General features: G+C 39.8%; 7 protein-coding genes, 1 long non-coding RNA gene and 1 pseudogene across 11 annotated transcripts; 5 read left to right on the top strand and 4 right to left on the bottom strand.

Moving 5' to 3' along the window:
• The first annotated feature begins 35,064 nt into the window (after positions 1-35,064).
• On the top strand, positions 35,065-36,242 carry LOC139478479 (uncharacterized; annotated as a pseudogene).
• A 4,791-nt stretch (positions 36,243-41,033) lies between these two features.
• Positions 41,034-57,645, top strand: LOC139480334 (cystine/glutamate transporter-like). Its single transcript, XM_071263395.1, has 11 exons — positions 41,034-41,232; positions 44,535-44,759; positions 45,535-45,660; positions 46,771-46,870; positions 48,467-48,511; positions 49,027-49,150; positions 50,525-50,628; positions 51,111-51,207; positions 52,133-52,282; positions 54,185-54,362; positions 57,413-57,645. Exons 1-11 carry the CDS (start codon positions 41,034-41,036, stop codon positions 57,481-57,483), a joined length of 1,419 nt encoding a protein of 472 aa, XP_071119496.1. The 3' UTR covers positions 57,484-57,645.
• A 46,322-nt stretch (positions 57,646-103,967) lies between these two features.
• On the bottom strand, positions 103,968-127,686 carry LOC139480140 (transmembrane protein 65-like). Of its 2 annotated transcripts, XM_071263171.1 has the most exons (8): positions 127,409-127,686; positions 119,651-119,668; positions 116,578-116,622; positions 111,976-112,043; positions 107,890-107,944; positions 106,403-106,445; positions 105,086-105,191; positions 103,968-104,630 (listed from the first exon to the last, which is right to left on the bottom strand). In XM_071263171.1, the coding sequence occupies exons 1-8, from the start codon at positions 127,671-127,673 to the stop codon at positions 104,499-104,501; spliced, it is 732 nt and encodes a 243-aa protein (XP_071119272.1). In that variant the 5' UTR covers positions 127,674-127,686; the 3' UTR covers positions 103,968-104,498. The 2 variants fall into 2 exon arrangements, with proteins under 2 accessions (XP_071119272.1, XP_071119273.1); XM_071263172.1 differs by lacking the exon at positions 119,651-119,668.
• Positions 127,687-127,992: 306 nt separating this feature from the next.
• LOC139478495 (palmitoyl-protein thioesterase 1-like) lies at positions 127,993-137,285 on the top strand. Its single transcript, XM_071260986.1, has 10 exons — positions 127,993-128,096; positions 128,917-129,026; positions 130,138-130,265; positions 131,318-131,388; positions 131,561-131,648; positions 132,469-132,483; positions 132,948-133,041; positions 133,301-133,399; positions 134,273-134,344; positions 135,684-137,285. The coding sequence occupies exons 1-10, from the start codon at positions 128,000-128,002 to the stop codon at positions 135,807-135,809; spliced, it is 900 nt and encodes a 299-aa protein (XP_071117087.1). The 5' UTR covers positions 127,993-127,999; the 3' UTR covers positions 135,810-137,285.
• A 790-nt stretch (positions 137,286-138,075) lies between these two features.
• Positions 138,076-174,617, bottom strand: LOC139478751 (voltage-dependent calcium channel subunit alpha-2/delta-3-like). The gene is made up of 22 exons (XM_071261364.1): positions 174,582-174,617; positions 172,986-173,221; positions 171,152-171,301; positions 170,217-170,365; positions 169,239-169,391; positions 167,469-167,633; positions 166,444-166,572; positions 165,939-166,067; positions 165,514-165,635; positions 163,835-163,938; positions 161,894-162,147; positions 159,861-160,005; positions 158,980-159,126; positions 157,745-157,813; positions 156,961-157,298; positions 155,928-156,083; positions 154,255-154,466; positions 152,319-152,523; positions 150,220-150,430; positions 147,687-147,825; positions 146,257-146,419; positions 138,076-145,142 (listed from the first exon to the last, which is right to left on the bottom strand). Exons 2-22 carry the CDS (start codon positions 173,127-173,129, stop codon positions 144,935-144,937), a joined length of 3,492 nt encoding a protein of 1,163 aa, XP_071117465.1. The 5' UTR covers positions 173,130-173,221; positions 174,582-174,617; the 3' UTR covers positions 138,076-144,934.
• Positions 174,618-174,763: 146 nt separating this feature from the next.
• LOC139479712 (serine/threonine-protein kinase RIO1-like) lies at positions 174,764-189,775 on the top strand. The gene is made up of 16 exons (XM_071262563.1): positions 174,764-174,925; positions 175,894-175,940; positions 176,432-176,553; positions 177,132-177,234; positions 177,593-177,671; positions 178,591-178,777; positions 179,108-179,169; positions 179,748-179,828; positions 180,454-180,540; positions 181,921-182,058; positions 182,633-182,736; positions 184,303-184,475; positions 184,651-184,743; positions 185,354-185,407; positions 187,551-187,691; positions 188,465-189,775. Exons 1-16 carry the CDS (start codon positions 174,876-174,878, stop codon positions 188,576-188,578), a joined length of 1,635 nt encoding a protein of 544 aa, XP_071118664.1. The 5' UTR covers positions 174,764-174,875; the 3' UTR covers positions 188,579-189,775.
• Positions 189,776-197,355: 7,580 nt separating this feature from the next.
• On the top strand, positions 197,356-221,326 carry LOC139479151 (peroxisomal biogenesis factor 3-like). Of its 3 annotated transcripts, XR_011654346.1 has the most exons (14): positions 197,356-197,491; positions 200,737-200,821; positions 203,070-203,116; positions 204,683-204,764; positions 204,960-205,003; positions 205,561-205,682; positions 206,734-206,815; positions 208,034-208,088; positions 209,045-209,201; positions 210,070-210,137; positions 212,130-212,231; positions 213,520-213,619; positions 214,425-214,602; positions 221,285-221,326. XR_011654346.1 is itself a non-coding variant. In XM_071261933.1 (13 exons), exons 1-13 carry the CDS (start codon positions 197,419-197,421, stop codon positions 214,506-214,508), a joined length of 1,098 nt encoding a protein of 365 aa, XP_071118034.1. In that variant the 5' UTR covers positions 197,356-197,418; the 3' UTR covers positions 214,509-215,294. The 3 variants fall into 3 exon arrangements, 2 of the variants coding, with proteins under 2 accessions (XP_071118034.1, XP_071118033.1); XM_071261933.1 differs by lacking the exon at positions 221,285-221,326 and having other exon boundaries at positions 213,523-213,619; positions 214,425-215,294; XM_071261932.1 differs by lacking the exon at positions 221,285-221,326 and having other exon boundaries at positions 214,425-215,294.
• On the bottom strand, positions 219,447-244,724 carry LOC139479152 (CD151 antigen-like). The gene is made up of 9 exons (XM_071261934.1): positions 244,678-244,724; positions 243,970-244,114; positions 232,839-233,039; positions 231,970-232,044; positions 230,454-230,573; positions 227,848-227,941; positions 227,273-227,427; positions 225,332-225,415; positions 219,447-224,334 (listed from the first exon to the last, which is right to left on the bottom strand). Exons 2-9 carry the CDS (start codon positions 244,099-244,101, stop codon positions 224,287-224,289), a joined length of 909 nt encoding a protein of 302 aa, XP_071118035.1. The 5' UTR covers positions 244,102-244,114; positions 244,678-244,724; the 3' UTR covers positions 219,447-224,286.
• A 6,677-nt stretch (positions 244,725-251,401) lies between these two features.
• Positions 251,402-254,978, bottom strand: LOC139478330 (uncharacterized). Its single transcript, XR_011654303.1, has 3 exons — positions 254,893-254,978; positions 254,003-254,147; positions 251,402-251,418 (listed from the first exon to the last, which is right to left on the bottom strand). It is a non-coding gene; the product is annotated as an uncharacterized lncRNA (long non-coding RNA).
• Between the last annotated feature and the right edge of the window lie 25,791 nt (positions 254,979-280,769).

The following is a 280,769-nucleotide window of genomic DNA, read 5'->3' as shown; positions in this document are numbered from 1 at the left end:
TTTTGGGTGTTCATACAGTATTTTTCTTGTCAGTGTAGCTCTCACTGTTACTACTTAATTTTTTTTCAATTGTTAAATAATCATATTTGTTTTTATTGATTTATGTATTTTTATTTTTTTATTTTTACCATAAAAATAAAAAAATTGTTTTCATTGATCTCAGTTGTCTGTTGTTATTAACCCACAACGACGTATACCGTGTCTGCAGTGTAAGATAGTAACAAAACGTTTAGACATTAGTATGGAAGTTCTGTGGTTATATATTTGCGAAGTGCTTTCTCAACACTTTCAACAGAAACAAGTAGGGGATTAGCTCAAATATGTCAAAACCACAGGTTAAAAATAATTTCTAACATTCGTATGTATCCATAATAGATTTATATTTTTGTAACGATGTTACAGATTTGTTTAGGGAAACATTAAACATGTATACATGTTTTAGTAAAAACGAGAGTTTGTTGGACTTTTCAATTACAAGTTTGATGGTGCATACATTTCCAGTAGTACTGACAAATTTGAATTATTTTTCAGAAAATACATTCTTTTTGGCTATTGCTAAAACCATCTCTGATTTCGTAGAAAATAATAGCAAGTGAGTCCGTGGCATTTCGCGAGTAATATAGGCAATGCCTACTAACAAAGAATACTTTCCTGATTGGCTGACCATAGATGGGGTCGAGATGTGTGCACACTTTGCATAAATCCGCTATGTTTCAATAAACTCAAAAAATGTTGAAGTCAAGTCTAAAATAATCAAGTCATTAAAAAATGTTTAGTTGTCTTCTACATGCACGTGAAGGTAAAATCACTTCCTTGTTTATACTTTGCCAATTGTTCATGAAAACCCATCACTGTCTGTCATCACTGATACACATCTATGTGGTGTGAAAAATCCAGCTAGACAAGAACTACGTGCCATAGTGACTTATTTGTTCCCACTGTCATCGTGAAATGATATTACTCCGGACGAGGACTGTAAACGGATATGTCGGTTGGGATAAAATAGAAACTTCTGAGCGCACCCGAGCACCCTGTGAACTAACCCATTGTTTCAAACCCCCGTGGCAATCATATTCCAACGGTCGATCATTGTATTTATGGAATATCTGTTAAAAGCAGTGTATAAAATTTCCAAAACTTTAGTCAGACAATCGGACTGATAACATTGCAACGTCAAGATAATATATTGCCAGTCCAGACTTTTTAGGCTAACGAACAAAAGTAACAAAAAGTGAAAAGGTTCATGTACTAAGAAATAGAACAGTTTAATGTTGGTTCTCAGTTCTTTGTCAACTTAGTAACTTTAACCTCCGGCCACCGGGCGTGCAACTTTTCAAAACGACCCGTGAAGATTCCGGGGTAGAATAGGTCTTCAGCAACCCCTGCTTGCCGTAAAAGGCGACTATGCGTGTCGTAAAAGACGACTGACCGGATCGGGTGGTCAGGCTCGTTGACTTGGTTGGTGCATGTCATCGATCCCAATTGCGTGGATCGATGCTCATGATATCAATCACAGGATTGTCTGGTCCAGACTCGATTATTTACACACCGCTGCATATAGCTGGAATATTGCTGAGTGCGGCGTTAAACAACAAACGAACCAACTTTTCAAAACTGACGGTCAGCAAAATAGACCGTCTCGGACAGTCGGGTATTTTAAACCTGTTTATGCCTGATTTATCGTTGGATTGGGTTCACATCTTCCATCAATCCTGTGATTGTGGCACCTATCCTCAGGATAAAACACAGGTATAACCATCGCGTTTCGTCAATATAGGCATTAGAAAATGGACCTCTTTAAGTTGACTTAATTAAACAAGAAGGGTTTTTTTAATTCTATCAAACTGGCATTAGAGGTGCAGGGTGATATTCATTCAATGAAAAGTTAAACAAGTGTGTGTCAATTTCAGCGGTATCTACCATTGACTCAAAACCTAAAAGGTCCATTTCATTTGAATGGCAGATTTCAGTTATAAGTGTACAGCGGGAGTTGTGCAACGAGAACTACCCTCAAAACTTATTTTCCGCTAAAGGTTGAGATATATACTTGCTTTATGAAAGGTGACAGTCACTTCTTTGTTATTGTATCGTCACTTAGTCATCCCATTGTGGCTCTCTAAGGCACCAGTGTGGTATCCTGCCGTTGACTGTAGGGGTACATAGTTGTCATTAAAATTGTTGATGCTGTTCACATCTCACTTAAAAACCTGGGATCGTTCTTTGTCGCATATACCTACCTAATCAACACTTATTTCCGTTATCTTAGAAGTGGAGTCAGCTCTCAAGTGATTAATGTATTGAAGAAAAACATTACGAAACTCATCGCAAACATTCTTGGCGCAAACCTGATTTATTCAAATTAAGAAATGCTAAATTAAAATTGAATTTATTATTTATCTACAATTATTTTCATTAGATTGAGTTGCTTTTTGCTACGATGTAGTTTCGGCGTATGCAGAGCTCCAATGCCTTATCTTCCAAACACCCCAAGCCTTCTCGTTGCAGTCTGTCCTGATACAACCAATAACTGCATTGTCTAATAACTATATTTGTTATCTGCAAGTACTCAATGATCAATAATGTTTCTTGTTTGTAATTGTAAACTATTTTGTATCGTAAAATACAGTCATTTGTTTCATGAAATCCTTAATCAGTTTTTGATATGGGGTGAAATTGGAAGACAGTCTTAATCACATCTGTGTAACTTCAGTGGATTCTATACACCTAGAGCTACAATGTATATTGTAACGTGATCGTGACATCCAGGAGAACGGTATGGTTGTGACAATAATAATATTGTAATAACAGACTTCCAACAAACACTTAGTTCATATATCAAAACATCCATAGGAGAGGCACCCCAAAAATATCTGAAAAATGTCATGCTGCTAATGAGAATTTTGATTACAATGGGCCTAATGCCATGTCACCAATGTCTTTTCATTGCAACCAAGCATCTGTTGGTCAATACTGAACAACAAAAGTTCCTGTGACATTGAATAAGATTTAATGCAAAGTTATGCTTTTTACCAAATCTGAAACAATTTTAGTTTCCAACAGATAACAGACTCATGTAAGTGTTCAAATGGTTTAATTTGCCATACTGACTTCAGAAAATGCGTGATTTCATAAAATAGCATGATTATGCCAAAATGTCAATTTACAAATCAATAGCGTGTGTGTCCACCTCTGGTTGCGATGCAAGCTACACATCTTCGTCACATGGAATGGACCAGGCGTCGCCAAAAGTCCTGAGGGATATCTGTCCATATCTGCTGGAGCATGTTTCGAAGTTCCTGGAGTATCTGTGGAACACGTGGTTGACGTCGAAGGCGCCGATCCATCTCATCCCACATGTGCTCGATTGGTGAGAGATCAGGGGAGCGAGCCGGCCAGGGGATGACATTCACGTTGTTTTGTTGAAGAGAATACTGAACAAGTCGGGCAATATGAGGCCGGGCGCTGTCATGTTGAAAGGTAATGCCTGGGCCATGACGACGAAAAAACGGTAGAACAACAGGGTCGATGATTCCATCGCGGTAGCGCTGTCCATTGAGATTTCCCTCTACCACTATCAAACGGGTCCTCTGTCTTGCTGCAATCCCACCCCAAACCATAACGCTGCCGCCCCTGAACCGATCTTCTTCCGTGACACAATGATTGACGTAACGTTCACCTCGACGTCGGTACACTCGAATCCGTCCATCGCTGTGGCTGAGGTGAAAACGAGACTGGTCAGTGAATAGAACTTGTCCCCACTGCATGGCCGTCCAGCGTAAAGGCTGTCTGCGCCACTGTAGACGTGCTTGACGGTGGTTTCCTGTCGAAATGGGACGTCTGGAGGGTTTTCTGGCGACAATCACTGCACATCTGAGGCGACGACCTACGGTTTGTGAAGATATTCGTCGAAGGCCAGGGATGTTTCTTGCACTATTCTATTCTTCACTATTGCTGGCTGGAATCGATTTCGTCGGTGTGTTGTTCGAATCCAGTTGTTTTGTCGATTATTGGTTGCGCGTGACCTGCCACTCCGAGGATGGTCTCTGACTGCATTCGCCTGTTGCCAACGTTGCCATAAACACCAAATGGTGATTCTGTGAACGTTAAATTGTCTTACAACATCACGTTGACTCGATCCTGCTTCAAGTATACCAATGGCTAATGGTTGTTGTCAGCACGATGCTAAACAATGCATATGGAATCCTGTTAACGCACAGTGAAATGCATAGGGCTTGCATAAAAGTCAACTTTTGCATGGAATGCATGCTTTTCTGTAGCAGTTGCGTTTTTGTGACTTGATTCCATACATGTACTAAAATATTGAAAACCAAACTTTACTTGTTTGAAAATAAACTAAAATATTGGTGTCACAGGAACATTTGTTGTTGAGTATATTTACATCTCTGACCCATGAAGATTCGGGTTAAAAAATGTCTCCAGCAACCCATTCTTGTCGTAAGAGGCGACGAACAGGATCGGATGGTCAGGCTTGCTGACAAAATTTTGCATTGTACAAAATACTGATATAAGCATTGGTAAAATACATTAGCCAGCAACGCTATTTATTTGATGACCAATATATGCGAATTCGTCTTCAGTTAATACAACTTAAAATTAGAGCATTAATCTGGTAATTTGTCCCTTTACGCAGAAACTGTTTTTGCTTTCGACCTTCTGGGAATATAAAATTATCAGTTATAATAATATCTTAATAAATATCATCCTTCAGCAAATGATCTGTTAAGTAATAGTCTATATAACATTGCTGTGCACCAACTCGACCATTGAAATAATTCAAATGTACAACAGTTGCGACAGGATGGACACACCCGTGAAGATTCCGGGGTAGAATAGGTCTTCAGCAACCCATGCTTGCCGTAAAAGGTGACTAAGCTTGTCGTAAAAGGCGACTAACGGGATCGGGTGGTCAGGCTCGCTGACTTGGTCGATGCGTGTCATCGATTCCCAATAGCGTGGATCGATGCTCACGAAATTAATCACTGGATTGTCTGGTCAGATTCGATTATTTACAGACCGCCGTCATATAGCTCGAATATTGCTGAGTGCGGCGTTAAACAACAAACCAACCAAATCCAGTAGTAGGTCCTAGATTTGCGGATGTGTGTCAGACACATAAACAAACCCGAATGTCGTGTTCCTTTGTTGCTTAACGCCGCACTCAGCAATAGTCGCACTCAGCTGTTGACGGTGGTTTGTGATAAATCGAAACGAGACCAGAAAATCCAGGGATTGATATGAGCATCGAGCCAAGCAATTGAGATTCATGACATGCATCAACCAAGTCAGCGAGCCTTACCACCCAATCCCGTAAGCCGCCATGTTCGACAGGCAAGGGTTGCTGAAGACCTATTCTTACCCGGATCTTCACGGGTCCAATTGTCGTGGGTTTCTGGCCATGGATATGGTGCAAGGTAATATTCCTGATGAACATGATACAACCCGACGATTCCTTGTGGATACGGTTGAAACCTGCAGATGTATATGCTTACATAATGTGTACGCTTTCTTACACATTGAAAGCAGCCACAGACTGAGAACAGTGTAATGAAGGCAGGTGTATTTCTTGCCCATGTGTCTATGAAAGCAATAACATTAAATGAATTGCACAGCTCTGTACTATTATGACTTTGACCTATCTTAGGATAAATACCATGTACATTCCGTGGTAAGAATGAAGATGTATTATTACCATCAAATCACGTTGTTGCTTTTTCGCTATTAACACGGTTATTCGTCTGGCTTTCATTTAAACTGAAACTGCTTTGACAACATAGTTTGGTTTCTTTTTCCTGCATCCCTTAGCATCGTCTCTGGATTCCCCTCGATTGATATTTTCAAAGTCACGTGACTTCTGCAAATATGTAAATGAATTGTGCCCTTGATGATGCAAGCACGAGCTATTGCAGATGGTCAGAACATGCTGTAAAGAATTTAGGGTTATCGCTGATGTTTCCAACACGTATGGCAACAATACCGGCCTCTTTCCAATATAGCCGCCAGCGGTTGTGATTGCATCTCAAGTCCTCGACGACTTAGAATATTGACTCATGTGGTTGTTCATACATTTACAATGATGAGAAATGCGGTGGTACTATTCCCAACAGGCTAGTAACCACATAAATCATATATCTAGTATTCAAGTAAATAAACTGTAGTAAAACCATTCGGGAAACGATGGCAACCAGCCAGTCCGTCAGATTTATCCTATGGCAACAGTTTTCCAAAATGCCCGCCAGCGGTTCTTATTATACCAGTAGCTCAGGTTCTAGACAACTTAGGATATTGATTCCGGGGCCTAATCCTACATTTGCAAGGAATCGAAACGCCTTCAACTACATAACAACACATATCTAGCATTTTAGTAACTAAATATTGGTAAAACCATCAATTATGAGTTTAATTGTACACATCTCCCTGAATTACGGCCTATGAATGGTGTGCAGACCTCCAATATTTATCTGTGTGCACATATTCAGTTGAACATACACCAGAATGATATCAAAATGATAATCTATGTTATTAGTACAGCTTATATGACAAAAACAACAATACATGATCTGCATGTTAATGTGAAGCTAACCTGTACTGGCCTGATGCAGTTAGCTGTGCTCTCCCATAACACCGCACTAGGGTCAGATAAAACAGGGCATCACTTGGACACAATGATACAATGCTTTTGAAACATTGTCAACTTCCACAGGTTTATCTGGTAAATACGTAGACAGGTTTGAGTTACATAGTTTGAGGTACAATCCGCATGTTTCAGTCAGATAACGGCCTACATTGTTTGTATACTCAATACAGCAAACATACTTAAATTCACTTGTTCATTTTGGAATGCATTTTTAAGCAATCTTCCGAGCGATGACTTGGTAAATTTTAGTATTTGTCATTGCCAACTGGTTTTAAGACGGTAACTTATTTATAAACAGTATGTTATGAAATTAACATATTGTTGTTGACATTATGAAGTATTTATAGTTAACTTGTTCTTCAAAGTAATAATTTTGTCTCTGCACACTCGATTACTACCTGTTTAAAGTCTGTGTCATGACGTTGAAACAAACTAAACGGTGATGTAGAAAATTATTTGATATTCTCACAAATAATGAAATACACTTTATTCTTATGACTCTTTCTCAGAAGTTGTTTGATCAAGGTACAACATTGAAGGCCTCAGTAAAGCTTTCAAACAGTTTTATTGTAGACATGTGGAGGACATTTCCAAATTTGATGCATCAGTGACAAACATGATGTCCGATGCAATTTCCCATTTTAGCTTGTTACATATGCTTCCATGTTTTTCGTGTGAACAATTGACTTGACTTCGGATGTGTTTGTGATCGGTGCCAGAAGAGGGCAGGATCGATCACGATCACGAGCAACTGATATCATTACTATTTGCTAGTGATTCATAAATACATACTCGTGAAAAAGTCGGAATCGTATATCGATTCAGATTTATGCAGAGATTTCCATTGGATATGGAACGGGTTTTGTCGCTTTATATCCAGGTAGTATCGTAGGCTTTCTCTTTAATTCAAAGAATATTGATACTACGTGTTGTTTAATTACTATAGTATTTGTGACAAAGGATTCTAATCGTACTAATTAATAGTACTTCTATTTTTGCGGAAACCACATTGAATATTTGAGAAAAGATTGATTGTTTTCAAATACCAAATGAGACTAATCTATTATTTACCATTCGTTCCATGGTTTTACCGACACATCTAGTTAAAGATAAAGGACGGTAGTTAGAGGGATCTGTATGATTCCAATCAGGCCTTGGTATAGGGACTACAATGGCATGATCCCACGAAGAAGGGAAATTGCCTGAAGTCTATATTTGGTCAAAAATGTCTAAAAGGCTTTCGAGACATGATTCAGGCAAATGTTTCAAGAGCTGATGGTAGATATTATGAGCTTGAGCTTGTCCAAAGGCAGTTTGTAGCTCACGTAATGACAAGTTTTCCTTATAGTCTTCACCATTTTCAGACATTCGGACTTTTCAGAAATTTCCTTTTTGTCTTCTCCTGTTGTTTCTGTCTGTTTTATCAGGAATAACTGATCACCGTCCTTAGGATGGTGAACAGAATATTTTGAACCTACGCCTTTTTTTCGAATAATGTTCCACCCCTTGGACGTAGGTGACGGAAATATATTTTGGAGACAAAGTTCTTCCAGGATTTATGCTAATTCTGATTAAAGGCACGTCTTGCCTTAGCATGTGTAATTTTATCTTTATCTAAAATATACACTGTAGGATGTCTGCGAAACTATTTTTCTGCTTTTTCCTACACTTTCTGGCCTGTTTGCATTCCTTGTTAAACCATGGTTTACGAATATGAGGAATATGAGGACTTAGAAATTGAATGGTTAGCAATACCATTCGCTAAGTCCTAAAATAACTGTATCAGATCAGGAATATTCTTGAAAAGGTAATCTTTTAAGTATTCAACATTTAGCCTTGATAAACTTCCACCTTGATGAAGGTGGATCATCAGTAGGGGTAGTAGTTTAAGCATAGTAGGAAAGTGATCACTCCCACAGATGTCATCATGGACCAACCATTCAAGTTCATTATACAAGTTTGAATCTGTGACAGAGCGAGGGCTCTGTTCAGTGGTTCAGTGGCTGGATGTAAGTAAGTGGTGGCATAATCATTAGATATACATTATCTAATATTATTATTAAATTATTGTCAGAAATAAATTCCTCAAAGATTTCCCTTTATTATTAGTATCTGCACTTCTTCATAGCGGGTTATGTCCGTTCAGATCACCCATGATGATGAAGGGTTTTGGAAGCAGAACATACAGATGTTGAAGGTCAGACTGTCGAAGATCATGGGAAGGAGGGATATAAGAATGGCATAGCGTAGACATGTAGAGTCAGACGAACAGCAACAGTTAAAGATGTGTATTAAGAGGGACAGGACTAAGCATGATGGCCTGCCGTACCAATATAGTAGAGCCCTCTGTTGCCTTACCTCTTAGAGGAGAAAAAGAATGATAATCATTGTACTGTCTTAAATTAAATTTATCTGTACTTTTGAGGTAGGTTTCTTGAAAAGATAATGCTGACGGTTAAAAATCCTGAATCAATAACTGTATCTCATTAAAATTATGCCTAATTCCATTGCATTTGACAAATGAGTCATGGGGGCTGAATAGGAAATATTTCGCGTGAATGTAAGGAGGAAGTACTCATCCGCCTGTTCTGCAAAGACAACCTCAAGGTCCAGATGTCCAAAAGAGGTCTGTAGAGGGATCTCTGGAGGTGAAGGGACGGCACGTGTTTGTTTCCTATTCAAATTTTCTTCTTTCTTCTTTCGTTTATTGAACTGGTTGTTTCACAGACATTCCGGATTGACTCTCAGACTTAAGCTCAAACTGAATCTCAATCTGAGATCTGATTGGCTGATTGAGGTAATAGGCTGGCTGATAGAATCAGTAGCCACAGGTTGTTCGGACTTGTCCCATGTCAGATTAGTCTGACACATAATAGAGGGCGTGGGAAAAGAACGAGAAACTACAGCGGAGCAGGTGATAGTTGATGGAGTGAGAGTCTGACTTGATAACATTTTTTTGGCATCAAAGTATGATATGATTTTTTTTCAAATTTTTATTTCATTATCTGGATTCTCTTTGCCACACAGGCCTCGACATAGATGAAGCAGCACCCCCACCCCCACACCCCACCACACCCCACCACCACCCCAACGATGCCAAACTGCAGAGTTATGACAACATTCGGAGCCATGATCGAATTGCCGACATTAATAACATCGGAGAGGATTCAGGACATACACCTCCTCTCCGATATTGAAATAGACTGCTACAATGGACTGTGGAAGGGATGCACTCCTTCACTCCTGGTCCCCACCCACACCGAGTGTCAACAAGGACAGTGTGATACAGGAATGGTATACTCCAGCTATATTTGTTTACCACATTTAATACCAGACTGGTTCGGCCTAAGGCTATAGACAATATAGTACATAAGTAAATGGTGACTGAGAACAAGTTATTCATGCTCAAGTGGCTATTGATTTGTATAAATGCATTATTTCATCACAGTGGAAAAGAAAAGGGACACAGCGTAATATGAACATATGCATATGAACATAAACATGATTTTTTTAATCATCATCAGAATATTTATGTAGACATGTAGTGATTACTGTTTTAAACAAATGGGAGAAGCAATTTTTCTCACAAAACATCTTGATACGACAGCTGCCTTGAAGTTTACTTGGTTGTGAGGGGAACTACATCATACACATCACCAACACAGGTCGGTAGGATTTCTCAATTTATTTCTGCATGTTGATAAAATTGAATGTTGTAACACCTGTGATGACTGATAACCTAACCTAAAAGACAAATCATCAGTCACTCTCCTTTGTCCACTGTGACATCTTTGCTTATGTACCTCATCGTCCGATTTCAACGGCTATGACGAGTGAGACATGCTCAGACACATTAGTTTAATGGTAAGACGAGATAACTATTGACACGTGTTTCTATGACATAACACGACTGATGGTGTCGAGGAAATCTGAAATTTGCTTTCCCGTATATGTTCAATGTCAAATGAAACAATATGAAACCTAAATGTTTACATTTCATATGACAAGATCAAAGTCCAAATCGAATGAGGTATTATGAATGTTCTTGGTGTACTTCTACAGTAAAAGTGAAATGACTTTCTTGACAAACAAATGTAGGTTGACATTATACTCAACAACAAAAGTTCACACCAATATTTTAGTGTATTTTTCAAACAAGGAAAGTTTGGTTTTCAATATTGTAGTACATGTATGGAATCAAGTCACAAAAACGCAACTGCTACAGAAAAGCATGTATTCCATGCAAAAGTTGACTTTTATGCCAGCCCTATGCATTTCACTACCCAAGAGTGGGTATAAAAACATGTGCGTTAACGGGATTCCATATGCATTGTTTAGCATCGTGCTGACAACAACCACTCAGAAAAAAACAACAGAATTACGCAATTATTCAACATTACGAAATGTCATGCCTGTCCGAAAATGAGCGCCTGCGAGCCATTGGTATACTTGAAGCAGGATCGAGTCAACGTGATGGTGTAAGACAATTTAACGTTCACAGAAACACCATTTGGTGTTTATGACAACGTTGGCAACAGGCGAATGCAGTCAGAGACCATCTTCGGAGTGGCAGGCCACGCGCAACCAATAATCGACAAGACATCTGGATTCGAACAACACACCGACGAAATCGATTCCAGCCAGCAACAGTGACTACAAGAAACTTCCCTGGCCTTCGACGAATATCTTCACAAACCTAAGATGTGCAGGGATTGTCGCCAGAAAACCCTCCACACGTCCGATTTCGACAGGAAACCACCGTTAAGCACGTCTACAGTGAGTGAGTGAGTGAGTGAGTTTGGTTTTACGCCGCTTTTAGCAATATTCCATTAATATCACGGCAGGGGACACCAGAAATGGGCTTCACACATAGTACCCATGTCGGGAATCGAATCCGGGTCGTCGGCGTGACGAGCTAACGCTTTAACCACTAGGCTACCCGACCGTCCCTCCATTCCAAGATGTGTAGCTTGCATCGCAACCAGAGGTGGACACACACGCTATTGATTTGTAAATTGACATTTTGGCATGTTCATGCTTTTTTATGAAATAACGCATTTTCTTAAGTCAGTATGGCAAATTAAACCATTTGAATTAAACACTTACAGGAGTCTTTTATCTGTTGCAAACCGAAATTGTTTATTAAACCTGAGACACAATTTACGTCAACAAAGTTAGTACAGCTACGCCATAAACATTCGAGTAGCAAGATTTTCTAGCTCTCCTGATATTGAATATGCAGCCTGTCTATTTTGTAAAGACCCTAAAGAAGATGAATATATGTTATTATTGATATACATGTACTAGTCTAAGAATATATTGCCCAATTCATTGTCAATGGACCTTCTCGTGAAACGTTTAATGTTCTTCTCCAAACATGTTGTGGATATGCTCTCCAAGCTCTTTGTGGTGTTAGTAGATATGAAACTGTGATGGAACACTTTAATGTAAACTTGTTCTCAAATTGTAAATGTTCAATGTTAAGATGCACTACCATTGTTTACATGATGTAATATTGGTCTTTTGGCCACATATACCAATACACTGTTCGTCTGTTTGTTTGTTATTCACCTATTAAGAGAACTTTGTTTGATAGGCATTACTTAGAAGTTGACGGATGACAAGATAGACACAATTTTTTATGGATAACAACTTCTTTAATACTGTAAAAGGCGACGTTTCGGTATAGATCCTAAATCCGACAGCAAATCAGCCATCTCGGACCATATCATCAACTGTCCCAATCACATCATCAACTGGGACAACGTCCAAATCCTCGCCAACAACCTCCATGACTTCACCAAAAGAAAACTAACAGAAGCAGTCCATATTCGCCGCCACAAGCCATCAATCAACAGAGATCTAGGCTATTTCATCCCATCCGCCTACTATGAACTCATCAACCAATAATCACCTGTTTATTGGCTTCATGCCCCTATTGGCTTCTAGCTATGTGTTTTCTGTCCATCGTGTTGTGATAGCATAATCCCTTTGTTGTCACACCTACCTATGTTATCCCACTCATGTATGCCCTTGTTGTTACTGTTAATCCTCTATTGTTATCATCCACTTGCTATATATATTCTGCACTATGTCCCTCATTCAGTCTTGCTTGACAACGGTATAAGGATCTATACCGAAACGTCGCCTTTTACGGTATTAAAGAAGTTGTTATCCATAAAAAATTGTGTCTATCTTATTAAGAGAACAACTTGCAAGATAAAGAGACGCCCATCTACATTGAAAGAACACAGATTTTCCTCGGTTACGTGTTATGGTTTGCACAGACTGGTATGTTTGGCTGGATGTGTTTGTAGCTCTGCCATGCGTTATACAATATCTTGCCTCACTTAACGTGAATTTGTCACGCATTTAAAATTAAAATTAAATGTACATATATAAATACACTCTCTTATATGTTTGTTATTCACCTATTAAGAGAACAACTTGCAAGAAAAAGAGACGTCCATCTACATTGAAACATCCTCGGGTACATGTGAGCCATACTTAACCACATTTACACTTCAAACATATGCATAAACATGTTTAGTGTTATGGTTTGCGCAGACTGGTATGGTTGGCTGGATGTGTTTGTAGCTCTGCCATGCGTTATACGTTATCTTGCCTCAATTAACGTGCCTTTGTGATATATTTTTTTAATTCAAATATGATCCGCTATTGACTTCAGCTGTCACAGACACACGCATGAGCACACGGTCACACGCATGAGCAGTTACAACGGGGAGGCATTAGCAAACGCTTCTTGTTAATGTATCTGTATCAGTCCTCCATACTATATACTTACTAAAGGTGAACGATCTGATGTGAATACTAGTACTATAAATCGACAAAATTTAAACCCTGTCCATAATGATAAATAAAATCTCTGCTAAGAAGCAAAGCCTATTTACGATTTTTACTACATGTTTATCATGAGCATGATTTATGAATGACTATGAGAAAGTGATGATACCAGGTGTTCGCGTAAAGGTGAGCGTATCCTGTCCCACCGACAGGAACCGTCACAAACACAGGCAGAAGCAAGTCAATTGTTGACCCGGAACATATGATACAAGTAAAAATAGTAAATTGCATCGGACATCATTTTTGTCATTTTGGGGTCAAATTTAGAAATGCCCACCATATGACTATTTGAAAGCTTTACAGTGGTATTGTATATTGTAAACCTGATCAGACAAGTTATGAGCAGTATAAGTATGCCGCTCTTTGAAATCGTAGAAAGAGCATGTGCCAAACACAACTGTTGAAAGCGAAGCTGTACACTCTAATAACAGATTTGATATTGTTGAACTGACAGGAGAGAAATTTGGTTCCGAGACATCCTGAACTATCCGTTCAAAGTGACGGTAAGTCAGTAATATTAACATGAGGGTGAAGCCAGTGATATAAACAAACGGATTATGACTGATTGGGGCCTTTGATGAGTTGATGGTGCGGCGGAGGTATGAAATAGCCTTGGTCACAGTTGATTGACGGTTGGAGTATTTTGATGTTGATGGCTTCTTGTAGTTTTCGGAATTTGAAGTCTTTGAGGTTGGTGGTCAGGGCTTTGACTTTGTCCCACTGGATGCTGTGGCTTTGGTTGTCACGGATATGGTCTGATAGAGCTGATTTAGAGTCATCTTTGGGGGCTGAGCTTTGATGTTCTTTAATTCGGATTTTGAGGGGTCTGGATGTTTCGCCAATATAAGCTTGTCTGCAATTGCACGGAATGTGGTACACTGCTCCTGGTGGTTCTAGCTTGTGGCTGGATGGTGGTTTCACTGTGGCTTTTATTGTGTTCTGAATGGTATGACTTCTCTTGAAAACTACATCAGTGTTGGCCTGTGAGTCTCTGGATTTTGTGGCTCACTGTTCCAAAGTAAGGGAGGCTGATCACAAAGGGTGCAGATTGTTGACGGGGAGATTTCTGAGATTTCTTAGTGATGTTCTGTATTGTCCGTTGTACTAGCTGCTCAGGGTAGTAGTTCTATTGTGTAAAAACTCGTTTGAGGTGGCTTAGTTCAGTGGTAAGATGTTGCTTCGTAGAACAGATGTTGTGAGCTCGTATCTCTAGGTTTGAGATACTTAAATCACTTGGAGCCAATATTGAAAACTATATACAATTAACTCACCATTACTCGTGCAATGTATTGACTGCATGTTGAGCATTTTGTAAAAAGACATTAATTAGTTTCAGAAACATTGGAAAAGTATTAACAGAACCTCTTTGGTGACTTTAAAGCAAATAGATACAATTAAAGATATCTGTTATGAAAATGGAATGAATTATAATTCTGGATGACGCTCTATGCTCATTCCGTGAAACTAATTCTGAATCCTTACGTCAGAAGTATAGTCTAAGTGAGCAGAAGGTAGTTTTGGTTAAGGGAGGTTGAGGGAAAATAGGGAAGGTGATTGGCTGATCCAAGTCACGTGATCGGATAGGATGACACATGCATCAACAGCGCGTCACAGGTGAGGGGGAATGAAAGGTGTGTGTTTATAAGGCAGAAAAGAATTCATAAGAAAACAAAAGTAAAGGGTTATGAATAGAGCTATGTGTATAGCGTGCTGCCCTAAATAGACAGACCGTACCCGTCAGCCCAGTTTGAATTGAGCGCGCTTGACAACTCACGTGGCCTCGTCGATTCAAATAACCCGCGCTCGCTAGAGCGTGAGACCTGATTTGATGAATACCGGGTATATGTTGAAAGTACATCATACCACAATAGAGACGGGTTGTGTCAACTTTACATACGCCGGATAATGAAAAAAAAATGTACGTCTAGCTGGATCAAATTCATCCTGTGCGGTCTACACGTTGTACACCATGAACGTTAGACAACCTGTATGGAAAAAAAAAACATAGAAGAAATAGATAAGACTATACAAACAGTAAGCTAGCAGTGTCGTTTAATTACATTTAGTGCGCAACAAAGAGGTAGTCACGTCACCCTGCATTGACTATAACGCTGAAGGCAGCCGGATTTCGAATCACCCGCGCTGCGTACTATTGTGAACCATTTGTATAGATGGCGTTCACTTATTCAGCCCTCTCCCGACTTGCATAGTTGATATTTCAATGCTAGAGTTTCCTTTTAACGCGATGACAAATAAACCGTACGGTTTGAGTTTTAACCGTGTAACATGATGTGCACAGTTTTACTTCAGAACGTGCTATTTTGAAAATAGATAGAAAACTAATAAGTACATGTACCAGTGTGACGGCACGAAGCTAGGTTGTTGGGAAAGTGATGGAAGCAATCTATAGGACATTTTCATGTTTACAATACTCACCCTTAATTCAAAGAGAGAACAGAGTTTATCATGGAGAATTGTTTGACGAGGAAAATGTTTTATTGGAAATATATGTCGAAGCAGGTTTATTCATAGCTAATGTATAGCAGAGAGACTAAGCGACAGACCGCCCATAACAATGTCAACATACCCCGGCCTTACAATTAATGTCAACATACCAGCCTCGCCTGAAGCTTCCCATTCATAAATTGTGTGACCACTGTCCCGTATTTATGATATGTTAGGGAAGATGTGTTGTACATTTGTTATTTTAAAAGGGAGTTATTTCAGAGAGGATATATATGGGTATTCCCCTCATTAAACCTTTCTTTCGTTGGTGTCTATTAAACGTATCCGGTATTTAATACATTTGAATGATGTAGGAAAGTATGTGCGTGTAGATATTGTACCTATATCCGAACACGAATGTATGACACCTTTCAATAGATCAATTACGGTTCTAACCACGACACGCAACATGACTTATGAGCGTGGTTAGCAGTTCATATTTATAAACACATCGTAAATGACATATTTCTGATGAATGAACTCGCCCGCACACATGTCTATAGGGTTATGTTCGCCCGAACTGTAAACAGTGACACATTTCATAACAGGGAGGGTGTGTGGAATGCACTCGTCCTTGTAAGGGTAAAATACGCGTTTAAACTCACCATTTAAATGATGACACTACTTTTTAGATGTATTGGTATCAGTGAGTGAGTGAATTTAGTTTTACGCCACACTCGGCATTATTCCAGCTCTAGGACGGTGGTCTGTCAATAAACGAGCTTGGTTCAGACAATCCAGTGATCAACAGCATGAGCAGCGATCTGTGCAACTAGGAACCGATGGCACGTGTCATCCGAGTCGGCGAGACTGACCAACCGATCCCCGTCAGTCGCCGATAAGCATGGATAACTGAAGGTCGATTCTATAACCCGGACCTTCACGGGTGTAGTATGACGAAGACTATATACTAATATGATCGCTTTTTTAACATACTCACAAGTGTGCTGTGAAGAAAAGAGTGCCTTCCAAGATTCCCTGCACGTGTAAGACAGTATACACTCTACAGTAGTGTAGCCCGACAAACAATTTTACTCTCGCCAGCAAACGGATTGGACGTGAACAACTTGAAGAAAGCATCAGAGATTAGACTTGACCCTAGAGATATATTTAGGAATTTGATCCAGCTAGACGTACATGTTTTATTCCTACATTACCCGGCGTATATCATATTGACACAGCCCGTCTCTATTGTGGTATGATGTACTTTCAACACACACCCGGTATTCATCAAACCAGGTCGCACGCTCTAGCGAGCGCGGGTTATTTGAAACGACGAGGCCACGTGAGTTGTCAAGCGCGCTCAGTTCAAACTGGGCTGACGGGTACGGTCTGTCTATTTAGGGCAGCACGCAATACACATAACTCTATACATAACCCTTTACTTTTGTTTTCTTATGAATTCTTTTCTGCCTTATAAACACACACCTTTCATTCCCCACCCTTTCCCAACGCGCTGCTGATGCATGAGTCATCCTATCCGATTACGTGACTTGGATCAGCCAATCACCTTCCCTATTTTCCCTCAACCTCCCTCAACCAAAACTACCTTCTGCTCACTTAGACTATACTACTTACGTCGTGTGTAGTCGGTGAGTGAGTTGGGTTTAGCGCCGCTTAGAACAGTATGCCAGTTGTATCATGGCGTGTCGGCTTGATGTGTGAGGCAAGCTTGAAGTGATGCCGGTCTCAGACCTTTACCACTTAAGTGAAACCAACGCACACGGGTATGGTGCTGATAAAACCTAGAAACATAATCGGGGCTAACCGAGGTTCGAACCCAAGGCCACACTCGCCCCCGACGTATACATTGGGACAAGCATGATAAAGGGTTTGGGGCGAAAGTAGAATCTTTTCTGAATGCAAAAATTACAAACCTTTCGATTCTACTTGAGTTCAACTCTAACGGCCTTTTAAATCACATTATATCGGTATGCAAAAATTATATACAATTTTGAAAACTTCGGATAGAGCAATCAGAACTTGGAAGAGTGTGGTTGGGGATGGTAAATATCCTGTTTTGGTAATACCATTGTACTTAGCGAGCCTTGTCGACAATCTCTTTATCATAGAATGTCATTCTTAATGTCCATCGTCGAAATAGGTATTCTCATCTAAAAAACAATACCTAAACATTGCAAGTTTTACTAGAATGTGCGCATTGACATATTACGTCCCAATGTCACTGATTAGTCAGTCATACAACAGTCAATATATACTGAACCAAATTAAAAACTTCACAATCCTAAAATTTTAACATTTTGACCAGTTATCATTGTGGGCCCTAATTGTGTATTTAAACAGTAATGGCCACGTATTGTCTTCAGATAACACCCGTTTTTGTGCAGGTTAATCGATCAAAATCATGTGCACAGCACTATAGTGGCAAAAGTGGTTTTTCACGTGCAACTGGTCACGTGACCATAATACCGCACGTGTTTCCAGCCATACTTGTTAGCAGTCATTAACAAAATAAGAAAAAACACAAGAAAACAAAAGTCTTTACGGCCATTTGTCATGCCACGCCTTTCAAGACCGAGAGCGATCAGGTCGACCACGTGTGACGTCACATGCAGAGGATCATCAGATTATCTTACGTCACCTCCGTAACCGATTTTTGACGGCTACATCAACCAGAAATGAACTGTTTAGGGGTAGACTGAGTGCGCAAACTGTTCGAAACCGTTTTAGAACTGCTCACCTTCAAGCACGACGGCCATACTGCAGGCCGATTCTGACTCAATTACACAGACGTAAACGTCAATTGTGGGCACAGCGACACTTACGATGGACTCAGAGGAATAGGAATCGAGTCGTCTTCAGTGATGAATCCCGATTTAATCTTCGATTTGCTGATGGTAGGGCGAGGGTGTGGAGGCGCCGTCATGAACGTTTCGCCCAGTGTTGTGTACAGGAAGTTGACAGATTTCGAGGCAGAAGTGTCATGGTGTGGGGTGCTTTCTGTGGCTTCTTGTCATCCGTGGCAACCTCAACGCTGCTGCTTACCGCGACCAGGTACTGGCACCAGAACTTCTGCCTTTTATGGTAGTACATGGACACGGTTTGATCTTCCAACACGACAATGCCATACCCCACATAGCAATTTTGACAAGGAATCTCCATCAGAATGCGGGAGTCAACGTCATGGACTGGCCGTCAAGGTCTCCCGACCTCAATCCCATCGAACACGTCTGGGATGCTCTTGGCAGAAGTCTGCGCACTCTCCAGAACCAACCACAGAATTTGCAAGATGGCACCATTTTGCAGCAACAATGGCGTCGTCTTCCCAAGCATGTGTTCACAAGCATCACAAGGTCCACGCGGAGGCGTTGTGTGGCAGTTGTCAACGCACTTGGTGGTTATACACGCTACCGAACTTGTGTGCCATCAGATTCACGTGCTTGGGACTTATGATTTAAACTGTTGATGTTATTACCGAATACCGTAGGTGCTTGGAACAAATTATGGTTATCACCGTTAATTAAAATCCTTCTTTGGACATTAATGATAAAAAATTACCTTCTTTGATACATTTGTCCGTTGTATATCAAATATGGGATAACTTTTAAAATGTGATGTCTTTAATTTGACTCAGTATAGTTCACACTGAAACTTCCCGCAGGCATCCACCCTAACCTCGCTAAAATGGCTTCCCGTTGGCATCTTCACTAACATTGCTTGATGATGGCATCTTCACTAACATTGCTTCTCCCTGGCATCTTCACTAACATTGCTTCCCGCTGGCATCTTCACTAACATTGCTTCCCGCTGGCATCTTCACTAACATTGCTTCGCGCTGGCATCCTTACTAACATTGCTTGCTGATGGCATCTTCACAAACATTGCTTCTCGATGGTATCCTCGCTAACATTGCTTGCTGCTGGCATCTTCACTAACATTGCTTCCCGCTGGCATCCTCGCTAACATTGCTTGCTGATGGCATCTTCACTAACATTACTTCTCCCTGGCATCTTCACTAACATTGCTTCCTGCTGGCATCCTCGCAAACATTGTTTCCTGCTGGCATCCTTGCTAACATTACTTCCCGCTGGCATCCTCCCTAATATTGCTTCCCGTTGGCATCTTCACTAGCATTGCTTCCCGTTGGCATCCTCGCTAATATTGCCTCCCGCTGGCATCTTCGCTAATATTGCTTCTCGATGGCATCCTCCCTAACATTGCTTCCCGTTGGCATCTTCACTAGCATTGCTTCCCGTTGGCATCTTCACTAACATTGCTTCCCGCTGGCTTCTTAACATTGCTTCCTGATGGCATCCCCCCTAACATTGCTTGCTGATGGCATTCCCCCTAACATTGCTTGCTGATGGCATCCCCCCTAACATTGCTTGCTGATTATTTTTCTTACTCATCCCATGGTACATATTTGTTACAACCACGCAGGTACATGTAGAAGTCCTAGTGTGTTTATTAAATATGTTATCATCAAATCAACTCAAGTGTTTTTACATTTTGGTGCCAAGATATGCCTGACTATAAATCTTAATTTGGTGTGTTTGTGTCTGTGTCTGTGTGTCTGTGTGTCTGTGTTAACGCTGTTTCAGGTCTTATTTTCTAAAGACCTAGCTTACACATCTTACGAGTGGCATCGTATCCCAATCACGAGTCTGGTCCAGCTTCTTGACAGACCGCCGTCACACAGCTGGAATATTGCTGAGTGCGGCGTTAAACAACAAACAAACAAACATGCTGCTGTTAACCATTAAGAGCTGGTTTCCTAGATGAACATTTGACTCTGCCACACATGGGCAATTACGTTTAGGCTGTCATATGCTTCAATGTTCCGGTTGCGGCTGTTCACGCTTGGTCAGCACTCGTGATGGCTCCAGGCATCATTGGGAGGCAGAGGCTGCAGTTTCAAGCAACAGCTTGCATGCTTAAGTCATCGCCCCCTTGAGCGTAGTTACAGATCATAAAAAAAACCATTCCATCCATACTTTCTGCAGCAAGAAATATTAACTTGCCTTTAGACTGTCGTTTAAAAACCTTTGATGTCATGTCATTATATCTGATGTCATAGTAAACAGTTTGAAAGCTTAGAACAAAATCTTTAAAAAATTATTTAACTCTCAGCTGGATTTAAGAAAGCAACGGCTATCTTTACAGTTTAAGGTGAGTTTACTTCGAAGTCACCTTTATGTACACAGATCTGAACAAAAGTATGGTTAAGGGAGAAAAAAAATTCAATTGATTATTGATACACTTAGTTCAAAGACCTCAAGCTCAAACTTAGTGGTCGTTAGTCCTACGCCATGACTGTGGAATACGGACTGTGTAACATAAACCTAGATCAAGCTACTCCAATTCTACTTTCCTTGATATGAAAACAGCAGAAGAGGAAATGTTCTTTTGAATGATAAGAATTACAATTACTTTAAAGAAATGTTTTCATAGTCTAGGTAGTGGTAATCACAACCCTAAATGTTGTTCTCTTTTCCTCTGCCAATTTGTTTGCCCGGCAGGAACTGAAGAAATATTGCATTTCCTGTTCTCATTGGGCTGCTACTTCTACGTCAATCCGCGCTCTTGACAAGTAGCTTCATTATGAAGAATGTGTTTATCACTGACATACAATATCTACATTTGACCTAATCAACTCGTCGAAGTGTGACGTGATTTCCTTGAGGAAGCGGACTCGCCAAGACTACCATCGGGCTACAGAGTGTTTATTTTCACTGCACCTCTCCCTCTGGCTATGAATAGTCGCCGACACATCGCATCAGTAACTCAACCTCATCACTCTCTGCGAGCCCCAGACCCCAGGGTCTCCATCATCGTGGTGCAACTTTATCTTCACGGTCATGATCCGTGGGTGATGCGCTTCAGCTAACTCGAAACATATGTACGGGTTCAAAGCGTTTTCAGTTAGTGTCGTGAACGCTTTTTGTCTTGCTCAAGCACATGAACAGTGTAAGCGATCGGAATAACTGGATTGACGCATGATTGTTCCGATATTCCTGTACCAGGTAAGCATAGCATAGAGCAATTGCTAGTGCCTTTACCAAGCAAGTGATCAAAAACTGGGTAGAACTTGATCAAACAGTGCCATCCCGTGTCATCAATTATTACACTTTTTGTTGTTTTGTGTATATCTTATTATATAAGTCATCAAACCATGTCCACCCAGTCGTTGATCGCTTGCGTCATTACGGCACCAGCACCTGCATCGGAAAACACGTTTACTTAAGCTCATTATCATCCGGATGGAAACATTTCAACTTTGATACTCTATTCGTATATACGCACTCTTTTATACGTTAATCCTGTCTTGAAGTTTACTGAATATGGAATATAGGCTTTGAAAATAACTAATTTACAACGTAGTAAATACTATTATAGCAGTCCTTAGATGATATCACTTTACATACCAACATGGTTAAACTTGTCTTCACAATGCCGTTATGATTAAGCTTGCATACACCCTGCGTGACATGACAACACCGTTATAGTAAAACTCGCATACACCCTGTGTGACATGACAACACCGTTATGATTTAACTCGCATACACCCTGCATACTATGACAACACCGTTATGATTAAACTCGCATACACCCTGCGTGACATGACAACACCGTTATGATTAAACTCGCATACACCCTGCGTGACATGACAACACCGTTATGATTAAACTCGCATACACCCTGCGTGACATGACAACACTGTTATAGTAAAACTCGCATACACCCTGTGTGACATGACAACACCGTTATGATTAAACTTGCAAACACCCTGCGTGACATGACAACACCGTTATAGTAAAACTCGCATACACCCTGTGTGACATGACAATACCGTTATGATTTAACTCGCATACACCCTGTGTGAAATGACAATACCGTTATTGTCGGTTTCAAAGTCAATAAACATCAGATTCTGCATGTTCTCACACTGCTTCATTCTGTGATGTATCCAAACACTCAATGTTCAACGCATACCATACGAAGCAGGTTCAAGCTGAAACCATACAAAACAACAAACTTACTTGCATGTCCTCATGTCCGAAACACAGCCAGCTTGTTACAATACAAACACACTCCGTAATCATCCAGAAATACGGTAAATACGGCAATAACATGCTCATATCACAACACGGTGGTAACTCTCAAATAATTCTGGCTTTAAACGAACAATATATCATATTACAGCCCTTTCATAAATAAATATATCATGCATGCATATGCAATGTATTACTTACAAATTTCGTGGCAGAATCATAGCGTTGACAACAGCCAGGTTATCACTCACTGCGATGCACACTTTCAAATTTCACGCCACCCCGCATGCTTTTTCTCACATACCATCCACCCGCAGTTACCACCCCTGTCAAGGCCAAACCATTCAACCGCATACCGCTAAATAAAGAAAAGTGTCTTTTTCTCATTTACATTTATGATTAAACTTGCAAACACCCTGTATGACATGCCAATACCGTTATAATTAAACTTGCACACACCCTGTATGACATGACAATACCGTTATGATTAAACTTGCAAACACCCTATATGACATGCCAATATCGTTATAATTAAACTTGCACACACCCTGTATGACATGACAATACCGTTATGATTAAACTCGCATACACCCTGCGTGACAGGAGAATACAGTTATGATTAAACTCGCATACATCCTGTATGACATGACAATACTGTTATGATTAAACTCGCACACACCCTGTATGACATGACAATATCGTTATGATTAAACTTGCATACATGCTGCATGACATGACAATACTGTTATGATTAAACTCGCACACACCCTGTATGACATGACAATACCGTTATGATTAAACTCTCATACATGTACATATTGCATGGCATGACAATACCGTTATGATTAAAATTGCATACATGCTGCATGACATGACAATACGGTTATGATTAAAATTGCATACACCCTGTATGACATGACAATGCCGTTATGATTAAAATTGCATACACCCTGTATGACATGACAATACCGTTATTATTAAATTCGCATACATGCTGCATGGCATGACAATACGGTTATGATTAAACTCGCATACACCCTGTATGACATGACAATACCATTATGATTAAACTCGCATACATGCTGCATGACATGACAATACCGTTATTATTAAATTCGCATACATGCGGCATGATATGACAATGCCGTTATGATTAAACTCGCAAACACCCTGTATGACATAACAATACCGTTATGATTAAACTCGCATACATGCTGCATGACATGACAATACCGTTATGATTAAACTCGCATACACCCTGTATGACATGACAATACCATTATGATTAAACTCGCATACATGCTGCATGACATGACAATACCGTTATGATTAAACTCGAATACACCCTGTGTGACATGACAATACCGTTATGATAAAACTCGCATACATGCTGCATGACATGACAATTCTGTTATGATTAAACTCCCATACACGCTGCATGACATGACAATACCGTTATGATTAAACTCTCATACACCCTGTATGACATGACATTACCGCTATGATTTAACTTGCAAACACCCTGTATGACATGACAATACCGTTATGATTAAAATTGCATACACCCTGTATGACATGACAATACCGTTATGATTTAACTCGCATACACCCTGCGTGACATGACAATATCGTTATGATTAAACTCACATACATGTACATGCTGCATGACATGACAATATCGTTATGATTAAACTCGCATACACCCTGTATGACATGACAATATCGTTATGATTAAACTCGCATACACCCTGCATGGCATGACAATACCGTTGTGATAAAACTTGCATACATGCTGCATGACATGATAATACCGTTATGATTAAACTTGCATACACCCTGCATGACATGACAATACCGTTATGATTAAACTCGCATACACCCTGTGTGTCATGACAATACCCTTATGATTAAAATCGCATGCATGTGCATCCTGCATGACATGAAAATACAGTTCTGGTTAAACTTGCATACACGTGATATCGATATATAACAATACATAAATGGTTAAACTATTCTTAACGCTGCACGTTTAATAACAATACCTATGACACTATTTTGTGGTCAAACCTGTTACTAAACAACAGATATCCCTGACAGAGCCTCACTTGGGAACACCTGCTGTCATCACTGTTTTCAGCAATATCATTTTCGCAGCTGTTTTGTCTTTTACGACCAATGGAATCTGTTTCGGCGGATAATTGAGATAATTGGTTATTCACTGGTGTTTATCTTCTATGTTTAAACATGAAACAACATGACTATTAAATCCGCACTGAGTGCCGCCAATATTTTCTCACGCCAGACGTATGTAACAACAAATACATGGTATGGTATGCAATTCCACACGAGACATTATACGTTTGTGTCAAAATAGTGAAATGAAAATCGCAGAATGTTTAGCAAATGGCTTTTTAAATAACCGCTAACATTACCGAGGCCTGCCGTCAGGATGCTTACATTTTGTAAATAATTCCCTGACAATGTTTATTTCATTTTTGTTTACCAAGTTGCACAATTCTTTCTTCATGCCTGCTGCAGCATGAAGAGAAAATATCATGTAACAAATGTTATATTTGGGATAACACTTTCTTAGTGCCAAATTTCACTTGTCAGAGGGTACGTACACAAGGTACGTGATCTAGACTACCAGTTGCCGGACTTTGACTTTTGAGAAAGCCCCGGTGGATGAGTGGGTTAGATCGCTGACTTTGATTGCTGGCGATTAGGTGCCTCACTCTGGCAGTGTGGGTTCGAAAACCGAATGGGACTCAGCCCCCCCAAAAGTAAGAGAATCTGTACTTTACTAAGAAAGTGTTATCCCAAATATAACATTTGTTTTTTTACCACTTTCAAAATGGCATTGTGAATGAAAATGCCATGTTTTATATCATTGAGTGCGCACCTTAAACGCGACAAAAGTCGGTAAAATTAAACCGAATTGAGGTCATCACCTTTCAAGCAAACAAACAAACATGGCGTCTTTAAAAACTTCATACAACTGGATTTCAGGGAGATTATGGGGATTAGGGGTGGGGAAGTGTAGTCTGTTCTATAAGGGTTTCATCTTGAGCTTCTGTTCAATTTGGAGTATATTCTGTTAGCAGTGTGACGAGGGGTACACGAGCCGGAGGCGAGGGATTTATGAGGAATTTATTCCCCGGCTGAGAAATATATTTCCTGCCACGGCGGGATACATAGTATTTTATCAAGATCACGTGAACCAAACAGATCTCATCGTTCTGACATGTAGTTGTGGTAAAATGATTTAATGACTGCTGTGTTCACTTTCATCTAACTATACACAGGTATGGACACAAACTTGACCATGAACTCGAGACATACCAGGCAGGAGTGTTTGTAGGGGATAGAGGGCTCATATCTTGTCTTGTGTAGACACAGAATGGAAAGGCAGCATCTCATGTGGAGTAATTTATGTGATACAATATGCGAGAGATATGTGATAAGTAATGTAATATGTTTCAGTTTCTGCGATTATGGAAATATATTTCATATATATGAAGTGCCGATCGTTTTGTTTTTAAAAATATAAATAAGTGAATAGTAGACCGGTTTTGTTGTTATGTTTCTAAAAGATATAGTTATACTTGGCTATATGTTAGCAGCCACAATCTATTGTCTGACCGTCTGGTATGGGCTACAGATTAATAGGCGTTGGGCATGCTAATTAACATCGTTGTTACACACGACGACGTTGCGGCTCAGTGCAACAATTTTGAGACTGGATGAGAATGTACCCAAACATGCAAACCAAAAAGCAAGTTAATCGAGTATTCGGGAGTTTAGTAATCCTTTAAGATAATTATACTTTACTACTGTGACGGTCTACTGGTCGAGCGTCTTCACAGGTGATTATTCACATTGAAATAAACAGGCCTCTACCCGAGTTTTTATTCTTTGTGCAAAGGCGTATAACATACACCAAACTGGAGTTATATCCCTTCCCCAACAAACATTATGTAGCAGGGTACCTTTATCATATACTTCCTAGTTATATCATTATTCATACATCATCATCATAATCATATGTTCAATGTTTGTCTTGTCTACAGTTGAATATCAGTATATAACTCTTTAAACAACTCAACACCCTTATTTTTCAGTCTCTGGGAATCTCTCACCAGATCTTCCCCTTCAACCTTCGGTCTATCTTTAGACATTTTTCACACCTGTAGGGTTTCCCTCAGTCTACATATATCTTGCATTAAGCACTTCCTTTGATGCTTAATGCAATCTGTCTTCTAATTGGCCACCCGGGTCCTCTACAGGTAGCTTCCTTCCATACCTGACTTCCTCCTCACTTCATGTGCTGCTGTTGAGGAGGAAGGACATTTTCTTTTCTTCAGGTATGGAATGGCCACATTTCAATCTGTTTTCATCTGCTTCTGTCAGAAATTAATATCTATATTAGGGTGCTGAATTAAATTGAATAATATATATAATAGCATTTAAAGTAATATCAAATTAATAAATGGAATATTGATATTATAAATCTTGCTTGTAAAATAATTAACCGCATGGTCCAATTTGGCCCATGTGCTTTTCAAGTGTCCTATAGTGAACTTATAACAGTAATTTAGCATTAAAGTTAGTTTTATCATAGTTATAAAATTGCTTTTGTACTTATATATTTAAGATAAATAATACCAGTAAACTTGCAAATATATGACTTCATGTGCTGCTGTTGAGGAGGAAGGACATTTTCTTTTCTTCAGATAGTTCTTCAACAGCAGCCACCCCCTTGTAATAAATCCATTATCATCATCTGCCTGTGTCTGTGTTTCCCAACGGCCCGAGCCGGATCATTACCACTACCCCGGCTACAAATTTGGCGCCCAACGAAAGGGCCGTTGGCTGTCACTCTAGACACAGGCTTCATCAGCTTCATCGTGTTCTGGGAGTAATCCTTCATCATTGTTGAAGGATTCATCGTTGAATGATTCAGGATGTTTCTTCCATGCAACTTGTGGAAGCTGCGTGTGTAGCGTTGAGCTATAACTCTGACTATAATTAAATCTTGATCAGCAATCGTCAGTGACGCACACTTTGTTACGACGTTGAACTTTTCGTCTGCATCAATGTTTATATTGAGGTGCTTCCTCCAATTCCTGGAAGTGTGACTTTTATTTTAATTGATATACATGTATTTGTCGTTTTGTTCACAAATGAACTTTTGATCAGTGAAGCATGACCATGAACTTTCTGAACCGTCTACATTCTGAACCAAATTTTATCAGAATGTTATTAGTTGACTGATGTTTCATTGTATATACATGTATGCTGGATATATTCATCACCATTACCATTACACCATCATCTTGTCACACTTGTGATCATCATATTTTCCACTTAAGAAGCATTTTTGACAACTGTAAAGTTGTACAGCTGTGTGACCCACTTGTTGCCATTCTGAGTTACGATTGCGGAATTCTCATTTAATGAAATTCTTATTTAAAATCAACCTATATCTCTACAGAATTTTGATTAATTCTATTTATACTCAGCTTTAACTGTAATCAGCTAATTGTGATATATTATAATTTTCATCCTCAATTAATGAATTTTATTAAATAAATTTGCAGTTTACTGGTATAAGCTAAGCCATTTAATTTGTAAAGTCACTTGGATACCTTTTGGCAAAGTAAGTACCCTAAAATAGTTATTTCCTATTTCTTACTTTAAATTTCTCACTCTTCTTTCCTGTCCGAAATATTTTTCACTGTTGGGAAATTCCTTATCTGCTCCACTAACATTTGCCATATCATGTCTTGTCCTTGTGCCGTCCTATTCATTCATACCTTTTCATCATCTTAGTTCATCATTCAATCAAAACAAATTCATTACACCTGTGTTGTTGATTACTTTTAGTTGGCAGCTTAGTATATTGCTTCATACTTAGTTCTTCCTATATATATTCCTCTTCGCAACATTTTGGTAAGATTGTTGTGATCGTTGCTGTAATTGACTTAGTTTATCCTACACATCTGCTTGGTAACCAGATTGTGGTAGCTTAGTCACGTAATATTTCTTATTACAACAAGTGGTCAGTTGTGCTTACACCTATAATGCCACTTACCTTTTTCGTATTACTTACCTTAGCAAACTAGAGTTGTATTTTTCCCTTTTTGTTGTTGAAACTTTGTCAGATACTTAGTATTTTGGTATTCGGTTTCTGCTTTTCCAGTTTAGCTTAGTGAGGACTTTTGGTTCCCTTACTTCTATTTTGGCTAGCTGCAGTTCATTGTTCTTGTACCTTGTGGTGCACTAGAGGGTGAACATCAGATGCATCCATTTTGTATCCTTTGGTGAGGAGTAGTTTGTTGATGTTCAGATGTTGGATCTTAACTTGTGAGATTCGTGTCGCCTTTTAGGAGGTACTTCGGTTTTGATAGTTGTCATATAGTTCATATTCCTCTCATTTCAAACATACTTGCACTTTAGTTTGTATTACCATGGCTGAATCTAATGTAAGTGGGGACCCAGAGGTAGATGTAGTACTTAGCTGCCTTCAGCATCTGCATCCTTTGGTCCCACTTGTGTGCTAAATAGACTAGCAGATGATATTGAGGGAAGATAGGGGTTAGGCGGCGTCACCCACAGTGCCCCGCTTTAAACTCCTAGGAGTCAATGTTATGGGGCACAATCATGCCAACTGAGATACACTGTTTTGAGGGAAGATAGGGGTTAGGCGGCGTCACCCACAGTGCCCCGCTTTAAACTCCTAGGAGTCAATGTTATGGGGCGAACATTGGACTCCGACATTAGCTCCAATTCTGGGTTGCCATCAAATTTGATTGGTCCCGCAAATGTCACATCTGTTAAGGTAGAAGGCCACTTGTATAATGTTCTTGTAGACACAGGTGCCCAGGTTACCACTATGTCGGAGAAGTCTTCCACAAATAACCTCCCTCAACATACACTCCATAACATAGGTTCAATCTTGAAGTTAAAAGCGGGGTAAGCTAAGCTACCCTACTTAGGGGTATGTTGAACCTGTAATCCTTATCCCTAGTGACTTCTTAGGTCAGGAAGTTGAGGTAACTATACCGATACTTGTAGTGCCCAATACTGACTACCACTTCAAGGTGCCTTTACTATTGGGGACAAATGTCATGACTGCTGCTGAAAGCCTGCATGGTGCACCAATAACTGCCACCGCATCTCCTTTGAGTCAGGCTCAGCAATGGCTCTTTAGGTGTCGGGAAGACCTTAACCGGACTGAGTGTGTGCGGACAACCAAGCCAGTTGTTATCCCTGCTTCATGTAATCAGATAGTTACAGGTATAAGCAGGGGTAAACCACCTCAGATTGGCATGCAGTTTTGTGCTACAGCTGCCCCAACACTACCTGGTTCACTTCACCTTGCTAATGGGGTTGTGAATTTTATACCAGGACAGTCTACAAATAGGATTAAGGTTGAGGTTGCCAATCCATCTACCAAGGCTGTCATTATTCCAGCCAAGACAGTACTTTGTTGTTTAGAGCAAGTAGATGTCTTAGATGGTCTCTCCTCTACGGATGAGCCGGCTTTCACTTTGACACCCGGCCTGAAGACATTTTCAATTTAGAAAACCTGGGTCAGACACATACTCCAGAGGAAATAGCCAAGCTTCGCGCTCTTCTTAGTGAGTTTGATGACATCTTCAGCAAGTCTGATATGGATATGGGCCACACAGACTTAGTCACTCACAGGATTGAGCTAACTGATGAACGTCCTTTTAGGGAAAGACATAGGCACATTCCACCTTCATTGTATCAAGAGGTAAAGGACCATCTGAAGAACATGTTGGATGCTAAGGTTATCCGTCCTTCTTCTTGTCCTTATGCCTCTCCCGTGGTTCTTGTTCGCAAAAGGGACTCGTCTTTACGTTTCTGTATAAATTATCGGCAACTTAATAGTCGTACAGTGAGAGACTCTTATGCTTTACCTCGGATTGAGGAGACCCTTGATGCACTTCATGGCGCCAAATACTTTACTTGTCTTGACCTGAAGTCCGGCTATTGGCAGGTCGAAGTTGCTGAGGAACATAAAGCCTGTACTGCTTTTACGGTTGGTCCATTAGGATTTTACGAGTGTAACTCGATTCCTTTGGGTCTCACAAATGCTCCCGCAACTTTTCAACGTCTTATGGAGAGATGTATGGGCGACATCCATCTCATACAGTGTCTCATTTACCTCGATGACATCATTGTGTTTTCAAAGACCTTTGATGAGCATCTGGAGAGATTACATGCAATCCTTCTTCGATTGTGCAAGAATGGCCTCAAACTTAAGCCCTCTAAGTGCCTGTTCTTGCAGACCTCTGTGAAATATCTGGGTCACGTGATCTCTGAGGAAGGTATCACGACAGACCCTGAGAAGATTGAGGCACTGGAGACCTGGCCAGTTCCACAGAATGTGGATGACATTCGTTGTTTCCTTGGCTTCTCTGGATATTATCGTCGCTTTGTGCCAAAGCCCTTGACAAATTTACTTGTTGGTCATTCCGGCAAGAAAGGGAAGAACAGCTAACCCGACTCAAACTGGATATGGGGGGAGGAGCAGCAGTCGGCTTTCAGTGAGCTTGTTGGTAAACTTATCAGTGTTCCCGTTTTGGCTTTCGTAGACTTCACTCAACCATTCGAACTGCAAAGGCTGGAACCTTCATCTGGTGGTTACGAAAATGTTCAGGCCATAACTGACCATCACCAAGTATGCTGTTGCGATTCCAACTCGTAACCAAACAGCACGAACAACAGCTAAGGCCTTGTTTGAGCACTTTATCGTACACTATGGTCTCTCTGAAAGGTTACATTCAGATCAGGGACGGAATTTCGAAAGTGACGTTATGAAACAAATGTGCAGCATACTTGGGATACAGAAAACAAGGACAACTCCCTATCACCCCATGGGTAACGAGTTATGTGAACGGTTTAAACGGACACTTCTTGAGATGCTGGGGACCCTGCAGGATCAGGAAAAGGCACATGGGAAGGACCATATTGCTCATGTGGTCCATGCCTATAAGTGTACCTTGCACGAGTCTTCTGGGTTCACGCCCTATTTTCTCATGTTCGACAGACATCCTAGACTGCCTGATGATGTTGCCTTTGCCACGTCTCTCGCCAACACTTCATCGGCATCTACGCAGTTTGCTGCTGATTTGAAGCGCAAGTTGACAACTGCGTATGAGCTCACTTCTCAAAACATGGACAAGGCCCGGGCCAAACAGAGGAAGACTTATAATCTGAAGGCCTGTGGTGCTACTGTTAAGGTAGGTGACGTCGTGTTGGTCCGCAATGTCAACATCCGTGGGAAACAGAAGCTTGCCGACCGATGGGAGGAAAATTTCTATGCGGTGGAATCACAGCCGAATTCTAATGTTCCCGTGTTTAAAGTCTGTAAGGAAGGCAACAGGAGCATCATTTACTTCACCACAATTTACTGCTTCCCATTGGTTCAGATGGCCGTCCCATTCCTAAACCTCGGAACCCTCCGCCTTCTCTACGAGAATCCGCTGTACCTGGTGATACCTCTAACACCACTTTGGAGATTTCTACAACCGACCTTGATTCCTTTATCTCCAGTGCCTGGGGTTCTCCATTGGGGCAGCCAGTTGAAACTCCTTTGTTTCCAAGGTCACCACCAGCTCAATTACCTGGTGTTCCCTCTTCGACAACGCCATCTCTGATGTTGCCGTCACTTGAGTTGCCTGGAGGAATTTCGACTTCCTCAGTGCCTTCCAGCCCTTCCACTTCTGTTGGTCCAGATTTATTTTTGGTCACCCCACCAGTGGTTACAAGTCCTGGCAGGTCACGCCAGAAACCAAAGTGGATGACTGACGGTCAATGGGTGGTGAAACAGAACATGGTTTGGGTATAGTTCTCTATTTAGTCCATTGTATATATGTTTGAGCACATTTTATTGCTTCTCAGGTTCAATTTTCTGCAAGCTTTCATTATCCTTCTCCTTTCCTTGGCTGGTCGTCTGTTTTCAGCTGTGTATGGTTAGGGCACCATTTCCCAAAAGGGGGGTGCATGTAGCAGGGTACCTTTATCATATTCTTCCTAGTTATATCATTATTCATACATCATCATCATAATCATCTATATGTTCAATGTTTGTCTTGTCTACAGTTGAATATCAGTATATAACTCTTTAAACAACTCAACACCCTTATTTTTCAGTCTCTGTGTATCTCTCACCAGATCTTCCCCTTCAACCTTCTGTCTATCTTTAGACATTTTTCACACCTGTAGGGTTTCCCTCAGTCTATTTATATCTTGCATTAAGCATCATAGGAAGTGCGTCGGGTCAGTCGTATATATTGTGTTAAAATGATCATGCCGCAAATCGGAGTGGAAGGGGCAATCTACGAGAAAATTAACCTCATCCTCGACTGCGCGATTGTTACATAATTTGCAAATACGGTTCGCAAGGGGAGTAACAGGACACGAGTACCGTCCGGTCTCTACTTCTAAAGGTAAGGTTCCACATCGTAATTTACTTCACACAGAATGTTGTGATCTATTCAAAATTTTAGTAACGTATGTTTCTGTGCTGAGTACGTGTTTGAATAGGCAGTATGTCCTCAGTTTGTTGCCGTTTATGTTATTTCTATCGTCCCACAATCCAGCTAACCAATCACGATGATCTAAGGCAATGAGCCAATCTTTTACGCACAAAAATTCAAAATCACTAATATTACTTACATCGGTAAAAAGAAAATGAAATCCTGTGAGCATACAGAGAATTCTGTTACTTAAAGATTTGCAGAAGTTACGTGACCATCTGCGAATGGCAGAAACTAATCTGTTGTCACCTATCGATTGCCAAAACCTTATAGTTTCAATTTTATTTTTGGTGGATGGTGAAGTCCAACCCATTTCACCCCAGACGGCTGGATTTGGTGTTTTCCAGCCAACGGCGAGAAAGAAACGACAAGCTGTATTTTGCACTGCGTTAACACAAGAAAACTCCCTACTTCCCCATATTGCTGCACCGTAAGTGAGGATTGGTTGAACTAAGTTGTTGTAAAGGGTGTTAAAAACGTCATATGCCATTCCACCGGCGGCCTTAAATTTGCAGATTAAAATACTGAGCGCTCTATTAGCGTAATTGGCTATTTCTCTTGCTGTAAAGTTAAGATCGAGATTTTCATGCAGCCATATCCCAAGATACTTCTAAGCATGACAATAGTCGATAACGTCACCATTAATGGAGAAGGCGAAATATGATCTAATGGCTGATACTGGACGGTTATGGACAATTTTAGTTTTTTTCGTATTCACGAGGAGTCGCCACCTTAATAACCAGTTTGTCTCACAGTCTAACATTCGTTGTAGGGCTTTAGTATCAGAGGCAATACGTGCAATGTCGTCCGCGTAGAGGAGCATACTCAACATCTGCCCATAATATGAATACCTGCGTTTAGACTATTCATTTCGCTCGCAAAGCCATTGATATAAACGGAAAAAAGTGTAGGCGATAAACCACAGCCCTGCCTGCCCAGCCGAAACAGGAAATGTGTCCGTTATGTAGCCATTGATATGAACACGTGACCAAGTCCTACCGTACATTGCCTGGACTACCTCAAGGAACTTTCCCTGGATTCCCAATTGTATAAGTTTATACCAGAGACAGTCCCGATTGACTTTGTCAAATGCCTTTTTCATGTCAATGAAACACACATATGTCGATTGTTTGGTAAGCTTCCTGTTATTGATAATCGAGTAAAGACTATATATGTGCTCTTGAGTTCCGCGTTTTGTACGAAAACCGTTTTGCTCATCAGCTAATACATCATTCTATCAGCTAATCACGTAATGTTCGAGATTCCATGAGATTGCAATTTGCAGTGCAGACGCTTTTTAGAGTTCTGACAATTTTCAACTCATTTGCTATCAAACAGTGTATAATTACACTGTGTGGTCATAGTATCTGACAGAGTAAATTATTATTAACTTGCTACTAGATCTAAGTAGATCTAAGCGTAAAATTACGCTCAAAACTTTCCACAAGTCAAAACAATGGCTGAGGACGTGTTGAAAAGTCCCCGTCCCGTCGACGCGGGTGTGTCTAAATCCTCTAAAGGGAAACAAAAAGCCACTAAATCCCCTAAACCGTCAAGATCGACGGCTTCTGCCACTTCTCAAGCAGATCATACTTCCTCTCATCCTCATGCGCCCGATGTTTCTGGGACTTTGCTTGACGAATTTCGCAAGATGAACGAACACATGGAAAAGAGAATGTCTGATTTTGAAGGCAGAATTGACACCCTTACACAAGATTACACTTACGATGATGAGCAGAATGTTATTTATGAGTATGATGATGATGATTATATTCCGCCAAGTAAGGCACATACTGCAAAAATCTACGAAACGGGGACTGTTGACATAGCAACAGAACTACTAAGTGGTGAAGAAGTCATGCACGCGCATAACGAAATCAGTGCCGATCCTTCCGGTTTAGAAGTTGTAAACCTCATCAGAGAAACTCTGCCAATAACGACTGATGGGGACCCAATTGACACCAAACTGGCTGAATTGGTTCATCAGGTATTAACTACCAAGTGTGATGATGCGGTCATCGCACAGAAACTAAAAGATCTGAAAAAGCCAGCTAACTGTTCGGATTTGAACACGCCGGAAATTAACAAGCTAACATGGGATTCCCTGCAATCTGACACACTTTCAATGGACGTAAAAATGCATCGTGTCCAGTGGAATTATAAAGTCGACCATAGTGTTTAATTGCTCACAAGCAAGAGGTGCCAGCCACTTTGTTAAGAGATATTGTTTCCAAGTTGAGTGACTCACTTACATGTACGATGTCGACGTATGTCCATAGAGAATTAAACCTCAGAAGGAAGGAACTGATAGAACCACAGTTGAATGATCATTATCGTGCACTGTGTACCCCAAGTGCTCCGACAAGTTCAGATTACCTATTCGGGGAGGATGTGGCCAAACACTTGAAAGACATTGTTATGTCAACTCGACTTGGTCACAGGGCTACTAGCTATGGACATGGAAGAGGCCGTGGTTGGCATGGTTATCAACCCTATCCATATGGTGGTAACAGATGGGCCAGAGTCCGTGGCAGAGGCAGATATTTCCATGGTACGCCTTTTTAAGGGAACGGCAGAGGCCGCTGGAACAAGTTCTCCGAAAAAAGAGCAGGGAGGAAGTTGGCCAAGCAATAGATGGCTGTACACAAACAACAAATGATAGGCAGGTAGGTGAGTACCTTGCTATGTCTGACTGCTCAAATGTTGATTTTATGGCTGGTCGATTATCTTCATGTTTACATGAGTGGGAGAAACTAACAAAGGATCCTTTTATATTGAATGTCATAGAGGGTCTCAGAATTGACTTTATTGAAAATCCAAAGCAATTGTTAGAACCTCATCAAATTAGATTTAATCTACAGGAAAGTGCTATCATTAGTGAAGAAATTCAAATCTTACTCAAACAAAATGTTATTGAACCAGCAGAGGAGACTGCTGATCGGTTTGTTTCAAATATTTTTATTAGAAAGAAGAGTAGTGGAAAATACAGAATATTAAATTTGAAACAGCTCAATGAATATGTTCAATATCGCCACTTTAAAATGGAAAGCTTGCAGAATGTGTTGGACATGATCACTCCAAATGTCTACATGGCATCCATAGATTTGACAAATGCTACTATTCAGTAATAAAGACTTCTTCTCAGTAAATGTCCCTGTTGCACACAGAAAGTATCTCAGATTTAGATGGGGAAACGGTCTCCACCAATTTACATGTATGCCGAAAGGCTTAGCTGGTGACCCTCGTGTATTCACTAAGATACTGAAACCAGTCTATTCCTATTTCAGGTGTCAAGGTTATCAGTGCCTCGGATATATTGACGATTCTTTCACTCAAGCAACAGAAAAAGAAAACTGTTCAGTTTCAGTATGTGAAATGTCAAGAGCCTTCAGTTCACTTGGCTTTACAGTTAATTTTGGGAAATCTGTTTTAGAACCATCTACTAGAATAATATTTCTTGGTTTCCACATTGACTCAGAGAAAATGACACTGGCTTTACCAGATGACAAAGCTCAGGCTATCCAAACTAAATGTAATTTAGTTTTGACTCAGCGACAATGTTCTGTAAGGACAGTGGCTCAGTTGCTAGGTCTAATTGTAAGCACATTCCACGCTGTCATTTTCGGACCACTGCACTACAGACAACTAGATAGGGAAAAAACAGAGGCACTTCAAGATAATTATGGTGACTTTGATGCAATGATGGTATTATCAGAGGATGCTAAGCAGGAAATAAAATGGTGGAAGGACAGTGCCACGGGTGCTGAGAAACACATTACAACTTCCTCCGAGCCAGATATAAAAATTAGTACTGATACTAGTCTATTAGGATGGGGGGCTTGTAATAACAAGAAGTCTATAGGAGGGCGTTGGTCACTCCAGGAGAAGCAGCTCCATATCAATGCCTTAGAAATGAAAGTTGTCTATCTAGCCCTTCAAGCTTTCTCCCTGACTGAGTCATTTCAAGGAAAACATGTCCACATTTTATGTGATAATACTACAGCAGTGGCTTACTTAAAAGCTATGGGAGGTTCAAAATCTAAAGTTTGTAATGATCTTGCAAGGGAAATTTGGTTCTGGTGTATAGAACATAGTGTGTGGTTGACAGTGGCTCATGTGGCCGGGACTGACAAATGTTGAAGCTGACAGAGCATCAAGAAATTTTTCTGAGCGAACTGAGTGGTCTTTGGACATAACTGTGTTTCAGAAAATCCTTGAACACTTTGATCTGAATCCAGCCATAGATATGTTTGCTTCACGTTGAAACACGAAGCTTCCACGTTTTGTCAGTTGGCGGCCAGAGCCTATGGCCGAAGATGTAGATGCTTTCAGTTTGTCATGGTCAAAAGAGCTAACTTATTGCTTCCCACCTTTTTGTTTATTGTCTAAGTGCTTGCAGAAAATACAGTCAGATAAAGCAGATGCTCTTGTTATTGCTCTACTTTGGTCAAGCCAGTCATGGTCAACCCACTATGGTCAACCCAGTTGTCCAAAGGGAAGACTGTGGTTACGTCACTGGACGGGAAGGTTCACCCGCTAGGAAAGAGACTGAATCTGGAAGCTTTCCTACTCTCCGGCAAATATGCGCAGACAGAGGCATTTCTTCAGATGCAACCAGTGTCATCATCAGTTCGTGGCGTTCCGGCACCAGGAAGCAGTACGCTACATATATCCGGAAATGGAGACTCTTTTGTTGTGAAAGGGAGATTGATTTTACTAGACCACATCTAGGACAGGTGTCGGACTTTTTTATGTGTTTATTGGTTACAGTTCTATACACACAGCACGATGTGCATTATCAACATTTATTGATTTGGACAATAGACCTAGTGGATCACACCCTGTAGTGTGTCGGTTTCTGAAGGGTGCCACCAAAACCACGTTATACAGAGATGTGGAGTATGACAGATGTTTTGCGTTTTGTTCAGAAGCTTACACCTTATGACAAGGAGTCAGGATGATATTTTGTTTACATTTCATGTGACAAATTAGTCAAGCAGTCTAGACCAGGTAGATTACCTAAACCAGTTGAAGTCAGGGCCTATTCTCATGACGAGTCACTTTGTCCACTGAACACTTTGAAGTGTTACCTCAGCAGAACTGAGAGCATCAGAGGATCGGTTACACAACTATTTATAACTTACATTAGGCCTCACAATGCAGTGTCAAGAGACACACTGGCAAGATGGACAAAACTCGGACTCTATAAGTCTGGTGTGGACATTCAGGTATTTAAAGCCCATAGTATTCGTGCTGCCTCTGCAGCGAGGTGTGCATCTGTACCCATTTCAAACATTTTGGAAAAGGCTGATTGGTCGCCAGAGAGAACATTTGACACATTCTTTCACAAGCCTATTGTAGGGGACAGAGGTCTGTTTGAATCAGCAGTTTTGGGCAGTGTGATTAAGTAAATATTGCTGGGTTGGAAAAGCTGTCAGGACTTGTCAGTCAATTCATTGTACTTTTAAGTCAGTGTACATAACGCTTATGTGCGACTTATAATGGTAATATTGTCAAGGGTAGCTACCTTCACTACCATTGTATTTGAGAACAATACATTTAACAATTAAACTCTTTTGAACATTGCCATTCTTATTTCATATTTGGAATAAAGGTTTCCACTTATGGTGTATTCCCAGCTCACAAGAGTCGAGTGTAAATCGGTCTTTAAAATATCATGGAATCTCGAACATTACGTGATTAGCTGATAGAATCTAAAAGTTAAACGAGACTTACCTGTAAGTTGAAGGTTGACTGTGGTTCTATCAGCTAATCTTAAGTAATGGAGGGATTACATGCCCTCCCATGGATTCCCACCCTTTTTTCTGGGTATAAGTAATATTTCTGATACACACTCGTACTTTAAAGTCTGACTCGCGCATGCGCATTGCAATTTCATGTAATCCCTCCATTACTTAAGATTAGCTGATAGAACCACAGTCAACCTTCAAATTACAGGTAAGTCTCGTTTAACTTTTAGATTTTCTTCTAACCAGTGACTAAGTCGACAGTTCAGAATATCGGCGTATATCGTACACGGTACTGATAGCAATGAGATTCCCCTATATCGAAGTGGGTCACGGTGATCCATATTTGGTTTCTTAATCGGATTTATAACGCTTGATCGCCAAATAGTTGGACAGACATTGTTATTAAAACAATAAGAAATCAATTTAAAAAGAATGTAAATACTGTGTTTTTTCTTAAGAGATTCAGCGGGTATCGAGTCGGGACCGACCGACTTGCCACGTTTAGCACGTGTGACTGCGGCTTCAATCTCTTGACACGTTATCGGTGAATCTAGGTCAGTAGTGTCATACAAGGGATTGTGTCTCGCGTAACCGTTGTTTACATCGTCGATGACATTTTCAAAGTGGTGCTGGTCAAATTGTGACAAGCCCTCCTCTACAAAAAGAGAACTGTAATCGGATTGCCATTTGTCAAGAACAACACTTGTGTCAGTACACAACTTGCCGTCTTTTAACAACTCCCAGGGAACGCTGGAATGCCTATCGTTATTCATGCCTATCTTACCTATAGCCTTACAAAAGGATCGGGAATCCTCTCCTTTAAATCTATCGAGCAGCCGCTGCTGTTCACGAAGTTGGTAGATGCGTTTATGTTTTCTCAAAAGTCTATCAAAGAATTTCCGTTTCGTCACGCAAATCTCTTTTAGCTTCCTACCGTTAACCATGGACTTATCCCGCAGCCAAGTACGCTCTGCCGTGCGCAGATCGTCCCATTTCTCCTGAAGCTCATCACACCAGTAAGGTTTGTATTTAGATTTAGCATTCGGGTTTCTCCTTACTGACTCATGATGCATAAAACTAACAAACTCGTCATACGCAGCGTCAACGTTATTTGAAACAGTCAATTCGCTCTCAATTTTAAGAATGACAGCTGTTACTTTACCAATTAGGAAAAGCAACGAAGCATTTGATCTCATCCATGCCGATATAGCAGGTGAGTAAACTGTCAGGATATCAACCAGAGAAACCAGCATGCTGCCCGTAAACGGCATCTTCAAGTTATATGTCCAACGCATCGGGTTGGAATCAAGTATTACGGGGGGCAAAAATGTGTAAATGAAAGCGACATAACCCTTTCCATATTCCTAAATAAAAGCAGAGTAGATTGTACGATTCCGACAATATCAGGAGCATGTGTTTATGAATCACTATCAAATAGTGATGACACCAGTTGAAAGGAGAGCGTATACTATACCACGGGTGGACTCCGTCAAAAACACACGCAAAGGCAATGCTACTATTCACCTGAATTAAAACCCGAATATATGGTGCAAGTCAAGTATTACTGGAAACCTTTGTCCCAGTAGGCCTTTGTTCGCCCCGACTTAAGTACTAATACAAATCACGTCAAACTCACCCACTCTCACTGATCATTTACTTTTGCAGCATCAGCAACATGACAGTAGGACTCAAGCGGCAGCTCGGCATCATCAGCGCCATTAGCTACGTCACCGGCGGCATCATTGGAGGCGGCATCTTCGTCAGCCCAAGTTCGGTGCTGTCTGGTGCTGGGGCGTCTGTTGGGCTCTCCCTCTGTGTGTGGGTGTTCTGTGGCTTCATCAGCTACTGTGGAGCTTTGTCCTACGCCGAATTAGGTAGGTGGTAGTCTAGTGCCGAATTTGGTAAGTGGTAGTCTAGTGCCACATTAGGTAGGTGGTAGTTTTGTGCCGAATTAGGTAGATGGTAGTCTAGTGCCGAATAAGGTAGGTGGGAGTTTAGTGCCGAATTAGGTAGGTGGTAGTCTAGTGCCGAATTAGGTAGGTGGTAGTCTAGTGCCGAATTAGGTAGGTGGGAGTTTAGTGCCGAATAGGGTAGGTGGTAGTTTAGTGCCGAATTAGGTAGGTGGGAGTTTAGTGCCGAATAGGGTAGGTGGGAGTTTAGTGCCGAATTAGGTAGGTGGTATTCTAGTGCTGAATTAGGTAGATGGTAGTTTAGTGCCGAATCAGGTAGGTGGTAGTTTAGTGCCGAATTAAGTAGGTGGTAGTTTAGTGCCGCATTGGGTAGGTGGTAGTTAAGTGCCGAATTAGGTAAGTGGTAGTCTAGTGCCGAATTAGGTAGATGGTAGTTTAGTGCCGAATTAGGTAGGTGGGAGTTTATTGCCGAATTAGGTAGGTGGTAGTCTAGTGCCGAATTAGGTAGATGGTAGTTTAGTGCCGAACTAGGTAGGTGGGAGTTTTGTGCCGAATTAGGTAGGTGGTAGTTTAGAGCCGAATTAGGTAGGTGGGAGTTTAGTCCCGAATGAGGTAGATGGTAGTTTAGTGCCGAATTAGGTAGGTGGGAGTTTAGTGCCGAATTGGGTAGGTGGTAGTTCAGTGCCAAATTAGGTAGGTGGTAGTTTAGTGCCGCATTGGGTAGGTGGTAGTTTAGTGCCGAATCAGGTAGATGGTAGTTCAGTGCCGAATTAGGTAGGTTGTAGTTTAGTGCCGAACTAGGTAGGTGGTAGTCTAGTGCAGAATTAGGTAGGTGGGAGTTTAGTGCCGCATTAGGTTGGTGGTAGTTTAGTGCCGAATTAGGTAGGTGGTAGTTTAGTGTCGCATTAGGTAGGTGGTAGTTTAGTGCCGCATTAGGTAGATGGTAGTTTAGTGCCGCATTAGGTAGGTGGTAGTTTAGTGCCGAATTAGGTAGGTGGTAGTTTAGTGCCGAATTAGGTAGGTGGTAGTTTAGTGCCGCATTAGGTAGGTGGGAGTTTAGTGCCGAATTAGGTAGGTGGTAGTTTAGTGCCGAATTAGGTAGGTGGTAGTTAAGTGCCGCATTAGGTAGGTGGTAGTTTAGTGCCGAACTAGGTAGGTGGTAGTTTAGTGCCGAATTAGGTAGGTGGTAGTTTAGTGCCGAATTAAGTAGGTGGTAGTTTAGTGCCGAATTAGGTAGGTGGTAGTTTAGTGCCGAACTAGGTAGATGGTAGTTTAGTGCCGAACTAGGTAGGTGGGAGTTTTGTGCCGAATTAGGTAGGTGGTAGTTTAGTGCCGAATTAGGTAGGTGGGAGTTTAGTCTCGAATGAGGTAGATGGTAGTTTAGTGCCGAATTAGGTAGGTGGGAGTTTAGTGCCGAATTGGGTAGGTGGTAGTTCAGTGCCAAATTAGGTAGGTGGTAGTTTAGTGCCGAATTAGGTAGGTGGTAGTTTAGTGCCGAATCAGGTAGATGGTAGTTCAGTGCCGAATTAGGTAGGTTGTAGTTTAGTGCCGAACTAGGTAGGTGGTAGTCTAGTGCAGAATTAGGTAGGTGGGAGTTTAGTGCCGCATTAGGTTGGTGGTAGTTTAGTGCCGATTTAGGTAGGTGGTAGTTTAGTGTCGCATTAGGTAGGTGGTAGTTTAGTGCCGCATTAGGTAGATGGTAGTTTAGTGCCGCATTAGGTAGGTGGTAGTTTAGTGCCGAATTAGGTAGGTGGTAGTTTAGTGCCGAATTAGGTAGGTGGTAGTTTAGTGCCGCATTAGGTAGGTGGGAGTTTAGTGCCGAATTAGGTAGATGGTAGTTTAGTGCCGAACTAGGTAGGTGGTAGTTAAGTGCCGCATTAGGTAGGTGGTAGTTTAGTGCCGAACTAGGTAGGTGGTAGTTTAGTGCCGAATTAGGTAGGTGGTAGTTTAGTGCCGAACTAGGTAGATGGTAGTTTAGTGCCGAATTAGGTAGGTGGGAGTTTAGTGCCTAGCGAGGTAAGGAAAATAGTTTGGTGACGAACTGTGATAGTTAAGTGACGAAATAGATAGGCGATAGTTAACGAAAGAGCTGGATAGGCGGTAGTTCAATGCCGAACTCTTGATGAGATAGGTAAGTGCCCTAAAAAACACATCCCACGACATCGTGATTATGGCGTCCAATCTGTAGAACATAGTGAGTGAGTGAGTATGGTTTTAAGCAATATTCCAGCAATATCACAGAAATGGGCTTCACATATTGTACCCATGTGGGGAATCGAACCCGGGTCTTCGACGTGACGAGCAAACACTTGAACCACTAAGCTACTCCACCGCCCCTATAGAACATATCTGCCTACATGAATTTTTGTTGTCTCATTGAAGTGGTTCAATTATCATGGTGAAAATTAGCATTTGGGTACATAAAGGGAACATAAATGCAGATTAAAACGGATCTTCACTGATTCCTGCATTCAAGCTTTCATCCTACAAAAAATATTAGGATCAACCAATGCCACATCACTAATCACGTTAACTATAACAACAGAGTTTGTTTTGCCATTGTTTACTGGCTGAATGGAATAACCTAGTATGCTTTCAGTATAGAAATTTCGAACTTCGATTCAATACCTAAACATTTTACAAATTCAAAACCTTAGATTACGAAATTTACAAGTGTCGAATCTAAGTTTGAAACCTCTTTATTGAAAACTGACTTGATCTATCTCCAGAGTGAGTTGGGTTTAACGCTGCTTTCAACAGTATTCTAGTAATATCACGTCGTGTCAGTTTGATTTTGGAGGAATGCTCGAAGAGCTCGGGTATGGTGCTGAAGGTCCTAGAAACATAATCGGGGCGTATCAGGATTCGAACCCATAATCAGATAGGCTTCTGGCTTGTCAAATGGACGCAACTCTGCACAGCAAATTGCAACGCCTCACACGACTGGGCCACCCGTGCCCCCACCTCGAAGTACTGAACACGGCAGGTGGTGGGGGATAGGGGATTTGTCGCTGAATCCAGGACATGTCGTCCATGGACGTCTTTTGTTATATGGAACACAACATTGACTTATTGTAATTTGATGCTCTCCAGTTTGGAAAGGTAGTTATTGTGGGGATTTGTTTAGTGGCTCTAGTAATGTATATTACTCAAAAGAAGTTAAAGAACACCCGACTGTTTCGTATGACTAGAGTTAGTCTGTCAGGGGTGGTGGATATGGCAACACACATCCTTCCAATTGTGTGTTTTTGTGTCTGCTGTTTCAGGTACCCGTATTAAGAAATCTGGCGGAAGTTACACTTACGTAAGAGCAGCTTTTGGAGATATGGCCGGATTTACTGTATTGTGGGCTCAGCTGTTTGTCGTGCGCCCCCTAGCGGCCGTATTGGGAAGCCTGGTCACTGCCGAATACATCATGAGGCCTTTCTACCTGGAGTGTCCCGACTTGGCTCCAAAATCAGCCAAAGTTCTGCTGGCCACGGCTATACTAGGTCTGTGTTACATGTCAGACTAACATGCAACTTTAAAGACTAAGAGTGCTTAATTTGTTTCCCTAAATTTGACCACCGCCACCAATTTTCGTTATAAATTTTGATAACACCCGTACGCCATAACAGTTCAGAAAATGAGGTATGGAATGTAGAAGGCTGTTGAAATAAAATTGTATGTCTTCTTAAAACTTTAAATGTTTTTTTAAAAAAAATGTTCAATGAAATCTAGACCATTTCGTCAAAGACGTCATGTTACATCACTCTATTTCACCCACAAATAAGCACGAACTACCCATTTCATAAATATGTATTAAACGTCATATGAATCGTTTCAACTATAATTGATAGCTGTAAAATTCTTGATGATGCAATCTCAGAGGGTGAATCATCACAAACAATAAATCAAGAGAGTTGTATCCCTTTGTTGTGCCAGAATCTGATGACCGAAGATTGGAATCCGAGATCGAAGCAACGGTATAACATGTTCTTGGTATAAGATGGCTGACGTTACGTCAGGCAACTCGAGTATTATGTAAATATGTCCGCGGTATATTGTCGAGAATTACATGGGGCTGCTCGAGGAATAAGGTAAAATATTTCCTTGGTATTGTCTGGCGAGAAATACATCGGACAGCTCGAGAAGTAGGTAAATTTAAAAAAAACATATCGGGCATTACATCGGGCAGATCGCGGCATACGTAAAGTATAATGTTAAATAAGATGTCTGTTGAGTTATACCTATGTCATAAACGTTCTACTCCATTTGGTTTCACAGCGTTCATCGTTGCCTGTAACTGTTATAGCGTCCGCGTTGGTGCCGGAATACAGACAGTGTCTGCTGTCTGTAAGGTCAGCGCCCTCATCGTCATTATTGCAGCTGGTGTTTATCACCTGATACAAGGTAGGTCCACTGTCTGCAAGGTCACCTCCCTCATCGTTATTATAGCAGCTGGTGTGTATCACCTGATACAAGGTAGGTCCACTGTCTGCAAGGTCACCTCCCTCATCGTTATTATTGCAGCTGGTGTGTATCACCTGATACAAGGTAGGTCCACTGTCTGCAAGATCACCTCCCTTATCGTCATTATAGCAGGTGGTGTGTATCACCTAATACAAGGTAGGTCCACTGACTGCAAGGTCACCTCCCTCATCGTTATTATAGCAGCTGGTGTGTGTCACCTGATACAAGGTAGGTCCACTGTCTGCAAGGTCACCTCCCTCATCGTTATTATAGCAGCTGGTGTGTATCACCTAATACAAGGTAGGTCCACTGTCTGCAAGATAACCTCCCTCATCGTTATTATAGCAGCTGGTGTGTGTCACCTGATACAAGGTAGGTCCACTGTCTGCAAGGTCACCTCCCTCATCGTTATTATAGCAGCTGGTGTGTATCACCTGATACAAGGTAGGTCCACTGTCTGCAAGGTCATCTCCCTCATCGTTATTATAGCAGGTGGTGTGTATCACCTGATACAAGGTAGGTCCACTGTCTGCAAGATCACCTCCCTCATCGTTATTATAGCAGGTGGTGTGTATCACCTAATACAAGGTAGGTCCACTGTCTGTAAGGTCACTTCCCTCATCGTTATTATAGCAGCTGGTGTGTATCACCTGATACAAGGTAGGTCCACTGTCTGCAAGATCACCTCCGTCATCGTCATTATAGCAGGTGGTGTGTGTCACCTAATACAAGGTAGGTCCACTGTCTTCAAGATCACCTCCCTCATCGTTATTATAGCAGCTGGTGTGTATCACCTAATACAAGGTAGGTCTACTGTCTGCAAGGTCACCTCCCTTATCGCCATCATAGCAGGTGGCGTAGCATCCTCAAATCTGACAATGATAAGTGGGCGGTGCAACTTAATAATTTGAGGGGGAAATATGAAAGAGCAACATTATAAATCTCCTTAACATTTCAATGGCTGTAAAATTTTCATTAAGTGATATCAAATTCTTTGTACTTCTCTTATTTCATATTTTTGAAAACTTACATTTAAAATCAATTTTATAGGTCACAATGAAAACTTTAGAGACCCGTTCGTGATCAGCAACCTCAACCCTGGTGACTTTACCATGGCCTTGTATGCAGGGTTGTATGCCTATGTAGGATGGTAAGTTTGATTCCGCCTTGTATGCTGATATGTCTGTCATCATGCAGGGATCACATTGTGTGGTCTCACTGTTTGTGTGTCATTCTGCAGGAGTATTGTATATGCCAACTGTGTGTCATTATGCAGGTGTGATGTATGTTCTAACTGTGTGTTATTCTGCAGGTGTAATGTATATGCTGACTGTGTGTAATTCTGCAGGTGTAATGTATGTGTTAACTGTCTGTGTCATCCTGCAGGTGTAATGTATGTGCTAACTGTCTGTGTCATCCTGCAGGTGTAATGTATATGCTAACTGTCTGTGTCATCCTGCAGGGGTAATGTATATGCTAACTGTCTGTGTCATCCTGCAGGGGTAATGTATATGCTAACTGTCTGTGTCATCCTGCAGGGATCACATTGAATGTTCTCACTGTCTGTGTGCCATCCCGCAGTGATCACATTGTATAGTCCCACTGTCTGTGCGTCATCCAGCAATGGTTACATTGTATCGGCTAACTGTCTGTTTTTCTCGTTATGCATAGGTTATGTATGTGCTAACTTTGTGTATGGCACCCTGCATGGGTCATGCATGCGCTACCTGTCTGTGTGTCGCCGTGCAGGCGTCATGTATGTGCTTCATGTGTGTTTGTCATCCTGCAAGGGCCATTTATGTGCCAACTGTCTGTGTGCCATCATGCAGGAGTTATGTATGCGCTGTGTTATTCTGCAGGGGTCATGTTTGTGCGAACTGTGTCATCCTGTCAGGGCCATTTATGTGCTAACTGTCTGTGTGTCATCATGCAGGAGTTAAGTATGCGCTGTGTCATTCTGCAGGGGTCAAGTTTGTGCTAACTGTGACATCCTGCATTGGTCATAGCAATTGGTCATCGGACACTTTGTATGTTCTCATTATATGTGTGTCAGTCTGCAGGGCTCACTTTGTATGTTTTCATTATATGTGTGGTAGTCCGCAGGTCTCACCATGTATGTTCTCATTATATGTGTGTCAGTCTGCAGGGCTCACTTTGTATGTTCTCATTATATGTGTGTCAGTCTGCAGGGCTCACTTTGTATGTTCTCATTATATGTGTATCAGTCTGCAGGGCTCACTTTGTATGTTCTCATTATATGTGTGTCAGTCTGCAGGGCTCACTTTGTATGTTCTCATTATATGTGTGTCAGTCTGCAGGGCTCACTTTGTATGTTCTCATTATATGTGTGTCAGTCTGCAGGGCTCACTTTGTATGTTCTCATTATATGTGTGTCAGTCTGCAGGGCTCACTTTGTATGTTTTCATTATATGTGTGGTAGTCCGCAGGTCTCACTTTGTATGTTCTCATTATATGTGTGTCAGTCTGCAGGGCTCACTTTGTATGTTCTCATTATATGCGTGTCAGTCTGCAGGGCTCACTTTGTATGTTCTCATTATATGCGTGTTAGTCTGCAGGGCTCACTTTGTATGTTCTCATTATATGTGTGTCAGTCTGCAGGGCTCACTTTGTATGTTCTCATTATATGCGTGTCAGTCTGCAGGGCTCACTTTGTATGTTCTCATTATATGTGTGTCAGTCTGCAGGGCTCACTTTGTATGCTCCAACTGTCTGTTTCATGCTGCAGGGATCACATCAACAACGCAGTGGAGGAAATCATCCAACCACAAAGGTACGTACAGAGACTTCAACTGATCTCAAACATTATCTGAGGTCCCATCACTTCAATGGTCGCGGGGACAAGATTGGTCAAGGGATCTGGAAAGCCCTCTAGTCATGTCCGGATCCGTTGGTCGTGGGTTTGAAACCGAAAGTTCCCATGATTTTGATCCATAATAATGTTTATGGGATTCTCCAAAATGTATTAAACGTCTATGTGCTGTGTCACTAAAGGCTTTACTTCTACACAAAGGAAGCCTGCAATTATATACTGAACTATATAAAATGAATGAATTACTACTGACAGCTGCTTCGACCGCCTTATGTTGCCTTAACGTTCATGTAGGTTTTATTCCTTTTGATGAAACAAGCAGTATGGAGTTCTTCACCTCATGAAGTCAATGTGCGGGGAAATAATTGAAAAACTTATCTTGAAAGTTTCAAGTATTTTGAAAACAAAAATAGAACAAATTCTAACAAAAATGTTTAAATTTACCCTCAAACAGGATTGACTTTTGTGTGTTTAAGGACGATGCCAATAGCTATTCTTGGAGGCCTCGCCATCCCCACCGTCTGCTACATCACGGCCAACATCGCCTACCACGCAGTCATGACTAATCAGGAGATTCTCTCAGGAGTTGCAGTTGCAGTTGTAAAATGTCTTTCTTCATGTTGTTTACTTGCAAAGTGGATATGGAAACGCATTTATATCAGTCACATTGCTAGAGATTGTCATAGGAGATAAACCTCATGTAAAGTGGACTTCTTTATGTTTTAAAGATGAACAGATTCAAAATATGTTTTTAATCTAAAATAGTGATTTATTACTGGGCGGGGTAAAATGGGGTTTGACGTTGCGTACAAGATAACTGCACGTATGAAGCGACGTGCATGCACGTGTGAGTGTGTGTAGCTGTTTTCACTAGTCCGGACTTACGCCGGTGTTTTAATGCTAGTCTTCTGGGATACCATGCCGCTATTGGATACCCCATTCAGACGCATTAAATTGACTCTGGGTCGATCAGTAGCACTTTGTTTGAACAACGTTTGGTATGACACGGCCAAGGGATCGAACCATCGACGGTCCGCTCTCCGGGCAGACGTTCTGTCCACTAGATGGGGTCTGATATACAAAAGTATTGTCGATCGGGTGTGGAAAAGAATAAATTAATGGAAAGGAAATGTGATGAACGGGCTGCCTGCATTTCTCTTTTAACAACTAATCATAAATTGAGGAAATAGACTTGGGGGCAAAAAGAAAAGAATGTTCAAAATTTTAATTGTAATCCACACTTGTAAAGTTTCGGATAGTCGGATCTGTCAACACAATCATCAAAAACGCGTTTGATGTTGCATACCAATATTCTTCAGAATTTACGTTGATGAGAGATTTTACGTCGGAAGAAATTACAATTTTACATTTTGTAAAATGTTCTTCAACTTTTGTGAAATAGGTTACCTAACTATCAGGTCTTGGCATTTTGAAATCATACACATAATGAAGAGAATTTATGGATGTCAACTTCTTTATTATGAGGAACACAATGTTTTGGTGTATATAACTACTCCGTCATCAGGTGAATAAATGCTACGAAGCACAGACCATATACATGTACCTGTAAGAACAACAAAAGTAATAAGATAACAAAGGTAACATCTGAACAAGGGAAGCCAACAGTTAACTGGAGCTGATGGGTGATTAGAAATGGACAACAACGTTTCGGTGAATATACTTCATAGCTAATCGCCTATAAGCGCCAATTAACTGTTGACATCCTTTGTTATCATATTACTCTAAATAATAATTCCTGACGACTGCTTACATTAAATGATTTTTTCTTATGAGACGATAAAACAATAAACACCGACCGCTGCAATTCTTAAAGATTCATCATTGAGATTGATAATGCTTCCTTAACCAAACTCGCGTCGTCAGACGTCTTATATAACTTCTAGAAACAGCAATTGCATCATTGTGAGGACCTTTTACAATCGTAACCAACGTCATATATATAAATGCAATTAGGTGTTTGGTGAGCGAATGCTGGGCCCTCTCAAGTGGGCGATGGTGCCCTGCATCGGGATGTCTGCTGCTGGCATCGCCAACGTCATCATTTTCACCTCCAGCAGGTGCGTGATCGACCACAGCAGCAATGCCTCTTATGCATATGTTTACATATTCATTACCAGCTATAGTTGACAATATCCATTGCATTACACATTCGTCTGGCTACTCCGGTAATATCAATGAATATACCTTCAGGAATGTTTCTTTAAATCAACACTCTTCTTTCATCATATGACTATTAACGCTGGCTTGTTAACAGGTTTACAAAGGTATCATACAATGATGATATTGTCATTCAAGATAGTATATCAACGTTTGCACTTCATCTTACTCCATGGGTAAACATTATTACTAAAACGACCGTGTTAGTGGTTTCCTGCACCAAATACATAGTTGCCTTAAGTTGGCACAGTGGAAGGTAATGTGGTGATATGTTTAGCAGAAAGTGTCGAACCAGGTGATAGATAGCAGAACAATACTGTTTACACTTTTGGGTGCGGCTGCATTTGCGCGTTTGAAAAGATTTAACGTTCTTTGTTATAAGGTTAAACTTCGTTGGCGGCAGAGACAATGTCTTCCCTCGATTTCTGGGAATGGTGAATGCTGAAAGCAGGACGCCGATGCCGACAGTGCTACTGGTGGTAAGAAAGCAACTCACCCCAACTCACCTCAATTCACCCAACGCCACCCCAACTCAACTCACCTCAACCCACCTCACCCAACCAAACCCCAACTCACCTCACCCAAACCCAACCCAACCCACCTCACCCCAACCCCAACCCAACTCACCTCACCCCAAAACCAAATAAATTTCTAAATATGTGTCAAGCCCCTGAGTCTAGTTCTTGGTTCTTTCCATTGTAAGACCAAACATACTCTTACACTAACTGTTGCATGATGGGTTCATCGTGTTACAGGCGGTGATTTCAGAGTTTCTGTTACAGGCAATGGTGTCATCGTTGTTGTTACAGGCGATGTTGTCAAAGTTGCTGTTATAGGCGATGATGTCACAGTTTCTGTTACAGGCGATGATGTCACAGTTTCTGTTGCAGGCGATGATGTCACAGTTTCTGTTACAGGCGATGATGTCACAGTTTCTGTTACAGGCGATGATGTCACAGTTTCTGTTGCAGGCGATGATGTCACAGTTTCTGTTACAGGCGATGATGTCACAGTTTCTGTTGCAGGCGATGTTGTCACAGTTTCTGTTACAGGCGATGATGTCACAGTTTCTGTTACAGGCGATGATGTCACAGTTTCTGTTACAGGCGATGATGTCACAGTTTCTGTTGCAGGCGATGATGTCACAGTTTCTGTTACAGGCGATGATGTCACAGTTTCTGTTGCAGGCGATGATGTCACAGTTTCTGTTACAGGCGATGATGTCACTGTTTCTGTTACAGGCGATGATGTCACTGTTTCTGTTACAGGCAGTGACAGCACTGTAGACTGCTTAATGATCCATATCAAGTCTCGCAGATCTGTATGAGATATGAAATTTGAGTCACGTTTTTAGACAAAGTGTCCAAATGTTTTAACGTTCACCTTACTTTTTATCCCTTTAAGTTCGCCTTTTCGCTGGTCGTCGTATCTCTGGGGGATGTGAAGAGCATCATCGGGACCTACTCCTTCGTGCGGGCTCTGCCGGAAGCTGTGGCTATAATTGGCATATTGCGTCTGAGGAGAAAGTTCCCAGACACTCATGAAGTGTACAAGGTCTGTTATTTGTATGTTGGAGAGGATAATGCAAATTAAATATTCAACTATTCTTGTAACCGCTTGTCAACGAATTAAGAGTTGATTTTAGAATGGTGATGACGTCCATGTAGATGCTGTGATAGATGAGTGATGGCGCACAGGTTCATATGTTGTTAGAAACGTGATGTTGTACAGGTTAATAAGGCTTTAGAGAAATGATGGCTCAGAGGTTTTTGAAGTGTTAGAGGAGTGATAACGCACGGGTGTATGAAGTGATGGAGAAGTGATGACGCACAGGTATATAAAGTGATAGAGGAGTGATGACGCACATGTGTATGAAGTGTGAAAGGAGTAATGGCGCACAGGTATATAAAGTGATAGAAGAGTGATGACGAACAGGTGTATGAAGTGTTAGATGAGTGATGACGAACAGGTGTATGAAGTGTTAAAGGAGTTATGACGCATAGGTGTATAAAGTGATAAACGAATGATGACGCACAGGTGTATGAAGTGATAGAGACGTTATGACGCACAGGTGTATGAAGTGTTAGAGAAGTGAGGACACACAGGTGTATGAAGTGATAGAGGAGTGATGACGCACAGGTGTATAAAGTGATAGAGAAGTGAGGACACACAGGTGTATAAAGTGATAGAGGAGTAATGACGCACAGGTGTATGAAATGATAGAGACGTTATGGCGCACAGGTGTATAAAGTGATAGAGGAGTAATGACGCACAGGTGTATAAAGTGATAGCGGAGTCATGACGCACAGGTGTATGAAGTGATAGAGACGTTATGACGCACAGGTGTATAAAGTGATAGAGGAGTAAGGACGCACAGGTGTATAAAGTGTTAGATGAGTGATGACGCACAGGTGTATGAAGTGTGAAAGGAGTAATGACGCACAGGTGTATAAAGTGATAGAGGAGTGATGACGAACAGGTGTATGAAGTGTTAAAGGAGTTATGACGCACAGGTGTATAAAGTGATAGACGAATGATGACGCACAGGTGTATGAAGTGATAGAGACGTTATGACGCACAGGTGTATGAAGTGTTAGAGAAGTGAGGACACACATGTGTATAAAGTGATAGAGAAGTTATGACGCACAGGTGTATGAAGTGTGAAAGTAGTAATGACGCACAGGTGTATGAAGTGATAGAGAAGTGAGGACACACAGGTGTATGAAGTGATAGAAGAGTAATGACGCACAGATGTATGAAGTGATAGAGGAGTGAGGACGCACAGGTATATACAGTGATAGAGAAGTGAGGACGCACAGGTGTATAAAGCGATAGAGGAGTAATGACGCACAGGTGAATGAAGTGATAGAGACGTTATGACGCACAGGTGTATAAACTGATAGAGGAGTAATGACGCACAGGTGTATAAAGTGATAGAGGAGTAATGACGCAAAGGTGTATGAACCGTAAGAGAAATTATAACGCACATATTTATGCAGTGGTGGAGGAACGATAAGGTCCATATAACTCTAATCGGACATGCCTTCCAATGAATCTCGATACCAATCAACCCACATATCAACTTAACATTTGAAGGTAAAGGGGAGTCAATAGTGCCAGTCAGATTGTTGTCGGATGCTGCATATAACACACAAAACATATGCTTCTGTCTAAACCATACACCCAGAATCCGCTGAAGCTTCTCTGTAAACATGCCTCGTCCACTGCATCCACTGCACCCACTGCATCCACAGCATCCACTGAATCCACGGCACCCACTGAATCCACTGCACCCACTGCATCCACTGCACCCATCGCATCCACCGAATCCATTGCACCCACCGCATCCACCGAATCCACTGCATCCACTGCACCCACTGCATCCACTGCACCCACTGCATCCACTGCATCCACGGCACCCACTGCATCCACTTTATCACACAAGGACTGTTTCAGGTTCCCCTGGTGTTCCCAATCATCTTCGTCGTGTTCTTCATGGCGTTGTCAGTGACCGCCATAGCCTACCAGCCGGCCAAGTTCCTCGTGCCCCTGGCTATAGTGTTCCTGGCGGTCCCTGCGTATCTCATCTCTGTCTCAGACTGGTGGCGGAAAGGCCCCTCCATCTCATTCAACGGTGAGCGCATCATGGTCACATAGCCAAAGATACGTATACATCAGCTTCACATCACAGCTAATGATATGTGGATTCTGATACAGCTGGCTAAAGATACAGGCTACACATTTTCATAATTTACTAACAAATAAGTTTCTCATTATCATATAATCTGTGAAATATAAAAATATACGCCAATATCTCAACTGATATACTCTAATATACAAGATTCCTCTTGAGTAACAATTATTGTGTGGAACTTCCTTCATGGTTATATGCAAATATTCATTATACTACTATGAATATGAAACTTACTCGATTCTGATTGGTCAATCAGAGATATCAAATCACAATAACCACCTCGGACTGACCAATCCGATTTGAGCATTTTTAAATAATAATACCGTATTCGACGTAATAAGGGCGCTGCTCTTATAAACACCCACGGCTATATTTGCTAATATATTGGCTAGTGAACAATCCCAATTAGCACGCTTTCCGATTGATCAATATACACAAGACTTATATATTCGTGTATAATACGCACTCGTGTGTTATATGCACCATCAATTATGGGCAATTAAATTCTGGAAAAATATATCTGTCGTATATAAACATTTTAGACTGTCAGCATAAACCACGAAATTTACGATCTTTTTAACGACAATAATATTCTAAAAAGAGCCCCCTATTTCTAATTTTGAGAGCGGACTGGGCGCTTATTAAGTCGAATACGTTGATAGGTCATTATATGCAGGGTTGCAGTTACCACAATATTTAAAGTATGCATATATTTGAGCAGTAAACATGATAGAAACCGACTAAGACAGTAAAAATCCGAGCTTTGGGGACAATGGAAAGCTTGAAATTTTGCGTTTTTCTTGATTAGCTCTGACGTCATATGTTATGCGTCCCAGTCCCGGCGGTGTCTAGCCGGGAGCGCCACATTTCAGAAATGGCTATTGCCGGTAAAGCCACATTTTCAGCTGAGTGCATTTCACCTATTCTAGCGGGTAATTAATTAATCCGATTACCGATACCTTTAAATGAATGTCCCACATTTAAATTACAAACCACCCTCAATCTAAACAAGGCTCTCACTCTAGAAGCAATACTTAACCCACAAAATAAACTAGAAAAATTCAAGGCCTTAGGCGTATTCTTAATCAAAACGGAACTAATAAAACGCATCTAAAACCATAATAACCTACCAAATCAAAATCACATAAACAAACAATCATCCACCATACCCAGCTCCCTTAGTTCTCCTCCCCAACCCCATCGGCATCTATTCCAAATCTCATAATTCCCAAATTCTATATAAGCAACCCCTAAAGCCCCCTCTTGGGTTGCACAGACCTCGCCCCTTTCGGAAACACATTAAATGGCCTGGCCGGGCCCGTGTGCGAAATACGCATCAGTCGGAAAGCGCACGTTAAATCTCCAAAGTAAGTAAGTAAGTAAGTAACTCCATATCATAACCATGGCAAACGCACAAGTTCAAATAAAGTTCATTGAAAGTGTCAGAGGAGGCATACATTTATACTATGATGGCTTTAAGTTTCGGTGTAAGAGCAGTCGTGGTGAAAGAAGATACTGGTCCTGTATTGTCAAGGAGTGCACTGCAAGGATCACAACTCTGGGTGAGTTGCTCCACGCCATTGAGATCATGGGTCACTCCCACGACCCACTACCATTCGAGTTTGAGGTTGATGCCTTTAAGGCTAGACTGATGGAGAGAGCGAGGACAGAAACGACCTCTAGTACCTCGTGACAAAGTGTATGATGTGTGGCTTGATGCCATTGCTGACTCTCCTGCTGGCCCTAAAGTGACTGCCTTCATGGACTACGTGACAACCAGTTGGGTTCAAGGACAGGCCTTCATGCCAGAGATTTGGAACCATTTCGAAAACCAAGGCCACCGTACCAACAATCACCTGGAAGGGTGGCACAACAAGATAAAGAAACTTGCCAAGAAGTGCCACCCGAACATCTACGAGGTAGTGAAGCTATTTCAGCGAGAGCAGTCACTCAAAGAGGTTGCAGTCCTGAGACTCTCTCACCAGTGGTCAGAACCTTCACGAAGAAAGAAGTACAAGGCAATCGATGCACGTATTGCGTCCCTCAAGATCCAGCTCCTGAACCAACACCTGAGTGAGATGGAATATGCTGACCACGTGGACGACCTCCTTCATCTGCAGTTATGATCCATTATGATATTCATATGCTATTCATATTCATCAATGTAAAGTTTTGATGAATATGTTATCCTTGTTGAATAAGAAATGAGAAAACAAGACTTGTTTTGTTATATACGGTAACCTGTTAGAATCACAAAGCATGTTTTGACAGCATAGCCGCGAGAGCCACATTATACAATCACGCAACCATAACCATTGCCGGGAGCGCCACATCAATTTGGGCTATGTATTTTCGAAATGTGGCTTTGCCGGCCTGTAACCGTCCCGGCGTGACGTTATAATAGTGACGTGCGATGTAGAACGAAGCCTTGCTATGTGTGCTTCCTTATCTTTAGGGGGCACACTTCATGTTGACTTGCAAAGTAGCTGATTTTGTGCGGTATTGTTTCAATAGTTTTTTAATATGCTCAGCGTTCAGTTTAGCACGGGTAACCTATCTCTACAAGAAAACACAGTCAGCTTATCTCCTAATTAACATGAAGATTACGTCAGTGTTTCTGGCCCATAACAAAGTAAATATTTTACAGATTAAATATCAAAGTTTGATTGTGGTGTATATTTTGCTTTGAATATTTCATATGTTTACATAGGAAAAATATATAGATTTTAAAATTGGTCCCAAAAGTCCCCTTGGCACGACATAGAGATAGGAAATGTATGGATAATTGGTACCTATAGCTAGAGTTTGTTAGTGTGTTTGTTTTGATCAATGGTTCAAATACTTCAGATGTAATTTGAACATCAAGTTTGGCGCTATGTTAAACGTCAAAATGGTCAAAATAATGATGGCATTCGCTTCGTCAGGGCAATTCTCTACATTCACTTGTGTGTTAAATATTGTTCAATCAATAATCGGTAATTTATTTTTAGCAACGATGGTTACCATCTGTCGCCGTCTACTTCTGTGTCAGCTGGCGGAAGCCCCACAAAACTTGATGTAGATGCTGCCACGACATCGTCACAAATCACCTGATCTTATGATGTAGATACTGACACGACATCGGCTCCTCTCACCTGATCTTAGGACGTCGATACTGCCACGACATCGGCCTTACTTACCTGATCTTAGGATGAAGATACTGCCTCGACATCGGCCCTGCTCACCTGATCTTAGGATGTAGATACTGCCACAACATCGGCCTTACTTACCGGATATTAGGACGTAGATACTGCCTCGACATCGGCCCTACTCACCTGATCTTAGGATGTAGATACTGCCACGACATCGGCCATACTTACCGGATATTAGGACGTAGATACCTCCTCGACATCGGCCCTACTCACCTGATCTTAGGATGTAGATACTGCCACGACATCGGCTCCTCTCACCTGATCTTAGGATGTAGATACTGCAACGACATCGGCTCCTCTCACCTGATCTTAGGATGTAGTTACTGCCATGACATCGGCTCCTCTCACCTGATCTTAGGATGTAGTCACTGCCATGACATCGGCTCCGCTCACCTGATCTTAGGATGTAGATACTGCCACGACATCGGCTCCTCTCACCTGATCTTAGGATGTAGATACTGCCATGACATCGGCTCCTCTCACCTGATCTTAGGATGTAGATACTGCCATGACATCGGCTCCGCTCACCTGATCTTAGGATGTAGATACTGCCACGACATCGGCTCCTCTCACCTGATCTTAGGATGTAGATACTGTCATGACATCGACCTTACTTACCGGATGTTAGGACGTAGATACTGCCACGACATCGGCTCCTCTCACCTGATCTTAGGATGTAGTTACTGCCATGACATCGGCTCCTCTCACCTGATCTTAGGATGTAGATACTGCCACGACATCGGCTCCTCTCACCTGATCTTAGGATGTAGATACTGTCATGACATCGGCTCCTCTCACCTGATCTTAGGATGTAGTTACTGCCATGACATCGGCTCCTCTCACCTGATCTTAGGATGTAGATACTGCCATGACATCGGCTCCGCTCACCTGATCTTAGGATGTAGATACTGCCACGACATCGGCTCCTCTCACCTGATCTTAGGATGTAGATACTGTCATGACATCGACCTTACTTACCGGATGTTAGGACGTAGATACTGCCACGACATCGGCTCCTCTCACCTGATCTTAGGATGTAGTTACTGCCATGACATCGGCTCCTCTCACCTGATCTTAGGATGTAGATACTGCCACGACGTCGGCTCCTCTCACCTGATCTTAGGATGTAGATACTGTCATGACATCGACTGCTCAAGTGACCTGATGTCATTTTGTAAGCTATGAAAGACTTCTCAAGTGACCTGAACTCCAAGTTGCGGTATATGTTCATCTCTATTAAATTAACCTATCTTTCTTACATTTTAGGAGACGCAGCACCACATATAGCACAAAATTATATGCATCATTCTTGAATGTGTTTACACATTGTATTCAAAGTTACTATGCACGTGCCATGTACATAAAATACTTCTACAACTCGAAATTGGAACTTGTTTTATTCTCATTCGAATCTCATACTTGAAACGCCTGAACGTGGCCGTGACGTCTCATTGACTATGGTGAGAGTAGCTTCCCTTTGACAAAGGGCAGTTACTCTAGCGGACAGACCGATGGATTGCCGCGAAAAGCAAGTCAAAACAATTGTTTTGCGTATATGTTGCTTCGTCACTGTATAAGAAACAGATTCCAGTTGGAACTATTCTGGCTACTGTCACTGTCCGACTGACACATCACTTACCCTGTGACGTAATAAATATTAATGCGCGCCTTCCAGGAAAAATGTTTGTGAGAGATGGAAAGCTATTTTCAAGCACAGAATTATAGAATGACATTATATGATAAAGAGGTTATCACGCTTGTGTTTGGGAATGGTAACTGTCGTCAAGACTTGCTAAATACAATGTTTATTCCTTATGCAGGATATTTACCATCTCCAAACTCACTCGCGTGATAACCCCACTACAAACTTCACATGTACAAAATAGCATTGCACTTTGTACAAAACCTGTCAGGAATGGCCATGGAGAGAATTTTTCAATATGGCTGACGGGGGAATCGCACATCTTGAACAGATTGGGTTGTCCAATGGAGTATCTGTATTGGATGTTCTCGGGCGGCGAGGGTACGTCAGACACCCAGCAACCCCCCCCCCCCCCCCCCCCCCCCCCCCCCCCCCAACGCGGCCCAGATTTGGGTTGCTCTTCAGGCGGAATGGCAGGCAACACAAGGGCAACCATACGGAAGTTAATAAACCGTACACCTTCAAGGTGTCGAACATGTATCGCCCAACATATCCGACTATATCATGAGCATGTGTTTATGAATCACTATCAAATAGTAATGATACCAGTTGTTCGCGAAAAGGTGAGCGTATCGTGCCCCACCGTTGGCACCCGTCATAAACACATGCTAAGGCAAGTCAATTGTCCCCCTGAAAAAAAAACGGGAACATATGGTACACGTCAAAATAGGGAACTGCAATGGACACCATTTTTGTCACAGATGCGTTATAGTTGGAAATAGTCCTCCACACGTCTACCCTATGCATAGATCTACATAGGAAACAGATGAGGCGATCTCAGTGGTCTCCTTTATTTCTTTGTTTTGCCAATCCGAGCAGACATTCCGATTCATATTCATAAAGAAACTGATCCGCAAGAACGGGAGCACAGTTGGGACCCATGGGGATTCCTACTCCTTGCCTAAATGTCTTACCCCCAAATTTTACGTAGATGAGGAAGTCCAGCATTTCACATATTATTTTCTCAGTAAACTTCAGATGGCATTTGCTTTCAATTTCCACAAATTATCCTGAACCTCGGAATATAGATACGTAACTGTATCTGTGTTCACCACGTTTTAACAAAAGCTCCATGGATCAAGGAATAAGTTGTTTCTTAAGTTTAAATTATTCCCAACTATAAAGCTTTTACTTTTTCCTTGAGAATCCAGATTACGTTTCAAAATCTGGCAATATTGTTCAAACTAATCCAAACAATGCTTAAAGCCTCAGTCTACAGGAAACACTCAGAAGTAAAATATATCATCTGTCAGCTGGAATAAAATATACAGCACTGACCTTTAACTATCTGTTATCACTGGACTGCCTCATAAGTGAGTGAGTGTATCAGCTCAGTATATTGTCGGCGAACTGAGTGCAGGCGAACTGAGTGTAGGCGAACTGAGTGCAGGCGAACTAAGAAGTTGGAAACATGTTCTTTTTTTCAAGAACGAAACGATATATAATCTGAGGTGGCTGAGAAACATGTTCATTTTTAATCTACACGGTAATAAACGCACAGACAGACCTGAGATGGGAACCACACAGAATAACACGCGAACACGGTTGGTATCCGCCCGATATCGAGAACTTTTTAATTTGTAAAAACCCGATACCGCGAAAGGGAAAATGGTTAAGAGCGAGGTTGGGTCCGATCGCGCCAAAGTAATCATTGGACTATGAATTGTAAAGAGAGACACAAAAAAGAGATAGCATTCACTGTTTTTTACAGTGAGGTAAGTAAAGAGTTAATCCCTTTTTAGAGTGAATATTGGTTCATTAGCTGTGTTTCTTTAAAAGTCTGACGATGGATCAAACGTTAGTGAGGAATATCGTTGAGTAGGCCATTGATTCTTTAACAATCTTTTCCTTTCAATTGGTTACCTCAGAATCCAAAACGACCACGATCTGTTGTACATGTCAATTGTTTTTTGCGCGTTTGAGGTTACAATTTATATGTGATACCTCATAACAAGCAAGAACTCATTCAGTACAGTAAAACTTAACAAGACAGGATGAAGGCGTCAAGAGATCATATGATTTATGCATCCTGTTATTGAACTTTCTTGTTTGCTGTTACAATAGTAAAACAAAAATAGGAGCTGAAAACAGATTCCATCAAAAGCCTGTCTTGTTTTATCTGATTTCCAAACACATGAATCGACCCCATTGAACATAATCTCACCAGGAGACAAATACTTGAGAGACGTAGCTGTCAATATGCCACCCTTCCCAGAGTGGGCTGTTTTCCTTCTGTTCCTTCAACTAGTTCCAATAAAAGCTGAAGTGACCGATTGTGATTTCCATAGGTCTAGATACAGCATTGGTGATGCAAGCAATAAGACACTCTGGGTGATGAGCCTTGAGAGAAGTGTAGTGAAATGCATCTCACGGTGTTTCAACGATGGAAGCTGTACATCCGTCTTGGTGAACAGAGACGCAGGACAATGCAGGGGACTGAAGCTCACCTCCCCGACTCCACCGGGACAGACTGACACGGATGAAGCTATGTATACACCTTCGTGTGAACGTATGTTATCGTTGTTTTCTCGTCCGAATCACTGCATGGGTAATGGATAATGGGAATATTAGTGTCCAAAAATGTATTTTGTTCTTCCATATAATATATATTTCGTTCAGTTATTTCTGACCCCGACGTTCTTCATGACAGCCACGTAGATGAAGAAGAGAAATGAAAATTGGAGAACAGAATTATGTTTCCTAACTGTATCTATAAAAAAAACTCGACGTTGTTTTGGTACCGTCATAATTTGTTATTTCAATTCTATTGGTTATGTGGGGCGGTCGGGTAGCCTAGTGGTTAAAGCGTTAGCTCGTCACGCCGAAGACCCGGGTTCGATTCCCGACATGGGTACAATGTGTGAAGCCCATTTCTGGTGTCACCCGCCGTGATATTGCTGGAATATTGCTAAACGCGGCGTAAAACCACACTCACTCACTCACTATTGCTTATGTAGCTTATTCATTTGTTAACCGTGTCTCGAACCCTGTTATCTAACCGCGTGAACATACCATTTACAGGTAGTTTACGTGTACATAAAATTAACATATTATTAACTTATTTTGCCCGACTGACATGACATCGTCTTTGTGTAAATTTTAACAGTGTACGTTATGGTATTTCATTTATTTGACAGCGTGTCAGCATAATGTTAACATAGAATAACCCAAAATATGTCACGAGTGAAATTAATGTTTTAAATTCACGAGTGACATATTTTCCGTAACCACATGTACCGAGTGGGTTATTCTATTTATGACCCATCATATTAAAGACGTTTCAAGGAAAAACACTGTCGCGGATCAAGAATCAGTTGTTTTGTATCAATCCATGTGTGAAAAAACATTGTCCACTCACTCCAATCGCATTACTCACTTAACGCGTTGTTACGCGTGAAAAATATAGTTCTTTTAAAAAACTAAAAGATCACATTATTGCAGTTATATTTCTGTCTCATTTACATAGCGTACACTATCTAGCATTGATAAAGAAGACAAGTTTCCAAAAACGTTCATCAGGGGTTTTTTAAATCAAGGCTTGTTTTGACACGATCTCGTCACTGACAGACAGTCTTCGTCGTGCATCGGCAGAGACATGCATTTCACATTGAGAAGAGGAAACACGGAAGACCTGTCAATTTTTGTTATGTGTCATTTGAGAAAATGCCAAAACCTATAACAACAACAAGAATGTACAGAAGTCTTGTTTGTTAGAGAAAGGTTACGAAAAGTAGGTAAACTATGAAAGGTACGATTGCTGTCACAGTGTCGGAATGAATGAACCGACTTGACCCAGATATGAGACAGCCGAAACCAGGAATGACAACAGAACCGGCGTTACAGTTTAATCCGGACAACAAGTTTAATGAACATCGTGTGTGATTTGATACAAGTGTGACTGATTGGAAACACGTGCACGTGGTATTTTAGGAGGACTTGTCAAACACGATTGTGGAATGTACACAGCCTAGTGGATAACGGGATGATATTTGGATGTTATTCACAGGCTAATGGTCGAATAGCTGTTGATAGACTTACACGGTATCTGGAGACTTGGTGACAAGTTGTCCGCACTCACGGAGTTTATTTAGTCCAATATCGGACACAGAATCAGCTCGCTTGGGTAAGTTTTCTTTTCCTTGTATTGTTAATTATTTTTGTCTTAATTTCTAAACCTCTCCGAGTTCAGCAAAGTGCATCGATTTCGCGAGTAGATGTTGGTAATCATGTCGCTGAGGTAACAATCTATGCTACCCTTCTCCTTCATTTCGAATTGTGATGTGCATGACGAAATGATGAATTTGCTAAAACTAATGTTTAGTTCTACCTTTCCTGTGTCATTTACCCGCATGGTGCCTGGACGTCAGTTAGCCTGCATGGCGCTCAGTGCCGTACTGTGCTGACGCCGAGGTTACAAAAACGTATACATTGTATACAAAAGTGTCACAACGTTCTTATTTCTTCACACAACGTTACAAAATTCTACGAAATAAGGGATCTTATATTGTCTTTCGGAAAGTCTAAAAGTTGTTGCAAAATGAGTTTCTCTTTATTCTAATGCCATCGTGGAAAGTCTGAGTTATGTTGTAAACAAACATGGCTGACCATTTGACACCTGTCAAAGTAAATGACCTCGTAAAAGTGGACGGAGATCTGACAGGAAGAGTTATTCACATAATTGAACCTCTGAACACATTTAATGTATTTGTTGTCAAAACTGTACATGGTCATGCAGATGGAAGTTCCAAGATTCAGATTTGCCAGAGCCTGTTTCTTCTGCACAAAAGTCAACACCACCAAGTCCGGGGTTGCCAGTTCTGTGCTAGAGGACTTGCTGTTTGACGACGTTTTCGACCCCCGAATTCAAACACCTGACTGAATGCAGACAGGTTTGCCTTTAAGAACGATGATGACATCGAAAAGTTCTTAACTGCCAATGAAAACGAAAACACTATGCAAAAGACTAAACTTGATATGAATTTAGTGCACAAATGTATACAGGAAAGTTTAAATGACACAAGAAAGGTGTAAGAAATTACCCCCAGTGAACTTAACATTATTCTTTGTAATTTTTTCATTTCGACACGCAAATTAGATGTTTCGAAATACGAACCGTCTACTCTGAAGGGGATCAAGGCTAGCATTGAGCATTACCTCAAGCGACACGATTACAAACATCTGCTGGCGGAATCTATGCACTTTGCTAAACTGAGGGAAGGTTTGGAAATCAAAACAGAAATCATTAAAAAAGCAAGGAAAAAGGAAACTTACGCCAGCGAGCTGATCCTGTGTCCGATATGGAACTGAATAAACTCCGTGAATGCGGACAGCTTGGCATTAAGTCTCCAGATGCTGTGTGAAAGACATTGTGGTGGAACAATACAGTCTACTTTGGAATGAGGTCGGCCACGCCCCACAGACGCCTGCAGTGGGGCGACGTCACACTCAAAACCGATTCCGATAATAAGGAATATTTACAGTATTTGGAACGTCAGTCAAAAACACGGCAAGGTGATTAATTCCGTGACTTGGCACCCAAAGCGTGGGCTTAACCTGGGGACGAATGTTGTCCGGTGGCAGTGTACAAGTTGTATCGTGATTTTCGCCCGCGAGACTTTAGCAATGATGAGAGTCCATTTTATCTTACACCCAACACACAGGTCGGGGTAATATCTGAAAACACCTGGTTTAAACGCCAACCTGTTGGTAGAAACAAGTTAGGCTCTCTCATGACGACCATGGCATCCAGGGCTGGACTGTCCTCAGACAAAAGGTTGACGAACCACAGCGCTCGAAAACGAATGATCCAAACTTTATCCGACAATGGTGTCCCAGCGCATCAGATTATGCAAGTTTCTGGTCACATGAACGTCCAATCTATCAACAGTTATTCGACAATTAATGAATCACAACATCAAAATATCAACAAAATCCTGTCATCTTCTATGTCCAATCCACAAGCGCGTTTGTCAAATCCTCCCAGAATCCCAGATGCACTAGTTTCCCATCAGTCACAGTTGTCACAAATCACACACGCCGTCCATTCCCTGCACACGGTGCACACCCTGTTCTCGGGGCCCATATATGTAGGGTTTTTTAATTTCACCATTTCTTCTAACGACTCGGTCACTCCACTGTCGACAGTCATCTACCGGGCCCAAAGAGAAGAATACTCATTGATTCTGACTCTCAGTAGTCTATAGAACGCGTTGTCCGGAATAAACTTGCAACTTGGTTTCATCTGTCTCAAATCTTGGTCAAGTCGGGTCATTCTTCAGACCCTGACAGCAATCGTATTTTTCAAAATTACCTACTTTTCGTAACTTTTCTCAATCAAACATGACTTCTGTACATTCCTTCTATGTTGTTGATACAGGTTTTTGGCATTTTTATCGAATGACAAATGAAACAAATGACACTGTCTGGTTTTCCGTGTTTCCTCTTCTCAATATGAAATTCATGTCCATGCTGATGCACGACGGCTGTTGTCTTGACAATGAGAGGTCTTGTCAAAACAAGCCTTGATTAAAAAGCTTGTTGAACTTTTTTTGAAAATTGTCTTCTTTTATCAATGCTAGATAGTGTACGCTGTGTAACTCAGACAGAAAAATAACTGCAATAATGTGATCTTCAAAGTTTTGTTAACAGAACTATATATTTTTACGCGTAGCAAGACGTTGATTCAGTAATGCGGTTTGAATGTGTGGACAGTGTTTTTTCACACGCAGATCGATAAAAAAAACTGCTGATTCTTGATCGGCGACAGTTGATTGTTTGGTGTTTTTTTAAACATGTCGCTAAAGTTCGGAACTTAAAACATTAATTTCACTCATGACATATTTTCCGTAATCACTCGTACCTCGTGGGTTATTCTATTATTCTAAACCCTTCCATTAAGATGCAGCGACTTGTATCAGATTCAGAATCACTGGATTGTCTTGTCCAGACTCGATTATTTACAGACCGCCGTCATATAGCTGGAATATTCCTGAGTGCGGTGTTAAACAACAAACAAACAAACAAATTAGTACCATTTGGAAACCCTGTAAAATTATTTCGCCATTTCAGCAAAGAAACATCACATCATAGGTCAGGCTTGTTCCAGCGACCGCGACTGTAACACCCACATGGAGAGGACAGGTTGCTACAGTGGGACATGCTACTGTCGTCCACGCCTGCTGTACTCACCATCGGCCGGGGCATGTACGCTATGTGAGTGATTGTTGTTACTCACCATCGGCCGGGGCATGTACGCTATGTGAGTGATTGTTGTACGGGTATATCAGAGCGAGTGAGTGAACAGGTGGGTGGATGTGTGAGTGAGTGTTGTTTGATGCCAGCTTTTAAAACCAACAACCGAACCATTTTATTTTGGGATCTTTTCTCAAGGATGCATATTCTGTTTGATGATCATATGTGTATATCAGATGCTGATAATGAGTGTAGTTTTAAGCAATCTACCAGCTTTACAAACCAAAAACCAATAATTTTCCTTTGATCAAATTTCAAGTATGCATTGCAACTCTTGTTACCACGCCCCGTGAGCGGTATATCTCAGTTAATGCCTGTGTATAAACATCAGGTATGATGCAATGGCTGTGACAAGGACTGAAGTGGATAGTCATTGGTTAAAACAGTTATTGTAGGCGTGTCCTTAGCGTCTCGGCTTGTCACCGGAAGAACAACTGATCAGCTGTCAACAGTTCATCAGCCATCTTCCCGAGGCAAGGGAGTTAGCTGACTTTAAAAGTCCAGTTTCCACCCTTGCCGAACTAGGCTGGAATTCCTGGGCTCGACTGTAGCGCCACCAGTGGTTATTACGAGTTATGTCCCTTCTAAACCTCTCATATGGACCAATCAGATTCCACCTCTCGTATCACTTGCATTTGTTTCAAACAAAATGGCGGCGCACAGTCAAAACGATCTGATCGATAATCAAGATCTATAGTGTGATAAAACTGGTCTTACATAGCGAAGTGCATCAAATCACGTGAGCACCTTGGTTAAACACATGAAAAGATTTGGAAAATATCTGTTGACAAAGAGTTGGCGATGCACATTTTGAACATCCTGCAATCGACAGAAATCTGCACGACATTTTACGAACGGGATTTCGATTTCGGTGCGCGATTTTGATTGGACTATGCATAGACTCGTTAGTCCAACCAAAATATAACTGAGTCTCCATAACACCAGCCTAGTTCGGCAAGGGTGGAAACTGGACTTTTATAGTCAGTTAACTCTCTTGCCCCGGGAAGATGCTAATCAGCTGGCTGTTCTGAACGTCGAGAAGACCACAAATAACTAATTGATAATACTGCAAATAATTGAATATTGAACAGGCGAAACAGTGATTGATATAGTGAACAACAATCCACGTTGTCTGAGTACGGTGACACGCTATCAACAAAGTTGCCAAGCTTGACCACCTGATCCTCTGTAGACGACTGGAGCAACCAACGGAGATACTGGGGACCTTTACTGAGAAAAGTAACTATGATCGTATAAAGTGATTGATACCTGAAATGATGTCACGATCAAACAGCCTCATATCTTTGCTGGTTGTGTGTTGTTTCACGTCGGTTGTTTGTTGTTTAGGTGGTCTATAAATAATCGAGTCTGGACCAGACTGCGATCTAAGCAACTTTGATACGATGACATGCATCAGCACAATTCAGCGAGCCCCACCACCCGACCCCGTATTATCCACCCATCGACTTACATACATACTTGTGTCTACTATTTTCTTTCTCCAAGGGGCACGGATGGCCCAGTCGTCTAAGGCGCCGCGATTCGCTGTGCAGAGTTGCGTCCCTTGTGGACGTCAGAAACCTATGATTGTGGTTCCGAATCCTGGTTCGCCCCGATTATGTTTCTAGGTTTGTCAGCACCATACCTGTGCTCGTGGGTTTCACCGAAGTGCTAAACGTCTGAGAACTGCATTACTTCGGGCTTTCCACCCACATTAAGCTGACACGCCGCGACATAACTGGAATACTGTTAAAAGCGTCGCTAAACCCAACTCACTCACTCACCCAATTCTTTCTCCAATATCCGTATTTTCAATAGTTCATTTTGCATTTACATTGTACATTTTGAGTATATCGTATTTAGTCGGAATGTTACACCCTTTGCGGTTTTCTCATTTATCATGGGGTACAGGTCCGTGCAGATATTGTGATGTCAGGATCCGCTTGTAGCGAGTTCGAGTTCGATCTGATTATGAACCTTGGTTTGTAAGTACAATACTCGTATTCGTGGGATCTAAGAACGTGCTTAACCTCTGCGACCCGAGGTGCTGTGGTTTCCTCTCACAGAAGGCCAAAACATAACTGAAATACTTTTCAAATCTGAATTGAACCCATGCTATTCACCTATTTAATTATTTGTCAGGTACAACCTTTGGCACAACCTTCAGTGTGTATCCAAATCATGGTGTCAAGTCCAATAATGACGAGAGATTCTACAACGTTGACAGTGTTGAAGAGTGCCAGAAGATATGCCTTGGGGTGAAGGGGAACACTTGCAGGTCTGCTGAATACACGAAACAAAAGACTGTAAGGTACATGTTTCTAAAGCGGGAAAAGCCATGTTATATTTCGTTTGTATCTATGGAGGATATGAGAAAGGGCGACCTTATCGGCGCCGACAACGGGTGGACTCTGAGTCTGCGGGACTGTGAGTGACTGCGGATGGACCAATAGCCTGTGGGACTATCAGTGACTGCGGATGGACCCATAGCCTGTGGGACTATCAGTGACTGCGGATGGACCCATAGCCTGTGGGACTATCAGTTACTGAAGATGGATCCACTGCCTAGCGGGACTGTCAGTGACTGCGGATGGATCCATTGCCTTGCGGGACTGTCAGTGACTGATGATGGATCCACTGCCTTGCGGGACTATCAGTGACTGCGAAATGGACCCATGGCATCCGGGACTATCAGTGATTGCGGATGGACCCATAGCCTGCGGGACTGTCAGTGACTGATGATGTATCCACTGCCTTGCGGGACTGTCAGTTACTGATGATGGATCCACTGCCTTGCGGGAATGTCAGTTACTGATGATGGATCCACTGCCTTGCGGGAATGTCAGTGACTGATGACGGATCCACTGCCTTGCGGGACTGTCGGTGATACACTACTCAGCGCTTGATGGTGCTTACTCGTGTCTAAATACTAAATACTAAGTATGTCAGTAAAAACACCTTCTTATCACTGTCTCTCTATATATCATGGCTTGAGGTCATTTAACATTTGCGATACTTACATTTTAAGTTAGCTTAAAAGGTTAATGTCGTCGGTCTTGTGACACAAGATAAGATAAGACTATGAATTCTTCGAATCCCAGCACATAGGAAGGCATATATTGTTGTTTGTTTTGTTTTTTTAAACCTCGACAATATTTAAGAATTGACCTCCACTTTGTATGAGTTCATTGGCCTATGAACCTTCGTGTGAAATGTGGAAGTGGTACGTCAGTATTTAGGGAATTTCAAGTATAATGTCCCTCGAAAAACGTATGAATGAGTGACTATGGTTTTACGCTGCTTAGCAATATTCCAGCAAAATCACGGCGGGGGACACATCGATTATTTTACAGACCGCCGTCATATAACTTGAATATTGCTGAGTGCGGCGTTAAACAACAAACAAACAAAACGAACAAAAATAGTTTTCTCATATCCCTATTTTGTACCTCGAAGGAGGTATTCACATTTTGTACGTGTGACTTATGTTTACACTTACAGCCATACAACAACCAGCTGCATCGCGGAATAAAATAGTGACGGTACCCTGACGGTACTCTATCAGTCAAGTTTATTTCGAAATTCAGGCAACATGGCCCATAGTACAGTTGTAAGATCAATAATATTTCAGGTCACTTGTCCAAAGTGTTACATCTGTGTCGATCTCATTTTAAATAAGTTAAATAAATATAAAGCTATCAAGCGAATACATTAATATCACATGATTTAAATAAATTTGCAAACGTAATATTACCTTTATAATATTTCTGTAATGAGGTAACAAAAAATATTTCTCAAGTGAGTATATTTCTTACATACTAAATGAAGCCCGTGAAGATTCCGGGGTAGAATAGGTCTTCAGCAACCCATACTTGCCGTAAAAGGCGACTAACGGGATCGGGTGGTCAGGCTGGCTGACTTGGTTGATACATGTCATCGATCCCAATTGTGTGGGTCGATGCTCATGATGTCAATCACTGGATTGTCTGGTCCAGACTCGATTATTTTACAGACTGCTGTCATATAGCTGGAATATGGCTGAGAGCGGCGTTACACAACAAACAAACAAACATACTAAATGAAGGTCACGTTCTTTAGATATAGATTCGGTAGGAGGTATATTTATCAATAACCGTTTACGGATACTGTTGACTCGAAAGTTGTGAAGAGATATTCGAAATTTACACATTGTTCTAACTAATCGTTTGTCTCCGAGTACTGTTATGTATAATTCGGGTTGCAGAAGAGATTTTATATCAGCATAATGCACTAAAAAGTAGGCGACTCTAAACTGTGATTGGAAATATATATATCTCTAAGGCGTCTTCTAAATGCATATAAAAACATGTTCTTATCACCAACACTTTGGAATAACCACACATACGCAAAACCGCTTTTATTAACATTCGTCTCACATACGATGCCCAAGTGAATTTTCCATTTTCATTTATTCTTTAAGCATAACATAACTTTGGGAGGGGTATCGACTAGCATTCATTCGCAAAAATTTAATCCATTACTTAATAACCTTTATATGCGTATTTATAAACATACAAAGACGTCCAGTTTCACCCAGAAAAGCTTTAGTTTGCTGCAAATTTACCCACACCAAGAAAACGTTTAAAATAGCATATTTTTATCTTTTCAATTATATCATGATATTTAATACCCCATATTTCCGAACCATACATCAATATTAGACTGATGTTACTGTCAAATATATTACACGCAGTCGAGAAATGTATAAATTTGTTATTTCTAAACAAATGAAAAACTGTCCCTATTGCAAGGGCAAGGGTTTTGACATGCTTTAGACCATATTAACCGTGAGGAGAACATAATTCCAAGATATTTATATTATGTTACCGTCTTTATTTTCACATAATCCAGTGACCATACTTCATACTAGGTTATTATACCCCCATTTCTAAATGCAATATCAATTGATTTATCAAGATTTACATACAATCCCCATTACAAACAACATGTATTTAAAACAGCTAGCTGTCTCTGCAAGCCCCGAACAGTGTACGAGAAAAGTATAGTGTCATCGGAACATAAAAGTAACATCAGATCTTCAATATTTTGTGTAACAAACATACCATGATCACAAGCAGCATACATTTCTAGCAAAAGCTCATTAATAAAGAATATAAATAAGACAGGGCTCAAAACGCAGCCTTGTCTTACCCTACAAGAGGTGTTTTAAAAAGATGTTTTAAAGCAACCATTCTTTACACCTTCTTTTACAGATGCATACATATTTTTTTAACAAATTGTACATTTTACCATGGCATCCTTTGTAACTGAAAATATAGCATTTTTTCCTGTCAATGAATGCACAATAAAATCTGCCGTTTGGTCTTCAGATATATTTGGAACATACTGCATGAAGATATGATCCATGGTAGAATATTGAGAACGGAAACCTGCTGGAGATTCTGAAATAAGCTCACCTCTATCCAGATTCTAATAAATTAGTTCCTCAAAAGGAGAGATGACATGGGCATGTGTATGCTTATGCTTAATTCTCTGCAGTAACATCTTGTGAAGTTTTGTTACAACAAATAAAGTCAAATGATCACCATCAGATGAAAGGCCTGTTAAGAACTGCCTTAGTAATGGAGGAAACAGTGAAAGTGATCAGTGATCAGTTGGCCTATCATTGCGAAATCATGTCCTGCAAAACCCTGCACATTTGCACATATGTACACTTACGACATATGTAAACCTTATGTATACATAGTTCCATATTGGACACATAGATACCCGTAAGATCCGGGGAAGAATAGGTCTTCAGCAACCCATGCTTGCCGTAAAAGGCGACTATGCTTGGCGTAAGAGGCGACTAACGGGATCGGTCGGTAAGACTCGCTGACTCTACTGATGCATGTCATCGTATCCCAATTGCGTGGATAGATGCGCATGATGTAAATCACTGGATTGTCTGGTCCAGACAATCTGGTCCAGATTATTTACAGACCGACGTCATATAGCCTGAATATTGCTAACTGCAGCATTAAACAACAAACAAACAAACAAACATAAAAATATAAACATTTCTGGCTGACGTACATAATACCTACAGAAGAGACAATTGAATTTGCCAGAATCAACTGTAATACTATCTGTAACCGTCGCTTAATGAAGTCTTGGCCTGATTACTTATTAAAATTATATGCTTTCACTGTGAGTAGTTTGAGTGGAAGTCTGACATGCGATATTTGAGTTTCATTTCAAAAATAGGCAGCATGACGTTTTCTTTGGTTCACGCTGTTTCTATGTCTGACAATGGAATAATTTTGCACTGAATGTGCGACTGTATATTATTCAACACCATATCAAACAAGATAACTGTGTTGCTATTATACCCCGCCATGGGGCACATTAGAATTGTGAAAATTAATGTTAACAAGAAAAACAATTGAATTTCTTTGCAATGAGAAAATCTGATTTTTGAAATCAGTCCTAATAAGTTTCTTTTAGATAAGCTTGCAATGTTTCACTCACGTAACTTCAGTAGTTTCTGATGATACTTTTCCCATTGCACACCCATATGCACTAAAAAAAACATGACATGGATCAAAGGCCGTAAATGTGTATGCACAAAATCTAAACAACATGTAGCAAGGGGTCGACCTCTGGAAAAAAACTTTATTTATGGCAACAGTTTTGTAATCAGTCTTGACAACTATCTCTTGCATAACTTTCATTCACGTAACTTCAGCAGTTTCTGAGAAAACTTGTTCCCATTGCAGACACTATGAGGGGGATGAAATCATGTAGCAAGGGAAGTAACTCTGGAAAATATATTTTGGCACCAATTTTGACTGATTTCTTGTCAATCTTGGCATGTGGTAGTAAATTCAATAACGAATGAATGTTATCCGATCTGGGTGGACTTTTATAGGGCAAGAATGGGGGAACGCATGTGCATTTCAATTTGCACGGAACTCACGTGCATCGGGTTACCATGGCCGTTGCCGTGATGCTTTGAGCGATCGGTTTTGTTGTCATCTGCTTTGTTTTGTCATCATCAAATTTCCTTTTTCCGGACAAGGTAATGTTAAATTTTAGAAACTTTGACAACAATCACCCGGATATTTAAATGACAACTTTTCATGCAATGTTACTTCGGGTGACGTTTCTTTTGCGGTACAGTATATGTATCAAAGTATGTATACAGTGTTTGGACAAATAAAGTTTCTCATATATCTAGTTTGCGGTTCAGTATATATATATATATATATATATATATATATACGTCACTCTTTTTTGAAACTTAAAACCCATAATAAAAAGTCTACATTAACAATTTCTGTCAGAATTTAAAACTGATTTTTAACAACTCTCTCTCTCTCTCTCTCTCTCTCTCTCTCTCTCTGTGCATATAGATAGATAGATAGATAGATAGATAGATAGATAGATAACTGATTTTATCTGGTGTAAAGGGCAAAATAGCTTTGAAAATTATATATATGGACAACTGAATATCAGTGATAACGACAGGTGTTCGTGAAAAGGGTAAGCATGCCCTGCACTACCGGTTGCCCCCGCCATTCACACAAATTGCATTAAAAAGTAAGTATATATTATTGCCGCAGCACAACAGTAGACCCTGCCATGCGACGGCAGCCTTTAAAACAAACCATCAAGTGATCGATGAACCAGAAGATCCAGTGACACGATAGAGCATTTACTGATTTTGTTGAAACTAATAAAAACGGTATTTTAGTTTTGGATTACGTCGCCTGTGTTCAAGTGAAGAGATTCTGCTGCTTGTCGGTAAAAAAAACAGTGGGGACAGTTGTTTTTTTGTAGTTGACTCAGCATAGATATATACCACTGAGCTTATCATGAAACTTGGTGTCTTCAGTACACCAGCAGAAACATCGACCCTGCATATATATTTCAAGTAAATATTCATTGACAATGCAAGAGAATAACCAATCTTGATTATCAGCATAGATAACTGCTTCTGAGCTACACGCAGACTATAAATAATTACACATAGCAGATCCATACGTTTCCTGTATGATTTATTTATAGCTGTCGAGCCATTCAAAATAATACAAGTCTCTTTGTGCTCAAGCATCCCTGTCTCCCGTAACCATAGTAACAGTTGTGTTCTGAAAACAAGCTGCACAGTTCATGGATACCATCATCTTTCCTTGCTCAGATTAATATATATCTAAAAACGTTTTCTGAACAGCCAGGAACAAGAATTGTCTGAGTAATTTGTAATGCTTACATTGATTACTTTGTTATCAGAATTAGTGCATTTCATTAGCTCCCTCTCTCCAACCCTCTCCCCCTTTCCTGCTGAAATGGTATTGCCCTGAAACATGACCCACAAAGGTCGAAACTCTGTGCAGGACAACAAATCATGTATACGTATACTGGAACATCCATGAATCCACTTGTATGTATTACCATGTCCTCCAATGACAACTGTAGCCGGAGCATGTATTCCTGAGTCCTGGAATCTGCCAAGGTAGAAGTTGGCATCATTGCACGTTTTCACTTGGAAGATGATGCTGGAGTTGATGTAGATAAGCTTCAGTTCCTCATGTGTCAGCTGGACATATGTTCTATAGCGGGTGGAAGGAATTTCTTTTCGGATCCAGGGACCTGTTTAATTACAAAAATACATTTGAAGAGTAATAACTGGTAATTATTATGATGTTTATGCTAGATTGGCTTGTCTATTCAAGGCCGCCTCCGATGTCTGGTTGAAGAGCGTCTTCCCGAAGAACGGAAGGTCCGGGGTTCGATCCCCGGCTGCGTCATACCAAAAGACGTTAAAAGATGGTACTTGTTGTGTCCCTGTCTGGCGCTCGGCATTTAGGGGCTACAACAAGGACTGGTCGGCTCGGAGTCAGTATACTGTGTCTGAGAAGGGTATTCATGTTAAACTGCGGCATGGTATCTCGGTGGGCTAGCACAAACATCAGCATCAGACCGGACTTGTACAAGCAGCCACACACACGTGCATACACGTCACTATATGTGCAACAATCCTTTACGCGACGTTAAATCCCATATCACCCCACCTCACCTTCTCCATTCAAGCAAACAAATCTTAACACTGACGAGGCTGTGGTATCTGGCTCAATCATATCAACCTTGCCACTAAAGAGGCTATGACATCTAGACTCAATCATACCAGCGTTAACCCTAAAGAGGTCGTGGTATCCAGACTGAATCATTCCAACCCTTAACACCCTGACTTCTACATTCAAACCGACTGAATAACACTCACAATAAAAGTTAAGAGAGGCATTGCTCCTAGACTGGATCTCGTGCACCATGCAAGTCGATAGCGATGATATCCATAACTCAAATGACCTCACCTGAACAGTTAAGAGAGGTGTGGCTCCAAGTCAGATTTTCAAGGCAAGTGGTGTTGGCGGCCACCACGTCAGTGGAAGTGTCCAGGAAACCATGGTGACACGTGTATTTCCGGACCCTTCCAACAAGTTGCAGACAGACGGAGGTGGGCGGGGACAACTTGGCGTTGCTGCAGCTTTAGCTGGAAGATTTATATATGTCTAGGTCATACCTTGTTGACAACAATGTGTAACCATCAAATTGTTATGCTGTCATGTACTTAGTTTGTGTCCTTACCTGCTGTCACTGAGCGAAGATTGGCAGCAACCATTGTACAGACGGGGACCATTGTTCTGAATACAATGCACTGTTAATCCAAACCACACGTCACTGCTGAACAGGGGCCGACGACAGACTAGATTAGAGGGAAATTAATGTAATAATAAGAAGGAGAAGGCGTAAGAAGAAGGAGGAAGAAAGAGAAGGAGATTAGAAGAAGTAAGGAGAAAGGAGGCGAAGAAGAAAGAAGGAGAAGAAAAGGAAGGAGAATGACAAAAAGGAGAAAGGAGAAGAAGAAGAAAAATAGGCCATTTATATTGCGCATATTTCCACACCACACAGGGGCATGCTCAAAGCGCTATTATTTCCCCGGTCACCGGATCAGTATGCACTCAACAATCATTCTCAGCTCCCTGGTATTTGTGACCTGTGTGGTGTGCGCAGGGCCACGTGCCACCACTAACCTTAATGTCACACACAACAAATATGCCTTTGAAATGAAAGTCAAATAATAACTTGACGAAGAAACGTGATCAAACAGCCCAAAGTAAAATAGACGTGTAATCAGTAACATTGATTTTATTAAGTCAAATCGCAGGGCCGTTCCCAGGGAGAGCATTCCATATCATGGCAAGGGTTCATCTTGAAGAAAGACAATAAAAGAATGAAAGCTTCATGGATGGAATCGCAACACATGTCTAAAATACTCTCCAAATATAGTTGGCTTTGAATCAGCTTTGAAAAATGGCAGCCAGAGACAGAACGATTTCGAACCCAAAAACACCTAATGCCGCAGCACACCCAAAACATTGAGCGTGGACCATCATATTCCTCCATGCACGTGGTTAGTGGGCCACTCTTTTATTTGACACTTCAGTGAAAGATCGTCAAATCTGTGAACCTTAAGCATCGTTGATTTTCATTATCAACAGTATCAGTGAGTGAGTATGTATGGTTTTACGCCGCTTTTAGCAATATTCCAGCAATATCACGTCGGGGTACACCAGAAATAGGCCTCACACATTGTACCCATGTCGGGAATCGAACCCGGGTCTTCGGCGTGACGAGCAAACGCTTTAACCACTAGGCTACCCGACCGCCCATCAACAGTATCAACTACTCTTGGCCATAGTGCAAAGAAGAATATCATTGTTCTCAATGAAATACATAAAGAAAACGGCTTTAGGTTTTCCAAAGTTAAAACCTGTTGTGTTAATCTTTGCAACAAACAGAAATAAGATAAAGACCCAGAATTGACTTTGTATAACATTCAAATTAAAGTGCTCAATGATACCAAGTTAGGTATATTATCTTTCATCAAAAGTTGTCTTATATACCTCATATTAAACATCTTAAAGCTAAGTATTTGAAACCTTTGATATTCGCATGGTGGTATCAAATGCTAAGTGGGATGGAAATAGAGAAACACTTCTGCATAACTTAGGAACTTTGATCAGGTCAAAACTACACTACCTAAGTTTACACCTGATCAAAGATGCTTTATTTACGGTTCAGTTCGTAAATGGTATCTCCAAGAACATTAGACCATTCGGCAACCAAAAGTTATCATGTTAATCGTCATTCGTCGAAACAATTCGTCATTGGTCATTCAACTTTCTATATTAAAATATCTGAATGGCGAATGACGAATTTTTAGTCTTTCAAATGGAGAAAGACAAATGACGATTTATTACATATACAACACTAAATTTCAATTGAATCCACTCAAATGTGAATGACGAATGACGAAACACGACAGAACTCGTCTTTCATCATCCAACTTATAACTTTCAAATACACTCGATTGGTTAATAATGAAAGACGAATATTTCCTTCATTCGTCATTCAGGTTATACCTTATGAATGGTGAAAAAAATTGAATGGGCTCATATTTAATGATTGAGCCTGGACGAGGGCAGGGCTGTGTCCTTAGTCCGCTGCTATTCACTCAATGCGATATAGTGCGTAAACTCTTGTTTATATACAAATAACGTTGTGTAAATTGAGTAAATCTCGGACATGTGGTTCAACTCTTTTAGGATGGATCAGAACTATGAGGTGGTCAAAGGTTGATGTGTAAGAATGAAGTCATACATGTGTAAGTGATTTCATAAGTTCCGAAAGAAACATGAAAATGTAATAGCACTTGGGCATTGTGCTATTATTCACTTTAAAATCGTTGATACATATTGCAAATGCTTGGCTTCCAAGGAAAACCAATAACAGACTGTAAGGAAACACTGTAAAAAAACTTGATGAACACAGATACAGTTACGTATCTCTAATTCAGAGGTTCGGGGCAATTTGTGAAAAATGAAAGCAAATGCCATCTGAAGTTTACTGAGGAAACAATATGTGAAATCCTAGTCTTCTTCATTGATAAATCTACGGACAATGTTGGGGTAAGACATTTTGGCAAGAAGTAGGCATCCCCATGGGCACCAATTGTGCTCCCCTTCTTACGGATCTATTTCTTTATGCATACGAATCGGAATATCTGTTCGGATTGGCAAAGTCAAAATAAGGTAATCTGGCCAAAAAGTTTAACTGAAGCTTCAGGTATATCGATGACCTGAAAACGTTCAATAACAATCAAATAGACAATTCCCTTCCACTGATTTGCCCAACCTGAATTAGAAATAAAGGAGATCAGTAAGACCGCCTCATCTGTTTCACATTTAGATCTATGCATAAAGATTCAGAGTGACAAAAACTTTCCACAAGACTGCATGACAAGAGGAGTGACTTCAATTTTCCAAAAGTCAACTTTCTCGTCATTTCGAGCAATATTCCAGCAGTTCCTGCCTTTGATGTTTACATTTCGAAACTTTTAATATACAATCAAGCATTCTCTTTCTACCAAGATTTCAGAGAGCGTCATACGACTCTTGCTCAGAAGTTGTTTGATGAAGGTTCCAACATCCAAGGCCTCAGTAAAGCTTTCAAAACGTTTTATGGTAGAAACGTGGAGGACACATATGTACAGTAATATCAGTCATTTGTAAAGATGAAATTTCAGTCCCCCTGGTGTCCGTCGGGGAGCAAATTAATCACCACTGGTCTTTTCAATAGTTCTGAATGATTTGGAATCTTATCTGGTATCAACAGTGTAAAAATCGAAACTACTGACGAAGTCACTGCAACGTTATGCCTTCAATATCGAGTAGATATAAAAAGTACCTTTTGCTACCTAACTCAGTATCATACTCTCTACAAAAACCACTAAAATTTAGTACACCAAACAATAGTGTTGCCATTGAGACTGGAAGATGGAGCAACACTCTCAGAGAAAATAAACCATTTACATTACGTAACTCACCAGGCATTGCAGATGTATTTCACAATATTTCGCTGTAAAGTTTTCAGAAAATAAAGAATGACATGTATTGATAGTTAATACCCAAACATCTCGAATCTAAAACGCCTCTCATGTACTCCTAAATGTAAAGACATAAAGCAACTTGGTAGGTACATAACAACGGATAATACAGAATTATACCAAAAAAGATAGATACAAACTTATAGCACCTTGAAGTCATGACATGTGCAATGACGATATATAGATATGTGTCACACGTGCCCATGGGTAAGCTCGACGAGTTGTAAGGAGATCTTATATGAATTCAGCTGGCTTTGTAGGGAAACCTAAATTGGACCACAAAACATTAAATTTTAGTTTCATATCATTTGGCTTAATCCTATATTCAGCATTGTTCTGATGATAAGTTCATAATATTTGTCCAGAGACAAATTTATGAATCTTTGAGTTCTTGTATTTAATTCATCTCCTCTATGCCAATATAGAGCCTGATAATTTGTAATGCTTACTTTTATCTTGTAGATTGACAACACAAATATAATGAAATGTTACATAACATTGAAATATATGATATGGATCTGTTTCAGATCACCATAAAGGCGACCAGTATTGGTTATACTAAAGAGTTGCACTTTTGGGCAATGATTTAAATTGTCCCTTGGTCTACTAAGGAACACCAGTATTTATGCTTTTATATTTCTGTGTTCATATCTTCTTCTTTTTCCTAAAGCAAAGTGTTCCCTGGAGTTTATGGAAATCAAATACCCGTTGTAGCTCATTATAGTACATAGTAACTTGCGATAGTAGATTATGGCTAATATTAAAAAAATTGAAATGATTTCGGCTATTTGCAGAGGCTTAACAGATAAAAATAAGAGGAAGGAAGAACTGAATATCTGGAGAAAAGGTAAGGTCTCTATTGTTCGTTTACAAGACATTCACATTTCAAAAATGAGGAATGAATGGGGTCTAAAAAGCATAATTGCACCACATAAATCCAATGGTAGACGTTTTTGCTATAATGTCTAATAACAATGTAGACATTACAATTCATCGCACTAAAATAGATGAAAATAGCAATAATATAATAGCTGTTATAACTCTAGAAGGTACAAGACTAACATTGACTAATCTATAGGGACCTAATAATGATGACCCTGATTTTTATAAAAATCTATTTGATAATATCAATAACTTCGAAAACGATTCATTGGTTATTGTAGGTGACTGGAACCTTATTCTTAATCGTGCAATTGATTTAGACATTTATACAAATATAAATAAAAATAACGATAACATTAACGGATAGTAATAAAAAATAGAATCCTTAAATATGATAGATATATGGAGAGAACTAAGTAAAGACTTAAAGAAATTTACATGGTGGAAGAAAATTCCAAGACAACAAGCTAGGCTGGACTTCATTTTAGTGTCTGAAGATATAAGAAATATGACATTGGAAACAAATATTTTACCCGAATATGAAAGCGATCACTCAGTCATAACGTTTTCTTTCTCCAATACAATTAATCAAGAAAGAGGATGCGGATATTGGAAATTAAATACTTTACTCCTATTAAAAAAAGATAATTCAGATTTAGTTAAAACAGTTATGGAAGAAACTAAAAAGAATATTCTGAGAATAGTGATAGTGAACAAAGTGAGTTAGACATCAAACTTAAAAATAGATGACAGTTCATTTCATAATGAAAGTTAGAGGGAAAACAATTTCATTTTCTTCATTCATTAAAAGAACCCAAAACAATCAAACAGAAGAGTTAGAAAGTAAGATAAGCGATTTAGAAGATTACATTTTCAACAAATAGACGAAAAGCATCAATTCGAGCTTTCAAAAACTTTAAAAGGAGACAAACCAACAAGTTATTTGTGCCACTTAGAAAATAGAAAATATGTCAGAAAATTTCGAAAATAGAAATTATGTCAGTAAATTAATGAATAAAGGTATAACTGAAGATGATACGGTAATAACAGACGCCAATTGCATTTTGGATGAATTTAGAAACTTAGAATTTAAAAGATTATATACATCTGAAATCAATAACAGAAGTCACGAAAATTTAACAAATTTAGAGACTCCAACATTAGAGAACCAAATGAAAAACTTATTAGAAAGAGAAATTGAGCTTAAACATGAAAAACAATAAAAGTCCCGGTATTGATGCCTTTCTTATTGATTTTTAAAAAATATTCTGGAAAGTACTAAAATTCTGGATGTACAGATTTGTTAAAAGTATTTCTGCTCATAACAAAATGAGTATGACAATGAAAAGAGGAGTTATAACTTGTATACCAAAATCAAACAAAGACAGAACATTGATAAAAAAAACTGTAGACCAATAACTTTATTGAATGCACTCTATAAAATAATTAGTACTTGTATTGCAAACCGTATAAAATCAACATTGGAATTGCTTAATCATTAATATCAAACAGGATTTATTCCAGGAAGATCTATATTATCTTTGAATCAAAAGGACAAGATAAACCAGGATTACTTCTGCTGATCGATTTTGAAAAGGCATTTGATACGGTATCAAAACAATTTATTAACAAAGTTTTACAAAAATATGGATTTTGACCAGAAATCATAAGGTAGATAAATATACTAACTTACGATACAACATGAAGCGTAATACAAAATGAGTATATATCAGAATTTTGTACAAATGAAAGAGGCTGTCGACAAGGAGACCCATTGTCGCCATGTAATTTCCTCCTAGCAGCTGTTATCCTAGGATGTATGATTAGAAATGATAATGTAATTGAAGGGATTACAGCCACTGACAAAGAATACAAACTGTATGCTGATGATACTGAATTATTTCTAAATGGCAAAGATGAAAGCTTATATGCAGCTATAGAAACACTAAATAAATTCTACAAAATGTCTAGCTTAAAAATTAATGTAGACAAGACAAAACAATATTGATAGGCTCAAAAGCGGGTAGCAATGATCGTTTATGTCAAGACTTAGAAATAGAAGGGCACAATAAGGTATTGGAAGTATTAGGAATTATGTTCAATCCAAACTTCAGTGAACTCTGGGTAATCAATACAAAAAGAAAGCAAGAAGAAATTGGAAAAAGAAATCTAACGCTAATAGGAAAAGACCCGGGAAGATCCGGGGTAGAATAGGTCTTCAGCAACCCATGCTTGCCGTAAAAAGGCGACTATGCTTGTCGTAAAAGGCGACTAACGGGATCGGGTGGTCAGGCTCGCTGACTTGGTTTATACATGTCATCGACCGCCTCCGTGGTCTAATGGTAGAGCGTCCGCCCGAAGAGCGGAAGGTCCGGCGTTCGATCCCCGGCCGCGTCATACCAAAAGACGTTAAAAGATGGTACTTGTTGTTACCCTGTCTGGCGCTCGGCATTAAGGGGCTAAAACAAGGACTGGTCGGCTCGGAGTCAGTATACTGTGTCTGAGTGGGGTATTCATGTTAAACTGCGGCATGGTATCTCAGTGAGCTAGCACTATAAATCGGCATCAGTCCGGACTAGTACAAGCAGCCACACAAACACACACACGTACATGCACGTCGCTATATAAGTGCAATAATCTTGGACGCGACGTTAAACCCCATTTCACCTCACCTATACATGTCATCTGTCCCAATTGCGTGGATCGACGCTCATGAGATTAATCACTGGATTGTCTGGTCCAGACTCGATTATTTTACAGACCGCCGTCATATAGCTGGAATATTGCTGAGTTAAACAACATACCAACCAATACTGAGCTAATAGGAAAAATCATAAAGGCATAAAAACCTTAGCATTGTCAATACTAGTTCATATATTTTCGACACTACCTAACCCTCTTGAGGAGTTTGTCTTATCACTTGACAAAATATTTTACAATTTTATCTGGAATAATAAACAAGATATAATCTAAAGGACCACTCTGACAAGAAAATATGAGGAAGGTGGATTACGCATGGTTAACATTAGTCTTTATTGGCGCACTAAAACTCTCTTCGCTCAGATTATATTGTAAAAAACAACATATAGTAACCCTTGTAATATCCCAATTAAAGATATACTATTTTTTGGTGCTTATGTTGACAAGCAATATTTTGTTAAAAAGCCCTACCGGAAAGATGTATTTAAAGCTTGGAACAGCTTTTGTAAAAACATGTTGATGATATGGAAGAAATTTTGTCCCAACCATTATGGCTTAATCACAACTTCAAACAAGCAACATACTAGATAAAGCAATGGGCTAATATTGGAATTGACTCAATTAAGGATATAAGTGTGGTGTGCGTGTATATTTCTATTTTATGTTTGTATGTATGTTTGTTGTTTGTTTGTTTTGTTTGTTTGTTGTTCAACGCCACACTCAGCAATCTTCCAGCTCTAGACGGCGGTTTGAAATAATCGAGTTTGGCCCGGACAATCCATGATTGACATCATGAGCATCGTTCCACTCAATTGGGATCGATGACATGCATCAACCAAGTCAGCGAGCCTGACCACCCGATCCCGTCAGTCGCCTCTTACTTGTTTAACGGCGCACTCAGCAATATTCCAGCTATATGACGGCGGTCTGTAAATGATCGAGTCTGGACCAGACTATCCAGTGATTAATATCATGAGCATCGATCCACGCCTGACCACCCGATCCCGTTAGTCGCCTCTTACGACAAGCATAGTCGCCTTGAACATTTCTACAAATATTATGAATTTTGCTTTTTCGGAAATAGACTAAATATATGTAGGAAAATTGATATTGGCAACAAAATCGCAATATTCTTTTCTGTTTACTTTAAGGTCTGAATTGATGTTCGCATTCCGAAGATTCAATTTATATTCAAACCGTTTGTGTGTGTATTCTAAGTTCAAGGAATAATTAAAAATATATTTGAATCTATGACGAGAACTCCTTGTGAAGTGTGTGGTCACTAAACTACAAAAAAAACCACTAGACGATTAGCTTATGTCCTTTGGAAAAATAGTTACTTCATGTTAAGTGGTATAAGTACTGCTTTACCTTTGGCCACATGTTGATGTCACTGTGTATCCAACCGGGGGTGGATACGAGATTCCCGGGGGCAGAGCTGCTGTTGTGGGTGTGACGATGACACTCCAGAGATTGAGGTTCGAACCCGACCGACTGACAGCGAGAGTGAGCGTGGCATATTGCCACACACTACATCAGGGAGGGGGCGGGTCTGACGTCGAACACATTGTTGACGAGGTATGTATCCTGGAAGTAGGGATTATGATCACACAACGTGAGAATCAATGTAAAATATGATACAAGTATCAACACAGACACCAGAAACTTTACATTTCTACCCAACATGCTGCTTCGAACCGACTACATCAGTCTCTTGTTCAACAAGACGTGAGAACAATCTCTTAGTTAGTAAAAGCCAGGTAGTAAATATTTATACATGATATTTCATTACAAGCGTTCCAGAAAATATGAAACCGGTGGATTTGTCCTTAATCTCATATAAAATCTGCATTGATAAAATTAATATTTAAAAGGAATTGTAACAATGCAGTCAAAACTTACATTTAAGTACATGTCCATATAAGGCTGGCTCCTGTTAATAACTGGCTACACCTTTCTAAATATAACATGAGACATGTATCTCTATGTTAGATTGAGTAAATATCTGTGTCTTCGCATCCGATATTGGGGGAAGCAGAACACGATAGTATATCTAAGTGTTGTGTCTCATTTTCGTGCTATGTCCCGACACTTTCGGGAAACTAAATCGCGATACATGGGAAGGACCTTGTAGTGTACAGATTTATTCCCACCAGTATAGTGAGGACCCGTGAAGATCCTGGTTAGAAATGGTCTTCAGCAACCCATGCTTGTCGTAAGAGGCAACTAACGAGGTCGGGTGTTCAGACTCGCTGACAAAGTTGTTGAATGTCATTTTATCCCAACTGAGTAGATCGATGCTCACGATGTCACTGGATTGTCTGGTCCAGACTCGATTATTGAGAGACCGCCGTCATATAGCTTGAATATTGCTGAGCGCGGCCTTAAGAAGCAAACAAACAATATTGTAAGGATCAGAGGTGGGGTTTGGTGAAATGGGGTTTAACGTCGAGTCGAGATTTGCACTTATACAGCGACGTGCATACACGATTGTGTGTGGTTATGGCTGCGTGTACTAGTCCCGACTGATGCCGATGCCGATTTCATAGTGCTAGCGACCCGTGAAGATCCGGGGTAGAATAGGTATTCAGCAACCCACGCTTGCCGTAAAAGGCGACTATGCTTGTCGTAAAAGGCGACTAACGGGTTGGGTGGTCAGGCTCGCTGACTTGGTTGATGCATGTCATCGATCCCAATTGCGTGGATCGATGCTCATGATATTAATCACTGGATTGTCTGGTCCAGACTCGATTATTTACAGACCGCCGTCATATAGCTGGAATATTGCTGAGTGCGGCGTTAAACAACAAACCAACCAACTAACCGATTTCTAGGTTAGGCTTTGTTTCACATCGTGACACAAAGAAAATTAAATCGTGCACTGGAGAATGTTTGACACCTCACAGAGAAACAAATGTGTTCTTGAAGCCCAGACTGACGCCATGCTGAATCATACAGAAATCCCAATTCTTCAGTGCATTTCTCTGTTACTCTGTTTTAACTATTGGCTGGAGGATCATATGATCCTATGATGTGGCACCGTAGTTGTAAATTACTCCTGTTGTCAAGGGATGAGTTCTGCTGAAAGTTAGTGCAGAAGAGAGTTTGATAGAATTTGGGGAAAAAACCTTAAAAAACCACAAGTTCCGGAAAGTGTTTAGATTATAGTTAATGTAGCAGAGTGTTATAAATTCAAATATGTGTTATGAAGAGCTTTGCCATAACAGTTTATTGTCGTTAGTAGGGGATGGAGTTTTACATTGTTTCGTGAAAATGAAATAAAAAGTATAAAAAAGGTGTAAAACTGTATTAAACACATGATGTATTGGTGGCATTCTTTCATGGTTATTTTGTGGTTCGGCTGTAATGTTATTGTTGACATTCGGGTCCATTTCTTATCAGTGTGTGACAATTGTGTGATATGACAACTATATGTTGAAATATGCCTTTGTACTTGCCTAGTGACACTTATTCTGGTTTGTTTAGATGACCTGGTACCAGGTGACTATGTTCATATCCCTTCTGAATTGGCTAATTAGGTTTAGCCTTGTGACTTTGTGCACATTTCCCTAACCATGTGCCACTCTGAATTGCACATCACAAGAGGAAACGGCACATTTGGCGTCATGGCAATTTGGTCAGGACTGTAGCTATCCACATAAGGCCCTATTTCATAAATGGGGTCACACGAAACAGAACACTCGAACAAGCAAACACATGTCTGAGAAACAGTCTGAATAGACGTCTCACAAGCAACAGCGAGTCCTGTTTGTGGCGAGCATAGCTGTTACATTAGTAACAATGAGTACAAGTCTACCCTCTAACAATTATCGACGATGGAATTCGGGGTGAAAATTATTGAAACAGCTAACAACACAGTTTTTATTAAACAAGACCCCCTATGGCCCCGATAAGTGGGCAATGCCAGAGACACCCATGAACAATTATATCTCTTGTTGCCATCGAGATATCACAATGACACGACCATGAGAACACAACAGAAACTCCATTGAAGACCCTAACAACTGAATGCACTCTCTGGGAGAGTAAAGCAGAGTGATCAAAAGGTCAAACTACCAAACTATATATTCACCCTGCAACCCAATCAAATGAACCCTTCAAACACCTCGTAAAACATGCTGGTTTTGTTCATGAGATACACTTCACTGCCAGAAACATTGTTAACGTTGTGTTTATGACATCTGTTCAACGTTGAACATTAGCAAGAAACTTGAGGTGAGGTGAAATGGGGTTTAACGTCACGTCCAAGATTATTGCACTTATATAGCGACGTGCATGCACGCGCGCGCGTGCGTGCGTGCGTGTGTGTTGTGTGTTTGGCCGATTTATAATACTAACTAACAAATTCACGTTGTGATAACGTTGTGTTTACGTTGTGGTAACGTTAGGGATATTACGTTCACGTAACGTTATTCTGTGGACTCACATTTAAGTTGTCACAACGTTGTAGGCTAACGTTGTGATACGTCATATTCACGTCGTCACAACGTTGTGATTTACGTTTTGAGAACGTTGTATTTTACGTCGTGGGAACGTTGTATTTTACGTTGTGGCAATGTTAATAAAATTACGTCCAAACACGTTATTCTGTGGACTACCATGGACGTTGTCACAACGATGTGAAAAACCTTGTGGCAGAAGGATGAAATACGTTGTTACAACGCAAAAACATTTTGCAACATGTTCCGGAAATATTTTTGAACATGCTTTAGTCACGTGAATGTGTATGATTCGAGATACTCTTTACTAATGTTTTGAAACCAGGGCGTCGAATAATCCAGTTATCAGTTAGGTTGTGTTTTGGTGACGATGTTCAAAACGTAAAAAGCACCACCGAGCTGTTAACTAGATACATGTGACTATAACAAGTGAATGATTATGGTTTAACGCCGCTTTTAGCTATATTCCAGCAATATCACGGCGGGGGACACCAGAAATGGGCTTCACACATAGTACCGATGTCGGGAATCGAACCCGGGTCTTCGGCTTTACGAGCGAACGCTTTAACCACTAGGCTACCCGGCCGCCCCCTTCTTTCTGTGATCCACTTTATCCACTTGCCTGAAATTAAAAAAAAAACGTAATAAGTCGCGAGCAGGTATTTGAAACATAATATGACGAGAAACATTCAACTGGATATAAAGCCTTATCAATATTACAACAATAATGTATAATTTGCAAGTATTTTAACATTCATTCAGAGACATTACTGAATACTTGATGTGGTAGCTTAATGTTCAAGAATCTCCTTGAATACAAAACATGGTACGAGCAGAGAACACAATACATTTATACAAATACATTCTTAGCATTCATTTAAAGCCACAAAACCATCAACATGTATATCATATAGACAATGGAATTTAACTTATGTTCTTACTTTTACATAATTCATAGCCCAGGGTATATTTGGTGTATTCATCAATGATCCAACGTTAACATTCCTGTTCTTATTCCCTGGAATGCTCGTGTCCCATTTTCACCCTTGCTGCAGAGAAAACAGCAATGTTCCACATTATAACAAAGTCAAAACTAGAACTATATTCAAATTTCTATAAGCATATATTTATAGTCTATCCAAAAAGATAACATATATTGTATGATTGTTTCAAATTTAGGAAAAGCTGTAAATTTAATGTCCACATGTATAACGTCGGATCGGAAATATCTCAGCCTACAGATATTATTAACCCAATAATTAAGTGAGTGTGTGAGTATGGTTTTACGCCGCTTTTAGCAATATTCCAGCAATATCACGGCGGGGGACACCAGAAATGGGCTTTACACATTGTACCCATGTCGGGAATCGAACCCGGGTCTTCGGCGTGACGAGCGAACGCTTTAACCACTAGGCTACCCGACCGCCCCTAATGATTAAGTGAGTACCATAATAAAAAAAAGCACCTAACGTAATTTTGTTTCCATATCATACTCCGGTCTGAAGAGAATGGATTCTTAGCCAGACAAACCAGTGATTGATATTATGAGCCACGTCCCCCAACCTCGATCGGAGTACAATGACAATCAACATTTATTTTGTCGCTCCTTAAGCGATGTTACAAACATGGATCATTGGGGACCCACTTTAAACCGGAATCCAAACGTGAATAGATATATTAAACAGGCATTGTAACTAATTACGACTCACAGCTTCATCGCTGTGCTGTTAACACCTACAGTACGATTTCGTAGCGAGCATTGCAACCAGACTCGTTCAGTTTTCGATCACTATTCTTTTTCTTTCATTGTCAAAAAGTTTCAGAGAACTAAGTATCTTATGAAATTTATTTGTTACTACATTTATGGAACATAATATAGTTCAGTATCGTTATATATAATTCTGTAGTACAGTACATGGCTACATATGGAGATCGAAAACCGAACGAATATGGGTACTAGCAACATCTTTGTATTTTCCATTGGTGTACATTGGCTACACCAATTTCACCTTAATAATCAACAAACCATGACCAAATTACTGACAATATATTGTAATATTTAACTTTTGACTATCGACAAGTATATCGCCACCACCGAGGATCAATAACCGCAAACATCCAATTAAAGCGCGCGACGCGAGTCTCGTTTTATTTTGGCTTGTTTTCATTAGAATGAAGTCGGACATATTTAACGGAAAATGATGAATTGATTGTTTTGTGAACGTATTATTTTTTTTCATTGTAAGCGCTTTGATGCAATATAACTTTAGATAACACCAACAACCAGATGATCCACGTTTAGGCTAGTTCAGTCAGAGTTAATTATGTCATTTGTAATTAACAAGCATTTTCTGTCTCTTCCCGAAAATACAATTTAATAACATCATTGAGCGCTTTAGAGCGCGATAACTAGCAGCCTACAGTTAGTCGACCTGAAAATACTTCCATCGTTTTGATTTCCTCCCTTCGCTGTATGCTAGAAATCTACTCATCCTTTCCCATGGACTGAAATGAGCGACTTTGCTTCACAAAAATCAAAGTCAGTAGATTAGTACATGTACAGTAAACTTAAAATAGTAATGATTTCAGAAATAAGAAATGGCGATAACTGTCAGTGGTCAGTAGGCGATGCATACGTTATATGTTGGCCTATGCGCTTGCCATCGAAACCCGAACGTAATATGACGGCCACAAAATGCCGCCAGACTGAATTCTGGTCAAACATATACTGCTTGCCCTTGATAATTACCCTTTGTATCCTTAATAATATGAAAAAAACAACCTTGGGCCTCCTTCACCACTATATGCACCATGGTCTGTGTATCAAATATTAGTGGCAACAATGACGCTCAATTAAAGTGACCGGCAAACTGCATTCTTTACCCCGCCACTTCTGAATAATACGATATGTATAAATCATTTGACTATCTGCATGTACATAAACATAGGCAGCCGTACCCGGACAGTGGTAGTAGCCGGACACTCACCAAACATCTATTCATACCTAATTTGGTAAACTGCTGATAACAATAATTAACAGTAAAAAAAATCCGTTTCCCCCATAGGCCATCTAAAAATTGTTTGCTAGACATAACTTTCTAAAAAAAAACGCCCAGGATCACCTTTCAAGCATGATTGGCACGCCCCTGCGTTTTCATGCAGTATCGCTAAGCAACGCTGTTTTCGGTCTTAAATTAGTGAGTTTTAAATTAACTTTAATGTATAGTGGGAACTTTTACGGCATTCAATGAAAGTAGATGACTCAAAAATTCAATAAATAGTACTGTTTAAGTGATGTCCGATACTACCTCGATGAAAAAAGTGCTAAAGGAGTACTCGGACAAGGTTTTTTTAAATTTATCTATTAAACATCTTCACAATTTAACACATACTACTTTATTTTAAGCGTACATAGTGACATATAAATTAATATAACTTAAGGCTTGATTAATAAAATAAGATAGAAATTAAATCTTTATTTGCGTGTATATCATAACAAAGTAATTATATTTAGATGTCTACATTCATTAAATAAAGTAGATTTTCATCAAAAATGTTCTTAATAGTCTGTGTGTCATTATCTATTATTGCATTTTAACTTTACTGATTATTAAATATCTATAGAATATTTTCGATTTATTTCGATCAACTAATATATTTTACATTATTTAGGAAGTCAAAGTGAACGTAAACCTTTGCTCAACCTTGAAATCTAAAAAAGGAAGTTGAAGCAGTCACCGCTCGCAGAATGTCCGTAGGAAAAGCTGCTGTAGTTTAAGTTATTCCTCAAGCTAGAATCTGATAAAATATAACAAAAAGTGCCAATAGAATCTCAAAAAGACGAAGAGGATCAACTCGCCCAATGGGTTATACAAATTTCAAAGATTGGGTATTGTCGTGCCAAAATAGACTCATTATAGAGGTGGCCATGCATGCATGTCAGGCATATCAAAACACACATATACATGCACGTATCTATCATTTATAGATAACTGTAGAATTATAAATTTGCATCTTACATTAATATAAACTACCTAACATGATTATATTGTAGCATATGTATGTTGTGTTCGAGATGTTGCTGAAACAGTACTCGTTATTATAAACTTAAATACTTGTATATTTTCTTTCTTTCGATAGGTATTTTTTTCACATTTTTCACGTGATACCACTTACATGTTTTATGTTGGTTTTTGAACAGGAATGCAGTGTTAAATCATGATGCCAGAAGTAGAGGATACACAGAGATATCTGTAGGTGCAGAGCACAGGCCCCTGAAGCAGGAGAGTGATATCACTAAAACACTGGACCCATATATATAAATATGTGTTTCAGTGTTTTAGTAGTATAACTATCCTGCTTCAGGGGCCTGTGGTGCAGAGGTGCGACCACCATCACATAGACCAGTAGTCTGAGATATTGCTGGCGTCATGTCGATTGTGTAACAAGACAGTTACTGAGGTTTTTAGCTTAATATTTAGGACAACAACATTATCAGTATAACCCTATTTTACACCGAGAGGGTAACTCATGATGTCCTCTCTTCTGTCCGGGTACAGCCGAGTGTGTCCGAGAACTACCGAAGCTGTCAGGCTAACGGTATCAAGGTTCAGGCTGAGCAAGATGTGCTTTGCCTGTTGGTCAATTTTGAAACCACCAACAGTTGTCTCCCTTTGTGTCAACAATTTTCCGTTTTAAATCTGACGATAAGTTCGTGCGTGCGGAGACTGCTTTTGAAAAACGAACTTACCTCATCCGAATATTCACAGATCAACTAGATTTATCTATCCATTTCCAATTGCTGCATAACGACCTGGTGGTAATATTTATTATATACTTCAGTGTGAAAGACTAGGTTTTCTGAAATTAAGAAAAGTGATATTTTCGTTGCAGTGGACACAACAGTTGATATTCACTGCAGTTAACATGACACTTTGACGGAACCAGTGTCACACATGAGTTACTTCCCCTTAATTTTTCTCCCTTTATCGTAAGTGTCTTGCCGGTACACAAATTGTTGACGTCCGTTTACGTTAGTTCCATATTGACAAAGCAAATTAATGACAGATGGTCATTTATGGAGTAAATAACACTTCTTTCCGTATATTATTCTCTCGAAAAGGTTACGTTATAAACTATAAAATTCTCATTTAACTCGAGACAGTTCGTTTCACCAGAGACCATATAATAGATTATTATTATATGGTCTCTGGTTTCACAAAGGGCCTTTTTTGTTACTTGACCAGCGTGCATTTTTTCGCTTCCAACGGAGGTCTCCTAGTTTTCAAGAATATTTTTTGTTAAAGTTGATTTTGTATATAATCATATCAAAATGTATGATATTTTTTACACTTACGTTAATATTTTTTAAGATTGTGCAAACACGAAACTATACTTTTTAAGTCGCAAATACAAGGGGTGGTGAACCGTCCCCGTGTGTAAGTTTTTACATTTGTAATGAACTAATTCGATTTTCCGGTAGACAAATTCTCAATAAGTATGCAATAAACAGTATACGCCACTCATGAAAATATCTCCATTACCCCCGTCACTCGATGAGAGAAACATGATATATTTCACTCGACATGTGATATATCCTCTATATATCCGGAGTGAGCTTGAGTCAAGATGGCTGGTGACAACATATTTTCCGCGATAATGTGACGTCATTCTGACGTCACTTCACGAGGCAACAAGGCTTTACTTTTCTGGGGTGCGTTGCAAAGCGCCAATCACTTGCAAGCAATGTACAGCAATATTTGCCTTACACCAATGCCCTAACTTTCAGCTGCTTGCAAGTGAAACAATGGCTGGCTGAGGTCGCTTCATTCCCAAACCAAAATGGCGGCTGACTTTGACAGCGAACAAGAAATTCTTGACTGGATCAACCAGGAAATGAGCGAAGGCAGCTAACACCCCATCATCCTCAGTCTGCTCCACATCTTCAAAGTAGTCATAAATTTCATCAGTTCGTCATCGAGCCTCTTCTATTACGTTCTTCATTACGTCAATGCAACCATAAGCAGTAGTTGCACCGCCATTTTGCAAGAGTGCGCAAGCGGTTCGCACTGTTGCAGACCTGGGGGTGAGCGATTAATTTGCTTTCTCTAAGTGATTCATGGCTTGCAGTCGCTCCCATGCCAAACAAATTGGGCGCCAATTGTTTAGGAATATTTGTGACGTATTCTGGGCACCCATTGGTCTAAGATACATTTCTTCTCTCTTGGGGACCAGACCGGGACTTGCTTCTTTGGTTAAGAACCAAACGTTTGTATACTGGTACCTATATCATCGTTTGCTTGTGTGCACATAAAACACAGACACCGATGTTCAGTATGTATATATTTATGGTCAACCATACATTCACTGTACTATAAGACTACATCGGTCACACAGACTGTAGAAAACACTCACCAACATGCACTGGAAGAATCACTTGTGATGGAGGGCACAACATGAGTTCTCTCCCTTGTGGGAGTTGCAATTGCTGTGTAGAACAAATAACTTCATAGAAAACTGGGAATTCAAGCAAACACTTTGCAACACAGTTTTGCATACAATACACAACAAACATTTTACAAACTTTCCAGGAACATAAATGATAATCTAAAAAGGTTCTTGTTCATTAGGAGTAAGTCAAATCTTTATAATAATTTACATGATTAAACATTACATTTTCAACAACTAAATTTGATGATTATAAACACTGTCAATTTCAGAAATCATACGATTCTTCACTGACAAATTGCATATATAATTGCATGTACATTGTATTTGTATTCGCTAAGGTACCGGCAATTTATTTATAATTTATGTGTGCGGGTGTCCTGAGGTTTTTGATGTACTGAAAAATAATGCCACCCCCCCCACCCCAATGCTTGACATATTTTTGGATGATCCTCCTGATACTCCTTGTACTCTTTTTTCATGACCCTCCCCGAAAAGACAAAATGCAAAAGCACTTTATTTATATTTTATTGTAAAATGTCCACTTTAACAGTACCCTCCCAAAATATGTGTATTATCTTTTATGACTCCCAAAGACACTGTTATAATTGTTTTGTAACCCTCCGCTGATTTCCTCTGAACACCACCCCATCCCCCATCCCCCACCCCCATAATATATGATCGGTCCCTAAGAATTAATGTAAAAATTGTAGTATTACCTAATATCAACTAGAATATCCAAAAGTAACAACAAGCAAAATACCCATAGAGTCAAAATTTCATTTGATAAACGATAATAAAGTTATAGGAAAAGAATGTTGAAAAGTCAACACTATAACTTACAAAACATTGTTAAGGAAACAGCGATAATTTGTTCAGTGTAAAAATTAAGTCATGAAAAAGGGAGTGCATAGAAAGGGTGCATAGAAAGTGGAAACTACTACAAAGTGCATATATACTGCAGATGAAAATGTGTGAAAGAAAACAAGAACTTGTCAGCGTAACACTACTGTATATGCATATGAAGATGTCCAAAAGATTATTGGCTAATATAAAAAACTAGATTTTTTGCATGCATGGCAGTCGAGCCAGACTAGCTCTAACAAAGCATTTTCACCTGTTACATGGAGCAACTCATCTGCTTGAAATACTCTTCTACCATGACACAGGTCAATACTTGTTTCTGTTAAACAAAATCAAGTATCATGTTATACGGGCCTGTGATTTTTGGATGTCAGTCATATATATTTTACGGTAATGTACTATTTTCATTTGCCCACCAACATGGTAGACATCAAACAAACTACCAATGCAAGCATAATTACGAAAATTTTGCTGTCGGAAATTACACATCATTTTTTTCAAGATGGATCTAGTGATCATGAGCTGAAGTAATTGCTTGGACAAGTCACAGAAACAGGTTCAGTTTCAAATTAAATTTAGAGATTTAGTATAAATCTGTTTAATACCTCTAGTTTCAAAACACAGTAGGTTTATCTCCTAATTAAGAAGCACAAGATTATTATGACCAGAGCCATTTCAAAATAATCTCAAGTATTAATGTTAATTTTGATTTACAGTGCTACTGTACAGCAAGGATAATACCATCTTCCCAAGGCAAGGGAGTTACTGACTATAAAAGTCCAGTTTCCATCCTTGCCGAACAGATTTGGGTCGATTGCAGGATATGAAGTGCATGTGTACCGACAATTTAGCACCAACAGATACTTTCCAAATCTTGTCATGTTTGTAATCAAGGTGCCCACATTATTTGATGCACTTCGCAATTAAGACCCGTTTTATTGCAATATACATCTTGATTATCGTTTTGTTTTCACTGGTGAAGCAATTTTATTTGAAGCAAACCCAGGTGATATGAGAGGTGGAATCTGATTGGTCAATAGGAGGGACAGAGAAGGGACAAAACTTGTCATATCCACTGTTGGCGCTATGATTGAGCCCAGCAATTCAAGCCTAGTTCAGCAAGGGTGGAAACTTGACTTTTACAGTCAGTTAACTCCCTTGACTCGGGAAGATGGTATATTACTAATCTACCAGTCTTATTCTGAAATGAATTATTGGAGAAATCTAGAAAATATATCTCTGTACAGCTTTTGTATTTCTGATAAAGAAATATATTATTACAACATGATAATTATCACAAATAGAAAGGAATTGCAAAGATGACGAAACTTTTCATACAGTTGAGATCCTCATAAACACATGAATATAACAAGTTTGATATTATTTGTCAGGCACCATTCACAAACAGTCTAAGGCACACAACAACAGGGACTCTTAGGATAACAAAACAATATGGTTCAGAATACCATGGTTCCAACTTACCTGGTCAGTTGGCTAAGGTATTCTTATACAGTGAAACTTCAGGACCTTAGGTCCATCAAGTAACGGTATACCAAGATACAACTACGGCTAGGACAGGGTACATTTAGAAAGAGGACAAGGGCCTATGTGAAGATGCAGGTTAGAACTGGTCTTCAGCAACCCATGTCTGTCTTCTGTGAAGAACTTGGTAAGAATGAGTCTTAAGCAATCCATGCTTGTCGCAAGAGACGACTATAAAGATCCAATCTCATTAAAATCAGACCTTAGTTCTCGCCTTCGCTAAACAAAGATCTGAAGACATCCCATTAGGGATCACGTCAGAACGACCTTTCATCCGACCAATCAGTGCGTCGCTTACCAGATTATGAAAGCGACAGTCGGAATGTGATTTCTAACCATGCAATCTCGAAAACTTTAACATGAGGTATTCGGAACGATTGTTACAGATTTTTACAACTGAATCCTTACAATTTAGACCAACTATTGGCCATTCCAGAATGTTTTTTCTGTTCTGGTTTCAAATTTGTTATCAAGAATTTGTCAAAATATGTTTTGAAGCGTAGTTGCCAATTTGAAATTAGTGCTGTAAAGCACGAGAAAGCTGCCTTCTGATTGGTCATTCCATTGGTCGATCAAAGTTCGCGCAAGGTCGGTCTGACGTGACCTGTGATGGGATGTCCTCACATCTTTGTTTAGCGGTAGCGGGAACAAAGATCTGATTATAATGAGATTGATAAAGATTGGGTGGTCAGGCTCGCTGTCATCATATCACATTCGTTCTAACCTATGCTCTTGATGTCAATCACTGGATTGTCTAGTCCAGATTTGATTATTTACAGACTGTATATTCAGAAATAGGACAGGGGACATTCAGAGCTAGGACAGGGGACATTCTGAACCATACTGTTTTCTTGTCCTAAGACAATAACAGTACAATGTTAATCAGGTGAGTCACAATTGGGGAAAAACGCTTCGTTCTCTTCCACTGCTTCCAGCACCTTCGTTTTGATACTCACATACTACAACAACGTCGGTGGTAACAGTCATTATTTGTTCTTTGCATCTTTTCATTATTTTCATTAAGTACCAAAACAATACACGGAATTCAAATTTGACATGACCCAAAATTTTAAAATTCAAGGATAGGGATTTTAAAATAAATCAAATTTCGATGGAAAATTGAAATTAGTATATTTGCACACACATCCATCTGAGAAGATATTTTATTTTGAGATATTTTACACACACAGAACTGGCAGATCCTGGACGAGAAAGAAGAGGTACACACCCTCAGTTCCTTAATTATCATTCTTCTGACTTTTTCACTCTCCTTTTTCAAAATCCTGGATCCTGGATGTGCAGTGCCATGGTGACCAGATAAACAGCAATATTCTGATAAACGAACCGGTCATTTATTATGGGGAAGGGTGGTGTGGTGTGGTGTGTATGGTGTGGTATGTGTCTGTGAAATATGACACATCGACAGAGAGGGGACATAGAAATTTATCAAAATTGGGGGAGGGGTATTGGTTATAAAAATGTTTTACATAAAATGTGGTGGGCGTCAGCATCAAACAATCCTAAGAATGATCCCACCGACCTCCCAAAACCCACCCACACATAATAAATGACCTGTCCCTAAGTAAGGTTCACTCCTGATGACATCTTCATACACTGAATCTCCAAGTTTTCAAACATATACATAGTATAATGTACAAACTTACATGTAATAAGGTACAAATATCACTATGCATAATGACTCTAGTGGCAGTTTCATACATTACAAACGGTACTAAATATGTAATATTAACATATAAATATAATGTATTGTGACTAGATCTATATTGCCATCTTGTGTGAAGCATAAATGGGGCTAAATCAACCTCCTACAGAAACAAGAAATAACACAATACTAACATTGTACTGGGTAACAAGTATTAATCAAGAATGACATAAAGCTTTCAAAAAGTAGACATGTGGAGGACATTACCAAACCCGACTCATCAATGACAAAATGGTGTCTCATGCAATTCCCTATTTTTTCTTGTGCCGTATGTTCCTGTGCCTTTTCAAGTGTGCAATTGACTTGCCTTTGCATGTGTTTGTGATGGGTGACACCAGTGAGGCAGAATACACTCACCTTATAGTGATTCATAATCACATGCCTATGACATAGTCAGAATCATAAAATGGACTCTGCTTTCAATGTAGATTTCTTATGATTATGGGAAGGGTTTTGTTGCTTCTACATACCGTATTCACAGTAATAAGCGAAGACAAGGGTTAACCTACATGTGATATAAAACGATCACTGTCAACACATAACGATGGTTTGTATAGAGAGGGGAACATACAAAACATATCACTGCCCAATAATCAAGCATAACTCTTACCCTGTAAGAGTGAGTGAGTGAGTGAATTGGGTTTAACGCCGCTGTTAACAGTATTCCAGTTATATCAAGGCGTGTCAGCTTAATGTGAGATGAAAGCCCGAAGTGATGCAGGTCTCAGACGTTTACCACTTTGGTGAAACCCACGAGCACTGGTATGTTGCTACAAACCTAGAAACATAATCGGGACAAACCTGGATTCGAACCAGCAATCATAGGTTTCTGGCGTGCCCAAGGGTCGCAACTCTGCGCAGCGAATCGCGGCGCCTTAGACGACTAGGCCACCCGTGCCCCCTTTACCCTGTAAGAAGAACTGAACCACCAGGTAAAAAACACAGCAGGGCAGAAAGAATGATGTTGCTGAGATGATTCAAAGTCAGAGACAGCCAAGCATGTAAAGCTGCGTACAAAAACAGAAACCATATATGCAATCTGCAAGTTATTGCAGTGATATCTTTCATAATTGAACATAAGAACAAACCTGTAATGTTTATTAATTTTCCAAGGGTCAGCAGATTTAAATTAAATTTAAATTGGCAAACAAACAAAACAAATTAGCTTGGGGGAAGTGTATTCGGCATCACAACAGTCATCACTTGTATGTAAACAACAGTCAGTCAGTTGCAAGTTCAACTCCATACTTGGTTGTAGCCTGCCTAGCACGATGTGGAGCTGGACTGGCGGCAACGATAGAATAGAGAGCTCTGGGATTTGAAAATATGGCCACTGCCATATAGCTTGTAAACTTGGCGTGGAAGTTCTTTCAACAATTAAGCAAAGACAAGAACGTTCCAAGTCTTTCCAAGTTTTAAATCAATTCACCCAACTTTTCTGTGCAAAATATGATTGGACTGTAGCACATATTGATAGTCCAATCAGAGACATTCCATAAAGACAACATCAGGGTTCTGAAAATATGGCCGCTGCCATATAGCTTGCCAAATTTGCACTGAAGTTCTTTCAACAATACACCAAAGAGAAGTATTTTTCTAAGTCTTTCCAAATTCCAATTCAATTCGCCCAAGTACTGGGCTTGTACAACAATGAGAACAGGACACGACTGGTACACATTCGTGATTTACCACTGCTTCTTCGTTGACACCAATATTTTTTTTCCATCTTTTAAACCGCTCAACGATTGCCTTTGTTTGTCTCTCAGAGATGAAATTGCAAATGTTTTCATTATCTTATCGCCCAGGTCATCTATGGTAGTCACCATCTTTGTTAAGCCATACAAGCTACGAACAGCGATCGTGTATTGCATCTTCATTACAAGGGGCACAACTCATGATCTACGTGAGGTGGCGCCACAATCGAGCCAACAAAAAAAAGGGCTTCATGTGGCAAGGGTAGAAACTAAGCTTTGATATAGGCTAGTAGACATGCTCGCATCGGAAAGATGTTTTGACTGCTACATCTTATAACATATATAAAAAAATAGGTAAAGAAGTTAAAAAATTCATAGATGCAACACTTACAATTGTTATCAAGAAAAATATTTCTTTCTTTCTAAAAAACGGAAAAAACAAGAGCAAGACAATTACACATATACAATCATGCTTGACACATGGCAACATATTTAAAACTGTCATCAAGAAAATATTTTTTCTCTCTAAAAAAACAGAATAAACACGAGCAAGACAATTACTCACACACAATCATGCTTGATATGATAGTCCTACTCCCTGGCTTTGTTCACGGCCTACACAAGTAAAAAATCCAATCCAAATCTCAACTTTGATAAATCAGAGGATAACCTGACAATTCCATCACCATGGTAACATCATAGTAGTTCACATTTCATTATTAAAACAACACAAAAGAATTGACCAATCACCCAAGAACAAATTAACATTTTTTAAAAATGTAATTATAACATTTATGTCTTTATCTAATTTCAAACCTAATTTTAGCAAAAATCTGACGGACAAAAAGTCCAAATTGTTGTAAAATGCTAAAACATATTTTGTTGCAAACAACAGTTAAAACCAGTTCAATCCTCCATATCACAGGTATAGGGTAACCGTAAACATTGCCGTAGAACTAATAACATGGATAACAGACTATATATACACACTAACTGATTGTAGGAATGTCACGATTGGAATTAATCTACTACTACAGGCCTGAGAGAGAAATTTTGTATGGATCGAAATTGACAGAAATATCCACAATGGTTGACAACTATTTATAAAAACCTGTCTATACAGCTACACATTCTCAGCAGCCTCTCTGTTCAACCTCTCATGGACATGTTTTCATTTCTCATATAGTTATTTTCAAAATAACCTTTAGGTGCAGTGAGGTGAGGTGAAATGGGGTTTAATGTCACGTTCAAGATTAACAACAAGAACAATCTTGGTCTCCAGAGGCGGTTAAATAACTCGTAGAACCTTGCCTGGAATGTTAACAGAGGAAGGATGGATTGTCTTCTCCTATCAATGATTACTAACTATCATTTTAAATATTTTTTTTATTTTTATTTTTAAGTAATATAATCATGATGAGGGCTTTTTAAAGGCCTATTATCCATTCTAAAATATTTTTTAGAAAGGGTTCAAGAGTTAATCCTGTCATTTTTTGCAGACCTTTTGCTCATTTTCGATCCAAACAGGAAATATCTCTGGTAGGCAAGAACTAAGGACAAGATAACTGTATAAGTACTCGTATTGACGCATGCTATAGAGGAGATCGCTGTAATTCACAACGTTCTCAATAATATCCCAGCATGCACCACACAACACAGTGCGATCAATTGGCCGTGGACCTGTCAAATAGACATACTTGTTAATCAAAACCCCCAGACCTTTGAATACAGTTTTCTGCAGTTAGAGGTAAGCGGAGTATCGATATAATATATATTTCTAATGAATATTCCACTGGCAATACAAAGTTAAAATTAATCTCCACCTCCTCAACGATACATTGAGGAACAGCGTTTAAGTTATTGAGATTTCCCTGACCATAGATTATGTATGTACATATGTAAAAACCTAGTCATATTTCTGCCATGTGGAACTTTTGGTATTTCAGAATTTTTTCATTTCTAAAACTAGTTCTCAGCCAATGAAGAAATAATATTTCTTTTTCAACAGGTATATGAACATAATAAAAGCAGAAACATTTCCATCTAAATCCAAATCTCAGGAGCTTAGTATTTTTCTTTTTCATAAATTGATCTCTTATAAGCATACAGTGTCAAAAACATGTTTTGTTATTGTTGACATACATCTCATATTTGAACAAATGCCCTGGTGATCTCTAACACGTGTACCAAGAGTGTAAAAAAACTCAGGCAGAAAATCTGCCAAGTAGATATACTAGTAACAAAAATATGTATTTTGTTAACGAGAATCTTAACTAATTGTTGTTAATAATCACAAAACTATCACCTTGGCAACAGAGCTAATATACATACTAATAACACATATACTGAGTTTGAGTATACCAGTTACAATTTTGTCACTGTAATGCCCCTGACATACTTTCTGTTTTTTGGTTGTTGTTTTTTAACATGTTTTCATCAAACTATTTTGGCAGGATTGTTGAAATAATAATACAAGCCTTAAACCTCAGTATACATTATACAATATAAAACCATTTTCATATCATTTTACAACTCAATTTGATAATATTATGATATGTTTAACACAATGATACTATAGCATAGGATAGGCAAGTTAATTAGAAATACAATAAAATACATATAGCGTAATAAATAACAAAGAATGTCTAGAATGATAGCATATCGACCATTCATACTTGGTACCCAATAGACAGTGAAACCCTGCCAGTCCAGAGCCTGTTGATCTGGACTCCTCATGGGAACAGCCATCTTTGGGACATTTTACGTATGTACATGTATATCGCTAGGAATGACACTGTCCAGATGACCAGGGATTCATGGACACTGGTCAGTCTTATTAATCCTAGGTACTGCCTGGTATGAGGACACAGATGCCGCTATTGCACACTTCTCTACCCTGGATGTTGGACTGTTCCAGTCTAACAAAGGCAGTAAAGACTTGAGACACTGTCCAACGCCAGAATCTAGTAACAATCAGTAAGCTCAGCTAATAATTGACAGCATAACATGAAATCTGAAAAATATGTTAGAGCCAATTTTCAGTCTAGCAGACTCAACTGTTTTCTGCAGACTACAGAGATATTTGTCTTGTCCTGTCTACTGATGAAACAGTCACTAGACCTATTTACTGACAAGTCTGAGGTATGGTAGGATTTGGGTTATTTTTTATCTGCTGCACAAATGACACAAAACAAGTCAGTGATTCCTTGCTCTATAGTAAAGCTTAAGTATTTCCATGCTATAAGTCTGCTTTCACAAAAAACTCATGGCTTGAAGAAATCAAAGCTTGGTGAAAAAAGTCCTGAGGAGAATGGAATATTGTTATCTTCACCTGTACTAAAGAAAGTGTGCTCTCTGCCTAATCATAATCATCTATGTCCACTGCTAAATCCGTAAGAAAACATCAAAGCTCTAATCCAACAATGTCAGCAGTAATGGGTGATTAGTTCATCAGTGTGACCTGCACATGGCATTCATTGCAGTCTGCATCCTTGTGAAAACTCAGTAATGGTACACCACATAAACCAGCATATGATTGTTTCCAGAAAACACTTTGTGCAGCAGCTTTCTGAGATCATGATTCCTTATCCGTTTCCTTAGTAATTTTCTGTTGACATAAATCTCTGGAAGTATAACAAAGTTGCTTATTCTAAAAAACAACCAAGGCCATCAAAATGTATGTTACATTACGAAGGATCCAATGTCTATATCACCTTCTCACATTTCGTATTTAAACAAACGGATCCATATTTCATAAGTAGTGATATCTACATATTTCATTCATGGTTTTATCTTAACAAATATACAGTTTGATTTTTGTGATAAACTAAATTACAGAACGGTAAACATAACAAAAGTAATGTTGCTATGGCAACATTCAAAAACAACTAAAAAGGTAGTCATAAACAACTAAAACAGTCATTACTATCGAACTAGAGGCAGATTCATAAGTCGTGAGATTTGGTATACATCCTTTCATTCTGAATACTGACTGTTTTTGTTGATACTTCTATACTGTAAATCTGGTGTGTCACCAATGAGTGAGTGAGTGAGTTAAAGTTTAACGTCACATCGGCAATATTTCAGCCATATCGTGTGTCATCAATGAACAGAAAATGGTCAACAAAAGGCATACTGCATCTGGAACATTCTGTGACCCTGTGCAATTACAAGCCACCATCATAAATCTTATCAATCTCATCATCACCACCCTCATCATCAGCAGCAGCAGCATCACCTAAACTTTGTAGATGATTGATCGTTAACAAGGGGTGTTGTCAAGTGATCAGCACAGTTACCTCCCTTTGTTAAGTTTGCAGATAACCTGAACAAAATGTTATTTATTGAACTTTTGTTTGAAAAGGAATGACCATCTTCATTCTCACTTTCAGTGATTAACTCTACAAACGTAACTGGAGTTGGAAATGAAACACCATTTCCATGTTACGCTTTACTTTAGTGTTCACAAATTTACAAAACCGATTACTGTACACAAGACTCATTTTCTGCTGTTTACAGCTATATGCCCCAAGTTCGCCAAAACATGCCGGTGACAAGCCTCTGAGTATTGCTGTTCCAACAGTGTTGTGAATGCTGCAAATGGAGAGATGCTATTTCCCTGTCCACTACTTCTCACTTGGCTTGTTCAGAGGACTCTGTTGATTCACATTCTGATTTCTCCCCTGTCTTCTTCTCATCATCGTGGAAGAACAACAGCGGGAACATACCGATCAAACAACCTAAAGAAATACCAAAAATCTTGCCCTGAAAGAAAGAAAATTAGTCATCGAGTCATAACTGAAGGCTGGAAGACTTTAAGTAACACATGGTCTACAAGATAATTTTGTGGTAGTTTTTACGAATAAACCTGCCCCTGTAATAATCAAACATGTGAAAATAATTAAATTTCAATGAATGAGTGAGTGAGTTGGGTTTAACGCCAATTTAAACAGTATTCTAGTTATATCAAGGCATTAAATTTCAATGATTCTTAAAATCTTGTTTGATTGAAAAATTACTCGTTTTGATGTTTTGGTATATTTTTTTAGGAAATTATTCAAATTAATTGATTACAACCTCATATTAGTCCAGACACTATGTTGTATCAAATCTCCTAAATCATGGCATTTCAACATTTATTATTTCGGTTCTTTCAAGTGCAAACTGTACTTGGGGAATGTTGTCAGGCAATCCCTTTACTGACAAGGGAGATAACTTACAAAACTTGAGGACCGTCGCGTGGACTTCATGTCGAGTTGTGGGGGTGTGAGAGCAGGTGCTCTAACGCCTGCAGCTGCTGCTAGCCTCTCCACATACGAGGCAGATCTGGAAATAGATTTACACACTTGTGTGTTAAACCAAGTTCCAAGAAACCACATGACTCTAGACTAGTGTGTCAACTCCCACACAACTGTAAACAGCATGGACAGGTGCGAATGATACAATTAAATAACTTAACCACACTAAAATAGACTACCTTATTCGACGTAATAAGTGCCCTGGGTGCTCTCAAAATTAGAAATAGGGGGCTCTTATTAGAATGGTATTTTGGTGGAAAAAACATAGTTGAAAGATAAATTTTGTGGTTTATGCTGACAGCCTGAAATGTTTATATACGACAGATATATTTTTCCAGAATTTAATTGCCCATAATTAAGAGTGCATATAACACACGAGTGCGTATTATACACGAATAAATAAGTCTTGTGTACATTGCTGAATCGGAAGGGGTGCTGATTGGGATTGCTCACTAGCCAATATATTAACTAATATCGTCGTGGGCGCTTATTAGAGCGGGGCACTTATTACGTCGAATACGGTACCACACAAATCAGTCACACACCTACATTCCAATAACCTTTCTGCATCTCTGATGTACCAGAGAAACACACAACCGTAATATACGGTACAGAGCTCCTGATACGCTAAAATAAATTGCTATTACCATTGATTTTGAGTTGCTGGCATACAAATCTGCTTGAAACACCCTGAACAGTCAAACAATGCAGAACGTAATTACCCAAAGCTGCCTCCCAGCTTGCACACCTGTATTTTATTGTGGGGAAATTGTCCCAGAAAATGCTCAAGAAAAAGATATAAGCTTCAGAAAATAAGAAATAAATTGTTTGCCACGAAAAATAAATTGATGCAAGATGATTTTAGAAAAAAAGATATTTAGGATCATATTTCTTTTTATTTTAATAAATCTGGTTTTGCAGCTGAAGCTAAAAGCTTATCCAGTCTTACTACAAAATCACAGTTAACATCGATAGTCACTTGGTAGTGATGTTTTTAGGCATCGCATATGTACATGAACTCTACTGCAGTGAAAAGTACACAGAAGCACAACCTCTCAAGGTCTCAGACTTATTTCAAATATAGGTGTAATTGCTGGTTCAAACATATACAAGAGGGAGGAAAATTACACTGAATACTCACAGAAAGCTATCAATACCCAACGTGAAAGATGACCTGTTAGGTAATAGTCATTGGCTGTAAACTGATCTGGAGCCTAGCTGTAACAAAACATCACTCACCCGAGTCCAACAACATCGGAGATCAAGTTGCCCAAGCCAGCAGCTGTAACAGAAGAAACAGTAAAATCCTTTGTAATTCACGCTGGTCCATTAGCCTGAGACTACTAAATTGTGCTGAGGGCAAGCAAAACCCCTCATATACCAGTAGTCCTCATTGGCTGGTAGTAGTAGTATCGAGGGCAGTAATTCTGAAACAACCCACAATGCTTCACATTTGCTACAAATAGGAACTGAGTTATTTTTATAGAAAATGGAATGGCACTCAATACTGACATAAATATGGCCAATGGAGCTCCAGTGAGTTGAGAAACAGAAGATATAAGTTTTTTTAAATATTTTATTATTTTACTACACACACCAGCGTGTAAGTCTTTTAACACAGCATATACTGGGAGTGTTTGTTTGTTTGTTTGTTTGTTTGTTCGTTTGTTTGTTGTTGTTTTGGTTTTTTTGTTTATGGTTGATTTTACAAGTTGGTTAAATCTGTGGATGTTTTCACAACATTTATTTAATGTTGTTAGTAAGACAATTACTTATATATATAGCAAAGTAATAGCTGATAGTTAGTGAGTGAGTATGGTTTTACGCCACTTTTAGCAATATTCCAGCAATATCATGGCGGGGGACACCAGAAATGGGTTTCACACATTGTACCCATGTCGGGAATCGAACCCGGGTCTTCGGCGTGACGAGCGAACGCTTTAACCACTAGGCTACCCGACAGCCACTAATAGCTGATAGCTCATGTAGGGGCTTTTGACCTATTGACAGTCAAGGGCATTTGTCCATACGGGATAATGTCCAGGAGGCTTCTGTCCTACTATCAACATCACAACATATCAGCTGGAAGTGCTAGGCCTGCCAAAAAGCCAAGTCTTGTCCCCCCCCCCCCCCCCCCCTCAGTATATCAGAAATGGAACAAGCCTGACTCAGTCACAAAAAGCACTATGACAAAGTATGTCCATATTGCAATCAACCTGAATCCATTGCACACTTGTTACTGGGATGTCAAGACCATGCCCCAGCCCTGGCTCGGTTAAAACAACAATTGCAGTTAGACCCGCTATCTGTCATAGATCTCATAGAGCCAAGAGATGCAATAGCGAAGGCCAAACTAACTCTATTTCTGAGAGATGGACAGCTACTCGAATGTATATATTCACAGAGCAGCCAAAGACAAAAGTGAAATTATATCAATATACGAAAATAGAAATCATATCAATATAATTTTTTAATTTGAAGTTTATCGGTTAATAAACGGCTTATCGGTCTATGAACTCACTCAAAGTGAAGGTCAATTCTTAAACAAAAACAGAAATTCTATGAATACTCGCAATAGATATGTGTACCCTACTCACACACATAAGTCCCAAAGAGGGACAGGTCAGACAAAATGGTTAAGGCAGAAGGCGACCAATTAAATACTTAAAGCAACAACAACAACAGAATGAAAAAGGCTAACAACGGTCAACTGAAGCTCCACATACCTGCCATTGTGGAGATTCCTAGAACGGCCCCCAGCGTGCTGTCAATGTACTCCCCCTGGAACACACACACACCATGTAGGAATCTGTGTCTGCATTCTCACAAAATTATTAACCCTCCAAATACATGTTTGTCTGTAATTGCTAATCTGTAATGCAGCCATATCTCATGATACTCATTAATAACGGCCCTAACAAATCCACCAACCCTAAATCTTTCATATTTTCTTGCATGATAATTCAATTCTGATTCCACATTTAGAGTCAGGTTCCAATCAAAAGTTGCATCCTAATGACCAGGGTGCCGTTGTACAAAACAGCCTTAGCACTACAACTGTCATAAGTAAATGCTAAGGTTAGGAGTTACGATCACCCAAGTGCTGAGATTGCTTTGAACAACGGCTCCCAACAATATTGCATATTATGGAAAGTTGGTTTATTTTGAAGACCTAGATTGGCATCATAGTTTCAGCAGTTTGTACGATTGAGAATTTAACTTGAGAGTTTAGGAAATCGAAATATATAATAAAAATATAATTGACCTTCCTTCTCTATTTTTAAAAAATCATGAGAAACTACAATTTCTATGTGGTGCCCAGCATGTATGATATGTATACACTTCTCAATACTATCTGATAACAATGGACAGCTAGGAATGAATAAGTGAACATGATCATACTACAAAATAACATATCACAGTGAAGACAAACTATTGGTTGGGAATTAAAAAATAATCCATGTCATGAGTCTATGATGAAACACAATCAGTCAGGCTACAAGAATTGTTTCAGAATGCATCCTCAGACTGCATGGGTTAGTGGACACCCAATCTAAAGTCTTGTACCTCAAACAAGCATGGGTTAGTGGACAACCAATCTCAAGTCTTGTACCTCAAACAAGCATGGGTTAATGGACACCCAATCTCAAGTATTGTACCTCAAACAAGCATGGGTTACTGGAAACCCAATCTCAAGTATTGTACCTCAAACAAGCATGGGTTACTGGACACCCAATCTAAAGTCTTGTACCTCAAACAAGCATGGGTTACTGGACACCCAATCTAAAGTCTTGTACCTCAAACAAGCATGGGTTACTGGACACCCAATCTCAAGTCTTGTACCTCAAACAAGCATGGGTTTCTGGACACCCAATCTCAAGTCTTGTACCTCAAACAAGCATTGGGTTACTGGAAACCCAATCTCATGTCTTGTACCTCAAACAAGCATGGGTTACTGGACACCCAATCTAAAGTCTTGTACCTCAAACAAGCATGGGTTACTGGAAACCCAATCTCAAGTCTTGTACCTCAAACAAGCATGGGTTTCTGGACACCCAATCTCAAGTCTTGTACCTCAAACAAGCATTGGGTTACTGGAAACCCAATCTCAAGTCTTGTACCTCAAACAAGCATGGGTTACTGGAAACCCAATCTCAAGTCTTGTACCTCAAACAAGCATGGGTTACTGGAAACCCAATCTCAAGTCTTGTACCTCAAACAAGCATGGGTTTCTGGGCACCCAATCTCAAGTCTTGTACCTCAAACAAGCATGGGTTTCTGGGCACCCAATCTAAAGTCTTGTACCTCAAACAAGCATGGGTTACTGGAAACCCAATCTCAAGTCTTGTACCTCAAACAAGCATGGGTTTCTGGACACCCAATCTCAAGTCTTGTACCTCAAACAAGCATTGGGTTACTGGAAACCCAATCTCAAGTCTTGTACCTCAAACAAGCATGGGTTAATGGACACCCAATCTAAAGTCTTGTACCTCAAACAAGCATGGGTTACTGGAAACCCAATCTCAAGTCTTGTACCTCAAACAAGCATGGGTTTCTGGACACCCAATCTCAAGTCTTGTACCTCGAACAAGCATTGGGTTACTGGAAACCCAATCTCAAGTCTTGTACCTCAAACAAGCATGGGTTACTGGAAACCCAATCTCAAGTCTTGTACCTCAAACAAGCATGGGTTACTGGAAACCCAATCTCAAGTCTTGTACCTCAAACAAGCATGGGTTTCTGGGCACCCAATCTCAAGTCTTGTACCTCAAACAAGCATGGGTTTCTGGGCACCCATTCTGCCACAAACCATTTTGAAAATACACACAAATTTCCTATTTTTCTCTCAATTCTCCAAATGTCTTCAAAGCTTCAGGGTAATTTGTTTTATCAGGGTCATTGCACTGGTTGGCATTATTCATGAGACCTTCAGGAAAATGTGAGTGGGTTCATTGTAGATGTCAAAGACAGATAAAATTCATCCGAGTGTCCATCCTGAGGAAACTAATGTCCCCTCCAACTCATCCCGTTGAATGCTTAGTGATTAACAAGCCATCAATATTCTGATTCAGATTACAACAAAGTTTGATTTTCACAATCTTAAGCTTCATGGCACTGGCAATTTCCATAAGTAACTGATCAGAATTTTAGACTAGCAATGGAAATGGAAAACTATTCAAAGAAATCCCCAAATGATTGTCGACACAATACCTTACCGAGTCATTCCAATTTACAGCCACTTATTCTGCGATACATAAATCATCTTGACCTTTTCATCAAACAGAGGTGGGTGGTGTTTATAATCAGCAGTCTACACAAATAAGCACGACAGATTTCTGGTTCTATATTTAAAAAACAAATCTGTGCTAAAGAAAAAGAATGGAGTTTCAAGTTTTATATTTTGGTCTTTCATGTTTTCATATTCAGGAAACTAAAAAACAGGAATGTGTACAAAAAATAACATTGAAGTTCACATTTTTTCAAATAATGTCATAGAGTGGCTATTTGATAGTCTGGAAGGGTGGAAGACTGCTGGATAAAAATATTTTGTCCTCAGGTTTTTCAAGTAAATTTCTTTATGAAAAATAATTTTGGAAAATTATGGGTAATAAAACCGATCCTCCTTCATTTATTTTGATCAAGTCTTGAAACGCTGACTCCAAAAATAAATAGGATGAGTAATAAAAGTGTAATAACATGTAATTTCCATTTGAAAAAATTACTGATGAATTGGTGGTAATATCAGTCTTTGTTACCTAACCGCTTCTCACAATGTGATTGCAATGTGATAACATAAGGTGTGTTTGTTTGATTGTTGTTTAACACCACACTCAACAATATTCCAGCTATATGACGGTGGTCTGTAAGTAATCAAGTCTTGGCCACACAATCCTGTGACTGACATCATGAGCATTGATCTATTCAGTTGGTGGCATGAGATGACACACATCAACCAAGTCAGCAAGTCTGACCACGCAATCCTGTTAGTCGCCTCTAATGACAAGCATGGGTTGCAGAAGACCAATTCTAACCCGGATCTTCACAGGAATATAACATAACACAACTGGGCAACGTGTGATCTTATATGAGAACATGACAACCAGCAAAACACAAAGGATGCTGTTAAAACTTCTTGGAGGGACACTAAGCATGTCTTAAAAAATGTTACGTTGCATGCTAGAAGATATCAATGAAGGCGGAGTTGCATGCTTGACAATGTTACCAGCATCTCTACCGAAATGTCACACTGAACAAATGTCTCTGTCTCCATCAAGTACTATTCATAGTACTCAACCTATTTCCTTGTTTTGTTTTCTTGTTTTTTTGTTTGTTTGTTTGTTTGTTTGTTGTTTAATGGCACACTCAGCAATACTCCAGCTGTATGACGGCGGTCTGAAAATAATCGAGTCTGGGCCAGACAATCCAGTGATTGAAATCATGAGCACCAATCCACACAATTGAGATTGATGACATCATCCATCACTCAATCCCGTTAGTTGCCTCTTATGGCAAGTATAGTCGGCTTTTACGACAAGGATGGGTTGCTGAAGACCTATTCCTATAGTGCCGAGGCTATTATCATCCTCATCACCCCATGGCAATATGATGGTTGGAATCTCATCCACATTTCAGATAATCTGGATCTAAAGAGGCTGACTTTGACAAGGTATCCCCCTGACGGAGGGGCCAAGGTGCTGATAGTAAAATAGCTGTGCTATAATTGGCTGTAGACAATGTCAATAATTACAGAGGCATTTCCACAGCTGCACTGAATAATTGAATGGGTATTGATTTGAACTGTGCGGACTTACACAGACGATCATGATGACGTTGTCAAAGAAGCCGAACCCGATGAATGGCAGAGCATTATGGAAAGCCACTGAAACAGAAAGAAAAGTAATAGGTTTCAGCTCCCACATGGTATTCTTCCTTCTTCCTTGCTAAATGTCTTATTGAAAATAGGGATCAACCAGTGTTTGTTGTGAATGGATAATTATATAAACAACATATTTTGTATACAAAATACTAAGGTATCAGAGAGACCTTTAGAAGGCATTGAACCTGCTGACCAATTCAATTTTCAATATTTATTAAAAATAAATAATATTGTTTAAAACAAGAACATTTTGTGTTTGCATCCATTGACAATTTCTCAACATATTTCACAGATCATCAAAATAAATATACTACATGTACTTCTTCATAGGCCAAAATAAATAAATTATTAGATTTACATGATTTACGTGTCATGATAAAAATCTGACTTGAATGTGTGTGTGGGGGTGGGTGGGGGAGAAGGATGGGACATGAAGAATATGGATACCATCACCAAAACATGCTACAATCCTGGGTCATGCAATCCTGTGACACGTGGTGTTTGGTACTGAAGACAGGGATGATAATCTAATAATTAATGTATCATGGCCTTGTCTTAATCAGCATCTACAACTACAACTATAGCCTCAGTAGCAACAGCTGCAACAGCACATTTGGCTGTCCTCTCACATTCTTCTCTGGAAATAGATTTCCCAGTTCTCATCCTGCTATGTTTTTATTAGATGTGCTTGGTTTAAGGTTACAACAAATATCAGATCATACAATAAATAATTCAGGATTGTCTCCCAGCCTGGTGTACTTGACAGTCATCAATGAGATTAACAGCTACCAGTGGTGACAATACAAACCTATTAACATGATTAGTCAGCACAATGTTTTGTTGCATCACCAAAAAAATATAACACTCGGATTTATCCGGTATCATAAACATTAGCGGGAGGTGTCAGTCTGAAAAGTGTTCAGATATTAAATTATTTAAATTATTTTCTATGTGCGGTTTCTATTTTGAAGCACCAGACACATTTTGCGAATACATCAAAGGTCATGTTTTTTTTCAGGCATAATGGCATGACTCCTTGGCAACCTGAAGTACTGACACATGTAACATCATATTCTATTGATTTTTCGATAAAAATACAAATATTTTCAGATATTTCAAAAAAATATATTCTTCAATTTAAACATTTTCATATATCACTTGAATAACAGCATCAGATGAGATGATCAGGTGTTGTAAGATAAGCTGATTGGGTCACTTTAGTGAATGAGTGAGTGGTTTAAGTTTGAGCTTTGAACATCATTTTAGGTATACTACGGCATGTCGGACTGATGTGGGAGGAAAGCCCAAAGACATGCAGTTCTTAGACATTTACGACTTATTGTAAAATCAATTAGCTTGGTAGGATGCTGAAAAACCTTGAAACATAATAAGGGCAAACTAGGATTTGAACTAGGGCTGGGACGGGTAACTCGGGTCCTTGGGTCAGGTGGGTACTGAGTAGGACCCCGGAACTCACAGGACTACCCGGACCCAAGGTTAGTCATGTGATCTATTGTTTAATGACAAAAATTATCTAGAACTCTATGGTTTCACTGTAAGTGGCAAATGTTCACATTTCTTTCTGACTATGCACGCATTCCTTCTGACTTTATATGTTTGCATAAAGATAAAGCTTCTGTCAACTTCAGTGTATCTGACCAGATCAGATTATACCTGTATCTAAATACATTTTGACAGGAGTACAGTCAAACGTTTCCCAATCTAACATTTTGTACCTATCTCTTGAGACCTACAACGAGTGAGTGAGTGAGTGAGTGAGTGAGTGAGTGAGTGAGTATGGTTTTACGCCGCTTTTAGCAATATTCCAGCAATATCACGGCAGAGGGACACCAGAAATGGGCTTCACACATTGTACCCATGTCGGGAATCGAACCCGGGTCATCGGCGTGACGAGCGAACGCTTTAACCACTAGGCTACCCGACCGGCCCCTACAACAGGTACCTAGGTAGGGTAGGATAATAGGGTGGGTGGGTACACGGGTAGTAAATTTTGCCCTAATTTGAACCCACAATCGCAGGTTTCTGGCATGCCCAAGGGATGCAACTCTGCATGATGAAACAGCATTATCACTGTGCATTACCATGATTACATAGAATGTCTACCCATACAGACAGCTACAACACAAATCCTAACATTAAAAAGGAATTGTGGTCCATGGGTCTTCAAAATACAACTTAGGACGTCTGCTGGTATGGCTGTGAGATTGGTTCCCACACTGATCTATTGCAATCATCCAGAAACCTTAGTTATAGATTGCTGCCAGCCATTGACGTCCATTACGACCACTTTAATCAGAGGAAGAGACAAGAAGAATTTCTTCCTCATGTCCAACAAACACTAACGGCAATGTCATTAGGAACATCAATACACTGACATTGCAGCTATAAGTTACAGGCGATGAGTCGTCAGAGAAAGGTCTGTGAATTCCATTATTCTGGATAAAAATTGTAATCTGGATAAAACTTTCAAGGTAATTGTCTTTCCCAAGTCTCCAAACACAAGATGATTTCAGCAGGAAAGTCAATACATTGTTGATCCCGCCACCTAAAGCAGATTTACAGGAAGTGACCAGACACACCCTGTCAGCCCTGTCGCAAACAGGGAATCAATTCACTGTGTGTTGTACATGTATCTATGACAAAGGGACTTACAGTCTAAGGTTGTCTACTGCATCGCTGCATAATAGTGACAGGCTTAAAATATGTTGCAAAGCACTACTGATTCTTTTCACTGGTTTTCAAACCCTACCACCAAAAATATCAGGAATGTGGAAAATAAAATTTCACTAAGATGTATATCGTATATGTTTATATATATTTCTCAACCTTATATTCTTACCATAAAGAATTGAAGAGTTTACTTTTATATCATTTTTATTTCAACCTCCGACCACTCAAAAGATTTGAAAAAATAATAATTCTAAGCTAAATAATGAAAAAAGGTCTCATCATGGAGTGACAGGTAGTGCCATAATACAAATATACTACTCCTCGTTTGATAGGGATTTTTTTATTTTTCCATGATACACAAAGCTGCTTCTCATACTATAGTTTATGTATTTTAAATAGAATGACATATCTGATTGCTGAGGCGACAATGCTTAAGAGGCTCACTCTGACAAGGCAGTGATCTTTAATGTAGGTTGTACTGGGACTGCCTGTTTCTAAACCCCCTCCTTATTTAGACCATGGGTTTAAAAATGGAAAAATAAATGCTTTTAAGCCCATGGGCCTAAATTAAATTGAAAAATTGATTGATCTCTCTGTTTTTCAACAAGTGTGGCCAATTTGCACCAATATTGCACCTTAGGTGCTGTCAGTAGTTTCCACCATTACAAGACACACTGGACCCTCACGTAGGTGAATTTCAGGATACTTATTTTAAACGCAAATGCCAGACATCGGTAACTGTGGTATTGGTTCTGTTGTTACTTTTTGGGGTGGTGTTTGTGTTCTTGACTCAAAATGTTCAAGTTGAGAAAGAAGATCACGTCTTACGTTGAAGTATTGCTTTCTCATTCCATTTGTAAGTATTGTTAAACTTTAATCTCCATATCATGTTTTTTTCTTTTTCCTTTTTCATTTTTAAGCCGTGTTTATTGTATGCGCCCCTCATGGCTTATTATCCCTGTAATGTTTTGTTGTACAATAGACAACAACCAAGAGTCGTTTATTTCTTATATGAGATGTCAACATTTTGTACAGCCCCTTTAAGGATGTAAATAAATTGTACCAGCTTTATAAAAATACTTTCTCGGATTTAAATTATGATGACCCCTTGAATACAATCCGATCTCGCAATGTCAAACAAGTCCATTTTAGGAAGTAGAAATTTTGGTATTTCCTGGATATTCTCACAATTTTCATGTCGACAGTCTGTAGCTTTTCTCTCAATACCCATTGTCATATCTCGCCCACTTTTGGATGCGATCGTTCGGCCATTGTGTTAATCTGCGTTGCTGAGTTACATGTATGGAGAACAACTCACTGGACACTTCCCTCTAAAAAATAATGTCATCAAGTTGCGAGTGCAGCTTTGAATCTTAAGAAATGACGTCATTATAGAACAATGTTTTATCGTGAAATAAACCACGCTTCACTCTTCATTCTGCTTTGCAATTTATCGTGCAGCTATCTTAAATTTCATAATAGTATGGCGGGACTCTGGGTCTCATCTGAGGTTTTCCAAAGGGCCTTAAATTAGGTTCAGATCAGGGTTTGTCAATAGTTTTGGATTTTGAATCAGGTGGTGCTTAACTAATACATCATGTGCATATCAAATCATTTCCCGACTGGTTTTAAGCAGCATGGCTGATTAAAAGTTCATCGAGCATTTACAGTAAATTCTGATTTTTTCCAGCGCTTTGTTATTAACAATCTGAACAAGGTGAAGTAAGTTGTAAATATATTAAGCCTGAATGACAGCTAGTTCATCCGTGGGACATAATCGATAACCTCAGGAAACCATGCAGCAGCTGGTAGCAGCTGGTGGCAGCTGGCGGTGACACACACTTACAGAGGCGCAGCTGCGTGGACGTTGGTGGCACAGGAGGGTCGAGGCCTGCAGAAGAAAAACATCAAATGACCAAACAGTGAAACATAAAACTGAACCATATGATACATGTACACTTGATAATGATACTTTTTGTGTCAGATATTGTTGGAATACCAGGCATCACCACACCACATTTGATATTCACATTACTACATCATCAAATATCAGCCCATGTAAACACGAAACATATAAGTCACAGCTTGTACACTTGAAGCGTTAAACAGAAACTTGAGCAGTGAAAACTGAGGTGTGTTTTGTGAGGAAAGGATTTGACACAGCTGCAGAGAAAAGCTCTAATCCATGATAATTATTTCCACATTATTGTTTTTATTTTTCCTTACCAAGGCAATTTTTTAACACTAACATCTGTAAACCAACATAAAAATATATATACATCACACACACACAAGCAAGCACACACACATAATATGACATATGTTTACACTGAATAATGACTCACTTCTTTTGAAAATATACCATATTTCCAGGACTGAAAAGACAGATTTGCACTAACATAGTCTAAGATTATCAGTTGAGTTTCCAAAACCGTTGAGGCCAATGTTTGTCATCCATTGTTGATGACATCACAAATTGATAACAAAACATCACCTGGACAACCGTATGTTTCAATGAAGCTTTCCGTAGGGTTGACATTATAAATATTTTTCTTTATTTTTCTTCTTAAAAAGGCAATGATAATTAATAATATATCGAAAACACAGCTGGAAACTAAGAATTATGGATTTTTTTCGCCAGGCTCAAGACATTGTTCATTCACTTGGAACAGAAAATTCTCTTGGCTTGTTGGTTAATCTCTAATTAATTTCTTAACCAAGTTAATAAAAAAAAATTATATTTTATAATTCATCCACCAAAAGCAGAGTCCAACCCATCCTCAATTATTCAAATCTCCATTCTATCATAAAATATACAGTGGTCTAATCACCACCATGGCTTTGTTTCGGAAGTGACGTCATCATCTCCGTCTCATTTATCACATAACACAAAATTTCTCCCACTCATGAACTCTAGAACCAATCTGATTTTCTGAATGTAAATCCGACTTAGGTCTACATTCAAAATTGAAACCCTTTCCTGGTAAGCCTTGATATATATGATTGAAACAAACAAACAAAATGCTTTGTTAGAAAATATAGTTTTCGGAGTGCAAGGACAGTGAAGGGAAGTCCTCATGGACAATTTGAGCATTGTCAATACCTTCCATACAATATGTTCATCTATCACTTGTTTGTTTGTTGTTTGTTTGTTTGTTGTTTAATACTGCACTCAGCAATATTCCAGCAACATAATGGCAGACTCTAAAATCAATTCTGGACCAGACATTCCAGTGATTGACATCATGAGCTCCCATCTACACAAATGGAATACGATGACATGCATCAACCAAGTCAGCGAGGCTGACCCGATCCCGTTAGTTGCCTCTTAAGACAAGCAGTCACCTCTTACAGCAAGCATAGTCACCTCTTACGACAAGCATAGTCACCTCTTACGACAAGCATGGGTTGCTGAAGGTCTATTTTTACCCGGATCTTCACGGGTATAGCACAGCTATGGAACATGGGGCATAGAGTGAGTGAGTGAGTGATTTTGGTTTCACGCCGCTTTTAGCAATATTCCAGCAATATCACGGCGGGGGACACCAGAAATGGGCTTCACACATTGTACCTATGTCAGGAATCGAACCCCGGTCTTCGGTGTGACGAGCGAACGCTTTAACCACTAGGCTACCCGACAGCCCCCATGGGCATAGAAATATTGCCGATAAAATATTGCCGATGATGTTTCAGTTGTATTCTGTGATATCGCTGCTTGTCTTAATCATGAATAAATATGTAATTTGATTTGATGGTTCTTGTAACCACTGCGTCCTTTAAACCTGACTTGATACAAAGGTATGTCAGCAAAGGGGCCCAAGGTATGATCATAATAGAATGGAGATCTTACACACCGGATAATCGAGGAAGTGTCCGATCTGAAAGTCTGTAACTCAGGTACCCAAAACAGTTACCCTTTCTGTGAATAGCTATGGGCAGGAATCAGAATGGATCTTCATGCATCAATAGTGTTAGCTGCAGTAACGATATCTCTCTGCTGCTCCCCATAAACGATTTTGATATTGACTTGTCACTGTGTAATCGTTTATCATGTTCCCAGGGAGCAACAGAGGAATATGGTTACCGTAGCTACAATTGAGGGGTTTCAGTGGATGAGGGGAGTTGAGGATGGGGTTGTCATGGCAATCAGGTTATAGGAGGAAGTATAGCATATTTTGCTGACTTCTTGTATAGAATATCAGAGTGAAAAAATAGATTCAGTATTAAATTAAAATATATTATACTTAATTGATAATCATAAGAAAGAAAACTACATGTTGGATAAACTGCAGAAATTACCAGCAAAATTGGAACTAAAAATGTCTGAATTCATATCAATAACCTCATATGTTATGGCTCTGTAGACTGGACTTCAATTTCACTCTTAACGGGTCCAATAAGGATTAGAGTGAGTGAGTATGGTTTTACGCCGCTTTTAGCAATATTCCAGCAATATCACGGAGAGGGACACCAGAAATGGGCTTCACACATTGTACCCATGTCGGGAATCGAACTCGGGTCTTCGGCGTGACAAGCGAACGCTTTAACCACTAAGCTACCCGACCGCCCCCAATAAGGATTAGAGACTTCCGTGAATGCATTATTAAAAGTATTTAAACATCTTGATGCCTGACTGCATGAGTTTTGTGATTTTATCAAGGGGCAGTCCTACTAACAAGTAATTCAAGAATTTATTAATTCATGTTATGTTAGGTTTTTGCGTTCACATGCAGCTATTTCTTTTCACGATGTCAACTGTCTACGTATCTACCATCCATTAAAATCAATCATTCCTTAGTAAACTACTGAAACTGAAAGGCCAAAGGTAAATAAAAAAAGCCACCATCATAAATAAGGTACATGTTGCTAATTCTACTCGAGCATGTCAAGCCTCCACATAGCATGATGCAGATTGTTACCCTTAGATTTCACACCACCTGAAAGCACAATAATTGATATTGAATAACATTCTCACAACATCAAAGACATAAGAATCCAGATTTTCATGATAAAAATGAAATGAAACATGGAATTAATTTCCAACCAGGACATTCAAGATCTTGAAACTGAGAACTAGTGACATAAAATATGAAGAGCAAATGAGGTTAACATGTACAGTCCTCCTTAGTTGTGCCACCATTTGTTCAGTGGAAAATATGGCATTATCCAGGGTTGCATAATAACCAGAGTTGCATAATAACCAGGGTGGCATTATAACCAGGGTGGCATTATAACCAGGATGGTATTATAACTAGGGTGGCATTATAACCGGGTTGGTGTTATAACCAGGTTGGCACTATAACCTGGGTGGCACTATAACCAGGATTGCACTATAACCACAATGGCACTATAACCAGGGTGGCATTGGAACCAGGGTGGCACTTTAACCAGGGTGACAATATAACCGGGATGGTGTTATAACCAGGGTGACATTATAACCGGGATGGTGTTATAACCAGGGTGGCACTAAAACCCGAGTGTTGTTATAACCAGGGTGGCATTATAACCAGGGTGGCATTATAACGAAAGGCATTATAACCAGAGTGGCATAATAACAAGGGTGGCATGATAACCAGAGTGGCATAATAACCAGGGTGGCATTATAACCAGGGTGGCACAATAACCAGGGTGGCATTATAACCAGAGTTGCATAATAACCAGGGTGGCATTATAATCAAGGTGGCATTATAACCAGGGTGGCATAATAACCAAGGTGGCATAATAACCAGAGTGGCATTATAAACAGGGTGACATTATAACCAGAGTGGCATTATAACCACAGTGGCATTATAAACAGGGTGGCATTATAACCACAGTGGCATTGTAACCAGGGTGGCATAATAACCACAATGGCATTATAACCAGGGTGGCATAATAACCAGAGTGGCATTTTAACCAGGGTGGCATTATAACCAGGGTGGCATTATAACAAAGGTGGCATTATAACCAGGGTGGCATAGTAACCAGGGTGGCATTATAACCAGAGTGGCATAATAACCAGAGTGGCATTATAACCAAGGTGGCATTATAACCAAGGTGGCATTATAACCAGGGTAGCATAATAACCAAGACTTTTTTGTACGTGCATTACATTGTCTCAGTCGCTTGAATGAGAAGCCAATTGTCTAATCCCTAATAACAATGGGGGCTCTAGGTCAGCACCAACCATCTAGGATTGTTTAATCAGAAACTACGCTTTAAGAAATAGAGCCTATACAACAAGTCAGATTGCTGTTCACTTGTGCCAGGCCACCAGAGTTCAATTACTAAGCAGATGATTAGAAATCAGCTGCATGCAACTAATGTACATGTTCGGCAACCACATGATGTACCATGCCATGCTGGTCCACATTTGATCACTCGTGCCCACCTACACATACTGTAAATGACAACTTCCAGCAGAAAAACATCACCAAAATGCATGCAATGGTCAGTCATGACCTTTCCCTCACAGATGTGGTCTTATTGATCAAGTCATCTTACACGTTCATTTTCTTAACTACCACCCCCATTGACTTTCTTGATTGTTTGTGCTCGTACATTTTATACACTGCCAACATGTTCTGCCGATTGTCATTTTACACCTTGTCCTTCCTTTTCTCATCAATTAGCATCACTCGATATCTCTTTGAATTTCTGTAATCTGTTATTTTCGAAAATTTGAGTCTAAACAGTCTGATTTGGGAGGTGTCTCTTTCTCTCCTGTAATGGCACTTTCACACGCTAATGGAGATAACCTGATGTTCACACAGTCCTGTCATTCCTTACTCTCAGAAGTTGGACATGAGAACAACCAGGGATCATAAAGAATAATTGTGTAGCAGCATTAACATAAAATTTCAGAGTCCTGTGATGAGATTCGAACCATGGACCTTCTGATCCGAGGTAAGAACCCTTGTCCCTATGACTAAAGATGTTAACCCCATCAGCAAGCTGACAGGGTTGGATGTCATCTACTGGAGAATGCCACACCCTGCTACATACTCATCAATCAGGAGCCACCTAGAAGGGTACTGAGACTTATTTCACTAAAATGTATTATGAACCTATCTGCTCCACGCTGGACGTCAAGGTAGTGGCCATAAAAGTTCCGAGTCCTCTGATGGGAATCGAACCATGGACTTTCTCATCTGAGGTCAGATGCTTTGTCCACATGACCAAAGAGGTTAATCCTGTCAGCAAGCTGACTAGGTACAGATGTCGTCTGTGGGATGACTCCGTGCCCGGCTACATTCACATAATGTTTATGCAATAAATGGCAACATGTCAATCACAGTGTAGGAAATCAAGGAATCCTAGTGCATTCCTGCTAAGCTATAAGAGCTTTATCTAGGAACCTGTTTTACAATGCGGTAAGGTCCAGCACCCCTTGACCTTACTGCGTAATGTGCAACACCGCACTCATCAGGAAGGCACGGTCACGGAAAACCAGTGCTCAAAATTAGCAGGATCCTGGGCTTCTTGAGGTTTGTTGCCATAGTAACTGCATCAAGGGAAAACTCAATCTTTAACATTCGGGTTATGACAAGAACCCCTTGACTTTCAAAGACTGGACTGGGACAGGTAACTCGGGTACTCAGGTAGGGTGGGCAGTGAGTAGGACCCTTGAACCCACAGGACTTCCTGGTGGTTAGACATGTGATTATATTGTTTAATGGCAAAAATTATCTAGAACTCTATGGTTTCACTATAAGTGACAAATGTTCACATTTCTTTTTGACTATGCACACATTCCTTCTGACTTTATATGTTTCAATACAGATAAAACTTAATTCATCTTCAGTTAACTTCAGTGAATGCATGACCAAATTGTTTTAAACGTGTATCTAAATTCATTTTGCCAGGGCTATGGTCAAAGACGTCCCCCAATCGGACACTTTCTACCCATCCCTTGAGGCCTACAGTGGGTAGGGTAGGGTTATAGAGAGTTGGGTACCCGGGTAGTTAATTAGGACTTGCCCCAGCTCTAGTGGACAGCGACACACTGCAGCTGGAAGATTATTGTGATGCTTCCTTTCACTCTTGCCCTCCAGCTCTGCAATTAGCGACTTCCCAATGTGGTTCAATAATCAATATTCAAAGACAACAGTGTAAATCTAATTCCTATCCCAAGTTGCTAAATATAGATGTAAGATCACAGCAACTAGATTTCTTGCCGACGTGACAGCATGTGTTGGTGTTCCCTGGTGTCAGTACATAAAAGTTTCTCTTTAACATCGTCTTTTCTGGGGAGCAATCTACTCTCACCATCACATAATCACTGAGCTGTTTTCAGTCAAGATTAAAAACATGTCTGTTCCAGAAATACCACTGTGTAAATGTCTAGAGTTTGGGTGTATGAAGTACCATGATCAATAGCTTGGTGATTGGCTTTTAGGTGTATTATTAAAGGGACGATGACGATGATGATGAGGAGGAGGAGGTGGAGGAGGATACTTTCTTTGTAAAGTACAGATTCTAGTTCTTTTAGATGATGATGGTGATCATCATCATTATAAGTATTATCACTATTTCATCATCATCATTATTGTTATTGTTATCATCATCATCATCATCATCATCATCATCATCATCATCATCATCATCATCATAATAATAATAACAATAATAATAATTATTATTATTATTATTATTTATTATTATTTATTATTATTATTATTATTATTATTATTATTATTATTATTATTATTATTATTATTATTATTTCTTCCCTGAATAACAGAAATCAATCAATTCAAGTAATTTTTCAACCATTCCAACAAACAGTTGACCTTCTGATAATAACTACACAGTAACATTTCCAACCCTGTAAGCAGCTATGGGCTGGTTCATAAGCTTTTCATCTGAAGACACAATTGGTGCATGTCAACCTTATTTGTAAAAAGCCTTGAACAGATCCATTCTCATTCCCTAGCTATATGGTTTTTTTATTGATTACCTCCAGTAAGCAATATATTTAATTTAATGAATTGTGGGATTCAGTTCAAGCAATCACTGTTCATTGCAGTAGTAAACATAGTTATTACATTCAGTAGAATCATGCCCCTGCAGATTAAGTGCACACCAATCAGCTCCACTGAGATAGAAATGAAGCATGCACAACAGGCAGAACAAGATCCTATGACGCTGCCCATGGATATTGAGTTTAAAGCTAAATAAGTGAGCTATCATTGTCATGAACATGGTGTGGCATATGTCTTTAGGGCATTTTTACTCTGATTACCTGATGAAATATCCAGGGGCTGACACATCTGGTGGGTAATTTCATTACTGCTGGAATTGCTTGGGTAATGCAGTGTTGACAATTGGCAGAAATCTCCACATCGATCACTGCTTTAGGCTTGTTAAAACAGATTTCTCATTTCTCATGATCCATCTGACCCTAAACTTAATCACACCCTTCTATGTTTGTTATTTTTAAGCAATTAAGGAACAACTTTACAACAACAAAAATGTTATTGCACAAATTCCAACTTTTTGCACACACAATGCCATTCATAGTTGGATTCTCAAGGTAACTGTGACCTCGGACCTGTCTCTCTTCGTACTTCGAGCTGCAGAGAATGTGGCCGAAAGGGATGACATCGTACATGAAAATCAAGTTTGTTTTCATAGCTTGGTAACCTACTAAAGAAATAAAAGAAAAAAAAGAAACCCTCCCTCAGACAGTCAGTTGTAATACCTCTTTGACCAGGGCCCTGTTCCACAAAGCAATTGGAGCACTAAGACGATCATAACTCCTATACTTTAACATAGACTTACAACAGTCGTAGCGCTATAATCACTTTGTGGATCAGGCCCCAGGCCATATCATACTCAGTACAGACAGCGGTGTAGCGGATAACCTGTTTGCTCTTCACACTGAAGGTCTGGGTTTAGTTCCCAACATATATACAATGTGTGAAGCAGCCTGGTACCATACCCAGTCATCAACATCCATCACCTAGTTTCTACTGGTCATTCTTTAAAGAGAATATGATCAGATAGTGCCACACCATTAGCATAACTACACTTCATTCAATAGTACCATTGATTACACCCCTGACATTTATCATGGGCAATAATTAAAAGAATATTTATAAATTTCACTGTAATCAAAAACTTATTATCAATTTTACAACAATTAATATTTTTAGAAGCAAGGCAAAGTTGTGTTCAAATGATTATAAATTAAATGGGATATTCCTTAAAGCCCTGTTACACTATCAAAAACTTGGTCAAAGAAAATATTTGGACTGTTTACACTCATCAAAGTTTACTTTGTTGCATCTGTCACATTATCTTGCCAGGGTGGATGCTACTGGTGAAGCATTGTTTGCTATTGTCATATGTAGTTTGTGTATTGCCTTGTTGAGAACGCGGTGTCGGGGTAGGCAACGGCATATTTGGTCCCAAGAATGGCTGCTCGTTGTTGAAACAAATCAATTAATTCTTCCAACATCTCGTCAGTCCAAAATAGTTGACTCATTTTGACTTGACTTGATGCACTTCAGGTTGAAAAGGGGTCAATGTTCTTTGCAGTCTGATTGGCTAAATTAAATCAACGTTATCAAACTTTGAGCAAAGTTTGACGAGAAATAGGATCGGTTTCTATTGCAACAAAGTTCTGTCAAAAGTTTTTGACTGCATGTTACACTGTAAAAAAACTTGGTCAAAATGGACTTTGACCAAATTTTTTATCAAAGTTTTTGACAGTGTAACAGGGGCTTTATAAGTGTACAAACTTATATTCTTAAACAGGTAATTCATCGAAGTTGAATATCAAAAGAAAAAGATAAGGCTGAACTACACAAGACAATGTCAGTAATAGGTATTCATCATGATTAATGCAAAAGGGAATAAAACAATCAAAAACATACCTACAAAGCCACACACTCAAACTCCACAATGAAAGCAAGGCATGGTTCTAATGCTTCAGCAAAACACAACTAATCATAAACACATACTACCACCACTGACAGTAGTACTCCTACCACTAACAATATACATCACACCTGTGCATCCATCTCGTTAGCATTCTTACATAAGCTTCTCATCATCTGTGATAACAAGGAGCTGTAGTGTACTGTACTCACTCAGCCTCGAAGTCAGCACCTCAGTGCTAATAAGCATGATTAGGACCACCCTTCTAATCTAACGAGTGCTCAGTCCAGTCTGCAAAATGGCCACATGTCCTAAGTTCAAGTCTAGTCAAAGTCTGCTTGGTCTTGTAATAGTCCAGATAATAGCACAACAATCTACTGAAAATGATGCTAAGAGTCAGTGTTCGGGCTAATAGTCTCAAAGGTGTTTCAGCACACACCGTCAGTCTGGCCTTCTGACATCCTAAATAATCCATTGAAGTGATATGATGATGGCTAAATGTTTAATGTTTCAAACTTACTTAATAAATCTGACGAAATCTGTAGAAACTAGAAAGTACACATGCACACATTTAAATGGGCTGATCACATGTAGGTTTGAAGCCATGCATTCAAATTAATACTAAAAATCACAAGGAACATGACTAAAGTATTAGACTTTTTCATTAACCCCTTGATCTAATTGCGAGTTTATCTGATTAAATATGGCTTATTTCTTACACAAAGTTCCTCATAAATGAAAAAACATATCCTTAACCTCAGATATCCAAGTTTATGTACTTGATAAGTTAACAAAAATAATTTCTTATCCAAAGTACTTGATTAGCATGATAAGCAGCAATCTTCAATCTTGAGTGTTGATGTTAGCATGTGTTTACCTGATCTTAACATAGTTCAAGTAAATCTGTAGGAACACATGTACTTATATTCTTGAACACATCTAAATGCCCTTTGACTTATTAAAATTTTGGTGTCAGTTCAATTATATCAGCTACAATAGTAGTCGGGCTGAGACAAGTTACTTGGGTAGTCAAGACTACTCGAACCTGTGGTTAGAAATGGTTAGTCACGTCATATATAGTCTACTGACAATAACAATAACTTTCTGCGATTACACTACAAGTCACTAATGTTCGCATTTCTTTCAGACTATGCACTCTGACTTGTATAGGTTTGAGCAAAGATAAAGCTTCTGTCAACTTCAGTATTCATCGAATATTTTGTACCCAACTCTTGAGACCTACATTGGGTACCTGGCTAAATAATTTTGTTAATTTTGTATTCCAGTTGATAAAATGGGATAGTTTTTTAACTGCAATGCAAAAATACATGATACAGTTTTATGGGAGCTGCCACAGAAAGTGTTTGCCACTATTTTCATTTAAGGATCCAAGGGCTAACGATGGAGTTGGGGGATACCTACCCTAAAACAACTAACATAAGAATCATAAATAAGTATTGTGTATTATATATACATAATACGTTAATATGTATCATGTATACATAATTTTTCATAAAAATATTTAAAAAATATATGTTGTTTTTAAAGGATGCTATAGATTGAGTAGCAAACAGATTCTGAAAGAGCACTGTTTTTATCCAATTCTTTGAGAATACAAGAGACATATAAAGTTTACGATCACCACAGATGAAAAGGTACCATTCGTTCATTTTTGATACAACTATCATACATATTACTTTCAATACATATATTTTCTAAAAACCTGAAGGGTATTTGGCAGAAAAAACAATTGTCAGTGTCACCTTCATTTGCAGTGTTGAATAGTAACTAGAGGAAATATCAATATACTTTACCTAGAGTTTTGACTCTTTCTTCTTCGAACTGTGTTATCTCACTGAGAAGAATGTTTCTTTGATCTTGATTTAAAGAATAAATTAGATCCCGTGCAGTCTGGTGGTCATAGAACCTTGGAGTATAACCGCTGTGAGCCAACTTCGGAAGAGAAACGGTCACTTTGGGCACTGTTAGCATTTGTATCCGTGCGAATTTCCGAAAAGTTGTTCGCCGTGAAGCAAGAGCAACACACCTCAAACACATGTTTGCTGTCAAGGAAGACATCGCGAAAAAAGATTCCTCTTAGGCGAATCGATAAGCAGTGTCTGCTGTTCTAATCTCCTGCGAAAGCACTACACACACACACTACAGTGCTCTCCCTTGCGGATTTCCGGGTTCGAGGGAGAAATCGTTTGTTGTATCAGATGGAGTTTTGTTCTTTCCGTTTTACCTGAATCATTGAAGGGTAATTTCAATGAATATTGTTGAAAATTAGTGTAAATATTATTACATTGTTTTGGATGTCACCTTTAAGTATGACTCTTACACGTATAAGAACTACATAATAACTATAAAGAATTGGTCCCTATGAATGGTCATATGACTCCAAAATGGTGGTGCATCGCAACACAATGCTTTGGCTCGCTGCTTTGGTAATTTTTGGTTCCTGTGCAGCACAGACGCCTGTTGTGATATGGCATGGAATGGGTAAGAACAGTTTTGTCACTTGAGAGACGTTGCTGTTGATGACGCTGACAAAAGTATTCAAAAATATACTTGATGCAGAAGGATACTTGAATACAAGGAAGTTCACAACAATTCAGTTCACATGGATCTCTTGGAACTAGTCAATCGTTGACACCGAGTCTTGTTCACAAGCAAATGTTGGCTGACTCATTCACAAAAATCGGACTGGGGTCAGTTGTGGCCCAGTCGTGTTGGACGTGGCGATACGCTCTGCAGAGTTGCGTCCCTTACGATCATTGGGTCGAATCCCTGATAATGTTTCTATGTTTATTAGCACCATAGCTGTGCCCCAGGGTGTTGCCAAAGTGGTAAATCAAAATCTACTGTTACCATGGTTGCTTTGGCATTTTGACTGTATCTGTTCTCTTCAGTTCACACAGTCCCTTGGGCACGCCAGAAACCTATGATTGTGGGTTCGAATCCCGGTTCGCCCCGATTATGTTTCTAGGTTTGTCAGCACCATACCCGTGCTCGTGGGTTTCACCGAAGTGGTAAACGTCTGAGACCTGCATCACTTCGGGCTTTCCTCCCACATTAAGCTGACACGCCGCAATATAACTGGAATACTGTTAAAAGCGGCGTGAAACCAAACTCACTCACTCACTCACTCACTCACTCACTCAGTTCACACAATACATTATGTCATAATTTTGATAATCATGATCAATAAAGTTTGAGCGAGTAAGTAAGTTGTATTCTATTTTTTTACTTGCAAATATTACCTGTAGTCCTCAAAGTCTTATACTGTGGTGAAAAGTACTGGCTACTTTTTTCTCTCCAGGGGACAGCTGCTGTAACCCTCTGAGTATGGGCAGCATAAAGTCACTGATTGAGAAGAACATCAATGGCGTGTATGTCAAGTCCCTGGAAATAGGCAGCAATGTTGCAGAGGTAAGGACTTCATCAGATGTGGGATTTGATCCGATGTGTTAGTGGGATCTTGGTTTAGAACGGGTCCCCTGCACACTGTTGCTGTTCATAAAAGGCGACTAGTTAGGAAGCAGAGGTCAAGCTGTGTGACATGGCTTTTTGTGTGTCATCATTCCCTGTTGGTGTCACCTGTTGGCCTTGACTATTTACAGACATAATATAACTTGAATATTGCCCACACTTTTATTGTTTGTTTAATTTGTTTGTTTTTTGTTTAACGCAGTACTCAGCAATATTCGAGCTATATGACAATGGTCTGTAAATAATCGAGTCTGGACCAGACATTACATTGATTTACATCATGAACATTGATCCACACAATTGGGATACAATGACATGCATCAACCAAGTCAGTGAGTCTGACCACTCAATCCTGTTAGTCGCCTCTTACGACAAGCATAGTAGCCTTTTACAGAAAGCATGGTTGCTGATGACCTATTCTATCCCGGATCTTCACGGGTCGTTCACTTTAATGAAGCAGCAAAAAAATTGTCTAAGACCCACTTGCACAAAGCAATTTTAGCACAATGACAATCATATCTTCACCAGGTTCAAACAGCCTAGGCAAAACCTTGAATTTGAATTCAACTTGAAATGTATGATCATTGCCTTGAAAAGTGTGATTGATCATTGCTCAGAGGTAAAATGTGGTGGTTCCAGTTTTGTATGAACCATGCTTTGATTTTAAATGTACACTTTCCATTGTCATAGCAGATCACAATGGCTAGTGGGTCCAATGGTTTGGTTATTGTTGAGTGACTTCAGTGCTGTTACACATGGAGATTGTAAACATAAAAAGTAGAATTTTAAAAAAATTCTAAAATAATAATGATCGACAGAAATAAACAAATATTTTAATCAATTTTTTTCATAAGTGCTTGGTTACTCATGAAAAAAATAATTCAGTTATTATTAACATGTTTCTTTAGATTTGTTCTGTGAAAAATGTTGTTCTCATATTATTTATCAATAAACATGGTAAAAATTATAAATATTATGAGTCAATTACCATATGTTACTGTTATTGAAGAAGTTGTAACATTAAGATATTTGCTTGTTACTATGGTTACAGGACACGGAGAATGGGTTCTTCATGAATGTCAACAAGCAGATTGCCATGGTCTGCCAGCAATTGGCTGCGGACAAGAAGCTGGCTAATGGCTACAATGCTATTGGATTCTCCCAGGGGGGACAGTTCTTGTGAGTGGAACTCTCAGAGTCTGTGTCTCAGCCTTTGTCTCTTTCTGTCACACTGTATCTGTCTCTGTCTCTCTTTGTATCTATATATATCCAAGGCTCGCATTTCAGTAAACCAACACAAACCCCTAGATCCATTCCTGTGGTTCTAGCAATTTAAAGTTACCTGCCCTTGATTTTCATGAGCTATTTTGATTTGCTAAGCAACTCAGTCTAACGGATCAATCAGAATGCGACTCAATGTTGGGAGGGCGATATGAACAACATGCCAGCAAGTTCCATTGATTACGATTTTTTGCAAGAAATTCAACATTGAAAAACTGACTGACATGCAAAAGAAAGCCCTCAGAATTCTGTTTGATGGTCTTCATGTTACCTCCCTTACCAATTTCCTTTTTCCTAATCTCAACGTTTGATTGGTCAGGGACGAAGAAAATCAAGGGCGGGTAATTTGAGATCGCAAGAACCAGGGGACTGGATCCAGGGGTGTAGTGAAGGTTACCGAAATGCACGTCCTGGAGATACAGAGGATAACTTCTTTATTCTTCTCAGAGATAGCCTGTCATCTTGAAATGTTTTTCTAGTTCTGTGCACTTGGGGGTTTCAGGAAAGAATGGTTACCCACTAACTCATACCCGTTGTAAAATTGAGGATCGGATGGCCATAATGTGTGACCTTGCTGATTGAGTCTCACTCAACTCCCTGTACAGCATCAACATTGATCGTTTCTTATGCAATCAACTGGTTTGCCCAGCCCAAACCATAATTATTTTCCAGCATCTTTAGATAAAATACCGGTCACTCACTCACTCTCTCTCTCTCTCTCTCACTCACTCACTCACTCACTCACTCACTCACCATCATATTCCAAATGCTAATGATGTCAGTCACTGGATAGTCTGGTCCAGATTCGATTTTATACAGACCACCATCATATAGCTGGAATATTGCTGAGTGCGGCGTTAAACAACACAGAACAAAAAGACTCTAGCTAGTTCTCTGTAGTGTCCACATGACGTTTACAATGGTAAAAATGTCTTTCCTTGTCCATTCAGGAGGGCCATCGCACAGATATGTCCGACTCCTCCCATGCTCAACCTCATCTCGGTTGGAGGGCAACACCAAGGTAACGACAGCAAAGTTGTCAATATCCCAAACAATCATTACCAACGACAAAACAAGATATAGGTGTCATTTTATAAAAATGAGGTTTAATTAATTTACTGTATTTAATTTTTACAGTTTTCTAGAAAAGTTACATGAATTAAATTTGCAGACATGAATCTATTATCACACAGGTGTGTATGGCTTCCCCAAGTGCCCAGGGAACAATGCCACCATCTGTAACCTGGTTCGGAAGCTGCTCAACTATGGAGCCTATGTTTCGTGAGTATCCTGATTTGAGTTTCTGAACCAGTATAATATACTTAACAGATATATGTCTGCATGGTATATGCATGAGGATACGAGTATATAAAGTTTCATGTGCATGTCAGATCAGCTTATGGATGGGACCAAAGAAAAAATATATATCGGTCAGTTCATTCTAAGTGTGTTTGTTATGTACATAATTTGCTGTATTAAAATACAAATCAGCTGCACATCTGAAAAGAAATCCTTTCCAACCCTGTGTGAAGGTTCATAACCCACAAAGGAAAGTCAAGTATTGGCATTATCACATGTATAAATTATTTTTAAAAAACTTGATGACCGAATTCGACGTAATAAGCGCCCCGCTCTAATAAGCACCCACAGCGATATTTGCTAAAAATATTGGCTCGTGAACAATCCCAATTAGCTCCCTTTCTGATTGATCAATGTACACAATACTTATTTATTAGCGTATAATACGCACTCGTGTGTTATATGCACCCTTAATTATGGGCAATTAAATTCTGGAAACATATATCTCTCGTATATAAACATTTCAGGCTGTCAGCATAAACCATGAAATTTATCTTTCAACTCTGTTTTTTTTCGACAAAATAATATTCTAATAAGAGCCCCCTATTTCTAATTTTGAGAGCGCCCTGGGCGCTTATTACGTCGAATACGGTATGTTTTATGCACATTTTAATATATAAGAAAAGGTATTCCATGTTAAGGTGATGATTCTGTTTGAGAATATTATGGCAACACACTGAGCTAATCAAAATAATAATTATCATCAGTCATGTTCATTTATTGGTGTTATTGACTGTTTCAGATTTGTGCAGGACAAGTAAGTACACGGGGGAACATTATGCCTGTAGCAAGACATGAAATAGAAATGAAATAAGATTGTCTGTGGTATTCTTATAATGATGTCTCAGGTACCGCACTTTGCCATGCAGAGTTGCATCCCTTTGACGTGCCAGAAAGGTGTGATCATGGGTTCGAATCTTAGAATCACCTTGAGTATGTTCAAGGTCTACTGGCACTGCTCGAAAGTTTCAGCAAAACAAGACATGCCAAGTACAAGCGACTTTACACTTTGTATCATTGTGTTATTCTAACTGGACTCCACGTGAAGCTGTGGTGGTGTATGGCTCCAGGGTATTTATCAAAATAGAATGGAGATATAGGCACTGGATAATCCAGGATGACTCAAATACTATTGAAATCTTGGCACAACTTTTGCAATACTTTGGCAGTACTGTTTTGAACTATCCCAGTAGTTCACATGGCATAATTGTCTCCCCTTAGTCTGGTGCAAGCAGAGTACTGGCACGACCCACTCAATGAGGAGGAGTACCGAGCCAAGAGCGTCTTCCTCGCCGACATCAACCAGGAGCGACCAGTAAGCAGCATTGTCACTCGACATCTGATCGTTTTGTTTAGTGTGTATGTGTGTGTGTGTGTGTGTGTGTGTGTGTGTGTGTGTGTGTGTGTCTGTCTGTCTGTCTGTCTGTCTGTCTGGGTGGCTGGGTGCTGATAGAAACATGTTTCTTTTAAAACTTGAGATACTCTATGAAATAGATATAATGTACTAAATTTGAAACAAAAATCAATGTTATCTAGACCTGAGTTGCCTCTGCTTAGTCTCTCGGTTATTGCAGACCAAGAACATGACGTACAAGGAGAACCTGCTGAAGCTGAAGAACATGGCGCTGGTGATGTTCTTGCAGGACACCATGGTGCAGCCCAAGGAGAGCGAGGTCAGCAACAACAATCATAATAATCATCATCATCATGAACACTACTATAAATAATAATTGACGACTTACATTATACTTTACCTGATAATATTAATCATGTTAAGGATAGATTTTATTGATAGGAATAATGTAGTGGTCAACTCCAACTGATGCCTACTATAAGACTTGTAGTGGCTGTATCATCTTCTCGAAACAAGAGCGTCCACTTGCCTTTATATCAAAGTCTTGTTTCCACCCTCGCCACATCAAGCCCTCTTTCCTGTGCTAAATATGATTGGACTATTGCAAATATCGATTGTCCAATCAGAACGTTTCACAAAATCAACATCCACGGTTGGTACACCTTTGAATTAAATTGATTTACCGCTGCCTATCTTTGTTGACATGAATATGTCTTTTTCATCTTTTAACCCACCCACCCCAACAACTGCCTATGTTTTTGTGTCGGGGATGAAATTGTGAATGTTTCGTTACCTGATTGACTACGTCATTGCCTATGGTAGTTGCCATCTTTATGAAGCTATACAAGATATAAACAGTGATGTGATTGGATATCGCATTTTCATTACAAGCGGCACAACTTTTGATCTATGCGAGGTAGTGCCAGGGTCGAGCCAAGAAAAGTGGCCTTGAAACTAGACTTTGATATGGGCTAGTGGACACTCTTGCCTCGGGAAGATGGGGCTGTATTGGATATATTTGTTTCAGGGTCTGTATGACAGACTAATTATGCAGATGTGTGGATTCATTCCTCTGGTCATGATTTATCCTTAGTATGTTCTCGATGTTGCACACTGAACAAACCGAATGCAACTGGTGCATCTGTCATGTTAACATGCTTTCATTTAAAACCTGGCCACTTTTGTCATTCAGTGGTTTGGGTTCTACGCCCCTGGGCAGACTGCCCAGCTGTACAACATGACACAGAGCGACCTCTACAAAAATGTGAGTATAGCAGGTTACACATACTGGTTTTCCTACAATTTAGAACCCTTTGGATTACCCATGAAGATCCAGATTAAAATTGGTCTTCAGCAACCCATGCTGACTGACTTGGTTGATGCATGTCATAATATTCCATTTGCATCGATTGGATCGGGTGGTCAGGCTCACTGACTTGGTTGATGCATGTCATCGGTCCCAATTGCGTGGATCAATGCTCATGATGTCAATCACTGGATTGTCAGGTCCAGACTTGATTATTTACCGTCTGCCATCACATAGCTGGAATATTAGTGACCTAACGATCTGGTGCATTGGTCATGGTTTCAACCACTGGTTTATCAGGCCTGGGTCCTGTTCCACAGAGCCACAACTATCGTAATCCAATGTTAAAGTATGGAAGTTACCAGTTGCCGTGATATAGATGAAATATTGCTGACTGCAGCATTATACACTACCTCACTCACTCTGTGACTCATACAGTTAGTCATACACATCTGCCTGGTTTTTGTTTTGAAGTCCAACATGCAAAAATATATTGCTAGTCAGTCAGGTTAACAAATTTTCATGATAGAAAAAACTGAACTTTAACATGCTATTGATTAAATAAAGGGCTCTTAGATACTATTGTTAGATATGACATAAAGAGATAAAGGATGACTCATTTTGACAGAGATTTACCTCTGGGTCTGTGAATTTTCTGATCCAGGTTCAAAGCAAGAAATTAGCATCCCATGCTGGCGATGTGGTATGCTCCACCTGATTTTCAAGAATTCTACTAAAGCCTTAAGCCCATTATAGACGGGAATTTGAATGTTTGATTGGAAAAAAAATTGCCTTTGAGTGTTTCTAACAAGATAATTATCTATCAGTTATACACCATTTTGAGTCAGAGTAAGAATTAGAGGCAACTAATAGGATCGGGCGAGCACACTCAGTGACATGGTTGATTGCATGTCATCGTATCCCAATTGTGTGCACCGATGCTTAATGTCAATTACCCAGTACTGAATTGTCTGGTCCAGACTTGATTGTTATTTTTGCTATCATCATATAGCTATAATATTGAGTGTTGCATTAAACAAACATTCTGACTGATCGTAAAATATTTTTTGTTGACTAAGAGAGCGATTATGGCTGTCATTGAAGAGGATGTTATATTTTGACCCTTTCAAAATCTGTATCATCAGATCATCACTGTTGTCCAACATGAACACTCTCCTGTCTCACACTACAGACGACTTGAACTAAAATATATATCATAGCTGTGACTGTAACAACAAATTCTCACTGTCTAATTTTAGAACAATGTCAAAACTTTACAATCATCTTTGTCTCATAGGACTACCTTGGACTGAAGACGCTGTACGAGAGTGGCCGCATCACCTTCCTGTCATCGGATTCAGACCATCTCCGGTTCACCGACACCTGGTTCATCAACAGCATCCTCAAGAAGTTCCTCGTCTAGGCTTCCCCTCTCCTCATGTTGCTGATACTCTAAACACTGATTTTGGTTCAACTGAGTCCCCATAAAACTCATTAATGACAGTACAATGCCTGACAGTGAGTGCGTTCTCGGTCTGATCTTGCCACAGATGATTACAAATACTGATGTCAGCTGTGATTATTACAAATACTGATGTCAGCTGTGATGATTACAATACTGATGTCAGCTGTGATTATTACAAATACTGATGTCAGCTGTGATTATTACAAATACATATGTCAGCTGTGATTATTACAAATACTGATGTCAGCTGTGATTATTACAAATACTGATGTCAGCTGTGATGATTACAATACTGATGTCAGCTGTGATTATTACAATACTGATGTCAGCTGTGATTATTACAAATACTGATGTCAGCTGTGATTATTACAATACTGATGTCAGCTGTGATTATTACAAATACTGATGTCAGCTGTGATTATTACAATACTGATGTCAGCTGTGATTATTACAAATACTGATGTCAGCTGTGATTATGTTAATTATGAAGAAGGGGATGAGGATTTAGAAGGAAAAATACTTTGTCAAAATAAGGTTTATCAATGGTACGAAAATGATATGTTGAAAACCAATTTTCTTAAAGAATAATTTTCAACCAACCTTTTCTAACTTACATTGTCTTAATTTTGCAATTTATCTTTGAACATTATGTTGAATCTATTTAACAGCATTCCGGTATTACCTCAGCCATGAATGTTTACTGTACAGTTCAAATTGTGTATGCTTACAGTAGAAAAATACTTCTTTACAATACCATAGAGCAGACATAAATATTGCTGTAAATGCTCATGTAAATATATGTATTTCTTCATATTAATTGTATTTTTACACAACATTTAACAGATGGTATTCTACCTTTACCTGTTAGTACATTAAAGGGTAAATATTTGATAAAGTTGTACATAATGTTTTATACAAATATTGACATGGCATGAAACAGCAACCAGATGCCTATTCTTGGTGAAACAAATTTCTATGTATATGTAAACCCTGTATGTTTAGTTGTATGTACATTTTCAGTGGTAAAGGCAGATAGACATTCATGCTTCATGTGGTTTAACTCTTGGTGCGACCCTTGAATCTTGATAAAGTATTTGGCCCTTCCCTGATAAGACTTCAATAATACAGTAACAGTAATGTATCTTGCAAGTTTCTTTATAAATAGAGAATTTGCATACTGTTTAAAATATCATGCTTGCCAATTTGTTGTATTTAGTTTCTTAATCTGGTAAGTTCAGGACCTAAACTGCAATAAAAGCTACACAATGAAGCAGCTATTTCATATTGCTTTTGTATTCTATTGATAAAAAGACGATGTGTTTTGTGTATATTTATTTCGATCACATAAAATATGTACTAAAGTTTAAGATCTATATTCTGCTTACTTAATATATTTTTTAGTTGCTGTTTTTAATATTCGCCTATTGATCTATGTTGTTCTAATAACTTACATGAAGTAAATTATTTCACAAAAAGACTTTGTATGTCATTTTATGGTAACACGATTGTTGAAGCAGTCCATTTCCACAAGGCCAGCTCAATTAGTGCCACGACATTTGGAGTACACACACTGACGTTAAAAGGATCATCTCACCAGTATCAGATAAACACTGATAGTTTGTTTTAGCTTGTGTGTGCCACAGATGTGTCATACAAAGATAATACGAATTCAAAACATCTATTACATCTGTCATGAATCCAGTATTTTGACCGTTATCACACAATAATTTCTTCAGACTTTCAACAGTAGTTCTCTAAACTATCAACTATCCATAATTAGTTGTGCAACTAATAGCGTCTTGCTCCCAACTCATGCGCATGTGCGAGGTCGGAAAATCTCACTTCTTTCTTGTGTGTGCTGGTATCAACATTCCGAGTTTGTCACAGCAAATTATTTAATTGTATTTTCAGTTTGAAATAGCCTAGTTGTTAATATCCTGTGATACAGCTGAAGAGGATTGTTAATTGTTTACCTCAGACACATAAGAAGGATCATCTAAAAAATACTAGTGGACACTGAAAGTTATAGCAAGTGTGTACCACAGATGTAGCATATCAAGACAACTTCCCTGAAATCTAAATAAGGAACAAAAGCAACAAAGACTATTGTGACATACTTTTATTAACTTGATAAATAAATTTTGATCATGTGTCTAGAACGTGAATCATTTCAAAACTTTATTAACAATGTAAAATGTAAGTACATTCAACTAAAAAAGCCAAAACAAAAAATCAACACGACTGAAAACAATCTTACATATACAAAAAAGTGTAGACAAACCAAATTTGAAGACATCACAAATATGAGGGCAACTTCAATATGTATAAAAACAATGGAATAAACTTGTAAAATGTATATACATCTAAATCTCCACACAGTAACAAAAACAAATTCCAGTGTGTAGTGGAAGAAGTTTTCAAGAAGAAAAATAAGTTGCTTGTGCACACAAGAAATCTGGCAAAATGTCCACGTTAGTGTTCTATGAGATCATCAACAATAGATTAAATACATGATAGTCACTAGACAAAGTTGTGCTTTTTTTCTGAAACAACACTGTGACCACTAAGTTTGACTAGAAACCCACAATATGATCATGGTATTATGCTCCAAGTCAAAGGACGAGGGGCAATAAGGGCCCTCTCTGGCCCCCTGGAAATGGAAAATGGTGAAGTCGTTGAAAAGTCTTTTATATTCACTTGCAAATATTGGACATGGTGATATGCACAAGCGAGAAATGAATTTAAAAAATAGCATATTAGTGATCCTGGGTATCTGTCTTTTATCAAATCACCAATAATCATTCAAAAACGTTTCCGATAACCGTACAATTGCTTCGAATGTTTTGGAAAATACGCAAACATGAACGCCGAAGTGAACTTTCCGCCATATTTGATAAGTGTTTACAAAATCATGTTTCAGGTAAACCGGTTATGAGAAGCCTGTAACATCACATATATTTCAAACTTAGCTGCGATACATACATCCTTGAATTCCTCATACATTTAAGAATGAAATGACCAATGGTCTTTGTCACCAATACAAAGTGGCTAGATGAAATCAAACAAAATAAGTTAGGTGTGAATATGAACGCTGTGCTCGAAAAACTGCACTTGTTTGAAATGTACACAAAGCAAATTCAGATTTTACAGTGCAGCATTTTCTTCTATTTTGAGCTATCCATTCGTCTATTCGTTCAAGATATTGGCTAAACATTTTCAGAATATGCCTGGAAAGAGAATCGTAGGAAGAATTAGGGAATTTAAAAAAGATACATTACAATGATTTGATATTTTCAACAGAAATTGTCAAAGTTATTCTTCACTTCTGCGTAATTTTATAGCCAGAGGTAGATCCAGTGCCACGTGAGCGCAATTCTCGCACAACCTTCACTTTCCCCATCTTCGGAAAATGTGTGTCAGAAAAAAAACCTCGGCATCCAGAGGTTAAACCTTTTTGACACATTTTAGCAACACCTATTTATTTAGTGTTATTATAAGTCTCAAACATGCAAGTGTCAAAATGAAAAAAGTCTAATTCTAATTCATAGGAACACATCTGATAACTTTGAAAATGACTTGTAAAAATTTTCCTCATTTCCTAAATTATGCATATCCCATGCGCCAAAAAGGTCTCTGATCATAACTTGACCCTTATTAAATTAACAGTGATTGAGTGAGTGAATTAGGAGATAAACACACTGTGTTTTCAAATTTATAGCTAGGATACCTGTACATTTAACTGCGCTAAATTGAATTTGGAACTGAAAGTGACATACATCAATCTTGTATTACATACTACATATATCATGAATAACAGACTGCTTCATATCTGTATTGAGAAAATCCTAACTATTTATTGCTCTTTTTCTCTGACACACCTTTCTAGCACATGGCACTATGCTGGATATATAGACAAGCTTTGGGTATTAAGTAAACATCACTAAAATTATCACAAACACTTTTGTAAAAAAAATAATTTCTACACTCAAGTAATTCAAATTATGTTTTCACTTTTATTTGAATACAATCAATATGATACACATCTGAATAAGCCAGAATATCAACACGAAGGACATGAATTGGCATACTCCTGTATTGCAGATGAGTGAAAAATGGCGAAAGACTGTTCCTTCCATGTTCACTGTTCATCACAAAAAGTAACGGGGAAGCAAATTTATCTCAAACAGCTGATCTGTAGGATGTGGGTGGCCTCTCAAGCTATCATTTATACCTATTTAAACAGGATTACTTTTTCATAAGTAAACAACACATCATTTTCTATTGTCATGTACCACGATACAAGTCTGCATGTATCATGTATCGCAGTGCATGAGAGTTTCGGTGTATGAATTCACCCTTAATCTTCATATTGAGCCAATCTAAAACTCAATGCAAATATCTATCAAATATGTACAAATAGTTAACAAAGATTTGAGATACATGATTTCTGTGAGGTTTCAGGAACTTTGGAAAGTGGTCCTTGATGAATTGTGTGTGATTCTAACCAATTGACTAACACTTGGCAGGAAGCTTTTCACAACAATTTGAACAAAAATCTTGGTTCTTAACATGAAGCTGGTTTCGTTGTATAAAGACACACAGATAGATCACAGCAATATCTATGACATTAACAGGGTACAAAAGTTTGTGAATGAGCACTTTACTACACAGCAGTAATGAGAAATGTACTACCCCATGGCAACGAGCACTGTACTACAATGTAACCATGGTAACATCACAAGAATACACACTTCGTTGTTAAACAACAATTACAACAGACCTATATTGAGAGTGCAGGTATGAGTCAAAAGACAAATTTGAAATGATTACATATTGACCATTATTGGCCAAAACATGATGCATGGTTCTCTGCCAGTACTCATTAGTATCAACACTGTTTATGAAAGTTGAGCTATACCAAATTATTTTCTGGTTTTATAGATAAGCCCTCCATCAATTTTTCAGGAGTTACAAAAAGATTAATAAATACAAATGCTGTTTGATTCATTATATAGGTGAAAACTATCCTGGAACAGCAATGCAACATAACCCCTTGCAACACCATGGACACTAATGGACTCGAGGCTGCCGTGCCCACCACTCATGATCTCTGCTGTGCGCTGGACAGGTCACCTGCCCTCATGCTCGTGTAGCGTGGGCAACAGAGGCAGGGGACCACCAGTCTGTACCGCACGGAAGTCTTGCAGTGGTTACTCCCCTTACTCTCTCTCTCTTGGGTGGAGAGTCTGTTTAATATCTATATTTAGGGTCCATGGCGACAATGTCCATGACCCACTGTAAAGCCAGAGTCTTATCCAGGAGCAAACTATTTCAGACTTGATAATAAAAAGGAGTAACCTGGTGCCAAAATCTAAGGAGTCAATGCCTGAGAACCATTTATTATGTTGCAGCCTTCAATAATGGAAAAATGAAAACACTCAGTATAATGGACGAGCAGCTAATTGTGACCTTGAGCTCTATAACTATTCAGTTTGATTTGGTAACAGCAATAATACTGACAAGAAAATGCACAACCTCAACATGTTATCACTAACTCACAGCCAAGCCCTCTGTGATAAAACATAAATTGGTTAAAAACTAGTAACCATGCCAACCCCAAATTGAGGCAATTACAAATATCTGAGATAAAATGAGTAATTTAAAAAAATAACAAGAGTAATCATTATTGGCATGTCTCACTGCATGGTTTATATTATTAGCATTATATCTATCATCCAAACAAAGTAATTGTTCCTTCTCACCACAAGCTGAAACGTGTATTAGCTGATTATTGATAGACGATATATGTGACAATGACTGTAGAGAGGTCAATATTTAGATTAAAGATTTCTTGAACCTTGTGTGAGAATTGAATGAGTGCAAAAACTTCGCATAAAACTAAAAAAGGTGACATTTCGCCATATACAAATGTCTCTGTGAAAGTGTGCTTGCAACCCTCTCTCTTTTCTTGACGCACCAGGCAATCAGTTTGTGATACCTGCCACTAGTCCTAATATCTGTATCCCAAAAGCTGATACTCATAATCAATGAAGCTTAAAACCCTCAAACCAACATTACATTCAACTATCAGTACAGGAGAGTTCAGGACACGCCCATTGAACTGTATGCTATTTCCATATGTTAAATACCACATGTTCAGCAAATTCACTGAGTAGAGATTGGATGCTTGCAAACTGAGCACCTGCTTTAATTCAAGATTAATTAATAACAGTATCATTTGTAGTATAAAACATTCTACTTCATTGGAAGCTCTTACTCGTACAAATCCTACCAGAGGCCCACCAAGTTCAGCACACACTGTGTCTGTTTTAGTCTTTTAAGAGAGGGACAGACATGTTTATAGAAACAATGTTTTAGAAATGATGCAATCTCCATCTATTTTCTAAATGACTGATTTTGATGATTTCAGAGATAATGCTTTGAAACAGATTTCCTTGCACCAAATACAGTGTATCAGTAGTAGTGTATGAAATTAAGCATGAGAGACAGGAAGTCCTTGTCATGACCCAGAGGTAAAGATTTAATAGGTCCCTTGGTTAAATTACTGTAGGAGCAACGCTCAACAACCCAGGAACATCCTTAATTTCAAACAATGAGTAGACAGTTCCTTGTTTAATATCACCCTTTCGTGCAATATTGTGAGGAATAGTTTGGTATAAGACATTATTCCAAGCTTTCCATTTTGCCATGCAAGACTTTCACTAAAGAATGAAATGAATACAGCATATATACGTTCCTTATACTAAACAAGAATCATATTCAACCAGAGACATATGGTTACTTTATCCTGAAACATCTGACACTAATATCACAGAGGATAAGCAGTGGAGCAAATACTAGGACCAAGCAGACATACATACAGGAATGTGTATAATGAACTTCTCACACTACACGACACGGTCATGTATCAAAACATTACATCTGGAATGATTGTTGTGATTGTATATTGCTCTCGGGAATGGTCACCACAGTAACTATCTATCATCTATGTACATGGAAAGTGATGAATATTAAAGACAGACAAGGCCTGTGGCTGCTTGCTTCGTGCCATTAGTCGCGTTAGTGTGTGGCGCAGTTGGAAAACTTGTCTCTGTAATTTGTCTTGTAGTAACAGCTTGATTGAAATGAAACATGAAGTGAGTGAGGGAAAACACCACTTTGTTTTTTGTTTGTTTGTTGTTTAACGCCGCTCATCACTAGACAACTACATTCAACAGTAGACAGAATTAGATACAACAGTAGACACGGTACATTTGTTGGTTGTTAAACGCCCCACTCAACAATATTCCAGTGATATAATGGCAGTCTGTAAATAATTGAGACTGGACCAGACAAGCCAGTTATTGACATCATGAGCGTTGATCCACGCAATTGGGACCGATGACATGCATCAACCAAGTCAGCGAGCCTGACCATCCAATTCTGTTAGTCGCCTTTTACGACAAGCATACCACTTTATGGAAGGATCGTGTCATATGCAGGTCTTAGACACTTACCACTTGGGTGAAACACAAGAGCTCCAGTACGAGGATGACAAACCAAGAATCACAATCAGGAGTCTTGCAAGAGTAAGAGAGTGAGTTAGGTTTTACACCGCTTTGAACAGTATTCCAGTTATTTAATGGCATGTCAGCATGATGTAGGAGAAAAATCCAAAGTGATGCAGGTCTTAGACATTTACAAATTTGGTGAAACCTACAAGCATGGGTATGGTGCTGACAAACCTAGAAACATTATCAGGGCAAACTGGGATTCAAATTCACGATCAAAGGTTTCTGGCCTGTCCAAAGGACGCAACTCTGCACAGCGAATTGCCGGCGCCTTATATTAGACAACAGAGCCACCCATGCCCCCAAAACTAGCAAGTAATGAGTATTTGTGAGAGCCTCGTCCCCCTTTAACCTTGAAGTGTGCTGTATGGAGTTCACATGACAGAATTACAATGCCAAAGTTCACATAACTATACATCTTATGCTGAAATGATGCAATGTCACCACCATACATTGACTAATGCTTCTGACAGTGTCTAAGTAATGGAAATCAACTCGTAGTCGGACTGCACAATATATAGATTAATATTAGGTTTCAAACCATATTACCATACTAAATTAGACACACTGATCTGGACAAGAGTTAAAGCATTAATAGTGTGTCATGAAATTTACCTGACTTTCATCAGCTTTGCCTACCTGAGTATATAAGTGAGTGAGTGAGTCAAAGTTTAACGTCACATTGGCTATATTTCGGCCATATCATGACTTGGAGTATATGAAACACCCACCTGATCAACTGTAGCTAAATTGGCGGTGTCCAGACTTTTAATCAGCTTTGCCTACCTGGTATGTATATACATTTCTTGCTGTAACTAACAGCTCCTACTTGACTAATGGGTGGAATGAATAATCAAAACAACTGCTAACATGCAATGATATTGGACTGAATATTGCACACATTTTGTAAAATGTGAAATATTTACAAAAAGTCAGTAGTACAACTGGATACTGAGCTCAATGCAAGAGCATAATTTCTACATAAATCCTTGTCATACATATGTCTCTGAAGCTGAACAGTCACAGCAATTACAGACACCAGGATAACATAAATCCAGTGACTTTCAAACATTAGAGATCATTCTAAGTAATACAAGTAGGACATCGAGAGTATCATACAGAGTGGCCTTATCACATTATTGGCTGAGTATTCTACACTATTATTCTCACAGTACATAACAGAGTTTAGGATCATGATGAAATTAGTTCTCCAAGGCTATTTTCAAATTAACATGATGCTTATTATGGGATTACCCTTTCATTTACTTCTTCTTTAGAAACACTGGTAAGCATCACTGCTCGATATTTAATGATAAAGTATCACTATGACTAGTGAAATGACACAATTTCAGAAATGCATATTTACATCATGCAGGGACTAGTGACTTAAAAGAGATCCACTGTTCCATAAAAACAGAGACTCACTTACATTCATGCCTGTTGCACCATGTTACACGGTAACTGAAAATGTGACACTTCCTAATATTGGAATCACCTTGACGGAGTGCTGTACTACCAGTTAAAGGCTTGTAGGGAGAGCACAAGAGCACCAAGAATGAGGAATAGCGATGCTGTTAGACTGGAAGCTGTGGTGTACTGGCATTTGAGGGGCAGGTCACGGAGGGCGGGGCACTTGTCCTCCTCTGCCAGGGTACTGTGGGACGTCTCTTCATGGGCACATGTGCCGTTCACGATACGATAGGCTCCAGAGTTAACAATGCTGTAAAAGAAGTGACATCATAGAAAAATAGAGCCACAAGATTCAAAAGCTTGCCTGAATGTTTCTGGAATATTTCCATTAGTGTGAATGAGTGAGTGAGTGAGGCTTTAATGCCGCCTTGAACAGTATTCCAGTTATATCACAGCATGTCAACTTAGTGTTGGAGGAAAACCGGAAGCAATGCGTGTATCAGATGTTTACTCAGCTACAGAAACTAACAATCTTAGCCAACTAGTCTTCATAATGATAACACGTAGCAAAAGCCCTAGGAAGGGAAAATTTTTACGAGTTTTTAGGATACCTTAACTACTGGACAGTTTGGCAAGGACTATAGGACTAGTGCCAACTTCTAATGCTGTTTACCACTTTTGGAAAATCCTGGGAACATAATCAGGGCGAACCCGGATCCGAACAACGATTGCAGGTTTCTGGAGTGTCCAAGGGATGCAACTCTGCACAGTGAATTATTGTGCCTTAGACGACTGGGGCCCCCCATGCCCCCATTTCCACTAGATCACAATAAACATCACAAAAGGGGCAAACAAGGATGTGCCAAAATAAGCTTCAATATGTACAACTATGTCAACTACCGTATTCGACATAATAAGCGCCCAGGCCGATCTCAAAATTAGAAATAGGGGGCTCTTATCAGAATATTATTTGAAAGATGAGTTGAAAGATCATAAATTTCATGGTTTATGCTGACATCCTGAAATGTTTTTATACGACAGATATATTTTTCCAGAATTTATTTTCCCATAAGAATGCATATAACATACGTATTATACACAAATATATAAGTCTTGTGAACATTGACCAATCGAAAGGGGTGCTAATAGCGATTGTTCACTAGCCAATATATTAACAAATATCGCAGTGGGCGCTTATTAGAGCGGGGCGCTTATTACGTCAAATACGGTATGTCATATTATTAGTACTCATGAACTTTTGATTACTTTTCAGATGGAACAGCTGGGATCACCCTTGCAAAGTTTCAGTTTGTGGTTTCACAGGAGAATGTTAATGATGGACAGATGGATGACTAACAGCCACCAAGGTATAAGTTCACTCCAACAGACATAATAACTAATATCAATAAGGTTTAGATTCTTACGTTCTTGTAATCTTGCAGTTGAAATTGTAGAACAGGCTCTCCCTGTACTGCTTCCAGTTCTCTATCACAAGCAGGTAGAGGTTTGTGAGAGGCAGGGCAGTCACATAGTAGAATCCTGACATGCACGGCCCTGATACATTGCCAGTCACCATACCACTAGGACCTGTACATGTAGAACACAGGTAAATTAGGACAGTCGTATAATAGAACCCTGACATGCACGGCCCTGATATATTGCCAGTCACCATACCACTAGGACCTGTACATGTAGAACACAGGTAAATTAGGGCAGTCATATAATAGAACCCTGACATGCACGGCCCTGATACATTGCCAGTCACCATACCACTAGGACCTGTACATGTAGAACACAGGTAACTTAGGGCAGTCGTATAATAGAACCCTGACATGCACGGCCCTGATACATTGCCAGTCACCATACCACTAGGACCTGTACATGTAGAACACAGGTAACTTAGGGCAGTCGTATAATAGAACCCTGACATGCACGGCCCTGATACATTGCCAGTCACCATACCACTAGGACCTGTACATGTAGAACACAGGTAAATTAGGGCAGTCGTATAATAGAACCCTGACATGCACGGCCCTGATACATTGCCAGTCACCATACCACTAGGACCTGTACATGTAGAACACAGGTAAATTAGGGCAGTCGTATAATAGAACCCTGACATGCACGGCCCTGATACATTGCCAGTCACCATACCACTAGGACCTGTACATGTAGAACACAGGTAAATTAGGGCAGTCGTATAATAGAACCCTGACATGCACGGCCCTGATACATTGCCAGTCACCATACCACTAGGACCTGTACATATAGGACACAGGTTAATGAGTGCAGTCACATAGTAGAACCCAATGAGGGAACAGATTAATGATAACACTATGGCCACATTAACAGAAACTGGAACATGAAGAAGAAACATGAAGTCTGTACGGTGGTAAATATTTTACCCGAACCATTGGGATGATTCAGACAACAATCAATCAAGTTTATTTCATAATTCAGGCCACATGGCCCATGGTACTGTTGAAAGATAAACTATACTAAAGTCACATGTCCAGCATGTTACATCTTTACCGATGCCATTTTAAATAATTTACATAAACATAAAGCTATCAAACGTAACACATTAATATCATATGAGTAAAAATATATTTGCAAACATAATTCTACCTTCATAATATTTCTGTAACAAGGTAAGAAAACTATATCTCAAGTGAGTATATTTCTTACACACAAAAAAGACATGGGTACCTCCTCTGCTGAATGAAGGTCACAGTCTTTACATACAGATTCAGTATGAGGTATATTTAACGTTGACTTTTTACAAACAATGTTCACTCAAAACTTGTGAAGAGATATTCAAAATTTACACATCGCTCTAACTCATTGTACTTACCAAGGGCAGAGTCATTGGCTTTGTAGCTGACCACATCCTGGATACAGCCAAATTCACTGTGGAACTTGGGGATGGGGCCTCTGTTCCTGAAATAGTCATCCAGCTCCTCAGGCTTCTTGGGGATGCCCAGCAGGCTCACCTAAAGAAACAGAAGGGGAACAGTGAAACAGTCAAGGCATGGAGCCGTAACCAGTTGGAGCCACAACCAGTTCATCAATATACTTGGGGTGAAACGATACAGCAAGGTCACAATACGATACGTATCGCGATACATAGGCAGCGTTAGAAATTGGCACTAGTCCTGTAGCCTAAGGACTAGTAGAAATTTTTTAAGGGTTTTGCTATATGTTATCATTATAAGGACTAGTGGACAAAAACTGTTAGTTTCTAACCCTGATAGGTCATGATGCGATAGATATGCATATTTATGTCAAATCGCATGGAAACTTCCTGACAATAAATATTTCAGGGCAGGTTCAAAAGGTAAAGCTAGCTGGAAACACAGGTTTGTAGTGGCTATTTTTGTAGCGAACTTGAAACGCTAATTAAAAAATATTTTGCAATATCTGACTGACAAAAACGCCAGGTGTCATTAAACGAATAGTGAGTAATATATTTCAGCAAGTGTATCATCTTGTATCGATACAGAAAATGAAGTATGTATCATTTCACCCCTACAATTTTCACATCCACACACCAGCAACGAAGGCCCACCTACACAAAGTGACCATAGCTCTCAGACCATCATAACTCCCATACTTTAACACAGACTTATGAAAGGTTTGCTGTTAAGTTTGCTTTGTGCAAGTGGGCCCTGGAAGTCAGTTGCCTGGTTTATGTAACATAACTAGATTCAGTAAGAAAAAGACTACAGTAGAACATGGCCATAACAAACAAGGCTATAACCTGCCATAACACATATAACAAACTTTTTCAAAAGTCTTGTCTGCTCTATGAAATAAAAGCTCACCTCAAAAAGGCATCGCAAAGATGGCCAGGAGGTGATATTATCAGTTTCCATGTATATGTCATAACACTGCTCACATTCTTTCAACTGAACATGCTGAATTCTCACAATGGAATATATATTTCTACCGAGAAGTTGATACAAATTTGAGTACTAAAATAATTCCAAAGTGGCTGATAAGATTTAGCTAGTAGTAACAAACAAATTTCAACAGTCCCTTGGATTCTGTTGACTACCCCTCTTTTACTGTACTGTAAATCATGAAACTAAGGCAGCAAAAAATGTGCATGCCCCTTCCTTGCATTAACAGAGGGGCGGTCGGGTAGCCTAGTGGTTTAAGCGTTCGTTCGTCACGCCGAAGACCCGGGTTCGATTCCCGACATGGGTACAATGTGTGAAGCCCATTTCTGGTGTCCCCCGCCGTGATATTGCTGGAATATTGCTAAAAGCGGCGTAAAACCATACTCACTCACTCACTCACTCCTTGCATTAACAGAGTTCATACTATTAGCCTGACAAATTTCCATGACTTTTCCAGGTCTTTTTCAGGGTATAATGCCAATTTTCAATGATATCATTTCCATAATGGAATTATTCTCTGATTTTTACCAGAAACAAATTACTGATATAAACATATTATTTTTCCATAACTTTTCCATGACTTTCTACCAATTCTTTTTTTTTTAAAAAGATATCCCAGGCCTGAGAAACTCAAACTAAAATTCCAGGACTTTTCCAGGATTCCATGACTTGTACAATTTGTCTGTCTGTCTGTCTGTTTAATACTGCAATTTTCCAGCTATACGACAGCGATCTGTAAATTATCGAGTCAGACAATCCAGCGATTGACATCATGACCATCGATCCACACAATTGTTATACGATGACATGCCTTAACTAATTCAGCCAGCCTGACCACCCGATCCCGATAGTTGCCTCTTACAACAAGCATAGTCGCCTATTACAGCAATCATGGGTTGCTGACGACCTATTCTAACCCAGATCTTCACGGGTGACCAGTACATATCTACCCTGCTTAATAAAGTGACACATTGTAATATATACATTTATATTGCCATGACAGGCTCATTGCACATGTCGGAAACAATCATTATCACATACCAACATGCATCACCTGGTACTTCCTGCTACTGATTTCATGGAAGTGCCGTCACATGTCAAGGGTTAGAAGTTAAGCTTGTGAGTGAGTGAGTTGGGTTTAACGCTGCTTTGAAAGGTATTCCAATTATATCACCGCATGTCAGCTAAATGTGGGAGGAAAGCCTGAAGCGATGCAGGTCTCAGTAGTGCACCACTTCAGTGAAATTAGCATTCACGGGTATGGTGCTGACAAACCAATGTAGCATAACCAAGGCAAATTGGTGTTCAAACGACAATTCTCACATGCCTTAGGGATGCACCTCTGAACAAATTGTGTCATGTTAGGCATCTGGGCCACCTTTACCTACCATCTTCCACCTTTCCATGTGAAAAAGAGATAAATCACATTAACAATAATAATTGACAAGAGATGGCAAAAGCAAGTAATTTTCTCTGATATCTTACCTTAGCTTCTGCAGGAGTTATACGACAGGTGCCCTGAAAATTAATTGACTCAGTTCGTTTAAAGAAGCCATGTTTGTAGACGAGATGTTTCATGACTTCGCCTTCTTTCTTGCCAAGCGTGACTCCAGCATACTTGCTCTTGTCCAGGTTGCCAGCCAACAGGAAGTCAGGGTCCATCACCAGGTAGGCCTGGTTGTCGAACAGGTAGCACCTGAAAAACAGGAACACAGAGTTTTAGCATCATATTACTCCCAAAACACCATGATTGTTGGTACAGTGGAACAGCTGGGTCACATGAAATAAAGAATAATAAAAAGGAATGTCAAAACTGTTTGATTCATTAATCCTTGGTATTTGCATCGTATGTCCTTGATGTTTGATTTGTATGTCCTAGGTGTTTGAGTCATATGTCCTGGATGTTCAGTCAAATGTCCTAGGCATTTGCGTCGTATGTCCTTGATGTTTGATTTGTATGTCCTAGGTGTTTGAGTCATATGTCCTGGATGTTCAGTCAAATGTCCTAGGCATTTGAGTCATATATCCTTGATGTTTGATTCGTATGTCCTCGATGTTCAATTCATATAGCTTCTATGTTTTAGTCGCCCAACCTAGGTGTTTGATTTGTATGTCCTGGATGTCTGAACCTGGTATTCTGGACATGACTTCATCGGGACATGGCTGGAAATGTCATGTATAATACAGAATTTGAAATGGAAATATCTTGTGTCTCTACCTTATAATGCATTAAGTATCCCTGACATTTCCCTGATTTTCAATGACCCATCTAAAATATTTCTTTCTCCATCCAATTACTCATGCCTCTTACATATGAAATGTTCAAGTTGTACATATTAAGTTCCTGTGTTCACGAATCAAATGACAGGAAGAGAAACATTTTCTGTAGCCAACAGTACCATTTGGCCACTCACTGAACCCTCAACTTTCCTCAATAATATAGTCAAGTCCCGTTAATCCGACATTGTTGGTTGCATATGATTATGTCGGATTAACGAGTATGTTGGATAAACGAAATTTGGTAGTATCAACGTTCGTGATCGAAAATTGGACATCCTGTCAGTAATTTCATTAATCGGTCAAAGTTCGCGAAAGGGTCGTTCTGACGTGACCTGTAATGGAATGTCTTAAGCGGTAGCGAGAGCTTGTATCCGATTTTAATGAGATTGAGGTAATCTAGGCATGTGATTAATCCTATTTTGTGTATTTGAAAAATTAATTGTTTATTGTTAAGCAAGTTTATCTCTGCAGCCGTTGAAATATGCAGCTACTCGCCGACTCGTCTTGCATCAAAACACGGGTCTGTGTACTCGCGGGCAGATGACCACGGAGTACGCTGATCACTGTGTTGGATTAACAAGACTGATTAATGAGTGATATCAGCATTTCGTTGCAAATTAGATGTTTCGGAGTCGGAGTGCAAGACTGTCGGATTAACGGGTCTAAATAGCACTGATTAAATCGTTTCCCATCATTTGTGTTGGATAAAGCTGATTGTCGGATAAATGAGTGTCGGATTAACGAGACTTGACTGTACATGCCAAATATGTTAGTCAGCAAGATTAATAAAATAACATCATCTATCGATGTATCCAATGATCTACTATTTCCTCCCAGCCATGTATGTTTTTCACTAACCGTGATGGATTTCTTGACAATGACTTACAGGCAGTGGTAAAAATTAGGAAAAGGGCTTAGTCTTAGTTCTAGATTGAAATAATCTATGTTACTATTAGTTGGACAATAAACTGTTTACAAAACACTCAAGGACCCCATAAATACAGTTAATTTCTGATACTGAATGATTAACAAAACTAGAATCTACTGAAAGAGATGACAAGAGACATGCAAGTACGGTCAAGTGGTCTCAAACAGACAATTACAGGCTTGCAAACTCTTAACATTTTTGGCACCAACACAGACATGCACAAGTGTTAAACAAATCCCTGTGGTGTATGCATAAAAATAATTCGCTCCTCACCCATCTGATCAAAGTCATCTGCAGAACTATTATGGTGAGTCAAGATGTCCTATTTGAAAACAGTTTGCCTGTGTGTTATCATTATTCAGAGAAGTTTCCATACCTGGTCTCACAGTCTGGCTCTCCATCAGGGCAGAAGTAGGTCTGGCCACAGGACTTGCGGAAGTCACTGGCCTGCATGCTCTCCATGGTCTTCTTCTGGAAGTCATCGTATAGAATGTCCAGCCCAGTCACAGCTTCCACTCGCTCTGTGGCACATCGGCGCTGGTCTGAGTTCGGACCTGGCGCCATGCTCAGATAACAAACCTCTGAAGACAGAGTGAGTAGGACAGTTTAACAAGTCAGTATTGCAACAATATCTTCACATGGGACTCAATGAATGAGCCTTACAGTTCAAGGAATCAGCAGATCCTGGCACAACTAAGTGCAGCAACTCTACACAGTGAATTGTTCTGCATAAGACAAGTGAGACATCCATGCCACCCCCCACAATATCCCTGATGAATGAAAATACAAAACAGGGAAATGAGTCATCTCAGTACTTCAAGATGCCTTACACATAGATATATTTTAAATTGCCCGTACGTCGACCGTTCTGAAGCTTTGTTTGCAAAAGGACACTCAGCTCTACTCGCTTCATTCCACAAGCGTAGTTTCTGCTCCAGTGACACACTGTAGGAGTAGGCTCATTAGCAGGTCAGGAAACACTTCTTTCCAGGGATACCCCTACCTTGTTTCTGCATTTTCCAGAAGCAAGGGAGTTAACCGACTGTAAAAGTCCAGTTTCCATCCTTGCCAAACTAGGCTGGAATTTCTGGGCTCTATGGCAGAGCCACCAGTGGATATTACAAGTTATTTTCCTTTCCCCTCCTACTGACCAATCAAATTCCACCTCTCATATCACTTGCATTTGCTGCAAACAAAATGGCGGTGCCCAGTCAAGACAATCTGATCGATGATCAAAATCTATATTGTGCATCAAATCACGTGAGCCCCTTGATTAAAAGCATGAAAAAATTAGGAAAATACATGTATGTTGATGCCCAGTTAACGGTATGCATCCATTGCAAATCCTGCAGTCGACCAAAATCTGCACTTTGAAAACCATGTTGTTTACAAACCAGACATCAATTTTGTTATATGATTTTGATTGGACTATGCATAGACTCGTTAGTTAAGCGAAAATATAACTCCATAATTCCAGCCTAGTTCAGCAAGGATGGAAACTGGACTTTCAGTCAGTTAACTACCTTGCCTCAGGAAGATGTGTTTCTGCAACGTGATTGGCTTCATACAATCAAGGCACTTATATTGATAAACACTGGCTTCAAATCCAATCAAGCTGGCAATTAGTATACTGTAGCTCATCCGTGAGAAAAACACACAAGCTTTCTCTTCAATTTGCCTTTTAATAAAATATGACAGGAGCCAGTTCTATCCTGCACAGTGCTTGGGTTTTCGGCGTTGCTGTGCAGAGTTCTATTGTTTGGGTTTGAGAATTGAATTGGGCATGAACTAGAGATGTGACGTCATACTCAGAAGATATTTTATGAATGATTCCAAAATTCCTAGAAACGTCATCGTACTGGCCTTTTAAATTAATATAATTATTATTCTATTTTCTCTGCAAATTGTACTGTTGCTAGTCCAAGACATTTTGTGTCAGAAAAAAATAGCTTCATTTCTAATTCCTGGGACAATGAAGGAGACTGATTAGAGGAAACTGATCATGAGAAACAATTTGATCTATGTCACGCAGAAGAGCTGTATGCTACTTGGTTGTATTATAGTACAGTTGACAGTGAAAAGGACTTGTGTTGAAAATTTGAAAAATTAGTCGTAGTGTGATTGCAGATAATTAAGGATTATGGCAATGATGTTATAGAGGTAGAGGATTCGTGAGAATAATAAAGCTTCATTTCTGATTCCTCATACAATGAAGGGGAAAGAGTAACCTAATCATGAAAAAATATATTAGCTCTATGTCTCATTTGTTTAACAATGCCTCACATGAAGACAATCAGCATATTGCAACTTACTGATAAGACAATCACTGTCCAGGTTACACTTGCATCCCCCAAGGAGAGATCCCTTCTCATACTTGGCACATTCTTCATCTGTCTTAGGTGTCATTCCTTCAAACACAGCTTGTGATATAGTGTTAATCTTGCCTACACCTGCAGCGTCCATGTAAGGCGTTGAGATAGACGTCTTGTGCGGGGCAGAGCTTGTTCTCTTGTACCATGGGCGTCTAAACATTCACACGATTATTCAGTTTATGTAAATAATCTAGAGATGACATGCTCCAATGGATTACTTAAAGACACTTTGTTATGTCGTGAACCAAAAGTCAAGTTAATTTTCATCAGACCATACTTCATTATACTGATTGCAGACTCCATATTATATAAACTGTACTGTATTTTCTTGAGTATAGTGCACGCTTTTTTTCCAAAAAACACAGCTGTGTAGAAGGGGGTGTGCATTATACACGAAATAATGAGTTTTGATGGGTTTTTTCCCCATGGAAAGATATTACCGTGAGCACGTAACACCGGAAATACCATGTCAACAAATCCATACTGAAGTACGCAAAATCATCATGTAATTACACTGTCTGGCTACAAAAAGAAAATGTGTGTACAGCAGATTGCTGTTTCCGGCTTAGTTTACGAGAAAATACACAAGGTAATCTTATCCCTGGATGTAAAACAATGCCTAGCAGAACAAAAAATACAATTTAAACGGTAAATAAACATGTCTGGTGATTTTTTATCTCAAATTTCGAATGTGTACTAACCAAGTTTCTCATCACCCGTTCGTTTACCGGAATTCACTGAAGGGGTAGATCTACAGTGTAATTTTGTTCTGAGCTTGACATTCATTTTTTCTCCAAAATACTGAATTCGCTAGAGGGGGGTGCGCATTATACATGGGAGCGCACTATACTCAAGAAAATACGGTAATCTGGAATGTCAGACTCCAGAGTTCAGAATTAAGTGAGTGCAAATGAGAAAGTGAATTGGGATCAACACCACTTGGAACAGCATGTCAGCTTAATGTGTGAGGAAAGTGACTCAGGTCCTAGATGTTAACCACTTTGGTGAAACCCACAAGCTGGTATGGTGCTACATGTGTACATGTAATTTGCAAGCATGGGAGTAGCATGGATATCAGAGGTTTGCAGTGTTTCACAATATTTTGCGATGCAAGAGGCCGTATTGTGATACGAAACATGATATATTGTATGATACTAAATTTTACATTCAGAAGTGCAATCGCGACAGACTGCAATATTTGGTTCATCAATTTTGCCTCTGTTATTTTAGACTGAAGTGCTTCCACACTTGGGCTTTGGCTTTCTCATTAGAAACAACTGACCACATCGCCATCTTGGGAGTCCCGGATGTTGATGAGTGAAATGAACGAATGCGCATGCACTGAGAATTAAACTCTATCCTTGCAAACTTGCATTTTGGAATTTACGAAAACATTTTGAAAGGTATTTGGCAAGTATATAACATCAAACACATAGGTGGAAATCAATATTTGAAATCACTCGATATACCACATTCTAAAAAAAGATATTGTCATATGCATCATGGAAAGAATGAACTTCAATTTTCCAATATACCGGTACAGGGGACCATACAACCATTTTTATCTAAAAATATTCTTATATGTTATGATCTATGCCTTCAGATGCACTCACTTGGTTGGGTCGTAACCTCTAGTTGACCTGTGACCTGGGTAAGTCCTAAACACGCCACTCCGTAAGCCAACATTTGTCCACTTGATTTGATTGATGGACTCAAAATCTCGAGTGGCCCAGATTCTCTCAATAGGCTGAGTCAGCAAAACATCGGCTCTAGACAGAAAGGAATGTAACCAGGGTCATGAACAATATGGCAAAGTTACTGTACATGTGTATATTCTCATAGGTATCAGAGTATTTGGTTCCATTGAACTATTTCTGTATTAGACGGTGTTGTTTACTTACAATTCCAAACGTCCAAAAGATGTATAGTTTTACTTCATATTCTTTCATTTTGCAGGTGTATCACAAACCCGAATCATTTGTTTTTAAATTTCCGAGATCAAACATGGGATATTGTCGGGCAGAAACCTAGAAGGCACTTTGAATCTTATGCTATTAATAGCCACTCGCGAAATACCAGAGAATCTGTGTAAGCTGGTTGTTCCACAGTTTTGTCTTGCACTTTAAATCTGTTATTTTCACGTGCTTTTACACCAACATAACGTGTAATGTAATGTATCGTATGTATCACAATACAGGGGTTGTACATCAGTGTATTGTATCATTGGTCTAGTAACGGGATACAATATTGTACCGCAGTACATGCGTATCATTAAACCACTAGTAGAAGTTAGAAGAACTTAAGCATGATTTAAGACTTGAAACTTTTACAGATAACAACTTCAATAAAGAAGTAGACACAATTTTATGGATAACAACTTCTGACAACAAGACTGACAACAGTATAAGGATCTATACCGAAACATCGCTTTTTACAGTATTAAAGAAGTTGTCATCAATAAAATTGTGTTTACCTTGTCATCCGTCAACTTCTAAGTAATGCCTATCACAGAATTCAGTAAAGAAGTTCTTATCCATAATGGCTTCATGTCTTCAAAATCAATTTGGTTGCTATCCCAGGAATAGCGACATAACACATTGGAATGCAAGGATTGGGTCTGATACAAGTTTCAGTTTACAAGCCTACCGAACGCCCTTGTGGAACTTCTGGTTGCCAGAGTCACATCCTTCATCCTTCTGATAACTGTTGATCCACAGATGAGCGTCCAGGGTCTTCTTGTCCAGGTTGTCATCATACATGTAGGTGGTGGGGTCACACCAGGTCTTGGGGGCCAGAAAGATTGTGGAGTACTTGTAAGAGATCCTCAGCCCGGGGTAGCGCTTTTCCTTCTCCCTCACGTCAAGCTGGTGGTACGTCCCTGGAAGCTGTTCCCGAAGCAGGTCACTAGTGTACTCCTTCAGCAGGTTGAAGTAGCTCTCCACGTACTTCGATCTGTCCACAGGCTCTTGAGAGCGACGGAATTCCTGGTGAGTAGTTAATCATATATTATGAAGGTTTGAAAATGTGCAAGAACTTTTTTTGTATTTGCAAGTGCATTTTAGAAATTCTCAAAGACAGCTGTTTGTTCCAAGCATTATGGTTTGAAAAGGAAAGAAACTGTCTGCACCAAGATAATCATCACAACTATTTAGATTATCTTTACAAATATTATTTTAGTAAAATCGAAATATTTTTTACATTTGTTTTCTTATCCTGCATTACTCCTTAATGCATTTACTGTTTTACGTGTAATTTGTCATCCTTTCGTTGTGGGTATTTTATCAAACTGGGTACTTCACGATTATGTGCCTATTACTTCTTACAACAAAACATCCTTTTTTTATGTGACACTGGCAGCAGACCGACCTATGTTTCAAATTTACCAAATTTATGGGATAAAGGTGAGGCCTGGTTTGTCCTCAACACTTACAAGATCCATGTCAGTGAGGCAATAGGCAAAGGAGTATTCTGATTCTTCAAGAGCACCATAGAAGAAAGTCTGGAACACAATGGGTCAACAATTAGACGATGTCTATGCTGTCTCACAGGAGACACTGAGTTCACATGCTGCTATCATCAATGTCTCTTGACATCATTCTAAATAATTGGAAGTTGTTTTTGTACTTTTGGACTTCAAACTGTTTTATAAGATCATTGTCATACTCTTTTCTAAAGAAATCTCATAAGAAAGTGATGATCTTTAAACATATGTCACAAACAAAGGACCAGAATTCCACTAAATCATGTGAATCAAATAACATTTCCATTGATCCTCCTCATCATATAGTTCTGTTGCAATTCAATACTATGAGTGAGAAAAAACAAGTTGTTTAAGCAGCAATATTTCTTATTACACTGCAGGGAGAAGAAACCACAAGGGGCACATCCCTGGAGTGTTTTATTGTACGAAAAACAACCACTACGAATCGTTAATTTCTCATATGAGATGTCAATTTTATTACAGTCTCTTAAACAATGTTAATAAAAAATACAAGCTTTAACAATATTTACCCGTATTTAAATACTGATGACTCTCTGAATAGAATCCAACCTTCATAAGAGGTAAATTAAATCTCGCACATTGTCTTCAACAAAAGAACCTATCACACCTCCATGTCAGAATGATGAGATCTGATTGGTTCACGTTATCTTGATAAATTATTATGCATCCCACCTTGGAGGGGAATAGATTTCTGAGCGTGAGAATAAATCCCTTATACCCCGCTTCGAAGAAAAAGGCCACATGCTTTTCCCCAGTCAATGAAAGTCATGTGACACAGTACAAGTTAACCTTAGCTGAATCGAACAGCTGTCTTCTATAAATTTTATTTTGTTTTAAGTCTTCTACAAAGACAGATTTAACATGTCCGTGAGATAAATTTGTTGTAGCAGTATCACAAAGGTACATATGATTTTATCCGTGCCTCTTTAGGTTTTATACCACTTGACCTGGGTCTCGTGGTATAAAACCTAACATGGAACGCATAAAACCCCTCGTGATACTGCTACAACTTATAATGTTATGGTACATGAAAAATAGTCTAAGTGTGATAGTTTACCAAGCCTGACCATCCCATTTATTTAATCAGCTGACGTATTGTAACCCTGAATCTCAAGCAGTCAGTGAACTGACGCTACCTTACAGTACTGAGAATTATGTTGTACCTTGGTATTGTCTTCGGATCCCTTCACCCTAATCTTGCCAGTGTTCCCAGCTTTCATCTCCCTCTCTATGGTGGAGAACTCAGGAGGGTTGCCATACTGGTCAATCTCCATATGGGAGATCGGGATGAAGATGGGATCATCCAGCAGCTATAAAACAGATAAAATCATGAATGGCTAGGGATTGAGGATTAGTGATAATCTCAAAAAATATTTACAGGTCACGTCAGAATGACGTTTCACGAACTTTTACCAACCAATGAGAAGACAAACAAGAAGTCAACATTAGCCAATCTGAGAGCAGCTTTCTCTAGCTTTATGGCACTAGTTTCAAACTGGTGACTTCAATTAAATCCAGACTATGCTTTGAAACCTATTTTGACAAAGTTCTCGATGTAACATTTGATAGCTGAAAAATAAATAATTCTGGAATGTCCAATAGATGACAAAGATTTTATGGCATCCCTTCCTATGGGCTATGGAAAGTCTCTTCCCTTTCATATGTTTACCCCATTGAAGCGAGAGATAGACGATGATTTTGCAGGAATCAGTCAAACAGTCCGTAACTGTCATTCAACAACCCTGTGTAAACCTTTTCAAGATTGAACAATTAGAAAACAAATTCCGACTGTGACTTTCCCAATTTGGTAAGCGATGTTTTGATTGGTTGGATGAAAGGTCATTCTGACGTGACCCTAATGGGATCTCCTCAATCTTTGTTTCGCGGTAGTGAGAACTTAGATCTAATTTTAATGAGATTGACTTCAAAGCAATTAGCTGTTTAAAAATCATCACTAATACAGTGAGGTGCATCATGATTGGAATGACTGAGTCAGAACGATATACTGATGCTCTATTTTTTCAGTGACAGTTATTGCCCTCACCTTCTTGCTAGGTGTAAGCCTGGGATGGTAGATCGTCTCCCCCTGGTTGTTAATGAGGAAGGAGTAGACGTTGCCCCACTGGTGCTTGGTGAGGAAGTTTTGGATCTCGTCCAGGGTGGCATCAATACCAACAACTCCTATGTACCTGAAACAAGAACCCCAAGTGAGTCATCATAGATATATAGTCAGGGGTTTATCTAGAATTCCAAACAAACTACCCTTGGCAGCTAAAATGGGAAAAATCCTTATTTTGTTCAAAATTTGAATTTCTTTTAACATGTTTAAAGTTCTTATTTTCTAAAATTCAGGTTTTTTATGGTGGTCCTGCCATCAGTGTAATACAAGTCACCTCCATAACTATAACAGAATAAGTGAGTAAGTGAGTGAGTGAGTGAGTGAGTGAGTGAGTGAGTTAGGTTTAACGCCACTTTTAACAGTATTCCAGTTACATTGCAGCATGTCAGCTTAATGTGGGAGGAAAGCCTGAAGTGATACAGGACTCAGGCGTTTACCACTTCGGTGAAACCCACAGCACGGGTGCTGACAAACCTAGAAACATAATTGGGGCGAACCGGGATTCAAACCCACAATCATAGGTTTCTGGCATGCCCAAGGGACGCAACTCTGCACAGTGAATCGCGGCGCCTTAGATGACTGACCCACCCTTGGTCCCCTATAACAGAATGAAGTGGGAAATGTCTTATTCCATTTTTGGAAGTTTTACTGACATTTGCTGCAAACTTTGAGCCAAATATCAGCATCTAGGCAGATCCAGATAAGCCCCTAATTTCCCTCTACATTCATCATCAATCAACCTAAATGATGGATCATGTTGACAAAAAAATCACATAAGATTTGTGTTTGATAATCAAAATTGTCAAAATATATTTCTTCAAATTATCATTCTGAAACTGAATATGTTGAAAATTTTGCTTGAATTACTGTTTGTCTGCCATGCCTTGGTGGGAATTAACTCATTCTTGGTCATTTGAACGAAATGTCTTTATAAGGGTTGTTTATGTTACAGAGGATATTAACATTAACATCAATATTACAGAGGATCTAGTGATAGATATTATGAGCAATGATCCACACACTTAACCTGGTCACCAAGGCGACCAATAGAGGCTGCTGGGGACCTGTTCTAACCCAGAATCCCAACAGGGTTCAAACATGATTTAGTTGGCATGGATATTCCCCTCAGGCACCAAGAGTACAGGGACAGTGCTAGTCACTTGCTGTTGGTGAGATAGAGACAGTGATATTCACTAACTGTTGTTGGTGAGATAGAGACAGTGCTATTCACTTGCTGTTGGTGAGATAGAGACAGTGCTATTCACTAACTGTTGTTGGTGAGATAGAGACAGTGCTATTCACTTGCTGTTGGTGAGATAGAGACAGTGCTATTCACTAACTGTTGTTGGTGAGATAGAGACAGTGCTATTCACTTGCTGTTGGTGAGACAGAGGCACTGCTATTCACATGCTGGTGGTGAGATAGGGACACTGCTATTCACATGCTGGTGGTGAGATAGGGACACTGCTAGTCACTTGCTGGTGGTGAGATAGAGACAGTACTATTCACATGCTGGTGGTGAAATAGAGACAGTGCTAGTCACTTGCTGGTGGTGAGATAGAGACAGTGCTAGTCACTTGCTGGTGGTGAGATAGGGACAGTTCTTTTCACTTGCTGGTGGTGACATAGGTACAGTGTTTTTCACTTGCTGGTGGTGAGATAGAGACAGTGCTATTTACTTGCTGGTGGTGAGATAGGGACAGTGCTATTTACTTGCTGGTGGTGAGATAGGGACAGTGCTAGTCACTTGCTTGTGGTAAGATAGAGACAGTGCTATTCACTTGCTGGTGGTGAGATAGAGACAGTGCTATTTACTTGCTGGTGGTGAGATAGGGACAGTGCTAGTCAATTGCTTGTGGTAAGATAGAGACAGTGCTATTTACTTTCTGGTGGTGAGATTGGGACAGTGCTATTCATTTGCTGGTGGTGTGATTCATTAGAGGGACAGTGCTACTCACTTGCCGGTGATGCGACTGAGTACAGGGATGGTGTGTGTGATCATGAGACCCAGGCCCCAGGCATCAAGGTAGGGGGACGTCCACAGTGCCTTGCTGCTCTTGGCATTGCCAGACAGGAACTCAAAGTAGTTGCCCATCTGGGAGATGAGGTTCTCGCCAGTCATCAGCTTCTTGAAGCTTCCTCTGTGGGAACATGCCAGTTTCCCTGGAAACTCCTCAGCATCGTCTCGAATCAGATAGCTGAAGATACGAGCCTGAAACAGGAAGAATTAATTAATTGCTGAAATCTTTTTTTTATCAGGGCAAGAGTAAGTTGACCATTAACCTAACCAAGTCCCTATCAATCAACCATCACTTCTAATCATAGCAATCTTCTGAACCGAACTTTTTCAAATCTCTTCGAAATCATCAAAGTATTTATATAAATAAGTATATAAATAATTGGAATACTCTGATTCCTTATATTTTTTAACTTATCCCTCCACAACAGTATGCAGTTATCCCACAGTAGGATGGCAGATCTGCATATCCCAATTCGTGATTGAGTGGTCGGGCCAGAGCACCAACTGGACTAGGCTAGACTGCCACTTAGTAGTCAACCCATGGATGCGTTCAACTCCACTAGTTCCATAGTACATCACCACCTTGCCTGATTACAGGTAAGGCTGGATCTGAAATTACTTTGCAACTGGAGGTACTTGAAAGATCAGGAAACATAGCTACCCTCACGATACACAGTACCCTCAGTTGGAGGATTCCCTCGATATCCTCAACATTCAGATCTCGGAGGTAGAGGTTGGCAAAAGTAGAGAGGGTTTGCAAAGTACAACCTCAGACGATGTCTGTGACGGATGGTGAGAAGTGCCATTGTGGATGCCAACGAGAGAATTTCCTGTGCATGGGAAGCTCTAGGTGGATCCTAACCAGTATGGGCATAAGCCTGAAGAATGGTGGAACATAACCTCAACGACAGGTTGTTTTTTTAAATATTCCAGCGACCCTCCTCGGTGGTTGAGAGGAAAAGACATTTACGTTGATGCCGAAAATGACAAGTGATTACAGTCAAATTTGATTTGGGTCACGCCGAGAGTTCACTGACACTTTAATCTCTGATCGGCCTTAAGGTAAATCCGTAGGATAGCGGCGAGTTCCGGAACAGTAGTGATACGGGTAGAACAGGAGGTGCTGAGGACCGAGTTAATGGCCGAGAAATTCCTCCTGACAAATGTTCTGTCTCATGTTAATGATAATAGACTAAGAAATCAAGAAGCCAGAAGAAGCCACAATAGGATCCATATCATGTTGACAACAATAAGCCTTGACAGATAACCATTTCTGGTCATACAAGGAGGCTCTAAAGGGTCGGTATGTCTGATGAATAGCATGAGTCGCAGCCGTAGAGAAACGCGCAACCAAAAAAAACCCGGATATTCCCTGTTGATGCCAGTTTCTGGAGAACACGGGGAAGAAGCGCCGGGGGTGGGAACGCAAACCTGTGTAGGCAGTTCCGCTCAATGGCGAGGGCGTCGTGATCCCAAGCAAGAGCGTCCGGTCTGAAGCTGGTGGTTGTAACACCTGGCGAACAAGTGGACATAATGACGAAACAAATCCAATCGTAAATGTGGAGTGGAAGCAAACATGTCCGTTCACTGCAGGAGACGAAGGAAAAAGTGATGAGTAGTACAGGAGCCTGCTGGGAGTGAGGTGGTCGGAGGGGGTGTTCCGGTCATTTGTTTTTTTTCACAATCTACACTTTTTATATAATCAAAGCAAGAAGGAATATTGCATACTGTTGTGGAGGGATAAGTTAAACAATAAGACATTTTTAAAATCCAAATTTGGAACCTACCAATGTTGTTTTCCAAATCTGCCAGCCAGGGTCACGTACATTAGAGACTAAATGTCATAATAGATGTGCGACAGATAGAATGAGCTGATTACCTGTGGATCAAGTTTCTTGTTCTGCATGTCGCTAACATCCCATACTTTGGTCCAGTTGTACTTGCAGATGGGTCCAGGAACATAGCCGCTCCTTGTGTAGTACCCTGACAAATAACATCAAAAACACTGCAGCCACTGCACTGAATAAAGCTCTATCTGGTAAGTCTAGAATAGAAAGTACAATCTGAAAATATGCATGTAAGTCAATGTATCCTTGTTATCATGTCATCAGCTAAATATTTAAGTAGTCTTGAGATTAAGATACTGTAAGAGCAAACCTCAATGACCCCCATGGTCCCCCTAATTTAGAGGAGGTGGTGGTGAAATGGGGTTTAACGTCACATCCAAGATTATTGCACTTATATAGTGACATGCATACATGTATGTGGGTGCTTGTACTAGTCTGGACTTATGCCTATTCATAGTGCTAGCCCACTGAGATACCATGCCGCAGATTAACATGAATACTCCACTCAGACACAGTATACTGACTCGGAGCCGACCAGTCCTTGTTTTAGCTCTTCAATACCAAGCGCCAGACAGGGTAACAACAAGTACCATCTTTTAATGTCTTTCGGTATGTCATGGCCAGGGATTGAACCCCAGACCTTCCTCTCTCCGGAGGTGGTCCCCCTAATTTAGAACACTTGAGAAAGTATATGCAATGATATAAAGAAGCATCTGCTTATTCCCGTCATGTGTACAGTTAGTGATATGGTGAAGCAGACCAAGTAAAGCTCTAATGACACACTCTAGTGAAAACACTCTTGTTGAGCTGGGACGATACACCAACTGCGTGATCCTATTTGTATCAATATACCTTGCTCTCAATGCAATACATATCATGATGCATGTGCTCTTATCTGTGGTCCCTAAGCCATTTTTTTCAAAGACAATATGGCCAAATACCTGGCAGACTGAAAATTTACAGTTGGCAGTGTCAAGTTTGGCACAATGGATGAAAATAACTATATTTTCACTACTAATTAGTGTTTAGTGTAACAATTATTAAAACAAACACAGAATCGATATTTTTGCTTAGGGTGTGATTGGTGACATAAAGGATATCTGCTTGTTTTGTGTTCAGTGCACAATGCAGACTGTCATAATTTGAGAGTACATTAAGTCACATGGCCAACGATACAGTGTTACCCGGTACCGTATTCGACTTAATAAGCCCCCAGGGCGCCCTCAAAGTTAGAAATAGGGGGCTGTTATTAGAATATTATTTTGAAAAACAACAGAGTTGAAAGATCGTAAATTTCGTGGTTTATACTGACAGTCTGAAGTGTTCATATACGACAGATATATTTTTTCCAGAATTTAATTTCCCATAATTAAAGATGCATACAATACACGTTTTATACACGAATAAATAAGTCCTGTGTACATTGATCAATCGGAAGGGGTGCTAATTGGGATTGTTCACTAGCCAATATATTAGAAAATACTTATTACGTCGAATACGGTATCAAACAAACAGGTGAATTATTTGCCATTTTGTGCTTAAAACAATTATCAAGGAGTAGTGCCACAATGCTCTTTAAGATGAGTGACATCAAAGCACTACATTATGCCCTAAATGGAATGTCGCTGCATGTTAGAAAGAAGTAAATGTGTGAATACTGATGTGACTCTCCCTGCAGGCTGTAGAAGTGTATTGATGTGATGTGACTCACCTGGTCCACAACGGACCTGCTCTCCATCTGTGTCCTTCCCATCCGTGGCAAAAACAATGAGAGCCTGACATCCAGTCTGTGGACTACTGTTGAGAAGCTCAAATGACTTCGCAAAGCTCTTCCTAGTCAACACCAATGAAGAAATAGATTGCAATGTATTTTGTGGCATCACCGAAATGAAGATGCGAATCATGCACTTACCATAAAATACATTTGAGAACATATATATTGTTGTATAGATTGGTTATACAATATAAACAAGACCCTCTCACACATACATGCACCACACCATGGTGTCACACAACAGATCATAATGTAGACAGCATTTCCATATCAATTGAGTATCTACAGGTTTTGATCTTAGTATGAAACTGTGAACATGTGACAGTTTTCTGCCAATGTTGATGTCCACACAAAGCATGTACCCCAGTTCACTGGTCCCTCCAGCCTTTAACTTCTCTATCTTCTCTATGAGGTCCTTCCTATGGGCAATGGTTGCTTGCACCATCTGTTCTGTTTGACAACTCAGCACCTCCGTCGTGAAGTAGTGCCACCTGTTTCAAACATAACAATCATCTCTTTAGGGACCGACTATTTGAAATTTGTGTGTGTTGTGGGGGGAGCGAGAGGATGTGTTTTTGTATTTTTTAATAATAATTGTTTCCAGAATACAAATTGTTTGCTAGACTTGCTAGACGTCCTGAGAAAAATATAGTAGTGACCTAATAATTATTCTGTCTCTATAAAACACTTTGAAAGTCAAGGAGGTCTTGTCATTATCCTAAAGTTACAAATTAAAGACTCATGGCTCCCTAGATTCAAATACCAATAGAGAAGACCTCAAGACTTAATTTCGAACACTGGACGCATGTTATTTAACATGCTTAATATCCTCATGGACATCCTTATCCCAGATGATGGACTACTTACTTCCCCACCTCATCCCAGTGGCTGGCTCTGGCACAGATGACATTAACATAATCCTGTTTGGTCAGTGTGTTGATCACAGCCTTGGCTACACCCTTTGCAATAGAGAACTTCTCACCAGCCATTGACTTACTGGAAAAGTGAACATGTAACTCATGAGATTAGACAGCTCTGTGACTCATATGTCAAATTTGTAAACAATTTTTCGGACACAACGAATTAACTTGTTTCATGGTTAATCATGACCATCTGGCTAGAACATAGGCCAAAATAATATTCTTAAATGAGAATACAGTTCTTTAAATGGGTGAGCGAGTGTCAATTACTTTGCTTGGTAGCCTAGTGGATAAAGCGTTTGCTCGTCATGCTGAAGATCCAGGTTCAATTCCCAACATGGGTACAATATGTGAAGTCTATTTCTGGTGACCATGATATTGATGCAATATTGCTAAGAGTGGTGTAAAATCATACTCACTCACTCACTCACACATTTGTCCCTAGGATCCCTATAGCATTAGACAAACTGACTTGGGCAAGTGTGAGTGCCAAGCTGCAGCTTGGGATGAAATCATACCTTGATGCACCCTGAGGTTTCATGCAACGATATGAAACACGATACATTGTTAACTGTATTGATACAAGACAATATTCTCTTTCTAATATAAATATTTACTACTCATTTAATGACCCCCAAGCGTTTTTGTCAGTCAGATATTGCAAAATGTGTTGCAATTAGAGTTTCAAGTTCACTACCAAATATAGCCACTACAAACATTTGTCTACAGGTAGCTTCTCCCTTTAAACATGCTCGGAAATATTTTTAGTCAAGAAGTTTCCATGACATTTGACGAAAATAAGTGTATCGTGATATGTATCGCATCATGACCAATGTATCGTGATATGTATCGTATCGTGACCTTCTGTATCGTTTCACCCCAAGCTACAGCCCTATTCACATTTACACAAACCTTCCTTACCTCGCAACTTCAAATCATAAAACATATTTATATTTGACATTTTATTCTTACCTACAATCCAGAACAATAACCACATCCTTGGGACCACTAGTAGCAGCAATGTACCAGGGACGTACACGCGGGTCGTAGTCGTTGTAGAAGCCAGCAAAATTGGTGGACCATTCTCGGCCAGGGAACAGACGAGTTACTCCAGTCGTGGAGCCAAAGTATTGCCACCTGAATACAACAGAATCATACTCCTACTGAAGATCATCAGTGAAGTTAACACTGACGAAAAACATCTGAAGTAGCTACACCTGATAATGACCAGGGCAATATATCAGTAGATTCTTAAGTGCAACATATCAATCATTATGTAAGTGACCCTGTGTTGTTACCCTGTCTGGCACTCAACATTAAGGGGCTAAAACAAGGACTGGTCAGAGTCAGTATACTGTGTCTGAGTGGGGTATTCATGTTAAACTGCGGCATGGTATCTCAGTGTGCTAGCACTATAAATCGGCATCAGTCCGGACTAGTACAAGCAGCCACACACACACACACACACACATGCATGCACGTCACTATATAAGTGCAATAATCTTGGACGCAAGGTTAAACTTCATTTCACCTCACCTCATTATGTAAGTAACAAAGTCCCAAGAAAATCAAAAGTTATAAGCTGAAAACAGTATTAGCTTTCTTGCTGTCATACTTATATTTTAAGTTTAAATAGCAAACAAAACATCACACTCATTTTACTGGTATCATGTTTTTATAACCTTAAGTTTATTTTGTTAATAATTAAGGAATTTGTTGAGACACCAAGTTATTTACATAATATGTAAGGATAAGATATATGGATGAACAACTTCTTTATTACAATTAGGAGAGACGTTTTGGTGTAGGTTATAACACCATTATCAATCAAGTGCTCACTTGCTTTATAACGGTGTTATAACCTACAACAAAACTTACTTAAGAGGCCAACTTCTAAATGCCTCTCAAAGAAGTTACATAATATGTGTTGAAAGCTGAAATCATATTTGGATATTTTTCATATTTCCATTCTTTCTGAACATGTGTACAAGATCTAATAGTGTTGTATGATAATATGTTATGTTCTAAACGATATACAAAACCGATCACTGCAGTGAACTTTCGGCCACAGTAGAGAGAAATTGAACATCGTCATTTCTAGCAAGTTAAGTTTAATTACAATAAACTGCCGGGCAATAGAAAGTATCCCCCACCCACTCATGTTTGATGGTGGTGAAAACTGAAACAAACAAGAAATGGTTATTCGATGGTAATGTATTTGATACAGATTATATCATAAGCGATATTACATGCATCACATCAATGAGTATCTCACAACAGGTGCAGTCTGTGCCAAAAACTTTTGAGCGACTTTTGAGTCTACTAACTACCAAGTCTACCAAGCATCATTTTCCTCAGAGTTCAGTGCTGTCATATGAAAAATAATAGCTGAGCTTACTAGACCAAACATAATTTTACTAACCTCGGGCTTCAGACTAGCAACTAAAGTCACTGACTGCAGTTGATCTGCAGATGACATCTCACGGAACATGAGGGTCGCAATTTCACAGTACACAGTAATCATGGTATTGTAGAGTGAAGTGTATGTTTCAAGTGTGTACTTTCTTTTGCCAGGAACTTTATGTTATGTTAATATTCAAAATAATCTAAAGATTTCAAATGCATAAATGTTTACAGTTTAGTATAATTCATAAATGTGTGGCATGTGCACCCTGCAACCTTCATATGGATCCGCATACAGTATGTCATATCAACGACTGACCAATCTCATACACACTGTACCTGAGTAGGGGGTCTCTGTCAGCATTCTCATGGAACACTTTTTCTAATCCAGCTGTGAAGAGGATCGTATTGATGACAGTGGGGTCATCTCGAGGTACCTCATCTGCTATTTTTATTGTTGAACAGTTGGTACTGACTCCTTGTCGAAAATATCTGCAATAATATTATTATCCATTATCAAGCTGAGTCACTCAATAATAAAGAAACAAAGTTTTCTCTACCCCCATATTATGATAGTTCAGAGCAAAACTATTCTGTGTTACACTATACATTGGGATGGAGCTAGCTTTATTACGTTTCTAAGATACCAAATTAAGACTAACCTTGTTTTTTATTAGAGATGGGTTTCAAAAAGAAAAAGAAATGAGTGGTGCCCTAAACTGAAAATCCACGAACCGGGCTAACTGACAGGCTCTTGCACCTAATTGCCTGTACCCGAAGAGACACATTTACGTTTTGAACACAATACAACACCTCTAAAATGGGTTGTTTATTATTTAAATAGGTCACATTTTATTATCCATTCAGTGTGTGGTTAGCTTTAAACCCATGCAGCAATAAGAAGACTTCTTACATTTAAGTTTTTATATTAATTTGCTCAACTTTATCACTTGACTTGAAACATTCCACAAGTGCATTGCAGGGCCAAGCTTGCATGTAAACATCACTAATGTGAGCAGACTATAGCAACTGCAAGCCAGGAAATAGTGTGTTTACTGAGCTGGTTGTGCTACATGATATCATAACCCGTAAACCAATGTGAATCGACAGCCTGGGTTGTAATATGTCCCATGGGGAATTAAACCTAGGCTCTCTTCCACAAAGCAATCGTAGATCTATGACTGGTGTAAGTCCATGATGACATGCGCGAGTTACGACCAACTTGTGGAATACGACCCAGGGTCTTAAAGTGACGAGTGAACAGTTGAACCAGTGGGAACCCAACTACCCACTTAAAGGGGGACTTTGACAACTTACGGGTTAAACCTGAGATCTTTAGGCAGTAAGAAAGGAATGTCCGAGTCTCGATATTCGTCTGCTCTCAGATCCTTCAATCGTGTCACATTGGATGTTCTGTTTTCAGCCAAATAGTCATCATATAACTTACGAACTGTCTTCGCTAGCCTCTATAAAATAAAAGTGAAAATAATGTTTCTCTTTACTGTAAAAGTAATTTCACAAAGTTCAAGCACAATTTGAAAGATGAATTGGTTGGTTGTTTTGTTTAATGCTGCACTCAGCAATATTCCAGCTATATGATGACGGTCTGTAAATAATCAAGTCTGGACCAGACAATCCACTGATTCACATCATGAGCATTGATCCACGCAATTGGGATCGATGACATGCATCAACCAAGTCAGCGAGTCTGACCACCCGATCACGTTAGTTGCCTCTTACGACAAGCATAGTTGCCTTTTACGGGAAAGATGAATTGGAAAATATAAAGCAACAAGTCAAAAGCATAGGCAGGTGTACCATACTTCCAGCAGGGATCAACAGACCTTAAATTTACATTACCAACTGATATCTTATTAGGTCAATAGTTGGTTACACACACAAAGAAAAAGTAGGATTTCTTCTAATCACCTGATGACAGAAAAACCTGTATAATGTTCTGAAAATATTAACATTAGTCATTGAGTGTTCATTCTAAGTGCTGCTTAATCCAAAACAAGGCCTACATAATCATGATTATTGTACTCATCTTGGCCTGAAACGGGTTTTCAAGCCATTAGTACATGTTTGCCGAGATAAGTTAAGAGAGGATGCTGTAGTGATAGACACAGGTATCGTGTGCAACAATTTCACTGACATACTTCGGTCATGTGCTACTTTAAGTCTTTCAGCCCTTAAGTGTTGCTCAATGGCTTCCTTTTATGGATATATGTATACATATAACGATATCCTACTTCAGCTGCCTTCTTCTTTTTCCGGAAGTAGTCTCCAAGGGTCTCTTTAACTACTTTGACAATCGTTTCGCCGTTTTTCTTCTCAAATGTGTAATTAGCCTGGTCCAGGTAGCCCTGTGTTACATCTCTCTTGATTCCGTCCCCAGCCAGCTGAAGAATCACAAAAAAACGGTCATGAAATGACTGCATCTTTCCTGACAGGAATATGAGCACATCATATATTTGCATCCGCGACAATGAAGCGCAAAAAAGGTTTGCCTCATAATAGTAAGGATTGGTCTTTCAGACATTAACATGATTAATCTATATTGTCAATGATAATTGATTAATTCTATCGATCTTCATTCATCAATGGAATTTGTTCAATTAACAGCAAATTAACCTAACCTGTATTGATAAATCAGACAATATCATTATTAATCCGCTAATGACACGTATAACTATACTGTGCCTGTAACCAATACACAATGTGGCAAATGTGATATTTATAATGAATATGAGGTAACAAATAGCCATAATAATTGATCAATACAAATTTACAAAATCGATTCAAATGACAAACAGTTTTGACAAGTTGGAAGTTATATTTGGCAGGACGATCAACAAAATTTGATACCTTTTACATAACGAAAACAGTATTATTTTGTGCACTTGTGACAGCTTTACCCAACATTCCTTGCAAAACACTCAACAGTATTTGTTGCTAAAATAGGTCTTCTTTTTTTATAAGCAATAAATAAGCTAGAAAATATTGTATTATTTGTCTATATAATATCATTGGTTTAGTCAGTAGAGCAATATAAGTGCAACTGTTCATTATTCAACTACATGAATTTGAATATTCATGATATTAGTATACTTATATTATAACACAAAGATATAGAATTCAAAGGATATAAAAGTCAATTCCCAAATGCACGTCTATCACCTTGTTCGATCAAAAGTAAGTGAAGGGATCAGGGACAGATAAGTCCTGTTGGTAACAGAGGGCTGGGGGTGCCCTAGAGGAGGAAGAGGCACCTTTTGGGTTTTGGGTTATAGGATCGAGTCCAGAAGGAAATTGCAATGTGTTGTGCCAGGATAAGAAATAATCTGAACATTTTTATTTTTATGAATACTTTTATAACTTTTTTCAGAAAGCCATGCAATGTGGTCACCTCAGTATTTCATATAGATATATGAAAAAAAGAAATATTCAGTTCAGAAGGTTGCAAATTCCAGGCCTGCTTAGACAATGATATTTGGTCCCAAGTCTGCAGCAAATGTCAGTAAACATTCCCATTTTGCAATTGAACATTTCCCAAGTCATACTTTTATATTCATAACTAATGTTATGGCTTTATAGAAATGACTATTATTTTACTGATAACAGCACCACTACATAGGACGAGGCTTTAATGCTTGGATAAATATTATTGCACTGAATGCAATGTCAAAATACCTCTGAATTTAGGAAAAGAGTGGGTGAGTGATTAAGGTTTTACGCCGCTTTTAGCTATATTACAGCAATATCACGGCGGGGGACACCAGAAATGGGCTTCACACATTGTACCCATGTTAAACCCGGGTCTTCGGCGTGACCTGGGAACGCTTTAACAACTAATCTACCCGACCGCCCAATTAGGAAAAGAAGAACTTTAAAAATATTCTCCTTTTGAACAAAATAAAAATTATTCCCAATATGCCTGGAAAGCAGCTGGCAAGGGGATGTAGTTAAGAATCCTAGATAAATTCAGGAATTCAATAAATACAATTCAAGAGCAGATAATTTTTGATTCACCAAACATATGCAGACAACAATAACAACCTCACTGTCTTGCTGCCATGTACACACCTGCAATATGTAATTCTGGATGAGCATGGCCCAGTTCTGGATATCTCCTGCAAGAGTGCCAATGTCATGTTTTTCCTCGCCAGGGTATGACGCACATGAATAAAAGAAACTGATGAAGATAAGACTTGCTCCAAATGGTTTCATTTCAATTATTCAACTGTTAATAATGAAAAGGCAGGTAACAAACCAGGTCAGTTTGCTATAATCATTTTCACATTTTTTCTTCCATCCAACATCTGAAAAATAAGTAAAAATCACTAATGAGCATGATGAACAACACATTTTATATGCATCATACAGGAAAAAAACATATCCCTGTCATGTATTTTGGTGCTAACCACATGTTAATATAAGACCCATCATCTGGTCTAGGTTTTTGGCACAATATGACTTGTACATGTAGCTCAAAATAATAATATCCATTGTGTCACTGTGTTCTTTAGTGTCAGTATGGATGTAGAATTGGTATGCATGTGAAAGGTTAACTTTGACTGATTTGATTTGTCAATATGTTGGGTTTCTGACGCTAATTGGCATCTGGTGATTACTTGGGCTAATCAAAGCGGCACCGGCGAGATGTCTGAGAGTTGGAGTATTGTTGCCCTTTAAGGCTAATCATTGCTGCATACTAGGGCTGTGTATTGACCTGGATTATTTATTGCAATATATTGCCATACTTTATCCTGTATTGCGATATGTATTGCAATATATTGCCAATTTACATTTTCATGAGTTAATCAGAGTTATACCCTGTATTAATGACAGATATCATCAAGCTCCTTCCCAGCACATGACATCTTCATTATACACTTGGTATAGAGTGCTCCGTAGACGGGCTATCGCTGTGAGGAGCTGGATAGTCGCGATGTGTACACGCTAATTGATAAAAAGATAGTCAGAGGCAAGTTGTATCAGAAAGATTCTATTTTTCATCTCCATATCGTTACTTATTTATATTTGCCACAATATTTTGCTACATTGACAAACGTATCGCAATACGTATTGCTGAAGATTTGCACCACAATATACTGGTGTACCGTACCGGTAATACCGCACAACCTCAATACATACCGAGCAAGAATATGTGGCAACAGAAAACCAATGACCACATGCTCAATATACTGTATCCATTGGAAACACACTATTGACAACTATGTTAAAGAACGTTGCTATAGATCTGTATAGATATCAATGCAAAGTGTATTTGATCATGGCAGTCTGAATTGTGTGTCCATCTTTTTGTTTACAGTCATTCAGATTGTTTATCATAATCTAAATGGCTACCATCTAATGACAAATAGGTTAACATAAATACAATATTATTTGGCTGATAACAAAATCACATTTGGTATTCCTGTTGACTTGGCCTTCTGGCTGTCATTGAATAAGAAGAGTTCTAGTGTCAGCGAGATGCTGAATGGTCGATTTCGATCGATAGCTTCACATCTCAACGATTGCAAGCAACCAAACAACATTTTAACTACGAAATAAGGTTATGTAGGTCTATATGTTGGTAGACACTTAAATGCATTTATAACAGGTGCTAAAATCTTAAGAAAATGACTGATTAACATAAACAAAATTCGGCAACATTACCACAGTATGAGAAGAGCAGACAACATTGATCGTAACCGGTGCCTGAATGAAACCTAAGATTTGATTGGTCCTGATAATCATTTTTGGCGTATTTTATCAACTGACCACTGATTGGTTACTTTTCCCGGAAACTTGAACATAATACTCTACAACACCGCGTGTTCATCTTTACTGACTAGCGGTTGAGGTGTAAGGTAGTGGTACGGAGTTTATAAAGATGGAAACGCGACTACAAGATGTTGTGCAAGGTAGTCTTCTTCTGCTGACTAAAACCTTCACACAACGCTAATCAAAATGGGTGATGCTATTGAGGGACAGTTTGAAGATGCTGCGGACGAAACAATGTAAGCAACTATCCATTGGAACTTGAAAATAGCAACTAACAGGTTCGCAAATAGGGCCTAGAGCCTACGGGTATGGTAGATTGCATGGGAACACGTGGTGAGGCTCTGTACTCCATAAGTCAAGAAAATAACCATCAGCTTTCCATGTAAGATGGTGGTATCTTCATATCATTAGTATGTACACAATAAGCATTGATGAGAGGAAGAAAACAATTTGGATATAGTGCTATTAAGGGACCGGTCATTTATTAAAAGTACAGAAAGGCACTTTGTGCCCTAAACGGCGGACAAGTCCATGTCTATTCCTCAACTGGATACAGGTTCATGTTGTTCTGGTTCGTATGATTACAATGACATGCTGAAGAATGCTGCCCACCACGGAATATTAGCCGAGTACTGTACATATGTCACTGTCTATGCTCCTTTTTTATATACACAACAGTATGTCAGTTCTGACTCATTTATGGAAAGGAAATAATGAGAGAAACATTTAACACATACTGCCGTTGACACACAACTGTTGAATTTTACTGCGATTTGGCATCCCAAGACGTGTCCTGTACGTATACGTTCAAAGAACTGGTTGAGAAATTGAGAAAAGCAGCCTGTGGCGGAATGGACTCATCTTAGGGCACCTTTCTGTATTCTGCTTTTAGCTAAGGTACACTGGTCATACTTACCCGTGCAGACGACGACCCTTTCAGCTTTATTATGGGGGGTTGATGATCGGGATGGTCATCACAAAATATGACAGTCTCTATGACAAAGTATTTTACAAGGACATGGGGAAGTTCATCCAAAATACCAGAAGCATCAGGGGAGGGTGATTTTTTTCTTACATTAGTGCTTCAAAAACCTCTGTAACTTACACGCTGAAAATATCTTTTAAATGACGTTGGAAGACAAAAATCTAAACTGAACATTTCCTAATGGAATATTAACGCTCACTCTTTCTGTCACTGTTACAGAGGGGTACAAAAGAATGTCCAAGTTCATGTAACAGAAGAGGACCAAGGTAAACGTGGCAACACATAGAAGCAAAGTGTAAAATGCAAGGATAGATTATACACGTGACAGTTATCGTAGGTTCTGTGTTATCACTGGTTATTTGGCAATTTTTTTTTATTAATTTGGTTGAACAGTAGTTGAAACATTTGCAGAGTGTGTAGATTGTTTTTACTATACATGGTATATTCAATACAAATTGTTGTTGGTTGACATTTATCCTAACAAGGTATCAGTAGCCTACATTTACTGTTAGTCTTTTTTGTAGCCATAATTTCATTATGATTATATATTTTGGTTTCTATATTTAATAAACCTGTTCCGAGAAAATGGACATGTTATCATGGTTATTGGTTAAAAAACAAACATTGTTATCCATTAATAATTAACATGATTAACACGATTTAAACATCATCTCTCAACATTTGTAGATATGAACATGATAAACAATTTACAATGAGTTGTTTAGATGTTATTTACGAAATGTTTAACTGATTTCAGATAGGATAAATGGTGAAGACTTTGAAGACAGTGAGGAGAGTGATGATGATGACTTCGGCTATGACTTTGAAGGGGAGCACAGAGACTTCACCAAGAAGTACAATGCTTCACACTCCTCAAGGGTTGGTGGAATTATGTTAAACCACTCTTTTATCATGTTTATTCCTGGTTATTATCGTGTCTCGTTCCTTCACAGTAACCTGTCATGCTGTTATATGACTGGAAGTCGTTTTATTTCCGCCTTCTGGTTTTAAGTCATGCATATGTCAGACACTTGTACTATAATCTTCCATGTGTGATCAGGCTCACTGAGTTGGTTAGTGCATGTCTTCATATCCAAATTGCTTGGATCGATGATCATGGTGTCAATCACTGGATTGTCTGGTCCAGACTCGATTATTTACAGACTGCCATCATATAGCTGGAATATTGCTGAGTGGGGTGTTAAACAACAAACAAATCTGCCGTGTCTACTGTTGTATCTAATTCTGTCTACTGTTGAATGTAGTTGTCTGATGCTGTCATATCAGGGTGTTTCAGCTCCATGTGGGAGGAAAGGAAAGTGATGCAGATCTGCAGACTTGATTATTTACAGACTGCCATCATATAGCTGGAATATTGCCCAGTTTGGCATTTAAAAAAAACAAAAAAAACTGTTCTGTCTACTGCTGTGTCTACTGTTTTGTTTACTGTTGTACAGCCAAATGCCCAGCAGCCTAACCAGCAGGCTCCCAGTAAAAACAAGGTGCATTTCCAGCCTTCAGAAAAGTCCATGCGCAAATATGTCACCAAGATCAACGTTGGTAAGTACTGGCCATTCATGATCATTCAGCAGCCCAAACAAGATGAGGGGACGCATAGACAAGGAAGTGAATGGGCTGCTTCTGTTTGTAAACACTTCTGTGGTTATGTTTTGGTCTTTAAATGAATTTGAAAGAGGCTGCAATATTTCTGTTGTCGTTCTGCTGGCAATGTTACCAGCATGGTGATAACATGCCAGAATTTGTTAAGTGAGGTATCTCTTTAGACAATGACTTTGTTCAAAGTACGTGTCTGTTAACCCAGTAGTAAATGGGAACCCAGTAGGATGAGATGGTAATGTGACTGTTTACCTTATTCGTTCGTTCGTTGGTTCATTTGTATTGGTTGTGTTATTGACAGAGAAGTACTACGGCCCCAAGCTGTCCAGCTCGGCTGTGTCTTCCCTCACAGAGACAGGGAAGAAAATGGATGCAGACAGGTAACCTCCTCATGGACCACAATCCAGCATCCAGGGAGACTCTCTAACATTGTTCATGGCTAATCAGTCTTTGGAATTTAGCATGAAAGTCAAGAAGTCCTTGTCATAACCTGAATGTTTACAGTTTAAAATGTAGGTTCCTGTATTCAAATACCATGGGAGCAATCCTCAACGACCCCTTTTTATTTTGAGCAGTGGTATAGGTTTGTGGCTATCCCTGTGCTCATGGGTTTCACCAAAGTTAATAAAAGTCAAATATCTGCATCACTTCGGGCTTTCCTTCTGCATTTAGTGACTGCCTTGTTGGTCTAGTGGTAGAGCGTCTGCCCAGAGTGTGGAAGATCGTGGGTTTGATCCCCGAACGCGTCACATCAAAAGACGGTACTTATTGTTTCCCTGCCTGGTGCTTGGCATTAAGGGGCTAAAACAAGGACTGGTTTCCTTGGAGGCTGTATACTGTGTCTGAGTGGGGTAGTCATGTTAAACTGTGACATGGTATCTCTGTACAGTATCAGTATAAAATCGGCATTAGTCAGGACTAGTACAAGCAGACACACACTCACAAAACACACATCACTATATAAGTGCAATATCTTGAACGAGAAGTTAAACCCCATCTCACCACACGTGAAATACTGTTGAAGCAGATGTAACCCAAACTACCTCAAGAGCTATATGAAGATTAACAAAAGCTAGGGGCGGTGGGTTAGCCCAGTGGTTAAGGCAGTGGCTCGTGATGCCAAAGACCTGGGTTCGATTTCCAACATGGGTACAAACCCATCTTTTGGTGTCCGTCGCCGTGATTTTGCTGAAATATTGCTAAAAGCAATGTAACGCAATGTAAAGCCATACTCCCTAACAAAAGTTAAGGTGAACTAATTCAAGTGTGTCTGACAACGACAATATTGAATGTTTCCAGATATCGAGGGAAGGACAAGGCTGATCGAGCCACTGCGGAACAAGTGATGGACCCTCGCACCAGAATGATCCTGTTCAAGCTGCTGAGTCGGGGTGTTATCGTCGAGATCAACGGCTGCATCAGCACAGGAAAGGAGGCCAACGTCTACCACGCTGAGGCCAGGGATGGACCAGATCGGGCAGTCAAGGTAGGCCCTCATTAGCCTGCAGTATTGCACAAGATACAGTTTGAACTAGTCCTTTGAATATCCGAGTCTTCAGCTACCCATGCTTGCTGTAAGAGTCAACTATATTTGTCGTAAGAGGCTACAAACGGGATCGGGCCGTCAGGTTTTGTGACCTGGTTGATTATTTACAGACCTCCGTCATATAGCTTGATTATTTACATTGCCATTATATGGCTGGAATATTGCCGAGTGCGGCATTAAACAACAAACAAACAAACTTTGTGATATGTTGCTGTCATATTGCTTCATGAACAAGTTATAAGATTTTGATTTTCTGTTGTCAATTGTCAGGTGTACAAGACGTCCATACTTGTGTTTAAAGACAGAGACAAGTATGTCAGTGGAGAATTTCGGTGAGCAAATTGGTGTACTTATTTCAATAAGAGATGTACAGATACGTGGTGGCCTTGTGTGAAGCCCATTTGTGGTGTCCCCCCTGCCTTGATGTAACTGGAATATTGCTAAGAGCAGCGTAAAACCATACTCACTGACTTTAGCTTGTTATATTTGGTGGGGCCTTGGGTGGCTCTGTCCTCTGAGGTGCATCCCTTGGGTACACCAAAATCATCACCATGCCCGTGCTCATTGGTTTCACCAAAGTGGTAAACGTCTCAGACCTGCATCACTTCGGACTTTCCTTCAACATTATACTGACACGCAGTGATATAGAGGGAATATTGCTCACTCACCCACTCAATCTCCAGGTCACTCATCCTCTCGTCTAGTCTTGGTGGTCCACACTATGATCCTGCGATAAGCTGAATAGATCTATACTGTGAGTTATGTGAATCAGAGATTGAGTGGACACAATGAGCATAAGACTTACAGAAGTTTACTTTTGGTTTGTTGAGTGAACAATGTGCAGCTAGTCAATCATTCCTTACAGATTAATATCTATTTCTTTTACTTACAAATGTCCGATTTATTTCAGGTTCCGACATGGGTATTGTAAGTCCAATCCCCGGAAGATGGTGAGAACATGGGCCGAGAAAGAAATGAGGAACTTAATCAGGTGAGTTATTTCCCTTGAAGGGGTTCTCTCCCTTGATGTGCTTTAGTTGAAGCTCCAAGCATGTGATGCATTATCATCACTCCCATCAATGTGCATGAGGCCGGTACAACAATCTTCTAACCTCAAATGTAGTGACATTTATACCTGTGCGTATGTCTTCAGGAATGTCATTCTAGTGAATTGGGAAAAGGTTTAAGACTAACTATGAATTTACATTTGTTTGTTTAATAAGATTGGTTTGAGATTGCAGCAATTTTTCCCCTTACATTCTCACTATACCAATCACATGATAGTTGAAATGAAATAGAAATTCAGATTGACAAACAAACAAAATATATGAGCTGGGGAAGAGAATTTGGCATCACAAGTGTCAGTCGTTTGCAAGTTCAACTCCATTCATGGTTCCAGACTGCCTAGAACAGTGAGGAGCTCAGACTGACGGCACTGATAGTGTAGAGAGTTCTGCAAAAGCGCTATTACTGTGAGGAGCTTGTCTTATCGGGTTATCTCCCCTAATGTGCTTGCCCTTTCGAAAAAGATATTCTCAGGAGTAAAAAAATTAGTGACACAGGTCATGAATCTGTTTAAGTAACAAAGCTTTTTTATTGCATATATTGTTTTTCAGAATCCACCAGGCTGGCATCAATTGCCCAGAGCCTCTCCTGCTCCGGAGCCATGTTCTGGTGATGCAGTTTATTGGGACGGATGGATGGTAAGCTGCCTGTGAGTGTATACTGCCATATGCAGCATGGTGGCAACTTGGGTGTGGGACTGAGGGAGGTAATAGTTAAAGTCACTTTAGAGGTGTTTGGACATATTATGACCAGGGTTACGAGATCAGCTGCAGTGTCCTCTGCAATGACTTTCACCAGAACAAGTTTGCTGTCATCTAGTTCTGTTCAGTTTAGTTAGACAATTTTCCTGTTTAATGTTCACTGTAAATAATGCTCTAATGTTTTGGTCATGAAAATGTCCATGCTTCATCATTGAGTGGAAGTGGGGAACTATCTACATCTGCTCAGTGGTCAACATGCAGCCCCACGTTGGCAGTAAATGTCAATTCACAATTTGGAATCACCCTTTACCAAGTCATGTTATGACTAATGCTATGACTTGACCGAAGTGACCAAGATAACAGGTACAACAAAGACTAAAAGCTTAGTCAGGTTTTCAGATCAGTTCACCTTCTGGAATATTAACCGATTGTCATCAGAAATGTCTTGATATTTTTCATATTTGGTAATGAAACAGAAGAAATCCTATAAGTATTTGTTTATATTATGAAAATGTCCTGATATTTGTCTCAAGCAGTCACCAAGAAGTTAAAATAGCTCATGATTTGAGAAATTAAGAATTTCAGATAAAATCCCAGTTTTAATCAAAATCCAATTTGTCCTCATTTAACCAACCAAGGGCACCTAGTTTGAAATGCTAGAAAATTCCCTGGGACATGGTACGTGATACAAAAAGGCAGGATAAGCATGCACGCTGAAGGGATGCACCGGCGTCCCTTCTCACAGACACCCCGGTCCTGTGTGGGCTTGGGGGATGTGGAGCGTGCCAGATCAACAACTGGAGTGGTGTTTCAGGGTCGGCATTCGCCAGACAGAATGTCAGGCAGTATAAGCACCAGACATTTCCCGCAGCCGGGATTCACTTGTAGTAGTAACCGTACAGACCTAAAAACGAGATCCCTGAGCATGGTTAAGTCAGTTAGTTCCACAATAAAAAACTTTCTTTAGGCATCTGTTGTGGCCCATCCGTCCATCCATCATACCTGCCTACCCCACTTGACATAACTTGTTATGGTCTATGACCCTTTCGGTCTTTATGGTTAGAACTGGACCCCAGCATCCTGTACTGGTTGTATGAAGAGACTAATCTGATAGTGGTCAGACCTATTTACAGGCCACCTTCATATGGCTGGACCATTGCTAAATGTAGTGTTAAACAATACTGGGAGCCTACTGAGTTGTATTTGTCTTCTGCATGTTGAGAGATTTGTCTGCAGACGGTAATGACTAATTCAAGCCTGGTATGAAGTCAGAATACCATTTACAGTGTACTAAAAACCCCTGCACATGCTTGCCAGGCCAGCTCCTCTACTGAAGGATGTGGAGTTGTCGGAGTCAAAGGCGCGGGAGCTGTACCTGGACTGCATCCACATGATGAGGTCGCTCTACCATGACTGTCACCTAGTACATGCCGACCTCAGTGAGTTTAACCTCCTGTAAGTGAGTAATAGACAGATCTTAGTTAGTTTAACCTCCTGTGAGTAAGTAATAGACAGATCTCAGTGAGTTTAACCTCCTGTAAGTGAGTAATAGACAGATCTCAGTGAGCTTAACCTCCTGTAAGTGAGTAATAGACAGATCTCAGTGAGTTTAACCTCCTGAAAGTGAGTAATAGATCGCAGCGAGTTTAACCTCCTGTAAGTGAGTAATACAGATTTCAGCGAGTTTAACCTCCTGAAAGTGAGTAATAGACAGATCTCCGTGAGTTTAACCTCCTGTGAGTAATAGACAGATCTCAGTGAGTTTAACCTCCTGTAAGTGAGTAATACAGATCTCAGCGAGTTTTACCTCCTGAAAGTGAGTAATAGACAGATCTTAGTGAGTTTAACCTCCTGTAATTGAGTAATAGACAGATCTCAGTGAGTTTGACCTCCTGTAAGTGAGTAATAGACAGATTTCAGCGAGTTTAACCTACTCTTGTTGACTATTAAAAAAAGGAAAATATAATTAGGAGCCAAGCCAACATAAAAACCCGAATTCCTTGAACTCATTTCCTGTTCCTAATTTTAGATTCCATGAGGGGAAATTGTGTGTTATCGACGTGTCGCAGGCGGTTGAGCATGACCATCCCCACTCACTGGAGTTCCTCAGGAAAGACTGCAACAACATCACAGGTGAATGTTTGTTTGTTGTTTAACGCCGCACTCAGCTACATTACAGCTACATGATGGCGGTCTGTAAATAATCAAGTCTGGACCAGACAATCCAGTGATTGACATCATGAGCATAGATCCACACAATTAGGTTGGGATACAATAACATGCATCACCAAGTCAGCGAGCCTGACCACCAATTCCCGTTAGTCGCCTCTTACGACAAGCATAATCGCCTTTTACAACAAGCATAGGTTGCTGAAGACCTATTCTACCCCAGATGTTCACGGGTCGCACACAGGGGAATGAGGAGGATTGTTAATGCACTGAATCATGTGAGGCCCTCTGCGTACCATGACAATATGGACCAGCTGGAATCAGCTGGTAATGAAGATTGCACAATTTGAAAATAAGCTGATCGTGAGACTGTGCTTTTGTTATCAACCACTGGTTTTCAAATCTGTATATTCACAGGCTTCTGTTTTATGTAATATGTGGAGCGGTCGGGTAGCCTAGTGGTTAAAGTGAAAAAGACGAGGGTTCAATTCCCGAAATGGGTACAATGAGAGTAGCCCATTTCTGGTGTTCCCCTATGTGATATTGCTTGAATATTGCTTAAAGCAGTGTTAAACCACACACACACACACACTCCCACCCTCACCCTCACCCGCACCCTCACCCTCACCCTCACCCTCTCTCACTAATAACATTCACTCACTCACTAGAAACATTCACTCATTCACTCACCAACTAGTAACATTCACTCACCAACTAGTAACATTCACTCACCAACTAGTAACATTCACTCACTCACTAGTCATATTCACTCACTCACTAGTAACATTCACTCACTCACTAGTAACATTCACTCACTCACTATTAACATTCACTCTCACGATAAACATTCACTCTCACGAGTAACATTCACTCTCACTCCCTAGTAACATTCACTCACTCACTTGTAACATTCACTCACTCACTCACTCACTAGTAACATTCACTCATTGTAGCACCAATTAGCCAGAAATTTGTGTGCGAAGCATGGCTACTGCTCAGTAGTGCTTGGCTACTACAAACTCTGAACGCTGCAGGGTCCACAATTGTCATATCTTGTTTTTGAATCTAGAAACTTGAAAATAAACATTCATCATGTTCATGTTGCCCAACATTTGATAAACAATTGCAGCTCTGAAGATTGTTTGTGGGGCACGGGTGGCCCAGTCATTTAAGGGGCCGCAATTCACTGTGCAGAGTGCGTCCCTTGGTCATGCCAGAAAGCTATGATTGTGGGTTCGAATCCTGGTTCGCCTGGTTTCTAGGTTTGTCAGCACCATACCCGTGCTCGTGGGTTTCACGAAGTGGTAAAAGTCTGAGACCTGCATCTCTTTCCTCCCACATTACGCTGAAACGCCGTGATATAACTGGAATACTGTTAAAAGTGATGTAAACACAGTTCACTCACTCACTCACTGAAGATTGTTTTGGAAGTGTCTGAATGATCCCATTGATGTTTCGTCTCACAACGCTTTTTTCTTTTGCTATGTTTGATCTATGCTCTTTGTACACAAATGCTTTTGTCGGTTTCAGAGTATTTTCGGAAGAAAGGTGTGTCTACAATGACGGTAAAGGAGTTGTTTGACTTCATCACTGACATGAGTATCACCGCCGACAACATTGACGACTACTTGGACAAGGCCATGGACATTACAGCCAGCCGGACTCTGGAGGACGTCACGGAGCAGGAGAAAATAGACGAAGAGGTGGGGATTATCTCCGTTGAATGTAGTGACCAGTATTGGGTAGCCTAGAGCTCATGCTTCAGTGATGCAAAAACCATGAGTTCATTACCGAGATTGGTAGTGTTTCAAGGGTCCATACTTGCAAGTCCAATAAAACTTGTATTGAATGTATTTCAAACTCGCTTGTCTTTTGCAGGTTTTCAAAAACGCCTATATCCCTCGAACTCTGGATCAGGTGATCGACTTTGAGCGAGACTTCCGCCGCGCTCAGGCTGGTGATGGGTCTCAGGTGAGAGGCTGGTTTACATACACATAATTTACTTAGATGGAGTCAGGAGAAGAACAGCTTCCCAGTACGACAGTTCCCTATGTACCCCATGTACCCCATGTACCCCACTTCCCTATATACCCATGTACCACAGTACTCCATGTACCGCAGTACTCCATATACCCATGTACCACAGTACTCCATGTACCGCAGTACTCCATATACCCATGTACCACAGTACTCCATGTACCGCAGTACTCCATATACCCATGTACCACAGTACTCCTTATACCCATGTACCACAGTACTCCATGTACCGCAGTACTCCATATACCCATGTACCACAGTACTCCTTATACCCATGTACCACAGTACTCCATATACCCATGTACCACAGTACTCCATATACCCATGTCCCACATTACTCCATATACCCATGTCCCACAGAACTCCTTATACCCATGTACCACGGTACTCCATATACCCATGTCCCACGGTACTCCATACACCCATGTACCACATTACATGCCTTTGATACAACTGAATTAACTCTTGCTCTTCAAGCTTAATAGTCACATTCTTCCTTTATTATCCACCTGTATGTACTGAACGTGTTGAATGTGTATTTCAGGTACTGTACAGCAAGGTGACGGGGCTGAAGGAGGACCTGACAGGCCCACAACAGGTGGGTTGGCTTCGTGTGTCTGTAAAGTAGCTACCGGTTCTTGTCGAAATAGTCGACTATGTGGATTGGGTGGCTATCGTCCCCTGATGGCGTGGAATGTTACTCATGATATCTTGGTTGTGTGGCCAAGATTTTCTTATCCCCTGCCACGAAGGGGAAAGGGGATATAGGAATGGGTATTGTCCGTCCTTCCGTTGTTTTGTTTGTCACGCTTCGTTTCCGGAGCAGAACTCAAAAACCATGAGATATATCTTAACCAAACTTGGCACATCTATTTGTCATTTGAGAGATAGGTGCCCTCTGATTTAGACTGAAAATAGCGGTAGTACTCGTTTCCGGAGCAGATCTTGAAAACCCTACAATGTTTCTTGCCTTGCACACAACAAGACATGTCATATTGGCGGGGGATATGAGTATTTCATGCTTGTTTATATTATTTACTTGTGATGTACCGCTAAAACAATAACTCGCAAAGGGCGTGCAGTTATAGCAGTATCTTCCGCTGTGATGTTGCCATGTGATGAAAGATGAGATCCAACTCCTACACATGGTGCGGAATTCTTCTGTCTGATGGCAGCTGTGTACAGAAATGTTTCAGTGACTGTAGCTCATGCTAGACTTTAGTTCAAGATGAACAGTATTATTGTAGACAATTTGACATTTTTTGGGGGGAATGGTTTCATTCTTCTTGTTGATGTCTTGTAGAAATTGATAAAAAAAACTACGAGCAGGGTGAATCGTAGACCCTTACCATTGCTTACATTGGGAATCGTTTCTGGTTTTACAGTATGTGCTTGATAGATTGAAACCGAAAAAAAATGATCAAAAACATTGGAAGGATAAATAAATTGACATAAGCAAGATGAGCCATAGTCGTCAGAGTGAAACGGACCCATGAAGACCCAGGGTAGAAAAGGTCTTCAGGAACCCATGTTTGCCATAAAAGGCGACTATGCTTGTCGTAAGAGGCGCTTAACAGGATCGGGTGGTCAGGCTCACTGACTTGGTTGAAGCATGACATCACATCCCTGTTGCATAGATCGATGCTCATGATATCAATCACTGGATTGTCCGGTCCAGACTCCATTATTTACAGACTGACATCATACAGCTGGAATATTGCAGAGTGCATTGTCTCTAGCCTTGATTTGTAATCGTTCAAAGGCTTTGCCAAAAGTATATTAATGATCTAGCTTGCATGAACATGGATCAAGAAACCTACTGAAGCCCTGTTCACAACTCAACTCAATTCAGTTGTTTGTAATGTTCCTTGTCACATGATGAACATCGAGATCCAACTCCTACCAGTACAGCTGAATGAGGATTCGAATTCTGATGACATGAAATACACTGCCAATGCACTTTTACCCTTCTGTACTCATGGATTACGTCAGATTCAAACATCCACGTGGCACGGATGGCTCAGCTGTCGGTGCCACAAGTAACTTCAAAAAGTTGTCTCTTGAGATCCCAGAAACTTGTGATAGTTTTGAGTCCCAGATCTGCCCGGTTATGTTCTAGGTTTGTCAGCTCCATACCTGGGTTTCACCAAGGTCGTAAACATCTATGACCTCCATCACTTGCATGCCCTGATATGACTGAAATACTGTTCAATTGGGCAGTGAATCAAACTCACTGTACATATGCGTGATCAGCACAATACCCATTTCCAAAAGTCTATGGCCTTCCTGGAGATGGATGTGAAGCCCATTTCTGGTGACCCCCGCCGTGATATTGCTGGAATATTGCTGGAATATTGCTAAAAACGGCGTAAAACCATACTCACTCACTCACTCCTGGGGATGGGGTGGTTCAGTCACCTCGGGTGCCACAATTTGCTGTGCAGAACAACATCCCTTGCATAAATGCTCTTCGTGAATTTACAGTGTGCATGCCAGTATTTATGTTTGTATTTCCATAAATGCACATAATATTGAAATCAATTCTTAAATAGCTTGAATATGAGTGTCATAAGACCCAGCCTACTGACTCTGCCTACCACAATGATCACATGATGAACATCGAGATCCAACTCCTACCAGTACAACTGAATGAGGATTCGATTTCTGATGATGACGTAATGGACTTGAGTATGAGCGGCTCGGTTAAGATCTGTTAAGAACTTCTGTTTCTTGTTGGACAGGACCCTGACCTGCTGCCCAAGGATGAGGGGGAGGAGTCCGAGGGGGACGGGAGTTCATCTGGGTCAAGTGACGATGATGAAGAGGAGGAAGATGAACTCAACACTAATCGCCCCAGGGATGAATCTCCGAACAGCAAGAAGGTAACGAGTGCTCAAATTGAGTCAGCTAGTCGGACCTTCCCCATATTTTTACTAAATATTTGCTTTACCATGTGCATAAGCAAGGCTTACTGCACCAAAGCAGACAGACTTTGGTTCGGATTACTGCCTCATCGCTCCAGCTGTACACACATGCATAGGCAGAAGGATGGGGATTTTTGAGAATGAAGGGAAGAAACATATGCAGTACAGATACTACGGAGACATGTGACAAATTTATCATTGACTTGAGAGCTAAAAGTTCTTTTGCTGAAATATTTTTGTGATGCATCGTGAGCAGCCAGGAAAGGCTGAGCAGGTTCTAATAAGTGACATCAAATAAATCATTAAGATCCAGGTAGATAATGGATTTTCAGCAACCCATGCTTGCTGCAAGAGGCAATTAACAGGATCGGGTGGTCAGACTCGCCAATTGTGTCCTATGTCCTATCCCAATTGCGTAGATCAATAATCATGATGTCAGTCACAGGATTGTCTGATCCAGACTCGATTATTTACAGACATCGGTCATATAGCTGGAATAGTGCTGAGTAAGGTGTTAAACAACTAACAAACAAACAAACAAACAAAGCTTATGGACACTGAAACAACTGTTGTAGCTGAGATGGGGGCTCCCATTTATCAATATTGACATATCAGGGACTAGCTTGTTTTTTACAAATTTCAGTTATGCTGTTAAATATTGTAATATATGCCACGTAAAACAACAAACATGCCCCGACAGTCAGCCAATCAGTGTTCTACTTGTGTTCCAGGAACGCAAGAAGGCTGTGAAAGAAGCTCAGCGAGAAAAAAGGAAAACAAAAGTCCCAAAGCATGTTAAGAAGCGGAAAGAGAAAATGGGTCGGCAAGGAAATATAAAACGCTGATGACTACAGCTGATACTCTACCATGTCTTTCAAGGTGTGATTCTCAAGAGAATCTGGACTGTCAACCCAATGAATTCTTGTCATGTACGTCAGTCGCCTGGAGTAACGGGTTGTGCCTTAATCAGGATCCCAACCCCAGAGTTGTCTCATGGTCGTGCCTGGAGCATGTTATCATGAGTTAGAATAAAACAATTTCCCTGTTACTGATCTATGATTTGCAAACACCAAACCAACTCGTCTTCATGGGTTTCATCAGTATGTATGAGACCCACAGCTGGCCAAGTCGTCTGATGCACCTCAAGTTGTCTGATGCACCTCAAGTCGTCTGATGCACCTCAAGTCCCCTGCAGTTGCATGTTTGAATTGCATGTTTGAATTTGATGTTTCTGGATACGTCGGCACCATACCCATGCTCGTGGTTTTCAACACAGCAGTAATATAAGATGTAAACTTCAGGCTTTCTTCCACAATAAGCTGACAGGACATGACTGAAATCATGAGGGTATCTGAGATCCATCTTCCCGAGACGAGTGTCCACTAGCATATATCACGTTTATCACAGTCTAGATTTCCACTAGACTTTGATATGAGCTCGTGGACTTTGGGAAGATGACTAAAATGTGATATTATTTAAATACTATTCAAAACACTCACACTTTTCTTAGATTATGTGGTTGTTAAGGTAATAAGAAGAATGTGAATTTTCATAACTAAAATGGACACATGAAGATCTGGGTAGATCTGCTTGCCGTAAGAGGCGACAGGATTGGGTGGTCAGACTAGCTGTATTTGTTAATGCATGTCATCGTATCCCAATTGTGTAGATCGATGATCATGATGTCATCACTGGATTGCCTTGTCCAGACTCGATTATTTACTGGCCACCATTCTATATAGCTGGAATATTGCTGAGTGCGGCGTTAACAAACATACCTAAAATGGAAATGAAGTGGTGAAAGTTATGAATGGATCACTGAAAATTATGAATGGATCACTGAAAATCAGTGATGACACCAGTAGTTTGCGAAAAGGGTAAAGAACGTCCTAAAAAATACCAAGTAAATATTGAAACTGAAATTTAGGAATTGGTTCTATTCTGCCAATCTTTGGGTACAGGCTTGTTAAAGTGGAGATATTTTAACATCATATTACTGTTATGTTTTTGTTAGACTTCAGTGTTTGTTAGTGCTATGTAATTGTGACATCCAATAAACACAATCATCATATGTCATGTCTTCTTTGTATTTGATGTTCACTGGACAAGGATGTCATGCCAAGGTTGCCAGTTTTCTCCCTTGTATAGAAAGGGCGTTTTGTTTTAGAATCTGGTGTTCAAAATGATCCTATATTTGACCGAGTGTCATTGTACCCAGAAGGTGAGATTTTGTTCATAATATCAACCATTGGTTTATATTTCCCCCAATTGAATTATTTGAAGGCCCAGGTGAATATAAATGGACTACAAAAGTTTGGATGGAAGTCTAAAACAACAAAGAAAAAAGAGTAAACATCTCATTCGTGGGAGAGGAGATGGAGGGTGGTCCAGTCTAAGGCGCTGCAAAGTAAAGAATAATTTACTCCCAGACGATTCCCGTCTGACATCTTCATAGGAGGCCAATACAATCAGTGTCAAGGCTTCTAAACTCTTGGTGGGATTGAGCAAAGCATTTAGATCAGCATTTCCAATTTCTGTATGTAAAAGACCAACTAGAAAGGCAACTTCCGAATGTAGACAAATAAGGTCATGCCAGTTTCTTAAGGATATATCATACTGTGTCTGAGCGTCATGACATCCACACCCAAAACGGAGAACCAAAGCAACATTTGTGTTCTGAGTATTCATTGCTACAAATCGAAATTTCCGAAAGGAGGTGGTGGAAAACTGAAGCCGAATATTTTTAAGGCAGACATCTTATTGGTTTACATAACATGACCTATGCAGGTGTCGTCAAATCTACACGAGAGGTATGTGTGAAAGATCGATTTTTATCGATACTGGCTGTAAGTGATGTTTATTAGAGTGACACCTGTCAACTCTTCTGTTTCGAACTGGACCGCTCCCTTGGTCAAGTAGATACTGGGAGTGCGGGGAAGGTCGTTCGTTCAATCCACGTCTGCCTTGTAGCAATGACGTTAAAAGATGGTACTTATTACTCCGACTGTAGCGCTATACGTACGCACACACACGTGCAATAATCTTGGACCGTGCCGTCAGACCCCATTTCACCTTCACCTTCACCTTCACCTATCTGGAACTCGGCACAAAATGTCTCATGCTTGAAAGAGAAATTTGATTGGACGGCTATTTTATGCCATTTGAATCTGGGTCAAAATGAAGCCATGTTGGCAAATGGGTCCATGATAGTATGAAAACAATGGACAGATAATGCACCAGGTAATCGAGGATGATACAAAAGAAGTTACCACCATATTCTTCAGGGAATACCGTGTAAGCTTATCGTCTCTGAACGAAGTCGACACGCCCGATAGTGACCTTTTCAGCGTGCATGTTTCAGTGACTCCGGAAATGTTCTTGCACCCAGGGCACTGTTCCACAAAGTGACCTTGGTGACGCTAAGGAATGTCGTAAGTCTATGTTAAAGTGTGGGAGTTACCAAACAAACACCTTTTCTTCCAATAGGTACACGTGCACATTAACCGTATTTACACAATGTGTTCACCGAGCAATCCTTCACATCTACCCAAAGTAGAATGGCCGCCTAAGATGGGGGTCAGGCCATGTGACTTGGCTGCTCGTCTGTCAATGTATCGTTACCATGGATTGTTACTCATGCTTTCGGTCACTGGTTTGCTACTCTGGATACGTTTTGACTGCCGTGATTTAGCTGGAATGACAGGCCAAACAGAAAAGAAATGTTTCCCAGGAATCCATGCATCACTTTTAATCCTACTCCTCAGTTTGTTTGTTTGTTTGTTTGTTGTTTAAGGCCGCACTCGGCAATATTCCAGCTGTATGACGGCGGTCTGTATATATTTCGAGTCTGGACCAGACAATCCAGAGATTGATATCATGAGCATCGATCCACACAATTGGAATCGATGACATGCATCTACCAAGTCAGCGAGCCTGACCACCCGATCCCGTTAGTCGCCTCTTACGACAAGCATGCATAATCGCCTTTTACGGCAAGCAAGGGTTGCTGAAGACCTATTCTACCCCGGATCTTCACGGGTCCCCATCATATGAAAAGAATTGTATTTATTCCAACTACATGTATTTGTTATATTGAGATGACACGTTAAATATGCACTGATAAAAAAAACAGGTTTTTATTTTGTCCTAAATAGTAGCCGATAACATTCATTATCAGCTCCTGAAATACTTGCCTGATTCACGTTTGGAATTGCTACTTAATATATTTGAGGAATTATGGACAACCAAAACATTTTCTCCTTCGTGGCGAAAGGGCCTGGCTGGGATCATACTGATCCTTCCAATTACCGCCCCATGTCGTCAACTAGCTGTGTTTGTAAAACCATGGAACGCATGTTCAACAATCGATTAGTCTTGTGTACTTGGAGACCAATAATCTCCTTAGTAACATCCAATGCGGTTTCCGAAAAAACGAAAGCACCATTGACCTTTAGGTGCATTTTTAATTAGAACCATTTAATGCAAATTCCATTGTCAACAAAGGCAAATGTATCAATAAATTTTCGAAGTAGAGAAGACATATGGTACAACTGTAGGAAACATTGTGTTTTGACAGATTTACCTTAGTTTTGACTGAAGGGCGGATGACATCACTTCATATCTCTTTATAGACAACAAAAAGGTTCCAGTGCGAGTGGGACGGTCGGGTAGCCTAGAGGTTAAAGCGTTGGCTCGCCACGCCGAAGACCCGGGTTCGATTCCCCATATGGGTACAATATGTGAAGCCCATTTTCCGCAGTCCCCCGCCGTGAAGTGGCTGGAGCATTGCTAAAAGCGGCGTAAAACCATACTCGCTCGCTCGTTCAAGTGCGAGTGGACTCTACCCTGTCTGATCATTTCAATCAGGGCCAGGGCGTCCCTTGGGGCAGCATCCTATCTGTCACAATGTTTATCATCAAACTAATTGTCTGATTTAAGTTTTGAACACTTCCATTGACGGGTCCCATATTGTGGATGATTTTAACTTTATTTGTCGGTGTAAGAATATGCATACGATAGAAAGACAGCTACAACTGTGTCTTAACAAAATGTTAAAAAATGTGCCCACGAAAATGGCTTCAAGTTTTCTGAATCCAAAACAAATTGCGTGTACTTTTGTCATAAATATAAACCGCACGAGGATCCAGATTCATTTAAAGATTGTGCTACTATCAAGGTCGTAGAGGAGGCCGAATTCCTGGACCTCATATTTGACCTTCAACTGACATTCCTACCGCACATTAAAGATCTAGAGGCAACATATGCCTGTCTTAACAATCGTTTAAAATTCCGATTGGGGAGAGGATCAGACAACTCTCCTTCCTTTGTACAGGTAATTGATACACTCTAAATTGGATGATGCTTCCACTTTCTATGGTGGATCCTACAACAGAAACTAAGAAAAAATAGACTCAATACACCATCATGGCCTAAGGCCCTGTCTTCGAGTTGTTAGGACCTCTCCTATATGTTTGTATACTAACGGGAAAAAGTAACTGTGCTTCATTTAGACTGGCATAAATTCGATTTTATTGAAAATAACATAATATTTGGCGACCCGTCTGATCAATGTTTTATCAGAAAACATTCATCGACAAAGCCCATGCATACGTTGTAACAGGAGAAGGAGCGACACGCCCTAAAGGAAGGATGTTGCAACAACATCAATGAACAATAACTTCTGTGATACTATTAGGCATTTAGAAGTTGGAGTACTAAGTAAGGATAAGAAATTTATGGATGAACAACTTCTTTATTACAATTAAGAGCGACGTTTCGGTGTAGGTTCTAACACCGTTCTCAGGAAAGTTTTAGTGATATACGGAGTATGGTTGACAAGTGTATATATACGGTGTCTAGCCGGTTGAGCCACATTTCAAAAACGACTATTGCCGAATGCGCCACATTTTCAGCTGTGTGCATTTCACCTACTCTAACCGGTAATTAATTAATCAGAATACCGATACCTTTAAATGAGCGTCCCACATTTAAATTGAGTAAACGTTCTTAATTGACATTGAGTTAATCCTGTTATTCATAACATATTTAAGTGACGTCCTGTTCACTAAACTATCCCTCAAAATCCCAGAAATAAGCTTAAACTTACCCATCTCAAAATCAGAAATTAAAAGTGTAAACAAGCAAAAAATCACCAAAAAATGGCATGACCTATATCTAAACTCAAATAGCCAAATAAAAAAAGTGCTCAGCAAACCACTAACCAAACCAAAAATTCTCCATCCATCAAAAAAAATCGACAGAGTAATCACTAAACTCCAAACAGGACACACCAACCTAAAAAACCACCTAAAAAAATAAAAAAACACACTACAGGTAACTGCCCACACTGCAAACAACTAGAAACCCCAGAACACGCACTCATCCACTGCACACACTACCTCACACATCGAACCGCATTACAAACCACCCTCAATCTAAACAAGGCTCTCACTCTAGAAGCAATACTAAACCCACAAAATAAACTAGAAAACTTCAAGGCCTTAGGCGTATTCTTAATCAAAACGGAACTAAATAAAACGCATCTAAAAACATAATAACCTACCAAATCAAAATCACATAAACAAACAAACATCCACCATACCCAGCTCCCTTAGTTCTCCTCCCCAACCCCATCGGCATCTATTCCAAATCTCAAAATTCCCAAATTATATATAAGCAACCCCTAAAGCCCCCTCTTGGGTTGCACAGACCACCTTCGCCCCTCTCGGAAACACATTAAATGGCCTGGCCGGGCCCGTGTGCGAAATACGCATCAGTCGGAAAGCGCACGTTAAATCTCCAAAGTAAGTAAGTAAGTAAGCACTCCATGTCAGAACCATGGCAAATGCACAAGTTCAAATAAAGTTCATTGAAAGTGGCAGAGGAGGCGTCATTTTGTCCTATGATGGCTTTAAGTTTCGGTGTAAGAGCAGTCGTGGTGAAAGAAGATACTGGTCCTGTATTGTCAAGGAGTGCACTGCAAGGATCACAACTCAGGCTGAGTTGCTCCACGCCACCTCGTGAGATGGTGGATGATGTGTGGCTTGATGCCGTTGCTGACTCTCCTGCTGGCCCTAAAGTGACGACTGCCTTCATGGACTATGTGACAACCAGTTGGGTTCAAGGACAGGCCTTCATCCCAGAGATTTGGAATCACTTCGACAACCAAGGCCACCGTACCAACAATCACCTAGAAGGGTGGCACAACAAGATAAAGAGACTTGTCAAGAAGTGTCACCCGAAGTGCCGATCTACGAGGTAGTGAAGCTCTTTCAGCGCGAGCAGTCACTCACAGAGGTTGCAGTCCTGAGACCCTCTCACCAGTGGTCAGAACCTTCACGAAGGAGGAAGTACAATTCATTACACAATCGTGACCTGTAATGTGACAATGTAATATGACCTGTCATGATATCCATCAATGTAATGTTGAATAAATTATCCCTGTTATGATCTGAATAGAAAATGAGAAAACGAAACTTGTTTTGTTAAATACGGTAACCTGTTAGAATCACAAAGCATGTTTTGACAGCATAGCCACGAGAGCCACATTCCACAATCACGCAACCGTAACCATTGCCACGAGAGCCACATCAATTTTGGCTATCTATTTTCGAAATGTGGCTTAGGCGGCCTGTAACCATATATACAGGTAGGAGGCAATGTTTATACAGGAAAGTAGATATCAGATGTAGTTATACTAGAGTGGAGAAGGCTGTTATGTACACACAAGGGTAGGAACGACAATCATCGGTGAAGTCAGTGACATAAACAAAGAATGAAGCCAGTGATATAAACAAAAGGATTATGACTGATTGGGGCCTTTGATGAGTTGATGGTACGCCGGGGGTATGTAATAGCCTTGGTGACGGTTGATTGACGGTTGGTGTCTTTTATAATGTTGATGGCTTCTTGTAGTTTTCTGATTTTGAAGTCTTTGAGGTTGGTGGTGAGGGCTTTGTCTTTATCTCACTGGATGCTGTGGCTTGGGTTGTCACGGATGTGTCAGATAGAGCTGATTTAGAGTCATCTTTGGAGACTGAGCTTTGAGGTTCTTTAACTCTAAATCAGCTCTATCAGACCACATCCGTGACAACCCAAGCCACAGCATTCAGTCAAAGCTCTCACCACCAACCTCAAAGACTTTACAATCAGAAACTCAATGAACAATGTGAATATCGCGTTTTCCTTGATACGGGCGAGGCAGCGACGGCGCATTGAAAACACCAGATGATTGGAAACAGCCTGAGGATGTTGGTCCTGTCAAAGGCGTCGTTCCATCTCATCCCAGACATGATCTAATGGTGAGAGGTCTGAAGGAACAGCCGATCATGGGAGTACAACATTGTTATGCTGCCTCAAAAGGTCTGTTACAACACGTGCAACGTACGTAAGGGGGGCGTTATCCTGCTGCAACGCGACGTTACGTCCCTGCATTTGAACAAAGGGTACGTAGAGCATGATCACGAAGGGTGTCGTCCCGGTAACGTACGCCATTCAAACTGCCATTAACAATGATGAGTTGTGCCCATCCATGAGTTGTGATGCCACACCATACCATTACACTTCCATCCCAAAACTGACGACGTTAAGTAACGCAAGCATCACTAAAACGTTCTCATGGACGCCTGTAGACATTTGTACGTCCATATGAGCTGTCCAGTTTAAACCTGGACTCATCTGTGAACAGTATACTGCCCAAGTCTTGTCTCTGAAACTCAGACGCTGTCTACACCAAGCTAGGCGTGCCAGACAGCGACGTGGGCGCAAAATTGGGCGTATCGCTGGACGTCGGGCGGATGTTGTGCTCCCTCATCCGGTTGCGTACGGTTCTGCCACTATTTGGTCTCAAACTAGGAATTGTCCGAGCTGTTCATGTGGTGCGCTTAATTTAACATTTGAAACCTCACGCTGCGCGTTCCCTTATTCACTCACTCAAACCTCAAAACATTTCATCTGACATTTAATGCTGTGATGGTGAATGACTCTCACTCCCATTTAATGTCGAATTATAAAACACCATTCATTGTTCTGTGAATAAAATAATGTCTTAATAGTTAATTCTTTTTAATGCAATTGAAATACTTTGCATTTCTAATATATCTTTGATAAAATGGTACGCATGGTGACATATTTGATAACCACGCACCAATATTTGTCAGTGGACCAATGCCAGAAACATTGATAAAACGGCTCTTTAAATTGTATATACTGTCTTGGTTTTATCCCGCTGAACACGCGCAATAACTAAACTTATTTCCATCGATAATTGGAATAAGATTTCTCTTTTCATTCAGGTCAGAGTTTAGTTTCCGGTTATATTATTTATTTTTATATAAACAAAACTTGAAATAACGTTGTTTTCGAATTGGTCGGTCGGGGCTATTTACGTTTTCTTTTTAAAAAAAACCCAAGAACTCTCCCCAATGATCTCCATCTCATTTACACGCATTCCTTTTTTATCTGTTCTTTAAAAACAGTTGAAAGCACGCGTATTTCAAACATTAGCGCCAAATTACAGCACTGCGGGAGCAGGTGAATGATATCATTACATTAAAGAGTTATCTCCCCTCAGTAAGTTTTCACTCTGACAAGTTAGAAATATATCACAACACTGTGTCGCCTGATCATGATTTCCGAAGAAGTGCGCTCCTAAATACACGTGTTGTCATCAGTTTAAACAAGGACAATGTTTTGCAGAATATGGAACTTCATCAAAAGACATCGACGGAAATTTGTTTTCACGGGATTTATGTTTGGAGGTGGGTTGAGTCTGTAGTCGCGTGCACGTGTCTTGTCGGTTCCCGCACGATATCTAAAATTAGATCACAGATACAGCAATGCACGCACACGGTGGGCAGGTGGCTGCCAATCACAATGTACTACCGTTTCTTCGCCACATTTATTTTGGTTATTTCAAAATGTTTATTTCACGAAAAATAGCAAATGACATGTCACGTTGACTATTTATTGACTATGGAAGAGAGTAGTCGATAAGAACAGAGGGTATACTATACATACAGCTGACATGCTGCCATAACCAGCTGCTAACAGTAACAGCAATCATATGTAGATCTCCAGAAAAGACATAGATATTCATATATTGGGATGAAACAAAAGTAGGTCATTTGAAGGCTGATTATGAAGAGCTGATAAGATATAAGAAAACTGATGCAAATAATGATTTATAGAATATGATCATGACAGCTTCCCTGCAATCAGGAGAGCGCATTCATTTTGAAAAAAGGAAATGTACACTTAAAAATCAGAATCCACATATGAGTTTTGACATGGTTAAATTAAATGCTAAATATTAAAAAAGACGGTTGTGCAATGGACAAGCTCTAAAGAGTCTATCTTTTTCATATCAGTGCCTGAGATATTGTTGAAATGACAAATATATCCGGTCATACTCATTAACATTTATTGGATGTTTACTTAATAACTTACTCACCTGTGCTCAAATTTTGAAATATTGTTAGTGAAGTGAAATGTTGCAATCAAGATTATTGCACTTAAATGGTGGCGTATGTTGTGTCCGGACTTATGCCAGTATTGCAGTGCTAGCCCTCTCTGTATTATAGTAGATATAACTGATAGCTGTGATGGGGTCCTACAGTCAAGTCATTACCCTACATCATGGCCAAGAACACCACCTGCTTAAATCCTATTCAGACTGTCGTGGTCGATTACCCTCATATTTTTCTGAGATTTCTAAACATATTTCCCTTGGGTTTGTTACTAAAACAGTTTATGTTCCTGTACTCCCAGATTATTTCCCTATCTATACATGTACTTGTCATAATTGTATTACCACAACATGAGGTAATAACAGAGTAATAATACATAATAGAGTATATGTGTTTCTGTGTAACTGAAGGTGTCAGCTTGAAATAACATAAATCACTGGTGCAAAAAGTTGAATAGTTTCATGGGCATCTTGCTTGCGTTCAAGTAAATAAAGATGTTATCCATAAATTATCTCTATTTTGGTGCATAATATTGTTTTGATTACACTAGCTGAAATGCATTGAGGAAAAAGTAGAACAACCTAAAAGGCTTTTACCAGATTTGGACTTTAGACCAGTAGCTAAAGTTGTTGACTTCAATATGCATGAGACCCGTGAAGATTCTGGGGATTGTCTGGTCCAGAATCGATTATTTACAGAGCGCTGTCATATAGCTGGAATATTGCTGAGTGCGGCGTTAAATAACAAACCAACCAATATGCATGACCAAATAAATCACTTTGCATTGTCTAGATGAACCTTTGTAGTGGACACTGTCCATGAATGTTGCTGTATCTTTGCACATGAAATTTATGAATGATTCTTTATTTCAAAATGGTAACTCAAACAATCCGAGGTTTAATTATTCTGTTCTCAACACCAGCTGCTGCTGATCGGAATAGAACTCCAGCCTTCTGAATCGGACACATGTTGTTGATGGTGACATTATAACTAACATGCCTAGGTTCATTATTAACTTGCACAACAATGGATAGCCAGGTGTGCTGGGGAGATATTGGTAATGCTAGAATGAAGCTTATCAAATGTCATCAGCTATTGTCTTCATGGTATAATATCATGATTATCTGTGTTATTGATATATGACAATGTATATTCCTCTTGATTAGTTTACATGTTGCTTGAGGGCAGTCCTCAAATGATGCTTCTGTGTGGCACGGGGACTGTTACAATTCACTCGCGTATTTGGGGAATCGAACCGTATCCCTTCATGAATTGAATTCATTATTCGTGGTCACAAGAATCAAATATTTACCCAAAATAATTAAAAATTGAATATGCACTCGTGTATTTACATACACTGAGGACCCGTGAAGATCGGGTAGAATAGATCTTCAGCAACCCCGGCTTGCCGTAAAAGGTGACTATGCTTGTCGTAAGAGGCAACTAACGTGATCAGCTGGTCAGGCTCGCTGACTTGGTTGATGTCATTGATCCCAATTGCGTGGATCGATGCTCATTATATCAATCACTGGATTGTCTCGTCCAAACTCGATTATTTACATACCACCGTCTTTTAGCTGGAATAGTGTGGCGTTAAACAACACACAAACATAGTCTCCTTTAACGGCAATATGGGTTGCTAAGACCTATTCTACCTGGGATCTTCACGCGTTTATTTACAGACCGCCGTCATCAGGTCATATAACTGGAATATTGCTGATTACAGCGTTAAACAACAGACCAACCAACATACCCTGTAACTTTATTTGTTTTGTTTGTTTGTTGTTGAACACCGCACTCAGATAATTGTCATGTGGGGTAAATTTATGTACAGCCTCATACAACATGGACCCCACATGCTTCAGTAGTAGGTTGATGTATTTGGAGAAGTAGGACATATTGCAGATACAGTGGTCCCTCGACTTAACGCTCCTCGATGTACCGCTACTCCGGATGCACCGCGGGATAAACCATGGCTCCCAAAAATGCATGAAGAATTTTCCCCTAAAAGCGCGTTAAAGCGCGTTAAAGCAAATAAAGTTACAAATAAACTGATGAAATTTAATTCCAAGTCGATGTTCATGTGTGTGTATTTGTAAAACAATTACGTTCATTGTATCCGGCTGAATGTGATCGAAACCATTCTGCCTTTTGTTCCGGTTGTGAAAAAACATATCGTACACAGATCTGGCATTAAACTCACATAAAATCAAATCACAGCAACAACAAACATAAGCCGCATTGTTTGATTTAATACTCATCTCAGCTTGCTGTGATTGGTAAGACAACATGTGAGATGTCTTCGAACTTCAAACCAGTGTTACATAGATCTACATGTCCCATGCCACTGTGAAATAATTGCGCCACTGTTCCATTCACTACCATCATTACGTAATGTGAACCTCAGCAAGGAATATCTGTACAACGCTCTTTCCTACATCGCGGGGTCAGTTTCTTGGACCCCGATGACAGCGGTATATCGAGGGATCACTGTATTATATTTGGTTTGAGAAATTATTCCGATGATCATTTTTCAGGTGGCTGGCTTGTCTACAAGTATTTACAGAAGCGGTTACGTGAGTTCCGAGATGGCGAAGATAAGGAGTATATGGCATTTGCGCGGTATGTAACAAGTGCTTCGACATTGCGTAAACTGTTAAATATATGTACAATACTGAATAAGAGTACAACGATGCATCAGTGCATTGTGAGTTTTAATGCGACCATATGATACTCGATACATTTTTGTTGTTGTATTGATACAAAAGGATACACTTGCTGAAAAAATTTATTAACTCCTCATTTGATGACCCCCAGCTATTTTGTCTGTCAAGTGTGTTGTAATTAGTGTTTCAAGTTACTAAAAATAGCCACAACGAACATATGTCTACAGCTAGCCTTTCCCTTTGAACCTGATTGACAATATTTATGGTGAGGAAGTTTCGTATCGTGAGCTATGTATCATGATATGTATCTTATCGTGACCTTCCTGTATCGTTTCACCCCTTTTACTTAACTGCATGCATTTAAATGTCACAAGAAACTTCTTTTTTCCGTCTTTTAGAAAATCATGTTTATATGCAATTGTGTTTTTTTTCTGAAATAACAATATATTTTGTAACTGTAACTCGTAAAATTAATGCAGAAAATGCAACCATCATTTGTTCGCATTGATAAAGTGATAGGTGTTTTCTGGACATAAGAGATTGTGGTAATGCCAGCTTGATAGTACAGGAAACAATGACACAAAGTCATAAGAATACACCCAATCAACACAGATTACGCCTTGACGTTTGTATTTCTCACTGGCAACCTTGTCAAGGACTGTTTTAGATTGCATTGTAATGATTAAAACCCGGCTTATTTTCAATGGAGACTGCAATAATTCTGAATGCGTGCACAGTCAGGTTTGTTGCGATCTGCGTTATTTAATATGTTTGGTTCCAGTGAGAATGGGGTGGGTTTTAATCCTTACAATGCACACTTTATGGGGATTGTGCCATGTTTGTAATTTGTGTGGCCATTTCTACTAACTACATGATCAACAATTTGGTTGCTCCTCGCTGTATTTCATAAGTAGGCCTGTCATGGACACTGGTTACACATACAGCTGTGATAACTAAATAGCCATAAAGTGGCATCAGATGACAAATCAATCACAGACTGGTAATTCTTGATGGAAATGAATGTTTCTGCTTCTAATTATGTATTTGTGATATGTGGTGTGTTCATGCATGTTTTCCAATAAATATCATCAGGTAGCCTGTTAGCTGTATCACATTAATAGGTTTCAGCAATGTGGTGATTGAGGAGAAATTGTTGCACTGTAATTTCATGTTATTTCTTTTTAAACGGCACACTTCGCAAAATTTCTGCTAGATTTTCTTGCTTCAATGATAGCAGCCCGTGACTAATCAAGTCTGGACCAGGCAATCCAATGATTAATTTGAGCAATGATCAGTGCTGTTTGGTACTGTTATGCCCTACTTTATTGTTTGGTCAAGGTCACCTGAAGACCTGAGTCTTTTACCAGGAGATCACTTTAAATTGTGATGTATTGTTATTTTGTCACTTGTAGTCAGTTGAGATCACCACTTTGCGGGACATCACCAATCCATTTCTTCGTTACTTACCACACATATACGCTACCCATCCTTACCCTGATTCCCCACTGGGGGTATGTTCAAATGATGGAAAACACATTATGTTTCTTGCATGGTGATATTCCAACTCTATCCAAAAACTCAAATTCAAGTTTATTACATTACATGGATTGTTGCTCAAACGTTTGGTTTTACAGAGATAAAGTCCTCTTAATTCATGATTCTTCGTGATGTTGTAAATATAATACTAGCTACAAGCTCAGTGGGGGGGCACTGGTGGCCCAGTCGTCTAAGGCGTCGGGATTCGCTGTGCAGAGTTGCGTCCCTTGGGCACGCCAGAAACCTATGATTGTGGGTTCGAATCCCGGTTCGCCGTGATCATGTTTCTAGGTTTGTCAGCACCATACCCGTGCTTGTGCGTTTCACCGAAGTGGTAAACGTCTGAAACCTGCATCACTTTGGGCTTTCCTCCCACATTAAGCTAACACGCCCTGATATAACTGAAATACTGTTAAAAGCGGTGTTAAACCCAACTCACTCACTCACTACAAGCTCTGAGGACTAGTGAAATAAAGTTTACACTTGTCCTTTGGACTACCTGTAAACTGATTTCTGAGAGTGTGAATAGAGTGGAATATTTGCAGGCTGCCCTAATGTTTGTTGGAATATTGCTGACTGTAAAGTAACACAACAATAACTAAACATATGTTTCACTGTTACTAGCATTACATCTATTTTGTGAAGTCATTACGTCGTCCTTCTTGCAGGCGACAACACCACTTTGACAGCAACCAAAGAACATGTAATATGACAGGTGAGTAGAGAGAAACTGTCGGCCTCACAACTAGTGTTGTTCCAATTAATCAGTTTCATCTAGGATTAATTGTTTCAGTTTCATACCAACGAATCAATCTTGAAATTTGTGTTTGATTATTTTCTAATTATTTTATTTGTTTTGAGACCTTTCTGAAGGACAATAAAATTGGGTATGATATGTCTAGCAACAGATAGGTCTGATAACCGATACAGTTCCCAGGTCTTTAGCTTATATTTGTATTTGCTTTCACAAGTGTAGTAAACATAGTAAAATATCACTTATTTAGGGTTTTGATATTTTGTTTACTTTTGTTTATGAAGGATGCACAAACAGAATGTGTGGAGTAAATAATTTTTCTCTTCTATTCATTAATCAATCATCCATTTCTTTGTCAAACCAATGTGTAATGTAGCTTTTATTTGACTGGAAAGTTTTAAATACTATTCTATTGTACATTATCACTGGATAAATGAACACAGCTAGCCTTTTTTCCTTCTTTCGCTTGAACAAATGATCAAATACATAAATAATAACAAGTGCATTTACAATGCGCCAGATTCCATTCACCAAGTGGATGCTCATAGCGCTACACTATTAATGTGGCTAAAATGGATGAAGGTGATGTACGAGCAAATCTGTGACCCAAGATGATGTTTGTCCATTTGTTTGTTCTGTTTGTATCTTCATCTCCAAAGAGACCAGCTTAGGTCAAGTACTTTATTGAACACACCCATCCTGAAAACCTCTGAAATCTGCCTTCTTGACACATTATGCCTGTTTTATTTACCATGTATTCAACACTCTTTATCCCAAAGAAAAAAGTTTGGGCTACATCAGCACAAGGTCTCAGCTTCTTGGTAAACACACACTGAAATAGATAAGAGCATCACAAACATAATTACCATTATATGTGGCACCAATGAATAAATGTTCAACAATTATTTGTCACAAAACTGATTATAAAAGCTGGCACTAGCTGGTATGAATGAATTCCGGGTGATGTTTGTTGTCCACATGGATAATTGTAGTTGGCCAGAAGGAAAAAGTTGACTCTATAAATGTAAAACATGCACTCAATATTTCATTTGCTTTATTAACTGTTTGCTTTTTATAAATACTGCCAATGTCCTGTACACAGACGCCAATAATGTTATTCCCCTTTTGTCAGATTTTGTACAGAGTGTCAGAATACTTAAGAATAAATGTTATATTGACATGATGGTGGAGAAAATGTCTTAAACTATGTAGAAAATACAACCTCTGTTGACAAGTTTTATATATTCTGTGTTTGCATACCGTGTGAGTTTTCATTCATTGATGGTGCCCAGATATTTAGTGTTCTTAGTCCAAAAGAAATGTTGTAAGTGTTGAAATGAACAAAGTCCATTTTTCTTTCATATGAATTTGTGATTCATAATGATATGTTTTCTTAACATATCATTAGATCAGTAATAATATTTCACTGATTATTGTGAGCAACCTTTACGGGAGTTGAAATACAGCAGTGCCTACATTGTGTGTGTGTTTTTTAAGAGTTATTGAACTGACGCTTTTGTGTTTCAGTATTGTCGATGGTGCCAAATATCCGTGAGACAGTAGTGAAAGTTTTTAATACTGAAAAGCACACTGCTGCTCTGAAATCAAAGTAAGTCCTGCACTATTACTCACTCACTCACTCACTCACTCACTCACTCACTCACTCACTCACTCACTCACTCACTCTCACACACACACACACACACACACACACACACACACACACACACACAGAAGTTGAAGTGTCATTATTAAGATAGGCTACTGAGCCCTGTGGCTATATATTTTCTGCTTTCATTTTCAGTCCTCCAAATAAATTTGAGCTGTGGGAAGAACTGAAGATAATGAGTGAGTATATACTTTCCTGGGGCTCGAGCGATTGCTCAAATAATCGGTGACTGTCTGCATAATTATCCATCTACGGTCATATCTATTTGATATAGAACAAAATTACTCAAGCCTTTTAGGGCCACTTGTTTTAGGGTCATCACGATCATGTATTTCTTACAAGAACTAAATATTGATTGATGTGGAATTATATTTTTATTTCAACCACCGACCGTGTGGCCCAGTCGTCTAAGGCGCCGCGATTCGCTGTGCAGTGTTGCGTCCCTTGGGCACACCAGAAATCCCAGTTCGCCCCGATTATGTTTCTAGGTTTGTCATCACCATACCCGTGCTCGTGGGTTTCACCGAAGTGGTAAACGTCTGAGACCTGCATCACTTCGGGCTTTCCTCCTACATTAAGCTGACATGCCGCGATATGACTGGAATACTATTAAAAGCGGCGATAAACCCAACTCACTCACTCAACCAGAGAGCGAAAAAAGTTTTTTTGGTAAATGAATTGATACCTTTACAAAACTTTAACGTGAACTGAAGAATTTTCATTTGTTCTTTTCCAGGTTTAGCCAGGTCAATCTTATCTGTCTATGGGTGTTGTATAATGAGCCTGCTACTACGTGTTAAACTAAATGTGATTGGTGGATATATATACCTCGACAGTGCCAAGGTCACTGACGCTACGGTAAGTTACTGATGCAGCATTCTTGAGGGTTGGGGTGAGGTACCACTCCCTTTGTAGTCTTCAGCAGCTAGGCTGTATGCAGTGATATTTGGTGACTTATGTTTTTAACTTTGCAATATCATATTTAAACAGTGTCTTGTGTGAGTAACGTTGGAAGTAACTTTGTGTCAGGACACATTCCTTACTTATTGACAAAATAAAATTAAGATGTCAATAAACATGATAAATGATCCAGTAAGATGAGTAATTGATGTTTGTTTTTTTGCTATTTAAACTTTAAATATTAGCATTACAGTTTTAAAGATACTTTTTCAAAATATAACTTTTGAATTTATTAGGACACTGTTACTTACATAATGATTGACATGTTGCACTATACAGTATTAAGAAACTACCGACATAAATAATGTGAGAGTTCCCAGCAATGTGCCGTGAAAGAAGATGGGTACATAGCTGCCGACGAAGTATACATTGTACCTACTGGCACGTAAGGGTGTGCGGTATTACTGGTATATCGGTAAAAATGAGGTTAATTCTTTCCACGAAAGTATCACAATATCATTTTTTCATGCTCGATATATCGGGGAATTTCATATTGGGATTTTTATCATGTGTTTAATGTATACTTGCCAAATGCCTTCGCTGCCCAGGAGCAAGCATCTGGGACCCCAAGACGGCTGCGTATTTTTTGAATGAGTAAACATTATGTTGAACCAGCATCTTGTTTTGTTCCATTTATGAACGCAGTTCACACCTTAATGTATCAGATTGTTTTTTAATTGAACATTTAGAATTATACAATATATCGAGATATGTATCGCAATACGGCCTTGTGCATCGAAACATATTGTGAAACACTTTAAACCTCCAATACCTCCCTACTGGCACGGTATACTTAAAATGAATTACCAATTACCAGTAACGTGAACACAAGGTGAACCAACACTGGAGAACTAATGGAGCTGATACTGTGGGTCTACCCAGATTCACAGTAGAGTAGACACTGACGTACTGTGTTGGAGTGTGAAGGTGTTATTTCCGTTTTCTTCAGGTGAACGAGGATTCTGGCAGCCATGTTCCCCAGCCTGTACAAGAGAAGTACCTCTCCCTCATCAAACACTTCATCAATGAAGGTGGGTCTGAGTTTGGGGTGAATAAATGTCTAAGTGGCTTTAATTGCTATAGATATTTGTGAAATTGGATTGAACTTTTGAAATTAATGTAGTGTGTCATTGTCTGTAATTTCTTTTGATTTTCTGAATATTTAGGTCACTGATATTGCAGTGACTTTTGCTGGAGACCATTGACGTCAGGGCATTGTTTTCAGGGCTCGATTTAACTATATAAAACATTCACAAGTGCAAGCTGTTATGAAAAGTGCACCCTAATCTCTTTGTCTACATGCACCAAAAAAAAAATTCAAATTTGTGTCTGACTAACTCTTACTTTTTCCACACAACGATTTGTGAACACATTTGACACCTCTAAGCTTTAAGTACCCAACTACACCAATCCCTGTGTTATTTGTAATTAGTCATGCTTTCTTGAGCTTGACACTTTGGGTACTGCAAGATTTTGTGTTCTGATTGTGTTTTACGACAATACGTTATTAATTTATGTCAGTTATCAGAAGTCTGAGATTCTATTTATATAGACTAGTCTGTGCATCTGTCATGTCTATCTTTCAAGTTTGACAAGTTACCGGTAATTGGACCAGGGTGCAACCTGGTTTTGTCTGGTGCAACAAGGTTTTCATGTCAACATCCAGTTCCGTAAATCGAGCCCTGGTTTTATTTGATCCAATTCTGATAGGACTGATGTAACATTTCTCATCTGAAATAGTCTTATGGGGAGACAATCGAGGCGGTTGGGTAGCCTAGTGGTTAAGGCGTTAGCTTGTCACGCCGAAGGCCCAGGTTTGATTCCCGACATGGGTACAATGTGTGAAGCCCATTTCTGGTGTCCCCCGCTGTGATATTGCTGGAATATTGCTAAAAGCGGAGTAAAACCATACTCACTCACTCACTCACTCACTCACTATGGGGAGACAATCAATCTCCTAGCAAATGATCAAATCTGAAGCACATGGTTGAAATAAATCTACCAACTGTAGTACTACATGACCTGGGCCCTATTCCACATTCCTAGTGATACGACTATTGTAAGTCTATGTTAAATTATAGGAGTTACAATCCTCAGTGCACTGCGATCGCTTTGTGGAACGGGGCCCAGGTGAGTTACTATATACAGATGGCCTGTCCTAGACTCTCCTTAATGTGTGGCATTGCTCTGTATTATAAATGACCAATCCTTATATCAGAATGAAAACGTGAAGATGTGTGTCATTTCAGGATTACCTGATTTAGCAACAATAGTAGAACAAGCTGTGTCTAGAGAGTTTAGTAGGTGAGTAGACGTCAATTCTCATTATTTATATATTTACTGCTCAACTTTTGATTGGGATAGGGAGTATCCAGGTCGGGTCTGGACCCGTGAAGATCCGGGGTAGAATAGGTCTTCAGCAGCCCATGCTTGCCCCAAAAGGCGACTATGCTTGTCGTAAGAAACCACTAACAGGATTGGGTGTTCAGGCTCGCTGACTTGATGCATGACATTGTAACCCAATTGCGTGGATCGAGGCTCATGATGTCAATCACTGGACTGTCTGGTCTAGACTTGATTATTTACAGACCGCCATTATACATGGAGGGGGGGTGTCTGAATGTGACTGATTGCTCGGATATGTTGTCATACAAAATGTATTTGATATTGCCATGGAACTCAAGCATGTGCAAATGTTGAGTCATATCAGCCCTTCACCTTAGCAAGTTAGCAAGTCCTTCAGCATCCAAGGCGGTCGGGTAGCCTAGTGGTTAAAGCGTTTGCTTGTCACGACGAAGACCCGGGTTCGATTCCCGACATGGGTACAATGTGTGAAGCCCCTTTCTGGTGTCCCCCGCCGTGATATTGCTGGAATATTGTTAAAAGCGGCGTAAAACCATACTCACCCAGTCACTCACTCCTTCAGCATCTAAGTATCTCCAGGAGAATATGAGTTTTTGAGTGAAGTTATATTATGTATTTGGAATATGTTATTTTAGATTTAATTTTATTGGTACCTTGTACTAAAATCTCTTTATTTTTCTAATCCATCAACAAAAGATTAAAATAAAATATGTCTACACTATATGTAGTTTTTTTATATTTGACTTGCTACTGGACATTTGAATCCATTAACTGAACATTATAAATGTGTGGCCTTAGGTGTTTCCTTGTTTTTTGTCATCCAGCTACTGCTGATCGGGTATCGGCAAATTATGAAATTAGTTTATTTTCTATGGTGGTGCTGTGTGGTGTTGTAGTGTGTCGTTAAAGGAGCGGATGTCTTGCTCGAACCTGCAGTCCCTTGTGACACATATACGAGAACGTGTGGAGTGTGGCAACGTGGGACTCGCCTCCACCATTCCCACGATGCCTCTGTCACAGTACATGCTGCCAGCAGAACAAGTGCCTGATTTTGTAAGTATTGTCCTCCTACTGTACACACAGTATGGATTCTGGGATAGAATAGGTCCCCAGGAACCCAAGCTGGTCGTAAGATGGTCTTTTTCTTTTAGTATACGCCTCACCAATAATTAATCCCCCAAAAATTATTTGTGGATCACTGAGTTATCATTAATCAATGTCAAGTTGCAATTCACAGATGAAGCACATCAAATTGAAATGTACGCACCAAAGTAAACAAAAGTGGCAGATTGTTTACAGTATAATCAAAGTGTGAGGTTGTGTCTAATAATTAGACATGGAGAAGTACCACTCGGCCATATGGAACCCCCAAAATATTCAAAACCCAATTACTTTCAATTAACTTGCGTAAGAAACACATGCATTAAATGAAAAACTCAAATTTTTCAAATGCGTAAATACCCAATGAAGCTTTTTCAGCCTGCGTAGAAACGAGCTAATTTCCGAAACACAATTATGAGCTAATTTACTTTCCTAGTGAAGCTTATATATTAAGAACAGTTATATACATTTAAAACATTAGGCTATGCTTGCCATTAAAAGGCGACTATGTTTGTCGTATGAGGACAACGGGATCGAGGGGTCAGGCTCTCTGACTTGGTTGATGCATGTCATCGTATCCCAATCGTGTTGATTGATGCCCATGATGTCAATCGCTCCATTGTCTGGTCCTGACTCAATTACATACAGACCGCCATCATATAGCTGGAATATTGTTGAGTGTGACGTCAAGTACCGGTATATGATGATTTAATGAATGTTGGATATGTCTTTTGATATTGTCAATTTATGTATTTTTGATTATTTTGATTTTCTGATGACTGGCCAAACAATATTCAGTACATGCATGTTTATCTTTCAGGTGCTAGTCAGCCAAGAGGATGTTGTGTATGAAAAGCTAGTCACTGAAACGAGGGATATATTAGAGAGGTAAATAGCAAAGTGCCACAAATCAAATTGTCTGCTGATAAAATAACAAAAATTCTTCAATAAGTTTGTGTGTTCTTGTTCGCCTCCATTCTCTATCCACTAAAGTTTGTTTCAAGGCGTCAGTAGCGGTAATCTGACCATGGTTGATGTAAATAACAGTGAGTTGTGCGATCTTCCGATCACTTCATATACGATTTCGCCGAAATGAATGTAAACAATATGGAATGAAATGTTGAATAATATTAATAATATTAATAATATTAATAATATCAATAATATTAATAATATTAATAATATCAATAATATCAATAATATTAATTATAGTAATGATATTAATAATATTAATGATATTAATAATATTAATAATATTATTAGAATAGATTACAAACATAAGTCCAGATATATAATGAACACTTTTTATAACCAGACAGTGTTATGTCATGATTAGTTTACGTACTTCAGTATGGATTTGTTGACATGGTATTTCTGGTGTTACATGCTCACAGTAACGTCTTTGTGTTGGGGAAAAAAACATCAAAACTCTTCAACCCTGTGTATAAGACCACTCCCCTTGAAAGCCCCCTAATTCTAGGTACGAAAAACTTGCCTTATACACAGTGATATACAGTATATGCTGTGCCAATGCAATGATAGCTGACAACGGTATTGGTTTGTTAGCCTATTTAGCCAAGTGAACCTGTACAGACAGATGCGCTGGTCATGGGTTCAAATCTCTGATTTATGGTTGACCTCATACACTTGTTCGTAGGTTTTCCCAGTTAAGCTGATACGCCATAAACGCAACACTTGTATCACTTTCATACCACACATATAGAATACTAAACGAGCTCCCGTGTAATACCAATTTTATGAAACGAGTGAATAGTTCTGGTATCTGATGAGTGAAAGCGAGTCAGATACCACAACTATTCACGACTTTCATAAAATTGGTTTTACATGGGAGCGAGTTTAATATTTTATTTATTACTGGCCATTTATAACGTTTTTAGAATTATATATTACTGTTGAGTGTGAATAGGCTGACATCTACACGATCCACGGCATAATCCAATTGAGTTTAACACAGTAATACTTCAAACACATCAAAAGTTGAATGGTATGAATTTAATACCATACAAAGGTCAACCTTTGGAATTCCGGCGTCCGTTCCACAAAATTATCATAGCGTTAAGGTTATCGCAACTCACATACTTTAATTAGACCAACGACTGTCGTTGCGCTGGAGTACGATCGCCTTGTGGAACGGGGCCTTGCACCTCAAAGTTTACAATCACGTCACAATACCCGATGACGGAATTTGCGGAAGATCCTTCGGCGAAACAATGCCAACAATTACGTCAGCCTAGCAACAAGGTTGCTGGGGTCATCGAGTGTGCATAAGCTCCTCTCAGTGATCTATCTTCTCCACACGCAATGTCGTTGAATAAGCCAAGGGATGTTGAGAGCTTTCAATATTTGTTCATGAAATGTGTTCATGAAATGTGGTTTGGTATTACACAATGTGTAATACAGCTGTATGTTTATTAAACGGGTGATCTCTTCACAGGCAAGTAATAAACATAATATAGTAATGGCGCTTCATACAGCATTTACCACCCACACCAAGCAAATGGTGTCAGTAAAAAGTTAACACTACATTACAATTCAATGTCATGTCATACAACCTTGCCTGAACAGACTGGAAAGCCATGCTTGTTTATTCTGGGTAAATGTATGAACTGGTCACATATCTTTAATGGACATTTGTGGACACTTTCAGGAAATACTCATTTCACATCTCACATTTTTTATCCAACGTCATGATCCGTGAAAGTCATAGTCACGATGATAGTGTGGGTATGGCCACTGACATGAGCAATTACAGATAGTCAGGGTATAACTTAAAGAAGTACAATACTTCCATCTTCACATAAAATGATTGGATTTTAGATACCTGATCGTTATTTTTAGTTAACATATTTCCCATTCCAGCACAGACTTCCACTCTGTTCTACGGACGTGCCTGGAGCGTGGGTTCAGTCGTCTGCTGGACGCAGTAGCTGAACATTATAAACATCAGATGACATCAGAACAGTATGTAGTAATATGGACAAAATGTTTTTATGTACAATAGGGGCAGTGGGGTAGTCTAGTAGCTAAGGCCACACAGTTTTTATTTTTCGTTTCACAGGACCGCCTCCCCTACTGAAAAGCAGATGGAAACATAACATTATTTATTTGTATTATATCTCCCGCCAGTAATATAAAATATAAAATGTTATATATAAATTACATGTCTACATCAATATCGTTGATTCAAGAAGCCAGCTGCCGTTTCAACTCCACAGCAGAATGACTTTCATATAATAAGAAAATAATTGACATTTCTATTTATTTTAATTTTAATTGCCACTGATCTTGTGGAATAGCTAAAAGAAATGTGTGAAACATAAAATTAAAAAAGTGTAGCCAAAAGCATTGACTCATCAAACCAGTGGTGGTTTTATGGGGGCTGCCATTGCTGTTTCATTGAGTTGACAAGTCTTTGGAAGAAGGCTTGAGGAAGCCCATTCCATTCCCGCACCGAAAAGGCTTCCCAGTCTTGTCCCAGACATGCTAAATTGGGGCCATGTCCAATGATACATCCCATGTTTGTGGTGGCATGTGGTCCTGTGCACAGCGAGGAGGTGAAAAATCAGGTAAAATTAGCAACGTAGAATAGGTGGATGGGTGACCGTGTTCGGTACCTTGACTCCTAAGAGTTTCTAGGGCTATGGTCCTGCCCCACACTGATTGGCCCTTGAACCACAGGTTACAGGCAGTGTCTCCTTAGGCTTTGTTTGTTTGTCTGTTTGTTTAACGCCGCACTCAGCAATATTCCAGCTACATGATGGCAGTCTGTAAATAACTGAGTCTGCACCAGACAGTCCAGTGATTGACATCATGAGCATCGATCCATGCAATTGAGATACGATGACATGCATCCACCAAGTCAGCGAGTCTGACCACCCGATCCCATTATTCGCTTCTTACAACAAGCATATTCGCCTTTTACGGCAAGCATGGGTACCTCGGATCTTCATGGGTCATTTCCTTAGGCAAGTTACTTTGTTTGAAATATTCCTCTGTCCACCCAGCACTAAGTGGGTACCTGGTAGGATGAGATGGCGGTGTGACTGCTAATCTTCTAGTAGCTTGGGGGGTGTACTCCCCAGGGAGCTCAGAAAGAAAATTGAATGCACACTGATCCACTGACCGGGGTAATAGTGGTGTTTGTGCTTTGAGCATGCGTCAGTGGATGGCCTATAGCATCAATGGATGGCCTATTATTAATATCCATGTATTATTATTATGATTATTATTATTATTATTTATGTTTCAGCAGTCTCCATGAGGTCAACATTCCTGTAGCCAAGCTTATCCCGGTCATCAGCAACTTGGTCTTCCGAATCTGCAGCGATGCTCCGAACCCGATTATACAGGTGACTAGATCCTACCCATGCCTTGCCATCACTTCCTGTTTGTTGTAGGGGGTGATTTGATGGGTCAGGCGGGCAGGCTCAGAGTCTTGGTTGACGGTGTGTCAGCATATCCAGAACTGGATGGATTGTTGTTGCTATTATAATATAATAGAGGATGTTATATGATTGGTCATGTCATACTATGTTTATGACACAAATGACCGGAATTTAGGCACGAGTTTCGTTAACATAGTATGACATGAACACGAATATAATGTTCTATTTATTACCGAAGAAGATGTCAACATACATTGATGAATTTTAGTGTTAACCTATTAGAACAGCAAATTGCAACAGTGGCGGAACCACAATTTGTAGAGTGATGTCAACAATCTTCAGGTATGACGTCGTTTCTGGTGTGACGTGATTCTGACCTCAAGTCACTATAAGATTCGAAATGTGTCAACAATGCAGTCCGGATGACGGAAACAATACACAGTTGTTTCATGACATGATGTGACCCTAGGGCACATATGTTTTTTATGAACCTCGACATGCCGCTGTAGGTACCGGTAATAAGGCTGGAATATTGGTGAGAACTGTGTTAAACAAACAAAGAAACCAAGTTATCACCCCTACACAGGGGTCGCAGATGAAGAGTAGAGTCTCTTAGCAACCTGAGTTTGAATCTCAGATTTGCCCTGATTATGTTTCTAGGTTTGTCAGCACCATACCACCAAAGTGGTAAACGTCTTCCACCCACAGTGATGGGGATGAAAATTGCTTTCAGTAGTTTTAAGCAACACTTACTCTTTGTCTTTTTCAGGAGCTGCTGCTACTGGATGAGGTGAAGACGTTTTCCGCCAATGTGTACGAGGCGTTCAGCCAGGACAGTGCAGCGCCAACATGAACAGGCGCAATGCATTGGGGATCATTCCAGGAACACAGCGCCACAGATCACCAGGATTTCTTGACCAACACAGCTTCCATTCAAACCTACACGTGTGTGTAACGCAATGAAATGTTATGAGTATTAATATTCTGTTATATCTATATTAAGGATGTATCATCGTCATACTTCATGGGCTTCAGTGTTTCTCAATCATTGTCAGTACATGTGGCGGCTATTCAGTGTAGTGCTATTTTTAACCAACGAATCACATCAATGCCTCATCAAGGAGACAATGCTACAGATATCCTGACCAATGAGCTCTCAGATTACATCAAGGGGTATGTTATCTTGCTTTCTGGGACCATGTGTTTTTGCGACCATCGACTATACATCGCTTCAGTGCCAGGGTTGTAAAAAAGTTTAAACACAGCGTTAGGGCATACACTGCCGCATTTTGTTAACTGAATACAATTAAATTCAAAATCACAGTATCTTCATGGGAGAAACACAGTGTTTACAAGCCTCTGAAATATGTGTTTGTATCAATGAGTGATGGAGGAATATAGTGTATAGAAGTATGGACTTGTTGTGTTCATGGTTGATGGAAGAACGTCACGTGTAGTACTGTGTAATACAGCCAAGTAGTGATGTGTTTGTCCATCAAGTATTGATAATTGATGATGGGAGAGTGAGATGTGGAAACTTATTACTGAGTCTGTTATTTATATCTTTATGAAAAGAATATAATGATAAGACCTGAATCTGGTTGTGGAAACACATCACCTGCTGCTACTGAGAGAAGAGAGATATTTACTTTTTTCTTGGAAGAGATTTTGTGGCATTTGAACTTGCGACCCAATCTCATCGTGCTGGGGCTTCCTGGTGTTAAGGGAAATAAGTCAGAATGATCAAATATTAAAAAGTGTTGTTGTTTCTGAACTCCATACAGTGTGAGTTACTATTGTGAACGCGATGATGTTATACTCAGATTATTTAATCCCAGTTAATCTAAGACATGTAATACAGGGGCTTCTTAGGGACCAAGCATGTAATACAGGGGTTCCTTAGGGACCAAGCATGTAATACAGGGGTTCCTTAGGGACCAAGCATGTAATACAGGGGTTCCTTAGGGAACAAGCATGTAATACAGGGGTTCCTTAGGGACCAAGCATGTAATATTGGGGTGGAGGGAGGGGAGTTGGGATTGCCTGGGAGACATTAAAAACTTCATCAATCAAAAGAATTTCCACAATTATTGTCAGTTGGGGGTAAATCCTGAGTAATTTAAAAAAAATAATTGAGTATTTTCTCCTTAGAAAATTAGCTCAGGTGAAAGACTTATTCAAATATTATTAATACTTCCTCAAAACGTCTAGAATCAGCAACATGGGTACAATGTGTGAAGCCCATTTCTGGTGTCCCCCGCCGTGATATTGCTGGAATATTGCTAAAAGCGGCGTAAAACCATACTCACTCACTCACTCACTCTAGAATCAGTTTTTTAAAATTATTGTTGCCCTACTTCTATATTTCTTATTGAAGTCCTTACCTTCACGTTTTGAGAAGAACACATCTAATTCTTATGAAAAAGAACACATCTGATAGTTTGTATCACACATTCCTTAAGTTTGACTCATTTCTGGCAGATGTGGGCCATGTCCTGTACCTTGTCCTTGCAATGGAGATAATCCTGTATTGGAACAAAGTGTATCAAGAATATTGTCACATATCAGCCGTAATTCAGGAATGAGGCATAAGCAGAGGACACAGTCAGTACTTTAGGATATAAAGGTACAGTTGCGAGAACAAAGCTTGCTCCTCTTCCTGATGATGTAGTCACATGTTCTCTTTCTCACAGCACAGTCAAATCCTTTTCACTTCCACTCCAGGCATCTGTGTAATTCTCGTGGTACATGCAGCTTGTGCAACACTACTGAATCAGATGTAAGGTTGGAGTATCTTATCAAGATGTAATTGTATTACACAACCCCGATTATCACCGCTGTTATATCAGAGCCATTTGCTGTACTCTAAGGACAGTCAAGTCCTGTTAATCCAACATCGGTGGTTGCATATGATTATGTCGGATTAAAGAGTATGTCAGATAAACGAAATTAAGTAGTATCAACGTTTGTGATCTAAAATCGTACAGCTTCACGATAGATAACGATCAAAATAGGTAATACAAAAATAAAAAATAAATATTCATATTGTTATGTTAAATTGTTGGCGGAATATTTTTTCTAATCATGCAACATCAAATGTTTAACTGTTACGGACTGTATGACTTATTAAAAATACTTTAAAAAGCATTAAAAAGAATGGAAGTCGCAAGTTTGAAACTGGTACCGCAAAGCTTAAGAAAGCTGCTTTCTAAGTGGCTAACATTGACTTCCTGTTAGTCATTTCATTGGTAGGTCATATACTACTCAAAAGAAGTTAAGGATCACCTGATTCTTTCATATTACTATAGTTAATCTCTCATGTCATGACAGATTTACTTTACCATTATGAAAGAATCAGGTGATCCTTAACTTCTTTTGAGTAGTATAGTTCGCAAAAGGTTGGTCTGACGTGACCTGTAATGGGATGTCCTCGGCGATAGCGAGAACTTGTATCTGATTTTAATGAGATTGAGGTAATCTAAACATGTAATAAATCCTGTTTCTTTATTTAAAGCATTAATTGTTTATTGTTAAGCAAGATATTCTCTGCAGCCGTTGTAATATGCAGCCACCAGCCGATTCGTCTCGCATCTAAACATGGGCTGTGTACTCGCGGTCAGATGACCACGGAGTACGCTGATCACTGTGTCGGATTGTAGGATTAACAAGTGTCGGATTAACGAGACTTGACTGTACAATACAACATTGTCTGTCTTCACCATGGGAGCCTCCTTGGTTCTTGGGCAGCAATGTATCATAATACATGAGGCTTGATATTTTGTGTTTTTTTAATAAGACAAGTGAATTCTGAAACGAGTTGTCATGTCTAAAAGAATATTGATGAGTAAATATGTCTAATATTGTCTAATGTCGATCGGCATGAAAACAAATTGTTTTCCAAACTCTGGGTAAGTTAGAACGTAACAGTTGACGCTTAAACTCCCGGGCATATTAAAAGTATACATTTTGTCAAATTGGATTTGACAAAAACATTACAAGCGTTGTCAAAACGTTACTAAGCTGAAAACAGTGCCCAAGACACTGCAGACTTACGGTCCCAAACAACTATGATACCTGTATCAAATACATCACCATCAAATAACCATTTCTTGTTTGTTTCATGTTTCACCGCCTTTAGACAAGAATGTATATGTTCTTTTGGCCTTCAGGTTATTTGCTTCTGCAGCATGTAAAAAAAATTTTTCTTGGATAAATACACTTCCTAAATTGTGTTGGTTCGCATTCACATTCTTGACATAAGAGGAGTAAAGGTATAGTCAAGCTTAGGAAGTGTGGGAAGGACTTGGATAGAGATTAATCCCCTACAAAGGCTGCAGGATTGGAGATCCAGCTAGGAAAACATGCAAGCTTCATGGCATCGTGTGATAGTATGGCATTTATTGTAAACCCAGCATCATTGAGGAAATCTTATTACTTCTTATGGATCATTTTAAGAATAAATGATATGTTATTTAATTGTTTTATGTGTCTTATGTAACATGAGAAGACATGTGTTGTGCTGTGTGGTGGTTCAGGAGTCTGAATCCTATGGGATTCTGGGTTAGACTGTCGTGCTTGCCGAAGACCGGACTAAAATGGGGATCAGGTGACAGGCTGTGAGTTGTCCTCGTACTCCGACAGCATGGATTGTTACTCTATTGTCAGTCATTTGTTTGCCAGCCCAGACTTTATAATTGACTGGCTTGAATATATCTGTCTGCAGCATTAAACAACATTCACTTGCTTGGTGTAGGAGCAGTCCTCAGTGACGAGATCAAAGGAACCCATGAACATCTGTTGTTCCATGTTTCGGTCAGCCATCTCAAGTCGCTCGTTTGTACAGGAAATTCGGTTGTGAATTGGATTTAACACCTTGAATCGTGTTTTAAGTCACAACATTGTGGGAGTGAGTGACTTTAACACTGCTTTCGTCTGTACCGTTTATTCTTGAGTATAGTGCACACTTTTTTCCCCAAAAAACACAGCTGCGTAGAAGGGGTACTTAGGCGTGAACTATACTTAGAAAATAAGGTATGTCAGTTACGATTAGGCGTTTTAGTTTGTGGGAGGAAAGATGAATTGATGCAGAAACAAAATGACAGTGACCTTAAACTTGTTTTGTCAAAAATAATGTTTATTTGTTTAATGCAGCACTCAATATCACAATACATAGGTCACGATACGATGCGCATCACGATACATGTATATTTACGTCAAATCGCATGGAAACTTCTTTACAATAAAATTTTCAGAGAAAGTTCAAAAGGAAAAGCTAGCTGTAGATACATGTTTGTAGCGACTATTTTTAGTTGTGAACTTGGAAGACTAATTACATCACACTTTGGGATATCTGACTGTCAAAATGCTAGGGGTCATTGAATGAATAGTAAGTAATTTATAAGTAGTATGTCATCTTGTATCTCTACAGAAAAAAACGTATCGTGTCACATGTGGTTTTTAAGGTGTGTTTATTTTTACTAGTTCGGTATTATTACAGTGCTATACCTAGCCCACTGAGATACCATGCTGCAGTTGAACATGAATACCCCACTAAAACACAGAACACTGACTTTGAGCCGACCAGTGCTTGTTTAAGTTAATGCTTGGTGCCAGGCAGGGTAACAACAAGTACCATCTTTACCGTCTTTTCGTATGACGTGGTTGGGGATGGAACCCTGGACCTAACGCTATCTGGGCAGACACTCTATCCACAAGACCATAGAGGCGGTCAGTATGTTCAAAGACAATGTGAAACATGAACTATAAACAAGACAACACCCCAGTATATTGCTTTAATACTACTGTATGTACAGTAAATGTCATCAATGTGATTCCGAAATAACTAACAACTCAAAACAATGTCTATGACTCGAAGCATATTCATAATTAATTCTAAAAATCAAATATTTGACTAAACAAACAATAAAGATGGATTTTTTTAAAAAGCCTAAACAAGACGACCTCAAATAAAAATTCATTTCAATTAAAAATTAAAGCCATATGCACAATAAACGTTTCAACCCAAAAGGATTCACTAAAAAGAATGTACATTCAGCACATGAGCTCAATGGAATTGGACATGTTACAAATGATTCGTTACTTGCCTCCATTTTGACATGAAGTCTGTCACTGTTAATACTGTTATATCACGGTTATTTCAAAAGAATAACACATAAAACACAATAAACATGAGTGTTGTCACCACTTCTGCTTATACACAAAGAAAATAGGTAAGAATGGGTATGTTTTTGTATCTAAGAAAATGCAGACAGTGTCCAAATTCCTACTCCAAAATCTTCAAAACAGTAATTCTCTTGTGTTTACATATATCCCCAGACAGACTTTACATTTTATGGCATTAACAGACCTCAAATTTATAACATGATAAAGACTGATTGTTGCTGAACAAAGGAAATGGCACATGGTGACGGAATGGCACTCGGAGACTGTTGATTTAATATAATAATTCCAAGAGTTATGCAAAAAATATAGTATAGCTCAGTTTTTTAAATATTTCACAAATTTGTTCTCTGGACATGTTGGATATCCTGAAGTAATATCCATATTAGGAAGTAAATGTGTTAAGATACAGAATTTATAATAATTATATTCCTTTTAGGGAAAACAATATTTTTGGTACATCCTGGCCATCCGACCATTTTTACATGGATGTTTACTCATAGATGTGATCTGGGTTCATGAAATGTAAAACCCCCAGATTATACACTGAGATTTCTTATTGCGGCAAAAATGATTAACTTTCAGACGTAACTGTTTCTTTGCGTATATGTTGCCATGACAGCGGGGGACTGTAGGAATGTACATATAGACATGACAGTCATGTGTCTCATAATACTGTAATCCAACTAGAATATCTCTGATTAATGTGATCACACATGGACGGAGTAGCACTGGTTATTGTGGAAACCTGACATGTATCAGCAGTTTACCATAGTTACCATAATTATTCCATTATTTCGGACGGGAGATGCGTTTCTGTTAAACTGGGGCACTACTCAAACAAAGTCATGTTTTTTTAAGCAGGCAAAAACATCCTGATCAATTCAAATTTATCAATATTTATACCCAATATGCCAAGGGATAAATACGAAAATGAAATCGGGGTTTATTAGAGGTTCCTCCCAAAATATTTAAGGCAAACCTTTTCAAAAATAGATATAAAGAAATATATTCTTTCAATCAAACAATTTTTGTTGTTGTAATTTCACAAAATTCATTTGGATAATATGAAGTTAACTCCCCTTGCTCGTGTAAAAATGTAAAAATTGAGAATAATTATGGTAAATGCAAACAAATAATAAGGTGATGTATTATGCTCTGTGTGACGAAGTTCCCGTGTATAGTTGGTGCTGCTGTATCAGCAAACAGCCGCACAACCAATCTCAATATCGTCTATATATGAGTGTCAACAAACGTGTTACATGTAAAACAGCGGAAGTCATAACAACCCTAGAACATTAACATACTATATATGTCATGTGCCAGCAGTTATGAATGAGAAAGTACATATAACACAACATATCCAGAGAGTTACGACATTGTGACCTTTGACCCATCACCTTTAATAAACCTCAAGGGCAATTAAAGTAATGTTCTTTTGGTTTCCAGGGTCAGAAAACAGTACCAGGGTCACAAAACACTACATCGGTCAAATAGTTTTCTTCTGAACATATGGAGTACACATGTGGGATGGTCATCACGATACACAGCCGAATAAACTTACAATACACTATCCTGTCTGCCTTGGACACTCGGACATGACAGGTCACTAGGAGTCAGGAGCATCCAGAGAGACATCCGAACCAGATACTACGTTTTTCAGTTCTGTACAGGTGGTCATGTTTATGCCGATTCAAATACACCATATTTTTTTAATGCAACATGTGACCTCACATATCTTGACACAGCATGTGACCTCACATATCTTTATGCAGCATGTGACCTCACATTTCTCAGTGCAGCACATTACCTCTGAATTCCCAGATGCAGCACAGTGTGACATCACATTTCGCGATGCAGCATGTGACCTCAGATTCATCGATGCAGCACATGACCTGACACTTCTCGATGCAGCATTTGACCTCACATTTCTCAGTGCAGCACATTACCTCTGAATTCCCAGATGCAGCACAGTGTGACATCACATTTCGCGATGCAGCATGTGACCTCAGATTCATCGATGCAGCACGTGACCTGACATTTCTCGATGCAGCACAATGGGACCTCACATTTCTCGATGCAGCACAATGTGACCTGACATTTCTCAATGCAGCATGTGACCTCAGATTTATCGATGCAGCATGTGACCTCACATTTCTCGATGCAGCACGTGACCTCACATTTCTCGATGCAGCACAATGGGACCTCACATTTCTCGATGCAGCACAATGGGACCTCACATTTCTCAGTGCAGCACAATGGGACCTCACATTTCTCAATGCAGCACATGACCTCACATTTCTCAATGCAGCACAATACATATATTGTAATCGGTTACAAGGTCACCTGGAACTATTTTGCCAGGTTGGAGCCAGATTGATGTCAAATATTACGTAATTTGATATTCAGATAGTCAAGAAAACTGAGGCAAACATAAATACCGACAAAGAGGTGAAACCATTGTAAACAATGTGCAGACAAATACACTCCTGCTCACAACTACTTGCCTCTTTCCTGCAGTACAGTTCTGCCATAGTTTCACGAAACACTCATGTTTGGCTGTGGTAATTCTGAATTCTGAATTACCACAAAATGTTTGTTGAAAAATTGGTATAGCAAAAGATTTCCAAAAAAATTAGCCAAAAAAAGAGAGGCAAATACTTGTGACAACTTTTCAGTTGCACTATCCCACAGCACAGATTACCAACACACTGATTTAATTATCAAGAAAAACACATGGGAAATTGGGACTGTAATTCACATATGTTCATAAATTTGAAGATAAGTTGAAAACTGGCCTGGCATGCAGGGAGATATTCAGGATAACAAACACAGCTATTTTAACTTGCATTGTTGATGATGATGATGATGATTTAATGAGTGCTTCTGGATGACCTGTTGTTGCACTCATACTCAACATTGAATATGTTGGCCAGCAGGAATCACCACTGGACAACACGAGTTAGCACTAGTTAATGCTGGTCATCTCTGGTCAACACTCATTATTGCTGGTCAATGCTCAGTAAGTCAATGCTGGTCAACACTGGTCAACACACACTGGTGGATCCAGAGAAATCTTGTGCATACTTCTCCTTCCATCAGATTTTGTAATGATTTGAGTAGCCCCTTTTTCAAAATCTTAGATCTGCCTTTGACAATATTGATTGTTGTTTAACACCGCACTCAGCAATACTCCAGCTATATGGCAGCAATCTGTAAATAATCAAGTCTGGGCCAGACAACCCAGTGATTGATATTATGAGCATCGATTCACGCAATTGGGATATGATGACATGTATCAACCAAGTCAGCGATTCTGACCACCTGATCCCGTGAGTCGCCTCTTACGACAAACATAGTCGCCTTTCATACCAAGCATGGGTTGCTGAGGACCTATTCTAACCTGGATCTTCATGGGCCTTTTGACATTGGTCAGTGTTGACAATACTCAGCATTTCCACCAAGAACCAATGTAGATGTCATTTGTTTACATAGTGAAATACAACAAGCAACATAAATAATAAACACAAACAATAAATAAAACACACACACTACACATATCACAGTTTGCTTTGCCATGTGAATCTTCATAAGAAGAGGCGTGAAATCAGTCTACTAAGGTGAAACCACAATCCAATGAGACACCAAGACGAACACATCATGGACACAAAATAATGGCCGTTTGCATATATTACCTTGAAAAAATTATTCACTCATTGTCCAAACTTTTTTAACATCATTGTAATATTATTCTAAATATTATATAAACAGGCGGCCCTACATTTGTGTAAAATAAATATGGATAACTTCATCATTGATCAAGACAAAAAACACTTAAAAAATATAGGAAAACATTTCAACAACAACCTCAGCAATACATTCGTTTTATAAAATTTAGTTCCTTAATCTCAACAATTTTTATCATGATTAGTATTGATCCTGCAGTAACCATGGTAACAGATAGAAGTGTGTGACCATCAAAGGACGAAACGTCCTGTACAAAGAGTAAACAGTGTTTACAACAATAGTTGTGTTTAGTTCTGGGCCCCGCTTCACAAAGCCATCTTAGCGCTAAGGTGATTGTAATTCCCATCCTTTAACACAGGCTAACATCCTCAAGCACTAAGATCGTTTTGTGAAGCAAAGCTGCTCTTTAAACAGTACTATGTATCCAAGAACACTTATATCAATACAGAAAAAAATTCATAAAAATTGTTTGATTTGTAAAAATATCCCAGATTCTGTAAACTAATATTGGGTATATATATTGGTACCCTAAAGTACCTCAAACATTGTAACAAATAGTCCTTTCTGTGGAATTAATATCAGCACAGGAAATGAGTTTGTTCAGGTTCTGAGTCAACGAGATTCTGTTGTAAAAATATAAGGATGCAGCCACCGTGAAGGGGTTATTGATGCTGCTGCTGCTGCTGCTGCTGCTGCTGCGACTACTACCTCAGCATACGGTACATGCACACAGACAACACCAGTTCCACCAGCTGAAATAATAAACAGGAGTCATATTAGATGCATAGTTGAAAGCCAATCTCATTAAAATCAGATCCAAGTTCTCGCTGCTGCTGAACAAAGATCTGAGGACATCTAATTACGGGTCACGTCAGCACGACCTTTCGCTAACTTTGACCGACCACTGAAATAACTAACAAGAAAGGTCGTTCTGACGTGACCCGTAATGGGATGTCCTCAGATCTTTGTTTAGCAATAGCGAGAACTAAGATCTGATTTTAATGAGATTGAGTTTAAAGCACAAGTAACTGTAATCAAGGTTGGATCATCATATCATCATACCAACATCGTACAACTGATAGTGAAAACTAAATATTGACATACAAGAGTCACGTAACAATAACCTTGACTTATAATGACTCAACGTATGGCACTATTTATGTATGCAATCATTCTCTGACAATTAACGATTATTTAATGGCGTCGATATTAGAAATTTGGTTATGGTTGCTGCAAATAAAGGTAAGATTATTAAAAGCGAAAAAACTAGAGAACTCTAAACATCCTTTGGGGGCGGTCGGGTAGCCTAGTGGTTAAAGCGTTCGCTCGCCATGCTGAAGACCCGTGTTCGGTTCCCGACATGGGTACAATGTGTGAAGCCCATTTCTGGTGTCCCCCGCCATGATGTTGCTGGAATATTGCTAAAAGCGGCGTAAAACCATACTCACTCACTAAACATCCTTTGTAACTTGATTTCCTTTCAAGGCTTTTATCAATCTTCAGGCCTGTTTCAAGCATATGCAGATTGAGGCTTATGAAGGCCAGACTGCCATCCGAATGAATATTGTGGAAAATACTCCTGGTAAGTTTCACCAAGAGACATAAATGTATATTGTCTTTCATTTGTTTACAAAGCAGCCCAAAGCAACTTGATGTCATATCAGTCCATTGTTGCAAATAATTGAACCTGTCTCCATTCTCTTTTAAAGACTTGGGCTATTGATCCGCACAGCTTGTAAATTTACTCACCAGAAAGACTCCAACAACTATGGCCGTTGTTCCGATGATGATGCCAGTCCCCCTCAGATGGCCGTCCAGCAAGTCAAAGCAGCCCTGCAGTATACAGATACAGCTTGTATGGCAAACAGTTGGGAGAATCTAAAGAAGCTCAGCTAATACTGGCCATGCGATTGTGTGTAAAAAGCCATGACTGTTCATGGTATCAACCATATGTTTGACTTGAGTGTTCATGGTATCAACCACATGTTTGACTTTGGTTTTTCTGGTATCAACCACATGTTTGACCTGATTTTTTCTAGCATCATCAGGAAACTGTACAACCACCCACCACTATGTACAGCATTGGGGACCTACAGAGGACACAGAGAAAACTGTACAACCACCCACCACTATGTACAGCATGGGCGACCTACAGAGGACACAGAGAAAACTGTACAACCACCCACCACTATGTACAGCGTGGGCGACCTACAGAGGACACAGAGAAAACTGTACAACCACCCACCACTGTGTACAGCGTGGGCGACCTACAGAGGACACAGAAAACTGTACAACCACCCACCACTGTGTACAGCATGGGGGACATACAGAGGACACAGAAAACTGTACAACCATCCACCACTGTGTACAGCATGGGGGACATACAGAGGACACAGAGAAAACTGTACAACCACCCACCACTTTGTACAGCATGAGGGACCTACAGAGGACACAGAAAAGACTGTACAACCACCCACCACTGTGTACAGCGTGGGCGACCTACAGAGGACACAGAAAACTGTACAACCACCCACCACTGTGTACAGCATGGGGGACATACAGAGGACACAGAGAAAACGGTACAACCATCCACCACTGTGTACAGCATGAGGGACCAACAGAGGACACAGAAAACTGTACAACCATCCACCACTATGTACAGCATACGGGACCTACAGAGGACACAGAAAACTGTACAACCATCCACCACTGTGTACAGCATGAGGGACCAACAGAGGACACAGAAAACTGTACAACCATCTACCACTATGTACAGCATACGGGACCTACAGAGGACACAGAAAACTGTACAACCATCCACCACTGTGTACAGCATACGGGACCAACAGAGGACACAGAGAAAACTGTACAACCACCCACCACTGTGTACAGCATGGGCGACCTACAGAGGACACAGAGAAAACTGTACAACCACCCAGCATGGGGGACCTACAGAGGACACAGAGAAAACTGTACAACCACCCAGCATGGGGGACCTACAGAGGACACAGAGAAAACTGTACAACCACCCAGCATGAGGGACCTACAGAGGACACAGAGAAAACTGTACAACCACCCAGCATGAGGGACCAACAGAGGACACAGAGAAAACTGTACAACCACCCACCACTATGTACAGCATGGGGGACCTACAGAGGACACAGAGAAAACTGTACAACCACCCAGCATGAGGGACCTACAGAGGACACAGAGAAAACTGTACAACCACCCACCACTGTGTACAGCATGGGGGACCTACAGAGGACACAGAGAAAACTGTACAACCACCCAGCATGAGGGACCTACAGAGGACACAGAGAAAACTGTACAACCACCCACCACTGTGTACAGCATTGGGGACCTACAGAGGACACAGAGACAACTGTACAACCACCCACCACTATGTACAGCATGGGCGACCTACAGAGGACACAGAAAACTGTACAACCATCCACCACTGTGTACAGCATGGGGGACCTACAGAGGACACAGAGAAAACTGTACAACCACCCACCACTATGTACAGCATTGGGGACCTACAGAGGACACAGAGAAAACTGTACAACCACCCACCACTATGTACAGCATGAGGGACCAACAGAGGACACAGAGAAAACTGTACAACCACCCACCACTTTGACGTCCTTGGGGACCTACAGAGGACACAGAGAAAACTGTACAACCACCCACCACTGTGTACAGCGTATAGTTGAGGTCCGCCATGTTGAGGAGAACCGGGGGCCCATGTCGGGGCGGGGCATCAGGCACGTCGGTCAGCCCAGTGCAGTCATTGAGGTACTTGTGCAGGCTTTTGTCACAGCAACTCAAGGGAACGAATCTTCCCTCTGGCAACAGAATTACACAGTGTTCAAAATCAATCAATACAAAATGCTTTCTCTTTCTATAGCGGACACTCGCAATGGGAGGCCGGCATTCAGAAATATTCAAAGTACAGGACGGCGGTCTGTAAATAATCTAGTCTGTACCTGACAATCCAGTGACTGACATCATGAGCATCGATCAACGCAATTGGGATATGATGACATGCATCTACCAAGTAAGCGAGCCTGACCATCCGATCCCGTTAGTCGCCTTATACAAACATGGGTTGCTGAAGACCAATTCTAACCCGGAATCTTCACGGGACCTTTGACATAAAATAGATCCAGGGAATTTATCAATATATCCAAATAGAATGGAGAAAAGGTTTACTGGATAATTTGTTGATGTAACTATATTAGCTATAATTTACTCGTAACACTTACTTGAGAAGCCCTTCTTGTACCAGTCACTCTGTTCACGGTAGATGGCCCACGACGTAGAGCTGTTCACTGTGCCAAAGGCGCCACAACACTTGAACTGAGAAATCACAGATACACTGAACATAATTTTAAAATATATTTACACTAAAAGCAAGCTAATGTTAACAATAAGATTACAAAATACTTATCAACTCCCTGTTGAGCTGAAAAAATAATAGTCTTGGTTCTCAGGCACCGCCCGCATTACCATAAAGTACGCCGCATGTTTTGTTTTTATTTCAATTTAAAGAAAATAAATTCTTAAATATTCTGCGTCTTGAACACATGGCCCCAGCAGTGAAATTCTATGATACTTCAAAACGACACTATCCAATATAGCATGCAGTTACTTCCCATTACATGTGCATCTCATGTTATGGTCATGGCGGTAATAGGAGATTGTGTGCTTGTTTTGACGTTTGCAAATTTGACATGAAATTTACAATAAAATATTTCAATTTCAATTTCAATTTAAAAAAAATAAATTCTTAAACAATCTGCGTCTTGAACACATGACCCCGGCAGTGAAATTTTACAATACTTTAAAACAACACAATCCAATATAGCATGCAGTTACTTCCCTTTACATGTGCACTGCTTTACTGCGCATCTTGTGATATGGTCATGGCGGCAAATACGAGTTTGTGTGCTTGTTTTGATGTTTGGTCAATGAAAACATGAAATTTACGATAAAATATCGCTAGACATGATGATTTACAAATTCAATGGGATTTGTGTACTGTATGCCAGATAATGTTTCATACACAGAGATTAAGATTACACGTGTATTTGTCTCGTAAAATAAGCCGGAAATAGCAATCAGCTGTTCACATATTTTCTCTCCAGTCTAATGTACTTAATGTCATGGTCAATATCATAACTGAAAAGAAATTTCAAAACAGTGATTTGTATCTCTAACGACAAATGTCCGTTTCAAGGCGAGTTCAATGCGAGTTCAAGGTGAGTTCATGGTGAGTTGATGTGATTTGCTGATCAGTACAAACACGATTTCACCAAAATTAATGTGAACAAAGCTGAATGAAATCTTGGATCAAAGTAATGTTGTGGATAGCAAACATAAGTCTAGATACACAATGAAGACATTCATAGCCAGATAGCGTAATAACAGGACCAACTTGCATACTTCAGAACGGATTTGTTGACATGCTTCTTCTGGAGATGTTTGCTCATGACAACATCTTTGTATTGTGAAACAAAATCAAAGCTCCCTGTATGCATGTGTTATGCACACACTGGTATACATTTATGTCGGGAGGTTCTTGGGAGGCCGGGTTGATTGTACACAACTGTTTGTTTGCTTACATACTAGTTTGAACAAGCCCCCAAAAAATAAACACTGCCTGCCCACTCAAGTGAAACTTATCTCCTCCAATTACAAGTGAAAATCACCTCCTCCAATAACAAGTGAAACTCATCTCCTCCAATTACAAGTGAAACTCATCTCCTCCAATTTCAGGTGAAACTCATCTCCAATTACAACTGAAATTCATCTCCTCCAATTACAATTGAAATTCATCTCCAATTACAAGTGAAACTCATTTCCTCCAATTACAAGTGAAACTCATCTCCTCCAAATACAAGTGAAACTCATCTCCTCCAATTACAAGTGAAATTCATCTCCAATTACAATTGAAACTCATCTCCTCCAATTACAAGTGAAACTCATCTCCTCCAAGTACAAGTGAAAGACATCTCCTCCAAATACAGGTGAAACTCATCTCCTCCAATTACAAGTGAAACTCATCTCCTCCAATAACAAGTGAAACTCATCTCCTCCAATTACAAGTGAAAATCACCTCCTCCAATAACAAGTGAAACTCATCTCCTCCAATTACAAGTGAAACTCATCTCCTCCAATTTCAGGTGAAACTCATCTCCAATTACAACTGAAATTCATCTCCTCCAATTACAATTGAAATTCATCTCCAATTACAAGTGAAACTCATTTCCTCCAATTACAAGTGAAACTCATCTCCTCCAAATACAAGTGAAACTCATCTCCTCCAATTACAAGTGAAATTCATCTCCAATTACAATTGAAACTCATCTCCTCCAATTACAAGTGAAACTCATCTCCTCCAAGTACAAGTGAAAGACATCTCCTCCAAATACAGGTGAAACTCATCTCCTCCAATTACAAGTGAAACTCATCTCCTCCAATAACAAGTGAAACTCATCTCCTCCAATTACAAGTGAAACTCATTTCCTCCAATTACAAGTGAAACTCATCTCCTCCAATTACAAGTGAAACTCATCTCCTCCAATTACAAGTGAAACTCATCTCCAATTACAATTGAAATTCATCTCCTCCAATTACAATTGAAATTCATCTCCTCCAATTACAACTGAAATTCATCTCCTCCAGTTACAATTGAAATTCATCTCCAATTACAATTGAAACTCATCTCCTCCAATTACAAGTGAAAGACATCTCCTGCAAATACAGGTGAAACTCATCTCCTCCAATTACAGGCATAACACCTCAATTCTATATAAAGAACATTTCTCAGATGGGCATGTTATTTATTATCTGCATGAGTAAACCCTACCGTCTGCTGTATTCTGTCCCAGGACTCTGTGATCTCGACGTTCTTTGAGTTGGAGGGCAGGTCCACACCATAGTTTGCCGTCACTGTATCCTCCAGCTTGCCCTTCACCTTCTCCTCAAGCTGAGGACAAACAACACGATGTTACGCCATAACTATATTTATTAGACTCTCATCCTGCCCACCACTCTACCAAACGCCGCTATGCCCAGGGCACGTCCCTCGTAACCACAGACAAGAAAGTCAACCCATCTGTATTTCTAAATACTAAGAAAGCCATAGGCCTATAGTACAAGTATACAAAGTAGTTAAAGAAGAAAGAAAGTCACAACGTGTGTTGCCTTGTTTGTTTACTCTCTGAAAGTGTTGGTCAGATGTGAACACAATCAACAATCAGTAGGGGGATGCAACAGATTGTCTGTTGAAACTGACAAGTCCGCAGCTGTTACCGATCAGCCATTTCAAGCCCATGTTGACAGTACACTTGTCAAGATCCATAATTTGGAGGAGTAAAGTTTGTTTCAAGGCGTCAGTAGCGGTAATCTGACTGTGGTTGCTGTTAATAATGGTGAGTTGTGCGATCTTTCGATCGCTTCTCGTACGATTTTGCCAAAATTAATATAAAAACAATATTGAAAGGAATTTTGAATAAAATTAATGAAATAAGTTACAAACATAAGTCCAGATATACAAGGAACACTTATATAGCCAGACAGTGTAATTACATGATGAATTTGCATACTTCAGTATGAATTTGTTGACATGGTATTTTCGGTGTTACGTGCTCACGGTAAAAACACATTGAAACATCATATTTTGTGTATAATGCGCACCCCCTTCTACACAGCTGTGTTTTTTGGAAAAAAAGTGTGAACTATACTCAAGAAAATATGGTACATTTAGTTGACAGTTTCTGTACACATTTGCCTGGAACAGTTTGATTCCAAACATAAAACATGAAAGAAAAAAGAGTCCTCCTGCCTCTTTTAAAGTGAGTGAGTGTGGTTTTACACCGCTTTTAGCAATATCCCAACAATATCACGGCAGGCACATTTTTTAAAATGTGGATAAAATTCTAATTATTATTTATTGTGGCCGTAATTATGCGCACCAGCTGCAGAATAGACATTGTCTGTTTCATAAATGTTGAAAATGGAATGGTCACAATGTTTCTATTCTGAAACTCTTTTCTTTTTGTTTGTTTTTTTGTGCAACTTTCAGCAATTTTCCAGCCATATACATCAGTAGCCTGTACAAAATTAAATCAATGGTTGATATCATGAGCAACATCCCATGTCATCATGGAATAATCAACCAAGTCACCTAGCCTGACTCTCCGGTCCAAAACAGTCAAGCAACTGACTGCAGGTGACCTATTGTAACCAAGGTCACATGGGGAAATATTTAAAAGAAATGGTTTCCAATAAAACTCCAGCATACAAAGTGTGTTATAGACAGATGGCTGATTTGTGTATGTCAGTGTTTTGTTCCTGCAAATCACTTTAGGAAGTAGGGTTACCTCGCCAATCAGGACATATCCCAGAATTCCTGCTACAAACAGACTGACGGAGAGGAAGGCCAACGCCCATAGATGCTGAAAAAGAATACATACACAGTGACACCTCATCTATCCAGAACTAGGTAATCTGTAAACGTGGACTCAAAATTGGCAAAAACAACAACAATAATAGTATTTTCGTAAGTGAATGCTCATGACGCTAAACCATTATTACCCCTGGTCAAAGGATCAGTGTACACAAGATATATTCAAGTTCAGTATGCTCGAGGATACAACCCAAGCTGCATGTAGGACGATAGGTGGTTAACAGTCACATGACATCTCGTTCTACCGGGTACCCATTCACGGCTGGGTGAGCAGAAGCATATTTCGAAAAAAGTTCTGACCCAGGAGACACCTCATGAAACCTGTGATTCAGTTAGGAGCAAGATCAAGTCCAAGTAATCTCAGGAGTCAAACTCTCATAAAAACATTCGTCATCCAACTACTCTCCACAAACAACATTGCTTAGCTTCACCTAGATGACACAGGTTGTTCAGTCGTATAAGCCGCTAGGTCATGGTACAGAGGTGTTTTCCTTGGGCATGCCAGAAACCTATGATTATAGGTTCGAATCCCAGTTCGCCCCGATAATGTTTCAAGGTCTGTCAGCACAATACCCATGCTCGTGGGTTTCACCAAAGTGGTAAACGTCTGAGACCTGCATCACTTCGGGCAATCCTCCCACATTAAGCTGCGACGCAGTTATATAACTGGAACACTGTTCAAACTCATTCACTCACAACGCCTGAACTGTGAATGGCTGGATGTACACTGGACCAGGTCCCCCAACTACAATATGTACGAATACAGACGTATACAAATCTTACCAATCCCATAATGCACTTGTACTGCGTCTTCACCCCGCAGAACCCGAGTAGCGTGATGAGAATGATGGCTACCCCACAGCCAATCAGCATGAAGGAGTCCACCTCGTACAAGGGGATGTCGATGAGGCTGGACAGCTGCTTGCTGCCGTACTCCGACTCATGGGTCCAGATGCCGATACCCAGGATGGCGATGCCGCAGATCTACAGGGCAAGGAAGACATAGATGCTTTGATCATTAGATGCTGGGTTAGAAATGCATTTTTTGTAAGTGTGACACAGGAAAGGTGACAGCGAGGTGAGGTGAAATGGGGTTTAATGTCGTGTCCAAGATTATTGCACTTATATAGCGACGTGCATGCACGTGTGTGTGTATGTGTGTGTGTGTGGCTGCTTGTACGAGTCCGGACTGATGCCGATTAATAGTGCTAGCTCACTGAGATACCATGCTGTAGTTTAACGTGAATACCCCACTCAAAACAGTATACTGACTTCGAGCCGACCAGTCCTTGTTTTAGCCCCTTAATGTCAAGCGCAACAACAAATACCATCTTTTAACGTCTTTTGGTTGTGCCCATCTATATACTGTGAATGTCATTTCAACATGAGCTAGATGATAAGTGGTTGTAACATAGGTCTTTGACCCTTATCTTTTCTTTCAGATTGATAGCATCCGGTTCCATTTCTGAATACCAGGTTTATTGTAAGAATGCTGTAAAGTAAGTACATTAAGAGGGCTGCAATGATACAGGAAGGTCATGATACGATACGCATCTCGATATTTCGGTCATGAAAAAATATGTATCTCAATACGCAATGATACAAAAACAAGACTTAAAGCGTGTCAAGATTGAACCTTTCATGATTTTGGAAAAATCAACATTATTTTATAATAATATCATGGTTAACATTTATACTAAGTTATCTTATAATAATTAGATCTACATCAAGTGCTTTTATGAGTTATCATGGTGTAATATTTATACACCATTTCATATAATTATAGTTTAGCAAGTAATAATTATCATCAGGTAAAATGCATATATAAAATATCAGTAGTTTCAGTTATAGCTTTTTAGATGGTTGCTAGCCTAAGGTATCAAGATCCCATCTCCCAGACAAAGGATATTTATTTAAGTATATCTGTCATCACCTACCGGGGTATATTAGAATAACATTACTTCAATTAAGACTCATTAAGGATTAGCCCCATACAAGCTCGTCTATAGTGCCTTAAGGATTAGCCCCCATACAAGCTCGTCTATAGGGCATTAAGGATTAGCCCCACACAAGCTCATCTATAGTGACACCCTAATCTCTTTCAAAGCATCCAGTAAATATGTCAACAAGATTAGTGCCAGTCCAACAGGATTAACAGGATTTAGTATTCCCCTCTGTCTAGCCATCCATTTAGCATAGGACACAACCAATCGTGTATCAACCAATCAAATTCCTTTCTATTGTTCAAACTTTCATTAAATACATACTGTAGCCAAGTTCTAGCAGAGAAGGGGTTTGACTCTCTTACCAAGCAGACCTCTCTCCCACAGCCCAGAGTGTGTACCGACTCTCTGTGGCACCCTCTGTTATTATCTAAGTATAAATTGTAAATTGTTAATTGTTCTTGTAAATAAAATTGTGATTAGTCTCCTGTGGCTCTGGCTCTTTGCTGACTAATTCCCCAAGAAAACCAGCACGTCATTTGGAAGGTATTGTTCACCTAGAACAGTTCCATGATAATTTGGCGGAGAATCATCGTTTTCGGAACCACAGAGTCCAGGAACTAACTACAACCAACTACAAGAACCCATTGGAGGACATGTCCAACCGTGATCATCTGATGGAATAACAAGCAAGCTGCATCTACCTCTGACCTCAACACTGGATTAAAGACAACCAACTCCTCCAAAGACACCAACAAAGGAAGAAAAAGTCTTCAAATATTGTAAGTACTACATTGTTGATTACTTGTCTTCCTTTAATTTAGTACGGTACATACTAATAGGTGTCATGGCAAATATGGAGTCTGGTATGGAAAGTAACTTCAAAAGTGAAATTCCAACAGTGTCTTTAGTTACGCCCCTTGCCAAAAGTGTAATTCAGGCAAAATTTGGCACAAAAACAACAAATTGTTTAGTAGATACAGGGGCATCCATTTGTTGTATTTCGTCTGCTTTTCTGAGCACAGCTTTTGAAAACCTTACTCTTGGAAACTCACCCTTTCCACAGGTTAAAGGTGTTGGCGGCGAATTGCATAAAGTGTTAGGTTCAGTTGTGTTAGATTTTGTCATTGAGGATCAGGAATTTTCTCAAAGATTCTATGTTCTGCCTACACTACCAAAAGCAGTGATACTAGGTGAGAACTTCCTTGATGACAATGATGCAGTCTTAGATTATAGCTGTCATTCCTTGATACTTAACAACAGCACCTCAGATAGGCAATATATCAATTTCATAGCCAATTCAGTGCAAGAGATTAGTGGATTAGCAAAAACAATAGATCAGATTTACATCCCCCCTCAGAGTGAAATTCATTTCAAGGTCAGACTATCAGAGGTCAAAGAGGATTCCCTCATCCTGATTGAACCCATTGCTTCCCTCACTGCTCATTCTGAAGTAGCAGGTGGTAGAACTCTTTCCAAAGTGAAAAGCAAAACTGCTACATTTAGGCTTATGAATCCCTCCCAAGAAGAAAAAGTTCTTGACAAGGGTACAGTTGTAGGCAAATTTAGTTACATTGACCAAGACTCTGTTTTTGAAATCGGCTCTGACCAACCATTCATCAGTACCGTTAACACCGACAATGAGAACAGAGACAATGACACCAGGGATTATGTTAAAATTGCACAAGAATTAGGATTTGATTTGACCAATACACAACTGACTCCAGACCAACGACACAGACTACTTAGATTCTTGGGACAAAATAGAGACATGTTTTCAACAAGTCTTGCAGATTTAGGAAAGACTGACATGCACCAACATATCATTGACACTGGCGACCACCCACCCGTTAAGAGTAGACCATATCGCCAATCTCCTCATCTCCAAAAAGTCACTGAAGAACTTATAGATGATTTTCTGAAGTATGATTTAATCGAGGAGTCTACTTCTATGTATTCAGCTCCCATTATCCTAGTCAAGAAACGTGATAGCTCATTTAGATTTGTTTGTGACTACAGAAAGTTGAATTCTGTCACTTTACCAATGTCATGGCCTCTTCCAGTTTTTGATGATGTTGTTGATAACATAGCCAATGCACAAGCTAAGATCTTCTCAACTTTAGACCTTGCTAATGGCTTCTTCCAAGTGCCATTACATGAAGATTCAAAGCATAAAACTGCTTTCGTCACCCATCAAGGCCTTTATCAGTTCAAACGTTTACCCCAAGGTTTGACAAATTCTCCACTTTGTTTTCAACAGCTCATGAGCAAGGTGCTAAGAAAATTGCTTTTTAAGGTTGCGCTGATTTACATTGATGATTTGATAATTTACAGCAAAAACTTTGAAGAGCATCTCCAACATTTGGAGCAAGTATTTTACTATCTGAAACAGGCAAAATTGACACTAAAGCCATCCAAATGCAATTTTGCAACGGACAAAGTTTCTTTTCTGGGTCATGTTTTATCATGTGGAGGTGTTCAAGTTGATGACAAAAAGATTGAAGCAATTAGAACCTTTCCAGTGCCCAAATCACAAAAGCAGATCCGCTCCTTCTTAGGTCTCACGAACTTCTACAGGAAGTATGTGAAAAATTACGCTCACATAGCGCTTCCACTGAATGCCTTGCTAAAGAAGCATTCAGAGGCAGAAGTAGGAAAGAAACCAAAGTTCCAATGGTCACTTGAGTGTGATCAGGCATTCAACACCCTCAAACATGCTATGAGTAATACACCTGTTCTGGCGTATCCAAATTTTGACAAAGAATTTCTTCTTGCAACTGATGCCAGTGATATGAGCATAGGTTTTGTTTTGAGTCAAAAAGACGAGAAAAATAATGAACATCCAATAGCTTTTGGTGGTAGAGCTCTTCATGGCAGTGAAAAGAACTGGAGCATTACAGAAAAGGAAGGCTTAGCTCTAGTTGAAGCCATTAGATCCTTTCGTCCATACCTTGCAAATTCCAAATTCACAGTCTACACTGATCATATAGCATTGAAATGGCTGAAATCCATCAAGGATGCCACAGGTAGGTTAGGGCGATGGTCTTTGGAACTTTCTACCTACACTTTTGACATTGTTCATCGCAGCGGCAAAGCCAATGGGAATGCCGATGCTCTCTCACGTAGGGAATATGAGGAAAATATTAACTGTAATGATCAGACAGAAGAAGATGCTGAGAAAACAGTCTTCTCAGTAACTTCAACTCAGCAAAGCAAATCAACTAGCAATACCACAATCTTGCCAAACACCCATTCATCCACACGGGTCACACAGACAACTCAGACTGAGGATATTTGCACACCTATTGTCAATCACTTAGAATCAGACACACAGACAACACATTGGTCAGTCACCTTTGATTATGAAGAGGATTATCAGTCAGTACCAGTTAATGTTGTTGCAGCATTACATGCTACAAATGCTGATGTTACCCAAAACACATTGGTTGAAGTAAGTATAAAAGAACATCCAAATTTACGTCACCTACAAAGGATTTGTCCAGATTTCATCCAAATCTTTGACTACAAAGAGGATGATGTCCTTCCACAAAATGAAAAGGATCGTCAAAAGATTCTTATTGAAGCCAATACTTTTGAAATTGATGAAGGCATCCTATACAGATTTGTTCCACAAAGACAGAAAGGCCATGCAGACAAGTTCATTAAACAGCTGGCAGTCCCAAGAACCCTCAGAAATCAAGTCCTGCAATCCTATCATGACTCAGAGTTTGGCGGTTGCCACCATGGGAAAGAAAGGATGCACAACACCATGAGACCTAAGTACTACTGGCCCAAAATGTACAGCGATATTGCTACTTATGTCCAGACATGTGAGGTATGTCAACAGACCAAGAGGCACTACCATGGCAAGAAGGCACCACTTCGTCCACTACCTGTAGAAGAGGTCTTCACCCGATGGCACGTTGACATTCTCGGTCCCCTGCCAACAACTCCAGATAAGTACAAGTACATTTTGGTTATCACAGATGCATCATCCAGATGGTGTGAAGCCTTCCCACTTCGGACCCAAGAAGCCAAAGAAGTAGCAGATGTTCTCGTCAGAGAAATATTTTGTCGGTATGGCGCACCAAGGACCTTAATTTCAGACAGAGGTCAGAACTTCATGTCCAAACTCATCAAAGCAATTTGTGAACTTTTGGCAATTAAATTTACCCATACCAGCCCATACCATCCTCAAACAAACAGCTGTGTAGAAAGGCTCAACTCTTACATCAATCAATCACTAAGAGCCTATTGTAACAAGTCTCAAAATGATTGGCCCCGTTTCATTCCTGGCATCATGATGGCCTATCGGATGGCTCCAAATTCATCAACTCAAAAATCCCCATATGTTATGCTTTTCGGCCGGGAAATGAGAGCTCCACAAGATGTAGCATTAATTCCAAAAGAAAATTTAGGCCACAATAACAAAAGTTATCTTTCCAATTTGCTTGAGGAGCTTGAAATCACTAGAACAATCGCAGCTGAAAACACTGCTCGGGCTAAGGAGGTGTATTCAGAACAATATAATAGAAAGGCTAAAGAACCAGAATTCGCCCCAGGTCAAAGAGTTTGGCTTTACTGTCAAAAAGTTGAAAAAGGCCTTTCCAACAAATTAACCAAAAAGTGGTATGGTAGCTATTATATCGTCCATACAGGTCCAAATTATACCTACAAACTACGCCGAAGTTCTGACGACAAAATACACAAACCACTGGTCCATGCCAACCGTCTGAAGCCATATTTTGATCCTGCTGATCGTCCACAGTATCCTCCAGAACCATACCTCAATGACACCAGTAACATAGATTCAGGAGTCATGGATGACAATGAGGAACCAGTCAGTGATTCCCAGCCTGACAGCAACAATTCCCCATCAACAAGTTCAACTTACCAAACCGCTGATCAATCACCTCCACAACAGAAAGGTAAGAAGGTCAATTCCAAAACGAAGGCAGGCACTTCCAGCAACAAGAGTTCGAAGCAAAAGACCCCAACAAAGAAGAAAAACCCTGCTCCAAACACAACAGCAAAACCTGCAGGTTCCAGAACGACAACAATGGAGGAAAATCATGCCACACCAGGTCCTATTCCTCCAACCAAGGTAAATGAAAAGGTAAACAAAGGGAAAAGAGGAGTGAATAGTAAGCATCACCAGCCCAAATCCAGAAAACAACCCGACGACAGCCAGGTACAACCTCCAAGTCCAACATCAGGTAATCAAACCAAGGATATCCCTCAGGTTTTCAATCCAGAGGACATCCACTCAATTGTTAGTTCTAAGAGAGCAAATGGCAAAATCTACTACAGAGTGAAATGGAAGGATCCAGAAAGAGGAAACACATGGGAGTATGGCAGCAGCATTCCAGACTCCATTAGGAGAGAATTTCACCTCAAAAGAAGTATGTCAGGAAAACGACGAAAACGTCCACTGAAGAATCATAAGTTTTTCGACAAAAAGGATTCAGCACAAGACAATAAATAAGTCAATGTTCTGTCAGGTAATTCAATGTCAGGGAATGTCCAGCAAACCATGTCCACCAAACCATGCATAGAATTAGATGTCAAACCATATCCGTTTTTTCCAAAACACCTACGAAAAGTCGATCATAAAATAGAAAGAGTTCTGGGCATTGAAATTATTCAAGGAGACTGCTATGTCAAGGTCTCATATAAAGAAAATCCTGATCAATTCACATGCTATTTTGAAAGTGTTCCTCCCCACCTCATACAGCGCTACCTTGATGATAGCTGGGAGGATCTCCGTAATTGGTCCTGTCTAGAAGATAATCCTCGATATGATCCAGAGGAAGCACCAATTTATAAATCCAAAAGGGTTATTTTTCCACATGAAGACTTTGGAAACATCAACACCTTTTACTACCGTATTTCACTCACAGACATTAGTCCCCATGGACCATACCAGGATCAACTCGCCGTACATACAGAACAATGCCAATTGAACATATTCTTGATCAAAATACAAAATCTCCTGAATAAACGGTGCAAATCACGAAACAGCTATTAGCTGTATCTTGTTATGTTTACTTGTGTCCAGTCTTTTCACTATGGGTTGCCAGTTGAGAACAAATGGCATCAGCCTGATCATCTGAGTTATTTGTATCACAGCAAATTTTGAGCATTGACCTGATCAACCAATCTCAAAAGCGAAGTGAAATGACACAAACCGCACCGAAGCGAAGCAAACCATACTGCGAATCGAAACCCAAACCGCACCGAAGCGTAGCAAACCATACTGCGAATCGAAACCCTAACCGCACCAAAGCGAAGCAAACCATACTGCGAATCGAAACCCAAACCGCACCGAAGCGAAGCAAACCGTACTGCGAATCGAAACCCAAACCGCACCGAAGCGAAGCAAACCGTACTGCGAATCAAAACCCAAACCGCACCGAAGCGAAGCAAACCATACTGCGAATCAAACCCAAACCGTACCGAAGCGAAGCAAACCATACTGCGAATCGAACCCAAACCATACCGAAGCGAAGCAAACCGTACCGAAGCAAAATAAACCAAACCCTATCACATTGAACCGAACGAAAATCAAAGCGAAACAAACCAAATAGTTGCGAAAACTAACAAAGAATTCTAAAAAGGATATACACCTTTCTAACACCTTTTGTATACCGTATTAGTGTGATAAATCGATGCACTTGTTATATGCACATGCACATATATGTATGTATAGTTCGTCTAATGATTGTATCCAAAAATAGAAGGATATTACTATTTTTCTCATGATATACTTTTGTAATTTGCCGCCAATATATTCTTCCTGGCCATGACACCGTTTAGTAATAATTATGTACTGATCTTTTACATCATAATTATCATGTTTGTTTTATTTTCTAGTTATTACAGACAAACTGAGGAAGTATTTATATATGACATATTATTTGAACATGCTAACTCTCTTTTCTTTGTTTCCATGTAAAACCTCCATGGACACAGCTTACTATATTACAACCCCAATCCAGGATGTGGAACTCAAGGCCTCCTACATCACCCATAAAACCACCAGTACAGAGTGCCAAGACAAGCCAGCTCCACATCCAGATTCCCTGATGACAGCATTTTTATATTATGTTTTCCTTATATCAAAGAGACTCTATAATAATTATTATTCACTACTACCAGTTTAACTTTATACATTGTCCATCTAAGCCTTCATTATTTTTAATTTTACACGTTTGGGGTCCAAACTTTTTCAGACGGAGGGGAAGTTATCATGGTTAACATTTATACTAAGTTATCTTATAATAATTAGATCTACATCAAGTGCTTTTATGAGTTATCATGGTGTAATATTTATACACCATTTCATATAATTATAGTTTAGCAAGTAATAATTATCATCAGGTAAAATGCATATATAAAATATCAGTAGTTTCAGTTATAGCTTTTTAGATGGTTGCTAGCCTAAGGTATCAAGATCCCATCTCCCAGACAAAGGATATTTATTTAAGTATATCTGTCATCACCTACCGGGGTATATTAGAATAACATTACTTCAATTAAGACTCATTAAGGATTAGCCCCATACAAGCTCGTCTATAGTGCCTTAAGGATTAGCCCCCATACAAGCTCGTCTATAGGGCATTAAGGATTAGCCCCACACAAGCTCATCTATAGTGACACCCTAATCTCTTTCAAAGCATCCAGTAAATATGTCAACAAGATTAGTGCCAGTCCAACAGGATTAACAGGATTTAGTATTCCCCTCTGTCTAGCCATCCATTTAGCATAGGACACAACCAATCGTGTATCAACCAATCAAATTCCTTTCTATTGTTCAAACTTTCATTAAATACATACTGTAGCCAAGTTCTAGCAGAGAAGGGGTTTGACTCTCTTACCAAGCAGACCTCTCTCCCACAGCCCAGAGTGTGTACCGACTCTCTGTGGCACCCTCTGTTATTATCTAAGTATAAATTGTAAATTGTTAATTGTTCTTGTAAATAAAATTGTGATTAGTCTCCTGTGGCTCTGGCTCTTTGCTGACTAATTCCCCAAGAAAACCAGCACGTCATTTGGAAGGTATTGTTCACCTAGAACAGTTCCATGATAATAACAAGACTACTGAAGTTGTTGAGCTTTCTCTAACTTACCTTCAAAACAATTCAAAGTTCAAACACCAGAAAATAATTAATGTACTTCACCAGTGATACAACTTCAAAGATTTTTCATGCAATGGTCGAAGACATTGTATCTGAAATTATTGTTTTATAAGGAATAATATATTCCAGAATCGTGTTACTTTAGTTGCAGCTTTTACTATATATGTATTTAAAATGATAAAAACCTCAACCTTGGTACTGGTGATTGCTGTTGCAGGATATTTTTTACGTATGGAACAATTTGATCAGTCACCGTAGGGACTTCCCGCACGACAGGTATTTCGATTGCGAAAACGTTATGTTGACATATATTAGCCAAATTGCCACAAATATGACTTTTAACGAGTCAAAGTATGGCATTTTTAATATATGTATCCATTCTTTAGCAACTAAAGTTCGTTTCAATGCGTCAAATGTGGTAATCTGACCGTGGTTGCTGTATCTCTTCACACACGATTTCACCTAACTTAATGAAAACAATATTAAATGAAATTTTGAATAAAATCAATAAAATATATTACAAACACATGTCCAGATATACAATGAACACGTTTTAATATCAAGATAGTTATACTGATGGTATTGAATTGCGTACTTCAGTTCGGTTTTGCTGACTGGTATTTCCAGTGTTATGTGCTTGCGGTGATCAGCTGATAATGTTTTTTGAGATGGGGAAAAACATCTGTCAGTGTGAAACCTGAGCTTATAAAAAATGTAAGTACGTTTTTGGGAGCCATGCGTTACCGCACGCTATAACCAAGTTAGTGGTTTATTGAAAGGCACAACAGCAAAGAAACGCTGTACTTGAGATTTGCGTTCCGTATCATGGCATATCGATAAATGGGCCCACGTTTATCGTATCGTAGGTCAAGTATTGCGATGCATCGGAATATCAGTGTATCGTTTCACCCTTACATATTAATATATTCATATGTAAATGTTTGAACAAATTACTTTTGCTAGACAATATTTTTCACTATTTTGTTGTTTTAGGATATTTTCACAATGAAAGTTCTTCCTTTCATATGTTTATCTCTACATGCTCAATGAGTAGACTTTTCAAAAATGAAAACAAATGAAAAACTAATCTTAATTTATTGAATAGTGTGTGTAAGATATGATTATAATTATTACTATTAAAATGATACTTTTATATACCCAGGTATCCAGTATCTGCTCAAATGCAAATTCATTTGTTCCCTGTCCAGCAGATCCATTTGCATACCAGTTATCATTCTCAACCCCCTGAGGAGTACACAACGCTAGCTGCCTAAGGGCGCAAGAGCGGTTTTACATCAACGTCACACATATCGGGTACCCATTCCCTGCTGGGTGAACAGAGGCACATTTGAACTAATTCACTTTCCCAGGGTGACACCACACGTTTTGACACTTGTATTTCGGGTGTATGTACATATTCTTTGATTCAACCATCTGGTCATCTACCATAAACGAATGGGTTGTTTTGTGTTCTGGGTGTATGTACTGTAGACTAGGGGTAGTGACAACACTGTAAACATGGTTGGTCCCAAGGCTGAATAACAACCTGGTCACTAGTGGGATATGATCTCAGCAGCTAGTGCTTGCTTGCTGGCACACTACGGCCCGTGATGAATTGTCACATATTGCTGGCCTGTGGCAGAGGTACTGGATTCCTGACAAGGAACTCAGGGTAGGAGAGATTCTGATGATGTGCATAAAGATGAAAACCTCTACAACCATCAAGCTCCTCACACTCTCAATAAGTTGTGAGATCATTATTCATGTTATCTATCATATTCATTTTCATTTCTTAAGCAGATGAAAAAACATATCATTCTCACATTCCCTTACCAAGACAACAACAAATGCTATCAGTAATAGGTTTTTTATCCATTTGGCACAGGAGGTGCCCACCATCCGATTGGATTCAAACCCTGCCCAGCTCTGGGTCTCCTCGATCGGCGAGAAGCTGTTGATGGTCATGTTGACTTGCCTTCTGTAGGGAATGAAAATACATAAATTATCATCACGATCATCATCTGTATCATCCCTCTATATACCTAGAAGGGTCATGGTGGTCACCAAAAAGACATATATTGGTCTTGGCCGAGCATAGATATACCCGAAGCAGACCAATCAAAATGAAGGACTCTCAGATGTCATGGTACATGTATATTGTTCAGTTAATCGGCAAGTACAGAATACCAGGTTTACAGGACATGTGATCTTTTGAATATTCTATTTCTGTTATATAAGCAAAAATATTTGAGAAATACACATTTCCCAGTATTTTTATAGGTTTCTCCATATGTTGTCTCCTTATTTGATTGGTTTTCTTTATAATTTCCAAATACAATTTGAACATATGTTCAATCTTTCTTAATAGTATGAAAAGCTGTTATCTGAAAATGAAAACAGTGAATAATAAGACGAATCTGATGGATGTCACTTGAAATTTCATCCCTGTGTTTGTCTCGATCGTAGTACATTAAACAGTCACGGGTAAATACATCTACATTGAATCTACAGCTCACATGATGTCATCACATGTTTACATACTGAGTCGTTCTAGTTTTGTTCACAACTGTCAGTCGGCCATAGCTTGTTCGTTCATCAACATTCGATCGATAATGCAAATCGAATATTCAAAATGGCATACCAGGTTGGTTGCAGATTTAAGAACTGACAGGGGCATCCATTGTGCGTAATGAATGTTTAAACGTGTATTCAAGTATTCGCAAACCTTCAAACTATTCGTGGTGCGTCATGTTACATTTCGAGGTTGTGTTCCGTATTCTTCGCCTGTCGCTACCTGACGATGTAAACAATACACACACCTGCATTGTATGGGAGAGTTACCTGCCCCTGGAATTATTTCCGTCGCCATTCGGATAATCTCGGTTATACAAATTACACAAGGTAAGTGTTGATAGAGCTCTATGGGAAACACAGTTCTTCCCCTTGGGCTGAAAATGGAAAGATCCCGAATTCTAAATAACGAAAACAAACACTTCTGTAAGCTCAAATATTATGTTTATTTATCAGTATTGTAATTAGTAAAATGGAATGAAGTATAAAAATAAAATTTCAAAAGTCAATTATTTAAAGGAATCTCTTACTTTTTTTTGTTCTGTGTTAAATATGAAACGAACATATGGAAAAGGTATTGTCTCCAAACACAGTTCATGGGGTTATTTCGCTTCATAAAAAAAATCCTTACTTAGGTTCGTTTCATTACCAATATTTATTAACAGAAGTTTTGTTTGTTTGTTGTTTAACGCCGCACTCAGCAATATTGCAGCTATATGACGGGGATCTGTAAATAATCGAGTCTGGACCAGACAATCCGGTGATTGACATCATGTGCATCGATCCACACAATTGGGATCAATGACATGCATCAACCATGTCAGCGAGCCTGACCACCCGATCCCGTTAGTGGCCTCCTACGACAAGCATAGTCGCCTTTTACGGCAAGCATGAGTTGCTGAAGACCTATTTTCCCCGGATCTTCACGGGGAGACAAGCATAGTCACCTTGTACGGCAAGCACTGGTTGCTGAAGACCTACCTTCCCCCGGATCTTCACGGGACTACAAACAGAAGCGATTAAATAAAGTACTTAAAGATAAAGGTAAATTAATAGCATGGATCGCACCCCCAAGATCATACTTTTTTATTTTTGTTTCGATGTTTCCCCTCTCATCTGAGGGCACTGTATGATATTTATAACAAACATATGAAATGTAAGTTCAGAAAACAACAATTCAATTATGTGCATTTTTCACGCCATATAGAGTTTGATAGTTAAAAGGATCAACATTTCATTGTTTTCACATTCACATTCCTATGGGTTGACTTAGCTCAATAAAACCGTTCTACATTTTCTTAGCAGAAAGCCAAGAATAATCCGCGCACAACTTGGAACTACGAATTATTCGTACATATCTCTCACTAACCCTCTGAACATCCGCTGGCTGCACCCGCCGAGTACACCCACTAACTACACCCACTAACTACACCCACTATAACTACACCCACTAACTACACCCACTAACTACACCCACTATAACTACACCCACTAACTACACCAGCTAACTACACCCACTATAACTACACCCACTAACTACACCCACTAACTACACTCACTATAACTACACCCACTAACTACACCCACTAACTACACCCACTATAACTACACCCACTAACTACACCAGCTAACTACGTATACACCCACTAACACTCACACACAATCTACTGACTTCACACATCTACTCACTTCACCCACCTATAGCGACTTCACCCACCTAGCGACTTCACCCATCTCCTGACTTCACCCACCTAGCGACTTAACCCATCTACTGACTTCACCCACTCACTGACTTCACACATCTGCTGACATCACCCATCTACTGACTCTACCCATCTCCTGACTTCACCCATCTACTGACTTCACCCACTCACTGACTTCACCCACTCACTGACTTCACACATCTGCTGACTTCACCCATCTACTGACTCTACCCATCTACTGACTTCATCCATCTACTGACTTAACCCATCTACTGACTTCACCCACTCACTGACTTCACCCACTCACTGACTTCACACATCTGCTGACTTCACACATCTGCTGACTCTACCCATCTCCTGACTTCACCCATCTACTGACTTCACCCACTCACTGACTTCACCCACTCACTGACTTCACCCACTCACTGACTTCACACATCTGCTGACTTAAACCACTCACTGACTTCACCCATCTACTGACTTCACCCACTCACTGACTTCACCCACTCACTGACTTCACCCACTCACTGACTTCACACATCTGCTGACTTCACCCACTCACTGACTTCACACATCTGCTGACTTCACCCATCTACTGACTCTACCCATCTCCTGACTTCACCCATCTACTGACTTCACCCACCTAGCGACTTCACCCACCTAGCGACTTCACACATTTGCTGACTTCACCCATCTGCTGACTCCACCCATCTGCTGACTTCATCCACCTACCGACTTCACCCACCTACCGACTTCACCCATCACCTGACTTCACCCATCTACTGACTTCACCTGCCTAGCGACTTCACCCACCTAGCGACTTCATCCTTATGCTGTCTTCACCCATCTATTGACTTCATCCACCTACCGACTTCAACCATCTCCTGACTTCACCCACCAAGCGACTTCACCCATCTACTGACTTCATCCACTCACTGACTTCACCCATCTGCTGACTTCACCCATCTACTGACTTCACCCACTCACTGACTTCACCCATCTGCTGACTTCACCCATCTACTGACTTCACCCATCTGCTGACTTCACCCATCTACTGACTCCACCCATCTACTGACTCCACCCTTCTACTGACTTTATCCATCTACTGACTTCACTCATCTACCGACTTCAGCCATCTACTGACTTCACACATCTCCTGACTTCACCCATCTGCTGACTTCACCCCCCTGCTGACTCCACCCATCTACTGACTCCACCCATCTACTGACTTCACCCACTCACTGATTTCACCCATCTGCTGACTTCAACCGCCTACTGACTTCACCCACCCACTGACTTCACCCATCTACTGACTTCACCCATCTACTGACTCCACCTATGTCCTGACATCCCCCATCTGCTGACTTCACTCACCTACTGACTCCACCCATCTACTGACTTCTCTCACCTACTGACTTTACCATCTACTAACCACACCCACCCATTGACTTCACCAAACCACTGACATCACCCACCTACTAACTTCACCCATCTACTGACTCCACCTATGCCCTGACATCACCCACCTACTAACTTCACCCATCTACTGACTCCACCTATGTCCTGACATCACCCACCTACTAACTTCACCCATCTACTGACTCCACCTATGTCCTGATATCCCCCACCTACTAACTTCACCCATCTACTGACTCCACCTATGCCCTGACATCACCCACCTACTAACTTCACCCATCTACTGACTCCACCTATGTCCTGACATCCCCCACCTACTAACTTCACCCATCTACTGACTCCACCTATGTCCTGACATCCCCCACCTACTAACTTCACCCATCTACTGACTCCACCTATGCCCTGACATCCCCCACCTACTAACTTCACCCATCTACTGACTCCACCTATGTCCTGACATCCCCCACCTACTAACTTCACCCATCTACTGACTCCACCTATGTCCTGATATCCCCCACATACTAACTTCACCCATCTACTGACTCCACCTATGTCCTGACATCCCCCACCTACTAACTTCACCCATCTACTGACTCCACCTATGTCCTGACATCCCCCATCTACTAACTTCACCCATCTACTGACTCCACCTATGCCCTGACATCCCCCACCTACTAACTTCACCCATCTACTGACTCCACCTATGTCCTGACATCCCCCACCTACTAACTTCACCCATCTACTGACTCCACATATGTCCTGACATCCCCCACCTACTAACTTCACCCATCTACTGACTCCACCTATGTCCTGACATCCCCCACCTACTAACTTCACCCATCTACTGACTCCACCTATGTCCTGACATCCCCCATCTACTGACTTCACCCATCTACTGACTCCACCCATCTACTGACTTCACCCATCTACTGACTTCACCCACCCACTGACTTCACCCATCTTCTGACTTCACCCATCTACTGACTCTACCCATCTACTGACTTCACCCATCTACTGACTCCACCCATCTACTGACTTCACCCACCCACTGACTTCACCCATCTACTGACTTCACCCATCTACTGACTTCACCCATCTACTGACTATATATTTCAAGGTTACCTGATCCCCAACAAGACATATTGGTGCCCCGTTGTTTCCAGCCAATAAAACAACGTTGCTGTAAAACACTACATTACATGATGCACGGTTTCAGCGAATACTGCAATCTTTACGATTACACACAGCATACTCCACACAGAGATGTTAATGCAGAGAAATGTGAAAAGGATTGGCCCTTGTGAAAAGAACCCAACTTCTAATGCACATGTGATAACTCAACTAAGACCAACTTAATTAAACTGTATTATTGCAAATGGCGTATATTTGCATTCGATTGACATCGCTGAAAAGGATTCATTCGTTTTGAATAAAACGTCCCGGACTTCTTAGATCAAGTGTAGGGTGATCTTTAATTCACTGCCCAATGCTGGTTTATTTCTAAATCTGACATCGTGGCGTGTTTGCCCTCAATAACGGCGGCATGCCTTCATCGTACCACTTCTATGGGACTGCGTTGAGAGTCCTGTGAACCCTTTGATTGCTGGCATGTATAATTATGACGTTTTGTATTTTCAAAGGCCTATTCGATTACATTTCGAGATGAAAGCTAAAGGCTGAATCTTCACCGGGGTGCCTTAGGAAGCTCATCGGAAGAAGTGCCGAGTGAGGCCTAAAGACCAAGTCACGTGATTACAAACAGTCACAATCCTAACGACTTGTGAACAAAATCTGAAGATTTCAACATGGAAGTAAGCAGCGTCAGAAGGACTGGAATTATGTGGAATAACGGGGCTTTTTCTTGCAATTTCCAACCCGCTGTCGTCTGCCACGAGCACGTAATCAATGTCCCAGTAGTTACTCTCACAGAATCGACAATTCCAGTATACATGAACGATGGAGCCCCTTACCCGCAAACGGGTCCCGTTTCGGCTTGTTTGTGAGTAGATGGACTGGCGGGAGTCAATCAGTCCGCTCATTAGGTCTTTGTGCAGACAGCCCTCACTCCCTGATATCAAGCAGCCGGTTTTCTTAATGTCGTTCCGCCATTGATTTGCCTAGCAAATGGTGGGGGTCGGGTGCGCCAATTGACCATCAGACGCAACGCTTAACCGTCTGCAACCTGTCAAACTGTACCCGCAAATAAGGATACAGAGAAGTGTAAAGACTCTCAAATGATTTTCATACGGCATTGTTGACACAGTGAGGTAATTGGCGTTAAGGTCGTTATTTTTAGATGTTCAAGTGCATAAGCCCCTTTCATATGAAAGAGATTAGCAGGTACATGTTTCTTTACAGTGTCTTGTTGCTCCATGTTTGACTGCTAGACAAGCAGACATATTATTCGAGTGTTATGTTCCAGACGAGAACCCTGGGGAAACTGTTAGGCGTAGAACAAATAAATCCTACTTTCAGTCTGGTCAATCAGAGACATATATTAAATCCTTGCTTTTATCTCTCAAGACGTATCTGGTCAATATTTGTAACTGTTTGTCTTCATGTCTTAACCATTAAATACACCATGAACAGACTGATCCCGTCTACTTTCAGCCACGCAGCGGTTCTGTATATGTCCAACAAAACCAGTTTTATAACAATGACGGACTGATGGTGAATAGAATTTAATGGGTGATGTGCAAATCGTTGATGGATAAGGGATGGTGGGGTAGTCCAGTGGTTAATGAGTGTCCATCTGGCCGAGGACCAGGTTCGAGTCCCTAGGTGATAATGCGCATGTCCATTTCCAGGGTCGGAATATTGTTTCAATATTGAACGATGATATTTTTACCATAATTAGTATTAAGAATTTTAATCAATGAGAAAATATCTTTACCTCTATCGCCCGGCTGTAAAGGTCGTGGTCCTTCTCACATCCTCGACTGTCCAGGGCATAATTCTGCATTCTTTTAGGATAACAACCCTGTACACATTTGCTACCATACATACGTTTTTAGTCCGATTCAAATGACACGATGCTCAGGATAGTCGTCCAATCACATTGTATTCACTTTGCTACGTGTCGATTCTCAAGCGGAATACAATCAACAAATGTATTACAAAAGTTAACAAATCAATACAAATTACTGCACAGCAATACGATGGCAGTATACAATAGAATGGTAGTACAATATTCAATGACTGGTTCCAGTGTGATGAAAATGTGTGAGAGATACCTACACACGCTCTTGTCCCATTATCTATACAGCCTTACAAGCTACTGGAAATTTCTACAGTGCTCCCACCAGTCTATCGGCAATAGAACATTAAAATAGGTTTCCAGACCCGTGAAGATCCGGGGTAGAATATGTCTTCAGCAACCCATGCTTGCCGTAAAAGGTGACCATGCTTGTCGTAAGAGACGACTGACGGGATCGGGTGGTCAGGCTCGCTGACTTGGTTGATCCATGTCATCGTATACCAATTGTGTGAATCGATTCGCGTGATGTCAATCACTGGATGGTCTGGTCAAGACTCGATTATTTACAGACTCATGGGTCCAGATGCCGATACCCAGGATGGCGATGCCGCAGATCTACAGGGCAAGGATGACATAGATGCTTTGATCATTAGATGCTGGGTTAGAAATGCATTTTTTGTAAGTGTGACACAGGAAAGGTGACAGCGAGGTGAGGTGAAATGGGGTTTAATGTCGTGTCCAAGATTATTGCACTTATATAGCGACGTCCATGCACGTGTGTGTGTATGTGTGTGTGTGTGGCTGCTTGTACGAGTCCGGACTGATGCCGATTAATAGTGCTAGCTCACTGAGATACCATGCTGTAGTTTAACGTGAATACCCCACTCAAAACAGTATACTGACTTCGAGCCGACCAGTCCTTGTTTTAGCCCCTTAATGTCAAGCGCAACAACAAATACCATCTTTTAACGTCTTTTGGTTGTGCCCATCTATATACTGTGAATGTCATTTCAACATGAGCTAGATGATAAGTGGTTGTAACATAGGTCTTTGACCCCTATCTTTTCTTTCAGATTGATAGCATCCGGTTCCATTTCGGAATACCAGGTTTATTGTAAGAATGCTGTAAAGTAAGTACATTAAGAGGGCTGCAATGATACAGGAAGGTCACGATACAATACGCATCTCGATATTTCGGTCATGAAAAAATAAGTATCTCAATACGCAATGATACAAAAACAAGACTTAAAGCGTGTCAAGATTGAACCTTTCATGATTTTGGAAAAATCAACATTATTTTATAATAACAAGACTACTGAAGTTGTTGAGCTTTCTCTAACTTACCTTCAAAACAATTCAAAGTTCAAACACCAGAAAATAATTAATGTACTTCACCAGTGATTTTTCATGCAATGGTCGAAGACATTGTATCTGAAATTATTGTTTTATAAGGAATAATATTTTCCAGTATCGTGTTACTTTAGTTGCAGCTTTTACTATATATGTATTTAAAATGATAAAAACCACAAGCGTAGCATTTTGATACTGGTGATTGCTGTTGCAGGATATTTTTTACGTATGGAACAATTTGATCAGTCACCGTAGGGACTTCCCGCACGACAGGTATTTCGATTGCGAAAACGTTATGTTGACATATATTAGCCAAATTGCCACAAATATGACTTTTAACGAGTCAAAGTATGGCATTTTTAATATATGTATCCATTCTTTAGCAACTAAAGTTCGTTTCAATGCGTCAAATGTGGTAATCTGACCGTGGTTGCTGTATCTCTTCACACACGATTTCACCTAACTTAATGAAAACAATATTAAATGAAATTTTGAATAAAATCAATAAAATATATTACAAACACATGTCCAGATATACAATGAACACGTTTTAATATCAAGATAGTTATACTGATGGTATTGAATTGCGTACTTCAGTTCGGTTTTGCTGACTGGTATTTCCAGTGTTATGTGCTTGCGGTGATCAGCTGATAATGCTTTTTGAGATGGGGAGAAACATCTGTCAGTGTGAAACCTGAGCTTATAAAAAATGTAAGTATGTTTTTGGGAGCCATGCATTACCGCACGCTATAACCAAGTTAGCGGTTTATTGAAAGGCACAACAGCAAAGAAACGCTGTACTTGAGATTTGCATTCCGTATCATGGCATATCGATAAATGGGCCCACGTTTATCGTATCGTGGGTCAAGTATTGCGATGCATCGGAATATCAGTGTATCGTTTCACCCTTACATATTCATATATTCATATGTAAATGTTTGAACAAATTACTTTTGCTAGACAATATTTTTCACTATTTTGTTGTTTTAGGATATTTTCACAATGAAAGTTCTTCCTTTCATATGTTTATCTCTACATGCTCAATGTGTAGACTTTTCAAAAATGAAAACAAATGAAAAACTAATCTTAATTTATTGAATAGTCTGTGTAAGATATGATTATAATTATTACTATTAAAATGATACTCTTATATACCCAGGTATCCAGTATCTGTTCAAATGCAAATTCATTTGTTCCCTGTCCAGCAGATCCATTTGCATACCAGTTATCATTCTCAACCCCCTGAGGAGTACACAATGCTAGCTGCCTAAGGGCGCAAGAGCGGTTTTACATCAACGTCACACATATCGGGTACCCATTCCCTGCTGGGTGAACAGAGGCACATTTGAACTAAGTCACTTTCCCAGGGTGACACCACACGTTTTGACACTTGTATTTCGGGTGTATGTACATATTTTTTGCTTCAACCATCTGGTCATCTACCATAAACGAATGGGTTGTTTTGAGTGTACTGGGTGAATGTACTGTACACTAGGGGTAGTGACAACACTGTAAACATGGTTGGTCCCAAGGCTGAATAACAACCTGGTCACTAGTGGGATACGATCTCAGCACCTAGTGCTTGCTTGCCTGGGACTTTTGAGTGCTGGCACACTACGGCCCGTGATGAATTGTCACATATTGCTGGCCTGTGGCAGAGGTACTGGATTCATGACAAGGAACTCAGGGAAGGAGAGATTCTGATGATGTGCATAAAGATGAAAACCTCTACAACCATCAAGCTCCTCACACTCTCAATAAGTTGTGAGATCATTATTCATGTTATCTATCATATTCATTTTCATTTCTTAAGCAGATGAAAAAACATATCATTCTCACATTCCCTTACCAAGACAACAACAAATGCTATCAGTAATAGGTTCTTTATCCATTTGGCACAGGAGGTGCCCACCATCCGATTGGATTCAAACCCTGCCCAGCTCTGGGTCTCCTCGATCGGCGAGAAGCTGTTGATGGTCATGTTGACTTGCCTTCTGTAGGGAATGAAAATACACTAATTATCATCACGATCATCATCTGTATCATCCCTCTATATACCTAGAGGGGTCATGGTGGTCACCAAAAAGACATATTGGTCGTGGCCGAGCATAGATATACCCGAAGCAGACCAATCAAAATGAAGGACTCTCAGATGTCATGGTTCATGTATATTGTTCAGTTAATCGGCAAGTACAGAATACCAGGTTTACAGGACATGTGATCTTTTGAATATTCTATCTCTGTTATATAAGCAAAAGTATTCGAGAAATATACATTTCCCAGTATTTTTATAGGTTTCTCCATATGTTGACTCCTTATTTGATTGGTTTTCTCAATAATTTCCTAATAAATTTTGAACATATGTTCAATCTTTCTTAATAGTATGAAAAGCTGTTATCTGAAAATGAAAACAGTGAATAATAAGACGAATCTGATGGATGTCACTTGAAATTTCATCCCTGTGTTTGTCTCGATCGTAGTACATTAAACAGTCACGTGTAAATACATCTACATTGAATCTACAGCTCACATGATGTCATCACATGTTTACATACTGAGTCGTTCTAGTTTTGTTCACAACTGTCAGTCGGCCATAGCTTGTTCGTTCATCAACATTCGATCGATAATGCAAATCGAATATTCAAAATGGCATACCAGGTTGGTTGCAGATTTAAGAACTGACAGGGGCATCCATTGTGCGTAATGAATGTTTAAACGTGTATTCAAGTATTCGCAAACCTTCAAACTATTCGTGGTGCGTCATGTTACATTTCGAGGTTGTGTTCCGTATTCTTCGCCTGTCGCTACCTGACGATGTAAACAATACACACACCTGCATTGTATGGTAGAGTTACCTGCCCCTGGAATTATTTCCGTCGCCATTCGGATAATCTCGGTTATACAAATTACACAAGGTAAGTGTTGATAGAGCTCTATGGGAAACACAGTTCTTCCCCTTGGGCTGAAAATGGAAAGATCCCGAATTCTAAATAACGAAAACAAACACTTCTGTAAGCTCAAATATTATGTTTATTTATCAGTATTGTAATTAGTTAAATGGAATGAAGTATAAAAATAAAATTTCAAAAGTCAATTATTTAAAGGAATCTCTTATTTTTGTTTGTTCTGTGTTAAATATGAAACGAACATATGGAAAAGGTATTGTCTCCAAACATAGTTCATGGGGTTATTTCGCTTCATAAAAAAGATCCTTACTTAGGTTCGTTTCATTACCAATATTTATTAACAGAAGTTTTGTTTGTTTGTTGTTTAACGCCGCACTCAGCAATATTGCAGCTATATGACGGCGGTCTGTAAATAATCGAGTCTGGACCTGACAATCCGGTGATTGACATCATGTGCATCGATCCACACAATTTGGATCAATGACATGCATCAACCATGTCAGCGAGCCTGACCACCCAATCCCGTTAGTGGCCTCCTACGACAAGCATATAGTCACCTTGTACAGCAAGCATGGGTTGCTGAAGACATATTCTCACCCAGATCTTCACGGTGAGACAAGCATAGTGACCTTGTACGGCAAGCATGAGTTGCTGAAGACCTATTCCTCCCCGGATCCCAACGGGGAGACAAGCATAGTCACCTTGTACGGCAAGCATGGGTTGCTGAAGACATATTCTCACCCAGATCTTCACGGTGAGACAAGCATAGTGACCTTGTACGGCAAGCATGAGTTGCTGAAGACCTATTCCGCCCCGGATCCCAACGGGGAGACAAGCATAGTCACCTTGTACGGCAAGCATTGGTTGCTGAAGACCTACCTTCCCCCGGATCTTCACGGGACTACAAACAGAAGCGATTAAATAAAGTACTTAAAGATAAAGGTAAATTAATAGCATGGATCGCACCCCCAAGATCATACTTTTTTATTTTTGTTTCGATGTTTCCCCTCTCATCTGAGGGCACTGTATGATATTTATAACAAACATATGAAATGTAAGTTCAGAAAACAACAATTCAATTATGTGCATTTTTCACGCCATATAGAGTTTGATAGTTAAAAGGATCAACATTTCATTGTTTTCACATTCACATTCCTATGGGTTGACTTAGCTCAATAAAACCGTTCTACATTTTCTTAGCAGAAAGCCAAGAATAATCCGCGCACAACTTGGAACTACGAATTATTCGTACATATCTCTCACTAACCCTCTGAACATCCGCTGGCTGCACCCGCCGAGTACACCCACTAACTACACCCACTATAACTACACCCACTAACTACACCCACTAACTACACCCACTATAACTACACCCACTAACTACACCAGCTAACTACACCCACTATAACTACACCCACTAACTACACCCACTAACTACACCCACTATAACTACACCCACTAACTACACCCACTAACTACACCCACTATAACTACACCCACTAACTACACCAGCTAACTACGTATACACCCACTAACACTCACACACAATCTACTGACTTCACACATCTACTCACTTCACCCACCTATAGCGACTTCACCCACCTAGCGACTTCACCCATCTCCTGACTTCACCCACCTAGCGACTTAACCCATCTACTGACTTCACCCACTCACTGACTTCACACATCTGCTGACTTCACCCATCTACTGACTCTACCCATCTCCTGACTTCACCCATCTACTGACTTCACCCACTCACTGACTTCACCCACTCACTGACTTCACACATCTGCTGACTTCACCCATCTACTGACTCTACCCATCTACTGACTTCATCCATCTACTGACTTAACCCATCTACTGACTTCACCCACTCACTGACTTCACCCACTCACTGACTTCACACATCTGCTGACTTCACACATCTGCTGACTCTACCCATCTCCTGACTTCACCCATCTACTGACTTCACCCACTCACTGACTTCACCCACTCACTGACTTCACCCACTCACTGACTTCACACATCTGCTGACTTATACCACTCACTGACTTCACCCATCTACTGACTTCACCCACTCACTGACTTCACCCACTTACTGACTTCACCCACTCACTGACTTCACACATCTGCTGACTTCACCCACTCACTGACTTCACACATCTGCTGACTTCACCCATCTACTGACTCTACCCATCTCCTGACTTCACCCATCTACTGACTTCACCCGCCTAGCGACTTCACCCACCTAGCGACTTCACACATTTGCTGACTTCACCCATCTACTGACTCCACCCCTCTGCTGACTTCATCCACCTACCGACTTCACCCACCTACCGACTTCACCCATCACCTGACTTCACCCATCTACTGACTTCACCTGCCTAGTGACTTCACCCACCTAGCGACTTCATCCTTATGCTGTCTTCACCCATCTATTGACTTCATCCACCTACCGACTTCAACCATCTCCTGACTTCACCCACCAAGCGACTTCACCCATCTACTGACTTCATCCACTCACTGACTTCACCCATCTGCTGACTTCACCCATCTACTGACTTCACCCACTCACTGACTTCACACATCTGCTGACTTCACCCACTCACTGACTTCACACATCTGCTGACTTCACCCATCTACTGACTCTATACCCATCTCCTGACTTCACCCATCTACTGACTCCACCTATGCCCTGACATCCCCCACCTACTAACTTCACCCATCTACTGACTCCACCTATGCCCTGACATCCCCCACCTACTAACTTCACCCATCTACTGACTCCACCTATGCCCTGACATCCCCCACCTACTAACTTCACCCATCTACTGACTCCACCTATGCCCTGACATCCCCCACCTACTAACTTCACCCATCTACTGACTCCACCTATGCCCTGACATCCCCCACCTACTAACTTCACCCATCTACTGACTCCACCTATGCCCTGACATCCCCCACCTACTAACTTCACCCATCTACTGACTCCACCTATGTCCTGACATCCCCCACCTACTAACTTCACCCATCTACTGACTCCACCTATGTCCTGACATCCCCCACCTACTAACTTCACCCATCTACTGACTCCACCTATGTCCTGACATCCCCCATCTACTGACTTCACCCATCTACTGACTCCACCCATCTACTGACTTCACCCATCTACTGACTTCACCCATCTTCTGACTTCACCCATCTACTGACTCTACCCATCTACTGACTTCACCCATCTACTGACTCCACCCATCTACTGACTTCACCCACCCACTGACTTCACCCATCTACTGACTTCACCCATCTACTGACTTCACCCATCTACTGACTATATATTTCAAGGTTACCTGATCCCCAACAAGACATATTGGTGCCCCGTTGTTCCCAGCCAATAAAACAACGTTGCTGTAAAACACTACATTACATGATGCACGGTTTCAGCGAATACTGCAATCTTTACGATTACACACAGCATACTCCACACAGAGATGTTAATGCAGAGAAATGTGAAAAGGATTGGCCCTTGTGAAAAGAACCCAACTTCTAATGCACATGTGATAACTCAACTAAGACCAACTTAATTAAACTGTATTATTGCAAATGGCGTATATTTGCATTCGATTGACATCGCTGAAAAGGATTCATTCGTTTTGAATAAAACGTCCCGGACTTCTTAGATCAAGTGTAGGGTGATCTTTAATTCACTGCCCAATGCTGGTTTATTTCTAAATCTGACATCGTGGCGTGTTTGCCCTCAATAACGGCGGCATGCCTTCATCGTACCACTTCTATGGGACTGCGTTGAGAGTCCCGTGAACCCTTTGATTGCTGGCATGTATAATTATGACGTTTTGTATTTTCAAAGGCCTATTCGATTACATTTAGAGATGAAAGCTAAAGGTTGAATCTTCACCGGGGTGCCTGAGGAAGCTCATCGGAAGAAGTGCCGAGTGAGGCCTAAAGACCAAGTCACGTGATTACAAACAGTCCCAATCCTAACGACTTGTGAACAAAATCTGAAGATTTCAACATGGCAGTAAGCAGCGTCAGAAGGACTGGAATTCTGTGGAATAACGGGGCTTTTTCTTGCAATTTCCAACCCGCTGTCGTCTGCCACGAGCACGTAATCAATGTCCCAGTAGTTACTCTCACAGAATCGACAATTCCAGTATACATGAACGATGGAGCCCCTTACCCGCAAACGGGTCCCGTTTCGGCTTGTTTGTGAGTAGATGGACTGGCGGGAGTCAATCAGTCCGCTCATTAGGTCTTTGTGCAGACAGCCCTCCCTCCCTGATACCATGCAGCCGGTTTTCTTAATGTCGTTCCGCCATTGATTTGCCCAGCAAATGGTGGGGGTCGGGTGCGCCAATTGACCATCAGACGCAACGCTTAACCGTCTGCAACCTGTCAAACTGTACCCGCAAATAAGGATACAGAGAAGTGTAAAGACTCTCAAATGATTTTCATACGGCATTGTTGACACAGTGAGGTAATTGGCGTTAAGGTCGTTATTTTTAGATGTTCAAGTGCATAAGCCCCTTTCATATGAAAGAGATTAGCAGGTACATGTTTCTTTACAGTGTCTTGTTGCTCCATGTTTGACTGCTAGACAAGCAGACATATTATTCGAGTGTTATGTTCCAGACGAGAACCGTGGGGAAACTGTTAGGCGTAGAACAAATAAATCCTACTTTCAGTCTGGTCAATCAGAGACATATATTAAATCCTTGCTTTTATCTCTCAAGACGTATCTGGTCAATATTTGTAACTGTTTGTCTTCATGTCTTAACCATTAAATACACCATGAACAGACTGATCCCGTCTACTTTCAGCCACGCAGCGGTTCTGTATATGTCCAACAAAACCAGTTTTATAACAATGACGGACTGATGGTGAATAGAATTTCATGGGTGATGTGCCAATCGTTGATGGATAAGGGATGGTGGGGTAGTCCAGTGGTTAATGAGTGTCCATCTGGCCGAGGACCAGGTTCGAGTCCCTAGGTGATAATGCGCATGTCCATTTCCGGGGTCGGAATATTGTTTCAATATTCAACGATGAGATTTTTACCATAATTAGTATTAATACTAATCCCTAGGAATAAGTTATCTCTTTTATGTCAACTTTTTAATCAATGAGAAAATATCTTTACCTCTATCGCATTGGACGTGGCTGATCTTTTTCACATCCTCGATTGTCCAGGGCATAATTCTGCATTCTTTTAGGATAACAACCCTGTACAGATTTGCTACCATACATACGTTTTTAGTCCGATTCAAATGACACGAATCTTAGGATTGTCGTCCAATCACATTGTACTCATTTTGTTACATGTCGATTCCCAACAAGCGGAATACAATCAATCCGTACAAATTACTGCACAGCAATTACGATGGCAGTATACAACAGAATGGTAGTACAATATTCAATGACTGGTTCCAATGTGATGAAAATGTGTGAGAGATACCTACACACGCTCTGGTCCCACTATCTATACAGCCTTACAAGCTATATAGCCCCTCCTCCTCCTCCTCCTCCTCCTCCTACTACTACTACTACTACTACTACTACTACTGCGACGACAACTGCTACCATTACTACGATTCATTTCGAGTGAAATCGACTTATTTGACCTTTCAAATACCATTATGGACGACAATAAAAAACAAAACGAGATCTGGCGAGATGTGATCGGTCGGGACGAGATCATACGAGAAGACATTTATTTGTTGTCGGTGATCGAAGTGATAGTGTTGAGATAAGGTGTGAGTCAAAACTATTTCCGAATAGTTTATAGAATTGACAGTCGATAGAAAAGTGACATTAACTTTCATCAATGTATTTTATTATGGGCCAAAGCTAACAATTTGGACACAAGTCGATTTTGCAAATCAAGCATGCTATCCGTGAAATCACCGTCCTTCATTTCACCTTTCACTATCGTATCGTGACAAAGTTTATTCATTTCAAATCAAAGTCAATTTTGATCACGTAAACAGACAGGTTTCGCGGCCTTCAACTAGGGACAGGACGATTACACTCATTCACTGGAAGAACCTACGTCGTTATTTCTTTCCCAGATTAAATATATTGCATATTGGGGACCACAACTGAATGACAAATTTGACACAATGTCCACTATCTTAAATATGGTTGATCGCAATGATGTAATTTTCTACAAATTTTGCAGACAATTTTAACGACCAATTCGAGAAAGGCGGTTTTATTCACTCCTGCTGTTCCCAGCGGAGGGAACTGCGCAAAGATATCGCGCACATGAAAGCGGGGCCCAGTCTCCGCTCTCCCAAAGTCCGTCCAGCTAATCTTTCACCGCGGCTTCCGCGTCCTATGGGGGAATATGCCAGTCTAAATCTGCGCGGCAAGCACACTATAATCACATATTATCAACTACAAGGCTACCCCGGGGATACAGGGAGGCAAAAAGCTAATAGAAAATAAAGTTTGGCACGAAGGCATTAATATTATTGCACGACTCAAGGGAGTCACAGTTAATCACGGCAAATTTCCCTGTCTCCCTTATCACTTGATCGGATAACTCGAGTTTTACATATTTTATTCAAAATCAATATTAGGTGAATAATTCTTGGAAGTTTCCAGTGATGAAATACGAAAATATTTTGCAAGAATCTTTGATCTGTTGACATCGATATTATAAGTCAAAGTCAAATATTGAGAGAATAAAGACGCCTTTGTTGGAGAACCCATCGGCTTGGGCAACTGTTGCTTTAGTTATTTAAACACACTTCTGTGAAGCTCGACCCATTGATTCCTCACAGCAGTGGGGCCATTGGGAAGAAGCATGGAACAGAAGAGTTATGGCCCTTTGATAAAAGATTCAATAATTAATGGAAACGATGCATGTTTATTTGAAACCCAACTCCCTGTATGAAGTCATCTTCTTTTGCTTCCCATATTTCTGTCGCTGATTAATGTGATAAAGTTTCACAGTTTGTATGTACCGAAACTTTAGGCACATAAGGAGAAGTGCCAATGCGAAAATAGGATGGCTACAAATAGTGTATAAATGACTTTAAAATGGTGTGTGTGTGTGTGTGTGTGTGTGTGTGTGTGTGTGTGTGTGTTTTCATGTTTAACGCCGCAATCAGCAAAATTACAACTATATGACGAGGGTCTATAAATAATCGAGTTTGGGGGGATACGATGGCATGCATCATCCAAGTCAGCGAGCCTGAACACCCGATGCATTTAGTCGCCTTTTATGACAAACTTGATTTGCTGATCAAATCCCTTAAATGGGAGGAGTTAACGTTCCTAAGTTTTTGAAATATCCCCGACCCAACTTAAAATTTGTTTTATTTGAAGAATTCACACTGCACCGCTGATGTCACCAGACACAACATGGTGTGGTACGCGAGTTTTGTCAAACTGAGCTTGGAACTTCTGCAGCGTCTTTGAGCTGGTTAGGCTCATCATCAGATCAGGGCCCTTGCCCCCTCTACACGCAGCCCTCATAGCGAATGGGACTTCTCCCAGGACGAGCTGCCTTGTCAAACCCACCCAGACCTTTTCGGAGAATGTGAAGACTCCCTAACACTGCAGCCTTCTGCATTACCCAGATTATCAGAAGGGCTGTATTCGTGGTAGCAAACCCGGGTTCTCTCCCAATGCCAGTATTATTATAATTTACAGATTAAAATTTAAAAAAATGTAGCTGAGAGAGTTTGGGTGATCCTGGCACAGTCAGGCTGGTTCGGCTCATCATCAGCTCAGGGCTGGTGTCCCCTCTACACGCAGCCCAGACAGTGAATGGGACTTCTCCCAGGAAGCGCTGCCTAGTCATACCCACCTAGAACCTTTCGGAGACTCCCCAACACTGCAGCCTTCTGCATTACCCAGATTGTCAGAAGGGTTGTATTCCTGGTAGCAAACCCGGGTACCCTCCCGATGTCAGTCAACAGACTGTGAGGTACCAAACCTAAGTCACCGAGAGCAATGGGGAGTCGGACAACTTGGTACTTGGGAATGCAAACGTGACATTCCCAAAGCGAGGTCTGCATATCTGCCCTGTTTTTCCTCAATCTTGTCAATCATATTCCTGTCAAAGGGGACAGAAAATTCAATGATATAAATGATTCCATTGGATTTATCAAAAAGGACAAGATCAGATTTGTTGGCCTGGATATGTCTGAGGCTGTATACGGACCTATTCCAAAGGATTTTGTATTTATCATTTTCAATGACGGCCTCTACATATTCCGGGTCGTACCATGGGTGGACCTCTGTGTCAAAACCACAAGCATGTCGAAGACGGTAATAAAAGGATCGAGCCATTCCATCATGTCGCTTAAGATACTGTGTGTTGGACAGTCTCATTAAATTCATTACACAATCTACATTTCATATTCACATTTTGATGCAAAATCACATATAAACGGTTTCGAGTGGGAAGTGACTGGTCCTAAGCAGCAAACAGAAAGCCATCTGTTTCACTTTTCAGACCAGACGACTTCATCCAAGTGAAGGACACTGCAGGATTGCGATCTTCTCAACACACACACATAAACGCACTGCAGTGGTCGTTCAGAAAGCCTCTCCTTGAAAAACCGATTTGATTTGGCACTTCGCTTGGTTGACATTCATTTCTGGTCCGTCTAGCAGTACAGAACAATCAACAAAATCAACACCGACGTTGAGATTATGTCCCACATCCTTGGCTCGTTTTAGAAAACTGTGGAATGCCTTGTTTTCATCATGAGTCTTGACATGCTTCACAAGAGGATCATCAGACAAATAAAGGTGTGCAAAAGTGCACAAAACAATTCTATCATGAAGAGCGTCCACATTAATCAAACCAAGCCCTCCCATCATAATTGTTAAATATAAGCGATTGAGGGAAGAGCGAGGGTGGATTGTTGTTGTTATTATTATTATTATTATTATTATTATTATTATTATTATTATTATTATTATATATATATAAAGAACCCCGTGGGGTCACCGTGGGGATTCCAGGATAGAAAATGTCCCCAGTACCCGATGCAGTGTGACACTTTAGGGTGGGAGGAAACCCCGAAGTGATGGAAGTCTTAGACGTTTATCAATTTGGTATAGCATCAATGATATATGATGCCTTATCAAGAGCAACCAGTCTTATGAAACAGAAAGGTCATCGCCCAAGCCAGACATTTACTGTTTATTGTATAGCACTGCAGCCTCTTGTCTCTACCCGACCCCGACAATCGATAGTGAGACGGGACGATGTCAACAACAGGGGACTAAACTTACCACTTTCACTGGAAACTGTTTACCTTTAGGGTTTGGTAAATGGCGCCAGACTGAAATAAATAGCCGACAAGGTATTACATTTCTTGAAAACTTGGAGCCTTGTTGTTGGTGCGGGAAATACCATCTTTGATCGTTGCATTGTGCAATTTGTGTTATGTTATACACGTACTGATATGCAGCTATTTGTTGATTATTTTGTTGGTGGACCATTTCTAACCCAGAATCCACACGGATCCCTACCGTTCATTCATGCAAATGTGAATGATAAAATTAATGTCAGCTTAAACCATGAGGTAGAAAATTCAAAACTTGTCAGTTGGTAGCAGTTCTCGCACAAAGTTCCGTTTTTCATAACTTATAAAAATGGTACAAGCATGGATAGCTGGGGGCCAACAAAACCAACCAACAAACAAACAAACCAGCCAGCCAGATAGCCTGCAAACCAAACAATCAACCAGTCGATCAACCAACCAACCAACCAGCCAGCAAACCAAACAATCAACCAGTCGATCAACCAACCAACCAGCCAGCCAGCAAACCAAACAATCAACCAGTCGATCAACCAACCAACCAGCTTTTAGAGATTAGAGTATTGAATCCATTGACATTCCTGGGTATTTGATAGTTCCGTACATTGTCACTGCTGCCCTCCTAGGTGCTATAAGTATTTTACCAAAATAGAACCACTGTGAACGTCCAATCTTCATGGCTTGTATCGGGCTGAAGATTAAAGTTCCCCTGGGGTCAATTTCAGCCAGAAAGCCACACATTCATCGATGCGTGCTTTATGGCTAATTAATCCCGCATCCGTTAATTCATATGCTTTAATTCCACCCAAGCCAAAGACCCTTCTATCCAATGTCCAACAAATGCATAGCAGATCGGTCGACATCTGAACCAATTTTTAGGAATTGATTGATCGGAAAATTAGTTTCCAGGCATTTTGAGCCCGAGATTATTAATATTTCCATGTGATTAATATCCCTTGCAGATCCAAGATTCCTTGTTCACTGGCGATTTTACCCCGTGTTAGGTCGGGCGTCTTGCAACTAATTTCATTTGGCGGCCTGTCGCTTTGAAAGAAGTCGTGCGGAAGTAGTATTTTCAGCCGGATGACTCCCAAAGCGATCTAGAAGAATAGGGTGCGTCTCAAGTCAGCCAGGGCCAATATAGGAAACTGTCTGGCCAGAATCGAGGATATGTATTGTCCTTCGTTGTTGCAACTGCAACATGGGTGCATTTTAAGCAGACATTTCTACAAAGCTGGCCAGTGACGAGCACTCCCTAGCTGCTCATCCGCTGTCAATGTGCTTACTTAAAGATGCAGGCTAATCTCCCCAAGGTGGACATTTATTTATCTTTATATTGACTGTTCTGTGGGCTAAAAAGTCTCCGAAAGTGAGAGCGTGTAATTCTCATTGATTCAAGTCAACAACGCTTTTGTTTTGAGATCAATCGGCGTTATCTTAGACCATTATGTATTACGTCCAACACGCAGGAGGCTTTTCATCACAGAGGAGTCGTAGAGAGTTGGCAAAATCTTGAATTAAACAAAAGCGTTTTTGTCCATTAAAGATCGAAAATCCAAAGATTCGAGACCTGTCTGGGGACTTAGACTTAGACCGCAGAAACCGATGGATTTCTGGGATTCAGAGACGAGTGTCCCCGAGAACAAGTCAGCTTTGCAGGTGGTCGTGTTTAGAACCAGTAATCTTTAAGAGACTGTCCTCGGTCATAGTAATGCGAGGCACACTGGGTCCGTGTGTGCAGTGTTTGCTGCTGTGGAATGTGTCTCAGTTCTAGTCTTGTTCTAGTGCAAAACAATTGTCTGAACAAAATGTTGTTTATGGTCTGTAGGTAAACAACATCGACAAAACCTTCCCATCGAGTCTATTGTACAATCCGACTTTATCATAAATATGTGTTTATGAATGTCTATCAAATTGATAATAAACGTTATTTTGTTGAACAAGCTTGACTACGACGACAAGAATAATAAGGAATAGTTTATCAAATTAAGCAACATTTTATGAACATGAATGAAATTGTTTAATTGTTTTGAAACCTACAACTTAGCTTCAGTTTCTGCAAAATATCGTTTTTGAAAGGATGAGCCTTTTCAAGAAAACTGACCTGTCTGTGAATTCACGAACAAAAATAAAAACTGCTCTGGCAACGAATACACGGACAATAATAAAAACTGATCTGGCAACGAATACACGGACAATAATAAACAAAAAACCTGATCTAGCAACGAATACACAAACAATACTAAAACCTGATCTGGCAACGAATACACGGACAATACTAAAAACTGATCTGGCAATGAACACACGGGCAATACTAAAAACTGATCTGGTAACGAATACACGGACAATACTAAAAACTGATCTGGCAACGAATACACGGACAATAATAAAAACTGATCTGGCAACGAATACACGGACAAAACTAAAAACTGATCTGGTAACGAATACACGGACAATACTAAAAACTGATCTGGTAACGAATACACGGACAATACTAAAAACTGATCTGGCAACGAATACACGGGCAATACTAAAAACTGATCTGGCAACGAACACACGGACAAAACTAAAAACTGATCTGGCAACGAATACACGGACAATACTAAAAACTGATCTGGCAACGAATACACGGACAATAATAAAAACTGATCTGGCAACGAACACACGGGCAATACTAAAAACTGATCTGGCAACGAACACACGGACAATACTAAAAACTGATCTGGCAACGAACACACGGACAATACTAAAAACTGATCTGGCAACGAACACCCGGACAATACTAAAAACTGATCTGGCAACGAATACACGGACAATACTAAAAACTGATCTGGCAACGAACACACGGGCAATACTAAAAACTGATCTGGCAACGAACACACGGACAAAAATAAAAACTGATCTGGCAACGAATACACGGACAATACTAAAAACTGATCTGGCAACGAATACACGGACAATACTAAAAACTGATCTGGCAACGAATACACGGACAATACTAAAAACTGATCTGGCAACGAATACACGGACAATACTAAAAACTGATCTGGCAACGAATACACGGACAATACTAAAAACTGATCTGGCAACGAATACACGGACAAAACTAAAAACTGATCTGGCAACGAATACACGGACAATACTAAAAACTGATCTGGCAACGAATACACGGACAATACTAAAAACTGATCTGGCAACGAATACACGGACAATACTAAAAACTGATCTGGCAACGAATACACGGACAAAACTAAAAACTGATCTGGCAACGAATACACGGACAATACTAAAAACTGATCTGGCAACGAATACACGGACAATACTAAAAACTGATCTGGCAACGAACACACGGGCAATACTAAAAACTGATCTGGCAACGAATACATTGGTAATAAAATCTGATTTGGCAACGAATGCATGGACAATAATAAAAACTGATCTGGCAACGAATACATTGGTAATAACAAAATCTGATCTGGCAACGAATGCATGGACAATAATAAAAACTTATCTGGCAACGAATACGTGGACAATAAAGAAAACTGACCGGGTAACGACTACATAAAAAACATAGACTATTGATCTGGCAACAAATACTTGAAAAATGATTTTTTGATTGGTCTAAAATAATAAATATACAATACCATCATCCGAAAAACATATTCTGAAGTGTTGGTTTTGTAGTTTGAAGGTTCTATATGTATCTGATCAACATCAATGATATAAACTCTACCATTCAGCAATTTCACAAATCTATACGTTCCCTATTGCCATGTCTCCAAGCCTTATACAAAGGTAATTTACCAAGAAGGCGATTACTACTAATCCCCACATGACAAAAAGCAGCACGCATCTCAACATTAATCACAAAGCAAGGAAGAACCTAACAGTATGTTGACTGGAATGCCCCGCCGGTGACACAAGCGAAAGTTTGCATATAGCGTAATATGATTACTGACACTTAGTCATATACATGATAAGTAATTAGTCCCCGAGTGACCAGTTAGACACTCAAAGCTGACCTGGAAACGCTGTAAACACGGTGCTAATGAAAAGGTCATTCTACGGCGGAGACATGACACAGGGAACATGGTTTGTATCAAGGCTGTTAGCCAAGTAATTATTGTGGGGATCTTGGCCAGGCCTGCGCGTGGATGACGTCACTGGCCCGAGGGCGGCTGATTACTGACATGTAGGCTAAATTTACCAATAATGGAACGCCTAACACATCGACAAGGGCGGATGGACATGGGCCATGAGAACCGCGCATGTTATTTAATAATCTCTTGTTATAAAAGGAGGACTAAGCTCGGGCAAGTTGGCAGCCTTAGCAGATTTGATTCAAATCGATCGAACACACTTTCTCTGTCTGTTATGGAGCCACCATATTTTAAGTGTGTGTGTGTGTGTTTGTGTGTGTGTATGTCTGTGTGTGTGTGTCTGTGTGTATTTGTGTGTGTTTCTGTGTGTGTGTGTGTTTGTGTGTGTGTGTGTGTCTGCGTGTGTGTGTATTTGTGTGTGTCTGTCTGTGTGTGTGTGTGTGTGTGTGTGTGTGTGTGTGTGTGTGTGTGTGTGTGTGTGTGTGTGTGTGTGTTTCATTGAGTTTGTCTTAGTGCGTGTGTGTTATTAGGGTTGTTGCTTCAAAATTCGCAATTTCTTTCCCCTAAAGGAAGTAACGAACAAATAAAAAAATAATTTTTTACTACACTTTTCAGGAGATCTTCTATGTCCAGTGATCAATATATTTTTTGGGTAACACCTAAGAGCTATTTTTGTCATTATGACTGAGTTCGAGGTGGGGGTGCTTATTCAGATCAAAGTGTCGATAAGGGTTACTAAACGATATATCGCGAAAATTAGGTTTACCTGTTCGTGCTCACATCACAAAGGACCCCTGCAATATGTCAGTGATTTATTCGCTTTTAAAACTTTTGTGTATTCTGTTTTAAGGCGAAATTGTCTTCATTAGAGCTAACTATTTTTTTCTTGGGTACGTTAAGTGCAAAATATGACTTTCAACTAACAGATACGAATTTTATTATAATAGAAATATTTTGTAGCACGTAGAAATACTTTCATTGGCCTAAATAATACGCATACATTCACAAGAGGGTAGTAACACCTGATACTTTATTTCAACACCAAAGGAAAGAATGGGCGAATGTGATTATTTCGTGAAAGACAGATCACGCTTTTCATTATTGTGCTCGTCAGGGGAAAAAAACAACAACAAAAAACTATGCTATCTTTTTCAAAACTGAGGAGGATTTTTCTTCTACATTTATTTATTTGACAAATAACTATTTAACAATGTCAGACATTTTATCACTTTGGACATATCTCTTTTCTCCAAAGAGCAAGTGTTTTTCTATTTCTGCTTTTTTCTGGAAAATTATAGATTCTTCGTGTTCGCAATATAAATGAGCACACTCTATGGCTATATAGCGTATAGACATCATGCGTGTTGACAAAATACACATTTTAAGGACTGCACCATGTATATGTCTGTGTATTACCGAGTTTCTTTTCTGCTATGAATCAGCATGTCAACGGGGGCACGGGTGGCCCAGTCGTCTAAGCCGCGATTCGCTGTGCAGAGTTGCGTCCCTTGGGCACGCCAAAAACCTATGATTGTGGGTTCGAATCCCGGTTCGCCCCGATTTTGTTTCTAGGTTTGTCAGCACCATACTCGTGCTCGTGGGTTTCACCGAAGTGGTAAACGTCTGAGACCTGCATCACTTCGGGCTTTCACCCACATTAAGCTGACACGCCGTGATATAACTGGAATACTGTTAAAAGCGGCGTAAAACCCAACTCACTCACTCACTCAGCATGTCAACATAGTGTGCAAACAGCTCGTCAGAGTATCAGGGTATTCTACGTGAACTATGGCAGTAACGTACACAACAGGACCATGATAGTCTACGTGGATGGTCCAAGTGATGCACATGACAGGATCATGTTTATCTAAGTGGACTATCCTATTCATGTACATTTTGTTTGTTTGTTTGTTGTTTAACGCCTCACTCAGCAATATTCCAGCTATATAACGATGGTCTGTAAATAATCGAGTATGGACCAGACAATCCAGTGATTGATGTCATGAGCGTCGACCTCGTAATTGCGATATAGATACGGTGACGTGCATCAACAAAGTCAGCGAGCATGGCCACCCGATCCCGTTAGTCGCCTCTTACGACAAGCATAGTCGCCTTTGACAGCAAGTTTGGGTTGCTGAAGACCTATTCTATCTATGATCGTCACGGGTCTATAATGTACATGACAGGATAATGATATTCTACGTGGATTATCCGAGTAATGTACATGACATGGCAATGATATTCTACGTGGTTTATCCGAGTAATGTACATGACATGACAATGACATTCTACGTGGATTATCCGAGTAATGTACATGACATGACAATGATATTCTACGTGGATTATCCGAGTAATGTACATGGCATGACAATGGCATTCTACGTGGATTATCCGAGTAATGTACATGACAATGACATTCTACGTGGATTTTCCGAGTAATGTACATGACATGACAATGACATTCTACGTGGATTTTCCGAGAAATGTACATGACATGACAATGACATTCTACGTGGATTATCCGAGTAATGTACATGGCATGACAATGACATTCTAAGTGGATTATCCGAGTAATGTACATGACATGACAATGATATTCTACGTGGATTATCCGAGTAATGTACATGATAGACAATGGTATTCTACGTGGATTATCCGAGTAATGTACATGACATGACAATACCATTCTACGTGGATTATTTGAGTATGTAGATGATATGACAATGGTATTCTACGTGGATTATCCGAGTAATGTACATGACATGACAATACCATTCTACGTGGATTATCCGAGTAATGTACATGACATGACAATGATATTCTACGTGGATTATCCGAGTAATGTACATGACATGACAATAACATTCTACGTGGATTATTTGAGTATGTACATGATAGACAATGGTATTCTACGTGGATTATCCGAGTAATGTACATGACATGATAATTACATTCTACGTGGATTATCCGAGTAATGTACATGACAATGACATTCTACGTGGATTTTCCGAGTAATGTACATGACATGACAATGACATTCTACGTGGATTTTCCGAGAAATGTACATGACATGACAATGATATTCTACGTGGATTATCCGAGAAATGTACATGACATGTCAATAACATTCTACGTGGATTATTTGAGTATGTACATGATAGACAATGGTATTCTACGTGGATTATCCGAGTAATGTACATGACATGACAATACCATTCTACGTGGATTATTTGAGTATGTAGATGATATGACAATGGTATTCTACGTGGATTATCCGAGTAATGTACATGACATGACAATGGTATTCTACGTGGATTATCCGAGTAATGTACATGACATGACAATGATATTCTACGTGGATTATCCGAGTAATGTACATGACATGACAATAACATTCTACGTGGATTATTTGAGTATGTACATGATAGACAATGGTATTCTACGTGGATTATCCGAGTAATGTACATGACATGACAATGACATTCTACGTGGATTATCCGAGTAATGTACATGACAATGACATTCTACGTGGATTTTCCGAGTAATGTACATGACATGACAATGATATTCTACGTGGATTATCCGAGAAATGTACATGACATGTCAATAACATTCTACGTGGATTATTTGAGTATGTACATGATAGACAATGGTATTCTACGTGGATTATCCGAGTAATGTACATGACATGACAATGACATTCTACGTGGATTATCCGAGTAATGTACATGACAATGACATTCTACGTGGATTTTCCGAGTAATGTACATGACATGACAATGACATTCTACGTGGATTTTCCGAGAAATGTACATGTCATGACAATGACATTCTACGTGGATTATCCGAGTAATGTACATGGCATGACAATGACATTCTAAGTGGATTATCCGAGTAATGTACATGACATGACAATGATATTCTACGTGGATTATCCGAGTAATGTACATGACATGACAATAACATTCTACGTGGATTATCCGAGTAATGTACATGACATGACAATAACATTCTACGTGGATTATTTGAGTATGTACATGATAGACAATGGTATTCTACGTGGATTATCCGAGTAATGTACCTGACATGACAATACCATTCTACGTGGATATATCCGAGTAATGTACATGACATGACAATGATATTCTACGTGGATTATCCGAGTAATGTACATGACATGACAATAACATTCTACGTGGATTATTTGAGTATGTACATGATAGACAATGGTATTCTACGTGGATTATCCGAGTAATGTACATGACATGACAATGATATTCTACGTGGATTATCCGAGTAATGTACATGACATGACAATGACATTCTACGTGGATTATCCGAGTAATGTACATGACAATGACATTCTACGTGGATTTTCCGAGTAATGTACATGACATGACAATGACATTCTACGTGGATTTTCCGAGAAATGTACATGTCATGACAATGACATTCTACGTGGATTATCCGAGTAATGTACATGGCATGACAATGACATTCTAAGTGGATTATCCGAGTAATGTACATGACATGACAATGATATTCTACGTGGATTATCCGAGTAATGTACATGACATGACAATAACATTCTACGTGGATTATTTGAGTATGTACATGATAGACAATGACATTCTACGTGGATTATCCGAGTAATGTACATGACATGACAATGGTATTCTACGTGGATTATCCGAGTAATGTACATGACATGACAATACCATTCTACGTGGATTTGTTGAGTATGTAGATGACATGACAATGGTATTCTACGTGGATTATCCGAGTAATGTACATGACATGACAATAACATTCTAAGTGGATTATCCGAGTAATGTACTCAACAGAATCAGACCATTCTACGTGGATGATCCGGTAATTATTAACCATCTGACAATTGCATATTAAGTGGTCCCGCCAATGATTCGCCATGCGTTATAAGTCATTAAATTAATTTAAGTAAATTACAACAAATAGCGATGGACATCAAATACCTTGAATTGGTAAACGGGCCTTGTGTTCAAGCGCAATGGTCGACTTAAAACCATCTAATTCAGAGATCACAAGGTTCTGAAGCCCGATAATAAAAACTATCGTAGCAGCCCTTCAGTGAGTCATCAACAACTAAACCGTTTGATACTCATGACTTATTGGCATTGAAATCGTATTCAATTAAGGCCGCTATTCTTAAAACTCTTCTCAGATGTAAAAAGACAGAGTTGGAGGATTTCAATACCACACGAAGTTATGTTAAGGATTGATCGACCAGCCGGTTATACAACAGAGAATGGAAGAGTCGCATTGTGGCCGCTGTGCATATTACAGAACATTAAGACGGTAACGTCCCTCCCTTGACCATAGGAACTGTTCTGTCCAGAGGTTGCATGGTTTTATGGCCAGTCCTAGGGGCACTCCGCCGGACGCTGGAGAACAAGACCACTTAGTCGGTCAAAAGAAGCCCCAATAAAGCTACGAATTTACAGATGAAGTAGGGTATTGACAGCCAACCTTCTTTTTGTGTCTGTGAGACTGTAATGGAGAACCACGGTTTAAGTTTCTAACTTATGTGCTACTTGATAGTAGGTTGGAGGTTTATAGAGGAGCTCACTAGAGATCATACCAAAGTATTCTCATAAAGATAGCTGTCCAGACGCCATTGAAGCCACATTGAAAGTTTTTTTGTAGATATGCATGGATTTTATATACAGAGTAGGTGAGAGGGTTGAGGTACATGTGAATACGATGTGGGATGTATGTTTTTAACCTATTTTTATATATTTCCCGGATTGGTTGTGTAGGTTTAGCTTTGTTGGCACGAGTGGAACAGCGATAAACTTATACTGACTGCCGTATCGTCAAGTTAAACATGTAAAGTGAAAGGAAAGTGCATCTGGAGAATTTATGTATATTGCCTATGGTAAGACGTCATTAGTCAACAAGACCATAAACCTTATGCTGTACACATATGTATGTGGTAAGATTTCTTCTTTTCATGTGACAATACTAGGATCTTAAATGCTGTAAACCCAAATGGCCATATTCTGACTGGTCAATAGGTTAATTAAGGTCCTAAATGGTCACAGGTGATCTGCAGAACCATGTCGTCATTTCCTGCATGTGAAAACCAAGTGGACACTTTCAGCAAGATAACTACAGGCCCTTGAGACCATATTCTGCAAGGTGATCTACCAGACCAAGAGGTCATATTCTGCAAGGTGATCTACCAGACCAAGAGGTCATATTCTGCAAGGTGATCTACAAGACCAAGAGGTCATATTCTGCAAGGTGATCTACCAGACCAAGAGGTCATATTCTGCAAGGTGATCTACAAGACCAAGAGGTCATATTCTGCAAGGTGATCTACCAGACCAAGAGGTCATCTTCTGCAAAGTGATCTACCAGACCAAGAGGTCATATTCTGCAAGGTGATCTACAAGACCAAGAGGTCATATTCTGCAAGGTGATCTACCAGACCAAGAGGTCATATTCTGCAAGGTGATCTACGAGACCAAGTGGTCATATTCTGGAAGGTTGGCTACAGTACCAAAAGGTCATATTCTACAAGGTGATCTTTAAGACCAAGAAGTCATATTCTGAAAGGTGATCTACAAGACCAAGAGGTCATATTCTACAAGGTGATCTACAAGACCAGAACTCATATTCAACAAGGTGAGCTTTAAGGCAAGAGGTCATATTCTGAAAGGTGATCTACAAGACCAAGAGGTCATAAACTACAAGGTAACTACAAGACAGAGGGGTCATATTCAACAAGGTGATCTACAAGACCAGGAGGTCATATTCAGCAAGGTGATCTTTAAGGCAAGAGGTCATATTCAGCAAGGTGATCTACACGACCAAGAGGTCATATTCTACAAGGTAACTGCAAGACAGAGTGGTCATATTCTACAAGGTGATCTACGAGACCTGGAGGTCATATTCAACAAGGTGATCTTTAAGGCAAGGGGTCATATTCTGCAAGGTGATCTACCAGACCAAGAGGTCATATTCTACAAGGTGATCTTTAAGGCAAGAGGTCATATTCTGCAAGGTGATCTACAAGACCAAGAGGTCATATTCTACAAGGTGATCTTTAAGGCAAGAGGTCATATTCTGCAAGGTGATCAAGACCAATATGTCATATTCTACAAGGTAACTACAAGACAGATTGGTCATATTCTACAAGGTGATCTCCAAAAAAACGACCTGGAGGTCATATTCTGCAAGGTGATCTTTAAGGCAAGAGGTCATATTCTGCGAGGTGATCTACACGACCAAGAGGTCAAATTCTGCAAGGTGATCTACACGACCAAGAGGTCAAATTCTGCAAGGTGATCTACACGACCAAGAGGTCATATTCTGCAAGGTGATCTACCAGACCAAGAGGTCATATTCTGCAAGGTGATCTACACGACCAAGATGTCATATTCTGCAAGATGAGCTACAGGACCTAGTGGACCGCCGTAATTCCCGCTCCTACAGCGAAACGGCGTTCCCTAATGTATATTAACATCGACCAAAACATTGATGCACAGAGCCGAAAAATAAACAAATTGTCGTCTGGTATTTTCCTGGCAATATGGCGACAAACAAACGCATCACATCTCATTCTGATGAAGAAATTATACCCGAACGATAACATGGCGGGAAGATAAATTCGTTGTAGGCTCATCCCTTAGGGAGTATAGTATGATGTACTCTCCGTGGGGCCGTGTATCATATGAAACTGAATTGTGTGCCAGGGAGAGGCAGAATATCCCACACGTCTGTGGCACACTTGTATTACAAGCATGTAGGGTTTCCCCATGCTTTGGCAGCGACAAACGCGACAAAACCCTTTTGTAAGAATCCGTAAGAATTCGACTCTATCATGAGCATGTGTTTATGAATCACTATGAAATAGTGATGACACTAGGTGTTCGCGAATAGGTGCGCGTATCCTGCCCCACCGGTGGCACACGTCACAAACACATGCAGAGGCAAGTCAATTGTTTTTTGCAAGAAGGTTTTGGTCCTCGGATATTGAAAATTACGAGATTAATGATTCGACGTGCTCTCAATATCACATTAATTAAAATAAGCTGCCGATAGGTTTTTGAATATGTTATGTTCATAAGGTGAAATGGGTGAAATGGGGTTTAACGTCGCGTTCAATCATTTCACTCACATGCTTGTACTCGCCGGGCTTATGCCGGTTTAGTAGTGCTCCCACTGAGATACCATGCCCCAATTTAACATTAAAACATCTCTCAGACACAATATGTTTATTCCGAGCTGACCAGTCCTTGTGTTATAACCGGGCTTAGTAACAACAAGAGCCTCTTTTGGGGACCGAACCATCGACCTTCAGGTCTCGGGGCAGACGCTCCATCCACTAGACCACGATATGGGATTGATGTACTGCTTGCTACCGCTAAACAAAGATCTGAGAAGATCCCATTACAGGTCACGTCAGAACGTGAACGATCAAGACTGTCACGTGTTCCAACATCAAGGGCAGATAACTCTAATTCTACTAACGCTATGCCAACGCCAGCTCTAGACATTTTACCAGCGCTTCAATCAATTGCTGCCACTGACAATCACTACAAACAAGTTTTCAATATTCTCTACCGCCACAGAACATTGTCTATGCCCTTTATAGGCTTGATTTCTAAATTAAACTCTCGCACTTCAAACAAACTTCAACTCATCAAAATTAGATTCTTCATCGTATGAAGAAAAGTCAGCAGATTGCGAGCCGTTGATACTGAACAGAATACATTGCAGCTTCCAAATACACCTAAAAATGTTACAATGCCAAAATCTAAGCAAGTGTTTTTTCTCACAATTTCTTTCTGCACAAAAGTAACAAACAGGGTGATCAAAATGCCATTTACATCTTCCTGTAACACCAAAGAGTTTTGGATCACGAGTTCATCCGCAATGGTAGGTGTTGTCAGGCTTGGATACCAGGATCCATAGGGAACTACACTCATTGTCACTTACTTCTGTGATGTCATTCTCAGACATATACTTGACTTTTTTCAGACGACAGCTGCAACTTGGGTGGGTTCATGCGATACGGATGTTGCTTCACGGGCAATGCATCAGCTGCATCCATGTCATGACTAACTCGGTACGACCCGATACATGGTCAAACTGCCTCTGTCGTTTTGGAGTAAGGTGAGCTAACATCACATCAAGATTCTTCAACACCTCAGTATTTCAACTAAATCAACTGGAACGAATTTCACAATTCCTACGATAAACACCACCTATCAAACAAAGTGTCTTTTTGGCTAGCAACCACCGCATAAGTACCTTCGACCCTTTTCTTGATGTCCGATGCAAATCCCAATTTTGACTTGTACATATGCTTTTCAGGTGAACGATTGTGACGGGTGCCAACGGTGAGGACGGATATCTTCACCTTTTCGTGTGTGTCTATGTGCCTCCAGTTTTGGGGGAATTTCAACTTTCTTGCAACCGTTTCAAAATGCAAGAAACAATTTCCAACTTCGTTTTCTTGGAATGGAAGGACTCATCTGACACGTTAGGTCACATTAAAGCCATTTTGATAATTGTTACAGGAATTATTTCTGTTTTGCAATCAAATTTTAAATTTTCTCTCCGCTCTTTATCTTTGAAATTCTTAATCCAAAAGTTCCCCAAAGTTTTCCACAACAAGTTCCTTAATTTCCTTTTTTTCACACTGAAGACTTATCATCAACATGGTGGAGGCTGTAACACCTAGCTGCAGGTAGCATTTCTGATTTCATTAAAATTCCATTAAAACTCAATATTACACATACTGGTTTCACAATAATCACGTGTAAAGCCACGAGGATAGAACCAACACTAGCATACTTAGGACTATGTTTGTTTGTTTACAAATAAAGAATTTGCAGCAAAATTAATTCAGATCCTAGACCATCTCCTGAAGTCTGTTGTGAGGTGATTTCAAAATTAAAACCCAGACGTTAACCCTTAAGTCAGTTCGTACAGATCTAAATGTTCAAATCAGAAAATGACCACATAAGATAAATGAATAGTAAGAAATTTATATGATTTACAATACAAAATGACAGAATTGGATAAAAAAAATGGCAGTAGCAACAAATAGCTGACCCTTAAATTAATGATAAAGCACTCACGAATGTCTTGAATCAAGCCTGTCTCCATTTTTGAGATTGTATCATCGTGAATGTGTATATGGGGTAACTTAGTGGTTACAGTGTTAGCATGTCGCACCGAAGTCCCAAGTTCGATTCCACACATGTATAAAGCCTATTTCTTGTGTCCACCACCGTAATATTGTTGGAATATTACTGAAAGCGGTGTAAAACATCACTCACTCCTGTCGGCACCAAAGTAACTAAAGCTTCAAAATTATATAGATAATTAAACCTCAAATTTATAACTGTTTTAATATATATATATATTTTTAATTTGATTGCAATTTTGTAACAAGCAATTTGGATCATACATATGATAAGTAAATGATCGTCGCTTAAAAAGAAACATGGATGTTAGAATCAATGCAGTTTTAGAAACCGGACGATAATGGGTTTCGAAAATAAACATTATGGTTTTAGACACAATGAGAATAGCCACAATGTTAAAGTAGAGCATCAACTATCCTTTCAGACTCCAAAACCAAGACGTGGGTCAAGTTGCTCTTGAATGACGTCAGGTTTGAGTGAATGTATAGTCCTTAATTCACAGTTCACACAGAAGCAGAACTGTTTTATATTTTCATTCATCACTCTCAGTCAGCGCTGTTTTAGATTGGGCTGATTTAGTCGCCTATAGTGCGGCAGTTGTTTGTCTCGATACACAACTTCCTGTTCCGTTGAAGGCGACAGACCAGCTTATCATTCGCTGAAAGCAAGCAGTCACATTTTATTCTTTCAGTCATTAATCACTGCGATAGTGGATAGAGACAATATAAAAACGACGATCAATCGCTAGATATTGCCTACACGCGTATCCCTCTGCTCACAACATGGACGGGGGAGATCGTGTAAAGTATGTCATTGTACCACCGTTGATGGAGAGAGCCTTCCCTCAAGAGAGTCGTCAGTGACACTACTGGAAGCCACGGGAGACATCTGACGCGGTAATGGTTAAGTAAATGTAGACTCCAGTGCCACTGACAACCCAGATAGTTCTGCTACTGATGGAAGGAGATGATTTGGGATAGATTTACCAAATCATATATTGCAACTTCAACATTGTGCATGGTTTGATGGGTCAACTGAACATTAGGTAGCTGGGCATTGGTGTCGGTTCCATTCACCTTGGGAAATACATTTTTATGGTCCGCACTACACGTAACAGCTGAACACCTGGTGTTTACATTAAAGGGCGCGATAGGATAAGGACTAAATTTATCCACTGGAAATGTCAAAAGTACGTGGAAATATTGGTATGACACTGACGAGACTTTACTCGAGCGAAACAACACGTATTTTAAACTTAATTGATAACATTTCACGTCTGCCTCAATGAAACTTTTATAAGCTCAAATTACAGGTTTAATATTATAAGTTAGACAGACAAAACTATAATTGCAATCAAAACACTTGCGGTAAGTATGATATCGTTTCTCGACAACAGCTCATATGGAACCTAATTGCTTTGACCATCATGGTCTTGTGTGTTGTGTGCCTTAATCGGCAATATTCCAGCTCTATCACAGCGATTATGTAGTATGGACCAGACAAACAAGTGGGTGATATTGAGAGCAACGTTCCACACAATCGGACTGCAATGCCCCGCAATCAAGCAAGTCACCGAGTCTAACAGCCCGACCAAATGTAGCTCCCTAGGGTTCTGGAGACCTACATTATTACCCCTACTCTGTGGCCTATCTAATCGGATTTATTTGTTTGTTACACCAGCTATATGACGATGGTCTGTAAATAATCGAGTCTACAATCCAGTGATTGACATCATGAGCATCGATCAATTGGGGTACGATAACATACTTCAACCAAGTCAGCGAGCCAGACCACCCGATCCCTCTTACAATCCTAGGTTGCTGAGGAACTTCATGGGGTGAATCGGATTAGGTATGTACAGGATGACAAATTGAATGAAAGGTTTCGTAATTCAACTGAACACAATCATTTGTTCTTAGATATTAAGTAAATCAATTCATTCAATATCAATGAAATCAATAAAAACATTGTTGTCATCAATATAAAGACAAAAGTGTTAATTTATCGTTTATTTTCTAAATTTCCCCGTTTCTGTTTTCATGTTTTCTAACCGTCGTGTCTGGAAAGGATGAATGTATATTTCGGTCATCTGCACTGCAAGTGTGTTGCTAG

The sequence above is a fragment of the Haliotis cracherodii genome, unplaced genomic scaffold (assembly GCF_022045235.1).
Source record: "Haliotis cracherodii isolate W230 unplaced genomic scaffold, xgHalCrac1.p SCAF_4, whole genome shotgun sequence".
NCBI lineage: Eukaryota > Metazoa > Mollusca > Gastropoda > Lepetellida > Haliotidae > Haliotis > Haliotis cracherodii.
Note: the sequence above shows the minus strand (reverse complement) of the source record. Positions and strands in the feature narration are given on the sequence as shown.

What these genes read in the sequence shown, in the direction of transcription:
- LOC139479152 (XM_071261934.1), bottom strand. Translation starts at nt 244,101, where the DNA reads ATGACCATCAACAGCTTCTCGCCGATCGAGGAGACCCAGAGCTGGGCA. An exon ending in GGGACAGAATACAGCAGACG is followed by an intron (nt 227,942 to 230,453) that starts GTAGGGTTTACT and finishes GTGATTTCTCAG; the next exon opens with TTCAAGTGTTGTGGCGCCTT. An exon ending in GTACAAGAAGGGCTTCTCAA is followed by an intron (nt 227,428 to 227,847) that starts GTAAGTGTTACG and finishes TTCTGTTGCCAG; the next exon opens with AGGGAAGATTCGTTCCCTTG.
- LOC139478495 (XM_071260986.1), top strand. Translation starts at nt 128,000, where the DNA reads ATGGTGGTGCATCGCAACACAATGCTTTGGCTCGCTGCTTTGGTAATT. An exon ending in ACATCAACCAGGAGCGACCA is followed by an intron (nt 133,042 to 133,300) that starts GTAAGCAGCATT and finishes CGGTTATTGCAG; the next exon opens with ACCAAGAACATGACGTACAA. An exon ending in AGAGCGACCTCTACAAAAAT is followed by an intron (nt 134,345 to 135,683) that starts GTGAGTATAGCA and finishes TTTGTCTCATAG; the next exon opens with GACTACCTTGGACTGAAGAC.
- LOC139479151 (XM_071261932.1), top strand. Translation starts at nt 197,419, where the DNA reads ATGTTTTGCAGAATATGGAACTTCATCAAAAGACATCGACGGAAATTT. An exon ending in ACTGCTGCTCTGAAATCAAA is followed by an intron (nt 204,765 to 204,959) that starts GTAAGTCCTGCA and finishes TTTCATTTTCAG; the next exon opens with TCCTCCAAATAAATTTGAGC. An exon ending in CCAAGGTCACTGACGCTACG is followed by an intron (nt 205,683 to 206,733) that starts GTAAGTTACTGA and finishes CGTTTTCTTCAG; the next exon opens with GTGAACGAGGATTCTGGCAG.
- LOC139480334 (XM_071263395.1), top strand. Translation starts at nt 41,034, where the DNA reads ATGACAGTAGGACTCAAGCGGCAGCTCGGCATCATCAGCGCCATTAGC. An exon ending in GCTGGCCACGGCTATACTAG is followed by an intron (nt 44,760 to 45,534) that starts GTCTGTGTTACA and finishes TTGGTTTCACAG; the next exon opens with CGTTCATCGTTGCCTGTAAC. An exon ending in TGCCGACAGTGCTACTGGTG is followed by an intron (nt 51,208 to 52,132) that starts GTAAGAAAGCAA and finishes TATCCCTTTAAG; the next exon opens with TTCGCCTTTTCGCTGGTCGT.
- LOC139478751 (XM_071261364.1), bottom strand. Translation starts at nt 173,129, where the DNA reads ATGAAACCATTTGGAGCAAGTCTTATCTTCATCAGTTTCTTTTATTCA. An exon ending in GGAGGGACCAGTGAACTGGG is followed by an intron (nt 165,636 to 165,938) that starts GTACATGCTTTG and finishes GGTGTTGACTAG; the next exon opens with GAAGAGCTTTGCGAAGTCAT. An exon ending in GAGCCAGACTGTGAGACCAG is followed by an intron (nt 150,431 to 152,318) that starts GTATGGAAACTT and finishes CCTGTTTTTCAG; the next exon opens with GTGCTACCTGTTCGACAACC.
- LOC139480140 (XM_071263171.1), bottom strand. Translation starts at nt 127,673, where the DNA reads ATGTCTTCCTTGACAGCAAACATGTGTTTGAGGTGTGTTGCTCTTGCT. An exon ending in TCCGATGTTGTTGGACTCGG is followed by an intron (nt 105,192 to 106,402) that starts GTGAGTGATGTT and finishes ATCTATTTCCAG; the next exon opens with ATCTGCCTCGTATGTGGAGA. An exon ending in CGCGACGGTCCTCAAGTTTT is followed by an intron (nt 104,631 to 105,085) that starts GTAAGTTATCTC and finishes TCTTTCTTTCAG; the next exon opens with GGCAAGATTTTTGGTATTTC.
- LOC139479712 (XM_071262563.1), top strand. Translation starts at nt 174,876, where the DNA reads ATGGGTGATGCTATTGAGGGACAGTTTGAAGATGCTGCGGACGAAACA. An exon ending in TGTCACCAAGATCAACGTTG is followed by an intron (nt 177,235 to 177,592) that starts GTAAGTACTGGC and finishes TGTTATTGACAG; the next exon opens with AGAAGTACTACGGCCCCAAG. An exon ending in AGACTGCAACAACATCACAG is followed by an intron (nt 182,737 to 184,302) that starts GTGAATGTTTGT and finishes TGTCGGTTTCAG; the next exon opens with AGTATTTTCGGAAGAAAGGT.